The sequence below is a fragment of the Camponotus vicinus genome, unplaced genomic scaffold (genome assembly GCF_025532165.1).
Source record: "Camponotus vicinus isolate PSW18456_S1 unplaced genomic scaffold, iyCamVici1.0 SCAF_3, whole genome shotgun sequence".
NCBI classification, from domain to species: domain Eukaryota; kingdom Metazoa; phylum Arthropoda; class Insecta; order Hymenoptera; family Formicidae; genus Camponotus; species Camponotus vicinus.
Genome location: NW_028141967.1, coordinates 10,571,075 through 10,822,835, shown reverse-complemented (window position 1 = coordinate 10,822,835; position 251,761 = coordinate 10,571,075). Strand labels below are relative to the sequence as shown.

Sequence of the window (251,761 nt, the reverse complement as noted above, 5' to 3'; positions counted from 1 at the left end):
CATGTCGACTGTTATCGACTAATTGTTGATTGTTGACTGTTGACTGTGCTTGTCTTGCGAATACGTTCGTGACCCAGTCAAAAGATAGTTCAAAGCAATCGACAAAAGATTGGTGATATTGTGCCGACGAGAAAATAAATTAAGTTAAGAATAGATAATCAAAATGTGTGATCAATTAACCAAAAAACGTAAGCGAAATTTTTTAGAAGCTTGGTTTAGTGATGATCGATATAAATCTTGGATACGCAAAGTACCATCCGACGATAGTCTTTATTATTGTAGTATATGCAATAATAATTATTCGTGCAATTCAACACTATCAAGACATGCGGATTCTGCGTGTCACAAAAATAATATTAAGGTAAATACGCTAACTGATAATAATAATAATGTTGATTCGCCAATAAAAAAATTGCGTAAATCAAAATTTCAACAAAAATGGTTAGAAATTCAGCAATTTAAATGTTGGTTACGTGAAGTGCCACATGATGCAAGCTTATTTTTTTGTTCGATTTGTGATAAATCTATCGCTGGCGGTTTATGGCAAATCTATCGTCACGCAGAATCTAATGTTCATATAAATAAAGAAAAAAATTATATTGAAACAAGAGTTTCGAATGAGGATTCAAATATACAAATTAATGAATCACTTTTATCTTTTGATGAGCGTAAGAAATCAGCGGAAATCAGATATGCCGCATTAATTGCCGAGAAAAATATTCCTTATCAAACGGCAAAAGAAATTCTTAATTTTTTCCAACATATAGGAAAAGATCCTAATGTGTTGAATAGTATGAGTATGGGCCGAACAAAATGTACAAATATTATTACAAACGTTGTATGCCCGGTTGAGACTAATCGTGTTGTCAATATTATTCAAAACACAAAATTTTCGATATTTATCGATGAAACATCTGATCTCACTAATAATAAATGGATGACTTTTTTTGTCCGATACGTGATCCGGAGACATTAGATGTTCGCTCGCAATTAGTTAAATTAATAAATATTGATGCCAAAGATTCAAGCGCAGAAAAGTTGTTCAATGCATTTAAAAGTGAAATGTGGAAATTACAGATACCATTTTTAAATATTGTTGCCCTATCATGCGACAATGCTTCCGTCATGACAGGGAAACATTTATCGTTTAAAAAAAAATTGGAAGAAATATGCCCACATGTTTTAACATTTTCATGCGCGTGCCATTCCTCCGCATTAGCAGCGCATGCTGCTTGTTCCAAAATGCCTGCATATTGCGATGAATTTTAAAAAAAAATTGCAAAATATTTAAATAGCAATCCAAAACGAACAGCTATTTTTCGCGAATTTTGTGAATGTTTCCAAGAAACAAATCACAAAATATTAAAATTATGTGACACACGCTGGCTTTCTCATTATTTATGCATCGAACGACTTCTTGAATCTTGGGATACAATTAAATATTTTCTTACTGAAATGGTTGCGAGTGAAAAAACAAATTCTGGAAAATATTTATTATCTATGACGAACAACATAGAGATAAAAGCTTATTTTCTTTTTTTAAAATATGTTTTAAATTTTTTTAACGCATTTAATGCATTCTTTCAAGCGTCAGAAACGAGAATCCATTTATTGCAGCCAAAATCTAAAAACTTTCTTTTCCAAATCTGTCGAAATTTTATAAAAGAAGAATATTTAAAACCATTTTCTTCAAATATTATATTCTCATTAAAAGAAAATCAAAAACCTATTAATGAAATTATTTTGGGATCAGATTGTGAGGAATATCTGAACGAATTAACGTTGAAAGATCACATAAACATAGTTAAAATTGTTCGAGAGAACTGTTTAACATTTTATGTGAGTGCTGCAGAAAAAATTTGTAAAAGGTTACCTATAAATAATGAATTTTTATTAAAGTTACAAGTTTTTCAACCATCTGTAAGTTTATTCGATAATAATAGACAAACATCATTTGATGATGTTTCTCTCGTAGCTAAAACTCTCGGCGGTTTTGATGAAGATGCTTTAAAAAAAGAATGGATTGCATTAGCATCAGACCTTACAGTGGAAGAAAAACAATTTTTCTAAATTAAATTTTGACAATATGTGGAAAGCAATTTTACAACGTCGGCACACGAATAATGTTCCTAAATATTCCAATTTAACGAATATTATAAATACTATTCGAACGCTTCCGAATTCTAATGCCGATCCTGAGAGAATGTTTTCTCTTTTGAACAATTTAAAAACGAAAACACGTAATAGCTTTTCAACGGTTTCCGTTAATGCTATTTGTGTGTTTAAGTCTGCATTAAAAACTAGAGGAGAAACAGCTTTAAATATGCTCATTAATGAAGAGCATTTATCTCTTATGTCGGCGGATAAATTATATGCCGCTAATAAAAACAATTTAAATGTCCATGCGGATGCTGACGTAGCAGGCCCTTCCTGCGATAAATAATTTTAAAATAAATTTTTATATACACTTAAAAAATAAGTGTGTAAAGATTTTTAAGTGTGTAAAAATTTTTATATACACTTAAGAAATAAGTGTGTAAAGATACACACACACACACACACACACACACACACATATATATATGTATGTATGTATGTATGTATGTAAGGAAATGTGAAATAATCTTTTGACCTTTTATCAATTAGAAAATTGATTATATTTTATTATTTTATTATAATTTTATTTTTTATTTTTATTTATTATTTATCATTATTTTATTATTTTATTTTAATTTTATTTTTATTATTGTTCATTTGTTAAATTTTTTACATTTCCTTTTTAACGGAAGAGACCACCACCTTCTCGCGGTTTCCGTTGAGCAACAAGATGTACGTCATACATTAATACAAAATAATAATAACAAAATACAACTCTATTAAAATAAATTTAAATATTATTTTATTACAATTATTTTTTTAAAGAAATTTCTTTTTAATAAAAAATTGTATATATTGGCCAAGAGTGGAGAAATTTAGATAAAAATTGAGATAAAAATATGTTAGATAAAAATTTAGATAAAAATATGTAAAATTTGTTTTTGTATATGTTATATTCTCTTTTTTAAACAACATATAAACTTTTATAAAAAAAAATCAATAGGAAAATATTATGTGTGATAAGTATCGCTGCGATACTTGCAACGATGCAACTTGCATCGCCAGCTCGAGATTTCGAGGATCACATAGCTATTGTATTCAGAGAGATAGATAAGATACAATAGACCTCTCAGGAGAGAAGGGGACACAAGCTAATCTATCCGTCTTCCTCTGTAAACCGAAGATGACCGAACGTCGAGCGTACACGGATGAGAGCTTATGCCTTAGTGCGCGAAAGTGGTGGGGATACAAATCGTGCCGCCGCTGGACGCAGCGTGTGCAATCTGGTAGCCTTGCTCAACCGTGATGTTTGCAGCGTCCATCTTCTTGTAACGATGCACTCCCGGCATCGTTACGATTCCCGGCCGACCATCCGCCGGAAGCTACCGCCCGGCGACCACCCGTCGGGCAAGGGCAAGGGCGCGGTGCGCCCACATTTTTTAAGCTTCAGGAACAAAACCTGGGCCGTATAACGGCCCAGCTTTAAAAAACCGACCGCCGCCGAGGGCCGCCGACAAGGCCCGAACATCCGGCGCGCGCCAGCCCGCGCTCGGCATCCCCGAACCCCTCCGAGCGGGCCCGAACCGATCGACTCCGAAACCCCCGCTCGGTAGGGGTAAGTCCGTATTACGCCGACGCGAAATAATTAGCGCGATATAAAAAGACGAGATCATAGACGCTAAGATCAGATCTGTCCGATCACCGCTCCGAGCTCGTACAGCGAAGAGAATCCGATCCTATCAGCATCCTAGAAAGCACTCAAACGCAAACAGAAGGTGGAGTGAACTCCGTCTCGGCCGAGAGATCTCGGTTTTGCCAAGGGTGCAATACCCGAACCGCCAACCGTGCACGGGCCAAATCCCGGAGGTGGAGAGCGAGCCGCCCCGAGTCGAGAGATCTCGACCCCGTACATACATCCTACACCAAACCGATCCCCGCGCCGCGGATCCTGCGTACCGATCTTGGCCATACTACCAGCCGAGCGCCTCCGCAACAATTATTTGCGAAATCAAGGCTCATTGCAATTGTGCATCTCGCAATAAAAGAAAACGATCGCCGAGCCGAGCGACGCTAGTTAAAGCCGATAAACCGAAAGGGATTTAAATCCCGGCCGCCTGAGGCTACCGCGTACAAACTGTAAACACGCGCCGGCCGACGCGTGTGCAACGCATACGCGCGGTCATTGACCGCAGACATACGCGAATAATTTCAAGCAGACGATAACGGCGACTTAGGAAAGTCGCGCATACGAACGGATCGCGAAACACACACACACACACACACACACACACACACCCACACACACACACCCACACACACACACTGTATTATTCATATTAAATAAAGAAAAACACATTCAAGACATAAATACGTGCAGCTCTTCTTCTCCCGCACCGCGCTTCCCGAACCCTGCGTTTGACTGACTATCCAGCCCGAGTTCGCGGAAGTAGATCGTGACATTCTTCAAGTTTTCCACCATCCGTGCGATGCGACCTTGAAGTTCGACTTGGCCGCGAATCAGGCTCTCCATGTCCATGCTCATCATGCAAGTTAGATCGCGCTGGATTTGGAGCTACTTCTGTTTTTTCTCACTTCACTGTATTTCACAGCACTACATTAGCACAAGCGATCCGGCTCGAAGGACCAGAAAATGATGAGGATCGCATGTTTTGTTTGCGTGAGTGGTGACGGGAGCGGATCAGAGAGAAAAACAAGCGCAGCAGATTGAAAAGTTTAACGTTGACCCTTTATTAACGCACTGAGCACAGACGGTTACAGACAGATTTTTTAAACGCGTGTTGTTTCTTAGTATCGCAAGACTCTAAGTGAACTTGGGACGACGTGCCAGTCGCTCTCGCGTGATCTTGGCGGGCCACCGCGCATGTTGTGTAGACGCGACCGAAGAAAGAGACGTGATCAAGCATGTTTTTATTTGGTAGAATTCGAATTAACGGTCGCGCTTGGATTATTTGTCGTAGCTTTGAACAGTCATATACAGGGCGATCCTGAAAAACGTTATGTCTTTAAAATGACGTATTCCTGACACCATTCTAAGACAATTTTTCCTTTACCAAAATTTGATTTGAAGCGTAGTTTTTGAATTATGAGCAAAAATAGTTAGTAAATCACGCGTCGGGTACAGAAGGCAGGCAGGAGCGGCGCGGCGTGCCGCGAGCGCGGGCGCAGCTGACCGCCCGACGGGTGATTATCACCGCATGAGTCGCTAACTATTTTATCTTATAACATAAAATTATGCTTTAAATAAAATTTTGGTAAAGAAGAAAATGTCTTAGAATTACGTCAGAAATACGTGTTCCTTAAAATAACGTTATTTTAATAATGAAAAGTTGTTCCGGATCGCCGGCCGTCCGACGTTGCAATCAGCTGATTGCTACACGCGATGTGTGTATGGCGGAGTGTGTGCGTAAGAGAGAGAGAGAAAGAGAGAGAGAGAGAGAGGGTAGGAGGGACAGACATTCTTACACACGCACGCACTTTTTTCTCGCTCTCTTTCTCTCTTTTACGCAACACTCATACACTCTCTCATTCAGTCTCTCACTCACACTCTCTCGGTCACTCACTCACTCACTCACCTGCTTACTCACTTGCTCACTCACCTTGTAGCAGCGTAGCGAATCTTCATGCTATGTATTGTTGTTATCTGCTGCACGGTTATGATTGCTAGAGATGCGCGACACATCGAAATTTTTTCGATTATTAATCTCACACTCGATTGACACAATACAGATTACACGATAACGAGTTTACTGTTTATTCACTCACTATTGATTTATCGATACCAAAAATTACTTTCAAAGAAACGCGAATGCAAACAACACATGACTCGACGCGAAGCGACGGACCGCGGAGACTGCGCGACCACAAGAGTTATGTTGCCAGAAACGCGACACGCGACATCTAACAAACGACTTGCGCGTGGCGCGTGATTGACGCGAAATAAGACGAACGATCGGCTAAAACCTTCGCATTGCGAATGCGGTAGAAAACATGAAACGTATAATGACATACTTAAAAAATTAATTATTTATTATAAATAATAACTATTTCTAATTATAATAAATAATAATTATTTATAATAAATAATAATTATAATAAATAATAATTATTTATTATAATTAGAAATAGTTATTATTTATAATAAATAATTAATTTTTTAAGTATGTCATTATACGTTTCATGTTTTCTACCGCATTCGCAATGCGAAGGTTTTAGCCGATCGTTCGTCTTATCTCGCGTCAATCACGCGCCACGCGCAAGTCGTTTGTTAGATGTCGCGTGTCGCGTTTCTGGCAACATAACTCTTGTGGTCGCGCAGTCTCCGCGGTCCGTCGCTTCGCGTCGAGTCATGTTGTTTGCATTCGCGTTTCTTTGAAAGTAATTTTTGGTATCGATAAATCAATAGTGAGTGAATAAACAGTAAACTCGTTATCGTGTAATCTGTATTGTGTCAATCGAGTGTGAGATTAATAATCGAAAAAATTTCGATGTGTCGCGCATCTCTAGCAATCATAACCGTGCAGCAGATAATAACAATACATAGCATGAAGATTCGCTACGCTGCTACAAGGTGAGGGAGCAAGTGAGTAAGCAGGTGAGTGAGTGAGTGAGTGACCGAGAGAGTGTGAGTGAGAGACTGAATGAGAGAGTGTATGAGTGTTGCGTAAAAGAGAGAAAGAGAGCGAGAAAAAAGTGCGTGCGTGTGTATGAATGTCTGTCCCTCCTACCCTCTCTCTCTCTCTCTCTCTCTTTCTCTCTCTCTCTTACGCACACACTCCGCCATACACACATCGCGTGTAGCAATCAGCTGATTGCAACGTCGGACGGCCGGCGATCCGGAACAACTTTTCATTATTAAAATAACGTTATTTTAAGGAACACGTATTTCTGACGTAATTCTAAGACATTTTCTTCTTTACCAAAATTTTATTTAAAGCATAATTTTATGTTATAAGATAAAATAGTTAGCGACTCATGCGGTGATAATCACCCGTCGGGCGGTCAGCTGCGCCCGCGCTCGCGGCACGCCGCGCCGCTCCTGCCTGCCTTCTGTACCCGACGCGTGATTTACTAACTATTTTTGCTCATAATTCAAAAACTACGCTTCAAATCAAATTTTGGTAAAGGAAAAATTGTCTTAGAATGGTGTCAGGAATACGTCATTTTAAAGACATAACGTTTTTCAGGATCGCCCTGTATATCATATATATCATATTGATCATAATTTTCATAAATATCATATTGTTCATAATTTTCAATCCAATTCATTTTAATTAACCTGTACATTGTCAACAATTTTGTAATAAAAATATTTTCACTATTAAGTATAATACTTTTTTACTATGAAGTAAAATTATTATTTATATTACTTATATTAATTACATATTAATTAATTATATTATATTATTTATATTATATTACTTATTATTTATATTATATTATTTATTACTTTTTTTATTATTAAGTAGACGTATATATTATTAAATTGCAAAACATAAACATACTTCTATGTATCAATTGATGATTAATCTGTGTAAATTATCTTATTAATTCTGTCAACTTTTCCTCAAGTCACCTTCGAACCACACTTGAGCGATACGCAATTTTTCCCGACTATTAATATGTACACGTGAGATTTTTTCTCAAGTAGTGATTATTGAAATGCAATAAACACAGCTCAAGCTGCATCTCAAGACAAACTTCCTCTGAGGCCCGTATTTATAGTCGTTTCTCAAATCTTGTCTCAAGAACGTATCAGATGAGATACTCAGATTGGAGTTTTGTGTCTTGAGATACGAACGGTTCAATAGTTACATTTTGATTAAAGATCACTTGAGACTGTACTCAATTGAAAAATGGAATAATTACTCACATGAAATTCGTCTTGAGATTTAAAATATTGATTAAAGCAGCGATACGCGCTTGTTTGTGTAACCTTTTTTTAAATAAGTGTCATAAGTGAATACAAAAGTGACAGAATGTCATCGACACAAAAAAAGAAAAATTTTACATCTTTTGAAAAAAAGTTTTTACTTGAATGCATAGTCAAGTACAAACATGTTATTGAAAATAAAAAAACGGATGGCAGTTCCATTAAAGCCAAGCAAGAAGCATGGCTCAAGATTGCATCTGCTTTCAATGCTAGCACTTATATTAATGAAAAGGTAATTATTATATATAATAATTTATATAATTGTATATAATAATAATAATATAATAATATAATAATATTGTGTGAGATTGCGGCAGATTCTCTCCCGATTGGGAGACGGCGCGACAGGTGACTGATTAAATTAAGTACTGAGGTTTAGACAACACAAGCTTTATTCGCGACAGCGTCAATATAACAAATTGTACAGAGTAGTAACGGGCCACGTGTGAGCACGATAATGGCGAGAATGTTTCTTGCGAACGACTGCGAGTGAAAAAGCCGCACAATAATGACACGACACCTTGATGAAATCAAATGATCACAATAATAAGCGGAGCACCGCGTGTAACTCCGTATGAGCAGATCTCGCGAATGTTCAGCTTCGGTCGAGGGTCGAGTTGATCCTCGCGGCCGGAGCTACGCTGTTTCGCACTGGTCGTTAATCTGCACCGAATAGAAGTACTGACTCTCGCGCGTTTCTGAATTGCCTTGATGTAAATGAAGGCGACAACGATGCGATGATAATGTTCGTCACGTCTAGCGAAGCCCGGTAACTATTGACGGAGATTTTACCGAAGGGCGACCTTTCGAGATTTTCAGCGCTTACACGTGCCTCTTGCTGCGGTACAAGACTCTTGTGTGTATGCTCGGCACGGGGAGGAAGGCGAAAATCCGTGCTCGCGAATTCTTATCGGCTAATGATTGATTGCCAGCGCGATCAATCGACCGCGAGATTGGCTAATCGACAGGATCAAGCGAAATACTAAGCTGACGACATCCGGCGCGGGGCGGAGCGCTCGCGGTTCGGAGTATCGAGCAAGGGTGGCGCCAGCATTATCGAATTGATCCTGGATCCGCGACAGCTAAACAGCGGCGCTGAATCACGCACGAAACACGTGATTAACAGGCGCCCCGTCATGTAATTCGAACAAGACGGAACATACCGCCCGCCTCGGATAGTATATCCGAAAGATTTAAATCAGAATGGCGCCGCCCGCCCTGACGAGGTTGATTGATGCATGAGTGCGCGACTTAACATTACATTTATTTACATTTATAACAACCTATTTACAAAGAAACTCGACAACTGAAATTAATCGTTCTGTACATAAGCAGAGTTTCATCGTGGAATGTCATCCGAAGACTCATGGATAAGATTTACATCAATCGGCAGAAAGCACAATTTTGTAATGGCTCGTTTGTATTTTGAGCGAGCTGTCTTGACAGTAACTACCCGAACTAATCCATCGCTTCCAGGATGGCATTCCTCGATCCTCCCGAGCTCCCAGACACAGGGAGGCGCTATCGGATTGCGCAACAGTACTAGGCGCCCTACCTGGGCTAATTTTTGCACTTCACGCCACTTTGGACGGTGTTGCAACGTGTGCAGATAGTCCTGCGACCATTGCTTCCACAAACTATCGCGCATTTGACGGATGAGTTGCCATCGGGGCAGAGAAAGATAGGGATGTATGTGGGAGGAGGTCGGACGTGTCTTTACGCCCATTTGATCAACGAGCGACAGAATCCATCCGTGGCAACGGCATTGACGCATATCCTGTGGAGAGAGCATTCACACATTTTTCAGCCTAACGAATAATTGCTAGAAAACAATATTCGCAGACTAGAAAAATATGTGAGGCGCAAGTGGCTGGATCGGGAATCGAACCCGAGTCTTTCGCTTTCCAGGCAACTGCTCTAGACCACTGAGCTATCCAGACCTCACACCTAATGCTGCTTTTTAACACAGTGATATGCGACTCCAAAGCGATGTTGGTATCTTGCTCGATGGATGCAATGCTGATTGCCATGGAGGATCCTTGAAAAGGTCGCTCGCTGACCAAATAAGTGCCGGTGGAGGTATTCGCGTACATGCTGGCTTCCGACTGGCCTTCCGTATAAAACGGCACCGACGAGCACAACGCCGTAGAGTGACCACATCCCCCAAGATCCCTCTAGTATATATTAAAATCCCCACTGTACCAAATAGCAGTGGCGGATGGACCCTAAGATAGGGCCGGGGCAGGCCTCCAGTATATAAGACGCGTTTCCTTTTCGTCGAGTAAAGACTCTTCGGGCATACTCACAAGCGAGGAACCAATTAGAAAATGGCTCGGAGTGAGCGCGTGATAATCATCGTAATTCTCCGACATTTGCCCGAGCGGCCGTGAGTTTAAGCACGCCTCGACTTTACATAATAATGTGCTCATCTCTTCGATGGTGAGCGTATGAGCGCCGATTACGCGTTTTAGATGAAACTTAACGCTCCGAACGCAGGCCTCCCATAATCCACCGAAATGTGGAGAGGATGGAGGAATGAATCTCCATTTGATGCCTCTCTCAGCGAATTTGTTTAAGAGATTCGGATCGTGAGTGGCCGAACGCCACGCGATAGCGAGTTCGCGTTGAGCGCCGTGAAAATTCGTTGCGTTGTCCGAGTACATAGCGATAGGAACACCTTGACGAGCACAGAACCGATCAAAGGCAGCCAAGAAAGTCGACGTCGACAAGTCGCCTACTAACTCAAGATGAGTCGCTTTGACGGTCATACAGATAAATACCGCGATATACGCTTTTCGCGATTTGTGTCCTCGTCCAGGCGTCAATCGTATTTGAATAGGTCCGGCATAATCGACTCCACAGTGAGAAAAGACGCGAGCAACAGGGCGAACTCGATAATCCGGAAGATTGCCCATCAACTCGTGAACGACTGTTGCCTTCTCACGAGTGCAGGCGATGCAACGGTAAAGAACTGAACGTACGGTTTGGCGAGCGCGTAACAACCAGAATTCTTCTCGAAGCATTGACAGCGTTAATCGCGGCCCGGCGTGCAAAGCTTGTAGATGAATGTGACGTATAAGAGACGAGACCAATGGATGCGATGCGAGCACGATTGGATGCTTCGTTTTTTCTGCGAGTTCGGAATGGCAGAGCCGGCCGCCGACTCTAATTAAATCATCGTTGTCGATAAATGGATTTAAGGAAGCTAGTTTGCTACCTTTTTGCACGGGCTGACCGCCTTTTAGAAGTAATAGCTCTTTCGAAAACAGTTGCTGTTGAATATACTTCAACCAAAATTTTCGCGCGGAGTCGATATCATCTGGTTCTAGCGACAGCGATACTTCGGTGACTTTCACCTGAGCTTCGTGGTTTGCCAGTTGCTGTAACCGGCGAGACCGAATGCGTTGCGTGAATCGAATTACATATGCGGTGACTCGAAGTAATTTCGTCCACGAAGAAAACCGCGTCATCAATTCCCATTCGTTGGGTGTTTGAGCGATATGTACATGAACGCGCACGTCCGGCAGCGATTCCGCTGATGCGGAGGCAGTTTCCTCCGGCCATTGAGTCGACGACAACTTAAGCCACGCGGGGCCTTGCCACCATAATGACTGTTCTCCTATGTCGGCCGGACTGACTCCTCGTGACGCGAGATCTGCAGGATTTTGCTGTGAGGCAACGTGATGCCATATTGCGTCCGGAAGTTGACTTTGAACCTCGTGGACCCTATGAAAACCTTCCAACGAGAGGGAGATTGTTTGAGCCACGCTAGTGCGACTGTGGAGTCTGTCCAACAGTGACAAATCATTGAAGGAGTATCGAGCAGAGATCGCACGAATACAATTAAGCAAGCTAATAATACTGTCGCGCACAGTTCCAACCGCGGAACAGTCATAGGTTTGAGCGGAGCTACTCTGGATTTCGCACTTATCAACGTGATTTGGACTGAGCCATCGAGTTTGATCAGTTTCAAATAAACGACAGCCCCATACGCGGTAGTAGACGCGTCAGCAAACCCATGAATTTCCGCTGAAACGGTATCGGACCCGTATTCGGTCCATCTTGGAATTGACACCGCTCGTAGAGTTGATAGGTGCGCGTAGAAGTTACGTCATGCGGCAAACAGCTTCTCGGGAAGCACTGCGTCCCACTCACACCGCGACGCCCACAATTTCTGCAGAAAGATCTTCGCGGTTATGACGACGGGGGCTAGCCACCCGAGTGGATCAAAGATGGCAGCGATTGTAGATAAAACGGCGCGTTTTGTCGCAAGAACATCGCTCGACAGCGATATCTCAAATTGAAACGCGTCAGAGTGTGGATTCCATTTGAGACCCAGGACTTTGAGCGAATCGTCCGTTTGAAGGGTCTTGGATTGCGCGAGACCGTGATCATTAGGATCGATGTCCGCGAGTAACGAATGATTGTTGCTTGCCCACTTGCGAAGTTGAAAGCCTGCTCTATTGAGTAAGGATACAAGTTGATCCTTTGTTTGACGAGCGAGCGGTAAATCGTCCGCGCCAAAAACGCAATCATCAACATAAGTGTTATGTTGAAGAACTGGCACCGCGAGAGGAAAGGCATCGCCGTCATCGACAGCGAGTTGGTTTAAGACGCGGAGAGCCAAATAAGGCGCGCTTGCTGTACCGTAAGTCACGGTTAGCAACTGATAGTCTTCGATTGGAGCGTCGACATCGGATCGCCAAAGAATCCGTTGATAATCGGCGTCGCGTTGATCAACTAAAATTTGCCTATACATCTTGGCAATATCCGCGGTATAGACATAGCGGAATTGCCTCCAGCGCGTAAGAATCGAAGGCAAGTCGGTTTGTAACTTAGGACCGATCATAAGATGGTCGTTTAGCGACAACCCATTTGAAGTAGGCGATGATGCATTAAACACGACACGCAAATGTGTCGTGGCACTGTGTTCTCGTATGACTGCATGATGAGGAATGTAAACAATCTGATCAGAGGGGTGACGCGGAGATGGTACCTTCATCATGTGGCCCAATTGTTCATATTCTTGTAAGAATGCGCGATATTCGGCAGCCTGTTCAGGCCGTGCCTTTAAACGACACTCTGCACGAGTATACATAGCGAGAGCCGTCGGCCTTGATTCACCGAGGCTCAATGGACGATCCGTTTTGAACGGAAGTCGAACAATATATCTCCCAGTCGGAGATCGAGTATGAGTTGATGCGAAGTGTTTCTCACATCGCATATCCTCCGGAGAGATATGATTCTGACGAGGGAGCTCTTCAATCTCCCAAAAATGCCTCAATTGCATATCGAGGTCAGCATGCACTGTGCAGTGATGCATCGACAAAGAAATGGATGCGGACTCTGGCGGCGTGGGCATAGGTCCGGAGAGAATCCACCCGAAAATGGAATTTTGTGCGACAGGTTCCTGCGGAGATCGCGATCGAATGCCTGATCTAAGTATTGATCCGTAAAGGTCAGCACCGATAATGATATCGATAGGCTCCGAGCCCGTCGGATCGCTGTCGGCCAGTTTGAGCGGGCGCAGATATTCCAACTCTGCGAGAGATTCCACACGCTGCGGAACATAATTTGTAAGTGATCTTAATATTAACGCTGTTACTGACAACGCGGGACCTGACATATCGCGAGACGAGACGTCAATCCGCGCTGCTTGTTTGGCGACGGAAGCCGCACCACCGACGCCCGTGATAGATACCGAAATATGAGAGCGCTTAAGTCGCAAGCGTTGCGCTAGTCGCTCTGAAATAAGTGTTGTGACCGAGCCTTGGTCCAATAATGCACGCACGACATCCTTAGTGCCGGTCGCGCCACTAACAGCGATCCAAGCTGTCGCGAGTAAAATGCTCGTTTTAGAAAAGTTAACGCGTGAAACGACGTGCGTATTTATCGAAACGGGTTCATCCGCCTTCGAGGTGCTTGCGGTTGGAGAACTCCTTTCGTTAACGTTACTCGTTTCGAACTCGTGGAGAAGAGTGTGATGCTTCTGTTGACACTGTCGACACGCATGCTTGCTTTGACAATTCTTTCGATTATGTTTGGTACTCAGACAATTGTAACAGCAACGAATTTTCTGAGCCAACTCTCGACGTTCGGTAATCGATTTATTCTGAAATTCCGGACACGCGAATAATAAATGCGGCTTCTGACAAACGGGACATTTCATTGCACTTGCATTTGTTACATGACTTTGCACCGACAGCTGGTTCGAATTCTTACCTTTACTTAAAGGCAGAATGTTCTCAAATGCGCGGATACGCGATGCTAGAAACTGTTCGAGACTGTCGAACGTGGGATATTCGGTTGTATCTCCGAGCTGCAATTCCCACGCCTTTCGAGTTGCCTTATCGAATTTTTGAACCAGCAAGTATACGAGGATGTCATCCCATTTATCGACAGCACGCCCGAGATGTTTTAAAGCTTTAACTGCGACATTCGCTTTATCTCGCAAAACGGAAAGCGCGACAGCGGATTCGGAATTAATTTGCGGTAGCGATATCAACGCGTGAATATGCTCATGCACCAAGCGTCTTTTGTTATCGTAGCGCGCAATTAACAAGTCCCAGGCGACCTTGAAATTCGAATCGACTAACGCGAGATTTCGCACAACATCGAACGCGGCGCCTTTGTAAATATTGCAGGCGGTTTACATTTAGGAGATCGCCGTTATCGATTATCAATGCTTTGAACTGATCGCGAAACGATTCCCATTCGCTGAAATCACCTGAAAATTTCGGCAAGCTTATACGCGGAAGTTGAAACGTTGAACGCGATGTAAATACGTTTTGACGTTGGCTTACGATGGATGAAGCATCTGGAGTGGATGTTGCTTGCGGTTCCAGTTGCGCTTCCCATTCGGCCATGTAATCGGAGGCGGCATAATACGCTGCCTCACATGTGGCGAATTTGTCCTCGGTGAAGTATTTGTGGGTAGCGACGAAGTCCTCGGTTGCGAGAGCGAGCACCTTGGCATGCGTATGCTCGTATCGAGCATAATCATCCTTCAATTTTTGTAGGCGGTGGCGCACGATTCCGTACGTGAAATTGTCTTTCCCGATCTTTTTGAAGTTTTCCAATGCGCGAGTAATTGATTTGAGCGTCACCTTTTGTTCGGCTAATAGCCCTTCCATCATCGCTAAAAGGGTTAACTGCGACACTGAATGAATATAAGTACGATTGCTCATACTTGCGCACTGTGTTCCGATCGTGAGGGTTCCGCGGAATGAGTGTCACTGTCGTGCGCCGATCCGGCTCGAAGGGCCAAATTTTCTGTGTGAGATTGCGGCAAATTCTCTCCCGATTGGGAGACGGCGCGACAGGTGACTGATAAAATTAAGCACTGAGGTTTAGACAACACAGGCTTTATTCGCGACAGCGTCAATATAACAAATTGTACAGAGTAGTAACGGGCCACGTGTGAGCACGATAATGGCGAGAATGTTCCTTGCGAACGACTGCGAGTGAAAAAGCCGCACAATAATGACACGACACCTTGATGAAATCAAATGATCACAATAATAAGCGGAGCACCGCGTGTAACTCCGTATGAGCAGATCTCGCGAATGTTCAGCTTCGGTCGAGGGTCGAGTTGATCCTCGCGGCCGGAGCTACGCTGTTTCGCACTGGTCGTTAATCTGCACCGAATAGAAGTACTGACTCTCGCGCGTTTCTGAATTGCCTTGATGTAAAAGAAGGCGACAACGATGTGATGATAATGTTCGTCACGTCTAGCGAAGCCCGATAACTATTGACGGAGATTTTACCGAAGGGCAACCTTTCGAGATTTTCAGCGCTTACACGTGCCTCTTGCTGCGGTACAAGACTCTTGTGTGTACGCTCGGCACGGGGAGGAAGGCGGAAGTCCGTGCTCGCGAATTCTTATCGGCCAATGATTGATTGCCAGCGCGATCAGTCGACCGCGAGATTGGCTAATTGACAGGATCAAGCGAAATACTAAGCTGACGACATCCGGCGCGGGGCGAAACGCTCGCGGTTCGGAGTACCGAGCAAGGGTGGCGCCAGCATTATCGAATTGATCCTGGATCCGCGACAGCTAAACAGCGGCGCTGAATCACGCACGAAACACGTGATTAACAGGCGCCCCGTCATGTAATTCGAACAAGACGGAACAAATATAATAATATAAAAATATAATAATAATATAATTTATGTATAATTATATATAATAATTATTATAAATAATTTACATTATTATATATAATTTATGTATTACATTATTATTTGAGTAATTAATTTTTTACATATAGGCTACAGACAAACAGTTGCAAAGATTATGGGCAAATTTAAAACAACGCCAACGAAGCGAACTAGCTAAAGAAAGGCAACATAGAATTGCCACGGGTGGTGGAGAAGCTATTGGGGATGTAGAAATAGATCCCTTAATAGAAACCCGCATTTAATTATGGAAATTCCATCAATTAATGATTCCGACAATCTCCACCAAACTGATAAACGTAAGAGATTATTGTATATTAATATTATTTATCTTTATGATTATTATAATTATTATTAGTATTGTAACGAGCGGTTTTCCGTATACCGCGGAATCTTAATCGTATGGATAGCCGTCGGATCCAGGTGGCGGAGATATAATAATGCGATTACGTATCGGTGTGTGTGTAACAAAGGTGTTTATTGTGTATGTGTGATGTACAATTGTGAGTGTGCGTATTTGTGTGATACAGTGTATGTGTGTACGTGTGTATATATATATCTATTTGCGCGCGTCGGCTGATCGATACTGGCGATCTATGCAGGCCGAGAAATTACGGAAAGCCGGCGCGAAATAATCGCCGTTTATAACTCGCGTATTCGCTCTTTATTTTTGCGTCCGCGTTATCAAGTTCGGCCGTGGACGTGTCACGGATCTTGTACAAATAGCCGTTCGCACAATACTCGTTAACGGTAAGAATGCAATTTATATTATGTGCGAGATGCGCTCGCACGATTCTCGGCACGGTGCGCTCGCGTTTTTGCGACTTGGCGGCCGCGTTTTTGCTGCGTTTTTGCCGCGTTTCTTGCCGGTGGTGTTTACGGCTCAGCTGATCGGCGCTTTAAAGCCCGGCGGTGCGGTTATTTAATTTCTAATTATCTTTCCCCGATGAATGTAGGGTTTCGGAAGGCGTCGCGACGCTAGCAAGCGTCGGAGGCGGCTCAAGTTCCACCCCGAAATAGGCGCGGCGTCTGATATTTGGATCTCGGTTCGAAGGCGATCTCGAAGCACCGATATCAATCGGTTGAGGCAGCATTCTCACTACCTTCTGGCTTTGGATTCGCAAGGATTTCTCTATTCGCTTTGCTGGCCTTCTGACTAGCTCGGCTTGCTGAGAAGGATCGGAAGGATCTGAATTTCTATGCCGCCGAGACCCCGTTTTATACCCGGTTAATTACCCGCGCGCCGGCGTGTTCGGTAATTACTCCCACCGAGCGGCGGTAAAACATCGGAGCGGTTCGGGTCCGCCCGGGGGAGTTCGGGGTGCCGAGCGCGGGTTCTCAACTGTCGGCTCCCGACGGCAGTGTCGCGATAATTAATCATCGCTTTTCCTACCCGGATGTTTCCTATTTCTTAAAAATGGGCGCACAGCGCCTCTGTCTTTGCCCGACCGGTGATCGTCGGGCGGCAGCTTCCGGCCGGTGTTCGCCGGGAACGATGCATTTCGGGGTGCATCGTTACATCACCCCCCCGCTAAATAACGCCTGAATTTGAGGCGTTGGCCTGTTCTTCGGGCCTATCGTATGCGCCGGTGATAGCGCAATTTGCCATTGCGGCTGAACCGCAAGATCCACTGCCCGTCTGCGATGCGTGGGCGGTATCGTCGGGACACGTGTACCGCGAAATGCGGGACTTCGAACATCAGGCCCGATTCGACCTGGACTCGGATCGGCGGCGCAGGGATTGGACCCATCGGCATTAGCAGCTCTGGTTCTGCTGCGGTGGCTGCGGCAGTTGAAGGGCCGTCCCTTGCAGGTGGTGGCGGTTGGCGCTCGTAGGGCCTCGGCTGACGGCGTCTCGGCGGCGGCGGCGGTGGTGTTGCCAGGAAGGCGGCTTTCCGGGCGTTTTCGCGATCGAACCGCTGGATCACGATCCCGACTCGCGGTGCCCGGGGCTTCTCCGCTGGCTGCTTCGGTTGTACGGTCGGTGTGGCCTCGGTCTTGGCCTCCTCGGCCAAGTAGGTATCGATAGCGGCTACGATGTCGTCTTGTTCGCTCGACATTTTGCTGCTTTGTGAGCGTAAACTCGTTTGTTTGCGGCGTCGTCATCGCTGTCGGTGGGGATGAGGTCGTCTTCTCCAGGATTGTTTTTGTTTTGGGCCGTTGTCTTGAGATCTTGTATGTGTACGTGTCGAACTCACTTTCCCCGCTTGCTCCTCAGGTCGACAATTACGGGGGACACGTATTTCCTTACCTCGAACGGCCCACCATATTTCGGTGCTAGTTTTGCGTTAAATGCGTCGGCTTTTTTCGACAGCGGGTGCTCCCTTTTTAGCACCCACTCCCCTAGCTGCGGTTTCCAGGCCCGACGCCTCAGGTCGTAGTATTTCCGCTGGCGTTGAAACGCCTGGGCCAGGTTGACGCGCACGAGCTCATATGCCTCTTGCAACTTCTGGTGCATCGCGTCCGGTGTTTCTGGCGTCGTATTTTGTTCCTCAGTTTCGGCGAGGCGAGCTCTCTCCCGTGGTTTAAATAGGCGGGCGTATACCCGGTTGCGTCATGCACCGCCGTATTATATGCAAACTGTAATTCCGCCAGATGTTCGTCCCAGGTGCGGTGATCCCTGTCCACGTATTGGCTGATCATCGTCTTGATTGTTCGGTTTGTGCGCTCCACCGGGTTGCAATGCGATGCGTATGCCAGGGTTGTTACATGCCGGATTCCGCTTTCCGCCAATCGTTCCTCCAATTGCTTGGAGCGGAGTTGCGTGCCGTTGTCCGTGAGGATGGATCCTGGGCGGCCGTGTTTCAGGATCACGTGGTTCGTGATCGCCTGGGTCACTGCATCGGCCGTGGCACGACGGAGAGGTACGAATTCGGCCCACTTGGAGAATCGGTCCTGCATGGACAATAACCATGTATGGCCTCTCCGGGACCGTGGTAATGGCCCTACTAAATCCACGGTCACTTGCTCCCACGGTCGCGTGATGTTGGTCGCGTGCATCTTCCCGGCTGGTCGGTGTTGGGCCGCTTTATGTCTTTGGCAGTTTTGGCAGGCCTTGACGTAGCTCGCCGCTTCGCGGAATATTCCGGGCCAGTAGTAATGCTCGGCTATTCTGGCGATGGTCTTGGCGATTCCCAAGTGCCCGGCGATCGGGGCATCATGAGCCTTTTCGAGCACCTTCCTTCTGAGCGGTTGTGGAACACATATCTTCCACTGCTGTGCCTCCGGTGTCTCTGTAAAATCGAGGCTGTGCAGCACATGCTTGTAGAGCCTCCCCTGTTCGATTTTATATTCTTGTCTCGAGGCAGGATCGTCCTTCACCTCCCGGAGGATACGCTGATACCAGCGACAGCGTGCGGTGCGAGCGGCACAGATCTCGGGCTGGCGCAATAGTGCATCCGCGACGCGATTCAGAGTCCCGCGGCGGTATTGTACCTCCAGGTTGTACTGCTGCAGTTCCAGTGCCCATCGCCCGAGGCATCCAGTGGGCGAGTCGATTTTCCGTAGCCATTTCAGGGCCTGGTGATCCGTTACGACCGTGAAGTCGTATCCTTCCAGATAATTACGCATCCGTCGGATGCTCTATATGACGGCGAGACACTCAAGCTCCGTCGCGCTATAGTTTCTTTCGGCCGCGTTGAGCGTTCGACTCGCGTAGGCAATAACTCGGTCGCCTTCTTCATAACGCTGGGTCAATACGGCCCCGAGTCCGGTACTGCTGGCGTCCGTTTGTAAAAAGAAACGTCGCGTGAAATCTGGGCAAGCGAGTACGGGTGCGGAAATTAATCGCTCCTTGAGAGCGCGGAACGCGATTGTCTCCTCGTCCCCCTATTTCCATCGGGCGTTTTTACGCATTAGCTGTGTCAGCGGCTATGGTGGAGAAATTTTCGATAAACCGTCGATACCATGACGCCATTCCGAGGAATTGGCGGATCTGCTTTATGGTTGTTGGCTCTGGCCACTCGGCCACGGCGCTGACTTTTTCCGGGTCAGTTCTTATTCCGTCCCGTCTCACTACATGTCCCAGATATTTTAATTGCTCGACGCAGAATTTACACTTCTCCGGGTTCAGTCGGAAATGCGCTTCCCGGAGTCGACGGAAGGTTTCGGCGAGCAGCTCGATATGTTCCGAAAACGTTCGGCTAATGACGATTATGTCATCCAGATATACGAAGACGTGCGGTTCGAGTTCTGGGCCGAGAACGGTATCTAGTAGCCGTTGGAAAGTGGCGGGTGCCGAGTGTAGTCCGAACGGCATGACGCGAAAATGGAAAAGCTCCTTTCCGGGTACCGTGAAGGCGGTAATTGGCCGGCTCTCAAGTGTGAGGCGGCACCTGCCAGTACCCGTTTTTCAAGTCGAGAGTTGATAAGTAGCGGGCTCCCCTTAACTTATCCAAGGTGGCGGTTACCTGCGGTAGCGGATAAGCGTCGCAATGGGTAACGTCGTTCACGCGGCGGAAGTCTATGCAGAATCGGTGCTTGCCGTCTTTCTTCCTGCCACCACAATCGGAGAGCTCCACGGACTATCGGAGGGTTCGATGACGCCCTGCTCAAGCATTTCCTCGACTTCCTTGTTAATTACGGCCTGCATGGCCGGTTTCCGCGGTCGGTACCGCTGCTTGATAGGGGTCGGATCTTTTAAGCGGATGCGGTGCTGAGTTTTCCCGGTAGGTCCACTGATCCCTTCGAACTTCCCGAACTCGCGGTCTTGGAGCGCCTGGCGCTCCCTTAGTGTCTGGCTGGCCAGCCCCTTCGCGGCACAGCACTAACTTTCATCCCGGATCGCCGACAGGGGCGGCGTAGGGACCCTTAGCCTCAGTTTTGCCTGTACGTCTATCCCAAGGAGGATGTCGCTCTCCATCTCGGGCAAGATCGTGAAGGAGTGCGTGACCTTCTTTCCGCGTACGCGGAGGGGAACGGTCACGGTTCCTGGGGCGTTCACCGGCGTTCCGTCCACCAGCAGGATTTGCCCCTCCCCCGTTTGTTCTTTTATTCCTTCCCGTCGGAGCGCGTCGACGATGTGCTGGTTCACGAGGGAGACCTCCGACCCTGAATCGATCAGGGCGTCGAACTGCCGTCCCTTGATGGTTACATATATGTGCGGTCGAGGGAGGAATCTTATGCGGGGCCTTATGTGGGGTTCGCGACCGCGGCAACCCCCGCCCCTGACGCGTTTCCCGGACGCGGATGACACTCGGACGTTAACACGCCGTCCTTGCCGCACTGGGAGCAAAACTTCACGGCCGAGCGTCGGCATTGGGCCCGTGTGTGCCCCCGCTACTTGCAGCGCCAGCAGCACTCGTTTTTATTATAGGTGGCGACGACGGTCGGAGTCGGCTTTTCGCGCTTTTTAACCTCCCGTTTTTCCCATTCTATATCTTCGAATTCCTTCGCTCGGGACTGCAACTCGGTGATGCTTCGCACATCGTCCACACGTACGTACGTTTTGTACTCTGGATGCATGTTCTCGTAAATTAGATCGAGCTGCTCTTCACGCGATAACCCTCCGGCCCGGCGCATCAGAGTCATCATCACCGTGGAGTAGCGTGTAAACTCTTCGCCGCTCGCCTGATGACGACCCATGATTTCCCGGCGCAATGAGGCCGTATATCGCCTCGGGAAAAATTGTAGGTGAAACGCCCGTTCAAAATCGTTCCACGTCCACCAATCCTCGCGATAGTTACGGTACCACAAAAACGTATCGCCCTTCAACATCTCGGACAACCCCTTCAACATCTGGGGCCCCGAGACCCCATATCCGTCCCTGAGTTCCAGAAGTCGTTCCAAGAACGCGGCGGGATCCCGACCATCGAAATGGCAACCCCATTTCCGGATCTGGTTAATCATTTTCGCGTTCGCGGAGGGGGCTTCCGCCAGGTTGATCACGTTATGCTCGTGATGATTGGGCGTGGTCACCGTGATGCCCGGAACCGGCCCCGCGTTCGCTGCCCCTCCCGGCGCGTCGAAATCGTCCGGATTTTCGTCGACGTAGGTACTCATACGGCGACGGAGTTCGTCCAGCAGACCGAAGTCATCGAGGTCGTATGATTGTATACTGAAGGATGGCCGTTAACTGGGCCTTCGGTAGGGCATAAATCCACCCTTTCATCTTTTCCTTCTCCACGCGTCTCTTCGCACACACACCTGCGCGATTTCCCTATTAAAACGGTCCCTGTTCGGGCGCCAATGTAAGGAAGCAGTGAACGGCTCAGAAACGACTATCAAACATGTAAGGAACGACTATCGAACGTCAACGAACGGGCCAGGAACGTCTATCGAACGTCTATCGAACGACTATCGAACGGCGGCATAATCGCTCGTATCGAATCTAGCGATATCGCGCTTCATGTTTTCGTACACATTGACGCACTCGACGTGATATATTAGACTATTTGTGTCGGTATACATGATCTTACATTTGTCGCGATACAGGGGAGACATGTACTCGTGGTGAAATTCGTACAGACACACTTTCGATATGTCGAGTATGCACATATCGACGTAGATTGGTTTATAAAATTTTACTTCCAATTTGCGCAATTCTACGGCGATTAAATTTTCCGAAAAAACGCTTCGACTATGGAAATTTGGTTTGGCGATCATCGCTTCTGCGCCGTATCGTCCGTCCCACTTTATTAAAAATTTTACATCGACACGATTACGCACATTTTCCATCGTTTTGTCAAATACCGCATTGTTCATTAATTTGTATAAATTTTTTTCAAAATTCATTTTTCGCGAGTGTTCTAAACTGTGTATTTAATTCGACATAACTGCGAAGCCACGGAGATTGTGTAAATTGTAATACGCGATGAATTTTTAATGCGAAGGCCGTGTCGCGTACATTGCTGTAGGTTGCGGTAGTGTATCACATAACGCTTCTTATCGTATAACGTTGCGAGCAGCTTGTTTTGCCGCTTGCCGGGCGGCTTGTCGCGTGTCGGGCAAAACGGTAGGTCAGTGTGCGTATCGTGAAGATGTTGCGGGTACTCGAGATCGACTTCGAGGATATAACCCGTAGGCGAATCTAACGCGATCGATGCTACGTCAAAATTCGACACGTCGTCGACCCATCGAAAATCGGCATAGGGCAACGGTTGACACATTGCCCATCCGTACAAATTATTTACATGGAAATACATCAAGTATGACGATGATTTCGATGGATCGTACGACTCCATGTACTTGTTATTAGCACGCGCGTATCTGTTGGAATACTGACTCAGATCACCGCGTATACCGCGTTCGATAAACATGACCATGTCGATGTCGGTAAGCAGCTCGAACGTAATTTTCGTATGCTTCAACATGGCATCCCACGTGTATCCGGGGAGAATATAGTAATACGCGAGGTCGAGTCCGTAACTTTCGATACATTTATCTCGAAAGTTTTCGAAAATGTCAGCTAATAACAAGACATCAATTTTAAGATATAAATCGCTATATTCGCCTAGCGTCCGAATGGAGAATCGCGTCCAGATGTTCTCGGCGTGCGCGTAATTGGTCTCGGATACAGTGTCACCGGTCAAGGAACTGTAAAATGATTCGCGCGGTGTTAAACACGTATCTTGCAACCTATCTACAGAGTCGATGTATTCATACGGAAATACACCATTCCGCGTTAACAAATTGAAATTTTCTGTTGATAAATTTTGAAATTCTGATTTTAAAATTTTGAGTTTGTCTTTATCCAAAAATGATGCCAATTTATCGAGACTCGATGCGAGAAATTTGAATGAATCGATGAAACGTAATTTTACATGAGTTTTTGATTCTTCTTCCATACAAACATCTTTTGTGAACGAAATATATTTCTCTTTAGTTATCGGAAGTAACTCGATTTTCCCTTCGAACGAAGTGGCTATTTCCTCGATAATAAAGTGCGAATCGTAACCAGATAAATTGTGAAAAACTATGGGAATACAAAAAGATTCTTTATAATTTAAATTACAATTTGAGTGTGCTGGACCTCTGTACCGCCCGGTCAGATGGCAATGATCGCGAACGCGTGTATCGTCTTCCACGAATGGTTTTTCATATATATGACATTGAGTGGCGTTATGGAATTTCTCCCACTCTTCAGACGTCAAATTTACCATGGGGACATTTGTTTTTAAAATATTTTTTATACGTAACGCTAAATTTTTGAGGTCTTCGGCGAACCATGCTATACAATCGGCGCTACGACGCGAATGGTACGCCGATAAAGATTCGTCGAACGAACAATGTACATAATAAGCTATACTAAATACTTGGTGATGTTGACGCAAATTTCGCTGTTCTTCATCCATCTTGGCCAGAACGCATTCCAGGTCGGCGTACACGACGAATGGAAGCCGCTCCTTCCGATTAAAATTGTTGAACGATAACCACTTGTCCTTATCGCTCGGCAATCGGACAGCGCAATCGTTCATCTTTCCGCAGTCGACCGTATGCGACTGCAACTTGGCGTCCGAATTAAAATAATGCAGGCATCTGTAAAAGAAAAATTTTTTAAAGATTTATATAACAAAGTGTATAACCTATGATTATTCAAATACTATAAATTAAACTTACCGGTCGCAGATATATCTTTGACCGTTGTGTTTGCTCAGTTGCGAGCTCACTAGCCGGGATAAATTCTTAATCCATGCAAAATGTCCGACGCTGTTGTCGTCTTCAATGTACAGCAAGTTGATATGCTTATCCCGCTTCTGCTGCGAAAGACGCATCGGGACAATGCTGTTCTTCTCTTCGATGTTGTAGACGTTGATCGAAATGTCATTGGCAAGTTCAAAATTTTTTATTTGGTTCACAGTCACTGAAAACTCAATGTCCCGGAGATTCAGCACTGTCGTGTAATGCGGGTACGAGGATTCCCGATTCGTGTCTCTTTCGGCGGGGTATAGAGCGGCGACCACTGCCCACGCGAAACATGCATTGTCCTTTGATTGCACGTTAATCACCGCTCTTTTCAACATAATCTTCCGCGGCAATTTGATGTGACATCCCGCACGCATAGGATTATACTTATTTATATTTACAGTTTTTAGTATTCGCGACAAAGCCCACCCGCTATCGCGTTCCTGAAACTCTTCCAGCGATGCTAGAGTGGGTTCGATAACGCGCCGTTCGTACCACTCGCGTAAATCGGATGTGCGAAAGAGTTCATAGTTTCTCGTATTGATACTTTTGTTGGCGCGTTTATCCTCAGCCACGAATTCACCGTTAAATATAGTGTTCACTTTCACACAATTGTGTCTTTTTATAACGTTCTTCACATGTTCTATCATCACAATGTCTTTGGCGTCACCGAGAAATTGGCGAGGTTCGATGTGATTATAGTTTATCACCGCACCAGTCGATACGCGACTGTCGAACGCCGTATCAATCTCGCGCCACACAAGTCTATTTTTACGCGTGCTACATCCGGCACCCGCGTATACGAAACGTCCACGTACCGAATTTTTTAACCCTTCGAGGCGCGCGATCCGAGCAATCAGCGATTGTCGATTTCCGATCGATAATCGCGGTCACTTGATTCGACTTTGCTCTTCCAACGACTCGATGTATTGGTCGCATCGTTGCTCCCACACAATGTAATCTTCCAGCGAATCAATCAATGTGGATTGCTCTCGCAAATTTTGTTCCTCCATATTGTAACACACACTTGCGAAATGTGCTTCCCAATGATAGTTCTGGATGTACTTTAGCAAAAATACTGGCGGGGTGTGCCTCTTGATCATGATTTATATACTGTCTCATGCATATCATCGAACATTCTAGAATGATTTCATCTTAAAAAATTCCCCAGAATAGCGTCTGCAATTTAACCTTGATAATTTCGCGTTTTGTCACGTACATTTGAAAAATCTGATGTGGCTGCACCGGGAGCAGCCGTACATCGGCGCTCGATTTTAGTGAATTCAGCTAAATCTTTGTTCTGGGGATGATGATGTCATTGCAGCCGTACATCGGCGAGACAAAATTTTAGAGGAAATTAAAATGTCGTGTCAGCAATAATTCCTTCTACATTGCAATTTGCGATACTATTTGAATTGATATTAATTCTAATACGATCAGTATTACATCAATAACGCGTGTGAAAAGTTCGCTGAAGAAATCAACATGAACTTTTACGTTCCGATTCGAAACAGTGAAACTCCACCGTGTAAGAAGCAAAAATGCGACATGTAAGTTTCGATCATTTAAAAACTTATTTGTTAAATTTTTTTTAAATATTGATCTAATTATTTATATTTTATAGCATTCAGCCTCATCGTGCGACTCGTATACTTGGAAGAAGATACGCTCTAACCCCAACGTCGTACAAGTATTTGGATATTGGAATAAGCGTTGGAGCTGTGTCGTACGTGGAACTGATTCTCGGCGATAATCGAGGCAATCAAATAGTGTTACCTTTTTCAACGTGGAATTTGTTGATGCAGAAGCAAGCAGACATTGAACAATTTCTACAATCGACTGCTCTCCCATTAAGGATTGGAGATTTACCGATCGAAATGTATCAATCGAAAATTGTAAAACTTACATTATGTGAAAATTCTTTGTACATGAAACCACAAACATTATTACATTTATTTAATTTTGAAAATTGTATCGATCATATGCACAATTGGTTATGCGAGAATACCTATCTCGTAAATGAAAAATTTAAATAATTTGAAACTGTATTACAACGTAACAATATTACTACTGTATGCGATGCTGTAAAAACGATACGCGAGAGTGATGTCTTTAACAGCGAATCATTAATCGATTGCGAATTATTAACATGTGCTGTAAATGATATTCTTTACGATGTGTGCAATAAATAATTATTTTTATTCCATCTGTGATTTTAATTCTTTCCTCCCATACGAATAAGAATAGTTATACTTTTCTCAACACGCTCCGCTAAAGATGTAGAGAAATGCTGAGGTAGATGAGACGTGATGCTCTAGTTGGAATGAGACAAAAGATACTAAAAGATATATAATGAAGAGGAGTCTGCGACATTAGAATATTATTTCTTTCGTTGTTCTGTGCTTGTCACAAAGTTGTGGAGAGTGTGTGAGGAAGAAAAGTGAAGAAGAGACAAAATTATGTGTATTCCTAAACCATACAAACCGAGGTCCGATCCACGCTTTCACTCCGATCTCCCGAGAATACACATTGCAAAATGTTTCTGGACCGAATCCTACCGACGTCGAAACCGACACTACTGCAAGGATTGACGGTACGGATTTTATCGAAATTATGCATTAAAACATAATTATTTCCACGGGTTCTTCGAGGGACCGTTTACACCGTTTAGGTGCTGTCACTGTGGCACGGAGGTAACGGTGATAAGATCTGTCCTACACTGCAAGGATTGTTACCAGGAATACTGTCATACGTTCCGTACCCTCAAGAAGCAAGGATATGATGTGGATAATATGTCCATCATAGTATATAATACTGACCGAATGGAAATATGGAAGATACATTTTTTACCGTCTGAACCTCCTAGTATAGAAGAGCAACGAGAGGAGTTGCTGAAACCTTATTATATGCTGCCTACTCAGAGCGAGAATTCGGCGACGCGTAACAAACTCTTCTTTCAAGAAACATAAATTGTAAGTAACTTTCAATTTATATTACATCAAAAGTATCTTACAATAAATTATTAAAAACTAATGAAATGTCTCTTTTTCTGTTCCAGGAACGGCCTCCCTTTAGCCCGGCGCATCGTCCCCTCCCCCTTATATATATATTTTTTATTTTATATCATTATTATTATATTATTATTATTATTATATTTTTTAAATTTTATATGTTTTATATCTTTTATTATTATTATTATTATATATTAAGCACACACATACACACACACACACACACACACACACACTATAATAAATTTTATATTTTAATTTAAAAAAAAAGTATTTATTTACGCGCCTCTCCTTGCGCTCCCATCCCTTGCGTCTCTATCTTTCTTGCGCTAGTTGTAAGTCTCGCGATATCTTCGTTGCGTTCTCTCTCGCGCATTAGTTGTAAGTCTCGCGATATCTTCGTTCTCTCTCGCACACGTTCTCTTCGCGCTATCGTTCTCTCTCGCACGCGTTGTTCTCGCGCTATTATCGTTCTAAGTCTCGCGATATTATAGTTCTCTTTCGTATGCGTTCTCTTCGCGCTATCGTTCTCTCTCGCACGCGTTGCTCTTGCAATATCGTTCTCTTTCGTACGCGTTGTTCGCGATATTATCATTCTCTCTTTTTCATATGCTCGTTGCTCACTTTTACCTTTGCGTCGTCCTTCTCCCATCTATGCAGCATCTTACAATGCGTCGTCCTTGTCCCACGTTGACGCCATCCTTGTCACACGTTGATGTCATCCTTGTCACACGTTGATGCCATCCTTGTCGCTCTGTCCTCTTCACACACTTAGCGCTATCCTTTTCCCACATGTAGCGCTATCCTTCTCACACCACCGTCTTCTTTCCGCGGATCCCCCTTCTCCTCGCGGACCCCCTCGTCCATCGCTCGCGCCGCGGATCGCGCCGCGGATCCCCCTTCCCCGCGCGGACCCCCTCGTCCATCGCTCGCGCCGCGGATCCCCCCTTCCCCGCACGTGACGTCATCATCCCCCGCACGTGACGTCATCACCCCCCCCGCACGCGATGTCACCCCCGCACGTGACGTCATCATCCCCCGCGAGTGACTCCCCCCCGCGTGACGTCACCACCCCCCGCGTGACGTCACCCCCTCGGTTCCCCCCGCCCCTCACCCCCCCTCGGAGCCCCGGCGTTAGAACTCTCCTAGTCTTACTACTGACGGGGTTGGCCGAAGCTAAGGTAGAGCCGAATGTAAACATCGAGCCCAAGTCAAACGTAAACAGTGACGAGCAGGAAGAATCGTTCGAGTCCGCTCATCACATCTCACACGCATTGTCAAAATTTACGTGCTTCTTAGCACACCACTCCGTTTCTCGCGCACTGCGTAATCCGTAGTTCGGCGCATTAACGGACATTCAAAGCGCTTCTTAACGCATCTTCAAAGTTATTGTGCTCGTTAGCACAGAGCACCGCTGCGTGCGCCTCGTGTGATCCGCGGAGCCGCGCTCGTGCGTCTTAACGGACGAATTTCATCCAACGGCCTGCAGTCATGGTTGACGCTATGCAGGACCTCCTCATCGAGCAGTCGGCTATCATTGCGTCGATGACGCGAGTACTTCCCAATTTTAAAAAGATTGGTAAAGCGAATATTACGCCGTACAAGGCGAAGAACCGACTAGACTACCTGGAAGCGTTATGGGAGAAGTGCCAGCGGCTAAACGTCCGGCTACTGCAGGTGTCCACGGCTGAGGAACAACGTACCGTCGGATACTTTACCGCGGAGAAGTTCTTCGCTGCCGAGGATGAGTACCACGCAACCGCAGATTATCTCGCCGATGTCATCGGAAAGTTCTCTAAAAATGACGCAAGCGCCGCAGCTTCGGTAAGCGATGCTTCATTACGCGACCTGCCCGGTGCGGTTTCGTTGCAATTACCGCGCATCTCGTTGCCGAAGTTTTCCGGTGATTTCGCTGGCTGGGAAAACTTTCGTGGATTATTTGAATCGCTCGTTGCCTCGAAAGATTCACTTTTGAATACTCAAAAATTACATTATTTGAAAGCCAGTGTCACGGGCGAAGCCGCGCTATTAATAAACCACCTCCAAATTGCAGACGCGAATTATGACGCTGCGTGGAAGCTTCTGGTCGAAGAATATGACAATCAACGCGCGATTATTCACGCGCACATTCACGCTTTCGCCGAGCTGCCGGTCATGAAAACGGAGTCCGCTCCCGAGCTTAAAATTCTGCGCGATACAGTCGTCGCATCTTTGGCCGCGCTTAATAATTTAGAGAGGCCGGTCGACACATGGGACGACTTACTAGTCTATATAATTTCCCAGAAGTTTAGTCCACGCACGCGTAACGAGTGGAATCTGCAACGCGGAAAGATCAGCGCATATCCGACGTTTGGCGAAATCCGCGACTTCATGACATTGCGTATTCGAGGTCTGACGGACCACTCTAAGTTAAAATCAGATGTATCCGCTAATAAAAGTGAAGGTTCTCAACGCGCCTCGGTATGTACCGTAACCGCAAATAAATGCGTTAATTGCTCCGGCAATCACGGCTTAATGCAATGCGACGATTTTAAGCGTAAATCCATCGAACAGCGAACTCAGGTTCTAAAGTTGCATAAATGCTGTTTTATTTGCCTCAAGGTCGGTCACTTTCCGACCAATTGCTCGAGTAAAAGCCGATGCAAATTTTGTAAACGCGCACATCACTCGCTCTTACATCGAGACGTTAATACTCGCGTGCAGAGCGTTCACGAAACTTCCGCCTCGGAAAATAAAACGTCTTCTACGCAAACGAGCGGCTCCGCCGCCTCGGACGAAACTAACGGAGACGCTGCCGCTTCTGTTCAAATGATTCACGCTCCTATTGAAACTCCGCCGAACGTGCTGTTAGGTACCGCGTGGGTCATCCTCCGCACAAATGAAAATCGGAGTTTTAAAGTGCGTGCGTTATTAGACCAAGGTTCCTCCGTTAGTTTTATATCTGAGTCCTTGTGTCAGACAATGCGCACGAAGCGTTATCGCGCGAGCCTCCCGGTGCATTGTTTCGGCGAGCGATACAGTGGCGTAGCAAAGTCTCGAGTGTCTCTTACTCTCGCGCCTCGCAACGGGCAAGGCCCTTCTGTTCCTCTAACGGCGTTCGTATATCAAAAAATTACATCTTACGCCGGTTCAAAAAGGAAATCAGCAGATTCATGGCCGCATTTACAAAATTTAACTCTCGCGGATCCTGTTCCGTGCAGTAGTCACCCGATTCAACTGCTCATCGGAGCAGATTTATATGGATCATTATTAAAAGAAAAAGTAAAAAAGGGCCCGCTCGGAACGCCGACGGCCCAGCTCACAGTTTTAGGTTGGATTTTATCCGGTCCTACCGGAACTGCGGAGATAGTTGCCGTACACTCGTTAAATTGTGTATCGGATCCACTTATCGATGATCTTCTCCAAAAATTTTGGAAGATGGAGGAAATCTCTTCCGAACCTGCATTGTCAGAAGAAGATGAGCGCTGCGAGCAGCACTTTATTAAGACACATGAGCGTGACTCCGACGGCCGCTATATCGTTCGATTGCCCTTCAAGAACGGACCTCCGATCGAAGTTGGATCTTCGCGCGAAACGGCCGCGCTCCTCCTCTCAAAATTGGAACAACGCCTCCAAAAAAATCCGGATGTCGCCAACCAATATGCCGAATTTTTACGCGAGTACAACTCTATGGGTCATATGGAGAGCATTTCTGATAATATCGAGACAAATTTTCCGCCGGTCTATATACCGCATCACCCTGTTTTACGGGAATCTAGTAGCACGACTAAACTTCGCGTTGTTTTTAACGCGTCATGTAAAACCAGTAATGGATCTACGCTAAACGATCACCTAATGATCGGGCCTAAGCTGCAGCCCGATTTATCATCTATTATACTCCGCTGGCGTCAATTTCGGTACGTGTACACCGCGGATATTGCAAAAATGTTTCGACAGATCCGTGTTCATCGAGACGATGTCGATTTTCAACGGATTTTGTGGAGATCTCACTCAGATCAAGCCATTCGATCGTATCGCCTATTAACCGTGACGTACGGTACAGCTCCCGCACCTTACCTATCGATACGTGTAATTAAACAACTCGCGCTCGACGACGGTCGCGATTTTCTGCGAGCTCAAGCTATCGTGCGAGACTCTATATATGTTGACGACGTTTTGTTTGGTGCCGATGATATTCCGTCGCTCCGCGAGGATCGCGATCAACTCCGAAAATTGATGTCGCGCGGCGGCTTTCATTTGCGAAAATGGGCCGCGAATACACCCGAATTGTTAGACGACATCCCTTCCGGAGAACACGAATTAGCTGTAGAACGTTCCCTCGATAAAGACGATACGTTGAAAGTACTTGGACTTACGTGGGTACCGCGGGAGGATACTTTCTGTTTTCAACTCGCATCGATACCCGACGGCGTAAATACGAAACGCTCAATACTATCATTTATAGCGAAATTCTTTGATCCCTTAGGGTGGGCATCTCCCGTCATCATTACCTCGAAAATAATGATACAGGAATTGTGGATACGGAAATCCGATTGGGACACTCCGATCGCAGCCGAATTACTCGAACCGTGGAGAAGATATTGCTCGGCCTTTCCAAAATTAAAAGAAATTCGCATTCCGCGATGGACGGGAGCGCATCCAAAAAATTTAGCGGTCGAATTGCATGGCTTCGCGGACGCATTTAACCGCGCGTACGCCGCTGTCGTATATTTGCGCATACTTCACTCGCTCAGTGAATTTTTCGTCGTCTTATTAACGGCAAAGTCGAAAGTCGCTTCTATCAAGACGATTAGCATACCTCGTTTGGAATTAAATGCAATTGTTTTACTAACTCGACTACTTGAATTCGTACAAAAAACTCTGAATATGCAACCAGTCCCGACGTACGGATGGACCGACTCTTCTGTCGCGCTCGCCTAGTTACGAGGACATCCCTCTAGATGGAAAACATACGTCGCGAACCGCGTATCGGAAGTACAGACAAGAGTGCCGTCCATTAGATGGAATCACCTTCCATCTAACGAAAATCCCGCAGATTGCGCGTCTCGAGGCTTGTCGCCCGCAGAGTTCCGCGACTTTACGCTTTGGTGGTCCGGCCCTGCCTGGCTAAGTAGGCCCTCTCCCGCGTGGCCGATCCACAATAAACCTGTTCAGCAACGCAATTCAAACCGCGAGACTATCGAGTCTGAATCCCGGGCGATAGCTGTTTGTCATACTCAACGTAATCCAGAGTGGGAATTACCGAACGACATCTCAAGTTGGACGAAACTAATTAGAATCACCGCGCGCGTGAAACAATTTATTAATAACGTAAAATGCCGCGCTGCCGGATCCACGGCGCGTACGACACGCCTGTCGGCTGCCGAATTAAAGGAAGCTTCCTTGTCCTGGCTTAGCTACGTTCAGAAAATTTATTTTGCATCGGAACTGCAAGCATTAAAAAATCACACGGCTATTTCAAAATCTAGCTCCTTGCTACCGCTTCACCCCTTCCTCGGGGAAGATCAATTAATCCGCCTTGGCGGGCGAATCGATAATTCGCCTCTCAGTTTTGATGAACGGCATCCGATAATTCTACCGAAACACCGAATTTCGGATTTATTGATCGCGCAGGCTCATAAAGCCACTCTTCATGGTGGCACTCAATTGACGCTGCGTAATTTGCGCCAAAAATTTTGGATAATTTCTGCGTGCACTCGTGTCAAATATTATATACAAAATTGTGTGAAATGTGCCCGCGAGCACGCGCGGCCATCACAACAGCTGATGGGGAATCTCCCTCGTCCCCGCGTCACGCCTTCCGCTCCGTTTACGCACACCGGCGTCGACTACGCCGGGCCAATGAATATTACTCCGTTCGTTGGACGACGACAAAAATCGAGAAAATATTATGTTGTCATATTTATCTGTCTCGCGACGAGGGCCGTACATTTAGAATATGTAGACCATTATGCTACTTCCGGTTTTCTCGCCGCGTTTAGGAGATTCGCTAGTCGCCGCGGTCTTCCGTCCAATGTATACAGTGACAACGGCACAAATTTTCAAGGCGCGGATCGAGAATTAAATGCGGTCTTTAAACGACTCGTTGCCGATCCGCAGATGCAAAACGCGATCGCCAATGACAATGTGAAATGGCATTTTATACCTCCCGCCGCTCCGCACTTCGGCGGACTTTGGGAAGCCGGTGTAAAAGCTTTCAAGCATCACCTTAAAAGAGTCGTGGGCTCTCGCACGTTATCGCAGATCGAGTTTGCTACGCTGCTGTGTCAAATCGAGGCTTGTTTGAATTCGCGACCGATTTCAGCGCTTCACGACGATCCAAACGACTTTTCCGCTTTGACTCCGGGTCATTTTTTAATTGGTCGTCAGTTAATAAACCAACCAGAGGAATCGACTCTCGAAATCAATCCGAACCGCCTGTCTCGATGGCAGCAAGTGCGCGAAATGCTCGAACATATCTGGCGATCTTGGTCGTCTGACTACCTGCATACATTACAGCAACGAAGTAAATGGCAGAAAAATCAACCGGAGATAAAAATAAACGAGCTTGTTTTATTGAAAAATAACTTACTCCCGCCTTCAAAATGGGAGCTTGCTCGCATTTTAGAGATCCACCCGGGATCGGACAATCACATCCGTGTAGTGACAATACATACCGCCAAGACGACGTTAAAGCGACCAATTACGCAGATTTGTCGGCTGCCGATCCCCTGTGACACTGACTCTTAAAATTCGCTTATTTTAAGCTATTAATTGATTTGTATCGTTTCATGAATAAATGTACTGCTCGTTTTAAGCGTCCAGCTCGACTCGAGCTTGCGTATACCGCCTAATTGTATATATTTAGTTATGTATCATGGCGTACCTATGTAATCAACGTATTAATAAAAATAACGTTCGATCGATCGGTTGCGAGACATAGCCTTTGTCGAACTAATTAATCAAATTTCGTTGAATCTGGCTATCGCGACTGGTTGAGTAGCGTTGTCATTTATTGTTTGTACTTTACATAACTGCGTGCTTCCATACAGATAGTCCCTTGAACGTAAAAGGAAGCTCTTGTATGTGGTCAAATATCGAGATTAATGTAGCATTGTCCCCCTACGTACTAATTTTAATTAAACTATCAACTTGGTCGAGCCATCAGACTTCAGATCACCGAGGCTAATACCAATTAAGCGACCAGGAGTGAGCGACTTATTTCGTAAACTACCCGTTATACGAGGCGAGCGGGATGTTCGAGAAAGCAGCCTTATTGTTAAGTTGTTATGAGTACGCTTCTCGAATGTTCCAAGAGCGAGGCGTTCGTTCTGTGTTTGGTTTTTTTTGGTGGGCCCAACGGTCGTCTTCGTCTCGAACGATCCGTTGTCGTCCCGCTATTGGTTATAGAAATCGAACGATCGATTTCTGTTTTAATTGTGTTAGATCGCGAACCTACCGGGCTTGTAATTCCCGCTCACCGAACTCACTGTGCGATTAGCTTTAGACCACGACACATCTGAAAGTCTTTTGATCTTAATAAATCATCATATAGCTCAGACACTTGACTTCAAGTAAATTGTCTCCTCTCCATATCGGCGAACAAAAAAAAAATAATAAAAATTATCTTTAATGCGGTCGTGTTAAAATATCGAAGGCGCGGCTACAATCATAAATATATTAATTTTATCTAGGAATCAGGCTCTTTCTGCATCTGAGATGGTTTCATTAATATTAAGATTTTATGCAAGTGGATCCTTCTTGATAACTACAGGTGATTTTAGTGGTATTCATAAAAGTACAGCAAGTAAAGTAATTAATAAAGTTTCAAGGGCCATTGCTCAGCTTAGCCCTTTATATATAAAATTTCCAAATACAGAGGAAGAAATTGGAAGACTTCGCCAAAAATTTTATAATATTGCAAAATTTCCACGTTGCATTGGTGCCCTTGATTGCACTCACATAAAAATTCAGTCTCCAGGTGGCAACAACAGTGAAGCATACAGAAATAGAAAAAATTTCTTTTCAATAAACGTTCAAACTATTTGTAGTCCAGATTTAAAAATATTAGATATTGTTGCTCGTTGGCCAGGATCAGCACACGATTCTACAATATTTAATAATAGTAACATAAGAGGGCGTTTTGAACGAGGTGAATTAGATGATAACCTTTTAGTTGGTGATAGCGGATATCCTGTAAAAACTTATTTAATAACACCTTTATTGAAACCTGCTAAAAATGAAGAACAACTATTTAATGAATCACAAATTCGCACTAGAAATCCAGTAGAAAGATGCTATGGAGTGTGGAAAAGAAGGTTTCCTATTCTAGTGTTAGGTATCAGACTAAATTTAGATCGAGTCAAAGCTGTGATCGTAGGAACAGCTGTTCTTCATAACATAGCTTGTGAAAGAAATGAAGAAATTCCACTAACAGATACAGAAGTTGAAACAGCAATACATGTAGTAAATAATATGCCAAATAATATAAATGGAAACACAATTACAATCAATAATTCAACTAGACTTTCTTTAATTAATGAATATTTTTCAAGACTTTAAAATTTATAATTAACATAAATAAAACTTTTTATATACCCTTATGATTTTTTAAATTTTCCTTATAAAACATTTATACATGGTGTTTTCATTTATTTTTATCATTCTTTGGTAACAATAAAACAAATTTTCAAAACAAAAATTATACTTTTATAAATTAACACATTAAATATTTTAGTAGTAAATAGTTTCTTATAAAAAAATAAAAATTCAACAAAAAATATATAAACTCTATTATATTAATTTTCCTTCTCCAATATACTTTTTTTTCTCCCTACATTCGAAGTTTTAAAACAAAAATAATCTTTTTACTGATAAATACAATAATTTACTACTAAAATTTTTTGTGCAAAAAAATATAAATTGTATTAAAAAAATAATAATATTAATTTTTCTTCTCCAACACATTTTTCTTATATTCGAGTTCATACTGTAATATTTCCTTTTCCATTTTTAATTTTTCGATTTTGAGTTTATGCTCTTCTAGAAAACATTGTTTATGAATGTCAATTACATTTAATTTTGCTTTTCCTACTTCTGTCCATGTATCATCATCTGATGTCTTTTTAAAACGTTTATTAGATAAACTTTTTAAAGTTTCTGTAATAAATATAATAGAATAAGGATATAGAGATAAGTATATAAGTACATATTTTTCATGAGTTGAAAATTTTGTAACTTTATTATTACCTGGACTTTCAGCGTCGCCTGTTTTTTCAGATAATACATTTAATTTTTTAGATTTGGGAGTTCTCAACATACTTGGGCAATATTTTCCCCAATCTTAAATTTTTTTATACAATAGTTAATTTTTGTACAAAATAAATAAAATTTAAGTATATTTAATTAATACAATTATTAAAGATCATGAGGTTTAATTTTTAATATTACCTTTTTTTTCATTAATATTCTTCTTGTCTTCAGTATTTTCATTGTCAAATGAAGTGGTGTCTTCAATTATAATTTTTATATTATTTTCACTTATCCCTTCTTGTACTTCTAAATCTTTAATGTTTACTATTACGTAAAAAATAATTAATTAATTAAAAATATATTAAATAATAAAAATGACGAAACACATACATTTAAAAATTTCAGATGTACTTTCATCATTTTGTATCACCAATGTAGCATCACTATCAAATTGAGATGTCATTCCTGTTAATTGAGTTCCTAACATAGATTGTATGGTCTCATCTATACTATCAAAAACAATATTTGCAGGTTCTCCACCAGTGCCTTTTACGTGGCATTTTAAATCGGCGAATTTCTTCTTTGCTTTCTTTTTTAAATTTTCATATTTGCGGCGTAAAGTTGGAGGATCTCTAAACGTCCCAGTAGTTGAATTAAATTCTTTGGAAATAGTTTTCCATGTTTCTTCTTTCAATATATTCGAGTTTGTGTCCGTCCGCTTACATTCTAATAATTTATCATGTTTCTTAACTAATTGTACCTATGTTAAAAAATGTATAAGCACAAAAATGTATTTACACAATAGAAATAATTCTAATATAACAATAATTTAATATTATAGACAATTGATAATTATTTACCAAATCAGGTTACTTACCAAAATTTCTTCTTCGGTTTTTGTAAAATTGGGAGCACGTTTTGATGAAGCACTGCTATCGTTTGCCATATTTGTTAATTATAAATTACAGTCGTGACAAACAAATCGATAGTTTGCGAGAGAATTGAAAAAAATCAATTAATAGATGCAGAGATTGAAGCACTGACACGCATAGTATAGACTTATTTTGAGGTTATATTTGCTGCACATCGAGTTCGCGCATGTGATCAGTTGCTAACAGAAGTTTAATTAAGGTTTAATTAATCTATCCTCATTGTACAATGGAAAAACGAATAGTATATAAAACTAAGTTTAAGGATCAAGAAACGTTTCATTGAACTTTAATAAAACTATGTTTAAGGATCAAGGATCGTTTTATTAAACTTTAGTTTAAGCTGTTATTGAAAAACCGGCCCTTAGTCACAGCACGGCCACACAGACGGACCAACTAGACGCCAATAACAACTGTCTAGGGTCCCTGAAAGTCACTAAAGCGTGGCCGCATATAACGTATAGAGAGCGGCAATAACTCCGCATACAAAACGGCCCTTCTAAGGACCACCAAAATCAATCCAAAGTTAACTGCATATAGTGTATATAATAAACCAATTATTCTGTTTACATCGCCTCGATTAATTACGAGAATCTCAGCAATCTCTGCGAATCCTTCCACGAGCGAAATACGAACACGCCTGAACATAAGCGCTACATATATATATATATATATATATATATATATATATATATATATATATAATTAATATAATATAAGAAATAAAACAAAAATAAAAAGTGAATGTGTAATAAAAATATGAATAACGCTTACTCATTAAGGGAAGTATAGAATTCATCGCTTGCGCTTATGTTATAGTTAGAATTAAAATTTTCTAAATTCGCTGAAACACAGGTCTAAATTGAAATACAATAATGAAATTAAAATAAGAGATTCGCCAAGTCTAAGTTCGAAAATTATTCATCTATTTCAACGGTTTCTCCCAAAAGTAATGATAATTCAAAGGAAAATAATATAAAGAGGAAAAAAAAGATAATAATAAAAATAATAATATAAGGATGGGAAATTAAAAGAAAACGAAAGGGAGTAAAGAAAAAGTAGAAATGAAAAGATATATATATATATATATATATATATATACAGGGTGACCCATTTTAACTTAGGCAGCCAAATAACTCGAAAAATAAGCAAGATAGAGAAAAATGTTTTAGACAAAAGTTGTATGGTTTCGAGGGGGCCATAAGATGGTATCATTGGTTTGACCTTGAAGAGTCATTTGAAGGTCACGTGAAGGTCACTTCAATTTTTTTAAATGGAATACCCTATATATTTTTGTACATTCTTGTAGCTTATTTCGAGAGCTTTCCAAAACACTATAATTAAGTACCTTTCCGTTAAGTACTTTTTGAGTTATGATGCTTGAAATAATTTCTTAATTTTACATAAACCGTAAAATATCTTGTAAAATATTCATTTTTCGATTATCTTACCTTAATACTTTTATGTACAAAATAATGAGAGGAATCAATTGGTGTAAAGAAAACACATAGTTGTTTTTAAGAAAAAATATGGAATTGTTAATTGCAAATTACATATTTTTTCTTCGAAACAACTATGTGTTTTCTTTACACCAATTGATTCCTCTCATTATTTTATACATAAAACTATTAAGGTAAGGTAATCGAAAAATGAATATTTTACAAGATATTTTACGGTTTATGTAAAATTAAGAAATTATTTCAAGCCTCATAACTCAAAAAGTACTTAACGAAAATGTACTTAATTATAGTGTTTTGGAAAGCTCTCGAGATGAGCTACAAGAATGTACAAAAATATATAGGATGTTCCATTTAAAAAAATTGAAGTGACCTTCACGTGACCTTCAAATGACTCTTCAAGGTCAAACCAATGATACCATCTTATGGCCCCCTCGAAACCATACAACTTTTGTCTAAAACATTTTTCTCTATCTTGCTTATTTTTCGAGTTATTTGGCTGCCTAAGTTAAAATGGGTCACCCTGTATATATATATATATATATAAAGAAGGGCTGAAACGAGATATAAAGATAGAAAACAATATAAATTCTCGCTAAATAAATCAGAAAGAGCTAATAAAGAGAAATAAGGAATTGTTCGCGAACCACCTTGCGGAGATTTCAGGCGAACGGGGAATCGTTCGATCCTTTCATTTGAAATATATCCGATCATAATTTGAAGAAATAATTTTATATATATATATATATAGAAGAAAATTAAAGGAAACTAATGGGATAGATTGCTTTAAAAAATCTTTGGAGAGTGGGAAAGTATTCGCGAATTCCAATTCTGAAATCCAGAACGAATGGATAAGAGGAATATTCGTGAATTCCAATTCTGAAATCCAGAACGAATGGATAAGAATCTCGATTGATTTATTCGCGAATTCCAATGCTGAAATCCAGAACGAATAAATAAGAGTTATATGGAGAGGGGAATTGAACTGTTGACGATAAATTACTATTGATGGTTACTATGGAATTCTAACTGATCGAGAGTATTATTGATTAAACTCTTATTACTTTAAAGCAGTGCTCGGAGTTAGTTGCCCTTTTCGGGCCGAAATCGGAGGCGATGCCTACGATTGCCCCACTACCGCCCGAGGCTCGATACGGCCGAGCCGCCGATCGCGCGCGTAACGCTATGCCTCAGGAGCGTCGCGCCCGCCAAGCGTCCCGTTTCGCCAAATCATCATTAAAATTTTCGTTATTAAATAATTTTTCTTCTTATAATTAATTAAATACCCAAATTTTTATTATTATAATATATCATATACACTTAGTCCAAAAAAAAGCGGTACACTTAAAATTTGAGAAAAAATCAAATTTCAAATGACGATAACTTCGTAAATAATAAAGATAGAAAGGTCTGTAAAAAATGAAAATGAAGCTTGGAATCTCTACTTTAAGAATCGATTTATTTCAATGTTGCGAGATAAATTTATTTAAAATGGCGGATAACAAAGCAAGAGCATGCGAAATTGAAAAATAATGGTCCGAGTTTGCCACGGCACATGGCGTGAGCCAAATGTCGCAACTCAATGGGATGAAAAGCATATGATAGTACAGATTTTCTTCCTTAAAATGCTTTTTTATTCATCTCGATACGATGATTTTTCGCCGAGACATTCGCATTTTAATAAGAAGGCAGCTTTTTACTTTAAATGCGAATAACTCTCCAAAAAATCATTGTATCGAGACGAACGAAAAAGCATTTTAAAAAGGAGACGCTGTACTATCATATGCGTTTTATCTCATTGAGCTGCGACATCAAACTCTCGCCATGTACCGTGGCGAACTCGGGCCATTTTTTTTCAATTTTACATGCTCTCGTTTTGTCATCTGCCATTTTCAGAAAAATTGTCGTACAAATTTGCGATATAAAATTTCGAAAACTAGAAATACGAACCTTTAAAATGCTTTTTATAAAATCCTCTTATAAAATCCTTCTAGCTGTATTAGGTGCTGAGATATTCAATTTTGAATTTTTAGCAACGCCGAATTGCAAGAATAAAAATTCTATGGTTCGCTAGTACCGCGGTATCTTAAGACTCCAAACCGTATTCGTGGTTGTGTGCGTATGTGTGTTAGTGAGTGTGCCTGCGTGCGTGTATGTGTGTGTGTTAGTGGGTGTGCGTACGTGCGCGCGCGCGCGCGCGTGATGTGTAATTCGTGCAAGAAGTAGTCACACACACACTAATAATACAGACCTAACAACGGCGATAAACATTGTCGTTCTTTTGTTTCATCTCTTCGTTGTTAACAATTACGTTCTGTTGTTTCTCAACGATACTCTACCAGCGACCAGCGTGACGTGAGCATTTAAAATTTAAAGTCTCGTGTGAGATTTAAAGGTCTGTATTATTAAAGTACAATAAGTGGGTAATAGTGATAGTGCAACGTGTGATACGTGTCCTATTACCTGCAAAATGGACAGGGAGCAAAGATACGTGCAATTTTTCGATAAAGAATGGGAAGAAATTTTTTTTACAAACATTTTTGATAAAATGACCTGTCTTCTGTGTGGTTATCAACCCTCTGTTGTTAAAAAATATATTCTTCATAGGCATTATAAAACTAAGCATTCACATGAATATTCAAAATATGTGGACGAGGAGAAATTTAATTTAATCGAAGGTTTAAAATTAATTTATCAAGAAGGTTGTAGTCCGAATTCTCGTGATAATGCATCTTCGGATGCTTCATCCTCGGTAAAAGTTCTTACAGCATCGTATGCGATTTCGAACCTTATCGTGAAAAATTCAAAATCATTTTCTGAAGGAAAATTTGTAAAGGAATGTCTCATCGCAGCAGTAGAGTCGTTTGGAAATTCGTTAACTCTTGAAGAAGCTGCTAGCATTCCTTTAAGTGACAAAACAATATAATCGCGTGTAAATGATATTGCTTCTTCTTTAGAAAAAAAATTAAAATCTTTATTAGCATCTTGTTCTTTCTTTTCATTATGTCTCGATAAGAGCACCGATAATCGGCATGTGAGTCAATTGAGTATTTTTGCTCGAATCGTGCAAAACGATTTTTCATATGTCGAGGAGCTCTTAGATTTTGTCCCATTACACAATAGAACAACGGGTAGTGATATTTTCGAAGCTGTTAACCAAACTCTCCAAAAATTTCATATCAATTTCGCTAAATGTTCAGCTATCATAACTGATGGCGCAAGGGCAATGATAGGTTCAAAAAATGGATTCTTCGGTCAATTAAAGCAGCGAGGTTTGAAAATCCCTGTCATTCATTGTATTATTCACCAAGAAGCGTTATGTGGGAAAGTAGTGAAACTGTGCACCGCAATGCAAACCGTCACAAAAATTATTAATATAATTAAAGGCGGTCAAAAATTTCTTTCTCATCGAAAGTTTCAACTCTTTCTCGAGGAGCATAACGCAATTTATACAGATGTGCCTCTGTATTGTGAAGTTCGGTGGCTTAGTGCAGGAAAATGTTTAGAAAAGTTCTTTGCAATAAGAAAAGAGATCTTTCTTTTCTTGTAAGAAAATTTTCCTACAAAATGTGACGAATTTAAATTTTTTTTCGAAGATTTAGATTCGCTTTGCGAGCTTGCTCTAATAACCGACATGACAAATCATTTAAATATTTTAAATTTAAAGCTGCAAAAGATCAATCAATCTATTTCGCAATTAGTTAGTTATGTCGATTCTTTTTGCAGAAAGTTATTATTTAAAAATCACTTAGAAAATAATATTCTTAATTATTTTCCCTCTTGCCAGGTTCTCCTTAAAGAACATGACATAAATTTGTAATTTTGTAATTTTAAAAAACAAATTAATATAATAATTGATCCGTTGATAAGCCAATTCGATACGCGTTTCAAAGATTTTGAAATATTACGAAAAGATTTAATACTTTTCGAGCATCCTCTCACTGCGCAAATTGAGGAACAAAGCCTAGAATTTCAGGCAGAACTTTGCGATTTGCAATGTGATATTTCTTTAAAAGCACGGCTAGAAAAGGGAGTCGAATTTTTTAAAATTTTAGATGCATCATGTTATCCGCGTCTTAAAAATTTCGGCCTTCGAATTTTCTCCATGTTTGGATCCACATATTTATGTGAATGCTCTTTTTCGAAAATGAAAATTATTAAAACGGAAAAACGATCTTCTTTGACGCATCGTTATCCTCGCATCATTATCCTCGCTGATGCGAACTACTACTTCTAAACTTCCCGTAGATATGTCATCTTTAGTAGAATCGTGCAAACGAAAATCGCATTTATAATAGTACCTCATGGGTGATGTGGAAAACTATTATCTCTCAAAATTAATATACAATAATTATTATATAACGTTTAAAATATATTATCATAACATACATGTATGTATAATATGTATCTATAACAGATTATACATATATAATATATTATAATAATAAAAATTTGTGTATTTAATTAATTATAACAAGAAAAATTATTTAATAACGAAAATTTTAATGACGATTTGGCGAAACGGGACGCTTGGTGGACGCGACGCTCCTGAGGCATAGCGTTACGTGCGCGATCGGCGGCTTGGCCGTCGAGCCTCGAGCGGTAGTGGGGGAATCGTAGGCGTCGCCGATTTCGGTCCGAAAAGGGCAACTAACTCCGAGCACTGAAACTTTAAAGATCTGTAACTCAAACTCTTTAATTACCTAAAGATCGTTTCGCAATCGCCAATCGAATGGGAAGGAGAAATAAGGACTGAGAGAGGATTTAAACTTACTACTTATAATGAGCGTTGAAGTGCGTAAACAAATTCAACCCGGCCGGAGCTGGAGGCGCAGGTGTCAGATTGCTGGCTGGTGATGAAAAAGGGCTCGGTTGGTCCGCCGTGTACACTCCACTCACTTCACTTTACTTATTGTGAGACTTAGCAGGATGTGGAGAGTTTATTCACTAATAGATATTAGAGGTCGCACTTTTAGAAGATAATTTTTTTCTTTCCCCCTTTTTTTTATCGTATATGAACTGCCGGAAGAGTGTAACCGCCGTAAGAAATTTTACTAGTAAAACTGTGAGTTGTTGGATGTAAAACTCTGAACTGCACGGAAGAGTTGGCATAATATTTTTTAATAATGAACTGTGTGTCCGCGTCTTCGGCTCGCGAGTTTTAAGGTTTTTACTCCTCCTCCCTTCTGGATGGTGGGGAATCTTTTTAGGCGAATAAAATAATTTCTATTACTCCCTTCCTAAGGTCAATGAGCTTGATTTTTAGGAAGAGAGGGGTGTGTCTTAAGATTTTAATTGGTTAAGCCCTTTGGCTCGAGACTTAGTTCCATCCAGTAGAGAGTGGGAGTGAGCTGATTATCTTATCGCTTGATAATTTGGCGATTCTGAGAACGCTTGAGGGTGGCCTGTCGAACGAGCGCTCGTGCACTATCAATTTCGAAAGGTTTGTCTTATGTTTATTATTTGTCAATCTCCCGAGGACCAGCGGATCTTTGTTTTAATAATCCCTGAGATAGAACGGTTTCAAGAGTAAGCTATATCAATGAATACGGCTGTTGGAATTTCTTATAATAATTTCGTGTCTCTTAATTCAAGAATTTATTTAGTGTTCCGTTAGCGCTATCTCGACTGGCCATTCTCTGAATTATATTTGTTAATGGCGATACACGCGGGTTAGGTTGCGTTCTTCTACGCGTTATCTTTATTCCTCAGAAGAATCGCTTTACATTCCAAATGCAAGTCGATCCTTGATTTCTTTCTTCCACGAAATCGTTTCGAGGAAAGAAAAGAATCGTGGAGTCCACCGGACGTAATAGATCTAACGCATGCGTATATGCAATTTCGGGTCAATGAAAATTGTCGCAAACCGTTAACCATTATTACACATAAAGGCTTATTTCGATACAAAAATGTTCCCGAAGGAATCTCTCCAACTCCGGCTGATATTCAAAGGAAAATGGACGAGTGTCTAGCCGGTATTGATGGTACGATCGCGTATTTAGACAACATATACGTAACGGGCCCTACTCCCGAAGCACACATGAAAAACTTAGAAAAAGCTTGCGAGCGGTTACAAGAATGCAGACTTAGACTTAATATAGGAAAATGTAAATTCATGCAAGAGAAATGAAGTGCTCGGTTTTACAATTGATAAAGAAGGGTTGCACAAGTCAAAATCGAAAATTGACGGTAAACGCACCGCAACCAAAAAACAAAAGAACTAGAGTCATTCCTCGGCTTAGTAACCTTCTACGCGAGATTCCTAGAAAACCGTTCAGAAAGATTAAAATCGCTTTATGATTTAGCAAACGCGAAGGAATTCGCATGGAATAAAGAATGCGACGACGCTTTTAATTGGGTGAAACAAAAATTAATATCACCGTGAGTTTTGGCGCACTTTGACCCGAACGAACAAATCGTGATGGCTTGCGACGCGTCAAAACACGGATTGTCCGCGATTCTTTCACATAAGTACAAAGATGGTACAGAAAAACCGATAGCGTATGCATCGCGCATAATACCAAAGAAAGAATTGAGCCGGACGATTCTCGATAAAGAAGCAATGGCTATAGTTTTCGGATTTAAACGTTTTAGAGATTTCATATTTGGTAAAGAAATAATTTTACGAACAGATAATCAGTCCTTAAAATTAATTTTAGGGCCACGAAAGGAAATCCCGGAAACAGCTGATAACAGATTTCAAAGATGGGCATATTACCTCTCAGGTTTTAGATTTAAAATCGAACATATTAGCTCGAAAGCTAACGCGAACTGTGATGCGTTATCACGTTTACCAATCAAAGACGAAATAGACTTAACTGAATTAGAGCCTGAATTTTCTAACGTGTATTTTTTTGAAGAAGGAATTAAAACATTCGAGAGTAAAATGTTAGCAACAGAAAGTTTAAAAGACGAAACGATTATCAAAGTAATTAAATATACGACTAGCGAATGGCCGAACTTAAAAGAACTCTCAGATGAGTTAAAGCAATACCACAGAAAAAGACTCGAATTGTCGGTCGATAAAAATTGCTTATTTTGGGGGCTACGAGCCGTTATACCAAGTAACATGCGACCATTAATTTTAAGAGAACTATATGCGTCTTATCTAGGCATTGTAAAAATCAGAATGTTTGCACGCTCCTACGTGTGGTGGCCAGAGATAGATAAGGATATTGAATTCACTGTAAATAGCTGTAACGTTTGCTAGATCGAGAGAAGAAAACCACGACAAACTCCTTTGACTACATGGCCATGGCCGGATCGCGCATGGAGCCGCATACATTGCGACTTTTTAGGACCTCTGTCGGAAACATGTATTTAATAATTATCGATGCTCATTCGAAATGGGTGGAAGTGATTAATTTAAAAAAAAATACCAAAGTGTACAGAGTGATAGAAGAATTTAAGACCGTATTCGCGCGATACGGATTACCTTTACACGTTGTCACTGACGGCGGTCCGCAGTTTAGATGTAAAAAATTCTTAGATTTCTTAAAGAAAAATAGTATAAATCATAGTTTCGCACCGCCGTATCATCCCGCAACTAACGGGGCGGCTGAGAATTTCGGGACTTTCAAGGACAAAGTAATAAAAATCGTAAAAAGGGGAGAAACGCCGGATACGGCTATTGATAAATTCTTAATGGATTATCGCAGCATCGAGCACTGCACAACAGGGAAAAACCCTTATCAACTTATGTTCAAACGAGACATGCGAATGCGTTTTGATATGTTAAACCAAACATGTTCGCAAAAGTTCAAAAAAGCCAACGCGCGCAGATCATTGCAAGCGGCAGAGATCGTCAACTAGACTTAGGCGCGGGCGATGATGTTTACATAAACGATTATAGCGCGCGTTCGGAAAAAAGATGCAAAGGCGAGATTGTTAAACAAATCTCGCCCTCAACGTTCATTGTGCGAGATGCTAATAATGTAATGCACAAGCGCTATAAAAACCAAATCGTCAAAGGCGCAGATACCACTGTAAAATTACGTCGTTCTCCGAGGTTGATTAAAAATTAAAAAGGCGGGAGAATTGTGGTATCTGATGCAAGAGCGCTAGTATGAGTGTGTAAACATACGTGATAGTTACGTGTGTGCGTGTGTACGTATGAACGCCAACGAGTCAGTTACGTTCCGGGCGGCTCGGCGAACGGTACATCTCCACACGTGATTACCTATATGTGTAATTGTGATTAAATAAACAAACCACTCCTGGTAGAGTACCAGTGACGAAACTGCGTTGTTAATAAACCACCTCTCGTAACACCACAGATTTCAAATATCACTTTAATGTATATACATCTTCGATTAACAGAAATATTTAATACCATCGATTGTGATAATGGATGGTTCGGCAAAAAACATATACTTCTTTTTGGAGATTTATTACAACTTCCACCTGTGCATGAGGATCCACCTTTTATTGAATTATCTAAACTAAAAATTGAGAAGTATATTGATGCAATGGGGTCTGTAAATTTATGGTCTTTATTTAGTTATGATGAATTACAAATTAACGTGCGATAACAAGGTGATAATTCTTATCGAGGTATATTAACAAGAATTCGTGTTGGAATAGTAACATATTCAGCTGTAACTATTTTAGAAACAAGGAAAATAAATTTTAAAGAAATTAATTGTGATGGCCGATTACAGAAATTATGTGATTATTTGCAAAGCTTACCAATGGATACAGTTTGTTTAATTCCAACTTGTGCATTATGTGATGTTTTGAATACTGCAATGTTAAATCTTATTTCTTCGGACGAGATAGAACTCGTTGCTCAAGATCTAGCAGAATGTGCGCCATATTTAAAGAAAAAAGTTATGAAGATATTAAGTAAAAATGATAAAGATAGTTCTTGAACAGCTGGATTAGCGAGAATTATAACTATAAAATTAGGAGCACGTATAATGGTTAGAAGAAATATTGATGTTAGTTTAGGTCTTGTAAATGGTACGATTGGTACAATTACATCAATTATGCGTAGTGGAATAGATAATGAAGTAGAAAAAATAAAAATAACAATGTCATCAGGAATCGAGCATATTATAGAACGCATAAGCGTTAAGTTTGAAGTAATGGATAGAGCGTTTGTTATAAGAAAACAATTTCCTATATGTCTAAGTTATGGTATGACTATTCACAAAAGTCAAGGCCTGAGTTTAAAGCATGCTGTTGTGGAAGCTGGAAATTCTATATTCAGTTGTGGACAAATATATGTCGCTCTTTCACGAGTGATTACGCTGAATGGGTTGCATCTTATAAATTTTGACCCTTCCTCTGTCAAAGCAAACGAATTAGCTATAATAGAATATAATAGATTGCGAACACAATACCGGCCAGATCTTTTAAATATTAATATTTTGAAACAGCGTGTCCACAAGGTTCGTGATATAATTTGGACGTTATCAAAAAATGTTTTGGAATGTCAAATTGATGATAACAATATTAATGATTGTACTTTACAGTATATAAGAGGATTATCAAATATCGATAATATATCTTGCTATGCTAATGTTTCAATTCAATGTATACTTCATTCTCCTATTTTCAGAAAATTGTTGTTTCATCTTGAGCATTCAAATATTATAAGAAAATTTATTGATTCTTATGTATCGAACGATAAAACTATTAATATTATGGCTATACGTCAATTGGCAGGACATCGATATCTTGAAAAGACTCAGCAAGATGTTAGTGAGTTTATTATAAATCTTATTAATAGCATAGACAATATAAAGAATATAATTGAAAACTAATTAAACATAACTTTACGATGTAAAATATGTAATTATACAAATACAAAAAGTCATACTGTTGCGTGCAATATAAATAGTGGGCCCACTGTAAACGTTGATGCTCGATAGCATCTTTCAAACATCTTATCTACTCACGACGAGCGTTGAGCGATGGGCCTGCGAGCCCGTAAACTCAGCAGTTCACACGTATGTAGGGACCGAGGCGAGAAAATCTCGTACGCGCGTTCCCCTCCCTTCAGGGACCTTTTCGAGAGGACCGACTCAAGTGCGGGCGAGTCCGCTGTCGTCCGCCCTAGCATACGCACATAAAAATTTATATATTGCGATATAGGAGACTGAGCTCTCCGTATTTTCGTTGCTTTTCGAAAATCGATAACAGATCTACGTGGAGACCGAGTCTCTTCACGTGATAACGTATATTATCCATGTTAATGAGGCCGAGACCTCACGTACTAAGGATACATAATAAAGTGCATTATAAAGAAATTGTGTGTGAATTATAACCCTCACACAACACTGCAATCCACATACAAATTATATATTATTACTTCAATTACCTGAAAATTTAAAAAAAACCATATACTCTACAAGAATTAATACAATATAATTTTTCACGTTGGAATAATGTTGAAAAAACATGTATCAATTGTAGTGCTATTTCTTTTCTTGAAAAGACTGATATAATAGTAACAAAAAGTATTATTATCTTACAGTTATTATTATTTAAAATCAGTGATAAAAAAATTATTAAAATGACAGATTTAAAAATTAAAGCTATACCTACGGAAAAAATATGTATTGGTGCGAATACGTATAAAGTCATTAGTGGAATTTTTCATGAAAGTAAAAATACCATCGAGGGACATTATACAAACATTGTACGTGCTAAAGGTAGCGGATGGCACTTAATAAATGATTTAGTAGTACAAAAATGTAGTTGGCCTCGAAATGCTAAAAATGCATATACAGGGTGTCCTAGACCACCCGTACACCCCTTTTCTTTCAAAAACTAAGCATTTTAGAGAAAAATGTTTCAGACAAAAGTTGTTTGGTTTCGAGGGGGCCATAAGATGGTACCATTGGTTTGACCTTGAAGAGTCATTTGAAGGTCACGTGAAGGTCACTTCAATTTTTTTAAATGGAATACCCTATATATTTTTGCACATTCTTGTAGCTCATCTCGACGTAGTACATTTCTCTTCAAAAACTAAGCATTTTAGAGAAAAATGTTTCAGACAAAAGTTGTTTGGTTTCGAGGGGGCCATAAGATGATACCATTGGTTTGACCTTGAAGAGTCATTTGAAGGTCACGTGAAGGTCAAACTATTTTGTAAAATATTCATTTTTCGATTATCTTACCTTAATACTTTTATGTACAAAATAATAAGAGGAATCAATTGGTGTAAAAGAAACACAGTTATTTTTAAGAAAAAATATGTAATTGTTAATTACAAATTACATATTTTTTCTTCGAAACAACTATGTGTTTTCTTTACACCAATTGATTCCTCTCATTATTTTGTACATAAAAGTATTAAGGTAAGATAATCGAAAAATGAATATTTTACAAGATATTTTATGATTTACGTAAAATTAAGAAATTATTTCAAGCCTCATAACTCGGAAAGTACTTAATGAAAACTAACTTAATTATAGTGTTTTGGAAAGCTCTCGAGATAAGCTACAAGAATGTGCAAAAATATATAGGGTATTCTATTTAAAAAAATTGAAGTGACCTTCACGTGACCTTCAAATGACTCTTCAAGGTCAAACCAATGGTATCATCTTATGGCCCCCTCGAAACTAAACGACTTTTGTCTGAAACATTTTTCTCTAAAATGCTTAGTTTTTGAAAGAAAAGGGGTGTACGGGTGGTCTAGGACACCCTGTATATTTTTTGCAGAAAAGATATAAATTTTTACAAAAAGAAATCCCTCTAAAAAAAATCTTACAGATAAAAAAATTATGCCAAGTACATAAAAAATATAACACCTTGTATGCAACAAAATGTTTAATGAAAAAATACCCTTAACAATAATTTACAAAAATTCTCCCTCAAAAAATAATTTCCCTAAAAAAAAATAAAATACTAATACTAAAAAGAATTTTCCTTAAAAAATGGAAAATTAGAATTAAATCGAAGAAGAATTAAACGAAAACGTATAATTAGCGCGAGAGAGATAGCGCAAAGGATGGAAATATGTGCGAAAAAATTACGTCATGATTTAGTCAACTTAAAACTCTTTATTCTTGTTTTACATATTTTTTTATGTACTATGTGGACTAAAAACTAAAGCTGCCAGCTCGCAGTCGACGAGTTGATGCTTGTTTAAAGCGTCGCGCGTATTACATTTGATACTTCTTTCGGATTTATTACAGTGGACGCGATATTGGAGAATTGCGTAAACTTGACATCAACTGTTTCGATAATTTTATCCAATCGATCAAAAGGTACATCTATGCATTGATCGAGATCGAACATACGATGTAACGTCTATTCGATCATCATCATGCATACGTTTGAAGATTCGAGACTTATGAGTTTGACGTCGTTAATCGTACGAACTCTCTCACTGTTAGCGGTCCAACGCTTATGAAATTGTAGTCATCTTTAGAGTCGTTCCGAAGGAAATTTTGAATATTGCGACGTTGCTCGTAGAGTCCCTTCCACGTTTCGAGAGATAATATCAGTTCCTTTCCCCGATGATCTCCAATCTCTACGTAACTCACGGTGGACCCACGTTGATACCAATTTCGAGGAATTTGAATTCCGTAGCTGTCAATGCGTATCGTCTACCTAGTATACGAACCGCGCGACGCTCCAACGAAATGCTACAGAAAAAATTAAAATTAAATAATACTAATAATAATAATAATAATACAATTTGTAAAAATAGAAAAATAGAAAAATAGAAAAAAGTTAAATGTTTACTTGTCACATTTGTTTTCAAACGATGGAGTTTTATCACGATTCGGTACATAATTATTCACGCGTCTTCCGATGCCGCTGCTGCTGCTGCTTCTTTCGACGTAGTACATTTCTCTGGGATTATGAAAAGTGAACTACGAGCTGTTAACGCGACACTGATCGTACAGAAATTAACCGAGTATACGTGACGCTCATCTTCCAAAAGTATAATGTGGTGGGGGATCAATGCTTCTAACGCCCTGAAATTTAGAAGAAGGGGGAGGCAGCGCTCAAAAAATTCTTAGAAACGCAAGGAAAGGATTAGAGTGGGGAAATAAGAGATAAAACATATTAATGTTTACATATTTTGTGTAATGTTTACAATTTTTGAATTTAAATAATACAATTACAGCATGAAAGTGATAGACTCGGACATAGCTGTTATGGCCAGTTTCAAATCAGGAGCTTCTTGCTTCCCAACGAAGAAGTTGTGATTGAATAGGAGGCCAATTGTCACTCCGGGTCACTCATTTGTTGTGCTGCCGAAACATGTTCTATTACAAGGGTTTTTATTGGCTTCTTTTTATTTATTTATAGCGCTCTAACGATTGTTTTTTTTTTCTCATTTTACATTTGATTAAATTTATACTTATGATTTCTTTCTTTCTATGCGACATACGAAAAACATTTGTCAATGAATACGGATCATTTCACTTCGCTGATTTTGTTATATTTCTTACTGAAGAAGACTAAGTAAAGTCGAAACGTTTTTGTAATTATTCAATTAAACGAATTTATGATTATTTGTATTTATGTTATTTAGACTTTAGTAATTAGCTCGTATTATTGGCCCTAGAATTTTTAATTTTAATTTTTTTATTATTGCTTTGCAACACACGAGCAGATTTAGTATTATTATTGGTTTTATTTTTACATATTTTATTTTTCTTGCAATTCTTTTTGGCGTTGCGACCACCAATTAAATATTTTAAATACATCCCGAGTAGAAATTTAAATCCGGCGCAGAAAGAGTCTGGATCAGGCATACCCTACACACTGGCACGGCACTGTTCCGGCTGCCAAAGCAAGGCCTGACTAATTGTGTAACGTTTTTTTACTTACGGCCTTGATTTAGCATTCCGGATTGCGACCTGATCAGGCTATTGGGTCGTAGCTTGATCAGTCCACTAGTTCAGGGATTGATCCGGCCACCTAACCTGTTTCGGACATCGAAAATATTTAAAAAAAAGGATAAAATATTATTTAAAGAAATGTTTGATACCATCTATCAATCATAGTTGGACTCTATTTGTATTTCGGCTCCTACCATAACCGGTTAAAAACGCTTTTCTGCCTATTCTGAATTTTTACCTATTCTGGGGGGATTCGAACGTGCGCTATTTGATCGCCTATGCCGAAAGCTAAGTACGCTACCTATTTAGCTATCCCAACACTTCGAATATTTTAAGTTAAATTATGTAGGCGTTTATTTCACACAACACAAATATACTTTAATCAATAAATTTATCATATTATATCGAATATCACATTTATTTTTCACGTCATATTACATTATATATTTTTATATTCATATGATATTTATCATATCTCATAATTATTGTTCGCGAGCGGAATCCGACAGTGCGATGATAGGAACGGAAGGTCTTTCAGCGAAAAAAGTGCGCCTCGTTCACACAAAAAAGACTGACGTTTATTAGAGTCAAGAGTAAAACAAGTGTTGAGTGCAGTGATTGCGATTCGCGAAACAGCGGTGTAACAAAGTAAGAGCGGTTTTCGCGAGCGGTATCGCGAGCGGTGTAGCGAAACAAGAGCGTTTTCCGAATTCGTAGGCGGTCGTATAAAGCGGTTCGATTTGCGTATTATCAAAAGAGATAGCGGAAGTCTGAGTGAGTAAGCGGTCGTATAACAGAATAGCGGTTTTAACAAAGCGAAGCGGTTTTACAAAGCGAAGCGTTTTAACGAAAAGTGCGAGATTTCGAGGTGCTCGCGTGCGGTGCCCGTTATAAAGCGAGCGGAATCTTGGGCCCGTTGCGACGTGGCCCAATAAATTTTGTACTTTAGCGGTGACCTCAAGGCGTCACGTACAATTGGCCGCCGATGAGGTCTGACGTAGACAATTCTTTAATTGTCTTGCGCGCAACTTTTTTCGATCAGCTGATTGCCAATCAGCTGATCGTGACGTATGGGCGCGCATGCCCGTACGCTACGCTGATTTTGTCGACGGTTGACAATGTTATTGCGAATGTTTATGATCAGCGTTTCTCGATCGATGAAAAAATGCGAGATAACGGGAACGGTCGAGTTTTTCTGACTAATCGAAAGCTCGAGAAGATTCTTGACGCCCGTTAAACTCGAATTCTCGAATTATAGAATATTATTTGAAATATTAAGAGAAATTTAATCCGGGATGATTTTTATGATTTTCGAACAATTATCATTACATTTATCATATATTCCATAAAAAATTATATTATATTTATCATATCATATCACATAATTATTTATCATATTATATCAAATATCATCTCAAAACAAAACAAAAATTTTTTTTTCATTTATCATATATTCCATAAAAAATTATATTGTACTTATCATATTATATCACATAATTATTTATCATATTATATTAAATATCATCTCAAAACAAAAAAGAATTTTTTTTTTACTCAATTGTTAATTTTTATTAACTCTTGTTTGTCGAGCGCCTTCCCAATCTTTCGCTGCATTGAAAATCTTACCCAAAGATTTCTCAATATCCTTGCATGATATAGGCAGTCCGTGTGATTTATACTTCTCTATGACGATTGCTAGATGCAAATAGCAAAAAAATTGAAGGATTGATAAATTAATCACTGATGCAGGTACATACTAGCGATATCGTAAAAATATATAATACATTGCATTTCAGCAAAAAATTTCGTCTTCGCGAAGACTTTTTTTACATGCGTGTCTTTTACAGCAGTGTAATTGGCAATCACGTCACGGGACACGAAGATTTTTAATACTCGGCGTATTGAGTTAATGACCGGACTCGAAGAATCGATGTTCTGCCATAAAAGTCGTTTCTGTAAAAAAAAAAGTTTTAAATTCATATCAACATCTTCAGCAGTCACATTGAATTCACTTGCAGTCACTTGCAATTTTTTCTCGACGATCGTCATCCTTTGCCAAAACTTCTTCAAAATCATCGAATTCTTTTGATCCTTTTAAAGGTAGAATGAATCCATGGTCCACAAGTCTGAAATACCAATCGGCTGACTCTGTTTCAAACAATTTAAGTCTGTTCTCACATGGCTAATTTCTTTTGCCAGTTCTTTTATCTATCTTGAAATTGGTGTGAGAGCCTCGTCAATAGTTTTTTTAATTCCTTCAGTCATGTCTAAAATATTAAAATTAAAATTAGAATATTTAAAATTAAAATCGAAATATTAAGAATAATTAAAATAAATAAATAAATGCCTTTCATATCAATTTGTCATAGTTTAGTGACGGACAATCTGAAAGAATAACATTCATCATGGACTCGTCCATAGATGGTCCTTCCAATTCCTGAGGCATCTTTCGATTGATTGGAGGTGATTGTGCGCTCCCTGAAATTGTACAATAACAATTGAAAAATGGAACCAAGAGTATTCGACTTCCTTTGCTGGCAATATTCTATTGCATTTTTGCAGTTTATTAAGTATAATTGACTACGTACATTAATATACAGCGAGGATAAAAAATTTACCTGAAATGTAACAGCGCTGCGATTTAAAAATTTCTTCTTGTGACTGTTCGGCTTCTAGGAAATAAATGACAAGAATATAGATGCAGCGATTAGAATGATGATTTTTATTAAGAGCGCAACAACAAAAAAGCAATCAATGTAGTTGCTCTAGTTGAAAGCTAACCGATCAGAATTGGAGGAGCACGCCACTCTTCATTCAGCGTTTCAAGTTGTGTTTCTTTTCTTGTAGTTCTGAATTGCCACAAAAGTTCTATCGGAGCATGACATTTCTTCATCACTTGTAAAAACTGACTTTTTATGATTTAGTTCTCTTAGCTTATTTATTGCTTCTTTATAATTTCCTTTGCAATAACAAAATGACATTTGTACTGTAAAATTATAATGATATTCACGTTTCAGATTTTAGATACTTTCGTTAAATCTTACTTGCTTGTCCTCGCAGTTTGATGGGAAATTTTGGCCAGGTGTTTTAAGCTGGTGAGCAGTAGCGGACGAGCGAATGCAGTTTTCCAGTAGTTTCTTCGTTATAAGGCGGTGGCATGAATTTTGTAATTAAACAATTTGCTTCTTCATCGAAGCTTATCCAATCAAATAGTACTATGTCGACACTCTTCTGCCCAGGGGCAGTTTCTTCGCTGAATTCAATTATTCGGTATTTCATGTCACTCATCTATTTTAGAAACATAATATGTATATACACTCACCCGCAAAAAAAGCGGTACACCTAAAATTTGAGAAAATTTCATCAAATTTTAAATGATCATAACTTGGTAAATAATGATGATAAAAATATGTTTAAAAAAACAAAATGAAGGCTGTAATGTCCACTTTAAGAATATTTAAGTGGCAATTATGCTCAGCCATTGTTTTCAAAATGGCGGATAAGGAAGTGAAAGGATGTAAAATTGATTATTAAAGGATCGAGTTTGGGACGGTGCACGGCGTAAATCAGGTAACGCAGCCCAATGAGACCAAATGCTCGTGAAAGTGTGGAGTGTTATCTTTAAAATGTTTTTTTACCGAGCTCGATACGATGATTTTTCGCTGAGTTATTCCGAATTTAATTAAAAACGCTCTTTTTTCTTCTTCAATTTGCAGCTCAGCGAATAATTATCGTATCGAGCTTGGTAAAAAAGCATTGTAAAGGTGATACTCCACACTTTCACATGCATTTCGTCCCATTGGGCTGCGATACCTGATTCACGCCACGCACTGGAGCAAAGCGGGAACCTTTATTTATCGGTTTTGTATGCTTTCATTTATCCGCTATTTTGAAAAAAAATGGTTGCACATAATTTCAATTTAATTTAGGTGTGTGTGTGTGTGTGCTCGTTTGTATACCACAAGGATAAGGACCCCGTGGTTCGTCAGCTCCACAGTATTTAAAGACTCCAAACCCTCCTTGTGGCGTGTGTGTGTGTGTGTGTGTGTGTGTGTGTGTGTGTGTGTGTGTGTACGGGCGCACGCATGTGTGTATTAATAGTGGGTATGACCTCCTCGTGCGCGTATTACCTCATTCATACGATCAGGCATACTCTGTATTAGTCTTTTTATTTCATCCTGCGTAATTGCATCCCATGCATTTTGAAGAACTCTTTGAAATTCTTGCAGTGACTGAGGTGCAGGTACGTGATTTCGTACTTTCTTGCCGAGATTGTCCCACAAATGCTCAATGGGATTTAAATCCGGACTACTTGCTGGCCAAACAAGTCGATTTATGCCAACTTCATCGAGGAAATCAAACACTCTTCTCGCAGTGTGTGGTCGAGCATTGTCTTGCATAAACAAGAAGTTCTCTCCGATAAAGGGTGCATACGGAACAACATACGGAAGGAGTATGTCTTCCACGTATACATCTGCGTTCATGTTCCTGTCAAAAAAGTGCAAATCTGTATGAGCGTCCGCTGAAATACCTGCCCAAACCATCACAGAGCCTCCATTGTAGCTGTACCTTTCACTTACAGTACAATCTGCAAATCGTTCTCCACGACGACGATAAACTCGTTCTCGTCCATCTGGAGAATAGAGACAAAAACGAGATTCATCGCTAAAGAGTACTTTGCCCCAGTCTGCGTAATTCCAGTCTCTATGCGCAACTGCAAAATTGAGTCGAGCTACGCGATGACGACCTGTAAGAAAAGGTACAGCCGCTGGCCTGCGCGAAAACAGATTTTGTTCCGCTAATCTTCTCCGAACGGTGTCAACGGATACATTGCAATTGTGGACATCCCTTAAATTGTTTCGAATTTGAACAGCTGTTCGATGTCTGTCTCTTAATGAATTTAAAACAATAAATCGGTCATCGTTTTCATTGGTACGTCGAGGGCGCCCAGAACCAGGCCTCCTCTTGAAAGAATTGGTGTCTAAGTACCTGGCATAAGCACGTTGCACAGTTGACACTGACAGATCAAGTGCCTCAGCAACGTATCTTCGACTTCTGCCATCTTCAATTAAAGCAACAACTTGAGCAGCTTTTTCTGGAGTTATCGTTGCCATAATCGAGAAGTAATTTCAAGAAGAAGTAATTAATTATGGTTTCAATAGATGAAGTCGCAAGGAGCAACGCGTCTAGAGAGCTAGCAAATCAATCGCATAACTTGTACTTTAGTCTTTCAATGTACCTGGCATAAGCACGTCTCAAACGGAAAAAACATTGAAAGACTATAGTACAAGTTATGCGATTGATTTGCTAGCTCTCTAGACGCGTTGCTCCTTGCGACTTCATCTATTGAAACCATAATTAATTACTTCTTCTCGAAATTACTTCTCGATTATGGCAACGATAACTCCAGAAAAAGCTGCTCAAGTTGTTGCTTTAATTGAAGATGGCAGAAGTCGAAGATACGTTGCTGAGGCACTTGATCTGTCAGTGTCAACTGTGCAACGTGCTTATGCCAGGTACTTAGACACCAATTCTTTCAAGAGGAGGCCTGGTTCTGGGACGCTCATACAGATTTGCACTTTTTTGACAGGAACATGAACGCAGATGTATACGTGGAAGACATACTCCTTCCGTATGCACCCTTTATCGGAGAGAACTTCTTGTTTATGCAAGACAATGCTCGACCACACACTGCGAGAAGAGTGTTTGATTTCCTCGATGAAGTTGGCATAAATCGACTTGTTTGGCCAGCAAGTAGTCCGGATTTAAATCCCATTGAGCATTTGTGGGACAATCTCGGCAAGAAAGTACGAAATCACGTACCTGCACCTCAGTCACTGCAAGAATTTCAAAGAGTTCTTCAAAATGCATGGGATGCAATTACGCAGGATGAAATAAAAAGACTAATACAGAGTATGCCTGATCGTATGAATGAGGTAATACGCGCACGAGGAGGTCATACCCACTATTAATACACACATGCGTGCGCCCGTACACACACACACACACACACACACACACACACACACACACACGCCACAAGGAGGGTTTGGAGTCTTTAAATACTGTGGAGCTGACGAACCACGGGGTCCTTATCCTTGTGGTATACAAACGAGCACACACACACACACACCTAAATTAAATTGAAATTATGTGCAACCATTTTTTTTCAAAATAGCGGATAAATGAAAGCATACAAAACCGATAAATAAAGGTTCCCGCTTTGCTCCAGTGCGTGGCGTGAATCAGGTATCGCAGCCCAATGGGACGAAATGCATGTGAAAGTGTGGAGTATCACCTTTACAATGCTTTTTTACCAAGCTCGATACGATAATTATTCGCTGAGCTGCAAATTGAAGAAGAAAAAAGAGCGTTTTTAATTAAATTCGGAATAACTCAGCGAAAAATCATCGTATCGAGCTCGGTAAAAAAACATTTTAAAGATAACACTCCACACTTTCACGAGCATTTGGTCTCATTGGGCTGCGTTACCTGATTTACGCCGTGCACCGTCCCAAACTCGATCCTTTAATAATCAATTTTACATCCTTTCACTTCCTTATCCGCCATTTTGAAAATAATGGCTGAGCATAATTGCCACTTAAATATTCTTAAAGTGGACATTACAGCCTTCATTTTGTTTTTTTAAACATATTTTTATCATCATTATTTACCAAGTTATGATCATTTAAAATTTGATGAAATTTTCTCAAATTTTAGGTGTACCGCTTTTTTTGCGGGTGAGTGTAGTAAGTAATAATAGAACACATTTTTATCCTTAATTAAAATAAATAATGTACGTAATACTTACAGTGTTGCTGCAATGGTCAAAATCAAAATAAGTACAACGTATGGACCAAAAATAACCAAAAAAAAACGGAAAAAAATTAAGACGTCTGAATTTATTTTTAAATGGGTTACTGGCGAGTTAAAAACTGAAATATTGTATAATTTAATTATTGTAGTGACACAAGTTCAAAAAATACACCCAGCTTCAAAACTGTTCTCGGATATATCCGCGTAACACTTTGACACCGAAATAGGTTAAAATCATCAAAACATAAGCTAAAGTCACGGGAAGACAAAAACCGATCGTATATTGTTAAAACAGTTGGTTCGCCCACTCTGACGCTTCTGGTTTATTCTATTTTACTCTTGTACTTTTTCTTACAATTTTAAGGTAGGATATATATTAATAATGTACTTAGCATTTCAACTCGTAACTTCATATAGGGCACTGAAATAAGATAAAAGAAATAGAAAAAACTTTTTAACATAGAAAATCTGTGATATTCACAGTATACTTTTATTATGTTTCATAACATTCGAGATCAGGTATGAAGAATAGGTATATAACATACATTTTTACTATTTCGCATTCAACTTGTTTGATTTTCAAACAAATCATTTTTAATAATATCTTATCTATTTCAAATGTTTTTTCTTCTCCGGTTTCTTTAATTTTCCATATGTGTAAAACGCTAGAATCGCAGGGATATGTAAAAATAGATCCATCAGGACTCAGTATTTTTCCAGATATTTTGACATTTTCATCATTGTCTGATGGTAAAATATACATTCTATCAATCATTATAATCGTTTTATTTTTGAGCAAGACAATATTGTTTGGTTCTAAAGTTGACAATATCATTTATTTGTATTTTAGTTTTTTAATTATTCGAATTTTTCCAGATTTGGTTATTTTCTGATTTAAAATCATTATAGCCGGTGGGATTGTCACTTTGTCTAGAATGAGAAACTGTGTTTCGTTGTATCTTCTACAAATTTGTGCTAATGGGGTTTTTCCAGTTCGCAACATTTTTTTTATCCGGCCCAAAGCGCTTTCGAAAGGAAATGCTGTAAGGTGGCTCAGCGAACATGACAAAACCTTTACATCATCTGCTAAATGAATTAAGCTGTGCATATTTAAGATTTGGCTCTCAATGCCATACAACTGGTTTCCAAGTGAAACGAACAGTTCTTAAATAAGTTGCTGCATGTTCTATGTATTTTAAACAAAATTCATCCGAGCACAGAATGCGACAGCCAACATAAAACAGCATAAAGTGATTGTATAATTTCTCCGGAAGAATATCTTTTAGAAGAATTGGCGATGCATATAATAAGAAGAATCTGTATTCTGTGGCTTTCCATTTAGAAATATTGTTTAATGTTCTTGTAGTTCGCTGGAAATCTATTGGTATTTGAGATTGGAATTCTAGTAACATTGCGGATAATCTGTACTTTTGACTATGGCTTAATTTGACTTGTCGGTTCCCTTCTATCCAGTAATCATTTAAAAATTTCTTCATAACACCTAAGCAGCACAAATGTATGAAGTCCAATGAAAAATGATAAACCATGTCCAATCCAGGTATGCGTGTCAATGGAGAAAGGCCAGTGTGGTATTTCGATTGCTGCTGGGAGCGAAAACTTGAATCGTGTCTTTTAAAAAAATCTTGTCCGACGTAGACTGTCCGCTTATTATGACGCTGGCCCGGAATAGTGCATCGCTCACAAGCATAGTAACCTCCATGGCCTTTTATCGATTTGATCATAGACCGAGCCGGTCTATCGCAGATAAAACTCTTTATCGATACTTTGAGTACTATATTATTTACTTCGACTCCTATTTCAAGTAGTTCGATCACTTCATCTATAAACTTTTCAAAGTATTGACGCAAGTCCGAAGGCTATATAGCTACAGGGAATACCGGATACACACTAGGGTTGAAAAAAATTTGGCATAATATTGGCCAAAACTGTTTCCGACTTGATTTAAATAATGGCAAGCCATCGATGTTAAATTGAAGGGCAATATTTCTGTCTTCATGCAGCGATGGGTTGATTAGTCGCTGTAAGTTTTGTCGTATGCCAAAATAGACAAACTTTCCTTCGACTTCTCCAGAACTATTCCGTACTGCTGTAATAGGCTGAAAATTTGAAGTTTTCATGAAAATCTTTGAAGATTTAGGCAGTTGCGGTATCAATTTTCTTCTCAGTATTCCCAACAGTGTCTAAATGAGTATGCGGAATCTGACTTTCAATAGCCCACCAGCGTAGGGCTTGTATTTCACAGAAATTTTCGCAGGGTTCATCGCTTAAGCTTTCATATTCACTTATTGTGTCACTCGTATTGTCACTATCTGCCGCACTAGATGTAACTAAACAAGCACCGTGGTATTCTTCTGACTGACTGCTGTTCTCATTACTCGCTGCGATAAGCATGTTAACATTCTGTACGTCATCATGTGATTGTTGGCTGGGCCCTATCAAATGCATATTAGAAAAAAATTAGGATTTAGTCAAATTTTATATGATAAGCGTTTTTTTGGTTATTTTTAATTATTACATTAAATTATATTTATGTATGTACTAGCACTGTGAATTAATTTTGAGGGATTTTTTTGTAAATTCAAGGCTTTATTGTGAAAAATTGTGTACATTATTATTTTTCAAAGTATTGTCCATCGCTAGCCACTACTTTTTCCCATCTTTCTGGCAGCATACGGATTCCGCGTCGAAAGAACAACTCATCTTTTGATGCTATCCACCAATCGATCCAATTTTTCGTATCTTCGTAAGATTGGAAGCGCTGCTTAGCCAGGCCGTGTTCCATGGATCGGAACAAGTAGTAATCCGATGGAGCAATATCTGGTGAATTTGGCGGGTGGGGTAAAACATCCCATTTCAGCGTTTCTAAGTATTTTTTGACTTCACGAGCAATATGTGGTCGAGCGTTGTCATGTTGAAAAATTACTTTATCGTGCCTTTGCTCGAATTGCGGCCGTTTTTCCTTTAATGCACGGCTCAAACGCATCAATTGTGTTCGGTAGCGTTCACCAGTGATGGTTTCATTTGGTTGAAGCAGCTCATAGTACACAACACCAAGCTGGTCCCACCAAATACAAAGCATGAGCTTCGAACCATGAATATTCGGCCTTGCCGTCGATATTGATGCATGACCAGGCAAATCCCACGATTTTCTACGCTTAGGATTATCGTAGCGTATCCATTTTTCATCGCCAGTGATGATACGATGCAAAAAACCCTTTCTTTTTTGCCGTTGAAGCAATTGTTCACACGTGAAAAATCTCCGTTCAACATCTCTCGGCTTCAATTCGTATGGCACCCAATTTCCTTACTTTTGAATCATACCGAGTGCATTTAAACGTTTGGAAACTGTTGTGCGATCAACATTCAACGATTCAGCAAGTTCATCTTGCGTTTGACATGAATCTTGGTCGAGTAACGCTTCCAATTCCTCATCTTCGAACTTTTTCGGTTGACCAGGGCGTTCTTTGTCAACTGTATCGAAATCACCACTTCTAAAACGTCGAAACCAATACTCATACGTTTTTATCGATGGAGTATGTTCACCGTAAGTTTCCAACAGCACTCGATGACTTTCAGCAGCACTTTTCTTTGAATTAAACAGGAAAAGTAAAACTTCCCGCAAATGGTGTTTTGTTGGCTCGTAATTCGACATCTTCGGAGCTGAGGAAAAATATGTTGTTTACACTTCAGCAAAATGATACGTAATAAAAAGTAAAGCCTAATGACAGAGCTTTGACATGAATATAGAAGTGTCCGATGCGATATAGCATAAGTTACGCCATCTATTGTAAATCCCTCAAAATTAATTCACAGTCCTAGTATGTATGCATATATGTATATATGTATGTATGTATGTATGTATGCATGTATGTTGTATGTATGTATGTTGTTTGTATGTATATGTAAATATGTATGCTGTGTAAAATATGTTGTGTATAAACATACACAAAATTTAAAAAAATACATTGAACGATAAGAATATAAAGAGTATATGAATTGAAAATAGAAAGGAAAGGAAATGAGAAATACATATACCTGGTAAGGATGAAGTTAATAATTGATTTTCACATTTTTGTTTTTTTTCTTTGCGGATGGCACGCCATTTTCTTACACGTATACGTGCTAATAATTTTTTTCTATCATCTTCGCGGTCCATGAAAAATTAACGCACAAAATGATGTGTGAGGTAGAAACGCGCGATCGAAATTGAGGTTAGACAGGATGCCGGATAGTTGCCGTATCAAATTTGGCTGTGGTTAAGCTATGTGAGGGGATGCATGCTCAAGACTGGGTGATGTCAGCGGTGTTACGGCCTCATACAGGGTGCCTTATCTTGGGCCTGACCCGATGGCTACCGTATATCCGTACTGGCGATGTACGCATCAGGTTAGCATAAGTATCTGATCAGGGGAACTGTAATACGGTGTGCCGTACCGTAATCTGAAAGCTACCTGATCAATGTTAAGGCTGCCGGATCAAAATTTCTACTCGGGATTTTGTAATGCGCAATTCTTAACATGTTTTCTACATCGCATACTATTGGTATTATCTAATTTATTAAGAGCATCAATATCTTCATAATCTGCATCCAAGGTTTCATTCAATATATATAGCCGTTTCCCGCATCGTCTAGTATATCGGTCAGTCATTTTCGCTTTTCAAGTCCTTTAACGTACACGACAGATGATTCTTCTTCTTCTTCTTCTTCTATTTCGTGTATCGTACCAACGACAGCTGTTGTAATTACACGCTGAGCTAAGCCATATGGAACGTTTCCGTCTTCCCATTGTAATCCATGATGATTTCTAATCATCCACGAGACTTGACGTCGGTCAGATTTTGTAAGCACGCTCCACGGTACAGGACTTGCGAAAAAGTAATGTGAGAGAACATATCCCTTTCTCAGGACTGCCGCTTCCTTCACGAAGAATAGTTTGTCGGTAAATCCTTGCAGATCCACAAACGTTGGTACAGACATGACGAGATCTCTCTCTGTTTCTCTCTTCGATACGTCAGTTGAGAGGAATGACAAAACTCTAAAACCATCTCGTAACACTTTGATTTATATCCTGCTCCTCTTCCCCTCTTTTGTGACGATGTTGTCGCGAACACTTAGGTGATTTTGCGTACAACATTGATCAACGGATTGTACTGGATCACGCGATCGTGCATGATGAGACAGTACGCAGTGGTATTCATCGGCACGTTCTTCTTACACTCGAATTCCAATCTCACATGAACGGTTGCGCTCTTGACCGATTCGTTTTGTCGAGAACAATCGATAATCACGAACGGACCGTTATCTAGAAACGTCGTGACGGTGAGACTCGGCTCGAGATACTCGTATCCGTAATAGTTCTTGCAGAAGCGTGTACGTGTCGTACAGAACCTAACCATCTATTTTTATCAAAATCCAGATTCATATCGTCGTACGGATAACATTCCGAGTTCAGATAAAGTTTCACGTTGATCAATTTGCAGTCGTCAAATCGACTTATATCTTCAAACATGACATTCTTCCGGCCTGTCTGCAGAGCGAAGACAACGTATCGTGGTTTACTCCAGCTGAGTCGCGGTCTTAATGGCCTACGAATGCTTGGTTGTCAGCTGCAATAGCGGAAACTCGTACAGATCCCACGAGCGAAAACCCATGCTGAGATATCATCCGCTTTCCAGAGCACGCAGCATCGACAGCTTTTTGATTTCGCTCAACAGCACGTGTGGCATTCGCCATTGTATCTTGAATATGTTGATCACAGGCTCCAGCGTCGAATTTCCAAACAGACAATTGTTGTCGTTGCGCGATCGTATTAAGATCAATTCGTGACGAGCGTTAATCACCATGCGTCTGTAATGCGTCCTCGCAAAATCCCAATAACATGTAGAACGGTACCCAAAAATTGAAGTGTACATTCGCATTGGTCAGTGCATCCCAACCGGCGTTCCTCATAATCACGTTTCAATCGATGATACTGTTACATAGTGTTTGAGCGTAGTAGTTATTCCTACGTTTCTATTGCGATCAATCTCAACGCTATCGAGTTCGTATCGAATCTCATCAAACATGAATGCGACGCAATTATTTCCCAGTATCACATCACATCCTTCAGGGTGTGGTCTTTTTTTCGTTAATTCTCCCTCGATGTATAGGAAACTCTCATACTGCAGCGTATACAGATCCTGTTATTGTATGGGTATTCTTATCTCGTCACTGTGTCCGAACGTTGTATTGGCGAACGGGTTGTACATGTGAGTCTCGATCTTGACGATACGATCGTCAAAGATTGGTTCGTCATCGATGTTGAGGATGTCGGTCATCGTTCAGCCGTTTCGCACCGCGAATCCCAAAAATTGTAAAAACGCAACGTTCGATGCGCTGAGTTTCGTTTTCTTGGATGATTGGATATTAGCGAACGTCGACGTTGTTGTCGCTGGCCTCGTAAAGATGTGTTATCTCTCACGTCTTTCGATCCGTTCAACACGAGCATCGCATACATCGCATACGTATGTTATCGCCGTAGCCGTCGTACATGCAATCTTACGGTGATCTCTTCTCCTCGAAAATCGAGCAATCGTCCGTTCTGGTTGACAACGCGTAACGTTAAATCCGTAATGCTCCGCGCGATGATCGGCAGGTAAATGATCTGCGCCGGCGTTTCCGATCTTATATCCCGGTGGTACCCTCGGTGAAAATTCATGTATCGTATGAACGAGTTTGCCGTTGTTGTACGCGCCCGCGGTCACGTTACATTCTACGCGGATAATATTCACGTTGATAATGTTAATCGGCATGTTCGATTCGTACCATTTTCGCGGCTCGAGAATACGATTCGAGAATCCTAGCAGCGATCCAATGTTGTTGCTAGAGTTTATTCTGTATGCGCATTTGATCTCGCTCCTCATCGTATTGTAATTAGCGCGAAGCACTATCGGATATTCTCCATCTTCATAGTCACCGTCGTCAATGTGTTTCTTATCACGATGTTTCCGTGAAATTGCATGTTTCAAAAATTCATGTATATCTCGCAACTCATACGATCCCTCGGGAATCGTAATTTCCGCGTCGTCTTTGCCAAAGTAAAATTTATTATTCGAGGAATTCACATTCGGTATCGTGTGATAAGTCTCAAAATCCGTTAGACCGAGCTCATATTCATCGTCGCTCAAATCTACGGTGGGAAAGAAGTTTTCCGCGAGAACGCTACTCTTCCCAGTCAACGTGAATGTCATAGACATGTCGACAAAACTGTTTAACGAATACTGAGTTAAATAGCGCAATATCTGTCTTTAAATTCGCATGCATCGACCATTCGAAGAAACTGCAAGCACAATTGTCCGCAAATGCTCTGATCGTAAGTTTGAACAGGTGTGTAATTATATTGTATCTTCGTTACGTTTTGTCCGAAATATCGCACCAATTCATTCGGTGGTCGAAGATTGCCGAAACTGTCGAAATATATAACGCGATTCCCCCTCTTTGCGTACGCTACCCAATGAGTACCTGGTCCTTCGACGCTATCCAAATTTACGATGCCGCTCTCGTTTTGATATATACCACCAATAAAGAGCCTAATGGGCGTAATATAATACAGATATCAAATGGGCGTAAAGACACGTCCGACCTCCTCCCACATACATCCCTATCTTTCTCTGGAGGCCTGCCCTGGCCCTATCTTAGGGTCCATCCGCCACTGCTATTTGGTACAGTGGGGATTTTAGTATATACTAGAGGGATCTTGGGGGATGTGGTCACTCTACGGCGTTGTGCTCATCGGTGCCGTTTCATACGGAAGGCCAGTCGGAAGCCAGCATGCACGCGAATACCTCCACCGGCACTTATTTGGTCAGCGAGCGACCTGTCAGGGATCCTCCGTGGCAATCGGCATTGCATCCATCGAGTGAGATACCAACATCGCTCTGGAGTCGCATATCACTGTGTTAAAAAGCAGCATTAGGTGTGAGGTCTGGATAGTTCAGTGGTCTAGAGCAGTTGCCCGGAAGGCGAAAGACTCGGGTTCGATTCCCGATCCAGCCACTTGCCCCTCACATATTTTTCTAGTCTGCGAATATTGTTTTCTAGCAATTATTCGTTAGGCTGAAAAATGTGTGAATGCTCTCTTCACAGGATATGCGTCAATGTCGTTGCCACGGATGGATTTTGTCGCTCGTTGATCAAATGGGCGTAAAGACTCGTCCGACCTCCTCCCACATACATCCCTATCTTTCTCTGGGAGGCGGCCCATACTAGACACGGCGCCCCCATGCCCTCCCACATAAAAAAATATAACAAAACTTGAGAGTGTGGAAACTACAAAAGCTAACAGTACTGCGTAGAAGTCCCAATATATGACCTCGCTTTGCGTGAAAAGTTGCAAACCCATATGGAATCGTATATGTACTGCAAAATACATGCTTAGATGAGAGGACAGATATAAGATTTAGAGTCCATCGTTTTTGTCGAAAACTATCACTCGTACGGTAAAAATGAATAGAACATAAAATGCATATTTCGAAAAGATGTACAATTTTTGTTTAAAACATTTTTTGAATTTTCCAATATTTGATAAAATAAACCCAAAAAACTTCTTTTTGACGATTTTTTATGGTTTTCACCATAAAAATAAAAGTTGCGCCAATTTTCACTATCATATTAGTAATCAGCATGTCAAAATACGTAAGTCTTGTCAAAATACGTAAGTATACGTATTTTCAAAAAAATCGAAGGTATAGGCTTTTCGGAAGTACACCCATATTTTTTTCTGATCTTACCTGCATATAAAATTTATTTTTAATAATAAAATATTCATTCAATATTCATAAATCTATCTGTATAAATTACTATACCTGCCAAGTTTTGAATTGCAATCTGTATGAAATATGTAGTAAACATTCAAAAAAACGTATCATGGAGTGTAGGTAAGCCGAATTTATAATTTTCGGAATTCGGCGTCATACTCAAAACTTTTTCTATATTATTATTCATCTTAGGAATCGATCCGCAAATATAACATGCTTGTTTCGATGTTCCTGTCATGGAATTACATACCTGAAATATTTCAATTTCATTGTAGAAATCATATGTGCAGAATATGAAGATTGAAATAATTGAAGAAATTATTGTAATAATTTTTTCATTCATAATCTGGATCTTTAAATCGCTTTTTCTTCGGTGAAAATTTCTACTTTTTTCACTTCTGTATAGAATTACTAACGATTGTACTTACTTTTCCATCAACCATAGAAAAAATTAATTTATGGTTAATTCGTAATTCTTTTCCCTCATTTATTATCGTTATAGGTATTAATCGACTGATTTCAGATTCAATATCTTTTACTTCTTTCAAGGTACTATCAATCGTCTTTTTCTTAAAACAAAATTTTGTGGGCCTGCAGAATCTCGTCGAAGAAGGTCTCTGATTTTCCCAAACAACAATATTTTGTTCAACCGAACAACGAAGCTGTAGTGGCACTAATGAGAACAAAAATATATATCACTGTCCGTAATTGTTGTTGCATAGGAGTGATCAAATTTTTGTTTGCGCTTGGCCACTACTGCCATCGTATCCCCACTTGCATAGCATCTTAAAATGTGTAATAGTTAATTCAATTTTTCTAAAATTAAGTGATTGAATAATACATGATGCTGTATGGTTCAATAGATTTTGAATTGAAACTTTACAAGCGGATTCCGAAATGTATCAATCATCCGGATAATATAATTTTTTGCATTTATTATATCGTTATACGGAGGATAAATATTAGAATTTCTTTTTTTCGTACTTATTCGGATGTTTTGATATTGATGTTTTGTCAAATCATTTTCAAGAAAAAAACAGTGCTTCATCAACAGTATATGGAACAGGTCGACACCTTTTCATATTGCCCGTTTTTTTTAAGAGCTTTTCTAATTTGAGAAGCTCTTGTAGGGTTTTTCGAAATATCATTAATGAGCTGAGCAGCGCATCTATTGCCCGATTTTTGCATCACAATCTTTGCCGCATGCAACAATTCTGAAGCTGTGTAAGTTTTAATTAACTTTTCAACCTTTCTTCTTTTTGAAGCTTTTGAAGTTTCGTTAAAAGCTTTTTTTGGTCGCTCAACATTGGATAATTTTTTAGTTTCGAAAGGAACAATGAATTCTGTTTTTAACCACTCAGCATTTTTTTCCATAAATACTTTGTGCATTCTATTACATTTTACCCATCTTTTATTTAATGCTAATGAAAAGTTAAGTATTAAAAATTTTATTTTATTTTCATATTCTGGTTTCCAATTATATTGCTCAAACTTTTGACGTATTATTTTTAATAAATGATTTCTTGATATAATACATTGTGGTTTCAATGGTCCTTTATTGCGCAAAATTTGAAACAGATCGTTATATGTCAAATTGTTATTAGTTACACTATTCATGGTGTCAGTATTTATATCTCTATAATAGAATAAATACACACAGAATATAATAATGAAAGATGTATATATAGAGATATATTTTCGAACCTCATATATATACCCACCCACAAAGAATAATATAGATAATATAAAAAACTAAAAATGTGATACGTACAATAATGATGTATATGGAGATATTAAATAATAATAGTGTCCTTTATAAAAGTGAAGAAAATTATATATGATTTGTTAATTTCAAAAAATCAAACGTAGCTTGGGAAACAAACTGGTATGCTTTGTATGACTTCTTTATTTGAAAACTGCCTACATTACTTTACACTTATGTGTGTCTTCCGTTGTTGTTTAATAACAAAAGAAGGAGAGAGAGAAAGAGAGAGAGAACATCTAGCAATTGTTCCAAATGATCCGGCGCGGCGCTCGCGCTGGCTGTGCCGCGATCGAGACCTTGCCTCGCGTTCGCCTGTATAACATTGGATCGAGAGACACGGTAGTGTCTTGAAGTCGAATCATCATCACTCAGGCGCAAGACACCGTGTATCTTTACGCGAATGGCTAAGTTGCGAGTAATGCATATTATCGGTTCTCAATAATCGCTGAACCGATCAAATTCTTATTAGGTTTAATCAATTGCTTGGGTTCGATTTATATAAGGAAAGTGTCTTTATTTTTGCTCTACGTGCTCTATAAACAGAAATATAACGATGCAAAGTCTCAATGTGAAATTTTTTAATATGTTTTAAGATACATCACCGTCGTGGCTACATTTTTTACATATTTTTTTTGTACAGTTCGCACGTTTGACGAAAGAGGCGCTGTGTTCTCGTGACGATGGGAGATGTACAGTACGCGTCAAAATAATTTCTCTAGCGAGAGTTGGTAATATCTCTCCTTTGCTAATGTATAAGAATCCTATGCATTAGTAAAGGATAGATATTATCAATTCTCTTTAGGAAAACGGAACTAATCATTGAAGCATACTGTACTACTATATGTCCTTATTTAATTAACTTTTCATAAATACATATTACAGAAATTTATTAATAAACATTAATTTATTAAGTCCATAATGTAATTATATATATATATATATATATATATATATATACATATATATATATATATACAGGGTGACCCATTTTAACTTAGGCAGCCAAATAACTCGAAAAATAAGCAAGATAGAGAAAAATGTTTTAGACAAAAGTTGTATGGTTTCGAGGGGGCCATAAGATGGTATCATTGGTTTGACCTTGAAGAGTCATTTGAAGGTCACGTGAAGGTCACTTCAATTTTTTTAAATGGAATACCCTATATATTTTTGTACATTCTTGTAGCTTATTTCGAGAGCTTTCCAAAACACTATAATTAAGTACCTTTCCGTTAAGTACTTTTTGAGTTATGATGCTTGAAATTATTTCTTAATTTTACATAAACCGTAAAATATCTTGTAAAATATTCATTTTTCGATTATCTTACCTTAATACTTTTATGTACAAAATAATGAGAGGAATCAATTGGTGTAAAGAAAACACATAGTTGTTTTTAAGAAAAAATATGGAATTGTTAATTGCAAATTACGTATTTTTTCTTCGAAACAACTATGTGTTTTCTTTACACCAATTGATTCCTCTCATTATTTTGTACATAAAACTATTAAGGTAAGGTAATCGAAAAATGAATATTTTACAAGATATTTTACGGTTTATGTAAAATTAAGAAATTATTTCAAGCCTCATAACTCAAAAAGTACTTAACGAAAATGTACTTAATTATAGTGTTTTGGAAAGCTCTCGAGATGAGCTACAAGAATGTACAAAAATATATAGGATGTTCCATTTAAAAAAATTGAAGTGACCTTCACGTGACCTTCAAATGACTCTTCAAGGTCAAACCAATGATACCATCTTATGGCCCCCTCGAAACCATACAACTTTTGTCTAAAACATTTTTCTCTATCTTGCTTATTTTTCGAGTTATTTGGCTGCCTAAGTTAAAATGGGTCACCCTGTATATGAATCAGGATCTTCTACTGGTTTATCAATCCTGACATGAGAGCCATCGATAGCACCTGGAGACAAAATGTCATATATAAGTAACACATTGTAATAACAAAAATGTAATAACAAAAAAGGTATATAATAATAAATGTATTACCAATTGCACCAGGGAATCCTTTTATTTCATAAAAAATAGCAGTTTCTCTTTTTTCAGCTGCAGTGGGATATTTGATAATATTAGGTGCAAGAGACACAAGAAACTCTGTAACTCTACTAATAATTTCATATAAAGTGCTAATTGTTATCCCAAATCTGTCTGCTACATCTCTATATGATGCACTTTCGTGACCTACGAACCACAGGAAACATAAAATATGTTTCTCGGCCGTTATTTTTAAACGTCCTGTAAGACCTGAAATATAATACACACTGAGTTATAGATATTATAACATTAAACTTTTTTTTAAATTTTCATATAAAAATAAAATATTTTTCTTTCCACTTTTCTTCATGTTTTATAGGATAAAATCTCTACATCTTTGTACAAATAAAAATTAATAATATAAATTTTTTTCATAATACATACTTTCCATGGAAGTAAATACATCAGATATCCCGAATTAATCTATTAAGTCATATGCTATCTGCCTTTTTAAACGGAAATGCATTATAAAATCAATATTGTTATAATTATTAACAATATTTTCTATATAATTATTTATTTTAATATGTTGTATTCTTTGGATTACTCCTAGAACTGGATGTAATATTATTAGCGCATTTTGATCTACAAATAAACAATATACAGGTTAAAGTTAGGTTAGATTTATATAATATAAATTAATAACAATAAATTTGCTATATTTAGTTGTATATTACAATCATCATCTTCCTCTAAAATCGATTGTAACAGTGGCATTACAATTAAATCATCTTCATCCGATGAGGAATCTAATAATGCAATGTGATGCGCTATGTTACTGAACACTGACTTGCACTGATCAAAACTGACGTTTTGTTATCCTTAATTACACTTTTGCACTGATGTGAACTAGTACTGTACTGCCTGTTCTAGTTCAGTTGAGTTCAGTTCAATTCAGTTCTAGTGCAGTCCTAGTGCAGCGAAAACGAACAAACCTTGTGTTAGTACATTTAAGCAAGAGTGGCTCTCTGGTACCGACACCATTTCGGAATCCAAACTGCCCTCTATCAACTTGTTCTTCGCATTTCTTGTATATTCTCGTGTGGATGATTCGCAGAAATATCTTCAGTACATGAGACATAAGACTTATCATTCGATAGTCATCGCATTGGGAGGCATCGATCTTCTTGGGTAGAGCGATGAAAGTTGACCTCAGCCAATCAGTGGGTATTTTTCCTGTGCTGTATATTCTGTTGAATAGAGATACTAGATGTATCAGACCTCTGCCCTCTTGTTCGGCTATAAGTTTGAGGACTTCTGCATGTATTTTGTCTGGGCCGGTAGCTTTTGCATTCTTTTGAACGTTTATCGCATGTATCACTTCGCTCTTGGTGACTTCTGAGCCGTTTTCCTTTTTATCATCATGTGGATGTGATAGATTTGGCCTGTTATCGTTGAATAGTTGTTCTATGTACACTGTCCACCTCTGAAGTTTCGCTTCGACATCCCGAATTATTTCGTTGTTAGCGCCTCTTAGGATTCTTGATTGTTGTTTCCTGTTTTTTCCTGTCATCTCTTTAACTTTTTTATGCAAGTTGAAGATGTCATACTTCTCTTGAGTGCCTCAATTTCCTTGCATTTTTCTGAAAACCACAGCTCCTTCGCTTCCCTACATTTATTTCTGATGCTCCGATTCAGTTCACCGTATTTCGCCGCGTTGGTCTTTTCTCTCCTCCTGGCCATGAGTGCTAGGATCTCTGGTGTCATCCATTCTTGTTTGCTCTTTTCCTCTACGTATCCAATGTCGTTTTCTTGAATTTTCCTTATTGTTTTCATTATTTCAGTCCAGGTTGGTTCTTGAATTTTCCTTATTGTTTTCATTATTTCAGTCCAGGTTGGTTCGACTTCTGCTTGATCATTGAGCTTAATCTTCGCCATTTCATTTTCAAGTTTGTTGCTTATTTGTGTTTTCATATTAAGGTTTTTTAACTTTTTGATGTCAATTCTTTTATTTACTTTGGGTTTTTTAATTTTTGTGAACCTCCTGAATCTGAAATCCATAACAACTGGGTTGTGATCGCTGACATCGGCACCCGGATATGTTCTTACAGACTTAACGTACTTCCGTAGTGTTAACCCCAGCAAGATGAAATCGATTTGATTCCTTATGATTCTTCCTTCATTATCCATGGGCGATTTCCAGGTATATAGTCGCCTATTAGTCGCTGTTTGAAGAAAGTATTGGCTGCAAATAGACAGTTTTCTGTGCAAAATTGAAGAAGTCTGTCTCCACGGGAATTCTTTTCTCCAAATCCAAAAGCTCCGACGTATTCGCCTTCCGCGCCCCTTCCTAATTTTGAGTTGAAATCTCCCATGACAATTGTTATTTCGCCTTTCTTTGTTAATTTCATGGCTTCATCTAGAGTGGTGTAGAACTCTTCTATTTCGGCTTCTGTTTTATCGTTCGTCGGGGCGTAAACCTGGATTATGTTCATCTTGCGGTATGTTGTTTTCAATTGAAGCATCATTACCCTATCACTAAAAGGGGCAAATTCAACGACAGATTTTGTGATCTCATCAGAAACGAGTATAGCTGTCCCATACCTATAATGTACATCCGTCCCTCCTGAGTAATAAATGTATCCTTTACTTGTTTTTTGTTTACCTGATTCCGACCATCGGACCTCGTTTAACTCTAGGATGTCTATATTCAATCGGTTCATTCCTTCCTCTACATTCCTGAGTTTTCCGGCCATAAATGGACTGCGTATGTTCCAGGTGGCAATTCGTACTATCTTCTTGTATATTTTTATTTCTTCGTAGTTCCTAATAGTTGACGACGGAAGGATTCTTAGCACCCTCTCCTCATTTAAGAAGTGCCCCGGACTGAGGGCCGTGGTATTGTTGTTTTCGTCAGCCATAAGGATTACGTGGAAAGTATTAGATTGGTGAGACTTCCATTTCTCTTCCACACCGCAATACGGGAGTCATCAGTTCTGTGGCCCGCCGCTTTTCAGTACATAGTCGCTTTGAAGTCAATCTTCCCATGCCTTAGCCTGAACTTGGGTGAAACTGCTGCCTTACACCTGTGCTAGTTTTGGTCCATCCCGGGTTATTCCGGTACTCCACATATCTGAGGAGCGTGCCCCTATCCGCCACTCAGGGGAGGCGCCCGATGGAGGATCTAGCAACCTCACACGAAAACGCTCACTGAGCAAAAAAAAACCGATCACAACGCGTTCTGACTTCTCAGATTCAGCCACAACGCGAAATTTGTCGTGGCACTTTCAAAAACGCTCATAACGCGTTTTGGCATATTCAAAAAGGCGAAATTCGTGTTGAGGTTCTTTTGATAATCGACCAAAACGCGTTCTGGCAATGTGAAAATGCCACAACGCGTTGTGGACGCCTATTGATGCACCCATGACGCGATGTGAGACAAATGCAATCTATCAACGGCCGACGGATTCATGTACATTCTTGTTCGTCATTTCATTTAGCGTATTGCTAGAGTGTGGACGTTGTTGATTTGCGTGCTAATCATGTCTGATGAAAAGATTTTTTATGATAAATTGAGTGAGTTGAAGAAGACAAGCACTGATCGGAGTGTTTTTATCGATAACGAACGGTACGAAATATTACTTCAAGAAGTAAAAGAAGCTCAGTTACTTCGAAAAAATAAGCAATCGCTATCGTCAAAGCAGTATCGTCGTATAAAGCGATACGACATCTTAAAACTTGGTGATACTGAAAAATTGATCGAAAGTGATTCTGAAGGCACGGACGATTCAGAAATTCACTATTTCTGTAATAGCCCAGTAAAATTAGACTTTGATTTCATAAAAATTAGGACTAAGCTGAATTTTTGTGGAGACCTTTATTTTAATGTTCTAATGAAATCCTGAAAAGTACCCTTAATTTTATCCATGGGTTTTTTTTATAGGGGATAAAAGAGGGTAAATTTTAGTTTTTTGCCATTATCTCGAAAACTGTCAATTTTTCGAGAAAAACATTTATTATTAAAATTATAGATCATAAAATTCTCTACAAAAAAGGCCATTATACTTTTTTTCGTACAACTAATCATTTTTGAGTAAAACATGCGGTAAAGTTGCAATGTCTGTAGTTCGTAAAAAACACGTACTTTTTTCCACACCGCCGCGGGGGTAGAGTACTGGGCGCGTTTTGTTTTTTATGTGGTGTCCCTAATAGGCCTAATCCACATTGAAATGTGCTAGAAAAAAAATTGTTTTTTATTTGGTCTCTTCCTCTACATCTATTTCCTTTGGAGCTTCCTCATCTTCCTCAGTGATTTCCTCAATATGTTCATCTATTGTTTTTTCCACTTCTTGTATTAAGCAAGTCATTGGATTTATATCGTCGTAAACATCCATATCGCTTTCTGTTACTTTAGTCTCGACGTTTAAACAAGATTGTCCACGGCAGTGCCCGCATACCGCAGAACAGAAGACCTATTTTTCTACAGCTACAGCTCGCGCTACAGCCTTTAGTGCAGTTGCAGAATAATATTTAGTAATAGATCAGGAGCCGGTGGCAAAAGGGTTTGAATAGGTTCCAAACTATTGTTGACAATCATCCACCCCCATTCTTCTGAATTTAGATCATTATCAAGCCATTTTTGGACTTGCAAATACACTCTAAATAAATGTTCTTGTGATGCATAGAATGTGGGCGGTAGATTTGATAATTTTACGGGCTTATTTAGTCTGGTTGCCTTTACAAATGAATAAAAATCTGTGAGAATCAATAGATTTTTCCTTCTGTGGAGCGTTGTACATGGCCAGAAGTAAGCGAATCCCATTTTCAGTTATTGTTTCTCGTGAACTTTGTGGCACTTTAAAAACCTCAGCACAATCCTGTAAGTCCTTGCGATTTTGGAACAACTTAATAACCTTTTTTTTTCCAATCTGAAATAGCGCAGATATAGTATCACATCCGCTGATAGCATGGATCAATAAAATGTGATTTTTACTGTTTTTAAAATTGTCAAAACTTTTGGATGAGTATACTTTTGTTTCAACTTTCCCTTTCCCTGGTTTTAAATAATAAATTTCTTGATCAGGTGAAGTTCTTGCAATTAAAAGAATCAATAAATCAACATCCTCGCCAACGACTATTATTTTAATATTAGTATTATAGTGCTCCAATGCAGTTTTTATGATGAGAACATCAGCGTCATTTTGGGCTTGTTTGACAGAGATGTTAGCAGCCTCCAATTTTTGCGCTAACATAGAAATAAATCTACTTTTGTTTTTTTCGTTGCTGAGAAATTTATCTTGTTTTATAAGGACATTCATGGACGCATCAAACAGAACATCTGTAGATCCAGGAAATTGTGAATATCGACGACGTTGCTCCATTGATTTTATACTTTTTTCAGTGTTATCGTAACCGTCAAAAACTACAATAACATTGGATCCGAAATGCTTCATACATAATGAATATATTTGTCACAGATATTATCGAAAGTAGCATCTTTGTTCCACACAACACGATGTAATAGAAACCCGCTATCAATTATAAATATGTCAGTTGTAGTATTAGGTTCAATAACAATAGGATTGAAACAATCATAAAAGTTGATTTAGTTGTTTTCCTCATTCCTACGTCATCAAAAAGAGCCAATGGGTATGGGGCTAGTTCAAATTGGAGAAATTGTTCAAGTTGGTCTTCAAATTTTTTTGTCACACTGATGCGTTGAAAGAGTAATAGTGGATCAATTACCACTCTAGTATTGTGAACTTTAACAGAACTGGTCACAGTTAAAAGTGAAAGAACTTTGCACGTTTCAATTTGATTTTATCAAATTTTTCTCCAATTATTTTTTGCATGGAATTTAGACCAACTTCATAAGCATTGAAGCAATTATTTTTCTCATCGCCGACGATACCAGCAGCTATAGATATTATCTGTGGAATCTGTGGAAAGGGATCATGATTTGAAAACCATTCTATTATTTTTTGAACATCAGCATCATCTCGTTTGATACGAGAATCTCGCGCATCAACATGCTGATCTGCAATGTCCAATGAAATATTGCAAAGTTTTTCAATGCCTTCACATACAGCATTGGTCGCATGCATACCGTATACCCATTTGCTGAGTACACTTTCTTGAGTGCTTCTTCCTCTTGCTACATCTCCGTCTGTTTTAATGGATTTTATCAAAAACTGTTCAATAATCATATCAGTCCAAGTACCGCTACTGAATTTATTAGTACGGCGTATTCGCCGTAAAGTAAAGAAACTGTTTATAAAGGACCCCGCACAAAACATGGGGAAATTCGGTCAAATTTGATAAAACTGTGCCATTTTGTACTTTGAGTCACGCTGATCAAAAGTTGTCACGGGCGCAACCCGATCCTATGAGCCGTTTTAGAGCTACAGTGGCTCAAAGTGCGGAAATGCGGCCACGCCATAACGCTAGTTGTCTTAGATATAGACTTATTCTGGGTTCTTATTAATACGTATGTGCAGTGTGTCATGCACTCCGTTTTTAGATGCCATTAGTACACAGAATTAGAACCCAATCCATTTACGCACTCTCTCACACACATGGGTTATACGGTCACACACACGCACGCACGCACGCAAAAAAGGGATCAAACATCCGTCACGTCCACGCCGTTGATTTTGGGTAGAGCTGAGAACGGATAGTGCATGACACACTGCACATACGTATTAATAAGAACCCAGAACAAGTCTATATCTAAGACAACTAGCGTTATGGCGTGGCCGCAACTTTGAACCACTGTAGCTCTAAAACAGCTCATAGGATCGGGTTGCGCCCGTGACAACTTTTGATCAGCATGACTCAAAGTACAAAATGGCACAGTTTTATCAAATTTGGCCGGGACCGAATTTCCCCATGTTTTGTGCGGGGTCCTTTCTCGAAAGCACTTTCTTCCATATTTTTTTTAAATGCAACATATCCTGAACATATAGGTGCGCAGATTTAGCGTAAAGAAAGTGTCCAGACGCATGAAAATATGGTAGCATTTTTTTAATGGAACTTAAATGTGCTGCCCAATCGGCCATTCTTTCAGATCTAATAAATTCTTTGGCAATTGAAACCATCCTTAAATATTGCACCCACAATCTTGCAGTAGGATCTCTTTGTTCATACAACCGTAATTTTTCATGAAATTTGTTTGATAATTCCTTCACGTCATCATCTGAATTTTCTATGTCTTCGTACGTTATTATGTTGTTAGGTTAGGTTAGCGACTTCAGTTATGAGTTTCCTAAAATGATTTTGAGTGTCAGTATCTACGTTTATATCATTAAGTATAATTGCAGACAAAGCCTGATGAAGTAGAGTATGTCCACTAATTGCTCTAGCATAAGCGTGTCCATTTAACATTTTTTCAACTGATTTTGGTGCATAAATGATGCTCAAAACTTCTTTTAAACCGCTTCCTTCCATTATATACCCGATTGATCCAAGGAACGACATTATCAAATAAAAGCCACCGAGTCTCACTATTATTTTAGAAAAATCAGAGGTTTCGGGTGAAGATGCTACTATTTCTCGCGCTTTAATATATAAAGGTTGGTCAAATGTAATAACACATGTGTTGTGACCATGTTTTTTACAATTTTCAAGAACACAGTGTAAAGCAGTATAAATAGTATTATAATTACTTGCAGGTTAGTGAATAAATGGTAGAAACAAGATTCGTGATTGTGAAAAATCCTGATTATATTTTGTCAGAGACTGAATATATCCATTCCAACCAGGTACCTGAGATTGATTATCCCACTTTCCAAAGAGCCATAATACATCAATTTTTCGAAGCATGCAGGCTGTTTCCTCATGGCAGTCGAATCTTTCAACTGTAATTTTATTTAATCTTGCTGAATTATAATTTTCATAAACCTGAATAGGAACGTGAGCTTTTAATGCAAGGTCATGAGCACTTGACATTGTTGTCTGTTTCTTAATTGGTCGTTCTGGTGCGATCGCTTCAGATGGAGTAATCATTTTAATTACTCCCATGATATGTACCGTATTGTGACCATCAATGGTGTATACATTAATATCGACATTGTCAGCAGCAAATTGAACGAAAGAATCAGTTTCTGTTGGTAAAATAAAAGGCTGAGGATGATAAACTGTCGAAACTTCGTACTTCACTATATCGGAATATGAAGCTGCTACACCTAAACTTGACAACACATCTAAAATACGTTGAGATCCAAATCGTCGATGTAAAAACGTCGACAAACCCAATTGCAATCGAGACATAAATGTTCTCGGTCTAGCTGCAGCTACTATAGCATGAGAATGGAGGTGCATTTTAATTTAATTGGTTCTAATTTGCCTTTTCGATTTTTTAATATTACTTGCTCCAAAAACAATTGTAAACTGTGTGGTACGTCATTGTCTAAATTATTAAACATTTCATTCATTGGGGGATATTCACTATTATATTTTATTAAAGATCGAATGTCTTCACGAATTATTGCTGCAGCAGATTCTATTATTTTAAGCCGTTCTTTCTGTTCATTACAATTTTTATTTTCGTACCAAGCTCTTAAATTGACATCATATACCGTATCTATGAAACAGACAATAGTCAAAGAGCTGCTTTTAGTTGATATGAAAATTCTTTTCCCAAACTTTTCCTTAAGCTTCGTTTTAATTGTTAATTCATTTGGAGTATATACCGTGCATGCATCTGCCAATTCCTTTACAGTAAACTGGCAGTTATCGTTTTCTTCAATATACGAAAATATCTCTTCCATTGCTACTTCAATACGATGGTCGATAGGTCGACCAACATTACCTGGTTTTCGGGAACGGAGAAAATTCAGGTAACATTGATGATGATACCTGGCTTCTGCAACACACAAATCCTCAAAAATAATTCAATTTTTAACTGTCTTTGCCAAATCACCACCAAGTTTGTCTGCAGTAGCAATTATAGAATCTTTGAAAGCATATGCCGATACTAATGATATTCTGCGGCGTTTTTTTTCGTCTTTCTTTTTTTCTTTTTCTTCATTGGCCTCATCACCACAAAAAAAACACAACTTTTTAAAATCAAAAAAAGGCTGTTCACTTAAACGTAATCTAGTACGCGGTGGACTTAAACTTGAAGACGTACTAAGACCGTCATCTTTACGCTCCCTTTTCGAAACGAAGGCGGCAATGCTACTCTTCCGAACATAATTTCTACGGCAATCAATATGAACTTCAATAAAAGCAGCATCACGTAAATATTCTATTTTTCTATCGTTCCTTTCTTTACTCACGTCTCGCAAAGTTTTTATCCCACACTTAACCACAACAGTTTGACCATCCGATAAAGGATTAGAACAAATGAAACACATTCCTTCCATTTTTTAGCACTATTTCTTGAGATTTCACAGAAATATTTTAATATATATAAGTCGTAGTCGCAGAGTCATAATAATTCATTCTCAAATGCGGGCCAGTAGTCCCCTAAATGTGCTTCTTTTAAAAATTCTTTAACTTCGTTCATTATTTCTTAAGAACACACTGTAACACAACTTGTCACGACACGCACTGACTCGCACAAAACACTCTGCTCACTGCCTTGTGTGATGGCGCATACGTAGCGCAAATAAATGACAATCTTTTTCTAACAAATATACATGCCGCAAGTATCTTGTATATCCTCTTATTTCAAGAGACTATTCATGTTATTATAGTGAAATTTCCTATAGAGGAATTTATTCTTGATCATAACTCACGCGTCCATTTTTTTATAGATGGATACCTATATGTTAAAGAGGAATATGCTTTCTGTAAGATTTTCTGTTTAAAAAAAATGTTGAGAGGAATTCCCCGCTTACGAGTAGAATACTTTTTGTTGGGTGTACTAATAATACTTATAAAATCTTTCTCGACAGCAAAATATTTCTAATATAACTTTTCTGTACCTCATAGTCACATATAATACTATAGTGGTGTGCACATTTTCTCTTTCAGACTTAATTCACTCTATATCTTCGAAACGGTTGACTCCACGAAAAAAAGTATAATAACCTTTTTTGTAAAGAATTTTATGAGCTACAATTTTAATAATAGCTGTTTTTCTCGAAAAATTGACAGTTTTCGAGATAATGGCAAAAAACTAAAATTTACCCCCTTTTATCCCCTATAAAAAAAACCCATAGATCAAATTAAGGGTACTTTTCAGGATTTCATTAGAACATCGAAATAAAGGTCTCCACAAAAATCCAGTTTGGTCTTAATTTTTTTATAGTTTTGTCCTTTTCAAGTCTAATTTTACTTGGCTATAAAGCGGATGAGCTATTTGATGTATTGGAGGCAGCACATCTCAACGTGGTACATAAAAGAACAAGAGGTAGGTAAATTTTTGAAATTTGACTAGATTTGATACATACTTACATTATGTTACGAATTCCAAGATGTTTTTGGCACAATATTGATATCGCGAAGTATATTTAGACATGTTAGGTATGACAGTAGTTAATAAAGTTTTTAGTTTCATAGTCAATAGATAATTAATAATTTGTATTTGTCTAATATTTTTCTACATTATTTTTATTTATGTTTCAGTTATGGAAGCTGAACTAAAAAAGAAGTATTGTAATGTTACTCGTCAAATAATAAATCTTTTTCTGTCTTTGTGTGAACAGTGTCAATTGAAGAAAAAGATACCAAAACATGGATTAGTTGTACAACCTATTTTATCTGACTACATGAACTCTCGATGTCAAATGGACTTGATTGACATGCAATCAGAGCCAGATGAAGATTACCGATTCATTATGAATTATCAAGATCATTTAACCAAATTCACAATTCTTCGTCCTCTTAAGACGAAAACTGCCGAGGAAGTGGCCTACCAACTCATGGACATATTTTGTTTATTCGGTGCCCCATGTATACTTCAAAGCGACAATGGTCGTGAATTCGTAAATAAAATAATTAAAAGTTTGGCCGATATGTGGCCTGGAGTGAAGCTTGTTAATGGTAAACCGCGACATTCTCAGAGTCAGGGTTCGGTTGAAAGGTCGAACCAAGATATTCGTGACATGCTGGTAGCGTGGATGGCTGACAATAATACGAAAAAATGATCTGAAGGACTCCGATTTATTCAAAGTAAGAAGAATTGAGCTCTCCATTCGGTAATTAAGACAAGTCCTTATGAAGCTATGTTTGGATCAGCGCAAAAGATCGGACTTGCGAATTCCTCTCTTTCCAGTGACATGTATTCTTCTATAGAAACTGAAGAAGAATTGGAACAACTTCTTTCTTCGGTAAAGAACAATGATCAAGATAAGACTAATGAAGAAGAAGTCAACGAACAATCTAGTAAAGATAAAAATGGACCTCAAACTGGAGAGGTTACACAAGAATAAAAAAAAAGATGACAGCAAAATTTATTGTGTGATTTGTAAAAATGAAACTTCAGGAGTGAACTTACAAGTGTTCAGGATGTCATCAATATGTTCACGTTATTTGCGGAGAAAGTGATGAGAATAATGAGAGTTTCGGACAGAACATTACTTGCAAGCTCTGTATAAGGAAGAACAGTATCAGCGTTGAGAGAGAATGTGCTAAATCTGGTCAAAAACAACAAGCACAAAAAATGATTTCATTTTCTAATTCAAAATTTCCTAAAGTTGCTATTGGAACTAGTGTAGCGGTCAGAGTGCCTGACGTTGATAGAGGACGCGCAGCTCCCAGAAATGTCTTAGCTGTTGCCGGAATTAATTCATCAGGGCTTTATCAATTAGGTACCAAAGAAGGCCTCCTTGAGCGATTTTATGCTAATGAATTTATAGTTGCTGAGAGCAACTTTATTGAACTGCAAGACGTACCCTCGACTTCACTAATTCTTCGTTCAGCTTCTACGTTGTCATCTGGAAGCAAGCAAGGTTTTATAAGCTGCCACTGTAAAAGATACTGCATTGACAAAAAATGCAAATGTCTCTCTAAAAATATAAAGTGCAATTCCAAATGTCACAATAATAGTTCTTGGAAAAATAAATAATTTATTAATAATTCCCACAAAGGAACCAATATATATTATGAACAATGTTTATTATTAGAAAAATACTGATTAATATATAAGATTAATAGATAAGAAGATTTCTATCACAAAATCTTCTTTGATTAAAAGAGCCATAGTATTAATAAAGATAACTGTTCATTTTCTTTTACAATTCTCAGTCAAGAAGACAATTTGTTTCATTTTAATTGAATTAACGTCGATTGTCGTAACGAAATAACGTCAATTATTTTATTTTATGAATCCTTGATATTTACGTATGAAAAAAAGTATTGTAGATTTTAGTCAAATAAAAAAATTTATTTGTAAATGATTTTGTCAATTGATTGCAAATTTGTTTTTAATAAAAGAACTCCCACAAAGAGACCAACTCTAAACAGTATTTTATATTATTATTAATAAAAAAATACTGATGAATGGAAACTTCTATCACAGAAACTTAATTGTTTTAAATTTTATTGTAAGAGCTATAGGCTTAATAAGGCTAACTGTTAATTTTCTTTATAATATTATTTTTATTGCATTATTGCTGCATCAATAAACGTCAAATTTCAAAAATTTAACTACCTCTTGTCCTTTTATGTTCCACGTTGAGATGTGCTGCCTCCAATACATCAAATAGCTCATCCACCTTACAGAAATATAGCGGATTTTAGAATCGTCCGTGCCTTCAGAACCACTTTCAATCAGTTTTTCAGTATCACCAAGTTTTAAGATGTCATCGTTTTATACGACGATACTGCTTTGACGATAGCGATTGCTTATTTTTTCGAAGTAATTGAGCTTCCTTTACTTCTTCTTCTTCTTCCTATGCATCTCCACTAATGGATGTTCGCGACCACTCTCTCATATACCTGTGTTGCGCACCAGTTTATCACACGTATATGGGACCTACAGTTTAATGCCGATTCCGAACGGCTAGAATAGAGAGAGATTCTCTTGGCAAGATTTTCTCGGTGGTTTGCCATTGCCTTCCGAGAGAGGAGCGAGCGTATACAATTATATGGTTCCGCCGGAAATCGAACCCGGGGCCTTTAGCTTTGTAGACTAGCGCGCTATCTACTGTGCCACGCTTCGCCCTTTTACTTCTAGAAGTATTATTTCATACCGCTCGTTATCGATAAAAAACACACTGATCAGTGCTTGTTTTCTTCAACTCACTCCATTTATCATAAAAAGTCTTCTTTTTATCAGACATGATTAGCACGCAAACCAACAACGTCCACACTCTAGCAATACGCTAAATGAAATGACGAACAAGAATGTAAATGAATCCGTCGGCCGTTGATAGATTGCATTTGTCTTACATCGCGTCATGGCTGCATCAATAGGCGTCCACAATGCGTTGTGGCATTTTCACATTGCCAGAACGCGTTTTGGTCGATTATCAAAAGAACCTCAACATGAATTTCGTTTTGTGGCCTTTTTGAATATGTCAAAACGCGTTATGAGCGTTTTTGAAAGTGCCTCGACACAAATTTCGCGTTGTGGCTGAATCTGAGAAGTCAGAACGCGTTGTGATCGGTTTTTTCGCTCAGTGAGTGTTTTCGGTCTTTGAGCCTAACATAAATATAATGTTAATTGCACAACCGGAAAAGTATTTTCTTTCGTTATTACTTATGTTTCAACCATGAAAATTAGAGAATCTTAGAAACGGATGCGACACTTATGCCAAATCATTTCACAAAATAAAATTGCATCATGTTGAAGCATTACAATATCATGAAAGATTAGAAGAATTGCAAAAAGCATTTGAAACTGCAAAACAATTAGTTCAGGAATATTTGGATGACGACTTACAAAAACAACAATCTCAAGATGATCCTGAAAATCCAATAGGTATACAAAATATAGAAGCTGGTGAAGCAATGCAAGATTTTAAAGATTTTGGTGATAAAGGAATTCGAGAAATTGATGTATCTGAAATGATAGCAAAATTAAATGCAGATCAAAAACGAGTATTCGATAGAGTTATCAATACTGTAGAGCCAGATGAATCAGTATTACGATTATATGTTAGCGGAGAAGATGGTACTGGAAAAAGTTTTTTAATCAAAACTATTAAATGTTGGATAAAACAAAATCTCAACAAAGATATTGCTGTAACAGCACCTACTGGTATAGCAGCATTTAATATAGATGGTTTGACAGTTCATAGATTGCTTCAATTATCCGTTGAACATGGTCATACTCCTAAGTATAAACAACTATCTGATCATGTATTGAAACTTTTACGAGCAGATCTTAAAAATTCTTTATGTCTTATTCCTTTTGTAATTGATGAAGTATCAATGATATCTAATTTGATATTAATGTATATACATTTTCGGTTGTCTGAAATATTTGACACTAGTGATTGTGATGATGGATGGTTTGGTCGAAAGCACATTCTTTTATTCGGAGATTTGCTTCAACTACCTCCTGTACATGAAGATCTTATCTTTATACACTTATCAAATGAGAAAATTTCTAAATACCTTAATTGCTTAAATGCTGTTAATTTATGGACTACATTATTTGACTACGATGAATTAACAATCAATATGCGTCAGCAAGGAGACGATTCTTTTCGTCAGTTACTGTCGAGAATTCGTATCGGCTTATTAACAAAATCTGATCATAAGATTCTTGAAAATAGAAAAATTTCTTTCAAATGTGATTCCTTTGAATCCAGATTAAACGAATTATGTAATTTTATTAATAATTTGCCATTGGACACCGTTTGTTTGCTGCCTACTTGTCGTATGTGTGATGTCCTCAATGATGCAATGTTATGCTGCATTGTTTCTAAAGAAATATTATTAATTGCTGAAGATATAATTGACTGTATTCCATATGTAAAAAAGAAAGTATTAAAAGTTTTATCAAATAATGATGATGATAATTCGAGAACAGCTGGGCTTTCAAGACAAATCACAATTAAAATTGGAGCAAAAGTTATGATACGGCGTAATATTGATGCTAGTTTCTTGTAAATGGTACAATTGCTATAGTAATTTCAGTTGTACAAGATATATTTACTAATAACGTAGAAAAGATCAAACTTCTTTTACCATCAGGTTCAGAATATTTAATTGAAAAGTAAGTGTTAAATTTGAAGTGATGGATAGAGCGTATGTTACCAGAAAACAATTTCCATTATCTTTGAGTTATGGTATTACTATTCATAAAAGCTAAGGATTAAGAGGATGCTGGAGCGACGGCCGAACTTCGACGGGTAGGCGCCCTCATTTTAACATAACTAAAAGCGTCGGTATATTACCAACACTTATAGTTACGTTACCGACAGTATTATCTGGGGTAATAGGAAACATGCATGTATTAAAAAGAGCAATAAAATATAAATTTTTTTGCATTGTGTTTGATACATTGATGCAACAAATGTGTTGGATTTCTACTGCTATAACATCTTGCACAAACGATTGTAGAGCACAAATCTGTATTTGTCGCATATATATTTTGAACACACTGGTATAATTGCTCTCATTAGTCATATATATATATATATATATACATATATATATATATATATATACAGGTGATTCAAAATAATCCCTGTGTCCCTGAAATGACATATTCTTGAATCAATTCTAAGACGATTTTTCCTTCGGCAAAATTTCGTCCGAAGCTTAGTTTTTGAATTATTAAAGGAAGTAGTTAACGTATGACGGGTCGAATACAAGAGGCAGGCAAGGGTGACGCGATTCACCGTCAGACGCGGGTGCTTACGCGGGGCGCCTGCTGCGATCAGCTGGTCGCTATACACATACAGACACACATGCGAACACATACATTCTCTCTCTGTCTGTCTGTCTGTCTGTCTGTCTGTCTGTCAGTCTGTCTGTCTGTCTGTCTGTCTGTCTCTCTCTCTCTCTCATTCGCTCACTCACCTGTAATTTTTTTTTTTTTTTTTACGAGAGAGGGGAAAATGCATTTTATGCATACCCACCGGTCGATCCAGTGAGTTATGTGGGACTCGAGTACCAAGTCGAATTACCAACTCGGTACTCCCTACCCACTAAAAACCCCTCTCTTTTCACGAATTTCCTTTGACACACTGTCTCTCTGACTTCCCGAGATCTGTTTTCACATAACGTCAAAAAATAGGTATTATTACCTTGTTCGATGACTTTTGATGTATTGCTGTAATTGCTTGAAGGAGAAATGAATTTTCCGATAGATCGTACGTTCTCAAATTTAACGTAGATATCACGTTGCAAAAGACAAGAAATCCACACTAAATTATTAACTGAAAGTTTTTCTTCTTTCATGAACTGTATTCTTTTATAAACTTTAACGTAATCACATTTATTTACTCACTCGATGAGATGAGAAATTTACTAATGACTCTATCACTAATCACTATTAATCACTGTCGAATAATAACTGTTGGCGATTAAAAATCACTCGATGAAAGAAACACGCGCGGACACGTTACTACACGACGCGACGACGCGACAATGCGACGATAATTATTCGGCGACTGCAAGCAGTTTTTTGTCATGGTAGGTTGCGGTAGGTTAAGGTACTACTGGCGCTATCGAACGCGATCATGTGTTCGATTGAAGAATGCGGTAAACATAATAAACATTTAACGTATTAATATTATTATTATCATGAGTGTGTGTGATATCCATACATCGTATGATATCTATTTAAAAATTAATTAGATTAAATAAGTGTTTTTAAAATATTTATTACTTTTACTATTAGCTTAAATAAATATTTAATATTAATATTTTATATGATAATAGTAAAAGTAATAAATATTTTAAAAACACTTATTTAATCTAATTAATTTTTAAATAGATATCATACGATGTATGGATATCACACACATTCATGATAATAATAATATTAATATGTTAAATGTTTATTATGTTTACCGCATTCTTCAATCGAACACATGATCGCGTTCGATAGCACCAGTAGTACCTTAACCTACCGCAACCTACCATGACAAAAAACTGCTTGCAGTCGCCGAGTAATTATCGTCGCATTGTCGCGTCGTCGTGTCGTGTAGTAACGTGTCCGCGCGTGTTTCTTTCATCGAGTGATTTTTAATCGCCAACAGTTATTATTCAACAGTGATTAATAGTGATTAGTGATAGAGTCATTAGTAAATTTCTCGTCTCATCGAGTGAGTAAATAAATGTGATTACGTTAAAGTTTATAAAAGAATACAGTTCATGAAAGAAGAAAAACTTTCAGTTAATATAATTTAGTGTGGATTTCTTGTCTTTTGCAACGTGATATCTACGTTAAATTTGAGAACGTACGATCTATCGGAAAATTCATTTCTCCTTCAAGCAATTACAGCAATACATCAAAAGTCATCGAACAAGGTAATAATAACTATTTTTTGACGTTATGTGAAAACAGATCTCGGGAAGTCAGAGGGACAGTGTGTTAAAGGAAACTCGTGAAAAGAGATGGGTTTTTAGTGGGTAGGGAGTACCGAGTTGGTAATTCGACTTGGTACTCGAGTCCCACATAACTCACTGGATCGACCGGTGGGTATGCATAAAATGCATTTTCCCCTCTCTCGTAAAAAAAAAGAAAAAAAAATTTACAGGTGAGTGAGCGAATGAGAGAGAGAGAGAGAGAGAGAGAGAGAGAGAGAGACAGACAGACAGACAGATAGAGACAGAATATATGTGTTCGCATGTGTGTCTGTATGTGTATAGCGATCAGCTGATCGCAGCAGGCGCCCCGCGTAAGCTCCCGCGTCTGACGGTGAATCGCGCCACCCTTGCCTGCCTCTTGTATTCGACCCGTCATACGTTAACTACTTCCTTTAATAATTCAAAAACTAAGCTTCGGACGAAATTTTGCCGAAGGAAAAATCGTCTTAGAATTGATTCAAGAATATGTCATTTCAGGGACATAGGGGTTATTTTGAATCACCCTGTATATATATATATATATATATATATATATATATATATATATATATATATATATGTACGTATATAATTAATAATTGATATTTAATTATAATTTTCAATAATAAACAAAAATAAACAAAAAAAATGTTGAATAATAAACAAAAATAAACATAAAAATATCAAAATAATAAGAAAATATAACAATATTTAAACTGTCTTAAATTCTATGAACATTGTCTTTTATATATTCTATGAATACATATCACACATTATCTTTTATATATTCTATGAACTTCTATATGATATATTGATAATAAAATTTTAATATTATTCTTTGATAATCGTTGTTCTCTTCTAATGCTTTTTATTTTTCTTCTTGAATATGTCTAAAATATTAATAGAAAACTTAAAATTATACATTTGATTTCAAATCATATCCGTAATTATTATATTCTAATTTAAGATGTTTTACTTTTTTTTGTCAAAGTATGTAATAAGAAATTATAATTAAATTCCAAAATTTTATATTCAAATATACAAAATTTTTCAGCATATTAAACAGAAAAACTAACATTTGTTTGTTCAGACTTAGTTGTCGACAGACCAATTAAATATAATCTAATTTAATATCAAATCAAATAATCTGATTAATCTGTAAGCAATCATGATGTTCTTAACAAAGAAAATATACGCACTTGTCTCTTTGAATTCTTACAGTAGCTTGAGAAAGCCATTTTGATGTGTATTCTGCAAAGTCATTGTCTGTCAGTTCATTATGTTTTATACGAACAGCTTCTGTAATACACATACATAAGTGTTTTTTAATATAAATTATAAATATTTTCTGATAAATGTGTGTATATTTTAGACAAATCTTAAAGGGATTTCTAAATGGACCACACATGAACCAACCAAGTTAATCTAAAATTATATTAAAAAGAACTTACGTATGATCATTTTAGAAAGATTTAAATCTTTAAAACTATGCTTATTTTTTCTTCCTATCCAGCTTAACTTTTGAGCTAAAGTATCTGTCATTACTTTTTTCATAATAATTCGTATCATAGCATGTGCATTAACTCCACCAACAAGTTTAAAAACGTTAAGCTAAAAAAATAAACAATATTAACAATAATATTGAATTAATACAGATTTTGTATAATAATTAATGACTTAAATACGCGTAAATAAATTTACCCTTCTTTCCTTTAACAATATGTAACAGAAATATGTCATTCATGAATTAATGATAAGAAGTGTAAACAAAAATAACATTAAAGTGTTATATCATTCTATAGAAAAAACATTAACATCTAAATAAACATAAAAATATCAAAATAATAAGAAAATATAACAATATTTAAACTGTCTTAAATTCTATGAACATTGTCTTTTATATATTCTATGAATACATATCACACATTATCTTTTATATATTCTATGAACTTCTATATGATATATTGATAATAAAATTTTAATATTATTCTTTGATAATGTCGTTGTTCTCTTCTAATGCTTTTTATTTTTCTTCTTGAATATGTCTAAATAATATAATAAATACGAGTATATAATAATATCATAATAATATAATAAAAATAAGAAATCTTTATTACATACAACTTTATCCTTAAATTTGATTTCTTGTAATTGATCTTCAAAGGATATTAACTCAGTAAGTGTAGAAATCGGGAAATGGATATCGCATTCTTGGCTATCATAAGTATGGCAGGAAAATTGCATTTTCTCCTCTAGCATATTAATTCTGTTTTCTATATTGTCTAATTTATATAATATTTTGTTCAATTTTCCTATAATCTGTTTCTTGAACTCTGGAATAAATATATATTATTTAACAAATGTTGCTATTTACTGCTAACAATAAGTATCATACAATAATTATACTTTTTTAACTACAGGATCTTTTGGTAAAAAAAATAAAAAATATAACAATAATTAATTTTTATAATAAATACCATAAGCATACAAATCTTTCTCGGTATTTTCAGGAGAATCCTGCATATGACGATATTTTATTTTATTCGTAGCAATTTGCTTCTTGCTATTTTTATCTAAGAAGTAAGAAATAATTAATGATTTTTATTATAAGTGTCATATAGTATAGTATTTATGTAGTGTCATATAGTATAGTATTTATGTAGTGTCATATAGTATAGTATTTATGTAAGTGTCATGTAGTATAGTATTTATAAATTTTAATTATAATTCACCATTACTGTTCATAGGATTAATAACATTTTTTTCATGTAAAATGTTTGTAATGTCTTGTATAGGCTGGTCAATGGCTTTATTCGTTGATATAAAATTCTCTCTGTCAGGAAAAGGAGGCAGGATTATATTTTGTCTTATATTTAATTTATTTTCTTTATTCTTTAAACAGATATCTTCTGAAGAAGAAGATGATGATATTTTTATTTTAGCTTTCATACGTCTTTGCTGTTTTTTTTGTTCTCTTAAATCATCTGATGACATCCCAGTGTCATCTATATTTGACGTGTCTTGCGCTAGACTTAATTTTTGTAAATATTTCATTTTTGTTCATAAGAATCTAAATCAATTAAAAAGAAAAATGTACAACAATTACATATATTAAATGATAATTTATATAAATAAAATTCTCTTACTTGCTCCACCAAAAATTCTTTTTATTGATAACTCCTCCCAATCAGCCTTTCTCGAGGCATCTCTCTTGCCATTATAGCTTTGTTAATACGGTATTTAGTTTTCATATGACTAGGCCATATACATGATAATTTATCAGCATTGTACCATACTGAGGGTATAACTTGTAGCCCGTCATGAAATTCCACAATGAGAAATTGATACTTATCCATTTTTCTACGATGTGAAATATTCCGTGATACATCATGTGTAGTTTATATTATGAAAAAAATTATCTAACATACATAATTATATTGTATGATTAAGAGGAAATATTGCAAATGTATTTGGATGATTTCCAAAAGGAATTTTCCATGCTTTACCTAATAAATCTGTAATTGGCCATGAAAATATGCTATCATTATTTACTGTCATTACTTTTATATTGAAATCACTGGATTTGTATGGTGATTCATATACATCTTTTATATATTTAAGTTTTTTACCAATAAGAAAAAAATTTTCATTTTTTTGCACTATATTCAAAATTAAAACATTGACCGCTTTTCAAAAGACAACAGTTATTATTCTGACTTTTACAATTTATATTAAACTTTCCATTTGACATCATCAAATATTGCGATTGAATATCATAATTATCTGGTACTGGACCATTGTTATGTAAATATTTATATGAATTTAATGTTTCATTATTAATATTTAAGAGAAAAGAATTACAATTTTCAATTTCATTATATCTTTTATATAGTTGTTGCAGCGGTTTTTCATGTTTACGTAATCGTTTTTTGATCGATATCATGTAGTTTTCAAAGCGGAAAGCACTAAAATTATCTAACGGACCATATGTTTTTACGTCGGAACATAAATGTAATAAGTGTATGTATATTATGCGACATGTATTGTTTACCATATAAAATTTCAAATGACATGACAAAATGATTAAGTAAAGATTCAGCAAAATTTATTAGTTCCTCATTCAAATCTGGACGTATAAGAATTGTAACAGCTATATGCAGCGTGAGAAAATGAAAAAATATGTCTTGCTTTAATACGTATCTCAATACAACGGGTCCTGTGTATAATAAAAAATTTCTAAACTCTACTGCTTTCCATTGTTTAACATCTTTTAACGATCTGGGTTTTCTAAGAAAATCATTCGGTGTTGTATTTTTCAGCAAAATTAACAAGTGTGATATTTTATTAATGTATCTGATATTTAAGCGTACATAAAGTGGACCTTTTATCCAAAGAAGAATCATTTTTTTGACAACGCCTAAACATATAAGATGCATATAATCTAGTGGTGTGTTATTTATAGGCAAAAATCCAGGAATATTATTTAAGATAGAATACCCAATCTGAAAATCTCGATAACCATTAGCGGAAAATAGTTCATCTTTTCTAGAAGGATATGATGTTTTTCTATATGGAAAGCAAACTCTACCATTTATATATTTTCCTTTAATTACACATTTTGTACAACTGTAAAATCCAGTATGGCCTTTTAGACATAAAACAAAAGATTTAGCGGGTGCATCGCAAATTAAAGCAAACAATCTAATTTTGATTACGTTTTCATTATAAATATAACCATTATTAATAAAATTAATTAAATTATCAACTAAGGATTGCAGGAAAACATTAGAATCTGTGGGTTTTTTGTAACCAAAATATGCACCAACAAGATATACTGTCTTATTTACTGTATTTGAACATAAAATAGTCCATAATGACGCTTGAGAAGATTTTGCTAATGACAAACCATCAATATTAATAAGTAAATTAACATATGTATTATTATCTTTTAATAGCATTTTCTGAATAATCTCATTCAAACCGAAATAAAAATATTCTCCTTCACATATTTTTAAAATATGGGTTTATCTTGGAGTTTTTAATAGTGTTCGTGTGTCTGCAGGTAGATTATGCGAAGTATGTTGCTTCAAAACTTTTAACAATGCATTACAAGCTGTGCGAGAAATATTGTGTGATACAGCCCATGTAGCTAATGCTTTATTTAATTCATTATCATTATTAGCATTATGTTTATTTATAACAGTGTTTCATTTATAACAGAATTATCATTATCATTATCATTATCACTATTAAAATCTTCTGGAGGTGTAACTTTGACATATATATTAATCATATCATTAACACTGTTTGTATTACATGAAGAAACTTCTTCATCAGAGATTTTACGCAATTCTACATTTGAAGTCTGTTTAGAAGTATTGATGATATGCTATTCTAAAATTTCTCTAGAAGATCCTGCAATATCTATATCTGTTTGATTTGCAATAATTCGTCTACTATGGCGTTTTGAAATAAATTTTCTTTTATGTGTATTATTCATATTTCTTACAATAAATAAAAACTACACAAATTGTATTGGAAAAGATTTAAAGAAACATTTAGAAAATATTTACAAAAAAGTAAAATATAAATGTATTTATAGAAACATATCTGAAATAAAAATAAAGTAATGAAATTAAAGTATGTAATTGAATATATATATATATATATATATATACCTTTTTCTTTTTTTTTGGAAAATCTAACTAAAATGTGCATCCAAGAAAATAAGTTTTAAAAGGAAATTATAGAAGAAAACATTGATATGTTTATAAAAGTCTAATTAATAGTTGTAAAAATGTAATGGAAAAATATATACATAATTATATATAATTATAGAATAAATATAAGAAATAATATATATAGAAGAAAATAAAAATTCACCTCTGATATCTGGAACGGGTAGCAAGCAACCAAGCATTTATTTCAAGCAGCAAGATGCTGCAGCTCGCGAAAAGATTGGCGATGGTATTTTATTCCGATTACGGTTGTAAAAAAAGTTTCAGTCCGATAATCTTACTTCTCACTAAGAATTTCAATTCAAGGTTAGGTTAGATTTATACCATAACCAGATTTTGTTTATACCACAACCAGAAATCTAATAATGCTATATTTTACATACGTTCTTTTCCTTGCTTCTTATATATTTTCCTTGCTCCTTATACATCTTTTCTCAAAAATATACAGCTTATATACTGGACACGTGCGCGCGATATGCATGATAGAGCTTAGGCTGCGTTCCGAAATTCACTGTACTGAAAATCTATAGTAGAACGCAGTGAATTCATAAACTAATCTATATCGGAACGTAGCCGTAATAGAAATATTTGAAGTTTCAAAAGTTTCAAAAGAAACTTTTATATAGTCGAGTACAATGATAAAACAAAAGTCTTATATGAATATATAATTATAATATATTCGTAATTTAATAATTTTATATTATATATAATTAATAATTAATATTAATAAAATTCATTCGTGTTTTATAATAGTAATTGAAATTTTAAGCTTGATAAATCATAATAAAAAATATACAAACGCGTACACAAATTAATATTTTTACATAAAATTATAGCAGTTTATTTTTACAATTTTGCTGTAACATTATTACCGCAATGCATTATTGCAGCATTATTGTAGCATTATTGTAGCAATGTTGCATATTTATATTTCAACAATGTTGCTGCAATATTGTATTGCAATATGCAAGATTGCAATGTTGCTGCAAGGTCTTGTGCCGTATGGGATTAAATCACTATATCTAAACAACAGAGCTTATATTAGAATCGAAGAGGAAGTATCCAAGGCATTCCATGTTGGGAAAGGTGTTAGATAAGGATGCGTTTTATCGCCGCTCCTATGCAATATCTATGGGGAGTGAATCATAAGAAAAGCCACGGAAGAATGGAACGGAGGAGTGTCATTGAGCGGCAGGAAGATATCAAACCTTCGCTACGCCGATGATACGACACTTCTGGCAACCACGCAGGAAGAGATGGCGGAACTGCTACAGCGCGTTGAGAGATATAGCGAGGAGGCCGGCTTGAAACTAAATCGATCGAAATGCTGCCTGATGACGGTGGATAAACAGAACATCCTCCCCCGACCGTTTCGGATTATACAGGACTTGAAAAGGAAAGACGAGCTGATCTATCTTAGCGTTCGAATCTCCAATAAGGGTGACTGCGAGGGAGAAATAAAGAGGAGAATTGGCATGGCCAGAAATGCATTCTCCAGCCTGACTAGAATATGAAAAGATCACCATATCAGCAAGGAAACGGAAAAACGACTGATCCAGGCTTTGGTTTTCCCTATTGCAGTCTATGGGTCTGAGTCATGGTCAATCAACGCAGTAAGCCGTAGACGAATTGAGGCTTTTGAGATGACGTGTTATCGCAGAATGGTGCGAATTCCATGGACGGCAAGAAGAACGAATAATTCCATCTTAAAAGAATTAAAAATTAATACAAATGCACGCGTGCTCGCGGCTATACAGAGGCAGATTCTTTTTTTCGGTCATCTAATAAGACGGGATGGCATCGAGAAACTCGTCATACAGGGGAAGATCGACGGAAAAAGGCGTAGGGGACGCTCCCCGAACCAATATATCGATCAAATAAAAACCTTAACGAATATGCCACTGGGAGAGGTAATGCGAGCGGCGGAGGACCGCGAGGCGTGAAGAGAGTTCACACGCGGGACGGCATGAGGAGTTACGACGTTCGGAATCGAACTACGACTGAGAAGAATTCAATACTATCAAGACATGCGGATTCTGCGTGTTACAAAAATAATATTAAGGTAAATACGCTAACTGATAATAATAATGTCGATTCGCCAATAAAAAAATTGCGCAAATCAAAATTTCAACAAAAATGGTTAGAAATTCAGCAATTTAAATGTTGGTTACGTGAAGTGCTACATGATGCAAGCTTATTTTTTTGTTCGATTTGTAATAAATCTATCGCTGGCGATTTATCGCAATCTATTGTCACGCAAAATCTAATGTTCATATAAATAAAGAAAAAATTATATTGAAACAAGAGTTTCGAATGAAGATTCGAATATACAAATTAATGAATCATTTTTATCTTTTGATGAGCGTAAGAAATCAGCGGAAATCAGATATGCCGCATTAATTACTGAGAAAAATATTCCCTATCAAACGGCAAAAGAAATTCTTAATTTTTTCAAACATATAGGAAAAGATCCTAATGTGTTGAATAGTATGAGTATGGGCCGAACAAAATATACAAATATTATTACAAACGTTGTATGCCCGGTTGGAACTAATCGTGTTGTCAATATTATTCAAAACACAAAATTTTCAATATTTACCCACACAGCACGAATGGCTATTTGCCGACTGATAGTCGACACTTTTTAGTCAACTTGAAATCGTCTTTTTAAACAAATTAGAAAAATATAAAAGTGGTTTGCTAGATAAAAAATCAATAAAGACTTATTCAAAAAGGCTAATGTGAATCACCAGCGTTGACTTTCGACGCAAATTAAGGTACGGAGTAATGACTTTGTAACGGTGCACTAATGCACCGTTCCTAAACTGTAAATAAAATACTCTAAAACTAACCGCCTATTTGCTTTCATCCATGCACGCTTTTCATACGCTCGCTGACTGTCTCACTCGCACACTCGCTCTCTCTCGCTCGCACACTTACTCTCTCGCTTGCTTACATTACCTGGCGCATGCTGTCTTTTTCGCTCGATTATCGTTGTCCTCTTCGCACTCGTGTCTCTTACCCGAGCAGCACTTCTAGAGAGGGAAGCCCAGCCGGGTATATAAGCCGGCCCGGCCGGCACACCGGTACCGGTATCCTGTCCTGCGATCCTACCGAACGCTCCGACCAGATCTTCCGCAACCGAGGTGTCTCGAAATCGCTTCCAGTCCGGATCGAGGTGTTTCTCGATTCAATCGGGTGTCTCCGGCTCCCAGTCTGGATCGAGGTGTCTCTCGTCTCAACCGAGTGTCTCCGGTTGCCTGTTGCCAGTCCGGATCGAGGTGTTTCTCGACTCAACCGGGTGTCTCCGGTTGCCTGTTACTAGTCCGGGTCGGGGTGTTTCTCGATTCAGCCGGGTGTCTCCGGTTTCCAGTCCGGATCGAGGTGTTTCTCGATTCAACCGGATGTCTCCGGCTTCCAGTCCGGATCGAGGTGTCTCTCGATTCAACCGGGTGTCTCCGGCTTCCAATCCGGATCGAGGTGTCTCTCGATTCAACCGGGTGTCTTCGGCGGCTAGCCCGGATCGAGGTGTTTCTCGATATACCGGGTGTCTCCAGTTACCAATACCAGTCCGAGACGAGGTCCCTCTCGACTCAACGGAGTGTCTCCAGCTCCCGAGCTGATCCGACACACAGCCCCGTCGACTGTACGGTAACGCAGAGACAAACTACATGTTCTCGCGGTCATTACCAGTAACTACGCGACACGACTTACACGCGCAAATAACCGTTGTCGTGAGAATAAGCTCCGTATTATCGTGTACCAAATACTACTCGTGCGCACCGCCATTGCTCGGCGTCATAGTCATAGGACCCGCTGTATTCATCACTACGCGTAGAAGCAAATCATTAACCTTCGAACCAGCTTGTATATATCATTACGCATAGAAATAAGTCATTAATCGTAGGACCTGCTTGTATATATCATCACGCATAGAGATGTCATTAGTCGTAGGACCGGCTTGTACATATCATCACGCATAGAAATAAGTCTACCGCACACCACGCGATATCCGCCCGCGATTTTACGACATTCTCATACATGCTAGAGTGCTTTCATTTTGTATTCCATATAGTTATTAAAATAAAGATTTATTTTTCCATACACCCGCATTGTTCGCACAAGCTTGATTCTCCCCTTCTCTCGAATCCTGATGATCCGATGAGCCGATCCGGAGCGTCGAGAAAGGCGACCGCGTTACATGGCGCCCGAACAAGGACCAGTCCAATAGAGATTCCAGCTTGTGCGTTCATTCCCGATGAGTAGCTGGATAAACCGTTTGTCTAAAAACGATTTAGAGACTCAGAAGCCTACAGGATTGATAATTCCGGAAATACGGAAACGTTGCGAGGACGATTATGACAGTTCGTGGCCAGAAACCCGAGTTTCTTTGAAGAATACGCGAGAATGCCGAAAACAGATGACGGATCAACAGTTAGCCGCGTGGAACAGCCCGAGCCTAAGTTACCAGATCCGGCAACGGTCCTCAACCAGATCCGAAAGTGGGATCTTCATTTCGACGGGAAAAACCCCTTAGCATTTCTCGAGCGTCTCGACGAACTTAAACTAGCCTACGGTTTTCTAGACGATTCTCTACTTCTGGGGCTACCTGAACTATTACGAGGGGATTCACTGCTCTGGTATCGAAATAATCGCGAAGACTGGGGCACTTGGGGCGACTTTTGCCAGGCCTTCCGAACACAATATTTACCGCCGGGATATCAACGAGCGCTGAGGCGGGATGTCGAGGGCCGCCGACAGCTAACGAGTAAGACTTTTGATAAGTACGCTACGGCCATGTTAACAATGATGCGGCGAGCCGGTGGATATACGAAGCAAGACCAGCTAGAACAGATTTACGAAAATATGAATCTGGATTACCAGTTCTACATACGGCCCAACGAGGCTTCCAGTATCGCCGAGTTAAGCGCCCGGACCGCTCAGTTCGAGAAAGTGAAGAAACTTCGCAAGGACCAGCGGAATGCTCCTAAACAAAGTCCCGGTCCGGTTGTCGCCGCCGCGACCTACAGCCGCGAAGAGTGCTGCTGGCGGTGTAAACAGCGCGGACATACGCGTTGGGATTACAAGTGCCCTCCGAAGAAGTTCTGTTCAAGGTGCAGAAAAGATGGTGTTTTCACTCGGGATTGTCATCCACCGCCGGAAAACTAGCATCGGGCCGGAGAACCTCGGCCATCTCCGGCCCCGGAAAACTCGAATAAGATTCACGCCTCGCCCGTCCGTTCGAGTCCATATAATTGGACCTCTGTGAAGTTAGCACCCCATTCTTTAAATTAAAAAAAAATTATTAGAGTTCTGGGTGTCCCCTGAATAGTTCTAAAGTTCTCTATCGGTTTTAAAAATAGTTCCGTTGTTTAAAGTAAAGAAAATAGAAATTGAATATACGGGGAGCCAACTTCCCATTTTTGCAACTTTGAGACCGTATAACTTTTTTGTTATTAACTTTAGCACTTTGGTTCATTAAAGATAATTGATAGAACTCTTCGGATGGCTATCAGAACTCTCAATAAAATAGCCGATTTCCGAAAAAAAATCGCGGATTTAAAATTTTTGTTCCAGAGGGGTAAAATTTTTTTTTGATTTAGGCAGTTCTCTTGACAGTTCTGGTAGTCCCCCGTAGAATTCTAACAAAAATTATAAGCGCTCGAAACGAAATAAAAGGTTCTCGTCGGTTAAAGTCGCGGATCCCACCGAATGGGTCTCCACCTTGGCGTGGTGGAGGGGCTTACGGTCGCATCCGGGCCCACCCATTAAGAGGTCAAGCCGGGTGCAACCAACGAAGAGGGACCCTCCAAGCCAAGGTGTTAATGAAACCGGGTGACCTCCTTTTGGACACGTAACTATTCGACATCGCTCGATTGGACACGCATTATTGGACACGTTTTATTGGACACCGCTCGATTGGACACCGCACGATTCGACACCGCACGATTCGACACTGCACGATTGGACACGGCAGCATTGGACACTGCACGATTGGACACGTACATTGCACGATTGGACACGGCAGCATTGGACACCGCACGATTGGACACAGCACGATTCGACACCGCACGATTCGACATCGAACGGTTGGACACCGCATGATTGGACACCGAACAATTGGACACCGCACGGTTGGACACCGCACGATTCGACACGCAAGATTCAACACCGCACGATTCGAAACCGCACGATTGGACACCGCACGATTGGACACCGCACAATTGGACACCGCACGGTTGGACACCGCACGATTGGACACCGCACGATTGGACACCGCACGACTGGACACCGCACGATTCGACACGCACGATTCGACACCGCACGATTCGACACCGCACGATTCGATACCGCACAAAGAGCATGGAGCAGACACACACACACACACGGGGGGTGCAAGGGGGCCTTCGGCCCCCCTCCCGCACCCACCCCGTCCCCCTCGCCTCGCGTGAAAAGTTGCAAAGTGGAACCTCGTTTCGCGTGGAAAGTTGCACCCTATCGTAGGCACCCCTACCGGCGGGGTGCATACATGTCCAAATGTGCGGTGTCGAATCGTGCGGTGTTGAATCTTGCGTGTCGAATCGTGCGGTGTCCAATCGTGCGATGTCCAACCGTGCGGTGTCCAATTGTTCGGTGTCCAATCATGCGGTGTCCAACCGTGCGGTGTCGAATCGTGCGGTGTCGAATCGAGTTGTGTCCAATCGTGCGGTGTCCAATGCTGCCGTGTCCAATCGTGCAATGTACGTGTCCAATCGTGCAGTGTCCAATGCTGCCGTGTCCAATCGTGCAATGTGCGTGTCCAATCGTGCAGTGTCGAATCGTGCGGTGTCGAATCGTGCGGTGTCCAATCGAGCGGTGTCCAATAAAACGTCCAATAATGCGTGTCCAATCGAGCGGTGTCGAATCGTTACGTGTCCAATCGGGATACGCCCATGAAACCGTGCCGACGGTTGCATGGCGCAGGGGGTGCTGCGTCTCGATCGGTTTCCCCGGATACCGGGCGATCTTTTTCTTCTTTTTTATATCGGTGGACAAATCCTTTATGGATACCCGCCCTACCCCGGGGAGGGAGGGCGGGTTATGTGGGACTCCCAGTCCGAAGGACTTGTTTACCCTCTAAAACTCCACCGGATGCCTATTCGGGTGTTTGGGGGGAGGACCGGGCTCGCCTAAGGCATTCCATCCGGACGTCCTCCCCCACCCATCCGATCTAACCTTGTGGGCGGACCCCGTTCAGCATGATAGCATACTGGGCCGGGGTCCGCTCATACCACCGTTTGCGCAGCGGCCCCTACTCTAGTTATGGCGCGGAGAGGCATCACCTCCACGCCACGCCCTCCTCGGGGTTTCCGGGGGGCGGCGGCGGGGCTCGAGTCTCCCGCTCGAGCCCCGGCCCCCCGAGCCCCGGGGTGGGCCCCACTCCCTTCCCCGGGAAGGGTTGGGATTCGGGCTGCACCCCGGGGCTCTTTCTTTGGTGTCCCTCCAGGGGCGGGCTCCCTCTCTCTTCCGCAGGATCGAGATTCGGCCACGCCCCCGGAGGGCTCCGTCTTCAATCTCGGGTGCTGCTGCGGGGAGCCCCCCGACTCTCCTCGGCCGGGGGCGGGGAGGCCGGCTTACCGGGTCCCCGCCCCCTGTCGAGGTATAACGGGCGACCTGCGGGGTATTTAACCAAGCCCTAGCCATTCGCGGCTCTGGTTGGGTGATATCACGCTTCCGCGGTACTCGTGGGACGAAAATGGACACGACGAACAAACAAACAAAAACTTACAAAGACACCACCATGGACAAAGTCCTCCAGGGCGTGGCTTCCCTAGGAAGCGAACGACCGGAGGAATGCAACTCGGGGGCACCTAAAACCCGAGTCAGGCGAGTATAGCGGAGCAGCAAGGAGACGCTACAAGAAACAGCTTCAGAGGGAGGGAAAGGCTACTAAAGCCCAAATCCCTCCCGCTGAAGCTGATTGTAGTCCTGGGGCCAGTAGCGGTGTAGCCCCGACCGTGGCGCTTAAACGCGCCCGGCCGGGGAATAACACCCCTAGCCCCAACGATACTCGCCAGGGCAAACGACCCAAGATCAATGATCAAGGGTCATATGCCCAAGCGACCAAAGGGCTTATCAGACTAGCCTCATTTTGGAGGACTTCCCTGATAAGAAGCTAGGAGCCGCGGATTGTGGATTAATCAGGAAAATGATCAGAGGGCGTATCCTCGAGTTACCCGAGGGTACAAAAGCCCCCACATTCTCCGGCTCCTGGGAGAGAGACGGAGCATTTGTTTTTGGGTGCGACGACGAACAGTCGGGGGATTGGCTAAAAAGCCTATCCTCCGACCTGAAGGTGGGGGGAAACTCCCTATGTGTAGTGCCGGTCGATGAGCTGCCTAGGCGCCATCGAGTGGTGGTACACGTGGAGGAGCCAGACTTGTCTGCTGAGGGAGCCTTGAGGCTCCTCGGCAGACAAAACGCAGGACTGGCGACCGGAGATTAGATCGTCACCAGGGGGAGCGTGAGTAGGGATGCCACGAGCATCCACTTCGCCTGCCTGATTGGGGATCAATCTCTAGACGTAGTAGACGTAGTAAACGCAGCAGCTGGAGAGAGTTCTGCGCAAGCATCGAGAGCGCTCCAGAGGCCTCCAGGCTAAACAGAATATTCAGCTCTGACAATCGCACTCAGTTGGGATGTCTCAAACGTCCCGTCACAGGCTACACAGTCAACCTCACTGAATCTATCGAGCACCTTATGGAGACTCATTTCCCAGGTTTTCGAACGGTCGACAATTTTCCTACCGCCCGTGTGAGACCCAGGGAAGTTTTTAAACCAGGGATTGGTCACTAGCGGCGAAGATAGTCCATCCCAAAGGCGTTGAATGGGCCGTCAAAACCTTCAAGTCCTATAAATCACATGGATCAGACGGGATTTATCCCGCCTGCTTACAAGAAGGTTTGAGCCTTTTGATAGGCTCCCTAGTTAAAGTGCTTAGGGCTAGTATAGCCCTTAGACACGTGCCCCTTGTCTGGAGTGGCACCAGAGTTACTTTTATACCTAAACCAGGCAGAAACGGCCATATCTTGGCCAAAGACTTCAGACTCATTAGCCTTACCTCATTTGTTTTGAAGATACTGGAGAGACTGATAGACAGCCATATTAGGACATATCTCCTTACTACCCGACTGCTGGCATTTTCTCAATACGCCTATAGGGCGGGCAGATCCACGGATACTGCCCTTCATCACCTTGTGAGCAAGATTGAGACACAGCTGGCGACTGGAGGGTATTCCCTAGGATTATTTCTGGATATTGAGGGGGCATTTGATACCACCTCATATACAGCGATCAAGGAGGCCATGCGCAGGCATCACATTCCCGAAACTCTGATCGATTGGACGCAAAGCGTGCTATCGGACAGAGTTCTGACTGTTGACTATGGAGATAAAACTTTGAGTGGTCTCTCGGCCAGAGGTTGCCCATAGGGCGGCGTTCTCTCTCCGCTCTTGTGGTGCCTGGTGGTAGACGAACTCCTGGTCAAATTACAAGAAGCGGGCCTCCTCGTTTGTGGCTATGCGGATGACGTGGCTGCAATCGTGAGGGGCAGCTTTCTCTCAATTCTTAAGGAGCTCATGGATAAAGCACTTAAGATTATTCAAAGATGGTGTCAAGCCAAAGGTCTCACGGTTAATCCGTCTAAGACTGAGGCTATGATTTTTATCAGAAAATACAAGCCCGAACCCATAAGGCCTTTGAGGCTCTGAGGCAAAGAACTACCATACACTTTTTAGGTGAAGTACCTGGGGATCCATCTTGATCCCAAACTAAGCTGGAAATTTCACCTTAAAGTCAAACGTAAGAAATTTTACACCTCCATGTGGGCATGTAGAAGGGCTGTAGATAAAACGTGGGGCATTAAACCCAATATTGCCCTCTGGATCTACAAAGCCATTCTACTGCCCCGTCTCACATATGCTGCGGTGGTCTGGTGGCCCAGGGCGGCGATGGGTGCCATGAGAACCACCCTTACAGAGGCGCTTGAGATTGCACTCTGTCTTCCACCCCTGGACCGCTTTATTATCAGCACAGCCAAACTTTCTGCCTACAAATTAAAGTGTCAGGGTGAGTGGAGAGGACAGCATCTTGGTCATGCCAGGCTATTGCTCCTCCATGAACACCCATTCTCTCTGCTGCAGGATAGAATATCTAGGAAATCCCAGGTCTCTAAGTTCTTCAAAACCCAGATACCTTCTAGGGAAGATTGGAGTAAACCAGAACGAATCTGCCGGCCAAACTGGGACATCTGGTCACACGGATGGCTCGGGGGTGGAAGGACGATTTGGAGCTGAAGTCTACGGCTCAAGGACTAATCACAGGGAATCTTACTCCCTAGGGGAGCTGGCCACGGTTTTTCAAACTGAGGTTCTAGCAATCCTTGAGTGCGCAAATACCTTAACCTTAGTTAAAGCCACCAATAGAAATATACTCATCTGCTCCGATAGTAGGGCAGCCATTAACGCTCTAGCCAAGACCACCACTTAGTCCTCGGTGGTTTGGGACTGCATGCTAGCGCTCAACTGACTAGGCGAATCCAATAGGATCACCTTAGCCTGGGTTCCCGGTCATCAGGGAATTCATGGCAATGAAGTGGCGGACGGCCTGGCAAAGCTAGGCACCCTCGAAGTCCCGGCTAGACAGGTCGTCGGCGTCCCCTTTACCATAGGTAAAAGACTCATCAAAGAGTCTTTAAAACGGGAACATCTGGTTTCGTTGGGCCAGGTTCAGGGCTGTCGTCAAGCCAAGTTATTGCTGAATCGACCCCTTTCTAAAAGGACGGATGAACTCCTAACCATGAGCAGAAAGAAGCTCAATATCTCCATTGGCCTGCTCACGGGCCATGTGGCCCTCAGGGCCCACTTATTCAATCTCGGCTTGGCCGAGCGGAAAGACAGCCGGCTATGCGGCGAAGAAAAAGAGGACAGCATTCACATTCTGTGCTACTGTCCCGCACTTGCTCTTAGGAGATACACACTTTGGGGCCAAATTGGATCGCCACTTATAACCTCAGACAACCACGGGGTTACAGAAGATCTTTTAGATCTAGGTAACATCAGGGACTGATCTAGCCCCACCCGTTCTTATTACTACTACTACTACTAAGTTTAAACATATTTAATTTTAGTTTAGATTTAATTTAGTCTTACAAAATTTAATTTTAGTTTTTATTTCACATGTATAAAACATCTCATTATCACATGTATACTTTTTTTTATAAATTTGACTTCTTTTAAATATTAGAAATATATATTATAAATTTTATAACTTCAAAAGTCAAAAAATTTTTTCAATAATCTGGAATTATGTTATAATTATCCATTACATAACAGAACAGTCAAGAAAAATTTTCACGTAGCGAAAATTGGAAAAATTCCGAATCCGCGACTTTAACCGATGAGAACTTTTTTATTTCGCTTCGAAGCGCTTCGAGCGCTTATAGTTTTCGTTAGAACTTTTCGGGGGGCTGTCAGAACTGTCAAGAGAACTGCCGAAATCCAAACAAAAATTTTATCCCTTTGGGACTTGGAAAAATTTTAAATCCGCGATTTTTTTTCGGAAATCGGCTATTTTATTGAGAGTTCTGATAGCCTCCCGAAGAGTTCTATCAATTATCTTTAATGAATTAAAGTGCTAAAGTTAATAACAAAAAAGTTATACAGTCTCAAAGTTGCAAAAATGTGAAGTTGGCCCCACGCATTTTCAATTTCTATTTTCTTTACTTTAAACAACGGAACTATTTTTAAAACCGATAGAGAACTCTAGAATTATTCAGGGGGCACCCAGAACTCTAATAATTTTTTAAAAATTTAAAGAATGGGGAGCTAACTTCACAGAGGTGTCTAAGTCAATGTTCCAATAGATACGCTCATGCTAATAACAAGTACATGGAGTCGTACGATCCATCGAAACTATCGTCGTATTTGATGTATTTCGATGTAAATAACTTGTACGGATGTGTCAACCGTTGCCTTACGCCGATTTTCGATGGGTCGATAACATATTTAATTTTGACGCGTCATCTAGCGCGCTAGATTCGCCTACAGGCTATATCCTCGAGGTAGATTTAGAGTATCCGCAACATCTTCACGATACGCACAATGACCTTCCGTTTTGTCCGACACGCGACAAGCCGCCCGGCAAGCGGCAAGACAAACTTCTTGCAACGTTTTACGATAAGAAGCGTTACGTGATACACTACCGTAATCTACAGCAATGTACGCGACACGGCATTCGCGTTACAAAAATACATCGCGTATTACAATTCACGTAATCTCCATGGCTTCGCAATTATATTAAACTCAATACACAGTTTAGAGCATTAGCAAAAAATGATTTCGAGAAAAATTTGTATAAATTGATGAACAATGCGGTATTTGGCAAAATGATGGAAAATGTACGTAATCATGTAGATGTTAAACTCATAACATACTGGGGCAGGCAGTACGGTGCAGAAACAATGATCGCAAAACCAAATTTCCACAGTAGAAGCGTCTTTTCAGAAAATTTAATAGCTGTGGAATTGCGTAAACTTGAGGTTAAATTTTATAAGCCAATCTGTGTAGGAGGTATGTGCATACTCGACATTTCCAAAACATGTTTGTACGAGTTTCATCACGAGTATATGATGCCAATGTATCGCGACAAATGCCGGGTAATGTACACCGACACAGATAGTTTGATATATCACATTGAATGCGAAGACGTATACGAGAACATGAAGCGCGACATCAACCGATTTGATACAAGTGATTATGCGATAGACAATGCGTACGGTATACCGCTCGCGAACAAAAAAGTGCCGGGCTTAATGAAAGATGAAAATAATGGCGCGATAATGATCGAATTCGTCGGATTCAGAGTAAAAATGTACGCGTTACGAGTCGATGGTAAGAAAGACACGAAGAAGGTTAAAGGCGTCAAGAGCAACGTTGTCGCGAGAACGATAACGTTTGACGATTAAACGCAATGTTTGTATAATGAAATTGAAATGACGCGACAACAGTCTTGTATGCGATCTAAATTGCACGAAGTATATACAGTCCAAGAGACAAAAGTTGCTCTGAGTCCATACGACGACAAGTGGTATATCGTACCCGAAACCACCGATACACTGCCATGGGGACATTATAGAATACCTTTATAATATGTAAAATGTAAAATGTAAAATGTGTGTGTGTGTGTGTGTGTGGTGTGTGATATAATATACTATTAAAAGAAATATTAATAAAGATTTTTTGTACTTTTTATATTTCATATATTTTTATGTAATGCATATCTCATACATTTTATATTAAAAATACATGTACTATCGAAAGGAATATTGATAAGGATTTTTATGTATATTTTCATTTTTCAAATATTATATGTTATACACATATATTTTTTCCAGAAAATTAAAAATAAACACTGTATGAATTAAATCACATTGTCTTTATGTATCCAAGAATTGTGCGAATTGTCAAATTCCAACCATTTCAAGTAAACCTCGTCACCCCTCCTGCGCAGTACTTTCTCCACGAGATACACGTCCGGATAATTCGCGCGATGCAACTCGTGCTCGTAGAACGCTCCAGCGATAGATTTTTTGCAATAATCCTCCAGTAGATAGCTTACGGGATTAGTATGCTGCACTTTTACAATTTTAAACACTTTGGTTGTCCAATTCGGTGTGTAACCCTTCTCAAGAAATGTCTTGAACTTGCTAACGCGTACCGAGTCACCTACTTCGAATTTTGCCGGACCCGCGATATTTACACGGTTGTACACAGTAGCCAAGAGTCTTTCAGCGATCGCGGGGGTAACGTCGACGGGTCGTATACCGATCGTTCGATGCTTGCGCGCGTTGTAATCCGATACGAGTCGCGGCAACGCGTTGATCCACTTGTAAGATCCATTCAGCGTAAACATCTTCCACATGTCGTTTTTCAGCATGCGATTGAATCGCTCAACAATCGATGCCTTCAATACCGAATATGTAGAATAGTGATTGATGTCATGTTTCCGCATGAGCCGTTGCACGTCAGCGTTATAAAATTCCTTCCCCATATCGGTCTGTAAGTTTTTCGGACTCCTTTTGCTATCTCGAATTATCTCAGCAATAGCGTCAGCTGTCTAGCTTCCGCCTTTACTCTTGAGTGGTACGGCCCACGTGTGCTTGCTCAACACATCGATGACAGTGAGTGTGTAGTGGTAACCTCTGTTGAAACGAGAGTACGGACGCATCTCGACGATGTCAGCTTGCCACAGGTCATCGTATCCCCGCACTATGACATGTCTTCGGGGAAAATTTTTTCTCGCCGGCGCGTGCAGTTCGTTCACCAAATGCCGTTTCTCTAAACTATGTTGTTTCTTCGCTTCCTCGCTTATTCCCGATCGCCGATCCATCGTTGTTTCGATCGATTCGTCGATCAAACGATATGTGCCTCGAATATCACCGTGCGTTTTATCATTTGTTGTCACTCTTTAGCCGTTTCTGAGCCATTCGATAGCCGTTCGACAACCGTTCGTAGCCGTTCTTGACCCGTTCAATATCCGTTCGATAGCTGTTCGTTACCGTTCGATAGTTGTTCGATAACCGTTTGTAGCCGTTTCTGAGCCGTTCGATAGCCGTTCGACAGCTGTTCGATAACCGTTCGTAGCCGTTCCTGGCCCGTTCGTAACCGTTTCTGGCCCGTTCGATAGCCGTTAGATAACCGTCCGACAGCCGTTCCTGAACCGTTCGTTGCCGTTCGTTGTCACTTTTTAGTCGTTCGTAGCCGTTCTTTGTTTTCTCGGTTATTCCCGATTGTCGATCCATCGTTGTTTCGTCGATCAAACGATATGTACCCTGATTATCACCGTGCGTTCTATCACTCTTTAGCCATTCGTAGCCGTTCTTGGTCCGTTCGTTGCCGTTCGTAGCCGTTCTTGACCCGTTCGATAGCCGTTCGTAGTCGCTCCTTAGCCGTTCGTAGCCGTTCGTAGCTGTTTCTGAATTAGTGTTAATCGCACGCTGAAGCTCGTTTATCGCAGTCTGCAAAGCTCGTACGTCCTTCTCGAACGCAGTCAGCTTCTCGTCTGATTCTTTCTGCTGATTCTTCAACGTTTTAACGCATTGTTCCACGTACAGTTTGTTGACTGCATCGGTATCAGCCTCAGGTTGCGCTACACGGCGAATCTTGCGCGACCTCGCGTCATAGTCCGTAGCGACGCGACACAGAGCGTTTTGACGTAAGTAAATTGTCCCAATGATCTCTTGTGCTAATTGCTTCATTTCTCCGTTCGAATAATCCAAATTTGTTGATGGGCATTTTTTTTCTCGATGTGAGTGACGTCGATCGACTGATCAGTTTTGTCGAAACACCGTTTAATTTATAATAAGACCAACTTCGCGAAGTTCATCGATGATCGACAGGATCTCATTGTCGTGAGCGTTGTGGCCAGCTCGGCGCGAAGCATCGAGCAATCATAGACGGACACTAGCTCGTTGAGATCGTCCCAGTGCACGTAATCGATTTTATTGTCGGTTAGTGTCATCGCGCGAGGCATGAATAGTCCCATACCAGATTTTTTCTTTTTCGATTCGATCGACATCAACGGTGCAATTATTTGTTTATACTTGTATCTCTTGCTGCTCTTTAATTGACCTTGCGCATCATATTGGCGTTCATGCGCACTCGTCGCCATTAATATGCTCTTATATTTTTGCATATCGTCCTCAGTGTATATGACGTCATCGGGAATTCTCTTGAAGATCAACTCGTATAATCCTGGTGTACCAATGTATCTCACTTTATCTATGATTATAGAGTCATCTCTATCAATGTCGAATCGTTTGTTACCGAACTGCATTTCATTATTGTTGAAATAGACACCGTACACACGACCAATTTGATTGGCAATAATAATAAATGAGCAATTACATACTAGCATTATTTCAATAATTACTAGGCAGCGCCGAGTTTTTTTATTTAAAATTTTTTTAATTTATATTCTTTTTAATTTTTAATTTTTAAAAAAATTTGTTCTTTTATTTTATTTTTGTAGAAGATTTAAAAATTATTGACGTAATCTTTCATTTTTTTTAATTTTTACTTTTTAAATAAGTTTTTTTAATCTTATTTTAATTTTCTAGAAAATTTAAAAATCATTTAACGTAATCTTTTATTATTTTAAAAAATTGATTCAACTCTAACAAAAATGTTCTTCTTTATGACAAAAATGTAATAGATTTTAAACGGAACTTCTACCTATTTGTCAGCAGCGGATTATATAAAAGCACATATGTATAAAATTTTATAACACTAACAAAATTAAAGTGAAATTGCATCCCAACTTGACGCAATTTTTTATATCAGTACTTTTTGTAATAAATTTTTACATAAAGATAGCTATTTTTTGTGATAGCTATTTTTTGTGAAACAATTTTTAGATAACTATTTTTTGTGAAAATTTTTCAGAGTTAATTTTTTATTATTTTACATAAAGGTAGCTAGTTTTTGTGATAGCTATTTTTTGTGAGATGGTTTTTAGATGAACTCGACGCTTTTTCTTTACCTTTTTTTAAAAGGTATTTTTTTAGGGATATCACTTCTTTTTGTATAAAAAATTATGTATTTTAAATTTAATTTTTGATAATTATTATTTTTCATAATATTTATTAAACTTTTTTAAATAAACCCACCACCACCCCCGTCATACTATATCAAAATGTGACGGTCTCGCTTGCTTACTATAGATATTTAAATATTATATGATCGTTTTTTACAGATATTTAAGTTTAACTTTTCTTTAAATGTATTTTTTAAGAATATCACTTTTTATGTTTAAAAATGTATGCATTACATATTTATAAATTTTTTATGAATATTATTTTTTTATAGTACGTATTTATTATACATTTTTAAATAAACCCCCCGTCATACTTTTTCAAAACGTGACGGTCTTTCTTGCCTACTACAGATATTTAAATTATTAATTTTATCATATATTGGATATATTTATATATTACTTATTAGACATTCTTCGTAGGAAAAGTAAACAAACATTTTTACCACCTCTAGGCCATTGTTTTTCTTAACTTGAGCATCATTAGCTTCGATCCAAATATTAGATGTTCCTTCTCTGCACATACTTATATAATGGCCTTTATCAATATCAGGGTTTTGAAAAAATACGGCATTTGTCACTTTGTACGTGTGTCCATCTATTAATATCTTAGTGGTTGGAATAGCACATAAATTAAAATCATGTGTTGCTTTCATTGATTTATCATTTTGTGATGGAAAAGATATTAAATGAATCACGATTATCTCTTTTGTCAACATTATTTCTCTTTTTAATAACATATTATTTTTTTCAGCACAATATTCACACGATTCGTTATGCAATTGAAACCAATGTGAAAAAGTAACATTTAACAAATCATTAAGATCATATTTTTTTTTTCTTCAAATTATTAATAGGAATAGAAATAATAATATTATTATCAACAATAGTTTTTGTATTATCACAGGTTTTACACCGTCTTGTAGAAACTATTTGATTTCTCATGAGACTTTTTATGCAATCATATTTTTCGCAAAGAGCCATAAGAAAATCAGATGCATTTTGTTTTACGGGATTTGAAAAATATTCTCCTAAATATTGTCGTATTGAATTTGTACTTAGATTACGCACACCATTTTCATATCGACATACTAATGTACGTAAAACATCTGATTTTTCGCAATGAAACAATTGTTGTCTAATAACATTAAAATTTAATAAACACTGCAATACTGCATTTGCATAGCATGAAACTTTATCTGTATTTTCGAAACCACGTATAATCCAAGTAGTACTTCGCTCTATTTTTTCATCCGACTGTTGAATGGAAGTAATTATTTTTGGTAACGCCCATAGAACATCTTTTACTTTCGGATAACGCCCTTTTGGAGGTATTATTATTTCTGCTGTTGGTTTATGTATACGTCTTAGCCGGTTATATTCGACAATAGCTTCTTCGCTAGCCATTATTGACGAAGGATCAAAGTTAATTAAATGTAAACCATCTAAAGATGTTACTCGTGACAACGCAACGTAAACCACAATTAAATATAGAATTACCAATATCCATAATAGCACATTTCAAACTTAATCCTTGGCTTTTATGAATAGTTATACCATAACTCAGAGATAATGGAAACTGTTTTCTGGTAACATATGCTCTATCCATCACCTCAAATTTAACGTTTACTCTTTCAATTAAATATTCTGCACCTGATGGTAAAAGAAGTTTAATCTTTTCTACGTTATTAGTACATGGATTTTGTACAATTGAAATCACTTCAGTAATTGTACCGTTTACAAGACCCAAACTAGCATCAATATTACGCCGTATCATAACTTTAGCTCCAATTTTAATCGTAATTTGTTTGGAAAGTCCAGCTGTTCTAGAATTATCATCATCATTATTTGATAATACTTTTAATACTTTTTTTTTTACATATGGAATACATTCAATTGTATCTTCAGCGATTAATAATATTTCTTCAGAAGCAATACGACTTAACATTGCATTATTAAGAACATCACACATATGACAAGTGGGCAATAAACAAACAGTATCTGATGGCAGAGTGTTAATAAAATCACATAATTCGTTTAATTTAGATTCAAAAGAATTACCTTTAAAAGATACTTTTTTATTTTCAAGAATCTTACAATCAGATTTTGTGACTAAACCGAAACGAATTCTCGACAGTAATTCACGATAAGAGCCATCTCCCTGCTGACGCATATTAATTGTTAATTCATCGTAATCGAATAATGTAGTCCACAAATTAATAGCATTTAAAGAGCCAAGATATTTAGCAATTTTTTCATTTGATAAGTACATGAAAATAGGATCTTCGAGTACTGGAGGCAGTTGAAGTAAGTCTCCAAATAAAAGAATGTGCTTTCGGCCAAACCAACCATCATCGCAATCATTGTCAAATATTTCGGACAATCGAAGATGTATATACATTAACATTAAATTAGATATCATTGATACTTCATCAATTACAAGAAGAATAACATCTTTAAGATCCGCTCGTAAAACTTTCAATACATGATCAGATAGTTGTTTATATTTAGGAGTCTGACCATGTTGAACGGGTAATTGAAGCAACCTATGAATTGTCAAACCATCTATGTTAAATGCTGCTATTCCAGTAGGTACAGCAGTATCTTTATAAAGATTTTGTTTTATCCAACATTTAATAGTCTTAATTAAGAAACTTTTTCCAGTACCACCTTCTCCGCTAACGTATAATCGTAATATTGATTTATCTGATTGTACAGTATCAATAACTCTATTAAATACTCGTTTTTGATCCGTATTTAATTTTGCTATCATTTCAATCACATCAATCTCTGGAATTATTTTCTCACCAAGATCTTTAAAATCTTGCATTGCTCCATCAGCCTCTACATTTTGAACACCTATTGGATTTTCAGGATCATCTTGAGATTGTTGTTTTTGTAAATCATCATCTAGACATTGTCTAACTAATTCTTCTGCAGTTTCAAATGCTCTTTGCATTTCTTCTAATTTTTCATGATATTGCAGTGCTTCTGTAAGATGTAGTTTTACTTTATAAAACGATTCGGCATAAGTATCGCATCCATTTTTAAGATCCTCTAATTTTCTCCAGGGGTTGAACATAAATAATAACGAAAAGAAGTACTTTTCTGGTTGGTTATTAACATTAAATCTATAATGATTAATAAGATGTCCGTGCCGTCGTCGTTTAACATATTGATTATTACCTATTTTATAATATTCAATCTTTTTACTACTTGGTTTAATCTTCGTGATATCGTACCATTGTGCAAATTCATAAAGAGATTTTTCTTCTAATTCATTTGGTCTTTGTGGATAATAATTATCTATCAAAGATGGATAAAATATATCTGTAGATTCAGCATTAAGGGCTTCAATTTCTTTACGGTTTTTTAATCTTCTGTGTCGTATCTTATTAACATCTAACCATCTAATAGTCGTATTTCGATCAGTTCCATGTAAAGGAATATTTAGCAATGTATCAGCAGCTTCAAGAATTCCACATTCTCTGTTATTCGTAAATCGCAAAGCAATATTCCATAGACGACTTGCTAATGATTTGTTTTTACTATCTTTACTTTTAAGAATAGAATCAGACAATTCACTTTTTCCCGCTTTATTCATTTATTTAGTAACGTAATAAGTAAGCAATAATGATTTTTCACCAATATATTGTATATCCATATTGCCTTCCCATGCAGTAAGCACAACAAGATTATAATCATTTATAAGAACTTCATTGTCTGTTCGAGGAAGATCATAAAGTCTACTTTTATGTTTCAATTGTTTCCTTCCTGCTATTGAAGTTGCCACATCCCTCATTTTCAAAGTTTCAGTAACGGGACGAGGAAATCCAAAGCGACACACACGAAGAACCTTATTACTTTCTGTTTTTTTAGAACGAAGACAATAATCGTTATGTATGTGTCGTTGATGTGTATTAACACGTCTATATAATAACGGTGAAATATCTTTATTCGGCAATTTACAACTTACGTGTTCTAAAATAAATTTAGAAACTTCTTCAACAGTAGACTCACCAAAAATTGGTGCATCCTTAATCCAAATTAATAAGTGAAAGTGTTGTATACCTCTACCTTGATATTCTCGACGCCAGAAATAGTGAGTTACTTCTCCAATAGGATTATCTTTTGAATTAATAAAATCAAGCATTGCCTGGAATTTATTATCAAGGAATCTTGATGTTGACACGGGATCTTTAGCAATTAATACGCTAACAGATAATGAAGTATCATTCCAGCCATTTATTCTACGAATATATGCACCTAAATCTTCCCATAACCATTCACTCGGACTTAATGTCAAAAACCATATTGCAGGTCCATAATGTTGCGCCATACACTTTAAATCACTTCTCGGTCTACGCCAATATTGTTCTGTATTTCGGAGCGTAGAAAATATTGTACTCAAATTAGATTCCAACAGATCTTTTGACATTGCATCTAAATATTCTGCAGCTGTATAACGAGCTCGTTGATCAGTTATATTTAATTTATGAAAAATTCCTCGACTTAATTGACGCATATTTGCGTCGTTCAATAGATAAAATAAATATTGTGGATTTAATCTATACTGTGGATGTTTGGATATCAAACATTTTATAAATTCATAATCATGAAGTTTGACTTGTCTAGTCTCATGTTGACCATACATGCCAAAGGGGTATAAATCTGGAAAACACATTAAATCTAAATTTTTTTCACGGTTATCCAAGGGCATATCTTGAACTTTTAACATTTGATATAAATCTGTTGAAGTTTTATTTGCTTTTTTTTCATATAAAGGGTATATAGTATATTGCTCATAATAACCATCGTTTCCATCAGTAACCTGAGTTAACATTGCTTTTCGTTGACCATCTAATGTAATTTCCACATCGTTTTTCGTGTCTTTTATTGAATTATTCAATAACTCATTATCTGATGTCATTTCTACATCATGTTCTGTTTCTTTTATCAAATCATTCAATTCATCATTTAATGCTGCTTCTTCTGTTTCTTCCATTTGAAATTCTGAATCTTTTAATTTTGGCAAACATAATTCATTATAATTATTTGGCAATATAATATGAGAATATAAAGGATTATTACTTTTTAACCATGTTAAGGCATCAAATACCTTTTTAACATCAACTACCTCTTCCCAAATAATTTTTGATTTTGTTGGAACACCTCTAACAAGAATAAACAGTTCGTGATTCATATTTATAGGATCACTTTTATCACATAATTTGTCAAATGTTTCTTGCAATGGAAGTGGTAGATGAAACGTTCTACCTTTAACTTTTTGCATCATTTGTCTTTGAGGTAACTTTTTATTCATGACAGTTCCCATCTTAAGGATAGTTTGAAACGCTTTAGCTCTTTGTATAAGAATTTTTTCGAATGTATTAAGAGATGATATTATTTCGGGTACATGATTTGTGAAGAGGTTATTCCAAATACAATATGCAGGCATTAAACCTTTATGAAATTTGCCTCTACAATAATTACATATATATCGTGTATCTTTGTGTGTTGTATTTTGTTGTATTCGTAGCATTAAATCTCTCCACATTGGATTGTCTATTTTCACTCGACTAGTGAGTTTAGTAACATATCTTCTATAACACAACCTCTCACATGATACACAAACATATTCTGGTGTATCTACCGAACGTTTAGTTAGAGCCTTAAATGCTTCACTATATCTAGATATAATGTCATCATCGCTCAGAATAGTTTCTGTTTGTTGATGTTTGTACATATCTGCTTTTTCTTGTGCAGAAGTTGCTATTTCCTCCAATGTTTTCACATCAGCAGAAGCTAATGCTTTATCTAGTTTTTCCATCTCTCGATAGGAAGCTGTCAATTGATAAGTTAAACGCTTCATATTTCTTACTTTTGGAAAATGAGGTGATAATAATTGAACAGGAAGAAACATTCCCTTGCAAAGCGTTAAATCAATATGACAGCTACGCGTATGGCCTAATTTCTCATCTGAAGTTTTCATAGTACATTCATGAATTTTTGATTTTAATTTTGGCACATTTTTTAAAGTACATGTACTTATAGTTTCAAGAAACTTTTGATAACGATTAATTAAAAGTGGATTATTAATTTTACATGAAGTACTGCACGACCATGATTTTTTCGCTCCTGTTTCTTCTAGCGGTAATATATTAACAATTTTTCCTTCTGTATTTATTATCAAAGGCTCCGATGAAGTTTTTATCAATGGCATTTTATCTACATTTCCTTCATTCAAAGGTTTTTCTGCAGTTACATGATGATACGTAGAATCAATGAAATAATTTTCCGATGAGGCTGTGTGTGCAGATATACCACATAACGCTGCTAATTTATCCTCATTAGTAGAATTTTCCGCAAAAATCAGATTTAGTTCGGTCAGATTTACTTCTGCTTTTTGTCTAATCAAAGCTAAAATTTTATATACATTACGAATATAAGACTTTCTTACATACATACACCACCGTACGATTTTTTCAGCTTTTAATCGTTTTTCGATATGATCTGTAATATTAAGTTTCTTTGCAATATTTTGTATATATACTTCTGAAGAATGATGAAGTTTTATAGTGTTTTGGGACCGAAATTTTCTATACTTTTTCAAAATTTTTTTTCGAACATCATAATTTTTTACTGTAGGTACGGATTCTTTACTTTTCTGATAATAACGTTTGTTGTAAAGCCATTTACGAGTAGGATCTAATCTTTTTTGTCTATCTCGTTCACGTTGAGAGTTCTTAGAATAATTTACGCACTTTTTTGCGCGTCTATTTTTTGAATTACATTTATATCGATATCGATCTTTAACGCGTTCCTCTTTTAAATTCCGCTGATATCGATTACGTTTTTTAACGCGTTCCTCTTTTAAGTTCTGCTGATATCGATTACGCTTTTTAACGCGTTTATCTTCTAAGTTTTGTCTATATCGTTCGCGTTGTTTAACGCGCCTATCTTCTAAGTTTTGTCTATACCAATCACGTTGTTTAGCACGTCTATCTTCTAAGTTCCGTTTATATCGATTACACAGTTCAAAAAAATTGTTTTCTAAATCTTGATCATATTGATTGAATTGTGCAGCAAGATTATTTTCTGAATCTTGTTGTTCAACTTGATCATGATTATCTAAATCTTGTATGTAACGTACACGTTTGTTAACGCTTTCATTTTCCAAATACTGACATTTATTTTCATTAGTATTATTTAACAGAATATTATTTTCACATTGAAAATGTTTTTCAGCGCATTTTTGTTCAAAGTTCTCGTTTGTATTTTGTTCACAAGTGATAATATCATAAATAATCACATTTGATTCATTGCTATTAAATGAATCATTATTGATGTCAATTTTGCAGTTATTACTTCCAATATAAAGCTTATTTTGAAGATATTTATTACTTTCTTCATAAATCTCAATATCTGTTTTCATGAGATTTTCTAGATTGTTTTTCGTTATTAATTGTAATTCATTATTACTTAATTCTTTTTTTAATTCATAATTAAGACGCTTTCTTTTTAAACAATTTAATTTTTGTTGTTTTGTTTCACATTGTCGTATAGTACGTATACGAATTGCTTCAGCTTCTCTTGCTTTTATAACAGCTAATGGAAGTACTTTTTGTGGTACATATTGTGGATCTTGAGGAAAATGTTCAATAATATTAGATTCAAAAATCTTTATCAAATGCGAACGCATTAAATTATGATTATATTTTACTTTTTCTGGTTTAACATTAAATAACAAAGAAATTGCAAAAGCTATTGCAAAAACACCATAATCGTTACCATTCGGTTGATATTGCACAGTTGGAAACTTGACAGGATACTTTTCAAAATCATATGTCGGAAATAAACGTCTCAAAAATTTTTCATGATACTTATGTAATTTTTTAGTATTTAACGAATCATAAATAAATATATTCTTTCTGTCATAATAACTGCATACCCAATGTCCATCATGTAAACCTGACGAACTATGCAATATTTGTATATGTTTTTTGTCTTCTGGCACACGCTGAATCGTATCAAGACATTGTATCCGCCATGTTTCGACAGGTCTATATTCTGAACAGTTTTCTAAAAGACGATTAAAATATTCCATATGCATGTCAGTTAACCATTCACCTCGAAAAATTATATTTTTTTCTCTAGGTAATAGGTCTATATTCTTATTTTTCTTTACAGACATACTGTATATATATATGTATATATATATATATATATATATATATATATATATATACATATATATATATATATATATATATATATATATATAAATATTAACACAAGATACTATCGTATCTCTTACTGTAATACTATGATAGCTATAATAGCTATAATTTTTGTTTAATATACACAAAATTAATTTTTTTAATAAGGCGCCTAAGGCAAGCCAGAATTCAGCGCTATTGCAGCCGACAATTTAATTCAGCGCTTACGGCAGCTTTTATACAGCGCCAGAGCAGCCGATAAATTTTTATATTTTTTATAATTTTCTGCACCTGTAAAAATAAAAAGATTATATAAAATATAAATAACAGAAAATTTTTAACATAATTATTTATTTATTAAGTTAAAAACATACATATAAATAATATATACGTTTTACACGTTTTATATTGCAAATTCATAGTACATTATAACAAGCTCATAGTTAAATATTACAATTAACAATATCCATATTACTATGGCCTACCACTATGACCAATATTCATAATAATTCGATCTTATATTGAAGATCTTAAAATCTTCCCATTCAACCAATGAAATTATTGTATAGTACCACATAATTGTTGAATGAAATCTTAAGATAATCTCAAATTTAGACAAAAATTGTATGGTTTCGAAGAGAGTCATAAAATTATACCATTGATTTGACCTTGGAGAGCTATTTGAAAGTCATGTGAAGGTCATGTTTAATTTCTTAAATACAGCTTACTATTTTTTATTGCATATATTCTTATAGCTTATCTCGAAAGCTTTCCAAAACACTATAATAAAATATTTTTTTATTAAGAATTTTTTAAGTTACAATAAAGCTTTAAAATATTTTGACACAGTTCTAGTATTTTGCACAGAATGAGACAAATTGATAGATATAAAGAAGACACATATTTAACTTTTAAAAAAAAATGTAATTTGTAATATGCAATTGTATATTTTTTTTAAAGCAACTATGTTTTCTTTACACCAATCTGTCTCATTATTCTGTGCACAAAAGTATTAAGATAAAATTATCAATAAATGTATATTTTGTGAAATATTTTTACTCCCGACTGCTGCCAATATAACATAATACGAGAGTAAATAATCTTCTGCGTAGCCATATAATTATGATTATATGATATTTCTACAATCATTCTTAGCTATGCAACAAATATATAAACTTCTATGATTGCAGAAATACTATATAATCATAATTATATGACTCGCAGAAGATTATTCATTCTTACATTATGTTATGTTACTGCGCAGCCATAATATTCACTCTTACATTATGTTATGTTACTGCGCAGCTCTAATATTCACTCTTACATTATGTTATGTTGTTGCGCAATCCTAGTATTCACTCTTATTAATTATTTATTTATATGCAAAAATGTCATATAATCATAATTATATAGCTGCGCAGAAAGTTATTCTCTTGTTTGTTCTCTTGTGATTATTTTATTTATATAATGTCTTTAAGATTGCAGCAAAAATATTTTTATTAGAAAACAGGATACATTGTTTAAATTTAATATATTCTGTATTACATATTTCAGTGGATTGTTTAAAATGAGACATTCTATATAACTAATCCATTATTAATTATTAATCTATACGCGAACCAAACAGTTGATTAATTAAATTGTTTAATACAAATAACTAACCTCTTCCAAATTTTTTATTGCACGAAGCCTTCCTAAATTTCTCTTTGCAAAACAGATGATTCTGAAATAAATTTTACATTATTAATTTATACACGAACTGAACAGTTGATCAATGAAATTGATTAATAGAAATAACTAATCTTTTCTAATCTAAATTTTTTACTGCACGAGATCTCTTATAAATTTTTTGTTATTTCGAAATAAAATGATTCTGAAATAAATTTTACCAAATTATATACCATAATAAAATATACATTAATGGAATATTTTTAATAAATATATCTATTTTTTCATAATGTGAAATTCTCGGTGAAATTGATACAAAACATTCTGTTTATGATAAAAAAGTGCTAATTAAAAAATATTAATCAAAATTCATAAATAACAATATACCTGTTATTCAGAATCCTTGTTAATTATTAAAATATTCACATATGTAAACCATAATCAGATTCACGAATCAGATTCACGAATTTTACAACAGTTGCAAAGCAACATTTTCTACTGAACGCAGCCAATGAAAAACAACGCTATTTCACCCAAAGTTACGAATCTATGTAAATTATCGATCAATGGTTTAATCGATAATTCAACATGGCGGAAAATGAAGACGTAAGTATTATATTATTCTTAATGTTTCTTTATATAAATTAAAATAAAAACAATTTAATATTTTAGATGATAGATGTAGAAATGGAAGATTTTCTCCAGGAAAAATTTAGTCTGGAGAAAGAAAACATAGGCCATAAGGCCTCAAATCGACCTATTAAAAATGCTTCCAGTCCCGCTCTCGTTCCCTTCGAACGAGAGCGGGACAATTCCATCATGGAATCGAATCCTCGTCCTTGTCCTATCGTCGCCGGTGATTTCGTCGCTCGTCCTGCTCCCGCTAATCCTGTCGCCATCGCTCGCTCTGTTGATCTCGTCGACACTGATCTTGTCGCCGTCGCTCGTTCTGCTGCCACTCGTCCTGCTATCGCTCGTCCTGCTGCTGCTCGTCCTGCTGCTGCTCGTCCTGCTGCTGCTCGTCCTGCTGCCGCTTGTCCTGCTGCTTCTAGTTCCATCACCGTTGATCCCGTCGATGCTGGTTTTGTCGCCGCAGATCCCATTGCTGCTACTGAGCCTGCTAATTTTGATGAAAATAGACAAGGTAACATTTTAATCCATAATTAAATAGCATATAATTTATAATTATTTATAAAATATTTAAAATATTAAGATTTAAGCGATACTTAAATATGTATATGTCTTTACTTATTTAAACAGAAGAACATATATTTAAGTCTCGCTTAAAGCTAAAGTAATATTGATACAGTAATTATTTGGGCTTTAAGCGAGACATAAATATCTGTCTACTTTATCTTTTTTTTTAAATAAATAAAGTCAAACATATTTAAGTCTCGCTTAAAGCCAAAATAACATTAGTGCAACTAGTCTTAATACTTTAAATATTAATTATTAAAATATTAAAAGTATTAAAATATTACTTTGTCTATTTTCATTTAAATTATTGACAGAACCATATTATTTAGACTAAGTTGCACCAACATTATTTTAAATTTAAGCGATACTTAAATATGTGTCTGTCTTTACTTATTTAAAGAGAAAGAACACACATATTTAAGTATCGCTTAAATTTAAAATAATGTTGGTGCAACTTAGTCTAAATAATATGGTCCTGTCAATAATTTAAATGAAAAACAAGACAAAGTAATATTTTAATACTTTTAATATTTTAATAATTAATATTTAAAGTATTAAGACTAGTTGCATTAACGTTATTTTGGCTTTAAGCGAGACTTAAATATGTTTGACTTTATTTATTTAAAAAAAAAGGTAAAATAGACAGATATTTATGTCTCGCTTAAAGCCCAAATAATTACTGTATCAATATTACTTTAGCTTTAAGCGAGACTTAAATATATGTTCTTTTGTTTAAATAAGTAAAGACATATACATATTTAAGTATCATTTAAAAAAATAATTTTGGTGCAACCTAACATAAGTAATATAGTCCTGTTAATAATTTGAATGAAAATAGATGAAATAATATTTTAATACTTTTAATATTTTAATAAATATTTAAAATATTAAAGTACAATTGCACCAATATTATTTTGACTTTAAGTGAAACTTAAATATATGTATATCTTTATTTATTTAGAAAGAAAAAAAAAATTAGAAACATATTTATCTTTATTTATTTAGAAAGAAATTTAAATTTTGCTTAAATCCAATATGTAATATTTAAATTTAACTAAATTTTATTCATTATTTATATACTTTTTTATGCTTCTATAGTTCAAAGACGAAGAGGGAGGGCGGCTGGTATCAGGAAGCAGCAGGACAGATTCATGCGCTTTTTGTTTCGATTATCTTCCGCTCATTATAATTGGGGAAGACAAAGGTATTTAAAAAAAATAAAAATACGTTGGAAAATAGAAATTTTGAAAATATTTTAAGACAAATTTTAAAATTATATTTATATTTTAAAGATTTTTTTTAATTAATTATGTCCATTTCATTTTTTACAGGACGTGGCCCAAAAAACAATAAAAATTGAAGACTGATGACGACGTACAAAATTATTTTTATTCGAAAATTTATTAGATATAATATGTCTTATTTGTAAATGCTTTAAAGAAAAAACTAAAATTAAAGGTAAAACTAAAAATATCACACTAAAAAATATCACATTATTATAAATGCCAAATATGTCTTATTTTTAGAATAACATTTTATATGGCAAAACTAAAACTAAAATTAAAAAGTAAAAAAAATATATATTTTTCGAATTAAAAAGGATATACTTTTTATTAAGTGGTAAACTTAATTTCTGCCGCTAAATATTGTACAATACAATGTATTTAGTTTATTGTACAATAAACTAAATGTTATTCTACAATAAACTAAATGTTATGTACAATAAACTAAATGTTATTCTAAAAATAAGACATATTTGGCATTTATAATAATGTGATATTTTTTAGTGTGATATTTTTAGTTTTACCTTTAATTTTAGTTTTTTCTTTGAAGCATTTACAATGTAATTTTTTATTAGTGTGATATTTTTAGTTTTACCTTTAATTTTAGTTTTTTCTTTGAAGCATTTACAATGTAATTTTTTATTAGTGTGATATTTTTAGTTTTACCTTTAATTTTAGTTTTTTCTTTAAAGCATTTACAAATAAGACATATTTAGCATTTACAATAATGTGATATTTTTAGTTTTACTTTTAATTTTAGTTTTTTCTTTGAAGCATTTACAATGTAATTTTTTATTAGTGTGATATTTTTAGTTTTACCTTTAATTTTAGTTTTTTCTTTAAAGCATTTACAAATAAGACATATTTAGCATTTACAATAATGTGATATTTTTAGTTTTACTTTTAATTTTAGTTTTTTCTTTGAAGCATTTACAATGTAATTTTTTATTTTAATTTAATTTTTCTTTAAGTTTTGCTATTAGGTGGTAAACTTAATTCCTGCTGCTAAATATTGTACAATACATTGTATTGTACAATACATTTTATATTGTACAATACATTGTATTTATATTGTACAATATTTGGAGGCAGGAATTAAGTTTACCATCTAATATATTGTGATACTTGATAATATAATGTTCTTTTCATTTTTTCTTGTTTACATTTCGCCTTAGTATTTCCTTTCTCTTCGTTTAAAATGTGAACATATTTGCTATAAAATTAAAATATATACTGTAAGATATAAAATATTATAATAAATATATAATAAAATATGTGATATATATATATTTATATTTATTTACTTCTTTGTAATAAAATATTCAAAATAGTTTTAAGGATATATTTTATTATGGATATATATATATATATATATATATATATATATATATATATATACACATATATATGTATATATGTATGTATATATTATATGTATAACATTCTACTTATCTGCTGAATATGTGAATCAAAATCACTTCTCTTCTTTGCACTATCTCGTAATTCTGCTTTTATAATCATTATTAAAATCACTTTATCACTTTTTTTCTTTATTGCACTATTTCACACTCTTACGTATATATGTATAATTATATGGCTACACAGAAGATTATATTCTCTCATATTATGTTATATCACATTATTTATTATTATGACTATGCTGCAAATAAAAATAATTATTATTAATAAATAATACAACAATAATATAACATAATGTGAGAAAGAATCTTCTGCGAAGTTACACAATTATGATATATTTCTGCAATCATAGAAGTTTATATATTTGTTGCGTAGCTAAGAATGATTGTAGAAATATCATATAATCATAATTATATGGCTATACAGAAGATTATTTACTCTCGCATTATGTTATATTATTTATGTAAAAGTTTATATATTTGCAGCGTAGTCATAATAATAAATAATACAACAATAATATAACATAATGTGAGAGAGAGAATCTTCTGCGTAGCCACATAATTGATTATATAGTATTTCTGCAATCATAGATTTATATATTTGCTGCATAGTCAAGAATGATTGTAGAAATATCATATAATCATAATTATATGACTATGCAGAAGATTATTTTCTCTCATTATGTTATATTATATTATTTATTAATATGACTTTGCTGTAAATAAAAGTAATTATTATTAATTTATATATATTGATAACAATTTATTCATATCAATAATAATTTGACATGTATATGTTTGACATGTATATATTAATTTATTGATAACAATTTATTCATATCAATAATCGACGCAAGACACTACCGTGTCTCTTGATTTGACATGTATATGTTTGACATGTATATGTCAATTACGAAGCGCCAGGCGCCAGCGCCTCCGCCATCTGGTGTCGACAGCGGCAGTCGTACGCCAAATTGTGTTCTATATATATTGTTTGATGACGACGTGGACGTTTCTTAATCGTATTTTCACGATTTTAGAATTATATATCGCGATATTTCCACTTCTACAGCTCGTAGAGTAAAAATAAAGACACTTTTACTATATAATTCGAACATAAGCTATCGATTAAGCCTAATAAGAGCTCGATCCGTTCAGCGGTTATCGTAATATAATAATATGAAATAATCTGAACTGGTCTCAATTTCCCGTCTCGCGTAAAGAGACACGGCGCGCGTCTTGCTAGAGAGATGAACTCGACGCAAGACACTACCGTGTCTCTTGATAGCGTTACTCTCCGGCTCGTTTTTCACCGCGATTGAGCTAAAGTTGTCGACGATCTTTTGTAGTGGCTCGATAATAGGCCTAAAATGGATCTTGACCGCGATATCGCTCGTTTTCTCAATCTCCCTCGCAATCTTTTCACGCTCGCGAATATTATCGCTTTCCGCCATGTCGACAGAGTGTCGAGCGTTTCACCCCTCTCGACAGAATGTCGGCAGCGACTAATCATTTTGCGGTATCGCGAACACGTTAAATCCTTTTCTGTATCGCCCGTTCGTAAGCGAGCTGTCCTTATCTAACACTAGGAATCCATACTTTTGTTGCCAACAAGTACGACATAATTCACTGAAATCCTCGTACGACATGTCGGTATTCACGTGATCGTTGTACACGTGTTTCAAGTTGGTACCGTCTTATTTAAACAAGAATAGCAGGTTCGCGTTGTCGCGTATAAGATGTTTTGGTATTCTCGCGTACGTCTGACAGATAGAAGCAGTCGACGTTCGAATGACGACCCATTGAGAAGTACTCTCTTATCGTATTTTGCTTTTCGCACGCCACGTCATCGAAGACGAAAATCGAGTTTGGACGTGCCTCGCTCGGTGGAATGACGTCACTGTTATTGGAGAACGTAAAGTAGCTGATTTCATCGATCGATGTCAACAAATTCTCCAGATATCGATATTTCGACTGTTACAGCGACTTCGAGTACACGTACACGTTCTCGAAACGTACACCGTGCGGACTTTCCAGTAGACTTATCAGAACGTTGGTTTTACCACAATTCGAGGGGCCGCAAACAATCGCGCGTATAGTAGTCGGTAGCATCGCACCGTGCCTGCGCATCTCCGCGTTGTCCCCCATTGATCGTAATCTGTTATCGCAATTTGTCACACATATCGTCGAAGGTTGTCGTACGAATCTCATTTTTCGACACTGCCGATTGGCTCGAACGCCTGCCTATTTATAGGTGCGTGAAATCACGAGTCGCTCAGTAGAGAAAAAATGTTCGTCCTGCTATCAAGTCCTTCCGATATTCGCGCGATTTGAGCATCGAACAGCTACAATTTGTGTCGAAAGCAGTTCTGTTGCGAATGTGCGGTGATCACGTCCACTACGTGTGGGACAAGCTTCCGGAACACATAAAGACCGATCCGGAAGTTCAGACGTATCGTCGCTGTTACGAACACTACAATCAGCCATGGCAGGAAACGCACATCGACGGTCCGGCGCCGTTGATAAAGAATTGCAGCGAATGTCAATGAAAATAGGTAGAGGCCTATTAAATCACGCGATAAACACACTTCCGATCGAATTCCATATTCCCGACTATCAGTTGTGCGGGCCAGGCACAGGGTTGCAAAAGCGATTAGTCAGAGGCGATCGAGGTATCAACCCATTGGACGCGGCGTGTCGTGAACACGATATAGCATACTCTCGGAGCAACGTTCTCACCGAGAGACACGCGGCGGATAGGATACTCGCCGAGAAAGCGCGGAATCGCATCGTTGCGAGAGATTCGACTCTCGGTGAGAGAGCCGCCGCCACAGCTGTCTGGGCAGCGATGAAAGCCAAGACGAAGCTCGGTATGGGTTTGAAGACGACGAAGACGAAGAAAATTGCGCTCGTATCCTTGATCGGTGGAACGGCTGGTGTAGCGAAGGCGGTGAACGACGGAAAAGCCGCGCAACGTCAGTTGCAAGAGATGCTACGTTACAATCGCGCCATGGAAGGTCGCGGATTATATCTCGCTCCTTACAAATACGGACGAGGAGCCTCAACGAGAAAAAAAAACATCAAAGAGACGCTAAAAATGCCGCAGGGCGCAACTACCAACGTACAATTGCTGCAACTGGCAAAACGTATGCGTATTCCATATTTTAGAGGTGTTTTCATGCGCAACTCGTTACCGATCGGTGGTATATATCAAAACGAGAGCAACATTGTAAATTTGGATAGCGTCGAAGGACCAGGTACTCATTGGATAGCGTATGCAAAGAGGAGGAATCGTGCTATATATTTCGACAGTTTCGGCAATCTTCGACCACCGAATGAATTGGTGCGATATCTCGGACGAAACGTAACGAAGATACAGTACAATTACACACCTGTTCAAACTTATGATCAGAGCATCTGCGGACAATTGTGCTTGTAGTTTCTTCGAACGGTCGATGCATGCGAATTTAAAGACAGATATTGCGCTATTTAACTCAGTATTCGTTAAACAGTTTTGTCGACATGTCTATGACATTCACGTTGACTGGGAAGAGTAGCGTTCTCGCGGCAAATTTCTTTCCCACCGTTGATTTGAGCGACGATGAATACGAGCTCGGTCTAACGGATTTTGAGACTTATCACAAGATATCGAATGTGAATTCCTCGAATAATAAATTTTACTTTGGCAAAAACGACGCGGAAATTACGATTCCCGAGGGATCGTATGAGTTGCAAAATATACATGAATTTTTGAAACATGCAATTTTACGGAGACGTCGTGATAAGAAACACATTGACTATGAAGATGGAGAATATCCGATAGTGCTCCGCGCTAATTACAATACGATGAAGAGCGAGATCAAATGCGCCTACAGAATAAACTTTTGCAAGCCCAACAACATTGGATCGCTGCTAGAATTCTCGAATCGTATTCTCGAGCCGCGAAAATGGTACGAATCGAACATGTCGATTAACATTATCAACGTGAATATTATCCGTATAGAGTGTAACGTGACCGCGGGTGCGTACAACGGTAAACTCGTTCATACGATACATGAATTTTCACCGAGGGTACCACCGGGATATAAGATATCGGAAACGCCTGCGCAGATCATTTATCTACCGATCATCGCGCGGAGCATTACGGATTTAACGTTACGCGTTGTCGATCAGAACGGACAATTGCTTGATTTTCGAGGAGAAGAGATCACCATAAGATTGCACGTACGACGGCTACGACGATAACGTATGTATGCGACGTATGAGATGTTCATGTTGAACGGATCGAAAGACGTGAGAGATAACACAATCTTTACGAGGCCGACAACACAACAACAACAACAACAACAACGTCGACGTTCGCTAATATCCAATCATCCAAGAAAAAGAAACTCAGCGCATCGAACGTTGCGTTTTTACAATTTTTGAGATTCGCGATGCGAAACAGCTGAACGATGACCGACATTCTCAACATCGGTGTCGAACCGATCTTTGACGATCGTATCGTCAAGATCGAGACTCACGCGTACAACCCGTTCGCCAATATAACGTTCGGACACAGTGACGAGATAAGAATACCCATACAACAACAGGATCTGTGTACATTGCCGTATGAGAGTTTCCTATACATCGAGGGAGAACTAACGAAAACCAAACCAGCTGAAGGAAGTAATGTGATGTGATACTGGGAAATAATTGCGTCGCATTCATGTTCGATGAGATTCGATACGAATTCGATGGCGTTGAGATTGATCGCAATAGAAACGTAGGAATAACTACTACGCTCAAACACTATGTAACAGTATCATCCGATAGAAACGTGATTATGAGAAACGCCGGCTGGGATCCGCTGACCCATGCGAATGGACACTTCAATTTTTGCGTACCGCTCTACATGTTTTTGGGATTTTGCGAGGATTACAGACGCGTGGTGATTAACACTCGTCACGAATTGATCTTAATACGATCGCGCAACGACAACAATTGTCTGTCTGGAGATTCGACACTGGAGCCTGTGATCAACATATTCAAGATACAATGGCGAATACCACACGTGCTGTTGAGCGAGATCGAAAAGCTGTCGATGCTGCGTGCTCTGGAAAGCGGACGATATCTCAGCACGGTTTTTCGCTTGTGGGATCTATACGAGTTTCCGCTATTGCAGCGTACAACCAAGCATTCGTGGGCCATTAAGACCGCGACTCAGTTGGGGAAACCACGATGTCTTCGCTCTGCAGATAAGCCGGAAAAATATCATGTCCGAGGATACGAGTTGATTCGACGACTGCAAATTGATCAACGTGAAAATCTATCTGAACTCGGAATGTTATCCGTACGACGATATGAATCTGAATTTCGATAAAAACAGATGGTCCATTCTCTACGACACGTACACGCGCTTCTGCAAGAATTATTACAGATACGAGTATCTCGAACCAAATCTCACGTTTCTACTTAACGGTCCGTTCGTGATTATCGATTGTTCTCGACAAAACGAATCGGTCAAGACCGCAACCGTGGATGTGAGATTGGAATTCGAATGTATGGAGAACGTGCCGATGAATACCACTGTCTCATCATTCACGATCGCGTGATCCAGTACAATCCGTTGACCAACGTTGTACGCAAAATCACCTAAGCGATAACATCGACACAAGAGAGAGAGGGGAGGAGGGGCAGGATATAAATCAAAGTGTTGCGAGATGATTTTAGAGTTTGTCATTCCTCTCGACTGATGCATCGGAGAGAAAGAGAGAGATCTCGTCATGTCTGTACCAACGTTTGTGGATCTGCAAGGATTTATCATCGACAAACTATTCTTCGTGAAGGAAGCTGCATTCCTGAAAAAGGGATATGTTCTCTCACATTATTTTTTCGCAAGTCCTGTACCGTGGAGCGTGCTTACAAAATCTGACCAACGTCAAGTTTCATGGGTGATTAGAAATCATCATGGATTACAATGGGAAGAGGGAAACGTCCCATATGACTTGACTCAGCGTGTAATTACAATAGCCGTCGTTGGTACGATACACGAAGAAGAAGAAGAAGAAGAAGAAGAAGAATCTGTCGTGTACGTTAAAGGACTTGAAAAGCGAAAATGGCTGACCGATATACTAAGCGATGTGGGAAACGGCTATATTATTGAAACCTTGGATGCAGACTATGAAGATATTGATTCTCTAAATAAATTAGATATTATCAAATTATGCCTCGATCAAACGTGCGAAAGAAGAAAAACACCTTCGAAAAGCGACAACTAGTCGAGGAATTACATGCTCCGGCGAGAAGAAATTTTCCACGAAGACGCGTCATTGTACGCGGATACGACGATCTGTGGCAAGCGGACGTGGTCGAGATGCGTTCGTACTCTCGACTCAACAAGGGTCATAAATATATGCTCACAGTTATCGATGTGTTGAGCAAATATGCGTGGGCCGTACCGCTCAAGAGTAAGAGTGGAAACGAAATGTCCGAAACGCAAAGATTATTGGAGATGATAAAAGGTGTCCGAAAAATTTTCAAACCGACAGAGGAAAAGAATTTTACAACGCGAGTGTACAGAAACTCATGAAGAAACACAATATTAATCATTACTCGACGTATTCTATTGTGAAAGCCTCGGTCGTGGAACGATTCAACCGTACTTTGAAAAACAATATGTGGAAAATGTTTACGCTCAACGGAAATTACAAATGGATCGACGAGCTATCTCGACTCGCAGAGTACAATATGCGAAAACATCGCACCATCGGTATGAGACCTGCCGACGTCACTCCAGCGATCGCCGAAAAACTTTTAAATACGGTGTATAGCAACGTAAAAATTGCGGCTCCGACAAAATTTAAAGTAGGCGATTCTGTACGCGTGAGCAAATACAAGACCATCTTTGGAAAAGGTTTCACACCTAATTGGACGACCGAAGTTTTTAAGATTGTCGAGGTGCAGAAAACTAATCCCGCGACATTCATACTCGAAGATTCGCGTGGAGATCCCGTCGCTGGAGGATTCTACGAATACGAACTACAACGCGTCGCTAATCCCGACGTATATCTCGTGGAAAAAATTTTGCGGGAAAAGGATGATGACGTATACGTGAAATGGTTGGGAATGGATAAATCATACAACTCTTGGATACATAAAAATAATGTATTATAAATATTTATTAAAATATATAAAATATGTGTATAAAAAATATAAAATTCATTAAAATATAAAAATATAAAATGTATAAAATATAAAAATATATACATGGTTATGTACAAAATATACAATTAATAATAAATAAAATATACATTTATTTACAATGGTATTCTATAATGTCCCCACGGTAACGTATCGGTGGTGTCTGGTACGATATACCGCTTATCGTCGTACGGACTCAGAGCAATTTTCGTCTCACAGATCGTGTATACTTGATGTAATTTAGATCGTATACACGACTGCTGACGCGTCATTTCAATTTCTTCGTTTAAACACCGCATGTAATCGTCAAACGTTATCGTTCTCGCGACAACGTTACTCTTGACACCTTTAACTTTCTTTGTGTCCTTTTTTCCATTCACTCGTAACGCGTACATCTTTGCTCTGAGTCCGACGAATTCGGTCATTATGGCACCGTTGTTTTCGTCCTTCATCAGGCCCGGTACCTTTTTATTTACAAGCGGTATACCGTACGCATTATCCACCGCATAATCGCTCGTATCGAATCTGATGATATCACACTTCATATTCTCATACACATCCGCGCACTCAATGTGATATATGAGACTGTCGGTGTCGGTGTACATTACCCGGCATTTGTCGCGATACATTGGCGTCATATACTCGTGATGAAACTCGTACAAACATGTCTTGGATATGTCGAGTATGCACATACCCACGTAAATCGGTTTGTAGAATTTCACCTCGAGTTTACGCAATTCCACAGCGATTAAGTTTTCTGAGAAAACGCTTCTGCTGTGGAAATTTGGTTTTGCGATCATCGCCTCTGCGCCGTACCGACCATCCCACTTTGTTAATAATTTAACATCGACACGATTGCGCACATTTTCCATCGTTTTACCAAACACCGTATTGTTCATTAATTTATATAAATTTTTTTCGAAATCATTTTTAGCCAATGTTCTGAAATGTGTATTTAGTTCTATGTAATTTCGAAGCCATGGAGATTGAGAAAACTGTAAAATTCGATGTATTTTTGTTACGCGAAGACCGTGACGCGTACATTGCTGCAAGTTGCGGTAGTGTATCACGTAACGCTTCTTATCGTATAGCGTTGCAAGCAGTTTGAATTCCCGCTTGCCAGGTGGTTTGTCGCGTGTCGGGCAAAACGGTAGGTCAGTGTGCACATCGTGAAGATGTTGCGGATACTCGAGGTCCACTTCGAGGATATAGCCTGTAGGTGAATCTAGCGCGATGGATGATACGTCAAAATTGGTCACGTCGTCGACTCATTGAAAATCGGCATAGGGCAACGGTTGACACATTGCCCATCCGTACAAATTATTTACATCAAAGTACATCAAGTACGATGATGGTTTCGATGGATCGTACGACTCCATGTACTTGTTATTAGCGCGAGCGTATCTACCCGAACATTGACTCAGACCGCAGCGTATACCACGTTCGATGAACATAACCATGTCGATGTCAGTAAGCAACTCGAACGTGATCTTGGTATGCTTCAACATGGCATCCCACGTGTATCCGGGGAGAGTATAGTAATACGCGGGGTCGAGTCCGTAACTTTCGATACATTTATCTCGAAAGTTTTCGAAAATATCGGCTAATAACAAGACATCAATTTTAAGATATAAATCGCTATATTCGCCTAGTCCGAATGGAGAATCGCGTCCAGATGTTCTCGGCGTGCGCGTAATCGCTCTCGGATACAGTGTCACCGGTCAAGGAACTGTAAAATGATTCGCGCGGTGGTAAACACGTATCTTGCAACTTGTCAACAGAGTCGATGTATTCGTACGGAAATACACCTTTTCGCGTTAACAAATTGAAATGTTCGGCTGATAAATTTTGAAATTCTGATTTTAAAATTTTGAGTTTGTCTTTGTCCAAAAATGATGCCAATTTATCGAGACTCGATGCGAGAAATTTGAATGAATCGATGAAATGTAATTTTACATGAGTTTTTGATTCTTCTTCCATACAAACATCTTTTGTGAACGAAATATATTTCTCTTTTGTTATCGGAAGTAACTCGATTTTCCCTTCGAACGATGTGGCTATTTCCTCGATAATAAAGTGTGAATCGTAACCGGATAAATTGTGAAAAACTATGGGAATACAAAAAGATTCTTTATAATTTAAATTACAATTTGAGTGTGCTGTACCTCTGTACCGCCCGGTCAGATGACAATGATCACGAACGCGTGTATCGTCTTGCACGAACGGTTTTTCACATATATGACATTGAGTGGCGCTATGGAATTTTTCCCACTCTTCGGACATCAAATTTACCATGGGGACATTTGTTTTTAAAATATTTTTTACACGTAACGCTAAATTTTTGAGGTCTTCGGCGAATCATGCTATACAATCGGCGCTACGACGCGAATGGTACGCCGATAAAGATTCGTCGTACGAACAATGTACATAATAGGCTAAACTAAATACCCGATGGTGTTGATATGCGTTTTTCTCTTCTTCCGTCTTGGCCAGAACGCATTCCAAGTCGGCGTACACGACGAATGGAAGCCGCTCCTTCCGATTAAAGTTGTTGAACGATAACCACTTGTCCTTATCGCTCGGCAATCAGACAGCGCAATCGTTCATCTTTCCGCAGTCGACCGTATGCGACTGCAACTTGGCGTCCGAATTAAAATAGTGCAGGCATCTGTAAAAGAAAAAATATTTAATGATTTATATAACAAAGTGTTATATAACTTATAATTATTTGAATTATATAAATTAAACTTACCGGTCGCAGATATATTTCTTGTGATCCTTTTTGCTCAGTTGCGAGCTCTCTAGCCGGGATAAATTCTTAATCCACGCAAAATGTCCGACGCTGTTGTCGTCTTCAATGTACAGCAAGTTGACATGCTTAACGTCCCGCTTTTGCTCCGTAAGACACATCGGGACAATGCTGTTCTTGTCTTCAATGCTGTAGACGTTGATCGAAATGTCATTGGCAAGTTCAAAATTTTTTATTTGGTTCACAGTCACTGGAAACTCAATATCCCGGAGATTCAGCACTGTCGCGTAATGCGGGTACGATGATTCCCGTTCCGCGTTCCTTTCGGCGGAGTATAGTGCGGCGACCACTGCCCACGCGAAACATGCATTGTCTCTGGATTGTACATTAATCACCGCTCTTTTCATCATAATCTCCCGCGGTAATTTGATGTAACATCCCGCACGCATAGGATTATACTTATTTATATTTACAGTTAAATTTAGTATTCGCGACAAAGCCCACCCGCTATCGCGTTCCTGAAACTCTTCCAGCGATGCTAGGGTGGGTTCGATAACGCGCCGTTCGTACCACTCGCGTAAATCGGATGTGCGAAAGAGTTCATAGTTTCTCGTATTGATACTTTTATTGGCACGTTTATCCCCAGCCACGAATTCACCGTTAAATATAGTATTCACTTTCACATTATAATGTTTTTTCATAACGTTCTTCACATGTTTTATCACAATGTCTTTGGCGTCATCGAGAAATTGGCGAGGTTCGATGTGATTAGTTTATCACCGTACCAGTCGATACGCGACTCTCGAACGCCGTATCAATCTCACACCACACAAGTCCATTTTGACGCGCGCTACATCCGGCACCCGCGTGTATGAAACGTCCACGTACCGAATTTTTCAACCCTTCGAGGCGCGCGATCCGAGCAATCAGCGATTGTCGATTTCCGATCGATAATCGCGGTCGCTTGATGCGACTTTGCTCTTCCAACGACTCGATGTATTGGTCGCATCGTTGCTCCCACACAATGTAGTCTTCCAGCGAATCAATCAATGTGGATTGCTCTCGCAAATTTTGTTCCTCCATATTGTAACAGACTTGCGAAAAGCGCTTCCTAATGATAGTTCCGTTCCGGATGTACTTTAGCAAAATTACTGGCGGGGTGTGTCTCTTGATCATGATTTATATACTGTCTCGTGCATATCATCGAACATTCTAGAATGATTTCATCTTAAAAAATTCCCCGGAATAGCGTGTGCAATTTAACCTTGATAATTTCGCGTTTTGTCACGTACATTTGAAAAATCTGACGTGATTGCATCAGGAGCAGCCGTACATCGGCGCTCGATTTTAACGCATTCAGCTAAATCTTTGTCTAGGGGCGATGTGCGTTTTAACCTTGGCGGTTAATCTTTGTTCCGATGCACATCTTAACCTTGAAAATTTCGCGTTTTGTCACGTACATTTGAAAAATCTAACGTGATTGCATCAGGAGCAGTCGTATATCGGCGCTCGATTTTAACGCATCCAACTAAATCTTTGTCTAGGGGTGATACACATTTTAACCTTGGCGGTTATTTTTTTCACGTTTTGTCACGTACATTTGAAAAATCTGACGTGATTGCATCAGGAGCAGCCGTACATTGGCGCTCGATTTTAGCACATTCAGCTAAATCTTTGTTCCGATGTGCAATTTAACCTCGAAAATTTTACGTTTTGTCACGTACATTTGAAAAATCTAACGTGATTGCATCAGGAGCAGCCGTACATCGGCGCTCGACTTTAGCGAATTCAGCTAATTCTTTGTTCTGGGGATGATGTCATCGCAGCCGTACATCGGCGCGACAAAATTTTAGAGGAAATTAAAATGATGCGTCGGCAATAATCCCCTCTACATTGCAATTTGCGATACTATTTGAATTGATATTAATTCTAATACGATCAGTATTACATCAATCACGCGTGTGAAAGGTTCACTGAAGAAATCAACATGAATTTTTACGTTCCGATTCGAAACGGTGAAACTCCACCGTGTAAGAAGCAAAAATGCGACACGTAAGTTTCGATCGTTTAAAAATTTTATTTATTAATTTTTTTAAATATTGATCTAATTATTTATATTTTTATAGCATTCAGCCTCATCGTGCGACTCGCATACTTGGAAGAAGATACGCTCTAACCCCAACGTCGTACAAGTATTTGGACATTGGAATAAGCGTTGGAGCTGTATCGTACGTGGAACTGATTCTCGGCGATAATCGAGGCAATCAAATAGTGTTACCTTTTTCAACGTGGAATTTGTTCATGCAGAAGCAAGCAGACATTGAACAATTTCTACAATCGACTGCTCTCCCATTAAGGATTGGAGATTTATCGATCGAAATGTATCAATCGAAAATTGTAAAACTCACATTATGTGAAAATTCTTTGTACATGAAACCACAAACATTATTACATTTATTTAATTTTGAAAATTGTATCGATCATATGCACAATTGGTTATGCGAGAATACGTATCTCGTGAATGAAAAATGTAAACAATTTGAAACTGTATTACAACGTAACAATATTACTACTGTATGCGATGCTGTAAAAACGATACGCGAGAGTGATGTCTTTAACAGCGAATTAATCGATTGCGAATTACTAACATGTGCTGTAAATGATATTTTTTACGATGTGTGCAATAAAGAATTATTTTTATTCCATTTCTGATTTTAATTCTTTCCTTCCATACGAATAAGAATAGTTGACAATTTTTCTCAACACGCTCCGCTAAAGATGTAGAGAAATGCTGAGGTAGATGAGACGTGATGCTCTAGTTGGAATGAGACAAAAGATATTAAAAGATATATAATGAAGAGGAGTCTGTAGCATTAGAATATTATTTCTTTCGTTGTTCTTTGCGTTTCGTTAGTCTTGTGTTACGTTAGTGCAATGGCTGAAGAAGAGATTATTATCATCGATGACGAAGATGTTATTATCATCGACGAGGACATTGAAGAGGTTGTTATCGTCGAAGATGGCAACCAAATGGATGTTGATAATCTAGACGAATCAGACGAGGATGGCTCTGAGGAAGAATTCGAGTAGGAAATACCACCTTAGTGGATTCAGATTATGCTAGTGATAATGATGAAGAATTAAGACTGAAAAAGTATAAACATTTAAACGCGATGGAAATAAGTAATCTGGATATTACCATAAAAATGTGTCGCATCAAATACTATTATTATGATGCGGAAGAAGGAATTAAGTATTGTTCAGACTGTTTTCTGAGATTGGCATCGTTGTTTCGAAACGTATACTCCGTCCGGAAACACAAAACGGATTATTGTGCTCTATTAATAGGCAGTTATTGCAAAGAGTGCAGGAAAAATTTGCACCAAATAATACCCTGCAATATGTGTCCCATTTGCACAAATTAAAATATATGGATAACATTGTAAGTAACTTCCAATTTATATTACATCAAAAGTATCTTACAATAAATTATTAAAAACTAATGAAATGTCTCTTTTTCTGTTCCAGAAGCGGCCTCCCCCTTAGTCCGGCGCATCCCCCTCCCCATATACAGGGTGAGCCATTTTAATTAACGCACGCAATTATTTCGGAAACAAAGCATTTTAGAGAAAAATGTTTCAGACAAAAGTTTTATGGTTTCGAGGGGGCCATAAGATGGTATCATTGGTTTGACCTTGAAGAGTTATTTGAAGGTCACATGAAGGTCACCTTCAATTTCTTAAATGGAACCTACTATTTGTCATTGCATATTCTTGTAGCTTATCTCGAGAGCTTTCCAAAACACTATAATTAAGTACCTTTTCGTTAAGTACTTTTTGAGTTATGAGGCTTGAAATAATTTCTTAATTTTACATAAACCGTAAAATATCTTGTAAAATATTCATTTTTCGATTATCTTATCTTAATACTTTTATGTACAAAATAATGAGAGGAATCAATTGGTGTAAAGAAAACACATAGTTGTTTTTAAGAAAAAATATGGAATTGTTAATTGCAAATTATATTTTAATGCTGTGACACACACACACACACACACACACACACACACAGAAAGAGTTTCAAGTCATTAAATGTTTTCTGAGGATCCGCGTTAGAATTTGGAAGTGATTTAATAGCATTTAAAAGTGATTTTAAATTCGGATATTTACTATTACTAATGGATGGACGTTTTAAAATTTCCTTCCACATATTATTGAAATTATTTTTTGAAAGAGTTTGTTTTTCTTCGATAGTTAAATCTAAATATAATTGGAGCCATTCTTTCTTTAACCCATCTAGATCGAAGCCGTTGAAGGTTTTCGCGATAAAAAAAACATCGTTAAAAGATGTTTCCCTGTTATTGTCAAATAAAGCTACGTGTGATTGAAATACTTGTAATTTATGTAAAAATATATTATTGATTTCCTCAGCAGCAGTGATGTAAAACTGCAAACAATTTTGTCGAATAATTGTAGTAACATTTGCATGTCCTTCTTTTATTAATTTACAAAGATATTCTTCGCATTCTGATCCCAAAGTTACATTATCGAGAGATTTGTGATTCTCTTTTTCGTGAAATGAAATATTTGTAAGTAAATGTTTCAACAATTCTGGTTTTAAAAAATGTTTGGAGATTTGCACAAGAAAATTAATGGATTTGGACTGTAACAAATGAATCCTAGTTTCATGAGCTTGAAAAAAAGCATTGAAAGAATTGAAAAAATTTAAAACATATTTTAAGAATAAATAATATGCTTTTGGATCAACATTTTCCATTAAAGATAATAAATATTCTGCAGATTTCGTTTTCTCGCTCACGACTATTTCGTTAAGAAAATATTTTATTGAATCCCATGACTCAAGAAGTCTATCAATACATGAATAATGCGAAAGCCATCGAGTATCACATAACTTCAAAATTTTGAGATTCGTATCTTGGAAACATTCACAAAATTCATTAAAAATAGCTAAGCGTTTTGGATTGCTATTAATATAACTTGCAATTTTCCTCAGAAATTCTTCACAACATTCAGACATCTTAGCGCATGCAGCGTGTGCAACTAACGCGGCAGAATGACAAGGACATGAAAATGTTAATAAGTTTTTGCATTTTGATTCAAGATTTTTTTTAAAAGAAATGTTTTCCTGTCATGACAGATACATTATCGCATGACAGAGCAATAATATTTAAAAATGGAATCTGAAGTTTAGCCATTTCTAATTCAAAAGCTTTAAATAATTTTTCTGCACTACAATCTTTGGCATCGATATCAATTAATTTTACTAATTGCGTTCGAATATCTAAAGTTTTGGGATCAACATATCTAACGAGAAACGTCATCTATTTTTCATTAGTAATATCTGATGTTTCATCGATAAAAATTGAAAATCTCGTATTTTGGATCTTATTAACAACACATTCTGTCGCAACTGAACACAAAACATTGGTAATTATATTTTTGCATTTTGTTCGACCCATTGTCATGCTTTTCAAGACATTAGGGTCTTTCCCTATGTCTTGGAAAAGACTGAGAATCTCTTTTGCTGTTTGATGAGGAATATTTTTTTCAGTAATAAGTGCTGCAAAATCTTATTTCCGCTATTTTTTTCCGCTCATCAAACGTCAAAAGAGATTCATCAGTTTGCGTATTTAAATCTTCATTCGACTTGTTCGTTTCACTTTTTTTCGAATTTGTTTTATGTATGTTGTATTCTGCGTGTTGATATATATGTGATAGAGTGCTGTCAATCGATCTATCGCAAATTATACAGTAACATGAGCTAGTGTTATTCGGTTCTTCGCGTAACCATAATTTAAAATCTTCTATATCTAGCCATTGTTGTCTAAATTTTCTTTTGCAATGTGCTTTTTTTTCTTGTACATTGCCATCAGTGTTTGCAAGATTTTCTTTATTATTTTTTTTGTGACACGCAGAATCCGCATGCCTGGAAACACGCGATGTGCACGAAAAAGCTTTATTGCATATAGTACAAAAGTAACGAGTGTCATCTGATGATACTTGGCAAATCCAAGATTTATAACGATCATCGCTAAGCCAAGCTAACGAGAATTTTTGCTTCGAACTTTTTTTCAAATCATCGCGTGTTTCCATATTGAGTAGAAAACTAGAAAACAGAAAAGAGTAATAGCTAAGAAAGAAAGAAATAATAAAAAGATAGCAAAATAACGAAGACGAAAAAAAAGAGAGACGTAGATCAGATAGAAAAAGAAGAAGGGAAACAAAGCAAAAAAGTATAGCAAAGAACTAAAAGAATAAAAGCAGAAATTGAAAAAGTGAGAAAAGTACCGTGGAAAGTTTCGCTAGGCTGAAGAAGAGAGCTCTCGATATCACGCGCGTGCAAGCGATACAGCGGCAATGGTGCGGCGGCACAGCGTTTAACAAAGAAGCAGCGTATTTTATCAAACAAATGCGCAACATCTATTCAGGAATGTACCGATAGAACGATAAGGCAACTTATTTCGAGAATGATAAGGGTGCTTAAAAGTAATATCAGTGTCATATATAAAATAATCATTATAATGTTAAATTTTTGAAAAATACATTTTTGTATTTAATATATTTTTATTGAAAAAAAATACTAAACGTTACAAAATTTTGTTTATGTTTTTGCTATTTTAATTTTTTTATAGTTTGCATTGAAAAGATAATTTAGAAGAAATAAAACAAAAAGAAAAAGAAAATCTGTAATCTTCATTGTAGTCGTCACCACTTATCATGTACACGCTTTTATGTATTTTAAAAAATCGTATTCGGAACAGATATCGGTCTATACTCTCGTTTTGAAACAGCATGAAAATTAATGCTTATCATTGCATTTTGCACAAGAATGCATTAAATCAATTCAAATGGACCGAATAAAAATTGTATCCAAATATTCATACGGTGGCATGTATATGTATATATGTATATGTGTATGTATATATATGTGTGTGTGTGTGTGTGTGTGTGTATATATATACACACACATGCACATGATTTGCAAAATCCGATCGATTTCCTCCTGTACATATTAAATAATATTAGATTGGCTCATTTATGTTTTATATCTATCTTTTTGTATTTATTTTATGTGTCCTTTCTAACTATCTTCTGTTCTCTTTGTATTTTTTCGAAATATAACAAAATTCTTTTCTTTAATATTACATTAAAATATTTATCTATTTATCTATGTATATATATATATATATATTTTTTTATATCATTATAAGTATTTTTTACTTCATATATAATATTTAATTTTTATATTTTATTTAATTTAATAATAATATTCAATATGTCTATTTACAAATTGATAAAATATCATACATGGCATTAAAATATTATTTATTAGAAAATATTATTAACATGTATGATTTCTTAAAAGAAAAAACGTACATGTTGGCCAAGAGTGGATTTTTATCATTTATTCTCTTTCTAGCCTTTATTTTTCAAATTAGTTATATCTTTTATATGCAAAATAAATTGTAATTAGGAGATTTATTTAATTAATTAATTTAATTTTTTAAAGGATTAAAGATTTATTTAATTTTACGCATAAATTTTACATGTTTTTACGCGAGACCTAATAAATAGATCGAACCGCTAACATACGATTCTCGAGGCATTAGCTATAGCTACAGCGCTCGAGAAAGAAGGAGACAGTAGATTATACGTCGGCGCTCTTCCACTGCCCGAAGATAGTCGAGCGCCGAGCGCCTCACGTACACGGCTCTTTCTTTGTGTGCGAGACCGTGCGCAGCTCATTTCTGGCATCACTGTTCCCCAGTACAATAAAATGTGGAAAAAAGTGTCGCGAAGAAGAGATCTTTTCATGATCAAGTATGAATCTTTTTTGCAGAGCGATTTCGAAGTTCAATTCGATTCCAATAATGATGATTCCGGAAATGATGATCCACTTGCTCAATCACACAATGATTATAAAAAGTTAAGCAAAGGTCGTCCACGACTATCATATGATGAGGGGTCAACTAAGACAAAAAAAAGGCGCAGCGAGGAACTCGCTTGTAATTGTAGCGAAGAAGAATTATCACGAGCACTCGCTCTTAAAAAAAAGCAATTTGCTAAAAATTCTGCGACTGAAACAACAAATCACGAAGAAAATGATAATATCAACAATGTCTTGGCGATGTACGTAGATAAGTGAAGTGATGTGATTAACGACGTTATTAAGCAGGGAGCTGGAACAACAAACACGGGGAATGTTGCTCGCTCTTTCTTTGCACAAGCCGAATCTGTTGCTGCTGCTACTGGACTAAGTGAAGATCTTATCAAAAGGCTACACAATATTCTACAAATCCTTACATGTGGTAACATGGTAGATTGTAGAAAATTTGAAAATTATTGTTTAAGGACTGCCGAGTTGTGCGTTGAACTTTATTTATGGTATAAGTTACCCCCATCCGTTCACAAAGTTCTAATTCACGGAAGCAAGATTATCGAGTCACTTGAGTTGCCGATTGGTTGGCTTTCAGAGGAACCACAAGAAGCAAGTAATAAAATTTTTAGGAAAGCTCGAGCATATAACAGTCGAACGTGTGAACGGAAACTTACCAATGAAGATATTATGCATCAATTATTAATTTCATCCGATCCAAAGCGCTGTCAACAGAAGCTGAGGAGCTTCTGCTATTAAAGAGCGATTAAATCCGATTGCGCATACGCACAACACATACTCACGCTAAAAAACCAACTTTTTACAAAATAAAAAATACAAAATGTCTAAAAAGAGAAATAAAAAATATTTCAAATCCGTAAAAAACAAAAAATAAACAAAGATAAAATCGGCTCTTTTCAGGGCCAAATGATGTGCAAAGACTGATTGAGCAACCTCCACGTGGTGTACATTGGGTAATGTTAATGCCGACAGCAAAATATAACCTTAATTACCTATCCAACAATTTAAGATTTTGGGTTCTTTAGTTTAGAGATTCATTAATATCGATGAGGATTTGAATCTTCAACAGATTTGTGTCCAAAAAAAAATCATTCTGGGTATAAGCATTTCTTTTGGTTTGGGTTCTTTTTGTTTTTTTTTTATAATTGGGATTTTCGAATTCGGGTTTTTACTCATTAGTTTGCGATTGATTTTCAGTTTAAGTTTAACAGTTTGGGATTAGAGTTTAAATATTTCGACGTTGACTCAAATTTTATACGGGATTTGATGGATAATTGTGAGGTTAGAACGCATCATTTTTCATTTGTAGCAGTGATACGTCATAGTGTATGATTCTCCGAGTATTTAAAAAAAAAGTCATTAAAATCGGTTAAGATTTGAGTTGTCAGCAGATTTTTGTCCAAAAATAGTCATTTTCTTCCCACTGTGCGACGTCCAGTATCTCGGTGTACTACGGGCGCTCTCGTGTACACCACCCTGAGGACGGGTGCTCCCGTCCTCGGCCGACCACGGTTGGCAGACCCTGTTAGACCTGTGTCCGTGCCTAGTTGCACGCGACCACCCTGTTGATATCTCGCGCCCGCGTCCACCCTATAAATATCATCCACTCGCATCCGTGCCTAGCCATATGTGATAGCTCTGTAAATATCCTGCGTCATTAGAATTAAGCCTGTGTTCGTAAGTACGTTGCGTCCGATCCGCGTTGTGTTGTACGCGATCACTCTGTACATATCCCGCGTCGTTAGAATTAGGCCTGTGTTCGTAAATACGTTGCGTCCGATCGACGTCGTGTTGTACGAGACCACCCTGTACACATCTTACGTGCCGCATAAGATCCGCATCCGTCACGAACTGTACGCGACCAGCGTGTAACTATCTTGCGTCCGCATTTCTAGTTGTATGCGTCCTCTTAGAAATATACATGTTATGTGAACCTAGCTTAAGGATTACGAAATAAAAGAGTTTGTTCTTGATTAAAACGTGTAGTTTTGCGAGCCTGAGCCTCCCCTTCTCCTGAACCCTGACACCGGCGAGCCGATTTGCGGCGTCGGGAAAGATGCTCCGTTACAAGGTTACCATGATTAGGACCGCGTCGATAGTGCTAGAGCGCTGTTTCCGCGATTAAGCCCGCGTCGTTTACTTTCGAGCGTAATACAGGAACCGCCGAAACAGGTAATTTGCAAACGCGTGATACAATTAACACCGCGATCAGATCCGCACTTAGATCCGCGAATGTAATAAATAAAACGCGAAAGACGGTTAGATTCGCGGACCCCACCCCACTCCACACAGCGAGTGGCCCGGTGCCACAAGAATTAGACTAGATTCTGCGGTTAGGAAATGCGTCCATGGGTGTTAGGATACTGCAGCTGAACATGCGATATTCGTATTAGTGTCGGGCGAGGTGCGTCAACTCATAGTCGGAAAGTGACTTGACGTCCTGTTATTGCAGAAACCACACGTCAGGAAGCAGGGCTTGAGTTATACCTTCGTAGGGCTAGGTATAGGGATAAAAATTGCTGTGCGCTCGCAACGTCCGTGGGCAGCAGTGGCGATCTGTAATCCCGATTTCCAAATGGGCTTCGTCTCGCAGCTTAGCACTACACATTGTGTCTGTGTAGAAATGCCCCCAGCTTCTCCTTCTACGTCGTTTCGTGCTATTTTCAATACAGCGACGAGATTGAGGAGCACCTCAGACATCTTGAGATGGTGTTTCGTTTACTGAGGGGGGAGAGACTTATCATAGATGTAGACGCCAATGCTCGGTCGTCACTCTGGGATCCCCAAGAGACAGACGACAGAGGTGTCAAATTTGAGGGCCTCATCGGGGCATTTAACATGTTCGTGGTCAACGATGCTGGACAGCCACCCACCTTTTGAACGACAAGAGGCTCGTCATTCATCGACGTGACCTTGGCGTCGCCCTCCATGAACAAATTCATCTGGGATTGGAAGGTGAAGTGTGACTGGACTACCAGCGACCACAGGGCGGTGGACATAAGATTGAGAGTGCTAAAAGAGTCAGGTGGCGACCGGGCAGCTGCAAACACGAGGTTCGACAAAAGTCGGGCCGAATGGGAGCGGTTCTCTGAGACCCTGACAGATCTTTCATGATTGCAACTGGAGGCCATCGATTTGTGTTCCACACAATAGACGTAGAAAAGATGGCAGACACGCTCACAGTTGTACTCACGGAGACCTGTGTCGCGTCAATGCCTTGGAAACGTAAGTTTAGGAAGTCCAACCCTGTAGTGGACAAGGAAATTAATCATAGGAAATTAATCCTGGAACTTTTCCTATTAACTTTTCCTATTAACCATAGGAAATTAACCAAGGAAATTAACCCTGTAGTGGACAAGGAAATTAACCATAATTAAGAAAAAAGTATATAGGTTACATCGTGTCCTCCAGAGAGTGCGAGGGGAACCTATTTACTCGAAGTACTGCTGGAGTACCGCACTTCACGAAAGCAGTACAGTAGAGAGATGAGGCAGGCGAGAATCGTGAGCTGGCGGAAGTTCGTCACATCGCACGGTAATCAGGATCCATGGAACTTCGTTTACAAGCAACAGGCGAGCAAACTCCAGGTTGAGGGGATGCTGAGCACACTCCGGTGTGGCCAATATCCCACAAAGACGTTAGGGGAGACTGCCAGCATCCTGGATGTACACATCCCAGATGACCAGGAGATAGAGGACACGCCTGAACAGCGTGAAATTAGGAACACGTGTAGGGTCGCCCCTAATACCGCCGACGCTTCTCTCTTCACAGTGGCGGAAATGGCTGGGGCGATAAAAACCTTTAAAAATAATAAAGCTCCGGGTCTAGATTTGGTAGAGGTTGCCGTTCTCAAGGCAGCCTGTAAAATAATCCCCGGTCAGATAGTTAGGCTTTTTAACCAATGCCTCCAGTGGGGCGTCTTTCCTTCTGTCTGGAAGGAGGAGTCACTCCGAGTCCTTCTGAAGGGCGAAGACAAGGACGAGAGGGACCCGAAATCCTACAGACCCATCTGCCTCCTCTCCGTGATAGGTAAACTTTTTGAGAAACTTCTCAAAACCAGGTTACTGGATACGTCAATGGCGCCGGATAGAGTCTCCCGTCGACAGTTTGGGTTTACGCCTGGAAGGTCGACGAAGGATGCTGTTGTGGAGTTGCGGCGAATGACCTTTGCCTCTGAAGGGAGTTATGCCGTCGCACTTCTCTTCGACATTTCCGGGGCTTTTGACAACGTCTGGTGGCCACTTGTCTTAGATAGCCTAAAAAAACTCGATTGTCCGCGTAATGTATTCGAGGTGCTCCGAAGCTACTTCGACGACCGCAAAGTTAAAATCGTGCTTAATTTCGAGGAGGTCTCTAAGCGGGCCACGAGGAGGTGCCCACAGGGCTCCGTTCTCGGTCCCGCCTGCTGGAACCTCATGTTTGATGGCCTTCTGCAGCTTCTTGAAAACGTAGTTAGAGATAGATTTGCCGCGTACGCGGACGACCTCGTGGTTGTCATAAACGGAAACTCACGTAGGGAAATAGAGACAGAAGGCCAACGCGTTGTTAACGAAATAACGAATTGGAGCAGATCCGCGAAGCTTCAGATCTCCGAGCGTAAGACTGAAGCTATAATTTTAAAATAAGACGCAATCGCGCGGAATCAAATAGGTAGACGGGGAGAAACGAGACCGGATAGGAAGCGTAAAACAACTAAGAAAACCGTCGACTTCGAAAATAAATCGCCAACTATCAAAATCGGTGACGCGAAGATAATATTTAAGGAAACAGATATCTTGACGTCCACTTAGATAGAAACTTAAAAGTTAGATCGCATTGCGAGTACCTTAACAGCAAAGTCAGGTTGCTGTTCGGAAAAGTAGGTAAATTAGCTAGAGCCCACTGAGGCCTGCATTTTAGGGCACTCTCCACAATTTACCGAGGCGTGTTCGCACCGACGATGGCTTACGCTGCTGCGGGGTGGGCCAACCTGTGTACGGAGGGTGACATTAGGATCTTAAAGGCTTTGCAGCGCCGTATCCTCATTTTGGCCTTCATGACCGGTGCATATCGTACAGCCTCGTGGGAGTTGCTCTGCATCGTCGGGGGAACGATTCCAGTCGATATAGTTCATCGCGAAAATATCGCGCGGTATCAAGTTAGGTTGGCAGAGGACGCCAAGATCGATAACGTAGAGATTCCTGCCGAAACCGATAAGAAAACCGCGGTAGGAAGAATTAGGAATGAGGCGACAAATATGTGGCAGACCCGATGGGATTCATCTAAGAGGGGTCGTGCCACATTCGCCTTTTTTAGAGACGTGCGTAATAGGTTAGCTTTGCGTTTCCTCGAACCAAACCACTTCAGCGCGCAGGTCCTCACCGGACACGGCGATTTTAGAGCTCGCTTAACGTCATTTAATCTCGTGAACGGTGACGCGTATGTATGCCAGAGTGGGGCAGACACGGTGCAGCACTTCTTGCTGGACTGTCTACTCTTCGACGCGCAACGAATAGTTTTGCGTAGCGTCATTCCGGAAAGTGAATGGAGATGACCGGACGTGGCACGTTTCTTGGTGTCAAGTCGAGAGGCTTTTGCCATATTCACCGACTTCTGTCGAGAATCCCTTTGGCTAAAGGGATACGAAACGTAGAGTTAATGCTAGGTAGGACGTTGTTCAACCGGAGAGGTCGGAGCCTTCGATGATGGGAGCGTGGGTGGGAGCCCGTAACCTTCTCGGGACAACCGCGCTCTTGAACAGCAATCGCATCGCGTAGAATTAAGTTAGCTTCCTTGCTAGGTAGGATTCTTCCCAACCTGCACATCCAACTGTCCAACGGCTATAAGGCCACGAGGCCATAAAGCCGTATCCTACCCGCCCATCCTAACCTCATCCTATTCCATCCAAAACTTTGCCCGACAGGGTCAGAGCGTGCATCCGGACGGGGTGCAAATGGACAGGTCTTCCCGTGGTTCCCTGTTTACACGGCCAGTGGGGGGTGGAGCACTATGTCGGATGCGAGTGTGCGAACCGGCGGCTTTAGGTGCTCCTGAGTGGCGTGGTAACGAGGCGCTTCATTGGTCTGTGACCGAACTGTCCATTCCCGCGATAAGGATCCCGTGAGTACATCTGGATTTTTCTATCGCCCGGCTCGGGGCAGTTTCGATAGACAGTGGATATAAAAAATGTGGCGTATGCTCGGAAGGGCAGTGTAACACCTTTGCCATTCGTAATAAAGTTTCACACATTAACTGTCCCTATCTACTGTCGAGACGTAGAGTGGGATGCTGTCTTTACTTCTGTGCTTACTTCCCGCCGATGGAATCAATGCAGCAAGCAGAACTGACAATGCAGCAAGCAGAACTGACAAATTTTAAACAAACGAAAGATGGTGAATCTAAGCGAGGTTGGTTGCGGTGAGTCGCGCCACCCGAAGTAGTAAATACGCGAGATTGACCTAGTGTCTAGAGGCTGGAGAGAGTTCTCTCCCATGGAGGTTATCCTCCATTTTATTTTTAAATTTTATTTTTGCCGCAATGTGCACAGACTCAACTCGTTTTGATGCCACAAAGCAACACGCTGCTGTCCAACTTAGGCGTTTTCAAGGTCAGCTTCTGAAAGCAACACGCCGCTAGCACAAATAGAATACGATCCAAATGGATCATTAAGTCTTGGCGTGATTTCAAAGCAACACGCCGCTAGAAAACTTCGGTGTGATGTTAAAAGTTAAAACGTTGCTAGCTGTCTCAGGACTGACCTCACCTGGGTTCTTCTCCACTTGGTGCTTTTTATTTAGGAGAGAGGAAAAAATGCTTCTTACGCACACTCCGGCCCCCGTAGGCCGGAATAGTGTGGTACTCGGCCTATTTATCGCCCCCTACCCACTAAAAACTCCTCTCTGTGCATCCATCCGGTTACGGCCGTCTCCCGAGCGGTATCCGCGTGAGCATTACCCGCTCATTCGGCATGTGCCTATTGGGCTTTCGCCCTCTTCCTGTCCGGGATTTTCCCTGGTCCGAGTGTAGTGCGTGTGCGAGCGTCAGTGTGTCTGTGTGCATGTGTGGATGAAAGAATGAATGAATGAACATGAATGAACCCTTCCCCCCTGTATCCCCCTTCCCCTTCCCCTCTTCTTCTCCAACCCTCCACCCTCCAATGTCCCCGTGTGTATGTGTCCCTATATGTATGCGTAGATAATGCACAAATGTATAAATGTATGATGTATGAATAATTCAATGTAGCAAGTGTAGTTGTGGACCTTCTATGTCTAGTTTCAGGTAAGTCTACTCTAGTCAAGTTAGATTTAGGTATAACTTGGATTATTTATTTATTGTTAAGAATCCTCGTTATCCGCCACTAGGCGTTCACGAGCTCTTTCATCCTCTTCTTTCTTGGTCATCACCTCTTCGGCGAACGAATGAAAGGCTTGCCAATCTTCCTCAGATTCACAAATCTTCTCAACCACTGTTTCCAGGGATAAGTCTTCACCAATGACGCTAACGAGTACTTCACATTCCTCGTTCCATTCTTCACATCTCTGCAGAGTGTGTTCAGGAGAATCTTCCTCCCTCTCACAGAATGGACAGATGGCCGTGTCCACTTTCCCTATTCTGTAGAGATACGAATAGAAGTATCCGTGTCCAGTAAGTAATTGGGTGGTATGAAAGGATACCTCCCCGTGTCTTCTTCCGAGCCATGACTCCATTAAAGGTTAGATTGTGACCGGACAGAGTATGTTATCGCCTATAAAGGGTGTCAAACTCACCGGAACGCAGGTTGCGACGAGTTCCGCTTACGGTCGCCAGTTGCTTTCACCTCTGCTAGCAACAAGGTACAGGAATACAATTCCCCGGGGGCAGTCGTCCTTCCAGTCGGAGGTAGTTTCCGCTCTCGCCGGCCCACGCTAAAGTCCCTCAGGAACCTCCTCGCCGTAGGTTGTAGACCTCTCTCGTCCTCTGGCAATCACTGGTCGACACTCTGGATGAACCAGGGTCAACACTCGAGACGCTGGGATAATTATGGAGAGGAATCTCAGAATGTTCGTACACGCACTCACAGACACTGAATCGGTTGATATACGGTCTTTTATTGCGATGCAGTACACAATATTTTAATGAGCTACAATCTCCCATCAAAAGCACTAGGCTCTCGCACGCACTCGTATCTACGCGTTAATTCGTATCGCGGATAATGCTAACGGGATATCTCACGACTCTTACTAGCAGTCTTAACTCGTTCAGAAGTTGTTGCGGAATGAGCTCTCGAGACGTCGCGACGCCGCCTTTTATACCCTCGGTCTCCAGTGGGCGCCCCACCATCGGCCGTCCGGCAAATCGCCGCGACGCTCCCGCCGCGACGCTCTCGGCCAATGGCGTCATTCTCCGGGCTGGCGTCCTCGCGATCACCTCGCTCCTCGCGTTATTATCTAATACATTATTATTTGTTCTTAAACCCATGCTATCGAGATATTTCGCTTCTTGTACATGTAATCCATGTATAACTATAATCGCATCAGACGGTCTTCGCGTTTCCGACTTAAAATACGAATTTCGTGTTGTCGACAGGTCCATTGTTATGGGAACGATCATTTTTACATAGCTCATCCGAATAGGTGGTGTTACCGCGTATCGCATCGACTTAGAATCTAATAACATTTTCTTAAGCATAAACATACATGTGAAAAAATAAAATTCATCCGTTTTTATTATGATTTCGTTCGTCATGCTAATCCTATATTTTTCGCTACGCGCGATATAATATAATGCAATGGTTATCTGGTGCAGTAATCGATGAATATAATAAAATCGTATAATTATGGTATAATAGAAATATAATATTTATTATTTTTAATTATGGTATAATAGAAATATAATATAATAGAAATTATGGTATAATAGAACTAAAATTATGCCGTTTCATCTAGGATATGCTATTCGGTTATTTACATGCTGCTCGTTAAAATAAACTATCTCTTTACGAGATAACGATTATGACTTTCCGCGATAGCGAATCTATTATCTTACTTGATAACAATCTATTCGAATTTGTCTTTAACGAAAAGAGAAATGATGCAAAAATTGATATCGCTTAACTGAGTGTGCAAACTCCACGCAACTTACAAATTATAATAATATAATATCTTTAGGCACACGTTCTGTAAATAAAGATAAACTAAAATTGTCAAATTTTATGATTAAACGTACGGCTATACTCATGTAGAAAATAATTTATATGTACACGGCCTTAACTACTAACCGGGTAAACTCGTGTCGCTCTCGGGTGCGTATTCCAATACTTACAAGGGGACATCGCGCATGGACCTAAGAAGATATGGATGGAGTCTAAAGCGCTCATATGGGCGAGGGGGCTGTGAAATTTGCGGTAAGGGAGGTGTATAGCTCTGTCTCTTTCCAAAAGCGACCTTCGGCTTTGTAACGAATGCAACCGAAGATATCCGAAGTGCGCATTGCGTACTTGTACAGTATATGTGTCATAACTCCTTGTAGACGTTAAATATAAAGCAAACATCGACGTTTTATCAGTGTTGTTTAAATTTTCTTCGAAAGGAACAATGCCATATTGTGTGGTTTCCAATTGTACGAATTGTACAAAACCCGAAAAAAAGTCCGAAGTACAAATAGAAGAGGAAAAATGCAGAAAAATTTCTTATCACAAGTACGTAATATTGTTTGATTTTTAATTTAATTTCTTTCTTTTGAACTTAATGAAACATTTATTAGTACATATAATTGTATATATTTTAATATAAATATTTATATAAATTTTTGTACAAATATATATGTATATATGTATATATATGTATATATATGTATATATTTATATATATATGTATGTATTTCTACGTTTTTAAGTTGTTGCATATTGACAGATATTGGTTGTTTTGACATATTTCAGATTTCCTCGAGATCCGTATAAACGAAAAATTTGGTTAACAGCTTTGGGAATAAACTGGGAACCTCCGAAAACAGCCACAGTATGTTCTCATCATTTTACTGAAAGTGACTTTGAAAATTGGACAACACAAAGAATTTTAAAAGAAACAGCAGTACCTGCAAGTGCAGGGATTTTTGATCAATTTGTGAGCGATCCTAATCCTATATCGGAAGAACCAACACCAACATCAACATATTCTGAAGTACCGAAAGTATGTAGTAAATTTTTGTCTAAATCAATCTTACACAAAGACATATTACATCTTGTTCTTTGCATAATGTATCAATTTCATATATTTTATAGAATATTTTTATTTTTTAGGTTGTGAGAGTCAGTAGTCCACTTCACACAACAAAGGTTGATTCTTCAACATCTATTACGCCCAGTAGACTACACAAACTCCCCAATTAAAAAAAGGATGCGAGAAGCACATAAAAGAGAGATTACAATGCTTCGCCGACAGTTGTACAGTTCCCGACAACAGCAAGTACGATATAAAAAAAAAATTGAAACTTTCGACACAATTTTACGATCTCTGAAGAAGAAAAACCTGCTCTCATTGGAGGACTTGGACATCATTGAAAATTTCAGTGAGTGGAACAAGAATTTATTAAACCGACAAATATGCACGATAAAAAAATTAAAAGTTCCTCGCTTGTATGATCCTGAATTGCGACGCTTTGCTCTTACACTCCATTACTATTCTCCTTGTGCTTACAATTACGTTCGAAAAAAATTGAATAATTGTCTGCCGCATGCAAAAACGATATCTAAATGGTATGCTTCCGTTAATTGCGAACCTGGTATAATCTCTGAATCACTTACATTAATAAAACAGCGTGTTAAAAATTCAGCTTATCAATTGATTGGGACATTAATGTTTGATGAAATGGCTATTCGTCAGCAACTTGAGTATGTCTCAGGTACTATTTGTGGGCATGTCGATTTTAGTAATAGTATTGAAACCGATGAGACATTGTTAGCGAAAGAGGTATTGGTTTTTTGTGTGGTGTGTTTAAATGAAAAATGGAAAGTACCGATTGCATATTATTTAATCCATGGTCTAAGTGCTGAAAAAAAAGCAAATTTAATAAATCAATGTTTGATCTCACTGCATGAAATTAATTTCAAAATAATTTCACTTACGTTTGATGGCACGGCAACTAATTTTACAGCTTTAAAAACTTTAGGTTGTAACTTTGAAATAAATAATTTTAAAACATATTTTCAGCATCCAGCATCTAAGAAAAAAGTATTTGTTTTCCTTGATGCGAGCCATATGCTAAAATTGATAAGAAATACGTTGGGGGCATCTAAAATTTTAATAGATGATCAAGGACAAGAAATCCAATGGGCATATTTAAAAGAACTACACAAACTTCAAGTAGCTGAAGGATTTCATTTAGGAAACAAACTAAGTATAATATTAACTATGAAAAACAAAAAATGAAAGTAAAATTAGCAGCACAACTTATGAGCCAGTCTGTTGCAGATGCACTAATATTTTGCAAAGATATACTAAAATTGCAAACATTTCAGGGGGCTGCTGCCACAATTAAATTTTTGAAAACTTTTAATGATCTGTTTGACATTTTCAATTCAAAATCTTTGCAGCAACATGGTTATTTAAAGCCAATTAATTCTGAAAATTGTCAACAAATTCAGAAAATACTCAATGACACAGCTAATTATATTTCTGCTTTGAAATTACGGGTCTCTACAGACAGAATCATTAATATTATAGATTCAAAGAAAAAGACTGGTTTCTTGGGATTTTTAATTAACATTAAAAACATACTGATGTTGTACGAGGAAGTATGCGAAAAAGACAATCTCTTATCATATATACCAACTTAAAAATTGAGCCAATCAGTTCAATTGAGCCAATCAGTTCAAAACTGCTTTAAAAAAAATTATAAGTCACGCTGAATTATCTATACCCACTACAGGGAATTGTATACCTATTGAAGAAATTGCAATTTTGCATACTTCCTCGTATACTTCCGCAAAAAAACCGATTGACGTTATAAATAATTATACATCATGTTGGACAGATATTTTGCATATTAACGAAGATCATGATTACCTAGAAAATATTTACTATGCTACTGAATTTAGTATTAATGTTATTGTATATGTAGCCGGATTTATTGTGCGCAAAATTCAAAAGAAAATAAGATGCATTGAATGTTTAAAGGTTTTATTAACGACACCAAGCGAAACAACATATCATGCGTTAATAAAAATAAAGTCACGAGGTTATTTAATACATCCATCAGCCGACGTTGTATTTATTTGTAGAAGTGCGGAAAAAGCAATTAAATCAAAATTTGATAATGGCAACATAACAAAACATCTGCAAAGAGAAATAGAAAATGAAATTATTCATGAATTTATAGGCAGAAACATTTTTAGCGAATTAAATAATCACACAGAAAACCAAGAACCATTGCAAAATCACCGATTTTATTTAATCAAATTAATTGTAGAAACATATGTAAAAACGCGTATATGTCATCTGTTAAAATTATCTACAATAAAACCGAGCGAAAGACAATTTTATAATAAACTTACTTTATTTAAAGGACAATAAATAAACTGAAAAAAATTTTCATGGTATGTAATTTCGCTATAAATTAATAAAATAATAAATTTCTAATTTCGCTATAAATTACAATCGTATTTACTTTTATTTCATTCTTTATAATTATGATCCTATATGTGTGATACTATTATATATGATAATTACTATTATAAAAATTATACTATATATTACTTTACTATATTTCAGTAGACGAAGAGGCGAAGAGACGCTGTGGCGAAAAAAATTTTACATATTTACATTTTTACAATTTTGAATTATTGGAATTAAAAAAAAATTAACTAAGATTTTCTGAAATTACTGAAGAAGTGGTATTTGTTTTTCTATGAATTTTCATAGTTTTATTAAAAAACGTCTCCAATTGTTAAATAAATTCTTTATATTTACATATTTTTTATTTTTAGGTTAAATATATATTTATTTGCATATTATTTACATACATATTTTACATATTACATTTTATTTTACATTTATTTACATATTCGCAATATTTACAATTCTGTATTTTTATTCGAAAGTTAGCTAATATGGGATATATAACCTTTCGGGAATTATCGGATATGCGACGGAAGCACCCGAAGGTTGCTTTTGGAAAGAGACAGAGCTATACACCCCCCTTACCGCAAATTTCACACCGCCCCGGCTTTAGACTCCATCCATATCTTCTTAGGTCCATGACATCGCGACGTGATACCAATCGATTTTAACCAAACTCGTTGTAGCGATAGATCTTTATGTCAAATAATATTGGGTAAAGGGATAAGTTGCGCTTCTTAAGTATTTGCGAGAAAATCAAAATTAAAGATGTTCGAGCACCTTATGTGCAAATCGAATAAAGCGTTTTATTGAAGAGCGCGTGGCGCAGCGGCAGCGTATCAGACTCGTAGCATCAAACGTTGCTGGTTCGATTCTTGATGAGTAAGATTTCTTTCAAAATACAATTTTTTTTGCATCAGAATGCAATTATTACACAAAATAAATGTACATTACATGAATTAATACATAAATGAAATTTTAGTTTCGTCTATTTTGTTTATTTTATTCTACAAAAATGCATTTTCCCGGTTGCGTCTTCTGCTTAAGAAATCCGTTTGTATACAAATAAATAAATATAAGTAGAAATAAATAAGTATAAATACTGACTGTGTTTATAACTGCGGATAGGAGATTACCATACAACAAAAATAAATGTGAAACATTTTTATATGATACAATTTTATTCATTGGAAGTAGATGAAATAGTGCACATTGCAGGATGATATTTATCGTAGAAACAAACGAAACAATAATTCGAACGACAACTTGCGCATTGTATAAAAGCTGCGTTACAATTACATGGTTTTTTTAAAATATCAAGTTGAAAACATACCTCATTAACATTCATGAATACATCTCTTTCATCTGTCAGTTTTGACGCAAACCATGCATACTTTAACATATTTTCAAAAATCGGAGCAGACAATTGATGATGTACGATTGCATGTATTTTTACGCAATCTTCACGAGATGCTATTTCGCGTTTTTGCTCTATTAAAAATGAACAATTTTGTAGGCGCTTGATCAAATTTTTAACTTGTCTATAAAAATATACATCACACGGTTGATATAACGGTGTGCACTTTGGAGGAATGACTTTAAGAGTACATGTTCCTACACTATCATCGTCCAGAAAAATTTCATCATACAATGCAGAATTTATTTGACCACCCCACGAATCTATTAATAGAAGAAATTTCTCTTGTTTTACATAAGGTATTAATGCTTCTTTTAAAAATTGTGTATATAAAGATGTTGTTAGTTTTCCAGATTTCGAGGATGTCACTACGACATTTGTATATATTTTGACGAATTCGTCGACAGCTTTTTTTACTTTAGGGCCGAACACACCTGTCGCTTCTTGTAAACAAATAAATACACGCGGTATTAATTTTCCGGACATGGTAATCGCATATTGTGCATATTGTATTAATTGTCTCCTTTTTTATTTATTCGTGCGAATTGTTACTTCACTTGTTTCTGTGATAAATATCCTGCGAAAAACATTTGATAGTGAAGGAACGTATGCAGTGTAATATTGTGAATATTAAAATGGAAAATGTATCTGATTCTTCGCAGACGTCGGAACGTGAATGTGACATTAATTCACTTTATAGTGATAAGTCGAAATTACGGCTGAAAGATGCAATTATATATTTCAAACAATTACTTCTCGAAAATGATCTTGTGGCACGAGAATCGTCTGGAACAATTTCTCACGAAGCAATACAAATTGGCGAATATTTGTATGCGTGTTACCAATTCAATAAATCCACCGTTGAAATACTGAACAATAAAATATTTGTAGAAGCAGAAGAATTATGCAAGAATCTGACGAAGAGTATGATTTTCATGAGGTTCAAGATGATGATTACGACCAATATGTATTATCAGAAAAAAAAATGAAATTGACGGAATATATTCCCTTGGAATACAAAATCAAGGTCGTCAACATGGCCAAAAATCATCCAAACTGGAATTTCAAAAATCTGCAAAAGAAAGGATGTTCCCGTTTAAAATCTATGAAGCATTTGTATCGGTGGGAAAATGATATTAAACATGGAGGAACGACTATAGACAAATACAACATGATTGACTCTTGGACATATGATCGTTTCGTGGAAGCTAGAGCCAATTACCAACAAGTTACTACCAGGAATTTGCAGCAATGGGCGCTAATCGCTGCAAGTCAATTCCAAGACTTTTCTTTTAAGGCATCTGATACGTGGGTCGTGAAATTTAAGAAGCAACATAGAATCAGACAAAGAAAAATTACAAAATACGTAACCGCAAAAGAAACTGCCACGATAGACGAAATATTGGCTGCAGCGGACATTTTCCGAGAACAGACACTGAAATTAATTCCCAATTTTCACAAGGATTTTATCATCAACACAGATCAAACAGGTAAATAAATAATAATAATTTCTGTATAAAAATAATATAAGATACGTTATAACTTTCTAATATATTTACAGTTATGTATAATCAATATGATTATATATTGCATGATGTCAATATCAGTCTACATACGATAGAACTTTGTCCATGCGAAGGGCGAAAGCAGTTTTCGTACAACGACAAAACGCTAATAAAATCAGCCATTCGTACACAGCACAATATGCGATTACCATGTCCGGAAAATTAATACCGCGTGTATTTATTTGTTTACAAGAAGCGACAGGTGTGTTCGGCCCTAAAGTAAAAAAAGCTGTCGACGAATTCGTCAAAATATATACAAATGTCGTAGTGACATCCTCGAAATCTGGAAAACTAACAACATCTTTATATACACAATTTTTAAAAGAAGCATTAATACCTTATGTAAAACAAGAGAAATTTCTTCTATTAATAGATTCGTGGGGTGGTCAAATAAATTCTGCATTGTATGATGAAATTTTTCTGGACGATGATAGTGTAGGAACATGTACTCTTAAAGTCATTCCTCCAAAGTGCACACCGTTATGTCAACCGTGTGATGTATATTTTTATAGACAAGTTAAAAATTTGATCAAGCGCCTACAAAATTGTTCATTTTTAATAGAGCAAAAACGCGAAATAGCATCTCGTGAAGATTGCGTAAAAATACATGCAATCGTACATCATCAATTGTCTGCTCCGATTTTTGAAAATATGTTAAAGTATGCATGGTTTGCGTCAAAACTGACAGATGAAAGAGATGTATTCTTGAATGTTAATGAGGTATGTTTTCAACTTGATATTTTAAAAAAACCATGTAATTGTAAAAACGCAGCTTTTATACAATACGCAAGTTGTCGTTCGAATTATTGTTTCGTTTGTTTCTACGATAAATATCATGCAATGTGCACTATTTCATCTACTTCCAATGAATAAAATTGTATCATATAAAAATGTTTCACATTTATTTTTGTTGTATGGTAATCTCCTATCCGCAGTTATAAACACAGTCAGTATTTATACTTATTTATTTCTACTTATATTTATTTATTTGTACACAAACGGATTTCTTAAGCAGAAGACGCAAACGGGAAAATGCATTTTTGTAGAATAAAATAAACAAAATAGACGAAACTAAAATTTCATTTATGTATTAATTCATGTAATGTACATTTATTTTGTGTAATAATTGCATTCTGATGCAAAAAAAATTATATTTTGAAAGAAATCTTACTCATCAAGAATCGAACCAGCAACGTTTGATGCTACGAGTCTGACACGCTGCCGCTGCGCCACGCGCTCTTCAATAAAACGCTTTATTCGATTTGCACATAAGGTGCTCGAACATCTTTAATTTTGATTTTCTCGCAAATACTTAAGAAGCGCAACTTATCCCTTTACCCAATATTATTTGACATAAAGATCTATCGCTACAACGAGTTTGGTTAAAATCGATTGGTATCACGTCGCGATGTCCCCTTGTTAGATCACCCGCGTCTGTGATTCTAGGCTTTCGTCCGTGAAGCTCGCGGTTCCATCATCTGCTATGTCCGTCCGGCTGCTGTTATCGGTTGGAATCATCTCCCTTACGTGTGACTAACGTAATTCAGTTGATCCGCGTCTCGTACCGCGCATCTGACGATTCTTTGCTCGGACGGCTATCACTCGACCACCTGGTTTATCGATCGAATTATATTCTCTACCTTGGTATGCATGCGTCGCGACCTTCTGTTCGCAAGTCACCAGTTACCCGGGTCCTAAACCTACTTATCCTAAATTAACCTTTTATTTATTCTAACTATATACATTCAACGTTCTCAGGGTGATTTCGTCGTGCTGGTCGATGGTCTCGGCTCCGCCGCTACGCTCGCCGGGCCCCCGGCCGCACTCGTGGCTGTCGGTCGCAAGGTTAGGCGGTAAAAGGTGTAATTAGCAATAGATATTTATATTCGGGCGAAAGAGGTGTCAGGTCGTGGGGTCTGAATACCTCAATGGTAAGAGCAGTCGCCCGGCAAGCGAAAGACTCGGGTTCGATTCTCGATTCAGCGACTATCAGACTGTTATTTTTCTCGCCTATAACTTCTTTGGGGTGTAAGAGGGGTATTTTAAGAATCTCGAATTGAGATTATAAATTTTACTTGGTTTAACCAAGATAAATCCGTGCCCTGTGCACAAATATCTGTTTCACAGAAAAATTAATTTTCTGTGAAACTGTCGCACGATCACCCGCGTTTGGCTCTTATACGCCTTTGATATCTTAATATTTCCATTAAAGGTAGTATAGCGTTGCAAGTTCTTTTACCTGCAACGTCTCTTCTTTGTAAATATATCTTCCATTGTCTTATACGTAGAACTTCTTCGTCTTTTTTAATTTCTTTCTCAGCTGAGTTACTTCATTCGTCACGTCGTTTAAGATCGTGAACTCGAAGGAACACTCTTTTGAAATATAGGCTGCCTGGATCGGAGTAGGTACAATCCTGGCGAGCAGTAAGGCTGCGTCTGCGGAGACGGTTCGATAGCCCGCGATGACTGATAGCCAACGTCCGTTGTATACGGCGTAATCTGTCTCTGATCTTCCTATTCGATGTTGCATCGCTCCATATGGGCGTCCCGTAATTAATAACTGAGCTAACAGCGTTAGCGTACAGTTTTCTTTTCTTTTCGCGAGGCCCTCGTAAATTGGGCATTAGGCTATTCAGAGCTCGAATAACTTTCGACGCTTTCTTCTCTACATAATCAATGTGGTCGAGAAATTTCCATCCCCTATCCAGGAATAGACCCAAATTATGTGTTTCAACGCAATTATGTGTTTCAACTTCTTCACGATTAACTCGTATTCTGTATATATTGTTATTAATTAGTCTCCTATTAAAGATAATTGCTCTCGTTTTATTTTCAGCTATCTTTAATCCCAGATGTTCTATGCGCCTGAGGATTTTACTAAGTTTGTCACGGACGTACTCCGCGCTCGCCGGCGGATAATCGCAGCCGGGATCAGGATTCGGTTTTCGGTTAGGCAAGCTCAAAGATCACGCTCGGGGTTTTCGTCAGAAAATAAAAGCGAAGTTTTATTCGTGTTAAATATGTACAGAAGAGAAATGTATAACTGGTCGAACGTATGCGTGTACGGTGTGACGGTACGATACAGCGTGTATACGGTCGCGATGCACAAGTAACCCGTACTTTAATCTCTTTCGCGGTTTCGCACGTTGGAATGCGCGTATACCGCGTGTGTTTACAAACGGCGCGGTCAATGACCGTTTGACGTAGCGTGGCTCGCATTTTTGTCGCTCGTCTGGGCTTTCGGTCTAGCCCCGTTTTTACGCAGATGATAAGCGTGCGGTTCTTGGAAATTTGCGAGTATTTCCTAACGGAGATAAGAAATTCCGGGAACGCCGTGCCGACGAGAATGCCTCGTCCGAGGTAGCTCTCCTCTCTACCCCGAGGTGTATGCACCGGGCGTTTAGGCGGTCGGATGTTAGACCGATATCGAGATCTCTCGATCGAACCGAAGTGCACTCTGATTCGGTTTATTTCGGTCGGATAATGCTCAGATGGAAGGAGCCTATGTCAAGAATCGAGAGTGCTCGATGGAGGAAGAGTTCTCTCTATCTCCGGATCTTGAAAGTTGGCTAATTCTTTTGGAGCGGTCTAGGTTTCGGATCGTTTCACTTGCGTGAGCGGATAGGAAAAATATGTGCTTAATTTGCCGAATGCGGACTTTTTATACCGGCTAATTACCCGCGTCGGCGCCCGGCGGAATTACCCCTTCCGAACGGGTTTCGGGAAAACGGTACGGTCGGGCCCGTTCGTAAGGGTTCGGGAAGTTCGCCGAACGCGGGTTTTCGCCGGTCGGCGGTTCGGGCCGCATCGGCGACGCTCGGTTTCTAATTTAGCCTAACGGCTTAAAGCCGTATACGGTACGTGTTACACGTTTAAAAAATGTGGGCGCACCGCGCCCCTGCCTCTGCCCGGCGGGTGTTCTGCCGGGCGGCAGCTTCCGGCGGATCGCATGTCGGGAACAAAGTAACGTGCAGGAGGTGCATCGTTACAAGTTGCAAGTTATTTTTTGCCAGAGCACCAGCGACATAATCCGCTTTAGACAGGACAAAGGTGTCATCGGCGTATCCAATAATCACGCAACCGCGCTCTATGAGTGTACGTAACACCCAATCGTATGTAATATTCCACAGGGTCGGTCCGAGGACCGATTCCTGCGGAACACCAGCCGTTATTTTCCTGGTACGCGTAATTCCCTCCATGGTGGGATACTCTATTTCTCTATCCGACAGATAGTTGTTGATAAGTTTCCTGATATAAACAGGGAAGCCTTTATCTTTAAGAGCTTGCCTTATGCGACTCCATTTTAACGAGTTGAACGCGTTTGTTATATCCAGACTAGCGCCCACGACTATTTCATGATTACTCTTAGCTTCTGATATAAACTCTTGTACAACGAGTAGAGCGTCACACGTCGATGTCTTCCTTCGGAATCCAAATTGATTGGGAGCTAACCTGGATGCAGGATGATGATCCAGTCCTGTATTCTTCCCTCGATTATTCTTTCCATGGTTTTCCCTAGTTCACTTAAGAGGCATATAGGGCGAACCTTTGGAGTTAGAGGGTCTAGTTCCCCCTTAGGAATTAATACCAAGATGGCCTTTCTCCAAGCCATGGGAAATAAGCCTTTCATGTAAATATTGTACATATTAGTTATCTTAGTTAGGAATATTTCCGGGATTCTTTTCAGGAAAATCGACTTGATTCCATCGATACCCGGTGCTTTATTAGTGTTAGATCCTTTCTTTAGAATATTACAGAATTCTTGTATCGATACATTATACTCATCTCTCCATTCGATGTCTTCGTCATCATCCGTAGTTCCCGCATTCCAATATGGATTTTCAGGGAATAACTTGTCTATAATTTTGGTAAGTATATCCAATTTAAGAGTCTCCGTAAGACTTGGTGAAGCTCTTCTTAATTTCTTTAGTACAATGCGATATGGAAGGCCCCAAGGATCTTGCTCTATCGTATGTATCAACTCATCCCAAGCCCGTATCTTAGCTTTTTTAATCTCATTTCTAAGATCTTTTTTATTCTCTTTGTATATATATTCTAGTTTTTAGAATAATTGATTTATCCTTCTTTGCTTTAGCTTTCTGCCATTTCCTTCTGGCCTTGTGACACTCTTTCCTCAAGCTAACGATCGTCGGATTCTACCAATACACGCTGTCTTTTTTTGGCGGCTTGGCTCTGGGCATGGAGTAATCACAGGCATTCGTAAGTACCTCCTGTACCCACTTTGCGGCCTTTTCTATATCTAATTCCGGGGTCTGTCCTACACAGCTCCATTTAATGGACTCTTTATACATGTCGTCATCGAATTTCTTATACGACCATCTAATATATTTTTTCTTTCTATGTACACTATCGGTATTCACATTAATGATGTCGAAACTTATATATCTATGATCTGAAAGCGTTTCATCTTCCAGAACATTCCAATTTACAATTCGAGGTTTCAGCGCAGGATTACTCCATGTGATATCTACCACCGAAGTGCCTTGAAATCTCATACACGTGGGTTGATTACCAGTGTTAACCAGTATAATATCCTTGCTGGCACTCCAACGAGCCAATCGATCCTCGCAAGCGTTATTATATTTACATCCTCAGAGGACCGATTTAGAATTGAAATCTCCGATGATTAGATCTCTCTCCACATCTTGGATACTATCGTCCAATTCATCAAGGAATTCCTCATAGGCTTCATCGTCAACATTAGGGGATATGTAGCAGGATATTATCGTTAATTCCATCCACTGCATCGTGACAGAGAAACGACCCTGCTTTTTGACAATACCGGTACATGGCAAATTATTATTAGTATTCCAGTGTATGGCTGCAGAACCATTTGTACTGCTCACCCATGTAATGTCGTCAGGTACCCTATACGGTTCCGTTATTAGAGATATATCGATGCACTTCCCCTTCTCTACTTGCATCAATAAGTCTTGAGCGGCTCTGCAATTATTTAAGTTGACTTGTATAAATCTAATCATTGTGTGTCCATCCTTTCTACATCATCGGTCCTCCTTTCCAATGATTTTTCTTCCTGTCTATTTCCTTCTTCAGATATCGGACTACTCTTTTGTGATCTGCTCTCAGACGGACTACTCTTCGGCAGTTCACTCGTGGTCGAGCTATGTGCTCGTGTTTGTGTCTGTGGACTACTATTCGTGCCACTTCCCGAAGTAGAAGGAGAGGAAGGTATTTTAGCTCCACTACATCTCGCTGATCCCATTCTGTGGTCACCACTCATTCCCATATTTATACATAACATACATCTCGCTTTATCTTTGCACTTGGGCGCCGTATGTCCTACATTACCGCATTTAAGGGGGGAACCTGGTTTATAGGGCCAAAAATTTCGAATTTTTTTTTACTTTAATCGATAGTAGTACTCTCAAAGAAGATACTCGTAAAGTTATAGAACGAAATTCGAAATATTTTTATAGTTACAGCTTGAAGAGCAATATAGGAACGCGCAAGTATAGGAGCGCGCGGTAAGAATTAAGGTTGTGCTCCATCTTTTAGTTTCTGATACGGTATTATTTTGCTTGGCAAATGTTTGTCGAAGCATATTTGAGTCAGTGTTCATGTACAGGAAGTCTGTGTACATGTTTATATGTGTAAGTGTAGCTGAAATGGCTGATTGATTTACGATTATGATTAAGAAATTTTCAAAAAGAAGGGCTCGTGATGAATATGAAAAAAGCTGTAATGGCAACATTATATCACTATTCTACAAATGAACAGCCAAGGCATAAAAATTGTCTGATGGAAGCCGAGAGTTGGTGCGAGTGGTGCAAAGCTGATGCCAGAAGTGAAGAAAAAAATTACGACCATCGCTCTCGAATTATTACATCAGATATTGAGAAACATCTTATTTCTATTTATGAAGAACTGTCAAAAGAAGAATTTTTAACAAGATGCTTAGGCGGACATACGCAAAACTCTAACGAGAGTTTTAATTCAACGATCTGGCGTCTCGTTCCGAAACATTTGAATTCTGGCTCGAAAATTATTGAAATCGCCGCTTTTATTGCTGCAGGAATCTTTAATGAAGGATATTCCACTATATTGCAAACAATGATGTTGCTGGAAATAAACATGGGTCAACAATGTAAAATATTCGCCGACAAATACGACGAAGAACGAGTTACGAGACTGGAGCGGCGCTGACTAAGCAGCACAAAAGAGGCTCGTATAGCTCGTAGGCTTCACGAAATCCAACAACGAGTTTTATGAGGAAGCGGAAGGCTTGTTATATGGACCTGGTATAGCAGATTAACTGTAAGTTACCAATAATTATTCTTTTTTAGTACCGTAAACTTTAAACGCGATTTTCTCGAAACCACTTTTTCTAAATTGGCGGGAAAGATAGAGAAAAAACTATCCGACCAATCGACTTCTCCCAACATTTTTTAGTTACATAATTGTAAACCATTCTATATGAACTAAAAACATTTAAGAAAAAACTAGTTTAAATAATTTATTTTTGCATAAATAGGTCAAAATTTTGGGGTCGAAATCGCTATTTTTCACTAAAGTCCCATAATTTTTATAATTTTATATATTTTTCTTAATTTTTTTTAGTTCATCGACGATAGAATTTTATGACAAGTAAAACCAGATCGATTTTTTTTGTTTCAGACAAGAAATGGAGGCTGTATTTTTCCCGTCAATTCGGAACTTCGGTCACGAGGCACAACCATAATCATTAAAAAACTCAATATAAATATCATTATTTTTTTAATAAAAAATATTTTTTGTATTGTTCAAACATGTAATAAATTGTCCTTAAAGTTTTGAAAAGATCGATTTTATTGTTAGTTCTGAAAAAATTCGCAAAGTTCACCTTATTTTCAGCGTTCTAAACCAAGTCCCCCCCTTAAAGCAGCAACCCGTCTTAGCAGCAATAGTCTTTATCGGATTTACACTTTTCTCTCACGTGCCCAATTTTCCAGCACTTATGACATTGTATGGGACGTGCTCTTAGTAATTCAATTCTAACGGTCGTCGATCCTATTTGGATCCTTTGTTTGTCGGCAATCATAACTGCCGACTTCTTCGAGCATTGGACCCATACAATTCCAGAGCCAGTGCGTGTGCGTCCGATCTTTCCTACTTTAACTTCTTCGGACTTACATTCTCCTTCCTTGGCTACGGCTTCCCGTACTTCATCTGCACTAATGGATTCATCCATGCCGAAAATCCTCAGCTCTCCTCTAATGTTCGGTTTCGTTACGAGAGCTTCACCTTTTAATAATTTTTGCATCTCTGTCGCGAGCCTATCTGCCTTCTCTGTGCTGTCAGGACCTGATATTTCAATGATGGTGGACCCGCTCATACCCTTGCGAATTTTAGGAGATTGAATCTCCAAATCTTTCAAAGATATTTCAGATCTTGCCCGTTTCAGAGCCTCTGCATACGAGAAGTCACTGCTACTTCCTTTAATGCTTACTGCTGAAGTCTTCGGCAGCCTCCTTTTTTCTTTTCTCATTGCAGTCTTAATCTGTTTCTTTCTTTGCTCTTCTTGTCTCTTTATCTTTCCTCTCTTTCCTACCTGTACCCATTCGTATTGTTGTGGTTGTGGTTGTCTCTGTATTTGTGATTGCTATTGTATCTCTTCTCTAGGAGGCACGATCTGTATATTTTCCTTGACGCGTATTCCTTTGTTAGAAGGCATCGCATCAGACTCCCCGACTCGTAGATGGAATCGCGGGGATTCCTCTATTCATGGATGGTATCGCAGGGATTCCTCTACTCGTGGAAGGTATCGCCAAATCTTCTCGTACCGGTATAGGTATTGATTTTCCCAGTAACGGGGGTCTCAACACCCATTCCGTATCCATTCTAATCCTTTTTCTTTCTGTTTCAGGTTCCTCCCGGGACACCAGTGGCGGCCACGACCTCTCATCGAGTAATTTCTCCGGTGGACTTCTTCGGGATTCCAGGACGTCATGGGACATCGTCATTGTCGTGGGTGAGTATCTCCTGCTTCTACTAACGCTTTCTCTCTCTATACTTACTTTGATCTTTCGCATTTCTTCCCTAATTCCCCTATTTTCCTTCTTCAGCTCTTTAATCACCTCATGTAATTCGCTGAGCTCTCTTTTCCTCTTCTCCTCCTTTCTCTTATTCTGCTTAAGCTCTTCTATTTGCGCGCGTAGAAATTCAGGATCTCTGCTAGTCTCCACCTTCCTCTGTAGTGCTCTAATCAGATCTTCCAGGCAGTGGGTTCTTTTCCTGAGCTCTCCACTCAGGCCGCCTTGGATTCGACCACATTTGTTTCTGATGACTTCTATATCCACTACATATTCAAGCGCTTGCGCGCTAATGTCCGAGACCGTCATGCCTCTCAGCGCTTCCTCCTCGAATTGTTCGGGAGCACGTCCCGTCTTTCCTATGATCTCTTTTTCTGCAATAATAGGGTCAATAGCCCTTGTCTTTCTCTTAGGCCTTCCAACTTTACCTCTACTATCTTCACCTTCAGTGCCCGATTGTCACATCCAGGTTGGAACAAATATTAGCGCCATCGCTACCTTTCGCGCTACCAGGAATATCCTGGTCCTGAGCTATTGGAATAGCCCTCTTCCTTGTTCTAACTCTCAATTTAGCTCTTCGGGTAGACTCCGAAGCACTTTCGTTAACCGAATCAGAATCTATAACTCGACTCTTCTTCCTTTTGGTGGCTGTTCGACTGGTAGCCTGACTAATAGCCTGACTGTCATCCTCACATTCCATCTCTTCGGGAAGAGTTGAGGCTGCTTGCGAGCCTCTCTCCTCGGCCTCAACGATGCTGATCCAGCTCTCTCCTGCGTTCTCAGGCACAGCCGCATCTATTACCATGGAGCTTGGAGCATCAACATCACTGAGGATTTCCGTATCTGCACTGCAGAGCCTGGAATGCGCCACTAGTGCGCTGAAAGGCGCCTGCGTTAGCTGCCCTAGGAGGTAACGCCTCCATAGCGGGCGAAACTGATCTACTCTCTGCTTCTTTTATCTCAGGGATGATGGTAGCCCGTTCCGACGCAATGCCCTCCGTTAACACCACGTCTAGCCCTTCGCCGGATGACGACGCCGCCGGAGCAGAGACGAGATCCCGACAAGACGCCGACCCCTGGAGCATCCGACTCTCCTGGGGTGGTAACTTTTTTTCTTCAGTGTGTTCCATTTCATAGAGGTAGATTTGTGTTTTTGAACCAGAGTACACCTCTCTGGCGCAGCTATTAAAAGTAACCGCACGCTCTCCCATTCACACGCTCATTCACACATATCAGGAATTGGAAAGTGGGACAAGAGGAAGGAATCATAATGTGGAAAGGGAGAGGAAGCATGAATTTAGAAAGGCTATCGAGGGGAAGAGGAAGAGCATCTAGGAGAATAAAATAGGGTCCGGGTGTTCTCCCACCCTTCACGGTATCCTAAGACCGGGTTTGGAATCAGAGTTTTCCTTCTCCTATCCGCTTTAGGCCATAGTGCTCGAAGAGAGCGGAATCCCCTCTTCCTCCTCCTTCCGGAGGAGGGAAGTGCAATGTGTGCTCTTGGTCCGGGCCCCCACCACCCTGAACCGCAAAGGCCGGCAAAGCCGCACCAGTGCACCCCGGGGAGCCGAAGACCCGTAAGCCCTCTCACCACGACAAGGTGGCATCGAGAGGGACCTCTTGGTGCTTAACAGAACGCTGACCTCGTCGGGTAATATCTTGTTGTATCTTGCTGTTCTGTGTGGCGTGGCTTTGCTGCGCCGACCGAGCTGGTTTGCTTTGAATCGTCGCAAAGCAACACACCGTGCGGAACTTATAAATTTTATCATGGCAAAAGCAACACGCCGCTGGAAACTCAAGCTTTTAATGTCAGTTTGCAAAAGCAACACACCGCGCGCAGCTTATAAAATTTATGTCAGTTACAAAGCAGGACAAATCAACACGCTGCGCAGGACTTTGCTATTTACTGAAGCGACATAATACACGCTGATAAGAGGCTTGCTGCATTGATCCATCTGATGGTGATTCGAGAAGAAAACAACACCATCTTCCTGCCGGGCAGTAACCCACGATACGGGGCGACTGCGTTCTCCCAGAATAGCCATGCTTCTCTCTAAGACGTCCGGGTGTCACTATCTTGCTAAGCTTGAGTCTAAAAGCGCAAATGATGTAGGGCAGGTAAGCCCGGGGTCTTGAGAAGCGATGGTTGGGCCGTTGAAGCGATCTAGACCTCTAGTTAGGTCCTCTAGCCTCTCATGAGCCCCGAGGACCTGGTAGAGAACGTATGTCGTCGGATACAGGATGCGCATTTATCAGCCTCTCCTGTATCAAGTCAGGTGTTTTCACACCTCCTCGCGGTAACGTTGTGCCATCCAGCGCAACGGCTAAGTGATCACTAGCGCCGTATGCTCCTCGACAGCCGACCACCAGGCCTATTCGCACATAGAAGGAACATCGGTTTATTCTAAAATAAAGGTGCAAACAGCTCTACCTGAAAGAAGAAGATACGTTGTATCAAGAATTTATACTTACCAACAGCAGAAAAAACTTGGTTTGAAGCGAACAGTGAGAGTCCAAGGTTTGAAAGCACCATGTCGATGGATGCATGGCCGTTGGGACTTTAAGCTGTAACGGTTGTGAATGGTTCCTCCAGGGTACCTGCCGTCCTCCTGGAGCTTGATAGGCTTGCCCATGTATCGGGGACTCTATGTGAGTCGACTTCTGTTTCCCTCATATTCGTGGGACCAGAATGGCGAACAAAAATAAATTAAACCTTAAACTAAAACCCGGATTGATTAAAACGACGACGACTAAGCGTAAAACCCCGGACGCGAATATGGAAGCGGAAATTTTTAGAAGGAGTATTTCTACTTCTCGATCTCCGCCAGCAAAAAAATCGGAGTCTAGGATAGACTCAAATTATGTGGAACAGAGAACTTTGGCTACGGAAATGATCGAGCTTGACAGGGATTATTCCTTGGAAGAAAACCCTGTTCTGGCTGATATTGTAAAAGAAAGATCGTCTCTAGAGTTCCTATTTAATGAGAATAATAAGATCTCTAAAAGCGCAATAAAGTTCATTCTTGGTAAATGGAGTTTCCTTGAAAGCAAGCTATACGAGGATAGAATTGAAATAGAAAAACTTAAAGCTACTCATCAAAACAGAGGTTCCTCGAAAACATATGCCCAAGTGATGTCCTGTGCGGTCGGCCACGCTGCTTCCATGAAAGTACCTGAAACAGAAAAGAAAATTATTAGAAATGAACGTGAAGTTGTCTTAATAAGACCAATAGAGGATAAAGACAGAAGGAACAACGAACAGATAAGGATTTGGTAAAGGAGTTGGACGGATTGAGAAACAAATTAAAAATACGAGGAATCAGGCAGATGAGAAATAAGGGAGTAATAGTGGAAGTAAAGGATAGGAAAGATGTGGAATTGATAAAACAGACAGATTTGAAAAGAATTGGGTTGAGGACTGGCGAGCCAAGCAAACTCAATCCCTCTCTAATAATTTATGATGTTGAGCCGGAACATAAAGTGGACGAATTGAAAGAGGATTTTGTTTACAAAAATTTTAAAAATCTGGATGAGAGACAAATTGAAACGTTAAGAAAGGGAATAAACTTTAAATTTAAAATCAATAGTTCGGAGAATAGGGTTCACTGGATTGTTCAGCTGCCGGGACCACTAGAGAAATAATAGAAAAATCTAGAATCTTCATGATGTGGAAGACATACAAAATAAAGGAATATTTGAGTATAGTGAGATGTTTCAAATGCCATGCTCCATGGTCACATCGCCAGAAATTGCAAATCTCCGGAACAGCTGTGTGAAACATGCGGTAGTAAGGATCATCTAAAGACTACCTATAAACAAGGAGATACACCGTCCTGCGTGAACTGTGTGAGAAATAAGAGGAAGGATACGAAGCATAGTGTTCAGAGTGATATATGCCCAGAATTTAGAAGACAAGTGGAAATATACAGACACAAAATAAAATGGGATTAAAACTGGCCCAGATCAATGCTCAGCGGTCCTCTGCTGCATCTGCGGAATTAGAGTTGATTATGCGTGAACGAAATATAGATATTTTATGCTTGCAGGAGCCTTACATATATAATGGTAAGGTTAGAGGATTTACTTCATCGAATTTTAAGATAACGTAGCTTAACTGTGCTACACCCTAGGTGGTAATAATTTCTAAAGAAGAGAAGTCCAGATATTTAGAGTGACGGTAGAGGAAACAGAGCATATTATGTGTGTACACGTTGTCATTGAATTAGAAGAATTATATATTATCAATATATATTGTCAATTTTCTCTGCCGTTCCTCGAAAAGATAGAAAGGATCTTAGACAAACTTAAAGGAAACAATTTTTAATTGCAATGGACTCGAACGTTAAATCATTTACCTGGAACTTTAAAGAAACGGATGAACGAGAAAAGATTGTGAAGGAGTTTCTGATCCGAAATAATCTACATGTTGCAAATTCACCCTGTGATATACCTACCTTTATGTCGAGTCAGGGTGAATCGAATATTGATGTAACTGTTGTAAGTGGAGGCATTTTGACGGCGATACATAACTGGAGGGTCTCTAACATTTGTACCACAAGTGATCACAACTTAATCCATTATGACTATAACCGATGGTTGAATAAAAGACGAATTCTGCAAAAGCAACATAATTTTAATATCAAAAAAGGTGATTGGGACAAGTTTGAGCAACTAGTGGAATCCAAATTTGACGACGATGTACTGCTAAAACTGGCCTCACTAAACTATGAAAAAGCTGTGCATCTTTTCAGTACTACTCTGGAAGATGTATGCAGCTGCTCGATTCCTAGAAAAAAGGCTGGATTTAGGACAGTCCCTTGATGGAATAATGAGATTAAGACGTGAAACGAACAGAGCTAAGAAACAGATAATGCGCGCGCGAAAAATGAATATCAGAAACTCCATCCAAGATTATAAGAATGCTTACAGGTTTACTAGAAATAAGTATGTAAACATGATCAAGAAAAATAAAAAAGATACATGGAGACAGTTTGTTACAGAAGAAGGAAATAAGGACCCGTGGAGTATTGTGTATAAAATTGTAGGGAAAAAATACGAGCAGCTGAAACTCCATGCTCTTGATTTTACCTTCTGGACACATAACAATGGGCTGGCGGGAATCCTTTGGTGCACTGATGGAGAAGGCGGTACCCTCTGACGATCTAGAAAGTGAAGACGATAGGTACAAGAATATTAGAGATAAAAATGACGAGTATATTAACTATAATGCTGAAAGACCAATAACGGAGATAGAAATTGACAATGTCATGAGGAAGCTCAAAAACAACAAAGCACAAGGAATTGATCCACAATGAAGTTCTTAAACATCTTTGGTTTAAAAGAGGTGCGGCTATATATAATTTATTAAACAACTGCTTAAGAGAGACCTGTTTCCCAACAAGATGGAAGACGGTGGAACTTATTTTTATATTAAAAGACAAAAATAAAGACAAGACCAAATTAGGTTCTTATAGACCGATTGCCTTACTGTCAACGATAGGGAAAGTATATGAACGAATAATAGTAGATACTCGGATACAAGCTTGCTACAAAGGGTGTTTACGACAACTAATCGGATCTCTGATCGGACTGAGCAGTGGTACTCAGCGATAGACTTCCTAAATTTCCCTAGACTAATCCGGATCAATAATGTATCTCTGGAGTAATCGAATTAGATTAACAGTCATCGAAAGAAATTGCGGTCGAGTTGATCGAAAAAATTGTGAAAAACATCATAAGAAAATATAGAAGGTACTTTATTATTCTTTTAATTAATATATCTTTATTTATCAAATATGTATTAATAAACAAATGTATTTTACTGGAATAAGATGTTTTCTATAAAATAAGAATAACTCTTAACCTCACTTTATTTTAATTATTAATATAATAAACAATATTAATTTGCAAAATAATACTGCAAATAACAAAATGTATGTACGTAGCAGTAACAATTAAATTTTACCATGAATTTCTTATTCATCTTGTAATTATTAATTTTTGAAAGTTTATCAATTAAATATGTAATATGTGAAGTTTTTATTTGTTACAATATTACTTAGACTTTTCTTTCTTTTTGGCATGAAAATAGTAATATAAAAATAAATACTTTCTCCTGATGATAGTTTCTAATTATATGTATAAAATACATTTGATATGAGTTCTATATAAATTAAAGATGTGTAAATATAAATGTGTAATCTGTAATTATTTATATTACTATGATGAAAATAATCTGTATCCTTGCAGAGAATACAAAATGGATATATTTTTATTATGGGATGTTTTTTTTAATAATGATCAAGATGATTATGAAGATGATTGGGAAATAGTGCACCTAAGAGAACCACATCTCAAAATTAATAATTTCTTTGAAAATATTGTTCTTCATTATTCTTTAACAGGTAAAAATAAAGCTAAATTTTATCTATGTATTATTTATTTTCTGCATACATTTATAATAATATATAATTGTATATAATTTTGCAACATTTATAATAATATTATTACTTTATTCTAGATTTCAAATCACATTTTCGTATTCAAAGAAATACTTTTGAACTGTTGATACAATCTTTTTTGGATTTGAATTATTGGAAAAGAATGATTCTCCTAAATTACCACCAGCTAAGCAATTGCCTTATGGAAAATCCAGCTATTGCCTTATGGATTTTTGGCAATCAAGAAGTGTATAGGTTAGTATAGTTAAAAAATTTTGCAACTTTTCAAATTTTGCAATTTTTTGTTATTTATTTTCATATTATTTTTAAGTTTTTTTGTTTAAAAAATTATTTTCTTCTTTAGATCCGTTGCAGATCGATTTGGAGTTTCCAAAGACACTATATGGAGATGTGTTTTTAATGTGGCTTACACATTACAGCGACGTGCAAAATTATATTAAATGGCCAGAAGTTCGCGAAATATTAATTATACAAGAAGAATTTGCTGCCATTAGATTTTCCAGGTGTGGTAGGCGTCATTGATGGCTGCCACATTCCTATTAGTGCTCCTACTGAATATCCCATTACTTATATAAATAGAAAAGGATTTTATTCCATATTACTTCAAGGTATTTGTAATAATAAAATGCAATTTATTGATGTTTTTGTGGGAATTTGTGGCAGTGTTCATGATGCTCGAGTTTGGCGATTAAGTGACATTAAAAATATGATAGATCATGACGTAGAAAGATATTTTCCACAACATGGTCATTTATTAGCTGACTCAGCATACCCATTATTACATTATATGCTCACTCCCTACCGTGATAATAGCCATTTAAATAATGTGCAACTTAATTATAATACAAAATTATCAAAAACTCGCATTATAATTGAAAGAGCGTTTGGAATATTAAAAGGACGATTCCGAAAACTAAAATATGTACATATGTATAACACAGAAATGATACCATTAGTTGTACTTGCATGTTGTATCTTACATAATATTTGTATTGATATTAACGACGAACCGTTTGAAATTCCACAAATGGAAAATAGAAATAACAATAATCATAATTATGCAGTTATGGAACTTGATGAGAAAAGAGAAATTATTGCACAATTATTATTTTAATGATATAGTTACGTGTTCATAATTTTATAATTATTATTTCATCGATATATTGTTATGTGTTCATATAATATTTATTATATTAAAAGATACTTATATGTATAATGTATAAAATAAATAAGACATTTGAATTTGTATATTATAATTTAATATCAGTCTTTATTTAATGCATAATTACATGAAACGAATTGCACATCAGTCTGTAAGAAATATTTATCTGATATAAATATTTAACTTTGGAAAACTAAATATTAAGTCTTAAATATACTTTGGAAAACTAAATATTTAGTATTAAAATATAAATATTAACTAACATAAATATTCTAGTAGATCATTACATGCTTTATGTTAGTAAGCGTATTAGGCGATTTTAAAGATAATATTTAAAAGATTTGTTGAATAATTAATAATCTGCTTTTCTATCACAGTGATATCATTATAAAAATCACAGTTATATCATTATAAAAATTAAAAATACTTCTTTTTACTAATACAGACGTAAATAATAGATGCTTTTACTTTCTTACTGTGCATTATCCTTTTGCACATATTTTTCAAATAATGTCAAAAACTATTTTTTTATTTTCATATTTTCTTCATGATGAGCTTCTTTTTGTTTGCAAAGTGCTTTGACCCACTTAGGTTCATCATTTATTTGGTCAGCGAGCGACCTTTTCAAGGATCCTCCATGGCAATCGGCATTGCATCCATCGAGCAAGATACCAACATCGCTCTGGAGTCGCATATCACTGTGTTAAAAAGCAGCATTAGGTGTGAGGTCTGGATAGCTCAGTGGTCTAGAGCAGTTGCCCGGAAAGCGAAAGACTCGGGTTCGATTCCCGATCCAGCCACTTGCGCCTCACATATTTTTCTAGTCTGCGAATATTGTTTTCTAGCAATTATTCGTTAGGCTGAAAAATGTGTGAATGCTCTCTCCACAGGATATGCGTCGATGCCGTTGCCACGGATGGATTCTGTCGCTCGTTGATCAAATGGGCGTAAAGACACGTCCGACCTCCTCCCACATACATCCCTATCTTTCTCTGGAATTGCAAATTACATATTTTTTCTCCAAAACAACTATGTGTTTTCTTTACACCAATTGATTCCTCTCATTATTTTGTATGTAAAAGTATTAAGGTAAGATAATCGAAAAACGAATATTTTACAAGATATTTTACGGTTTATGTAAAATTAAGAAATTATTTTAAGCCTCATAACTCAAAAAGTACTTAACGAAAAAGTACTTAATTATAGTGTTTTGGAAAGCTCTCGAGATAAGCTACAAGAATATGCAATGACAAATAGTAGGTTCCATTTAAGAAATTGAAGGTGACCTTCATGTGACCTTCAAATAACTCTTCAAGGTCAAACCAATGGTACCATCTTATGGCCCCCTCGAAACCATACAACTTTTGTCTGAAACATTTTTGTTTGCTGGGTTTAGTTTTTGAGATATTTTACTGTCCAAGTTAAAATGAGACACCCTGTATATGTATACAGGGTGATTCAAAACAACCTGATGCCTTTGAAATATGATATTCTTGAACGAATTCTAAGACTATTTTTCCCCTTGAAAAATTTTGTCCAAAGCTTAATTTTTGAGTTATAATAGAAAATAGTTGGCTACTCACGAGTCTGATACAACGGGCAGGCAGGGACGGCGCAACGCGTCACGAAACAAATGCTCTCCCGTTTCCCCAGACAGTCAATTTTATTGCACAATATTTGATCCTTTGAAGTGTATTAAATTATTATTGCAGTTTCTACACAATATTTAACAATATTATTACCGTCTAGGAGGGTTATAACGTAACGCTTAAGAATAAAATATTCAAACGCGAAATTACATAAAGTAACAAATAAACTGGAAATGGACGAATGAAAAACGAAATAGTAATCGTAATTTGATTAAATATTCTTAAGAATATTCTTTAAGAAAACTGACGAATTTTATTTCTTTCTGGGGATCGTTTATCTTATAAATAACAGCTTCTAAATTTCAGTTGACTTTACACAATAAAAATATTACTATTTTAATAATCTTTATTATTACTTGCAAATATTTACTTCCGCACAAATTAAGACATAAAATTACACGATAAATCGCGATTAGAAGTCCCCATTTCTCTCTTTCTCTCTCTCTCTCTCTCTCTCAATTATTTTATTCTTTATTTATTATTTTGCGTTTAAGAATGTTATGTTATGTTATGTTATGTTATACAATATTATGTTTATGTTATGTTATGTTTGTTATTATTATTAGCATTTGTCTCGTGACGCGTTGCGCCGTCCCTGCCTGCCCGTTGTATCGGACTCGTGAATAGCGGACTATTTTCTATTATAACTCAAAAATTAAGCTTTGGACAAAATTTTTTCAAGAGGAAAAATAGTCTTAGAATTCGTTCGAGAATATCATATTTCAAAGACATCAGGTTGTTTTGAATTACCCTGTATATAACATTATTAGACTATTTTAATAATTTTATTAATGTTGCAATATAATGTTGCAAAGAATATAAATAATATATATAAGTAATTTATAAAAAATATACATAGTCCCAACCTTATCAAATCATCAATTATTATATACATTAATAATTTAAAAATAATTGTATAATATATGTATACCAAATTGAGTTTGTTCAATATCATTTTCTTCATTTTGTGGGTCCATTATATTTTTACTTTCCTAGAATTCAGATTATTTATTAAACAGTAGAAAATGAAGAGCAAAAAGAGTTGTGACAAGATGTCCGTTTGAATAATTTATTATAATTAAAAATTTATATACAGGGTGGGCCATTTTAATCTATGCACTCAAATTTCTTTGTACCTAAGACAGATACGGAAAAATGATTCAGACAAAAGTTTTATGGTTTCGAGGGGGCCATAAGATGGTATCATTGGTTTGACCTTGAAGAGTTATTTGAAGGTCACATGAAGGTCACCTTTAATTTCTTAAATGGAACCTACTATTTGTCATTGCATATTCTTGTAGCTTATCTCGAGAGCTTTCCAAAACACTATAATTAAGTACTTTTTTGTTAAGTACTTTTTGAGTTATGAGGCTTGAAATAATTTCTTAATTTTACATAAACCGTAAAATATCTTGTAAAATATTCATTTTTCGATTATCTTACCTTAATACTTTTATGTACAAAATAATGAGAGGAATCAATTGGTGTAAAGAAAACACATAGTTGTTTTTAAGAAAAAATATGGAATTGTTAATTGCAAATTACATCAAAATGGTGCAATTACAACAAAAGAGTAACTTAATTATAGTGTTTTGGAAAGCTCTCGAGATAAGCTACAAGAATGTGTAATGACAAATAGTAGGTTCCATTTAAGAAATTAAAGGTGACCTTCATGTGACCTTCAAATAACTCTTCAAGGTCAAACCAATGATACCATCTTATGGCCCCCTCGAAACCATAAAACTTTTGTCTGAATCATTTTTCCGTATCTGTCTTAGGTACAAAGAAATTTGGGTGCATAGATTAAAATGGCCCACCCTGTATATAAATTTAGAAAACATACATTTCAGTTTATATCTAAACCATCTTCCAGTGTGATGAAGTTAGTTTGCACGATAACAATTATACGATAAAACAGTGTAATAGTTTAATACATTTAACATAGAAAGATTTTTCTACATAGAAAGATACACATTATAAAGTCCAATAATCAAGTAGACAACGTGAGTTATTAACATAAATGGTGTAGAAAATGGAAGTAGAAACCGCAATAAAAATTCTGTATATTAAAGTTAAAACTGACACTGATAATATAATAAATTTCAATCAAAACTTAAATACAGAAAGTAAACCACCTTAGACGAACATTTTGTCTTTGCTCTTTATTTTCTGTTGATTTATTAATCTTTCGCTTTTTTCCGTTATTTATAAATTCCTTACTTATTTATAAAATATATGTTGCGCCCGCGGAACGATATCTATTGATCGCGCGCGACACAAGGATCGGCACCCGCGTACTCGCTCGCGCACACGCTCGCGCACTCGTAAATAAGAACACGTATTTAAAAGGGAACACAGGAACTTTAATAACAGAATGTAACAGTTATAACGATAATATAAGCTTGGGAAAAATCAAGACGCGTCCGTATAGCTTGACAGCTATTTTCCGACTCAGCTGACTCTCATTGTTTATAAACAATTGACCACGGGATCCGGACAACGGCAGGGCCGTAACGACTCGGGCGCGCGCGTAACAATATTCTTTTAATTATCTTATATTAATAATTAAAATAAATTGAGGTTAAGAGTTATTCTTATTTTATAGAAAACATCTTATTCCAGTAAAATACATTTGTTTATTAATACATATTTGATAAATAAAGATATATTAATTAAAAGAATAATAAAGTACCTTCTATATTTTCTTATGACGTTTTTCACAATTTTTTCGATCAACTCGACCGCAATTTCTTTCGATGACTGTTAATCTAATTCGATTACTCCAGAGACACATCATTGATCCGGATTAGTCTAGGGAAATTTAGGAAGTCTATCGCTGAGTACCACTGCTCAATCCGATCAGTGATCCGATTAGTTGTCGTAAACACCCATAAGTACAGGATTGGAATCGGAAAGGTAATATGGATTTAAACGAAAGAAATCGACGGAAGACGCGTTTATAAAATTAAGACAAAGTCACAAATTAAATGTAAAGGGCAATAGAACCATAAACGCTGAACGTAGTGCGTAAAAAATTTTTTTAATTATATTTCGTCTTATATCGAAATTACAAAATGAAACGCAATTAATGTGTACGAAAATTCTGTCGACAGACGTTTCAACCTTACTCCAGGTCCTTTTCAATGTCAAAAAACCCATAGGCAATTAACTAAATTATAGCCCAAAAAACTAAAAAAATTATAGTCATCACTCAAAAGTCAATACAATAAAACTATTAAACATGAAAGGATCTGGTAGAGTCCTTAATCATACTGCGCTCTAATATTATAACGTAGCTTTGAAAAGTTGTTCTGATATGTATTGAGAAAGAACGTGTATAGTACACAATTCCTAAAAAAATTTTTATTAACAGACTCTAATGCAAAAAAACAAAATATGAGCAATAGCTCGACGCGAAAATAGGAGGCTCACTTTGCTTATGTCCTTTCTTACTGGTCCTGCAAAAAGGTTATGTACCGCAAGATCGCATGCTCTTGATATATTATTTCGTGCAGCAAATTGTAAGAATGGTGAATTTCTTAGCCAAAATGTTCCTTGTGTATCGTGCAAAAATTCATTAAGACAGATGAGAATGGGCACTAGCAGGAAATCAAATATTTGAAAATTTTAAAGCACAAGCAGAGCGACCACATTTCACGCCAAAAGCACATGCTCAAAAAAAGGAAAAGAAAAGAATAACATAATTACAGTAAAGAGCAACCAAAACCAAGACAGTAATATAATATTCATAATCGCACACATCCAATATAGCGGTTCTTAAAATGACGACGCAATTATAAAAGAACACATGAAAAGCACGCAACGGACAGCACCGGTCATGTGCGTCACACAGTCTCGCCAACCGAAGTCAGAGGGAAGGGAAGGGAGAGAAGGGAAGGAAGTGGGGGAAATGGTGTTCGGGAATGAGTTGAGCGCGGGAAACACTGGAAGAGTAACTAAAAGAAAGATGGCGTATAAGCAGAAAACGCGGGAAACATTAAATTATGTATGAGTAGTCATTGACATTTATTAAGTATCGAAAGATATATTTTGTTTAATTTGTCTGTGTCACTTTGAATGTTGAGACCGTGGTTTTGCTGTGTAATATGCAACATTTCTGAAATGATTCTCTTCTTGTAAGACGGTTCTTTATCTAGAATGATAGCTTCATTCCAATTAAATTCATGACCCTGTGTAGAGAGATGACATTGAGATCTTCATCTCTTTGATTGATATTTTTTTCATGTTCTTTAATACGAGTCATTAGTTGTCTTTTCGTTTGGCCTACATATGAGGATTCGCAGTTGTTACAACATAATTTGTAAACAATATTGGATTGATGCATTTTCGTAAGAGAGTCTTTGTGTAATTTAACGACTGTATTTAATTTATTTTTTACTGTGAATGCCAATGTTTTATCTAGATTCTTTGTTAGTGTGAAAAATTTTTCTGAAAAGTTTTTTATGTACGGTATGATGAAAAACTAAAGACACGGGGAGGTGGTAATTTGAGAAGGGGTCTCTGGAGAATTACTATTAGAAATTAGATGTTTTATTCTATTGTGAATCGTTTTGAAGATGAAATCTATTGGATAACTATTTTGCAATAGGATATTAATAGCATCTGAGAGATTTTTTTTATGATATCGTGGGTGTGATAGTTTAAAGATTTTATCCACAAGTCCTATAATCACTCCCTTTTTATGAGTTAATGGATGACATGAGTGAAAATTCAAGTCTACCAGAAAATGTTGGTTTTCTAAACCAATTAAACTCCAAGTGTTCTTTGTTAACAATAATAGTAATGTCTAAAAAATTCAACGAGTTTGTTTCCGGAATTTCTATTGTAAACTGTAATCTTGTGTGGAAGGAGTTGAACATATGTAGAATGTCAGGAATAAGAGAGGAAGGAGCCGCCATATCGTTTACGTATCTGACGTATAATGGAATGTGGAAAGGTAAACGAGAAAGTGAAATTTCTTCTAGTTTTTCCATGACAATATCCGCAAGAATTGGGGACAGGGAGGAACCCATCGGGATGCCAAAGATCTGCTTATAAACCTTGCCATTGAACTTCAAATAAGTAGAGTTCATTATTAGACGTAATCCTGTTATAAATTTAAAGTATGGAATTTTAGTCTTATTGTTTATTAAATGCCATTTTTTTGCAACACAACCAATTACTAAATCCAATGGAACATTAGTGAACAATGATACAATGGAACATTAGTGAACAATGATACAACGTCTAGAGAGAATAATTTTATATGATCATCTACTTGCACATTACTTAATTTTTTAACTAATTCATAACTATTAGCTATATGACTGACAGGTCTTGAAGATTATTATATAGTATATTATGTAAGTACGTTGCAAAAGCATGTAAAGGACTATCAATGTATGAGATACTAATTCTTAAAGGGCAATTAGGTTTATAAATCTTTGGAAGCCCGTATGCTCTGGGTAACGTGCCATCACTTAAAGCCAAAGATCTTGAAGTAATTTCCGATATATAATTTTTCTAATAACAGAAAAATGGTAGTTAGGATCAGGTATGATAAGCTGAAACGTCAGATGGAGAGAGGTTGTCCCCAAGGCTCGATATTAGGACCGACAGCCTGGAATTGGGCGATGGACGAGTTGTTGCAACGAATTGAAACAAACCTTGACGAAACCGATGTAAACGCGATTGCATACTCAGGCGATCTAGATATTCTGATAAAAGCTAACTCCAGACGAGATATCGAGGAAACTGGAAAAAGTCTTAGAATACCTGACAAACTGGTGCACCCTTTTCAAACTACGGATATCAGTAGCCAAAACTACTGCTCTACTGGTAAAAGGCAAGATCGATAAAAACAGACTACCGATTTTAAAGATTGACTACAAAAATGTTACGTTTTCAAAAGAGACAAGATATCTGGGCCTGATTATAGACGACAAGATGAGCTTCATTCCACATGCCAAATATCTTAGGAACAAAGTAACCAACTTTATAATGTCAATTAATAGAATTGTACAAGAAAAATGGGGGATAAAAAGGCACATAATCGAGGTATTATATGACGCGGTAGCCCTATTATAACGTATGATTCTGTTGGATGGTTCGAGAGGAAAACGCATAGAGACTGCGAAAGCACGGCCTATCGATCCTTTTGGCTTGAAAAGTTTTTAGCAAGAGGTGTCAGAAAAGTTACCACAGGGATAACTGGCTTGTGGCGGCCAAGCGCTCATAGCGACGTCGCTTTTTGATCCTTCGATGTCGGCTATTCCTTTTTTTTTTACATGGGGAAATGCCTTTACGCATACCCTCGCCCCGGAAAGGCGAGGGTTCTGCGGGACTCTGGGAAAATACATTCCCGACTACCCGCTAAAACCCCATGGTGGCCTCATCGCGCACAATTGGGGAGGGCCACGGGATCGCTTGCGCATTCGTCCGCGACCCTTCCCCATGCGCGCAAGACACCTTCCTAAAGGGAGGAGTCCCTTCCATTGGGGGGTACTTAAGTACTCTCATCTTTCGATGTTATTGGTGACAAGACGCGGCCACGCCGTCCTGTCACCTCTCCGGGGGGAGACCGTATATCGGGAGCGCTTGCGTCCCTCACGTAATAACGCTCCCACGGTCCCCAGCCAGGGTGGCATGTTATATTAATACACCCCAGCCCGCCTCTGGTGGAGGTGTGAGGGACAATTGCCCCCCACTCGAGGCGCTAGGGAACTCGGGTATAAGCTCTCCTCCTAGCACCTCCCCTCCTCCTACGGATGGGAGCGGAGGATGGATCCTCCTCACGCTTCCGTTCCGCGGCCTCCCCTTCTGCGAGATAACTCTCACAGAAGGAGACCATGGCGCCCCAGGCATCCTCGCCCGGTGGCCCTTTATGGTGCCCGGAGTGTGCGGAGGATGTTGCCGTCACCCATCGGCTGCGAGACCTTCTGCGAAGGATGCAGCGACGGGTGGCAATACGAGCGGCAAGGGGCTACTGAACAGTTAGCCACGCGGCGGCGACGGTCCTGTCGGGGATGTCCCCGTTTGACCTCGCGGCCCGTATGTACACCGATATGTACAGGAGGGTTCGCGGGGTCCGTGAGGCGGGGACCGTAGTTACCGACAGGATCCGTCGTATGATACGGGACCAGGCTCGACGGTCCACGATTCTCGAGTGGCAGCGGTCACTCGAGGATCCACACATTGCGGGAAGGAGGACCGTCGAGGCCATTCGTCCCCATCTGCCAGAATGGGTAAATGGGGTGCGACGAGAAGGAGTCACCTATAGGGTGACACAGGTGCTCACCGGACACGGATGTTTCGGTGAGTACCTATGCAGGATAAGGAAAGAGCGCACCACGGAGTGTCACCACTGCGGTCACCCGCACGACTCGGCGCAGCACACGTTGGAATCTTGTCCGGCGTTGGCGGCCGAGCGTGCGGGCCTTGTGGCCGCGGTGGGGGCGAACCTCTCCCTCCCGGCCGTAATAGCAGCGATGGTTGGGAGTGGGGAGGTCTGGAGAGCAGTGTCCTCCTGCGGCAAAGTCATGCTGCAGAAGGAAGACGCGGAGAGGGAGAGACGCGGCGAAGGTCATCGCCGGGGCGTCTCTCTTGATCCGCTGAGAGACGGGGGCATGCCTCCGCCGGGTGGAGGTCCGCCTCCGTGGAGGCGGAAGCGTAATAGCCCCCACCACCCTCCTCGTAACGCCAATAGGGGAGGATGACCTTGACCGGGGGTGGGGGCTGCTAAGGCGGCCTCTCCGCCCCCTGCCGAGGAGAGAAGGGGGTGCCGTTCCGGGGAGTCGCTAAGCTCCCCGATGCGGCACCCATTAAGGAGACGGCGCCCTCCGGAGGCACTGCCGAATCCCGCTCCCTAGGGGGAGGGGAGGGAACACGCCCCTGGAGGGACAGAATGAAGAGCCCGGAGTGCGGGCCCGATTCCCCATCCCCATTTGGGGAGGCCCGCTCTGGGCTAGGGGGGCCGGGGCTCGAGCGGGAGACTCGAGCCCCGACCCCGCCCTCCGGAAACCCTGAGGGGGCGTGGCGTGGAGGTGATGCCCCTCTGTGCCACAGTTAGAGGAGGAGCCGCCGCGCAATTGCGGCGGTGTGGGCGGATGGTGGGGGGAGGACGTCCGGAAGCAATGCCCCTGGTGTCCCCGGTCCTCCCCCTAACACCCGAGTAGGCATCCGGTGAAGTTTAAGTGGGTATACCCGTTAAATAGGGGAGTCCCACATAACCCGCCCTCTTTCCCCGGGGTGCGGGTATCCATAAAGGATTTCTCCATCGTTACCAAACAAATAAAGGCATCCTCGCCCCCGACCATGGCCGCAACCACGGCCGGGAGCGAGAGATCCGCCCCTATCGATTGAACCAGGACACGGCGCGGCTCGGCCCATGCCGGGCACACCTCTAAGGTGTGCTGCGCCGTGTCCCGGTCTCCACCACAATGGTGGCACTTAGTGGTTGGCTCTCGCCTTGCCATCGTGTGCAGATACTCACCGAAGCAGCCATACCCGGTGAGCACCTGCACCAACCTGAAAGAGAGTCCGCCATGCCGCCGATTTACCCAGTTTTCGAGGACCGGGCGGATGGCCCCAAGCGACAGCACGGATGCCGGTCCTTGTATTGGCCAGCCTCTCCTTTCACTTAGCTATAGCTTGCTGTCGGGACTGATGCTTGGCAACCTCCGCCGCACGCAGTGTCAGGGTAATACCCCGCCCACTCGTGGTAGCTGTGGGGGACAGCTGGGGGGACGCAGCGACCAGGGCGGAAGTCGCGGTAGCACGCATGGTGAGGGGAATCAACGATATGAGTCTTCAAGTGGCGGTACAGAAGACGGAGGCGATGTTCTTTTACGGAAAAGCCTCCGGAGTACCGCCACCAACCCATATCGGTGTTGCACTAGCCTCCAGGGTGGAGAGAGTCGCGGCGGCACTTGCCCGGCTCCTCCCGAACCTTGGGGGTCCGGATGGTCGGGTGCGCCGACTATACGTAGCCACCGTCAATGCTGTGGCACTTTACGGCGCACCCGTGTGGGCGGCGGATCTGGCAGCCAGGCGACAGGTTAAGGGCAAGCTTCGTCGCATCCAAAGATGCATGGCCGCCAGGGTGGTTAGGGTCTATAGGACGGTGTCCCATGCAGCGGCCACCGTCCTAGTAGGATGATCCTCCCTGGAATTTCTCGCAGTTATGTACGCTGAAGTATACTAGCGTGAGCGGGAAATTCTGGGGGCCACGGGTAGGAAGCTGTCCACCAGAGCGAAGATCATCCGGATCCATGCCCGGCGGTCAATGTTGGAGAGATGGGACGTCCACCTCTCAGACCCGCGCACTGCGGGTCAGAGGACCGTCGGGGCCGTCCGGCTCTGTCTATCGGAATGGATAGACTGGGCCTCAGGGGGAGGTTACGTTCCGGCTGACGCAGGTACTGACAGGACATGGTTGTTTTGGAAAGTACCTGCGTCAAATAGGCCGTGAACCTACCACAGCGTGCCACCACTGCGACATCCTCTGTGACACGGCGCAGCACAACCTCGCTGACTGCGAGGCGTGGTGCGAACAGCGCCGTGCACTGAGGCGTGTCGTAGGGGAGGACATCTCACTGCCGGTCTTGGTGACCAAAATGACGGGCAGTGAAGAGGCATGGAGGACCGTCGTCATCTTCTGCGAGGAGGTGATGCTGCAAAAAGAGACGGCGGAAAGGATCCGCCGTCAAGAAGCAGCACCACCAGCACCAGCAGGGCGGCGGCGGCGACCGCAGAGAGCGGCGACGAAGAGGAGGTGGAGGAAGAGGAAGAGTCCGAGGACAATGGGGGCGCAATCACGCCCCCCCCTCCAACCCATCCGGTCCCACCTGTTAGGAGAAGCCAGGGAATGAGGGAACTCGCGAGAGGGGTTTTATTCCCCTCCACACAGGGGAGCTGAGACCGAGGGGGAAGTGCGTCAATACCTCCCCCATAATCTCCCCCAATCGCGAGCACCATAGAATAACAGACGGGACGGCGAGGAGGTGAGAGGGAGGAACAATTCCCCCTCCCTCTCCTCACGGTGTCAGGAGCTCGGCACCGGGAGAGGTGAGGGAGCTGTGAAGCTCACCTCAGGCCCAAAAAAGGGTGGAGCTGAAATAAAGGGGGAATCCTAATCCCCCCTCAGAAATGCACGGGGGGCCGTCCGAGGACGGCCCACAGTGCGATTCCCTCTGGACCCGATCGCCGCGGGCGGGGGCCCAAGGCGACCAAGCGGGTCCACGAGGAAGGTGGGCGGACGGTGTGGCCCCGTCCATCCACAGGAAGGAAGGAAGGGGAGGACATTCAAATAGCCCCCCCCCCCCGGGAAGGAGACCCGGTGGTAAGAACCCAAGGCCGCCGGGTCCTAAGCACGGAGGGGAGACCAGTCAGGGATGCCGATGAATTGCATCAGCCAGTCCCGGGTCCCCGCCTGCCCCTCCAGACGCGCGGAAGGCCATCCCTGGGGTTTTAGCGGGTAAACCGGCGTTTATGGCCGGGACTCCCGCATAACCCCCGCCCCTCCCCCGAGGGTGCGGGGGTATGCATAAGGCATTTCCCCAAGGTTACCAAAAAAAAAGAACCTACCATCGACAGTTGATAAGGCAGATATTTGAAAGATGCGTCGCCGGTGCTAGGACCGTGCAATCAGCACAAAGTTATTCAGAGTCACCAAAATAAACGGTGGACGAACGGCGAGCCGCCCACCACCGATTGGTTTTGATCTAATAAAAGCGTCCCTTCCGTCACTGGGATAAAAGCGTCCCTTCCGTTCCGGGACTCTGTTTTGCATGTATTAGCTCTAGAATTACCACAGTTATCCAAGTGAATGTGGGTACAATCTAATGAACCATAACTGATTTAATGAGCCATTCGCGGTTTTACCTTAATTCGGCATGCACTGTGACATGCATGGCTTAATCTTTGAGACAAGCATATGACTACTGGCAGGATCAACCAGGGAGCTTCGTGTTCGGTTATGCGCTCTCGGGAGAGCGGTAACTCGCAAGCGAGCCCACGCCTCGAGAGGCGAGGACCCGTCGCGCGCTGTTAAGCTCTCTAGCCGCCGCCGGGCTTTGTTGGCCGGTCGGCGAAACTCTGTATTCTGTATTTTATGAAAATCGTCTTGGCGAAATAGCCAAGCGTTTTCAAAATATCATTCGTCTCCACAAAACTTAATATCATAATACACAAACTGCAACGTGCATTTTATATAAAATGCTCTTTAAAAGATCATTGATTCTTTATATATACCGTATATATATGGGAGAATAATATATATGAAAGATGCCGTTTATATATGTATATGGGAGAATAAGTGTGTTTCAGACGATTCGCGAAGGAACGAGGCGCCAGAGACGCGCGGACCGCGATCCGGCCCGTTTCGTCCGCGACCGACTCGTTTCGACGCACCGAGCGCCATGTATCTTTTGTAGTACGCAATCGACGTGCTTGGCGGTCGGGATTGGCGATCGCGGCCGTGCGCGGTGCCCTTCGTTTCCTTCCCTTTCTTCCCCCCTTCTTCGCAGGGGGGGCAAGGGGCTGAGCCTGTGCTTGGAGAGGCTTCCCAGCCTCTTTAGGCTTGGTCTGAGCGGGGATGTCACCGGCGCGTACCGCCTCGGCCCGAGCCTTCCTCTTACCGGCTCCCTTTCTTATCACCGTCGTCCACTCTTTGTCCCCCTTAAGGGGAGGCGGTGGGTCCAGTTTGACGACGGTAACCGTCTTGCCACTCTTCTGAGAGGGGGCTTCTCCTGCTTTCTTCTCGGGTCCCTGGTCGCCTTTGGAGGGTTGAGGGGGCTTTGGTTCCCTCCCCTCCTCTGGCCGGCCAGCCGGACCGGGTTGAGGGGCAGCTGGCTTACCTTTCTTCTTCCTTTTTTTTTTCTTCTTACCGCTACCCACCGGTACCTCCGCCAACGTGACGGTAGGCACCGGGGGCTCCGCCTACCTCTGCATCTGTGCATTCCCCCTTTGAGACCTGGAGGCTTTGGCCTCCTGGTCGATGACCGAGGGGGACACATATTGCTCTAGTGTCAGGGAGACGGGTTTGGCTGGAACGGACTCGGTTGGTGGCCCGGCCGGGAGTGAACCCCGGCCGAAGCCATACGATGCCGTGTCTGTGGGCATCGGGGGGGGGGAGTATAATACTCCCCCCTCAGTGCGCACAGCTGACTCTTCAGAGAGTTCAACTGCACCCACAACACCCTCTACTCCAACCCGTCCTTGTTGCCTTGGAGACTCATCTTCTCCAAGACAGGGGTCAGAGCCGACATCAGCGCGTCGTGTTCGGCCCTCTTCCCTTCTTCGTGGCCAGGTGGATATGGGTCCACCTGCCTCTCTACCCCTCTCAGGGTCAGACCCGTTCTGATGAGCGGCCTTTTCTTTTGGGGGGCTCCCATTCCTGTATCCTCCCTCCTCCTCTCCCCTTTCTGCGGCAGAGGAGGGAAGGCCACCATATTCTCCAGGGGAGGGGGGTCTTACCCTTTCCCTCCCCCTCCGAGTCCGTCAACTCGGCAACCCTTCTCCTCTTTGCAGCGGAGGAGCGCTTCTGCCGAGCCATTGTCGGAGCGGGGGGGGACAATCAAAGGGGGGAGACGAGTCTTTATATACTCCATCTCCCCTCTGAGCCGGGTGTTTTCGGCCCTGAGCTCCCCAATTATCTTGGGAAGCTCATCAGTGTCCCCCTCCCTACGGACTTCTCTGGCCCTAACGGCCAAAACACTGGTGGCTGCCCGAACCAGTGCTACAGCCCCCCGTAGCTCCCTAACCAGGCTGCCTTTCATACTATTGGAGCAGTCGGCAATCTTAAAGATTATGACCGACTGCTCCACCATCCTGGAGGCGATATCCTGGGTAGGAGTTTCGGCTAGCTCGTACTCGAGCTCCTCCTCCCTCTTCTGCACCATGGCCCATTTCTTTTACCCCTTCGGAGGGGAGGACCTAAGGGCCTCTGCCGCCCTCCTCGTCTTCTCCATCTCCTTGAACCTAAGGGCCCTTTGCGCGTCCCTTAGCTTCTTCCTCTGAAACTCGCCCATGGTTTCGGGACGTCCCGGGCCTCTCTTTTCTTTTTGCCCGGTGATCTCGTCCAGGACCTCTTCGATTCCGACATCGACCTCGCTACCACTAGGGGAGTCACCGCTTATTCCAGCGGGCTCCCCCTGGGAGCTCAAAGAGTCCATGATGACAATCGGTGCGGGGGGCATGTCCCTGTCCGCACCGACATCCTGGACTACTTCATCCTGGGCCACCTCATCCTTGGCGGGGGTATCAGGGGTCCCCAACCCGCTAGTTCCGGGTTGTGGGTCTGGCGTCTCCTTATTAGGAGACTCCCCCTCCGTCTTCGCCGTCAACACAAACGTGGAGTCGGTCTTCTCCACGCCAAAGTGGACCACCTCCATCCTATCCAGATGGACGCATGGTCTTCGGTCCACGACAGCGGCAACGGGCTTCGGCTTCTCGTAAGGAGCCTCCCTGCTCCTGTCACGGCTTCTGGCCGCAGTTGCCTTCCCGGTCGATCTTGTTGACCGTAGGCTTGAGATGAGGCTGACTTGGAGTCCAAGCCCATCTCCCTCAAAAGTCTCCTCCCCGCACACTTGATTTTTATTTTTAAGGTTTTGATTTTTAGGTGTAGTCATCGTGAATTAATCCCACGATCCCCCATCGGCTCCCTCGTTCGGGTAGATAATTCGGGAGATAAATCTCGACGGGGGGCCCTGAGTTCCCCCAGGAGGACGAGATACACCACGGGCCGGCGGCCAAAGGCAGCACCGGCGCAGGGTCCCAGCCCCTTATTGACCCATGGGGGTTTGACTCCCCATGGGCTTTCGGGGGTTCCGTGCCTCCGATTTCATGGATACCGATGGGGGTGGCGCCACCCGGGGGTCCACGGACGGTTGGGACGGGGCAGCCGCTCCCCTACCCCGCCTTACCCGCCGTGGCGACCAGCTCATTGCCCGCCCCAGATCCTCGAGATCTGGGGCCTAGCGCCGGCCCGGTGGTTGCCGCTTCGGAAGGGGAAACGGTCGCGGCAACCACCGGGTACACCTACTCGCCGCCAGACCCCGACCTCGGAATATGTCCGAGCGGCTCTGGCGGCTGGCAGCGGCAGGGGACCCGTTGGGGGGAAGACTTCCCCCCAGGGACACCCAGCCGCTGCTTCCTCCGTCGCACCGACCCGAGCTCGGAAACGTCCGAGTGGCCCGGTGCGACCTAGGCCGGCAGCTCGGGCAAGCCCGGTTGTCCGAATATCTCCGGACGTAATACTACCGGCCCGTCGCCTTTCCTACCTGGCGCGTATCCCGGAGTCACACTCCGGTCCGTTTGCCAGGCGATGGAGGCCCTCCCCCTTGTGGGACGCCGCTTCCCCCCCATGCCGGGGGACGCCCAACTATGGACGCCACCCGTACATAGGGAGGACCGGCACCCACATCCCCCTTGGACAGAGGGCCCATCCGACTGGGCAAGCCCAGCCGGCCCCCCTCCGTCCACTGTGGGACGCTGAAGAGACGCACCGCGCCGGGTCGACATCCAAGGATGCCCCCCCGGACGCGGGAGCGCCCCCCAGCCACCACATCCCCCAACTGGGGATCCAGGAAACCCCATGCCGGAGTGCACGCCCTGAAAAGGACGTCACCCCCAGACACAAGGTCCCCCTTCACCCCATCCCCCCTCGCGGCCCGAAGCCGTCCACACCCCTCAAGCGGGAGCACCCGCCAAACCACCGGGATGGTAGGCCCCACCGCAAGCAGCAGGGTCATCCCTAACGGTCGCGGTGGACCGGGCGATTGTAGTCAGGGCCGCCTACCCCTATGCGCATCAGGCCATAGTGCCCGGAAGGAGCGCAACCCCTCTTCTCTCCTCTTTCGAGGAGAGGAAGTGCAATGGACGCTCTTAGTAGGGCCCCGCCCGCCCAGGCCGAAACGGCAGTCAGTGACTAACCAAACCGCCCAATACGACCGGGACCCCTTAAGCCCTTCCATCACGACAAGGTGGCGTCCATCGGAAGAGTCGATGGTAGGCTCTGCGCCTACCATGGTTGTAACAGGTAACGGGGAATCAGAATTCGATTCCGGAGAGGGAGCCTGAGAAACGGCTATCACATCCAAGGAAGGCAGCAGGCGCGCAAATTATCCACTCCTGGCACGGGGAGGTAATGACGAAAAATAACGATACGGGACTCATCCGAGGCCCCGTAATCGGAATGAGTACACTTTAAATCCTTTAACGAGGATCCATTGGAGGGCAAGTCTGGTGCCAGCAGCCGCGGTAATTCCAGCTCCAATAGCGTATATTAAAGTTGTTGCGGTTAAAAAGCTCGTAGTTGAATCTGTGTCGCACACCGTCGGTTCACCGCTCGCGGTGTTTAACTGGCGTGATGTGGGACGTCCTACCGGTGGGCTTAGCCTCGCGAGAGGCGACCCAACCAATATCCCGTCGCGGTGCTCTTTACTGAGTGTCGAGTCGGGCCGGTACGTTTACTTTGAACAAATTAGAGTGCTTAAAGCAGGCTACCTTCGCCTGAATACTGCGTGCATGGAATAATGGAATAGGACCTCGGTTCTATTTTGTTGGTTTTCGGAACCCCGAGGTAATGATTAATAGGGACAGATGGAGGCATTCGTATTGCGACGTTAGAGGTGAAATTCTTGGATCGTCGCAAGACGGACAGAAGCGAAAGCATTTGCCAAAAATGTTTTCATTAATCAAGAACGAAAGATAGAGGTTCGAAGGCGATCAGATACCGCCCTAGTTTTAACCATAAACGATGCCAGCTAACGATCCACCGAAGTTCCTCCGATGACTCGGCGGGCAGCTTCCGGGAAACCAAAGCTTTTGGGTTCCGGGCGAAGTATGGTTGCAAAGCTGAAACTTAAAGGAATTGACCGAAGGGCACCACCAGGAGTGGAAACTGCGGCTTAATTTGACTCAACACGGGAAATCTCACCAGGCCCAGACACCGGAAGGATTGACAGATTGATAGCTCTTTCTTGATTCGGTGGGCGGTGGTGCATGGCCGTTCTTAGTTGGTAGAGCGATTTGTCTGGTTAATTCCGATAACGAACGAGACTCTAGCCTGCTAAATAGGCGTACCTTATGATATCGCGAAGGCCCCCGGCTTCGGCTGGCGGGTTTTTACTACCAACGTACAAACAAATCTTCTTAGAGGGACAGGCGGCTTCTAGCCGCACGAGATTGAGCAATAACAGGTCTATGATGCCCTTAGATGTTCTGGGCCGCACGCGTACTACACTGAAGGAATCGGCGTGTGTTCCTTGGCCCGGGTAACCCGTTGAACCTCCTTCGTGCTAGGGATTGGGGCTTGCAATTGTTCCCCATGAATGAGGAATTCCCAGTAAGCGCGAGTCATAAGCTCGCTTTGATTACGTCCCTGCCCTTTGTACACACCGCCCGTCACTATTACCGAATGAATGATTTAGTGAGGTCTTCGGACTGGTGCGCAGCAATGTCTCGGCATTGCCGATGTTGCCGGGAAGATGACCAAACTTGATCATTGAAGCCTAATCTACAATGTGCTCTTTGCTTCCTGTTGCTTGCCTTTTGTCTTTTGCTTTCTAGTTACTTTATGCTCTATTTTCTACCGACAGTCATGTTTTTTGTTACGTGTTTCTTGTCCGTTCGAGAGTTCGTCAACTTTTATCTCAGGCGACAGAAAACGGAAGAACAACGCGCACGGGACAAGTAGTATATAGTGGGTGCTTGTGTAAACATAACCAAGAAAATAATAAAACCCGACGTCTTATAACCTCAATACGAAGCGTAATATCACCAACCGGTGATTAAAAAACCTCAAAAATCACCATAATATAACCCCTTGAAAAAAAGAAACAAATGTCGGACAAGGAAAATGAAGAAACTGATGAAATTCAAGTAGATGAAGCTTTTGGCGAATTACTCGTCAATTTCGTACGAAAGAATCCTTGTCTTTATGATAAAACATGTCAACAATATAAAGACAAAAAGTTCGTTGCAGATACATGAAGTTCCATTGCAAATGTCTGCGGTATGTCAGGTAAATAAACAAAAAAAATTTATTAATTTTGAGATAAAAGCATAGACTGATTTGAATAATTTATACATATTTTATGGATATTAGATGATTGCGTAATTCAAGTTTAAAGTTAGATTAGGTCGGGGTAATTATAGTTCATTCTATTTTGCAGTGGATCTAGTGCAGAAACAATGGAAAACTCTGCGAGGACAATTTACTAGAGAACACCGTCTTATGAATATGTATGAGCCATCAGGTACAGGCAATAATACTTCCAAAAGACCACGGAAAACATGGTATTTGTATGAATGCCTTCTCTTTTTGGCACCACATGTGGCCCATCGTAGAACATCCAGCAACTTTGTGAGAAGAAATACAATCACTCAGTCTCCGTCAACATCACAACAGTTAGCATCGCCATCAACATCTGCATCATCGTATCTGTTGAATCAAAATCTTTATAATGATGATTCAAATGCATCATCTCCAGATAAATCAACATCTTCAGATTTTTCAGAAACTGTAGAATCTTCAGTAACAATAGGTAGTCAACCAAGGTTAGCCTCTAAAAGGAAAGATTTACTTGTTCCACCATATGATCAATTTGCAAATCGAAATCTAAAAAAATCTTATAAAGAACAAGAACAACTCTCTCAGATGATAGGAAATACAACTGAAGTTATAAATAAATTAATGCATAATTTATCAGAAAAACACTCACAGTCTATCACTGAGAATAAGGAGGATGGAGAGGAAACAGCAATGTCTAAAGCGTTTCTCTATGCGTTGAAAAGAATACATTCCAAATATAAAATTCAATGTTACATGGAATGCTTATCTGTTTTGGACAGATATCAGAACATGCAGTAGAAATGGCTGCAGCAGAAAAATCTGTGATTTTCTTTAGCTTTATTAAATTTTCCTTATATAATTGTTTTGTTATGTATAATTATGTTTTATTTTGATTACGTTTAATTTAATATATGTATACTTTAGTAACCAAAACAAAACAGAACATATATTAAAGTATATATATATATATATATATATATATATATATATATATGCACATGCACACACAAAATATAATAGAAAAACGTTTTTTTTTAGTCGCTGTAAAATATTTTCTTGCAAAACAATGTATGATTTTAGTTATGAATAAGATATATTTTAATTTTGATACATTTATGTGCGTCTAACATAAGACTGCAATCATTAATATTTGTTTTTCTATTAATTTTTAAATATTTATCTTTCTGTTAATTTTTTAAATAGATAATTTTTTGTTCTTGAATAAGGAAGTTTTATTTTTTTAATTTAAAAGTACAATATAAGTAGCCAAAGTGCAAATTTAGTACTTTATATTAGTATTTTTGTTTTTTAAATTAATTTTTTAATATTTTGTTATTACTACATGTATTACTACATTGCTACAATTGCTACATTCCTACAATAAATAGAAGTGATTATTAAATAAACATAAATTATTATTATTGCTTCTTAAAATTATTAAACAATATTCCTATCTTGTTAATTTAACGTCAACTATTTTTACTGTCTAAAAAAATATCTAAATTAGATTTTAAATAATGGATTGATTATACATATATAACTTAAAATATCTTAAAGATTTTTTGTGAATGGACACATATAGTTTTAAAAATGTTATATGTATTAACATGTAATTTGTATACAAATCGTTTCTTAATCTCATATATATTTATTTACCATATATATATCATTTTTTTATACATATGTTATCACCTTTATAATCTTGTAATCATTTCCAATCATTAAAAATTAATTGTAGAAACATCACATATATTATCCAAAAGAAGTGCAAATACAACTTTCAACATAATATTTTTTATACAAGAGAATAGAAAAAAATCATTAGTCTTAAAAAAACGTAAACTTATAATTTTAATTAAATCTTAGAAGAGTAGACACAAGTATAAGATATTTCTTTGATTTATTAATAAAATAATAAAAACTACAATAAATATCTACAATAATAAAAACTATAAAAAAGAAATGTCTACAAATAAAAAAATATATATTTTCAAGCAATCAAAAGTCACTATAGAACACGTTATAAATAAAAAATAAAAAGTAGAAATTATTTCAAAACGTAATATAAAAGTATGTAAAATATATCAAAATCATTATCTTTTTTTAATAACATGTCGTATATTATGTCATTAAGGCAGATTAATATTATGTACTCTCAGTGCAGCTTCCCACTGCCAATGAAGCTGGCCAATCTCCGAACAAAAATAATCTTTTAAAATGTTCCGCTGAGCATCAGCCCTCACTGTGGGATTATTGGATCCAAGTCGACCAACATCAATGATCGGTCTCCTGTACACTTCTCGTCTCCAGTCACCTTCGATGACATTTCCATTTTCTTCTCTATCCAACATAAATGTAGGGCAATAGGTCCTTTCCGATGGTGCTACATCGTCTTCTGATACCATTAGAAAGTTATGAAGGCACACAATTGCTTTCACAATATCTTCCGCTGTTTCTGGTGTACAGCATAGATCCCTTCTCAAAATACGCCACCTTGATGACATAATCCCAAATGCATTTTCGATGACGCGTCTAGCATGACTAAGTCGATAATTAAAAATTCTTTCTGCATTGCCAAAAGTTCTATAAGATCTGGCATATGGACGCATCATATGTATACCAAGTGGGAATGCTTCATCACCGACAAAAGTATAGGGGAGGATGACATCAGTGCCAGGAATCTCCTTTAGTAAAGGAAAGTTAATTTCATCTGCCTCAATAGCTTGGCCGAAAGCACAATTTGCCCACACACCTCCGTCACTTTGAGATCCTGCAGTAGAAGTAAAAAAAAAGATTATATTAATCAATATAATACAAACTATAGTATCTTGAAAAACTGTTGCACAAATATTCACCATAATCTCCAACATCTATCCATGTAAAACGATAATTAGCATCGCATGCAGCAATAAGAATTATAGAAAATGTCTTTTTGTATGAGCTATAAAACAGAGAGCCAGTTTTTGGAGGACACTGTATTGATATATGCTTTCCATCAATAGCTCCGACGCAGTTGGGAAACTGCCATCGATTGAAGAAATCCTCTGATATTTGCATCATACTCTCACTTGTATATGTCTTCAAATATATTGGTTGAAGAGCTGTCCACAAAGCATTGCAGGTTTCTCTAAATATATTGTGTGCAGTGGAACGTCCAATTCTGTAGCTCCATGAAGACGTCCTAATTGAAGTCCCACGTGCTAGCATTCTTTAAGAAAATAAGAATTTAGTAATATAAAAAACTTTACATCAGTAATATAGAAATAGAAAATATACTTACTCAAGTGTAATAGCTACACGTAACTGTAGAGGCAATGGAGTTCTAATGCTTCGCTTAACTAAATATGGTTTCACTAAATCACAAATATAGTTAAACTGTTGTACATTCATACGTGTGTATTCAAAGAATACTTCGTGGTCTGTTCTCAATTCTCTAAATAAATTATTATAGATTCCCTGGGTTTCTCGAGAGTAATTAATCGGACGCACCCACCAACGCCTGATTCTTCTTTTATTTAATTGCATTTTTGCAAGCAAAAGCATTAGAAAGCGATTCCAACATTGGTGACTAATCAAAATATTTATTAACAATTCTTTATCCATTTTTTAGGTAACATTCAATTAACATAACCTTATTATTATACGTCGATATAAACAATGCCGAATGATATTTTATGATCGATATAAATAAGTTCGTAAAATATCGTCTTACAAATACTGCCTTTATCATTTGACCAATAAGAATGCTGTATTTGCATCTGAACGGACTATGAATAACGGTTTGTGATTGGTTCATGTAAAATAACCATTTTCTTTCGAAAATACAGAAGGGACATATTGTAGATGACGATGTTTCTTCACTCCATGCGACAAAAATACAAGAAGCAAAAAGCAGAGGGCAAAGAACACAAAACAAAACGCAAAGAGCACATTGTAGATTAGGCTTTAGAGGAAGTAAAAGTCGTAACAATGTTTCCGTAGGTGAACCTGCGGAAGGATCATTAACGTTCCGGAGGTCCTGCTCTGCGTCGAGTCTTTTGAGACGCACGCTCGTAGCAGTCGGCGACTGAATGGACGAGAGAAAAACACGTCTAACACACAGAGACCAGAAGGAAAGAGAAAAAGAATTGACGGATCGTGTATAAAATCGCGTCGATGAGCGGGACACGACGTCCGGACGCCACGCGCGCGGCCGTGCCTCTGCGACAAGCAGCAGCGCGCCGTCTTTCGCGCCTCGAGGTGGTGTCTGACGCGGTTGTCGTCGATATCGCTCGCGTGGGAGATGAGCGTTTAACAATATCTGAGACGATCCGTCTATCGCTTCATGCAGTGTCGCCGTCGCGTTCCGCTCGCGCGCCAGTCGCGTGAGTCGCGATACGCGCGCGCGCCCGTTGAACTTTGAAATTCTCATATTCGAACGAAGAAATATTTGCGATACGGGGTGCCGAGACGCTTGACGCGATCACGCATCTCGCCACGAGCGGGAGCGTCGATTCGGCGTCAGCGCGAGTGAACCGGTGATAACCTACGCCTACGCGCTCTCTCAACGTACGTGCGTGTCAGCATTCGTCGTCGTCGCTACGCGCCCTCCCCGCTAATAGCGCGCCATCCCGGCGCGCCGGGGCAGAGGCCAGCGTGCGACGCGCGCGAGACAGCGGCCAAACGTGTGTGAGTTGTGTGGCTGGCGGACAAGAGGAGCATGGTGTCCGATGGTTTATTCAAAGAACTTTCCGTCCCGGCTCTTCCCCCGTCGAACGGGGGAAGTGACGCTCCGATCGCGAACCAACTTTGTGTCGTAGTCTCGATCCCATTACCGGGATTGCGGCGGCGGTCCGCGCGTGCTCGGATGCGCGGCCAGGCTGGTCGAAGGGCCACGATTTTCTCTCTTTTCAGGAAGGAGATCACGATGGATGAACTGTGATGCGTTCGACGAACGCAACGAATGAAAAATGATTACCCTGAACAGTGGATCACTTGGCTCGTGGGTCGATGAAGAACGCAGCTAATTGCGCGTCAACTTGTGAACTACAGGACACATGAACATCGACATTTCGAATTTTGCGGTCCACGAATACAATTCCCAGACCATGCCTGGCTGAGGGTCGTTTTAACAAACCTAAACTGCTTGCGCCCTTACGCAAGCGGACGAGCCACAGCATAGCCGTGAACGATGAAATGTCGTCAGCTGTCGTCGCTGTGCCCCCGTCGCATTGCATAAACGGTGTACGAGCGATCGTTGGACGTTCGCCCGAGAGAGACAAGTCTTTGTCACCCTCCCAGTACACAGTGGGCCGAGAAACTCAAAAGACTGACCAAAATTAAGAAATATAACCAATCTCCTTCATACATATACCTTATGGTTTTTGCGGTCGCTGATTTTGAATTTGATGTCAAAAACTGTAAATTTAAAATGCCGGATATAATATAGTGACAGAAATTATCATTTTTTATCGATCATTTTCATCAAATTATTTCTTTAGATCAAATATCCATGAAAATTGATACTAAGGAGTTTTGGGATGCACTGATTCCGAATTTGATGTCAAGAACTTTGTAACGACACCGCAGTGCCGTACTAACGTAGCGGCCGGGCCGACCAACCGTCCGAACGCGTTCGGTGCCGCCTTTGGGCGCTCCCCAAGCGTTTCCGCCAGTGGGCGATCCCACTCCGACAAACCGCCCCACTTTGTTGCCACGGAGCGCGAGTGGGGATCCCGGCTAGCGGTATATAAGTCGGCCAGAACGACATTTCGCTACCTTCTCCCAGCCGGCCTCTGACCGGCTCCTAGCCTCCGAGTACAATCGAGGACCTCCTGAACCGCTTCCCAGTGAGCAATCCCGACCGTTCCTATCGACGGAGACGGGCGCAACCTCTCCGCAGCCAGGTTATTACCGGCGTTCGATACTCCCGACCGTTCCTGTCGACGGAGACGGACGCAACCTCTCCGCAGCCAGGTTATCACCGGCGTTTGACGCTTTTGACCGTTCCGACCGACGGAGACGGGCACAATCTCTCTGCTGTCAGGGCATCATCGGAATCCGACGCGTACGGTAACCCGTGCTCCGCCCTAGTCAGTAAGACCGCGATCGAGACCGCGCAACCGAACCCGTTATAGCGTTAAGCCTTAGCAAGTAAGTCTGCGTGCATCAATCCGTTAGTTTGTAAGATATTCTGAGTAGTAATACTATGAGGTTTCTAACGCAGGGGCTCCGAGGGGGGGTGAGGGGCGAGGGGGAACCGCGGGGGGTGACGTCACGCGGAGGGGTGATGACGTCACGCAGGGATGATGACGTCACGCGGGAGGGGGGTGACGTCACGCGGGGGGGTGATGACGTCACGCGAGGGATGATGACGTCACGCAGGGATGATGACGTCACGCGGGGGGGGTGACGTCACGCGGGGATGATGACGTCACGCGAGGATGATGACGTCACGCGGGGGATGATGACGTCACGCGGGGGATGATGACGTTACGCGGGGGATGATGGCGTCACGCGGGGGATGATGACGTCACATGCGGGGATGGGGGATCCGCGGCGCGAGCGATGGACGAGGGGGTCCGCGGGGGTAGGGGGATCCACGGCGTGAGCGATTGACGAGGGGTCCGCGCGGGTAGAGGGGATCCGCGGAAAGAAGTCGGTAGTGTGAGAAGAATAGCTTTAGTTGTGGGAAATGGATAGTGCTACATGTGGGAAAAGGATGGCATCAACGTGTGACAAGGATGACATCAACGTATGACAAGGATGACGTCAACGTGGGACAAGGACGACGCACTATAAGATGAGAGAAGGATGATGTAAAGGTAAGTGAGCAACGAGTATATGAATGAGAGAACGATAATATTGCGAACAACGCGTGCGAGAGAGAACGATAACGCGAAGACAACGCGTGCGAGAGAGAACGATAACGCGAAGACAACGCGTGCGAGAGAGAACGATAGCGCGTACGAAAGAGAGAGCGATAATAGCGCGAGAACAACGCGTGCGAGAGAGAACGATAATAGCGCAAGACAACGCGTGCGAGAGAGAGCGAGAGAGCGCGAGAACAACGCGTGCGAGAGAGAACGATGATATCGCGAGACTTACAACTAACACGCGAGAGAGAATGCAACGAAGATATCGCTCTACTTACAACTAGCGCAAGAGAGACGCAAGGGATGGGAGAGCGCAAGGAGAGGCGCGTAAATAAATACATTCTTTTTTAAATTAAAATATATAAAATTTATTTTAAAATGTGTGTATTATACAATTTTGTGTGTGTGTATATGTGTGTATGTGCTTAATATGTAATAATAATAAAATAAAAATTTAAAAAATATAATAAAAATATATAATAAAAAATAAAAATATATAATAAAAAATACATGGGGAGGGGGTGATGCGCTAGGCTAAGGGGAGGCCGCTCCTGCAACAGAAAAAGAGACATTTCATTAGCTTTATTTTAATAATTAATAATAAAAATTGTAAAAAAATAGATATACCTTAGCCCCCTGGGGCTACTAAGTCCTCCCACTCCTCCTCTTCTTCCCAATCTTCCTCTTCTTGGACCCATATCTCTTCTTCTATTTCTTCGTAGGGCTCTTCCCCGAAGAGCCGCCGCAGATCAAATATATCTCCATCTAAGCCCTCCGGGGTGTCGCCCCACACGTCTCCAAAATTCTCCCTCTCGGCCCGGCGCACCGCCCGCACCCACTGGCGGTACTCTATGTTCATGAAGCCCGGTATGCGGACTTCATCCTGGACCTACATAAAAAGTATAATTAATATAAATACAAAATTTTTTACACTTTTTCACAAAATAATCACAAAACACTACTTACGTTCCACGTGAAAGTCATGTTGAGTGCTACGATACATAATATGTCCATCAATTTCGTCTTCCAGTCCTTGTACAATGATGCAAGATGATCCATTGTTTTTTAAACTTTTACACACTTCTTACTCGCGCACTTCTAAACTCTTTCTGATGAGAGAACGAGGTCTCGGCACGAGATTTTATAGTAGAGAAGCGGCATTATCACCATATCAAAAACGCGTCGTAAGACAAAAGTATACGCGGTCCCATGCAACTCAGCGTGGTATATAATATAATATTAATATTATCATATCGCTACTTTGTGAGGAGACAACGAGGTCTCGACACGAAACTTTAGAATAGGGACATATCATTATCGCTTTACCAAAAACGCGTCGTAAGACAAAAGTATGCATGATATAATATAACACTATAATGTGTCAACCCTGCTCGAACGGTCATCGAACGGAAACGAACGGTCATCGAACGCAAACGAACGCTCGTCGAACGGTCATCGAACGGAAATGAACAGTCATCGAACGCAAACGAACGCTCGTCGAACGGTCATCGAACGGAAATGAACGACTGTCGAACGCAAACGAACGCAAACGAACGCTCGTTGAACGGTCATCGAACGGAAACGAACGCTCGTCGAACGGAAATGAACGATCATCGAACGGAAACGAACGCCCGTCGAACGGAAACAAACGCTCGTCGAACGGAAATCAACGACTATTGAACGCAAAACTATATTCAATTATCAAATATTTAAATGTATTACAATGTACCACAATGTAGTATCAAAATACAATATCTGCGGCAGCTGTGTCACGTACGGAAACACGATACTGCACACATACATAGATAAGGGAAAGGAAAGAATGGCGAGAATAAGAAAGACGATAAAAATATATCGCATCAATTTATTATAAATATGGATTCGATGAATCATTATCATGATGTTTCAACCACCAATTATAAATCTTAAATACATTTTGTAAAGCGCAATTTTTTACATGATTTTCACAACGTACAGTATTCTTAATATCTAACTCATTTAAAGAAGCTACATCCTCATAGTCTGCATCCAAAGTTTCGATAATCACATCGTTTCTCGCATCATTGTCTAGTATATCGGCTAACCATTGCCGTTTTTCGTGTCCTTTAACGTACACGAGAGGTGATGCATCATCATCCTCCCCCGTTGCACCCATCACCGCCGTCGTAATTAAACGTTTCGATTTCCAATATGAAACGTGTCCATCATTCCACGATAATCCATGGTGATTTTTCATCAGCCATAAAACCTGACATCTCTCAGATTTTGTGAGCATGTGCCATGGTTCGGGACATGTAAAAATGTAATGAGAAAGTACGGATCCCTTTCTCAGAACCGCAGCTTCCTTCACGACAAAATTTTTGCCAACGATAAATCCTTGTAGATCCACAAACGTTGGCGGAGCCATGATGACAAGATCCGATCACAGACTGATGTCGATCGTCAAACATCTCAATCTTTTATATTTTTCTTCATATGCAATGGAGGGGATATTTGCTGACTTATGTAATTTTGCGGACTACATTGGTCAATGGATTATATTCGACAACCCGATCGTGCAAGATGAGACAATAGGCGGCAGTATTCGCCGGTATATTTTCCCTGCATTCAAACTCTATTCTCACGTCCACAGTAGCAGTTTTGACAGACTCGTTTTGTCGCGAGCAATCAATGACCGCGAGAGGACCGCAATGTAGAAACTTTGAAATGGTTAATAGCGTGGTGCTGTTATCACATCCGTAATAAGATTTGCGAAAACGAGAGTACATGTCGAATAGGACGGCAAATCTATTTTTTTCAAAATCTAAATTTAAATCATCGTAGGGATAAAATTCCGAGTTTAAATAGAGTTTAACGTTGGTCAATTTGCAGTCGTCGAATAATGTAACATCTTGTGACACTGAATTCTTTTTACCAGTTTGCAGTGCAAAGATCACATATCGTGGTTTCTCTAGCTGGGAGGCGGCTTTCACAGTCCACGAATGCTTAGTCGTGCTATGTAGCAGAGGAAATTCGTATAGATCCCAAGATCGAAAACTCATGTTCAAGTATCGTCCGCTTTCCAACATTCGCAACATCGACAATTTATTAATCTCGTTCAATATTACATGAGGCATACGCCACTGTATCTTGAGTAATTCAATCTCTGCTTCCGACGATGGATGTCCGAATAGACAATTATTATCGTTGCGCGAACGTATCAGAATCAATTCGTGACGAGCGTTAATCACAACGCGTTTATAATCTTCGCAAAATCCCAGCAACATGTTGAGCGGTACGCAATAGTTGAAATAATTTTTGTCACCGTTTTACGTCAAATCCCAGGCAGCGTTCTTCAAGTTTATACTTTTCTGGTGCGTTAGAGAGACATAATTTTTGAGCGTCGAAGTTATTCCAACATTTCTGTTGCGATCAATCTCTACTCCGTCGAGTTCGTATCGAAGCTCATCAAACATGAATGCGACACAATTGTTTCCCAATACAACCTTCATTTCGTCATTCGCTTTACGCACATTAAACCTTCCCTCGATGTAAAGAAAGCTTTCGCACGGTAACGTGTACAAATCCTGATGTTGTATAGGTATTCGTATCTCGTCGCTGTATCCAAGCGTCGTATTGGCATACGAATTGTACGTATGAGTCTCAATCTTGATGATGCGATCGTCAAAGACTGGCTCACCTCCGATATTCAAAATATCAATCATTCTTTTCGTACGATGAATCCCAATGATTTTAAAAATTCACGATTCAACGCGCTCAGCTTCTTTTTAACGGCTATCTTATTATTGTCACCCGATACCGCAATAGTATTGTCCCTCGTAAAAGTATTGTCTCTCGCGTGCTCCGTTTCGTTCAGCACGAACATACTATGTTTGTCGCCGCCGTATATGCAATCTTACGGTAATTTCCTCTCCTCGAAAATTGAGCAATCGACCTCTTTGATCCACAATACGTATCGTTAAATCCGTAATGCTCCGTACGATGATCGGCAGATAAATGATCTGTGCCGGCGTTTCCGATATCTTATATCCTGGTGGTACGCTCGGTGAAAATTCATGTATCGTGTGTACGCGCATGCCATTGCTGTACGCACCAGTAGTCACCTTACATTCTATACGAATAATATTTACGTTTATAATATTAATCGGTTCGTCCGATTCATACCACTTGCGAGGTTGCAATATACGATTCGACGAGAATCCAAGCAAGGATCCTACATTGTTGGGTTTGGTAAAGTTTATTCTGTAGGCACATTTGATTTCACTCTTTAGCGTGCTATGATTGGCGCGGAGCGCTATTGGATATTCCTCATCATAATCGTTTTCAATATCTCTGGAAAGGTGTTCATCTTGCAAAATTGCACGTTTGAGATAGTCATTTATAGCGTGCAATTCGTACGATCCTTCGGGAATCGTAATTTCTTTGTCGTCGTTGCCAAAGTAAAATTTATTATTCGAAAAATTTACGTTCGGAATCGTATGATAAGTTTCGAAATCCGTTAATCCGAGCTCGTAATCGGCATCGGTCAAATCTATAGCGGGAAAATAGCTTACAGCGAGAACGCTGCTCTTGCCAGTCAACGTAAGTGTCAGTGACATGTCGAACGAATACTGAGTCGTGACGATGGATTGTTAGGCTTTAAATTGATCGTCAACTGTTTGAAGAAATTTTAAACACAACTGTCCACAGATGCTCTGATTGTAACTTTGCGTAAGATGCGTAATTGTATTCAATTTTCACTCGTCCGAAATATCGCACAAGTTCCTTAGGTGGTCGAAGATTTCCAAAACTGTCGAAATATACGACACGATCTCCCCTCTGCGTACGCTACCCAATGAGTACCGGGGCCATCGACGTCATCCAAATTGACGATACCGCTCTCGTTTCGTCGTACACCGCTTATTGGTAAATTATTGCGCATGAAAACACCTCTAAAGAACGGTATGTGCATACGTTTCGCCAATTGTTCCAATTGCACGTTAGTTGTCGCACCCGTAGGCATTTTTAATGTTTTTTCGACGTTTTTTTTTCTCTTAGACTTTGTTGAGAATCCCTGTCCACGCTTGTACGGAGTGAGATAAAGTCCGCGACCTTCCATAGCGCGATTGTGACGCTGCAACTCTTCCAGCTGACGTTGCGCCGCCTTGCTATCGTTTACCGCCTTTGCAATTCCCGCTGCACCGCCGGCCAAAGAACCGACAACTCCCAACAACGGTAAAAGTGGTAAAATACCACAGCGTTTCGCTACTGGAAGTATTCGTTTTTTCCTCCTCTTTGTTGTCGATGGCTTTTTCATCCCCATGCCGAGTTTTGTCTTTGTCTTCATTGCCGCCCAAACAGTCGTAGCGGCTGCTCTTTCGCCAAGAGTCGAATCCCTCGCGGTAATGCGTTCTCGCGCTCTTGCAGCTAGTATGCGATCCGCGACGTGTCGTTGACCGAGGTCGTTGCTTCGCGAGTAAGCAATGTCGTGCTCGCGACAAGCGGCGTCCAATGGATTGATGCCTCGATCGCCTCTAGCCAATCGTTTCTCTAATCGAGTTCCCGGGCCACAAAACTGATAACCGGGAATATGTAATTCGATGGGAAGCGCGTTTATCGCACGATTTAAGAGACCGCTACCTCTTACGATTCTCGCTGACATTCGTAGCAATCTTTTATTAACGGTGGCGGACCGTCGATATGTGTTCGCTGCCACGGCTGATTGTAATGTCGCATGCACGAACGATATTGTCGAACTTCCGAATCAGCTTTATATATTCTGGAAGCTTGTCCCACAATCGTTCCACGTAATCACCAAAATTTTGTAGTAAAACAATCTTTGGGATATACTGCAGTTGTTCAGCGGTAAGCCAGAGAATGTCTCTGTTATCCGACAGAAGGAGAAACATTTTTGATACTGAGCGGTTTCGAGTTGAGACACCTCTATAAATAGGTCTCCCCCTCGTGATCATTCGCAAAATTGATTCGAAAGAGAAAACATGCGGTTCGTGCGACAAGCGCGGATAATCAAAGTATCAAATTTCGACGATAGACTAATATCGGAGAAAAAAGTACGCAAGCATGGAAACATGCTACCGACTACTATACGCGGTATCGTTTGCGGCCCTTCAAACTGCGGTAAGACAAACGTGTTGATTAGTTTGATAGAAAGTCCGTACGGTGTACGTTTCGAGAACGCGTACGTATACTCGAAATCGCTTCAACAACCGAAATATAAATACTTGGAAAATTTATTAGCACCTATAGACGAAATTGGTTATTTCACATTCTCTAATAACAGCGATGTCATTCCACCGAGCGAGGCGCTTCCGAATTCCATTTTTATCTTTGATGACGTGGCATGTGACAAGCAAGATACGATAAGAGAGTACTTTGCAATGGGTCGACACTCGAGCGTCGACTGTTTCTATCTTTGTCAAACGTACGCCAAGATACCTAAGCATCTTATACGCGACAATGCGAATCTTTTGATTTTATTTAAACAAGACGGCACAAATTTGAAACATGTGTACAACGATCATGTAAATACCGACATGTCTTACGACGATTTCCGCGCATTGTGTCAGAAATGTTGGCAACGCAAATATGGCTTCGTAGTCATTGATAAAGACAGCACGTTGATCAATGGACGATATAGAAGAGGATTTAACTATTTCGCGATACCGTAAAGCGATCAGTCGTCATCGACATATCGATCGAGCATCATGAACGATGATCGTGAAAAGATTGCGAGAGAGATTGCAAAAATGAGCGAATCAATTCGCAAAAAATATCGCGCTTTGAAAACTGGTAAAATGGAGGAAGACGTTGCATTGGAAAGACAATTTAAGCCAATTACCGAACCTTTAAAACAGCTTGTCGAAAATATTGTGGAATCTGATGCGTCGAAAATTGAACCATTGAGTTTGACGTTTGGAGAGAAGAACGAGGAAAAAATAAAAGTCAAAGCAAGGAATAAAGCGAGCACGGATAAATATGCCGATAAACGATTCGCCGATATATTCGACACCGAATCGATCAAAACGAAGGAAACAATTTTTTAATATGGCTACTGTTTCTACTCCGATAATAGTACAACCGCGTCAAACAATGCCATCCCCGTCCGTCGAAGAAATTTACGAGACCACGCCCGATTCGTTTGTAACATCGGTCCGACATGAATTAGAAACGTCCGAAGGTCAGAAAACGTTCCGAGATCATTTTGGTCCACTAGCGCAAAAATATATAGGAGCTATCATGAGTGTTGATAAAAATAAGAGTATGGATTACGTCTACGGTGTTAAATTTACCAGCGAAGGAATGATGCTCGGTGATAAACGTTTCGATGTGGACATGGAAGATAATATAATTATCGATGGAATAAAATATACGGGAACCGAAGGTATCTACGATTTGATTTTTAGAAAATTTCCCAATCATAAAAAATACACTCAAGACGATTTGTATAAATATCAAAGTATATTAAAAGCAACAAATGCGCATAAACGTGACAACAAAGTTAATAATCCTATTAAAAGTAATAAAGGATACAAGTACAAATATATAATTGCACCATTATTCCCCGATAGAAAGGTGGGAAGAGGTATAGACGCGCCGCGCACCATGACGCTAAGCGACAACATGATCGATTACGTGCATTGGAACGATCCCAACGAATTGGTAGATCGTTTGCGATTGCTGGACGCCTCGCGTCGAGCCGGCAACAATGCTCACGACAATGAAATCTTGTCAATTATCGAAGAACTTCGCGAGGCTGGCATTATTATAAATTAAACTATGCGTCAACGATACGTGTCATTCGGTCAAAGTTCTCGGTACCGAAATGTCGATTAATAAATTTGGATTATCGCTCGGAACGTCGAATAATTTGTACTATCAATGGAATGGATTATTGAGAAACTACGTTCGCGATAACGCTCTCTGCCAGACTACTACCGGCTTTGACGCAAGGTCGCGCAAGATTCAACGCGTAGCGCAACCGGAAACTGATACTGACGCCGTCAACAAACGATACGTTGAAGAGAACTTACGAACGAACTTTTGAGAGATCGACAGGGAGAAATTGAGCAAAAAATTATCGCGCTCGAAACAAACGTGCAGGCGCTACGAATAATGATGGACGAGATAAAGAATGTGCTGAGATATGCAACATCTGACTCGGCACAGTAAACGAGACATACTAATATCACAATATTAATTATGCCTCGATCAAACGTGCGAGAGAAGAAAAATACCTCCGAAAAGCGACAACTAGTCGAGGAATTACATGCTCCAGCGAGAAGAAATTTTCCACGAAGACGCGTCATTGTACGCGGATACGACGATTTGTGGCAGGCGGACGTGGTCGACATGCGTTCGTACTCTCGACTCAACAAGGGTCATAAATACATACTCACAGTTATCGATGTGTTGAGCAAGTATGCGTGGGCCGTACCGCTCAAGAGTAAGAGCGGAAACGAAATGTCCGAAACGATCGCAAAGATTATTGGAGACAATAAAAGGTGTCCGAAAAATTTTCAAACCGACAGAGGAAAAGATTTTTACAACGCGAGTGTGCAGAAACTCATGAAGAAACACAATATTAATCATTACTCGACATATTCCGTTATGAAAGCCTCGGTCGTGGAACGTTTCAATCGTACTTTAAAAAACAATATGTGGAAAATGTTTACGTTCAATGGAAATTACAAATACCTCGACTCGTTGCAGAGTACAATACGCGAAAACATCGCAACATCGATATGAGACCTGTCGACGTCACTCCGGCGATCGCCGAAAAACTTTTAAAATACGGTGTATAGCAACGTAAAAATTGCGGCTCCGACAAAATTTAAAGTAGGCGATTCTGTACGCGTGAGTAAATACAAGACCATCTTTGAAAAAGGTTTCACACCTAATTGGACGACCGAAGTTTTTAAGATTGTCGAGGTGCAGAAAACTAATCCGGCGACATTCATACTCGAAGATTCGCGTGGAGATCCCGTCGCTGGAGGATTCTACGAATACGAATTACAACGCGTCGCTAATCCCGACGTATATCTCGTGGAAAAAATTTTGCGGGAAAAGGGTGATGACGTATACGTGAAATGGTTGGGAATGGATAAATCACACAAATCTTGGATACATAAAAACAATGTATTATAAATATTTATTAAAATATATAAAATATGTATATAAAAAAAAATATAAAATTTATTAAAATATAAAAATATATAAAATGTATAAAATATATAAAATATATGCATAGTTATGTGCAAAATATACAATTAATAATAAACAAAATATACATTTATTTACAATGGTATCCTATAATGTCCCCACGGTAACGTATCGGTGGTTTCGGGTACGATATACCGCTTATCGTCGTACGGACTCAGAGCAATTTTCGTCTCGCTGATCGTGTATACTTGATGTAATTTAGATCGTATACACGACTGCTGACGCGTCATTTCAATTTCTTCGTTTAAACACCGCGTGTAATCGTCAAATGTTATCGTTCTCGCGACAACGTTACTCTTGACACCTTTAACTTTCTTTGTGTCCTTTTTTCCATTCACTCGTAACGCGTACATCTTTGCTCTGAGCCCGACGAATTCGGTCATTATGGTACCGTTGTTTTCGTCCTTCATCAGGCTCGATACCTTTTTATTTACAAGCGGTATACCGTACACGTTATCCACCGCATAATCACTCGTGTCGAATCTAATGATATCACACTTCATATTCTCATACACATCCGCGTACTCAATGTGATATATGAGACTGTCCGTATCGGTGTACATTACCCGGCATTTGTCGCGATACATTGGCGTCATATACTCGTGATGAAACTCGTACAAACATGTCTTGGATATGTCGAGTATACACATACCCACGTAAATCGGTTTGTAGAATTTCACCTCGAGTTTGCGCAATTCCACAGCGATTAAGTTTTCTGAAAAAACGCTTCTGCTGTGGAAATTTGGTTTCGCGATCATTGCCTCTGCGCCGTACCGACCATCCACTTTGTTAATAATTTAACATCGAAACGATTCCGCACATTTTCCATCGTTTTACCAAACACCGCATTGTTCATTAATTTATATAAATTTTTTTCGAAATCATTTTTAGCCAATGTTCTGAAATGTGTATTTAATTCTATGTAATTTCGAAGCCAGGGAGATTGTGAAAACTGTAAAATTCGATGTATTTTTGTAACGTGAAGACTGTGACGTGTACACTGCTGCAGGTTGCGGTAGTGTATCACGTAACGCTTCTTATCGTATAGCGTTGCAAGCAGTTTGAATTCCCGTTTGTCAGGTGGTTTGTCGCGTGTCGGGTAAAACGGTAGGTCAGTGTGCACATCGTGAAGATGTTGCGGATACTCGAGGTCCACTTCGAGGACATAGCCTGTAGGCGAATCTAGCGTGATGGATGATACGTCAAAATTGGTTACGTCGTCGACCCATTGAAAATCGGCATAGGACAACGGTTGACACATTGCCCATCCGTACAAATTATTTACATCAAAGTACATCAAGTACGATGATGGTTTCGATGGATCGTACGACTCCATGTACTTGTTATTAGCGCGAGCGTATCTACCCGAACATTGACTCAGACCGCCGCGTATACCACGTTCGATGAACATAACCATGTCGATGTCGGTAAGCAGCTCGAACGTAATTTTCGTATGCTTCAACATGGCGTCCCACGTGTATCCGGGGAGCGTATAGTAATACGCGGGGTCGAGTCCGTAACTTTCGATACATTTATCTCGAAAGTTTTCGAAAATATCGGCTAATAACATCGATTTTAAGATATAAATCGCTATATTCGCCTAGCGTCCGAATGGAGAATCGCATCCAGACGTTCTCGGCGTGCGCGTAATCGCTCTCGGATACAGTTTCACCGGTCAAGGAACTGTAAAACGATTCGCGCGGTGGTAAACACGTATCTTGCAACTTGTCAACGGAATTGATGTATTCGTACGGAAATACACCTTTTCGCGTTAACAAATTGAAATGTTCGGTAGATAAATTTTGAAATTCTGATTTTAAAATTTTAAGTTTATCTTTGTCCAAAAACGATGCCAATTTGTCGAGACTCGATGCTAGAAATTTGTATGAATCGATGAAACGTAATTTTACTTAATTTTTTGATTCTTCTTTAAAATCAACATTTTTGATAAACGAAATATATTTCTCTTTTGTTATCGGAAGTAACTCGATTTTTCCTTCGAATGCTCTAGCTATTTCCTCGATAATAAAGTGCGAATCGTAACCGGATAAATTGTGAAAAACTATCGGAATACAAAAAGATTCTTTATAATTTAAATTGCAATTTGAGTGTGCTGGACCCCTGTACCGCCCGGTCAGATGGCAATGATCGCGAACGCGTGTATCGTCTTGCACGAACGGTTTTTCGCATATATGACATTGAGTGGCGCTATGGAATTTCTCCCACTCTTCGGGTGTTAAATTTTACCATGGGGACATTGTTTTTAAAATATTTTTTACACGTAACGCTAAATTTTTGAGGTCTTCGGCGAACCATGCTATACAATCGGCGCTACGACGCGAATGGTATGCCGATAAAGATTCGTCGAACGAACAATGTACATAGTAAGCTATACTAAATACCCGATGGTGTTGATATGCGTTTTTCTCTTCTTCCGTCTTGGCCAGAACGCATTCCAAGTCGCCGTATACGACGAATGGAAGCCGCTCCTTCCGATTAGGGTTGTTGAACTCGAGCCACTTGTCCTTATCGCTCGGCAATCGGACAGCGCAATCGTTCATCTTTCCGCAGTCGACCGAATGCGACTGCAACTTGGCGTCTGAATTAAAATAATGCAGGCATCTGTAAAAGATAAATTTTTTAGTTTTATATAACAAAGTGTATAACCTATAATTATTCAAATAATATAAATTAAACTTACCGGTCGCAGATATATTTTGGATTCTTGTGTTTGCTTAGTTGCGAGCTCACTAGCCGGGATAAATTCTTAATCCATGCAAAATGCCCGACGCTGTTATCGTCTTCAATGTACAGCAAGTTGATATGCTTATCCCGCTTCTGCTGCGAAAGACGCATCGGGACAATGCTGTTCTTATCTTCGATGCTGTAGACGTTGATCGAAATGTCATTAACATGTTCAAAATTTTTTATTTGGTTCACAGTCACTGGAAACTCAATGTTCTGGAGATTCAGCACTGTCGTGTAATGCGGGTACGATGATTTCCGATTCGTGTCTCTTTCGGCGGGGTATAGGGCGGCGACCACTGCCCACGCGAAACACGCATTGTCTTTAGATTGTACATTAATCACCGCTCTTTTCATCATAATGTTCCGCGGTAATTTGATGTGACATCCCGCACGCAAAGGATTATACTTATTTATATTTACAGTTAAATTTAGTATTCGCGACAAAGCCCACCCGCTATCGCGTTCCTGAAACTCTTCCAGCGATGCTAGGGTGGGTTCGATAACGCGCCGTTCGTACCACTCGCGTAAATCGGATGTGCGAAAGAGTTCATAGTTTTTCGTGTTTATACTTTTATTGGCGCGTTTATCCCCAGCCACGAATTCACCGTTAAATATAGTGTTCACTTTCACATTACAGTGTTTTTTCATAACGTCCTGCACATGTTCCAACACAATGTCTTTGGCGTCATCGAGAAATTGGCGCGGTTCGATGTGATTATGGTTTATCACCGCACCAGTCGATATGCGACTCTCGAACGCCACATCAATCTCGCGCCACGCAAGTCTATTTTGACGTGCACTACATCCGGCACCCGCGTGTATGAAACGTCCACGTACCGAATTTTTCAACCCTTCGAGGCGCGCGATCCGAGCAATCAGCGATTGTCGATTTCCGATTGATAATCGCGGTCGCTTGATTCGACTTTACTCTTCCAACGACTCGATGTATTGGTCGCATCGTTGCTCCCACACAATATAGTCTTCCAATGAATTCACCAAAGTGGATTGCTCTCGCAAACTTTGTTCCTCCATATTGTATCAGACTTGCGAAATGCGCTTCCCAATGATAGTTCTGGATGTACTTTAGCTACTGGCGGGGTGTGCCTCTTTATCATGATTTATATACTGTCTTGTGCATATCATCGAACATTCTAGAATGATTTCATCTTAAAAAATTCCCCGGAGTAGCATCTGCAATTTAACCTTGATAATTTCGCGTTTTGTCACGTACATTTGAAAAATCTGATGTGGTTGGAGCAGCCGTACATCGGCGCTCGATTTTAACGCATTCAGCTAAATCTTTGTCTAGGGGTGATGTGCGTTTTAACCTTGACGGTTAATCTTTGTTCCGATACACATCTTAACCTTGAAAATTTCGCGTTTTGTCACGTACATTTGAAAAAATCTGACGTGATTGCATCGGGAGCAGCCGTACATCGGCGCTTGATTTTAACGCATTCAGCTAAATCTTTGTCTAGGGGTGATACACATCTTAACCTTGGCGGTTATTTTTTTTCATGTTTTGTCACGTACATTTGAAAATCTGACGTGATTGCATCAGGAGCAGCCGTACATCGGCGCTCGATTTTAGCACATTCAGCTAAATCTTTGTTCCGATGCGCAATTTAACCTTGATAATTTCACGTTTTGTCACGTACATTTGAAAAATCTAACGTGATTGCATCAGGAGCAGCCGTACATCGGCGCTCGATTTTAGCGAATTCAGCTAATTCTTTATTCTGGGGATGATGTCATCGCAGCCGTACATCGGCGCGACAAAATTTTAGAGGAAATTAAAATGTCGTGTCAGCAAATATCCCCTCTACATCGCCATTTGAGATACTATTTGAATTGATATTAATTCTAATACGATCAGTATTGCATCAATCGCGCGTGTGAAAGGTTCGCTGAAGAAATCAACATGAATTTTTACGTTCCGATTCGAAACGGTGAAACTCCGCCGTGTAAGAAGCAAAAATGCGACACGTAAGTTTCGATCGTTTAAAAATTTTATTTATTAATTTTTTTTTTTAATATTGATCTAATTTATATATTTTTATAGCATTCAGCCTCGTCGTGCGACTCGCATACTTGGAAGAAGATACGCTCTAACCCCAACGTCGTACAAGTATTTGGACATTGGAATAAGCGTTGGAGCTGTGTCGTACGTGGAACTGATTCTTGGCGATAATCGAGGCAATCAAATAGTATTGCCTTTTTCAACGTGGAATTTGTTGATGCAGAAGCAAGCAGACACTGAACAATTTCTACAATCGACTGCTCTCCCATTAAGGATTGGAGATTTATCGATTGAAATGTATGAATCGAAAATTGTAAAACTCGCATTATGCGAAAATTCTTTATACATGAAACTACAAACATTATTACATTTATTTAATTTTGAAAATTGCATCGATCATATGCATAATTGGTTATGCGAGAATACGTATCTCGTGAATGAAAAATTTAAACAATTTGAAACTGTTTTACGACGTAACAATATTACTACTGTATGCGATGCTGTAAAAACGATACGTGATAGTGATGTCTTTAACAGTGAATCAATAATCGATTGCGAATTACTAACATGCGCTGTAAATGATATTCTTTATGATGCTTGCAATAAATAATTATTTTTATTCCATCTGATTTTAATTCTTTCCTCCCATACGAATAAGAATAGTTATACTTTTCTCAACACGCTCCGCTAAAGATGTAGAGAAATGCTGAGGTAGATGAGACGTGATGCTCTAGTTGGAATGAGACAAAAGATATTAAAAGATATATAATGAAGAGGAGTCTGCGACATTAGAATATTATTTCTTTCGTTGTTCTTTGCGTTTCGTTAGTCTTGTGTTACGTTAGTGCAATGGCTGAAGAAGAGATTATTATCATCGATGACGAAGATGTTATTATCATCGACGAGGACATTGAAGAGGTTGTTATCGTCGAAGATGGCAACCAAATGGATGTTGATAATGTAGACGAATCAGACGAGGATGGCTCTGAGGAAGAATCCGAGGAAGAAATACCACCTTTAGTGGATTCAGATTATGCTAGTGATAATGATGAAGAATTAAGACTGAAAAAGTATAAACATTTAAACGCGATGGAAATAAATAATCTGGATATTACCATAAAAATGTGTCGCATCAAATATTATTATTATGATGTGAAAGAAGGAACTAAGTATTGTTCAGACTGTTTTCTGAGATTGGCATCGTCGTTTCGAAACGTATACTCCGTCAGGAAACACAAAATGGATTATTGTGCTCTATTATTAGGCAGTTATTGCAAAGAGTGCAGGAAAAATTTGCACCAAATAATACCATGCAATATGTGTCCCATTTGCACAAATTAAAATAAATGGATATTGTAAGTAACTTTCAATTTATATTACATCAAAAGTATCTTACAATAAATTATTAAAAACTAATGAAATGTCTCTTTTTCTGTTGCAGGAGCGGCCTCCCCCTTAGTCCGACGCATCACCCCCTCCCCATGTATTTTTTATTATATATTTTTATTATATTTTTTAAATTTTTATTTTATTATTATTACATATTATTAATTATTAAGCACATACACACACATACACACACACACAAAATTGTATAATACACACATTTTAAAATAAATTTTATATATTTTAATTTAAAAAAGAATGTATTTATTTACGCGCCTCTCCTTGCGCTCTCCCATCCCTTGCGTCTCTCTTGCGCTAGTTGTAAGTATAGCGATATCTTCGTTGCATTCTCTCTCGCGTGTTAGTTGTAAGTCTCGCGATATCATCGTTCTCTCTCGCACGCGTTGTTCTCGCGCTCTCTCGCTCTCTCTCGCACGCGTTGTCTTGCGCTATTATCGTTCTCTCTCGCACGCGTTGTTCTCGCGCTATTATCGCTCTCTCTTTCGTACGCGCTATCGTTCTCTCTCGCACGCGTTGTCTTCGCGTTATCGTTCTCTCTCGCACGCGTTGTCTTCGCGTTATCGTTCTCTCTCGCACGCGTTGTTCGCAATATTATCGTTCTCTCATTCATATACTCGTTGCTCACTTACCTTTACATCATCCTTCTCTCATCTTACAGTGCGTCGTCCTTGTCCCACGTTGACGTCATCTTTGTCATACGTTGATGTCATCCTTGTCACACGTTGATGCCATCCTTTTCCCACATGTAGCACTATCCATTTCCCACAACTAAAGCTATTCTTCTCACACTACCGACTTCTTTCCGCGGATCCCCTCTACCCGCGCGGACCCCTCGTCAATCGCTCACGCCGTGGATCCCCCTACCCCCGCGGACCCCCTCGTCCATCGCTCGCGCCGCGGATCCCCCATCCCCGCATGTGACGTCATCATCCCCCGCGTGACGCCATCATCCCCCGCGTAACGTCATCATCCCCCGCGTGACGTCATCATCCCCCGCGTGACGTCATCATTCTCGCGTGACGTCATCATCCCCGCGTGACGTCACCCCCCCCGCGTGACGTCATCATCCCTGCGTGACGTCATCACCCCCCGCGTGACGTCATCACCCCCCCGCGGTGACGTCACCCCCCCTCGGTTCCTCCTCGCCCCTCACTCCCCCTCGGAGCCCCTGCGTTAGAAACCTCATAGTATTACTACTACTCTGATAGTCTGTCTTAGTTATAAGTTATACTCTTTGTTAACAAACTCTGAATAAAACACTGATTAAACCGCAATACGGGTCTCGCAAGTTTGGCTCTCCCTCCTACTCCCGGATCCTGGGAACCGACGAGCCAGTCCGTGGCGCTCGGGATAGGCGAATCGTTACATAGCGCCCGAATTAAAGGATAATCGTTACAGGGACCCGATTAAAGGAGAGCCCGGCTTGCGTAAACCCTCATGACTGCCTGGATAAATAACCTGTCTAAAGAGCAGCTATTGGAATACCTACAACGATACAACGTCGACGCTACCGGCCAGGTGGACCTGCTACGACGCCGGCTACGGCTACATTTTGCCACCAACCCGAGCGATAACCCAAGGGGCAGCACCGTTGACGTCTCAGAAAGGACCGAAATCATGCCCACACTAAGCCCGATAGAACGGATCAAGATTATTAACCAGATCCGGAAATGGGGTCACCACTTCGACGGGAAGGACCCACTCTCCTTCTTGGAGTGAACGGAAGAGCTTCGGGTGCAGTTATGGTCTTGAAGAAGACCACCTCTTCCTGGGGGGGGAGGGGTTGCTGGAGCTTCTACGGGGCGACGCCCTACTATGGTACAGAAACAACCATGAGGCTTGGGGAAGCTGGGCCAGCTTTTGTGAACAGTTCCGCGGGTACTACCTACCACCCGGATACATGAAGCGCCTCAAGCGCGAGATCAGCGGACGCTCCCAACGGACGGGAGAGTGGTTCAGAGCCTACTCCGGCGCAGTGCTTACCATGATGCGTCGGGCCGGATGATATTCCGAACGGGAGCAATTGGAACAGGTCTACGAAAACATGGATCCGGACTACCAACTATACATCCAGTTCACCGACCAGATGTCCATGAGCGAACTACACGCCAGGGTTGCAAAGATCGAGGAAGTTAACCGTCGCCGGCAGAAGAACCGGCCTGAACCCGCGCCGGCTGCCAAGTCTACTGTCGCCACGGTAACCTACAACCATGAGGAATGCTGCTGGCGATGTAAGCAGAGGGGCCACACCAGGTTAGACTGTAAATGCCCACCCAAGAAGTTCTGCTCGCGGTGTGGCAAGGATGGTGTCCTGACAAGAGAGTGCCATCCACCGACGGGAAACGCTGGACGGGCCGGGGACGTAGCGGCCGTCGCCCAGCCCAGCCACGAATAGATTACCGCCCTCGGCCGCACATCGAAATACGAATCCGGCAGCACCGATTTCCTGCGCTCCTGGATTCGGGGTCCGAAGTCTCGTGTGTTAGGGAGGAGACGGCACGACTTTTCCACGAGTATCCGAGAACGGCCCAACTTCAAGGAGATTATATCCTCCTGGCCGATAATACTCGAGTGGAAGTCACTGAAACGATCCGATTGCCGCTCCAATGGCAGGGGAGAACCTATTGGCACGATTTCTTTATACTGCCCGGACTCGCAAGCAACGTACTGATCGGTACCGATCTATGGGCCAAACTGGGGTTCGTCTTACCCCCGCCGCCGCTGAACTAGACGAGTATTTCTCCGAAGACCGGCATGATCACGGCCGGACTTGGACACAGAACCGCTGATGAAGAATCACGGCTCCAAGTATTCCTGACGGCGGAGCTGCCGCGATTCGAATCTATTAAGGGGCCGACCGACCGAGCCGAACACCGACTAAAGCCTGGACCATCCATCAAGCAACGGTACCGCCCGAGAAACCCGGCCATGCAGGCCGTCATCGACCAGGAGGTCGATAAAATGCTCGAAGAGGGCGTCATCGAGCCCTCCACCAGCGCCTGGAGTTCGCCAGTGGTCATTGTACGAAAGAAGGACGGGAGGCATAGGTTTTGCATAGACCCGCAAACTTAACGCCGCCTCTGAGAAGGATGCCTATCCTTTGCCACACATCGCGGTCACTCTAGACAAATTGCGAGGGGCACGATATCTAATCACGTTGGATTTGAAAAGCGGCTACTGGCAGATACCACTGGCATCCGAGAGCCGACCGGCAACCGCCTTCACCGTGCTAGGGAAGGGTCTCTTCCAATTTACTGTAATGCCTTTTGGTTTACACTCGGCTCCGGCGACCTTCCAAAGATTGCTGGACTCGATGATCGGTCCTAATCTAGAGCCGAACGCCCTTGTGTACCTGGACGATATCGTCATCACCAGCCAGACATTCGAGGAACACCTCCGACACCTTGGGGAAGTTTTCTGGCAGTTACGCAAGGCGAAATTACGCCTAAACCGGACAAGTGTCACTTCTGCCGCGATAGCCTTCGCTATCTGGACCACGTTGTAGACCGACGGGGCATACACACCGACCCGGAGAAGGTGAGCGCAATCACGGGGTGGCCGGTGCCTACAACTGTACGCAGGGTTAGACAGTTCCTGGGCATGGCTTCCTAGTATCGGAGATTTATACCAAGCTTCTCGACATTGACCGCACCGCTCACCGCACTTACGAAAAAGAACGCCCGATGGTCATGGGGAGACCCCGAAGATACTGCCTTCCGTCACCTGAAGGAAGCTCTGACCTCAACGCCGATACTGGCCTGGTCCAGATTTTGCCGTGCCGTTTGTGTTACAGACCGACGCCAGCTCCCACGGGTTGGGGGCCGTGCTGACACAACACCAAGCGGAAGGGGAGCGTGTTATCGCATATGCTAGCCGCACCCTTAACGGCGCGGAACGAAACTACAGCGCCACAGAATTGGAGTGTCTCGCCGTAGTTTGGGGCATTCGACGGATGCGGGACTACTTGGAGGGGTACCGGTTTACCGTTGTAACCGATAACCAGTCCCTCAAATGGTTGCAACAACTGGAAAACCCGACCGGACGCCTAGGGCGCTGGCTCTTCGAGCTGCAGCAGTTCGATTTTGACATCCGGTACAGGAGAGGGGGCCAGAATCAAGTGGCTGATGCCCTTTCTCGGGAGCCGCAGCTCAGCGCAATCAGACGCAGCTCGACATGCCCCTGGTACCGCCGTCTTCTCGATGAGGTGAAAAATCGACCAGCCAATCACCCGGACTATGAGGTACGGAAAGGCCAGCTTTTTCGGCACATCCTTCACGACCTGGACTTCAGCGAGATACCGGCAGCTGAACAATGGAAGCAATGCGTTCCCCGAGATCAGCGACTGGACATACTGCAGAGATTGCACGACGATCCGACCGCCAGTCACCTTGGCGTGGCGAAGTCCATCGCCCGCATTGTCCGACTCTACTACTGGCCGGAAATGTATCGAGAGATCGCCCAGTACGTACGGCGTTGCCCGAATTGCCTGGCGCACAAGGTGCCGCAGCACAAGCCCGCGGAAAACCTGCACGCAACACCAGTCACCGCCCCCTGGCAGCAGGTGTCCGTAGACCTGGTTGGACCACTGCCGCGGTCCGCTCATGGCCACACCTGGCTCCTGACCGCGCAGGACCGTTTCAGCAAGTGGATGGAAATGGTGTCCCTGCGACGGGCTACCGCCGCAAATCTAGCGAAGGAGGTGATACGCCGTGTCATATACCGGCATGGGTGCCCTGACCAACTCATCTCGGACAACGGTACCCAATTCACGCCAGTTCCGCGTCCTGCTATCCTCGATTGGGATTAAGCATCGGACCTCGCCCGTTTACGCGCCGCACTGTAACCCCGTGGAAAGGGCGAACCGAACGATCAAAACAATGATCGCCCAATACGTTGGGAAGCATCACCGGGATTGGGATGAGCGCATCGACGCTCTCCAGTTCGCCATGAACACGGCCCGACACGAGGCAACAGGATATACACCGGCGTTCCTTGTCCATGGGCGCGAACTGGCCTCCCCACACCCAACCGATCGGCGCCCAGCCCAAGGCTCGACTACACCGGAGGTCCACCGGCAACGCCTCGAGGAGGCGTACGAGGTCGCCAGAATCCATCTCGTGCGAGCATTCCAAAGGCAAGAACGCCATTATAATCTGCGACGACGCAACTGGTGCCCACGCCTAGGGGATAAAGTGTGGAAACGAGAGCGGCTCCTCTCAAATCGAGACGAGGCGTTCAATGCCAAACTCGCTCCGCGATTCGCGGGCTCAATGGAGGTCCGCCGTATAATATCCCCAGTCATAGTAGACCTGCGCGACGAGCGAGGAAAATGGTACCGACATATCAATGTGCAAGACCTGAAACCCGCACCGAACACACCAGAAGATTCCAGTGGTGACGAGAACCACGACGGGGACGCCATCTAGTCCGACACCGTGTAACTCATAGGCCGACGGAAACAGCGCCATCTCTGCCCGCCACCGCGAACCTTGTTCACGGGGAGTCCTCTGTCCAGGACTTCACCGAACGGCTCTGACTTCCCCCACCACCGGCGCCTTTTCGGGTATATAAGGCGACGCGAGCATCGCTCCAGTCACCATTCGCCAGCATGAGCACGAAGCACCTGCTTGCCGAACTTTTTGGGGAGCTGAGCTCCGAAAAAGAGGAGGGGGCGCCACCGACCACCGGGCAGTCAACCGCCAGACCGCCAACCACCACGACGCTGTCCGCACCGAACCTCGACACCGCCCGAGTACCGCGATCGCCCAAGCTGGGCACGTCGGTCCAGCGGTCCGACGCGGCGAACCGGCGGAAGGCGATCCTTCTCACCACGCCACCACCGCCCAGATCACGGTGGAGGGGACGAATTATGTCCCTGGCAAGGGGCACGGCCCCATACCCGCCAACCCGGCTACCGACCGACCGACCGTCAACCCCTCGGCCGTCGATCAGTCACCCGCCTACCACCGGGCCACCGACCACCGGGCCGCAGACCCCGAGTCCGCCAACCACGGGACCATCAACCACGAGACTGTCGACCACGAGGCCGTTAACCACGAGGCCGTCGACCACGAGGCAGTCGACTCCAAAGCCATCGTTTGTGGGACCGTTACTGTCGTCCGCAGGGCCGCCGAACATCCGGTCAACCGCCCGGACCACCCTCACCGACGCACCGCCTGTACAAGTACGGCTAGAAGACGGCACCATGGTTGAGGTGCCGTTCGTAACCGCCATTATCGGGCGAAAATACCGCGTGCGAACCGTGTCGGGCCGGTGGATTATCCGGTTCGACGCCCGGGGACAACCACGAGCGATTCGGCGCCTCGCCGATCCCCCTTGAAGGGGAGGGTGGTGTAACGACACCGCAGTGTCGTATTAACGTAACGGCCGGGCCGACCAACCGTCCGAACGCGTTCGGCGCCTTTGGGCGCTCCCCAAGCGTTTCCGCCAGTGGGCGATCCCACTCCGACAGACCGTCCCACTTCGCTGCCACGGAGCGCGAGTGGGAATCCCGGCGAGAGGTATATAAGTCGGCCGGAACGACACTTCGCTACCATTTCCCAGCCGGCCTCTGACCGGCTGCTAGCCTCCGGGTACAACCGAGGACCTCCTGAACCGCTTTCCAGTGAGCAATCCCGACCGTTCCTGCCGACGGAGACGGGCGCAACCTCTCCGCAGCCAGGTTATCACCGGCGTTCGACGCTCCTGACCGTTCCTGTCGACGGAGACGGGCGCAACTTCTCCGCAGTCAGGTTATCACCGGCGTCCGATAATCCCGACCGTTCCTGTCGACGGAGACGGGCGCAACCTCTCCGTAGCCAGGTTATCACCGGCGTTCGACACTCTTGACCGTTCCGATCGACGGAGACGGGCGCAACCTCTCCGCTGCCAGGGCATCACCGACCTCCGACGCGTACGGTAACCCGCGCTCCGCCTTAGTCAGTAAGACCGCGATCGAGACCGCGCAATCGAAGCCGTTATAGCGTTAAGCCTTAGCAAGTAAGTCTGCGTGCATCAATCCGTTAGTTTGTAAGATATTCTCCTTAGGCCTTTTCTATCACGAACTACCTTCTCCTGATAACTCTATCTCATCTAAATGTGGTATAAATTCTAAAAAACCAGATAAATTTTCCTGAACTTCATCTTCAGACGTAATGCTGTCTGTTGCGTCTGTATCAGGAATCGAAAAGAGCTCTATAACATCTGAAGGGAAATTCACAAGAGCGATTTTCTACATTAATTGTATTTAAATCAGAAATCTTGAACTCAGAATTTAACCAATCCTCATTCAGCAGATTAAACCTTTTTATCATTCTCTTTGCAGCTACGAATTTTTCATTACGCTTTGACTGAAGAGCGCTAACACTTTTTTAACTTTTGCAGATCGTCTGGCATTACATCTCCTATATTAAATTTTAATTTTGACAATATGTATAATACTCCAGATTCTCTTTGATTATTATTATTTTGAATTATATCTAAAATCTTTCGTTTCGTAAATTTCGACATTTTTACAAACGGCTATCTATGATAGTTTCGAAATTATAGACTGTTATTGAAAGAGAACAGAAAAGAAGATAAGAATAAGACCATAAAAAGAATCGCAAAAAAAACACGATGAACTTGTGCGAGAAAAATTGATTTTACTCAATACTTACAGCTGCATTAACACCTTCACGTGGTAACTATTAGGGTATACTATTATCTCATACATAAACATTGGCTGCGCTTCGTTCGCTAGCGTGTGATGATTGATGCCGTGCGATCCGTTCAGTGACGAATTTCTTCGAAGAATATGAATTCGGGCAAAACTGGGCCGACTTTTCTTCAAGCGGACAATCTAAAGAATCTAATAATTCCTAGATTTTCCTGATAAGATGAATTGCCGCAAGTTGTCGCGGTTCGGAAAAAGCGCAAAATGTTCGTAAAGCCTATAATATATAACTTCTTGTGTTTTGGAATTCCATTTCCTCTTTTCTCTAAAGTACAGGCATTTTTTCATGAATAATACAAGTTTAAGTAGTATAATAGAACAAAGAAATTTTTAAAATTTGGTTAAATATATATCGTAAAAAATTAATTGATTAAATAAATAGTTGTTTTCATCCAAATTATTAAATTCAAAACGTTTGCACATAAACGACATCTATTCAATTGTTATAAAACTTTCAAAATAAGTACTTTAAGGTGTCTATATTAAGAAAAAAAAGTGTTTGGTCTGATTTTTGAGGTCAGCTTTTGGCCATTTCTTCGAGTCTCCCGGCTCACTGTGCAGTATATTGGCGACGGGACGACGAGGCCTCTTGGCGTCGTCTGAAATGACACCGAAGGTGTGTGTAGCGAGAGGAGTTATAAATGAGGAGAGAAGCGCGTGTACGCAAAGCGTTTAAAGGATAGCGAAGCGCGCAGGCGGCGCCCGGAGGCTGTCGAAAAATATAGTGTTGTCGGCGGAGATACAACGGCGACACGAGAGAATATGCGAAAAGTTTACGAGAGGAACGTCGTGTATTCGTCGAATTGATTCCATACCGCGCCAGTTATATATACACGCGCGTTATAATTACGCCGCGCGTGTTATTATAATCGTGGAAATAAGAGGGCGGAGGAAGAAGCAAAACGATATAATATCTCTCTCGCGTCCCCGCGAACCAAAACTAGATTGTGCCGTGCAATATCGGTGCGTTACTGCTAATAATAGTAATAATAATAATACTACTAGTAATAACTCCCTCTATCTCTCTATATCTCTTCGTAGAGTTTCTCTACAAAACTCTGACGATCTCAGAGCAGGCGAGATTACCCGCTGAATTTAAACATATTATTAAGCGGAGGAAAAGAAACTAACTAGGATTTCCTCAGTAGCGGCGAGCGAACAGAAAATAGCCCAGCACAGAATCCCGCGGTTCCGCCGCAGGGAAATGTGGTGTTTGGGAGGATCCGCTTATCCCGAGGCGTCGCGTCGCGTCCAAGTCCATCTTGAATGGGGCCACTTACCCGTAGAGGGTGCCAGGCCCGTAGCGACCGGTGCGCGTCTCGGGAGGATCTCTCCTTAGAGTCGGATTGCTTGAGAGTGCAGCTCTAAGTGGGTGGTAAACTCCATCTAAGGCTAAATACGATCATGAGACCGATAGCGAACAAGTACCGTGAGGGAAAGTTGAAAAGAACTTTGAAGAGAGAGTTCAAGAGTACGTGAAAACGTTCAGGGGTAAACCTAAGTAACCCAAAAGATCGAACGGGGAGATTCGTCGTCATCGACGCTGGCTTCGCGTCGGTGGGCGATGTCCCGCGGAGTCCTCACGGTTCGCGCGCGGGCACGTTACCGTGCGCCGATGTCCGGCTGTCGTCGTCGTGCACTTCTCCCCAAGGAGAACGTCGCGACCTGCTGGGTGTCGGTCTACGGCCCGGGTGCGACGGGTCTAGGTCGCCGGTAAAACGGCACGCGACAAACCTTCGGTCGCCCGGCCGGCTGCTCGGCGGTACGCGCAAGGTATCAGGCCGCACTTCTACACACGGTGCGTCGAGGCCGTCGCAAGCGCGCGCCACGGTACTCGGAGGTTACGAAGGTTACGGACTTTGCCCCAGTCCTGGCCCGCTGTTGGTTAAAGTACGGATCACCTTCGACAGGCCTGCGAACGTCTCTCTCACGGGGAACGGATACCGGTCGGCGACGCTACTGCTTTGGGTACTCTTAGGACCCGTCTTGAAACACGGACCAAGGAGTCTAACATGTACGCGAGTCATTGGGACTTTTCGCTAGACCTAAAGTTAATGAAAGTGAAGGTCAGCCCTGGCCGTCGACCGAGGGGGAGGCGGTGCACTTGAACACAGTACAATTGGACACAAAACTTTGGACACGGTTCAATTGGGCACCGTTCAGTTGTGCACCATTTAATTTCACACCGTTCATTTGGACACAGAAATATACGCACTGTTTATTTGCACACTGTTCAGTTGCACACCGTTTATTTGTACACAGAAAGATGCGCACCGTTTATTTGCACACCGTTCAGTTGCACACCGTTCGTTTGCACACCGTTCGTTTGCACACCGTTCATTTGCACACCGTTTACTTGGATATGTTATAGAGGCGAACGGTTTACTTGAAAAAATATAATCAGCTATCTTATTGTGTTTTATAATTGTAAATATTTAAATGTTTGTGGGTGCAGGCGGGAAGGGGCGTGCTCCGTCCCTCCTCCCGTCTTTCATAAAGTCTACTATAAAAGCAAATATATATACTAAAAATACCGACAAGATTAGAAACGAAACTTTTACGCAAGATAGGACGCTTTCATTTGCGATTCATAATACACTCTCCCTTGCGTAGAAGCCTCGCTAATCTTTTCAGTATCTATCATTTTTAGTATAATGTAGACTCATCAAGTATTTAGTAAGGCGAAGATTTATTCAATGAAATTCTAAAAAATAAATTATGCAACAAAATCCCCTCATATCTCCCTCCCCATTTGCGCCCATGCTACAAACATTTAAACATTTACAATTATAAAGCACAATAAGATAGTTTATTATATTTTTTCAAGTAAACTATTCGCCTTTGTAACATATCCAAGCAAACGGTGTGCAACTGAGCGGTGTACAACTGAACGGTGTGCAAACGAACGGTGCGCAACTGAACGGTGTGCAAACGAACGGTCCGCAACTAAACGGTGTGCAAATAAATGGTGTGCAAACGAACGGTGCGCAACTGAACGGTGTGCAAACGAACGGTGTGCAACTGAATGGTGTGCATATAAACAGTGCGTATATTTCTGTGTTTAAATGAACGATGTGCAACTGAACGGTGTACAAATAAACAATGCGTATATTTCTGTGTCCAAATGAACGGTGTGAAATTAAACGGTGCGCAACTGAACGGTGCCCAATTGAACTGTGTGCAAAGTTTTGTGTCCAATTGCAACGTGTCCAATTGTACTGTGTCCAAGTGAAGGCCACTCGACCGAGGGAGGATGGGCCGCATCGCGATGCGGCCTCTCCCGGGGTGTCTCATTCTCAACGCGAGAAGAGGTGCACCCAAAGCGTACACGTTGGGACCCGAAAGATGGTGAACTATGCCTGGTCAGGACGAAGTCAGGGGAAACCCTGATGGAAGTCCGTAACGATTCTGACGTGTAAATCGATCGTCGGACTGGGTATAGGAGCGAAAGACTAATCGAACCATCTAGTAGCTGGTTCTCTCCGAAGTTTCCCTCAGAATAGCTGGCACTCGGCCGTTCCGCACGAAATGCGCGCGTCTCATCTGGTGAAGCGAATGATTAGAGGCCTTGGGGCCGAAACAACCTCAACCTATTCTCAAACTGTAAATGGGTGAGATCTCTAGCTTTCTTGAATTATGGAGCCACGAGCATCTCGGATCAGAGTGCCAAGTGGGCCATTTTTGGTAAGCAGAACTGGCGCTGTGGGATAAACCGAACGCAGAGTTAAGGCGCCCAACTCGACACTCATGGGACACCATGAAAGGCGTTGGTTGCTTAAGACAGCAGGACGGTGGTCATGGAAGTCGGAATCCGCTAAGGAGTATGTAACAACTCAACTGCCGAAGCAACTAGCTCTGAAAATGGATGGCGCTGAAGCCTATACTCTGCCGTTAGAGGCAAGTGGGGTGGCGACGGGAGCGTTGCGCGCGTCGGACCGCGTTTGCTGCTCTCTCGCGAGGCAATCGTCTCTCTCGAGTCGTCATGAAGCCCTGACGAGTAGAAGGATCGCGACGGTGAGCGCAGAAGGATCTGGGCGTGAGCCTGCCTGGAGCCGCCGTCGGTGCAGATCTTGGTGGTAGTAGCAAATTTTTAGTAATTATAACGTATAATACATAATTGTTTAATATATATTTTTTATATAATATATAATATAAAATATTATATTTTAATATATTATTTTACTGTTTTTATAATTATTAAATCTTACGTTAATAACTCTTATTAAGTATAATAAATTATAAAATAATTCTTTTTAGTAACGATTGTGGCAATTATAAGTAAGATTAATAATTAGCATTTTTATTTCATTTTTATGATAAATATATCTTAATATTACTCTCCATATAAACTTAGAATTGCACGAAGAAATATAAAAAATAATGAGTCAATAAAATATTGACAAATTCCAAAATTGTGAGGTTTTTTCCGCATTTCGATCTACAGTGCACCACTGTGCGCCGTCGGGAGATCCAGGAAGAGTTTTCTTTTCTGTCTAAGCGTTCGAATTCCCTGGAAACATCTAGCAGGGAGATAGGGTTTGGAACGCGAAGAGCACCGCAGTTGCGGCAGTGATCTTTCCCTCGGACCTTGAAAATCCAGGAGAGGGCCACGTGGAGGTGTCCCGCCGGTTCGTACCCATATCCGCAGCAGGTCTCCAAGGTAAAGAGCCTCTAGTCGATAGAATAACGTAGGTAAGGGAAGTCCGCAAATTGGATCCGTAACTTCGGAATAAGGATTGGCTCTGAGGAGCGGGGCATGTCGGGCTTGGTCGGGAAGCGGGTCTGGCTGACGTGCCGGGCCTGGGTGAGGTGAACGCTCGGCGTTCTCGCGCCGGTCCCGGGATCCGAGCTCGGTCCCGTGCTTCGGCCTCCCGCGGATCTTCCTTGCTGCGAGGCTTCCGTGGCGGCGCAAGCCGTCGTGGTCGTCCTCTTCGGCCGCCATTCAACGCTCAGCTCAGAACTTGCACGGACTAGGGGAATTCGACTGTCTAATTAAAACAAAGTATTGCGATGGCCCTCGCGGGTGTTGACGCAATGTGATTTCTGCCCAGTGCTCTGAATGTCAACGTGAAGAAATTCGAGCAAGCGCGGGTAAACGGCGGGAGTAACTATGACTCTTTTAAGGCGAGTCAATGGAGTCAGAAGCAGAGCATCGAATTCACGTGCTGGGGATCCCGGGATCGAGTCCGTCCAGGAGTAGGATTTCTGTGCGTGCTTTTTCTGGGTGAACTGCGGGTGTTTTCGATGCGACGTGACTGGCTCTACTGGGAGGCGTAATCTGGAATTTTTCCGATTGCGCCTTCAGATCGATTTCCTCCTCCTAATGGGGACTCGCCCTCTGCCTCCTTCAGACGGAGACCAGAGAAGAGAGGATTCCGGCATTACCGGGCCCCTGGGGTTGCCAGCCCCTTCGGCTCGTATTAGTTGGCTCAAATACTAGAAACCATTCCTCGGATGATTGCGGGGGGCCCGTAGGCCCCTCCGCCCCAGCTAACCCCCTGAACCAAAGGGATGACGCCGGTTTCGCGTGCGGATTCCTAGGATGTACGAGGACCTTCCAGACCAACAGGGGAAGAGGAGTGCACGAACAAAGGACTCACAAGGATTGGTACGATTCCCGACTCCAGACATCCAAGAATAAAGTTAGATGGTCAGCCGAAGAGTGTGCAATGTTGGCGAGAAGAGAAGCCGAATTAATACGCGACTCGAATCCAAAATTCATCAGATCACTGGAAGCCATCAAGGGAAGACGGAAAGGACAAGCTCACAAGGACATGGTTGAAACGTTCCTCGAAGAACTAAGAAATCCCCCGGAAGCCATACCAGCGGGAGAAACAGAGGATCTAGGTGATATGTTTCTAGATTATCTCGAGTCACTTCCAAGAATGTGAGGCCAAGCATATCAAGCTGAAGAATTGCAGAATGTAATACTCGAAGTAAGAACTCAAGGAAAAGATCATACACTCCAAAGAATGGCTCTCTATATCCGCAAGGTCTTTCCGCCGCCACCTCCTGGAAGATTAAGCGAAACCAAAGAACCCAGCCGCTCAAGAACAAGAGAGAAGCGAGAGGAATACGGCGAAGTTCAAAGCTTGTGGTCTAGACACCGACGACAATGAATCACCAAAGTTCTGGATGGAATTAGTGTCGTCGCGCAACCCACTAGAGCGGTAATGGAGTCCTACTGGACAGCAATTATGACCACCCAGGCGGATGTGACACCGCGAGCTGAAAGTGCACCAATAATACAAAAACTATGGGCCCCAATAACAGAAGGAGATCTAAGATGGTCCAAGATAAGCAAGACATCAGCAGCAGGACCAGATGGAGTCTCGGCGCGCCTCTTCAGATCAATCCCATCACAGGTTCTGTTGAAAATATATAACGTCCTGATGTGGTGCAGAAGACTGCCCGAGGACTTGTTAAGATCAAGGACGATCTTTCTACCAAAGGAGAGAAACGCAAGAGAATCTGGGGACTTTAGGCCGATAACCATTCCATCAGTGCTAATAAGAGGCCTACATAAAGTGTTAGCCAAAAGGATGGAGACTTTCTTGGACATAGACTCGAGACAGAAAGCGTTCGGGTTGACTGATGGATGCGCGAATAATACCTTCCTATTGGATACTCTCCTCCGCCTCCATAGGAGGGAATTTCGGTCAATGTAACTGGCGTCGCTGGATGTGAGCAAGGCGTTCGACTCTATCACTCACGCCGCTATAGAAAGCACACTTGTCGAGCTAGGGGTTCCACCTGCAATGTTAGAATATCTGTAAGCTGTATATGCGGGATCGACAACAAGGCTGGAAGGAGATGATTGAACGTCACCATACATATACCCTACAAGAGGAGTTCGGCAAGGAGATCCGTTGTCACCAATCATCTTCAACGCGGTTACCCATCTAATGCTTAAGAGGCTGCCGTCAGAAATAGGTGCACAATTGGAAAGTACATCTATCAACGCGGCCGCCTTCGCGGACGATCTGTTGCTCTTCGCTGCCACCCCAGTAGGATTACATAGCTTCATAGACACCGTGGCAGGATACTTGGCTGAATGTGAGATGAAAATCAATCCTGCCAAGAGCATGATGATTGCCATCAAACCTGCACCCCACATCAAGAAGACGGCGGTGGATGGCGGCAGCACATTCAGGTGTGCCGATCAACCACTTCCCACTAGATCGAGCACGTGAAGATACTTAGGAGTCAGCTTTACACCCGAAGGAAGAACTCGATGTTAACCGGTCTGGAGCCGATGTTGAACTCTCTCACGAAAGCTCCACTTAAGTCACAGCAGAGTGTTTGCGCTTAGGACTATAGTGGTGCCAAGACTCTATCACCAGCTAGCGCTGGGGGGCAGTTACAATGGGAGCCTTAAGGAAGTCGATCGCTTGACAAGAAACGCGCTCAGGAAATGGCTGGCTCTGCCACACGACACTCCAAACGCGTACTTCCAGCAGCAGTAAAAGACGGAGGAATCGGAGTTCCATCAATGAGATGGACAGCCCCAGCACAGAGACGTGCTCCTAGCTGTACAGGATGCCCTGGGCCATCAGGGACTTAGAAAATTCGCTGAGGAAGAGCTGGACAAGTGCAGAAGACGACTCACAGATCATGGGACTATACAGCAATCCTGACATGATCGCGAAACGATGAGCCGAAAAGCTGTACGAATCAGTGGATGGTGGTGCGCTTAAAGATTCGGCAAAAACACCACATCAACATCAGTGGGTGACAGATGGCAGCAAGATGTTGTCAGGCAAAGATTACATCGGCTGTCATAGAACTAAGATCGGAGCATTACCGACAAAGTCCCGTACAACTGGAGGCAGGGCGCAAGAACGCAAATATCGTGGCGGGTGCCTGGCTCAGCAAACGGCTAACCACGTCTTGCAACACTGCCACAGGACCCACGGAGTTCGCATAAGAAGGCACAACGCCGTGGTATCATACATCGCTCGTAACATCCCAAGAAGCAGAAACCAGGTATTCCTCGAGCTAGAATACAAAACTACGGTGGGTCTTAGGAAACCAGATATAGTGGCAGTACTTGGCAAAACAGCGGTCGTGGTGGATGCGCAGGTGGTGAGCGAGTAAACAAATCTAACGGACGCACACAATAGGAAAGCCCGGTAATATAGAGAGACGGCGGTGATCGAGGCTATACAGAGGAAACACAATGTCCAAGAGGTGGTAACAACATCGGCCACTCTGTCGTGGAGAGGTGTCTGGAGCAAGGCTTCAGCCGGAGAACTTCGAAGCCTGGGATTCATCATCAAGACTCAGGATTTAAAAATCGTGCCAACCAGGGTCCTAATAGGAAACATCGCGGCATTTTGAATGTTCAACCACACGACATCAGTAGAACATCGTCGCAGGATAGGCCAAGTCCTCGGAAACCCCCCCCCCCCTAGGTACTGTCTGCCTCACAGGCATAATGTACCCTCCCGTCTTAGGTTATAGGAGCATGAATTGTATATATGTAGATTACTACATGTATATATGTAGATTATTATGATATATATGTAGATATTGTATATATGTAGATGTATATATGTAGATTATTATGATACACAGGGTGAGCCATTTTAATTAACGCACGCAATTATTTCGGAAACAAAGCATTTTAGAGAAAAATGTTTCAGACAAAAGTTTTATGGTTTCGAGGGGGCCATAAGATGGTACCATTGGTTTGACTTTGAAGAGTCATTTGAAGGTCACGTGAAGGTCACTTCAATTTTTTTAAATGGAACACCCTACATATTTTTGCACATTCTTGTAGCTTATCTCGAGAGCTTTCCAAAACACTATAATTAAGTACCTTTTCGTTAAGTACTTTTTGAGTTATGAGGCTTGAAATAATTTCTTAATTTTACATAAACCGTAAAATATCTTGTAAAATATTCATTTTTCGATTATCTTACCTTAATACTTTTACGTACAAAATAATGAGAGGAATCAATTGGTGTAAAGAAAACACATAGTTGTTTTGAAGAAAAAATATGTAATTTGCAATTAACAATTCCATATTTTTTCTTCAAAACAACTATGTGTTTTCTTTACACCAATTGATTCTTCTCATTATTTTGTACGTAAAATTATTAAGGTAAGATAATCGAAAAATGAATATTTTACAAGATATTTTACGATTTATGTAAAATTAAGAAATTATTTCAAGCCTCATAACTCAAAAAGTACTTAACGAAAAGGTACTTAATTATAGTGTTTTGGAAAGCTCTCGAGATAAGCTACAAGAATGTGTAAAAATATATAGGGTGTTCTATTTAAAAAAATTGAAGTGACCTTCACGTGACCTTCAAATGACTCTTCAGTGTTAAACCAATGATACCAACTTATGGCCCCCTCGAAACCATAAAACTTTTGTCTGAAACATTTTTCTCTAAAATGCTTTGTTTCCGAAATAATTGCGTGCGTTAATTAAAATGGCTCACCCTGTATATGTAGATATTGTATATATGTAGATTACTATATTGTACATTAGTACAATAAATATAATAAAAGAATGGTAGAAGGTAAATTTTTTTTAGCCAAATGTCGCGTCATCTAATTAGTGACGCGCATGAATGGATTAACGAGATTCCCACTGTCCTTATCTACCCCTCCTCATGGGCACACTTTGTCGTGGTGAGGGCGCTCAGTAACCGAAAGGCGAAGCGAACGTGTCCAGTCCTGTCTGGCCGCTCTAGTCGTGCCAAAACGGGACGAAAAATAATCCTCGCAGCATAGTCACGAGTCGGTAATGGCTCCTATGTGGCAAGCGCGTCGGTGCGTCGGTGGAGCGTGTCGACGGTCGTGCTTTAGGCGGAACCTCCGCCTCATTCGAAGTGGTGAGCCGGCACGTATTTGTTGGTGCGCTCCCGTGCCCGTCGGACTGGGAAGTCGCAAGTGGGGCTTGCCTCACTGCCGACGAAAAACAGTCCACTCCCAACCTCTTCCTTCTCCCTACCCCCTTCACCACTCCGACCGGTGGCCTATCTCTTCTCCGTTCGCCTCTCTCACACTTCGGTGTGGAAGAGGAGAACAGGGGTCACCGAAGACCCACCGGGCCCTGCGCTTCTGAGGTCATAGACTCAGTGGCGACGGAACCGGTGGTTTACTAATCTTTCATTTTCCTTTCAGGTTTTACATTTTCAGAGTTTTGGGTCTCGGCATGTCGCCGTCTTCGGCTGCGGTTGTCGTCGCGGTCGGTCCCGAAATTAGGGTATACGTTTCCCGCGAATGGCGCTCGTCTGAAGGCTAAGGTGTTAGGTACCGTGCTTAGGGTCTGCATAGTCGCGTAGACGGTAAATGTCGCGGCTCCTAACGGTCCACTCCGGGATACTGACCATTCTCCCGGAAAAATTAGGCTTGGCGGCGTGTAGGTGGCTCCGCGTTGCTCGACCAGCCCTTCCACCACATTTTCGATAACATATGGGTATTATTTCTAAAACTTGACGTGGTGAGGAGAAGTGCTCGCCTGGCCGATCACTTCCGGCCTGTCGCGGCCGCTAATAAGGAAGCGGGGGATGTGTTCGTTGTTGGGTCGCGGGTCTGCTCGTTCGCGCGCTCGGTGGCGGTCTCCGCCCCTTCGAGAGCGCCTCACCGAGCTGTGCGAGCGCGGGCCCAAGACGCAGTACGCGGCGGTGCACAGTCCCCGAGTTACGGTCTTCCTGCCGTTAGAATTGTTTTAGAGCATTGTAGGATTACCATGATTAGGAACGCGTCGGTAGTGCTAGAGCGCTGTTTAGTTTCCGCGATTAGGCCCGCGTCGTTTACTCTCGAGCGTAATATATGAACCGCCGAAGCAGGTAATTTGCAAACGCGTGCGATCAGATCCGCGCATAGAACCGCGAGCGTAACAAATAAAACGCGAAAGACGATTAGATTCGCGGACCCCACCCCACCCCATACAGCGAGTGGCGCGGTGCCACAAGAATTAGACAGACTAGGTTCTCCGGTTAGCTTAGGAAATGCGTCCACGGGTGTTAGGATACTGCAGCTAAACGTGTGACGTTCGGCTGTAGTAACGGGCGAGGTGCGTCAACTCGTAGTCGGAAAGCGACTTTACAACCTGTTATTGCAGGAATCACACGTCAGGAAGCAGGGCTTGAGTCACACCTTCGTAGGGCTAAGTATAGGGATGAAGATTGCCGCTGTGCGCTCGCAACGTCCGTGGGCAGCAGTGGCGATCTGTAATCCCAATTTTCAAATGGTCTTCGTCTCGCAGCTTAGCACTACACATTGTGTCTGTATGGAAGTGCAGGCCCCCAGCTTCTCCTTCTACGTCGTTTCGTGCTATTTTCAGTACAGAAACACTCACAGTTGTACTCACGGAGACCTGTATTGCATCAATGCCTAGAAGCGCAGATTTAGAAAGTCCAATCCTTGGTAGTCAAGAACACTAACTATAGTTAAAAAGCAGGTGTATAAACTTCGCCGTGTACTCCAGAGAGGGCGAGGGAAACCCGCTTGCCTCCGGGTACTGCTAAAGTATCGTTCTTCACAAAGGCAGTACTGTATGGAGGTGAAAAAGGCAAGACTCGCGAGCTGGCGGAAGTTTGTCACATCGCACGGCAACCAGGAACCCTGGGGCTTCGTTTATAAGCAACAGGCGAGCAAACTCCAGGTTGAGGGGGTGCTTAGCACACTCCGGTGTGGCCAATATCCCACGAGAACATTAGGGGAGACCGCTAGCTACCTCCTGGATGTACACATTCCAGATGACCGGGAGATAGAGGACACGCCTGAGCAGCGTGAAATTAGTCACGTGTAGGGACGCCCCAGATACAGACGATGCTTCCCACTTCACAGTAGAAGAAATGTCTGGGACAGTCAAAACTTTCAAAAATAATAAAGCGCCGGGTCTAGATTTAATAGAGGTTGCCGTTCTCAAGGCAGCCTGTAGGATAATCCCCGGTCAATTAGTTAGCTTTTCAATGGGTGCCTCCAGTGGTGCGTCTTTCCTTCTATCTGGAAGGAGGGCTCGCTTAAAGTCCTTCTGAAGGGCGAAGACAAGAACGAGAGGGACCCAAAATCATATAGACCCATTTGTCTCCTCTCCGTAGTAGGAAAACTTTTGAGAAGCTTCTCGAAACCCGGCTGCTGGTCACGTCACTAGCACCGGATAAGGTCTCCCGTCGACAGTTCGGGTTCATACCCGGAAGGTCGACGGAGGATGCCGTTGTGGATTTGCGGCGAATGGTCTCTGCCTCCGAAGGGAGGTACGCCATCGCGCTTCTTTTCGACATTTCCGGGGCTTTTGACAGTGTCTGGTGGCCTCTCGTATTAGATAGCTTAAAGAAACGGGATTATCCGCGAAATATTTTCGAGATACTCCGGAATTACTTCAATTATCGTAAAGTAAAAGTTTTGCTTAGTTCCGCGGAGGTGTCCAAGTGGGCCACGAGAGGGTGTCCGCAAGGCTCCGTTTTCGGTCCGGCCTGCTGGAACCTCATGTTCGATGGCCTTCTGCAGAAACTAGAAAACTTGATTCAGGATAGATTCGCCGCGTACGCGGACGACCTCGTGGTCGTCGTAACCGGGAATTCGCGTAGGGAATTAGAGACAGACGGCCAGCGTGTAGTTAACATAATAACAGAATGGTGTAGGTCCGCGAAGCTTCAGATTTCCAAGCGTAAAACAGAAGCCATCATTCTGAAATCTAACGCGATCGCGCGAAATCCAATAGGTAAACAGGGAGGAGCACGACCGGATAGGAAACGAAAGATAAATAGAACCGTCGATTTCGGAAGTAGGCCGTCGATAATCAGAATCGGGAATTCGAAGATAGGCTTTAAAGAAACCGTTAGATATTTTGGCGTTCATATAGACCAGAGCTGTCCACGTTTTGCACTTTTCGGCCGATTTCCGTGAGTCAACGCCTATCGCCCAGGGATGCAAGATTGTCTCCGCAAGCAACATGCAACGCATAGTGGAGAGGGTAACGGAGATGTGAGCGTAAGCGTACGTGAAGCGCCGAGCTCACACGTACGCTTACGCTCACATCTCCGTTACCCTTTCCACTACGCATTGCATGTTGCTTGCGGAGACAATCTTGCATCCCTGCTATCGCCCTCCCCCTTACGTCTCGAGACCTTAACAACGAGCCATCTAACAACCGTAACCAAGACGCGCGACACTTTACTACAGGAGCGGCGCATTTATAACGCGATGCCGTTCCCTATGCCCCGTCGGCCAAAGGTCAATATTTTAAATGTATAATTTATGATATAATAAATGTGTGTGTATGTGTGTGTGTGTTTAATTATATAATAATGTTGTTGTATGTAATAATATGTAATAATAATCGAGAATTAAAACTTTATTATATATTTTGAATTAATTATCTAAAAAGATTTTAAGGAACTCGCGTATTTAAAATATTGGTCTTTGGCAGACGGGGCGTAGGGAACGGCATCGCGTTATAGATGCGCCGCTCCTGTAGTAAAGTGTCGCGCGTCTTGGTTACGGTTGTTAGATGGCTCGTTATTAAGGTCTCGAAACGTAAGGGAGGGGGGCGATAGGCGTTGACTCACGGAAATCGACCGAAAAGTGCAAAACGTGGATAGCTCTGATATAGGTAAAGGTTTAAAAGTCAGGTCGCACTGCGCGTATTTGAACAGCAAAGTCGGGATGCTGTTCGATAAATTAGGTAGGCTGGCTAGACCCTCCCGATGCGTGCCACCTTGTCGTGGTGAGAAGGCTTACGGGTCTCCGGCTCCCCGGGGCGCACTGGTGCGGCTTTGCCGGCCTTTGCGGCTCGGGGTGGCGGGGGCCCGGACCAAGAGCACGCATTGCACTTCCCTCCTCCGGAAGGAGGAGAAAGAGGGGATTCCGCTCCCTTCGGGCACTATGGCCTAAAGCGGATAGGAGAAGGAAAACTCTGATTCCAAACCCGGTCTTAGGATACCGTGAAGGGTGGGAGAACACCCGGACCCTATTTTATTCCCCTAGATGCTCTTCCTCTTCCCCTCGATATCCTTTCTAAATTCATACCTCCTCTCCCTTTCCACATCCTGATTCCTCCCTCTTGTCCCACTTTCCAATTCCTGGTATGTGTGAATGAGTGCGTGTGAATGGAAGAGTGTGCAGTTATTTTTAATAGCTGCGCCAGAGAGATGTACTCTGGTTCAAAAACACAAATCTACCTCTATGAAATGGAACACACTGAAGAAAAAAAGTTACCACCCCAGGAGAGTCGGATACTCCAGGGGTCGGCGTCTTGTCGGGATCTCGTCCCTGCTCCGGCGGCGTCGTCATCCGGCGAAGGGCTAGACGTGGTGTTAACGGAAAGCATTGCGTCGGAACGGGCTACCATCGTCCCTGAGATAAAAGAAGCAGAGAGTAGATCAGTTTCGCCCGCTATGGAGGCGTTACCTCCTAGGGCAGCTAATGCACCTGCGGCGTCTTTCAGCGCACTAGTGGCGCATTCCAGGCTCTGCAGTGCAGATATGGAAATCCTCAGTGATGTTGATGCTCCAAGCTCCATGGTAATAGATGCGGCTGTGCCTGAGAACGTAGGAGAGAGCTGGGTCAGCATCGTTGAGGCCGAGGAGAGAGGCTCGCAAGCAGCCTCAACCCTTCCCGAAGACATGGAATGTGAGGATGACAGTCAGGCTACCAATCGAACAGCCATCAAAAGGAAGAAGAGTCGAGTTATAGATTCTGATTCGATTAACGAAAGTGCTTCGGAGTCTACCCGAAGAGCCAAATTGAGCCAAATTGAGCCAAATTGAGAGTTAGAACAAGGAAGAGGGCTATTCCAATAGCTCAGGACCAGGATATTCCTGGTAGCGCGAAAGGTAGCGATGGCGCTAATATTTGTTCCAACCCGGATGTGACAATCGGGCACTGAAGGTGAAGATAGTAGAGGTAAAGTTGGAAGGCCTAAGAGAAAGACAATGGCTATTGACCCTATTATTGCAGAAAAGGAGATCATAGGAAAGACGGGACGTGCTCCCGAACAATTCGAGGAGGAAGCGCTGAGAGGCATGACGGTCTCGGACATTAGCGCGCAAACGCTTGAATATGTAGCGGATATAGAAGTCATCAGGATCAAATGTGGCCGAATCCAAGTGGCCTGATTGGAGAGTTCAGGAAAAGAACCCACTGCCTGGAAGATCTGATTAGAGCACTACAGAAGAAGGCGGAGACTAGCAGAGACCCTGAATTTCTACGCGCGCAAATAGAAGAGCTTAAGCAGAATAAGAGAAAGGAGGAGAAGAGGAAAAGAGAGCTCAGCGAATTACATGAGGTGATTAAAGAGCTGAAGAAGGAAAATAGTGGAATTAGGGAAGAAATGCGAAAGATCAAAGTAAGTATAGAGAGAGAAAGCGTTAGTAGAAGCAGGAGATACTCACCCACGACAATGACGATGTCCCATGACGTCCTGGAATCCCGAAGAAGTCCACCGGAGAAATTACTCGATGAGAGGTCGTGGCCGCCACTGGTGTCCCGGGAGGAACTTGAAACAGAAAGAAAAAGGATTAGAATGGATACGGAATGGGTGTTGAGACCCCCGTTACTGGGAAAATCAATACCAATACCGGTAAGAGAAGATTTGGCGATACCTTCCACGAGTAGAGGAATCCCTGCGATACCATCCATGAGTAGAGGAATCCCCGCGATTCCATCTACGAGTCGGGGAGTCTCTGATGCGATGCCTGCTAACAAAGGAATACGCGTCAAGGAAAATATACAGATCGTGCCTCCTAGAGAAGAGATACAACAGCAATTACAAATACAGAGACAACCACAACCACAACAATACGAATGGGTACAGGTAGGAAAGATAAAGAGATAAGAAGAGCAAAGTAAGAAACAGAGTAAGACTGCAATGAGAAAAGAAAAAAGGAGGCTGCCGAAGACTTCAGCAGTAAGCATTAAAGGAAGTAGCAGTGACTTCTCGTATGCAGAGGCTCTGAAACGGGCAAGATCTGAAATATCTTTGAAAGATTTGGAGATTCAATCTCCTAAAATTCGCAAGGGTATGAGCGGGTCCACCATCATTGAAATATCAGGTCCTGACAGCGCAGAGAAGGCAGATAGGCTCGCGACAGAGATGCAAAAATTACTAAAAGGTGAAGCTCTCGTAACGAGACCGAACATTAGAGGAGAGCTGAGGATTTTCGGCATGGATGAATCCATTAGTGCAGATGAAGTACGGGCAGCCGTAGCCAAGGAAGGAGAATGTAAGTCCGAAAAAGTTAAAGTAGGAAAGATCGGACGCACACGCACTGGCTCTGGAGTTGTATGGGTCCAATGCTCGAAGAAGTCGGCAGTTATGATTGCCGATAAACAAAGGATTCAAATAGGATCGACGACCGTTAGAATTGAATTACTAAGAGCACGTCCCATACAATGTGTCATAAGTGCTGGAAAATTGGGCACGTGAGAGAAAAGTGTAAGTCCTATAAAGACTATTGCTGCTAAGACGGGTTGCTGCTTTAAATGCGGTAATGTAGGACATACGGCGCCCAAGTGCAAAGATAAAGCGAGATGTATGTTATGTATACATATGGGAATGAGTGGTGATCACAGAATGGGATCAGCGAGATGTGGTGAAGCTAAAATACCTTCCTCTCCTTCTACTTCGGGAAGTGGCACGAATAGTAGTCCACAGACACAAACACGAGCACATAGCTCGACCACGAGTGAACTGCCGAAGAGTAGTCCGTCTGAGAGCAGATCACAAAAGAGTAGTCCGATATCTGAAGAAGGAAATAGACAGGAAGAAAAATCATTGGAAAGGAGGACCGATGATGTAGAAAGGATGGACACACAATAATTAGATTTATACAAGTCAACTTAAATAATTGCAGAGCCGCTCAAGACTTATTGATGCAAGTAGAGAAGGGGAAGTGCATCGATATATCTCTAATAACGGAACCGTATAGGATACGGTTCTGACGGCATTACATGGGTGAGCAGTACAAATGGTTCTGCAGCCATACACTGGAATACTAATAATAATTTGCCATGTACCGGTATTGTCAAAAAGCAGGGTCGTTTCTCTGTCACGATGCAGTGGATGAAATTAACGATAATATCCTGCTACATATCCCCTAATGTTGATGATGAAGCCTATGAGGAATTCCTTGATGAATTGGACGATAGTATCCAGGATGTGGAGAGAGATCTAATCATCGGAGGAGATTTCAATTCTAAATCGGTCCTCTCGGGATGTAAATATAATAATGCTCGCGGGGATCGATTGGCTCGTTGGAGTGCAAGCAAGGATATTATACTGGTTAACAACACTGGTAATCAACCCACGTGTGTGAGATTTGAAGGCACTTCGGTGGTAGATATCACATGGAGTAATCCTGCGCTGAAACCTCGTATTGTAAATTGGAATTTTCTGGAAGATGAAACGCTTTCAGATCATAGATATATAAGTTTCGACATCATTAATGTGAATACCGATAGTGTACATAGAAAGAAAAAATATATTACATGGTCGTATAAGAAATTCGATGACGACATGTATAAAGAGTCCATTGAATGGAGCTGTATAGGATAGACCCCGGAATTAGATATAGAAAAGGCCGCAAAGTGGTTACAGGAGGTACTTACGAATGCCTGTGATTACTCCATGCCCAGAGCCAAGCCGCCAAAAAAGGACAGCGTGTATTGATGGAATCCGACGATCGCTAGCTTGAGGAAAGAGTGTCACAAGGCCAGTAGGAAATGGCAGAAAGCTAAAGCGAAGAATTTCTAAGATCTTTTTTATTCTCTTTGTATATATCTTCTAGTTCTAAGATTATATTAAATTAATTAATCTAATCTTAGAACTAGAAGATATATACAAAGAGAATAAAAAAGATGTTAGAAATGAGATTAAAAAAGCTAAGATACGGGCTTGCGATGAGTTGATACATACGATAGAGCAAGATCCTTGGGATTTTCCATATCGCATTGTACTAAAGAAATTAAGAAGAGCTTCACCAAGCCTTACGGAGACTCTTAAATTGGACATACTTACCAAAATTATAGACAAGTTATTCCCTGAAGATCCATATTGGAATCCGGGAACTACAAATGATGACGAAGACATCGAATGGAGAGATGAGTATAATGTATCGATACAAGAACTTTGTAATATTCTAAAGAAAGGATCTAACGCTAATAAAGCACCGGGTATCGATAGAATCAAGTCGATTTTCCTGAAGAGAATCCCGGAAATATTCCTAAGATAACTAATATGTACAATATTTACATGAAAGGTGGCTTATTCCCCAAGGCTTGGAAAAAGGCGATATTGGTATTAATTCCTAAGGGGGAACTAGACCCTCTAACTCCAAAGGTTCGCCCTATATTCCTCTTAAGTGAACTAGGGAAACCATAGAGAGAATAATCGAAGGAAGAATACAGGAATGGATGGATCATCATCCTGCATCCAGGTTAGCTCTCAATCAATTTGGATTCCGAAGGAAGACATCCACGTGTGACGCTCTACTCGTTGTACAAGGGTTTATATCAAAAGCTAAGAGTAATCATGAAATAGTCGTGGGCGCTAGTCTGGATATAACAAATGCGTTCAACTCGTTAAAATGGAGTCGCATAAGGCAAGCTCTTAAAGATAAAGGCTTCCCTGTTTATATCAGGAAACTTATCGACAACTATCTGTCGGATAGAGAAATAGAGTATCCCACCATGGAGGGAATTACGCGTACCAGGAAAATAACGGCTGGTGTTCCGCAGGGATCGGTCCTCGGATCGACCCTGTGGAATATTACATACGATTGGGTGTTACGTACACTCATAGAGCGCGGTTGCGTGAATATTGGATGCGCCGATGACACCTTTGTCCTGTCTAAAGCGGATTATGTCGCTGGTGCACTGGCAAAAAATAACATGCAACTTAGTAAAATTTTCAGGCGCATAGAACATCTGGGATTAAAGATAGCTGAAAATAAAACGGGAGCAATTATCTTTAATAGGAGACTAATTAATAACAATATATACAGAATACGAGTTAATCGTCAAGAAGTTGAAACACATAATTGCGTTAAGTTTTTGGGTCTAATCCTGGATAGCGGATGGAAATTTCTCGACCACATTGATTATGTAAAGAAGAAAGCGTCGAAAGTTATTCGAGCTCTGAATAGCCTAATGCCCAATTTATGAGGGCCTCGCGAAAAGAAAAGAAAACTGTACGCTAACGCTGTTAGCTCAGTTATTAATTACGGGGCGCCCATATGGAGCGATGCAACATCGAATAGGAAGATCAGAGACAGATTACGCTGTATATAACGGGTGTTGGCTATCAGAGTCATCGCGGGCTATCGAACCGTCTCCGCAGACGCAGCCTTACTGCTCGCCAGGATTGTACCTACTCCGATCCAGGTAGCCTATATTTCAAAAGAGTGTTCCTTCGAGTTCACGATCTTAAACGACGTGACGAATGGAGTAACTCAGCTGAGAAAGAAATTAAAAAAGATGAAGAAGTTCTACGTATAAGACAATGGAAGATACATTTACAAAGAAGAGACGTTGCAGGTAAAAGAACTTGCAACGCTATACTACCTTTAATGGAGTCATGGCTCGGAAGAAGACACGGGGAGGTATCCTTTCATACCACCCAATTACTTACTGGACACGGATGCTTCTATTCGTATCTCTACAGAATAGGGAAAGTGGACACGGCCATCTGTCCATTCTGTGAGAGGGAAGAAGATTCTCCTGAACACACTCTGCAGAGATGTGAAGAATGGAACGAGGAACATGAAGTACTCGTTAGCGTCATTGGTGAAGACTTATCCCTGGAAACAATGGTTGAGAAGATTTATGAATCTGAGGAAGATTGGCAAGCCTTTCATTCGTTCGCCGAAGAGGTGATGACCAAGAAAGAAGAGGATGAAAGAGCTCGTGAACGCCTAGTGGCGTATAACGAGGATTCTTAACAATAAATAAATAATCCAAGTTATACCTAAATCTAACTTGACTAGAGTAGACTTACCTGAAACTAGACATAGAAGGTCCACTACCACAACTACACTTGCTACATTGAATTATTCATACATCATATATTCATACATTTGTGCATTATCTACGCATACATATAGGGACACATACACACGGGGACATTGGAGGGTGGAGGGTTGGAGAAGGAATGGGTAGGGGGAAGGGGGATACAGGGGGAAGGGTTCATTCATGCTCATTCATTCATTCTTTCATCCACACATGCACACAGACACACACATACACACTGACGCTCGCACATGCACTACACTCGGACCAGGGAAAATCCCGGACAGGAAGAGGGCGAAAGCCCAATAGGCACATGCCAAACGAGCGGGTAATGCTCACGCGGGTACCGCTCGGGAGACGGCCGTAACTGGATGGACGCACAGAGAGGAGTTTTTAGTAGGTAGGGGCCGATAAATAGGCCGAGTCCCACACTATTCCGGCCTACGGGGGCCGGAGTGTACGTAAGAAGCATTTTCTCCTCTCTCGTAAAAAAAAAGGTAGGCTGGCTAGAGCCCATTGGGGCCTGCGATTTAGGGCACTCTCCAATATATACCGGGGCGTATTCGCATCGACAGTGGCCTATGCTGTTGCGAGGTGGGCCGACCTGTATACGGAGAGGGATGTTAGGATCTTGACCAGTTCACTGGTAATGACCCATATATGGCCAAAAAGAAAGTGCCACAACTGGTAATGGCCCATATATGGTCACTATAAATAACTGCCAATTTTCAATGGATTTGCATGAAACTTGATACACCCACATTTTTCGGGTCGCTGATGATATATTTGGGATCGAAATTTTAAAATTCAAAATGGCGGATTTAGTATGGTGAATTAATTTTGTTATTCTTGAGTATATACTCAAAATGCGTGTGTGCGTACGTGAAATAACAAAGTTTGAATGTCTTGAACTAATCCGTTATCTGCGATCAAAAAATGTGTGATATATTTCCATAATGGAATATCAAAGTTAATCACTAGATACCGCCATATTGGATCTGCCAGTTTAAATTTTGCAATTTTGTCTATAGATTCATCATAAGAGACTCGAGAAACGCGAACATATCGAATTTGATCTTCTCCATAATGAAATAACAAAATTAATCCGTTATATTGGATTCGCCATTTTGAATTTTGAAATTTCGACCCTTGATTTCACCAACGATGCAAAAAACCTCTTATAGATAAACTTTCATGTAAAATACGAATTTATTTGCTCTCACCAATTTTGGCACAAAACGTTGATTTGTACGTTGGGTGTACCAGTGAACTGGTTAATGGCCTTGCAGCATAGAGTCTTAAGCAACCGCATACCGCACGGCTTCGTGGGAATCGCTCTGTGTCGTCGCGGGAGTGATTCCAGTCGATATCGTTTTGCAAGAATATGCCGCGCGTTACTATAATAGAAAAGAAGGAACGTCAAGATCGGTAATTTAGAGATTCCCGCCGAAACTGATAAAAAGGACGCGATAGGTAAAATTAGAAATGAAGCGATAGACATGTGGCAGACTCGGTGGATTTCTTCCCACAAAGGTTGTACCACATTCGTTTTTTTCGAAAACGTGCGCGATAGATTAGCTGCACGTTTTGAAACGAATCATTATAGCACGCAGGTCCTCACTGGACACGATGACTTTAGAGCTCGTTTAGCATTATTCAATCTCGTATGCAGTGATGCGTGCATATGTGAGAGTGGAGTAGACACGATGTTTCTTGCTGGACTGTCTACTCTTCGACGCGCAAAGGGAGGTTTTGCATAGCGTCGTTCCAGAGGGCAATTGGGAATGGCCGGGAGTGGCACGCTTCCTCGTGTCAAATCTAGAGGTTTTTGCTGTGTTTGCCGATTTCTGTCGAGAATTTTGGTTAAAGGGATGCAAAAGCATAGAGTAAAAATTAGGTAGGTCCACAGTGCACCCAGGGAACTCGGAGCCCCTGGGCATAGGAGTGTGGCCCGTAACCTTCTCAGGATAACCACCATTTCTGAGCTGTGGTCGTGTCGCGTCGCATAAATTAAGTTAGTTTCGCTGTTAGGTAGGACTCTTTCTAACCTGTTAGTCCCATTGTCCAAAGGCGATGAGGCCATGAGGCCGTAACGCCATATCCTACCTATCCATCCTAACCAAATCCCAATCCATTCAAAATTCCGCTCGACAGAGTCTGAGCATGCATCCGGGCAGGATGCAAATGGACAGGCTTTCCCGTGGTTCCCCGTGTACACGGCCAGTGGGGAGTGGAGCATTGAGTCGGACGCGAGTGTGCGGATCGGCGGAGTATAGGTGCTCCTGGGTGGCGTGGTAACGAGGAGCCCCATTGGTCTGTGACCGAACTGTTCATTCCCGCGATGAGGATCCCGCGGGAGCATCTGGATTTTTCTACCGCCCGGCTCGGGGCGGTTTCGATAGATGATGGATGCAAAATGTGGCGTATGCTCGCAGGGGCAAGGAAGGACGAACCGTTGCTATCCGTGATAACGGTTCACACATTAAATTGTCCCTATCTACTACTCTCTCGTGGGGCACGATCTTGTCGTGGTGAGGGAGTTCAGTAGCCAAGAGGTGAAACTAACAGTGCCCCGTACGACCGTCCGCTGAAAACCGTGCACGGCGACAAACTGCCGGTCGTTTTCACACGTAAACTGGCTGTACCAAAAAGAAAATTCTACGTGGATAATGGTACTCTAACTACCCCCAGAAAGCCTATTTAAACAGTGACTATTTTGGTAAATGGCAATGGGGTAGCAGGTAGTGACATATTGTTGCTCTACGGGGCTGGCTCATCAATAGCCGGCCCCATAGGTCGTAAGACTATGTAAAAACAAAAGGTTTTAGAACTCGCAATGTTGCACATCCGCTGGCATTCGCCTCGTATGGTAGGCCATGCCCTAGTATGGCAATTTCAGACCTTGTCCTTGTGAGGTAGAAGTAATAGTGCTAGCAAAGGCAGCACCGAAATTTGAACAGACAGGTAGTCCGTGGCGGAGCGCCGGCTACGCCTGGAGACGAACTTCAACTACTGGGGTGGCTATTCCACCTTGCGGCGCACCATAGCCCTGCCTCGCCGTGGACAGTCGTGGCGGTATGGGACGTTTGTCGTCCTGTCTTTCCCACTGTCGCTCGCGCAGAGGCGGGGCTTTTTACTGCAGTCATGCAGAGGTTTCTCGAAAGTTCCCATAACCACGGCAAACGGTATCATTCCGGGCCACAAAGTCGCGTTGCAGATCTCCCACACAGGCAGTGTGGGAGATGCCCGTGTAAGTAAAACCTACGACGATGAGGTGGGGAACACCCTCAAAGTCTCCAAGAGACGCCTCGTACAGAGGAGCACGGCCTAGGCTACGGCCTGGGCTAAGGCTATGCACACGAAGAAGGACCGGTAGCCCTCGGGCCCACTAAATGATGCAAAGATGATTACATTCAGTTCCTGGGGTATGGTATTGGGGTCGGGGAGTTTCTCCCGCGACCGGTCGCCAAATTGAAACTGTGTTAATGATATTAAGGAAAACAGGCGACACCGAGGCTGGTAGTTGGTTGTCTTGACGCTAATTGAAATGGGCAGTCGATGGGACGGCTGTGCGGTAATAGGATTAATGTGTAGCGTTTGCCCTAGCGGACCAGGTAGCACGTGGAGGGTCTCTTCGGAGATCTGACACTCACATTAAACTGTACCTACCTACTGTTGGACAGTATTGTGGGTCGTTGTCCATGCATCTCTAGCTGGTGAGATCAACGCAGTAAGTAGAACTGTAAGTAGAATAACAGAAAGACGATTAAATGAAACGAAAGATGGTGAAATAACGAAAGATCTTGGTGATGAGAGCGAAGCCGGCTGCGGCTGGTGGTGCCACTTGGAATGGCAAATATACAAGATTAACCTCTGGCGCTTAAGCGGCCCGGAGAGAAGTAGCAGAAGCCCAACAGCCAGGGCTAACCATATTTAAAGTCCAAGGAAGAAATGTAGGGAGAGGACGTATCTTCACGATGCCTAGCTTGCCTGCTGGGCTCCGATGGCGTATCTGCTCCCGAATGGACTGATCTTAGGCGCGGGATTGCATTTGGATGAGGAGGCTTCGGCCGGCAACTAGTCATCATGTGTCGCAGCGTGTCGCGACTTTTGTCGGGACGAGACGCACACTGCTAACGCGTATACCATCCTCATCTTGGTGCAATCCCGAAGATCAGTCCAAGAGCGCTTAGCGCTCGTGCTTGTGGCAGCGTCTCCCATGACACGAGTTGCAACGCGCTAAGGATGGCTTGGCCGTTCTCTACCCGGGAACTGTATTTCCCTTTATTTTATTTTTATTTTTTTTCTGCTGCTTCTCTCCTCTTTTATATTTCTTTTTTTAAGAAATTTTTCTTTTTTATTTATTTTGGGCCGCAGAGCGCCTCAGGCTCAACTTATGCTGAGGCCTCAAAGCAACACGCCGCAAACCATCTTAGGCGTTTTGAGGTCAGCTTCTGAAAGCAACACGCCATCAGAGAACTTAGGCGTAACCCAGGTGTGACCTGATAATTTCACTTCTTGGTGCTTAGCAGAACGCTGACCTTGTGGGATCATATCTTGTTATATCTTGTCGGTCCATATAGGTGCTGCTAGCAGCACCGGCCGAGCTGGATCGGGTTGCGAAGCAACACGCAGCGCGGAATTTTTGACGGAGCGGCAAAGCAACACGCCGCTAGAAATGTCTGCTATACATCAGCAGAATTTTGGCATCGTCAGCATATGCCGGGAATGGTGGCCGTGGTAGTGCATGGCTTGTTGCGCTGGTTGATCCGGCGATAATAGAAGAAAACACCATCTCTCCTACTGGGCAATGACCTGCAATACAGAGCGTCTGCGTCCTCCCAGAATAACCATGCCTCTCGTTGGGATGTTCGGGTGTCACTGTCCTATTGAGCTTACGTTTAAAAGCGCAAGTGATGTTGGGTAGGTAAGCCCGAAGTCCTGAGAGGCGATGGTTGGTCCGTGGATGCGATTCAGATCTCTGGTTAGGTCCTTCAGCCTCTCACGTGCCCCTTGGATCTGGTAGAGGGCGTATGTCGCTGGGTGCAGGATACGCATTCATTCGCCTCTTCGGTGTCAATTCAGCGTTTCACACCTCCACGTGGTGTCTGACGGTAACGTTGCGTTTTCCAGCGCAACGGCTAAGTGATCGCTGGCGCCGCATGTTCCCCGGCCGCCGAACATCAGCCATGGCCAGGTCTGCTTAGGTGGAACATCGGTTGTCGAATGTCTTGCGGACCAAACCCCAAGGGCCGCGGCTGCATATCGGTGATCGTGGTAAGGGTATTGGCGCACCCAAGGTGTTTTAGCCGTCCATACCGTAATCCCGGACGCTTTCGCTTAAGGGGATGAGGGCCTTGGCTTAACCGCCCGGGCTGTGAGGTGGGTAGCCTTTATAAAAAATGCCTCCTAATCCTAAGCCTCTGCTTAGGATTAGGAGACATTTTTTATAGAGGCACCTCTGTGCGCGTTGATGGGATGCATGGCCGGAGGATGGACCGGTCGCGAGCGGCCACCTCAGAATACTTGGCGACCTTCTGAGTCAGAAGCCTTTTTTCCGGAGTGAGCGTTACCTGGATAGTGACAGTTAGTTCGTCTCGACTTGTGGGATTTATATGGATAGTCTAAATAACTTCAATAAAACTGGTGATAAACTCCCCTAGGTCTGTAGTAGGAGGAGAGAAGGAGTCGGTGACTCCGGTTGATATGATGTGGACGATGTGTGTGTTGGTGTGCGTGAGAGAAGTGAAAGTGTCTCGAGCAAGAGGAGCGATGTGAGTGCTAGTGCGAAGAAAAGGCTTGAGAGCGAGTATGAGAATGCGGCAGCGAGTGAGTTGATGTGTATGAGAGCGATTGGTTTGAGGTTGCGCAAGTTTTTGTTCAATGAGACGAGTAAAGTGTCGAAGAGTGCGAGTGAATTCATTTTGAACTGTGTGGGAGTATGAGAAGCAATTGATGAGAATGCTGGCCAAGAATGAAAGGTTGCAAGGCAGGCTTGATGAATGTGTGAGCCGTGTTGGTAGGAATGTGGCCCCCCAGAGTGTGTGTGGGACTGCTGGCGTGAGCTTCGCAAGCATAGCAGCTAGGAATGTTCCCAAAGGAGTGAATGGTACGAATGTGGAGAGCAAAGGTGTGAGTGTGAATAGAAAAGAAAAAGAAAGGAATTTTGCGATTGTAGTCAAGTCGAAGGATGAGAGTGCGATATTATTGAGTGAGCACGTCAAGGAAAGAGTGATGCGTGATGTGAGTAAGACTGGATGTGAGGGTGAAAGCGGTGCGTAAGATTAGAAGCGGAGGAATTCTGGTAGAAACGATGAGTGAGTGTGAGTTAAAGAGAATACAGGAGTGTATGAAATTTGGAGAGATAAGATTAAGTGTGACAATGCTCTGTAAGATCGGACCGAAAGTGATCGTGTATGATATTCCAAATGAAATGACGAGTGAAGAGTTGTTGAAAGCATTTTATAAAAAGAATGCGAAGGGATGCGTGCCTGAGAATGTGTTTAAGGAGCGAGTAAGGATCGTGAGTAGAGGCGGCAGCAAGGATGCGGCTTGGGGAAATGTCATCCTCGAGGTACCGAACTGTGTTAAGTACGTGGTATGTAATGAGAGACGCATGTTTGTATGTATGTTGGAAGGCGTTCCGTGTGAAGGAGTTAATGAATGTGATGAGATGCCATAGGTGTTATGCCTATGGCCACATAATGAGAGTGTACAGAGAAAGAACAGCTGTGTCAAAAATGTGGTATGAGAGGACACATGCTGAAGGATTGTAAGAGAGTGTGTATGTGCAG

At 40.7% G+C, this 251,761-nt stretch overlaps 15 protein-coding genes, 1 long non-coding RNA gene, 2 other non-coding genes and 10 pseudogenes across 18 annotated transcripts; 13 read left to right on the top strand and 15 right to left on the bottom strand.

Moving 5' to 3' along the window:
- Positions 1-9,914: 9,914 nt before the first annotated feature.
- Positions 9,915-9,988, bottom strand: Trnas-gga (transfer RNA serine (anticodon GGA)). Its single transcript has one exon. It is a non-coding gene; the product is annotated as a tRNA-Ser (tRNA).
- Positions 9,989-10,272: 284 nt separating this feature from the next.
- On the bottom strand, positions 10,273-15,180 carry LOC145969022 (uncharacterized). The gene is made up of 4 exons (XM_083094886.1): positions 14,775-15,180; positions 12,203-14,674; positions 11,929-12,076; positions 10,273-11,833 (listed from the first exon to the last, which is right to left on the bottom strand). The coding sequence occupies exons 1-4, from the start codon at positions 15,178-15,180 to the stop codon at positions 10,273-10,275; spliced, it is 4,587 nt and encodes a 1,528-aa protein (XP_082951012.1).
- Positions 15,181-29,349: 14,169 nt separating this feature from the next.
- Positions 29,350-32,778, top strand: LOC145969021 (uncharacterized). The gene has a single exon (XM_083094884.1). The coding sequence runs from the start codon at positions 29,350-29,352 to the stop codon at positions 32,776-32,778; it is 3,429 nt and encodes a 1,142-aa protein (XP_082951010.1).
- Positions 32,779-33,699: 921 nt separating this feature from the next.
- Positions 33,700-34,587, top strand: LOC145969020 (uncharacterized). Its single transcript, XM_083094883.1, has one exon. It carries the CDS (start codon positions 33,700-33,702, stop codon positions 34,585-34,587), a length of 888 nt encoding a protein of 295 aa, XP_082951009.1.
- Positions 34,588-35,116: 529 nt separating this feature from the next.
- LOC145969019 (uncharacterized) lies at positions 35,117-38,035 on the bottom strand. Its single transcript, XM_083094882.1, has 6 exons — positions 37,967-38,035; positions 37,480-37,849; positions 37,288-37,413; positions 37,087-37,179; positions 36,828-36,996; positions 35,117-35,234 (listed from the first exon to the last, which is right to left on the bottom strand). The coding sequence occupies exons 1-6, from the start codon at positions 38,033-38,035 to the stop codon at positions 35,117-35,119; spliced, it is 945 nt and encodes a 314-aa protein (XP_082951008.1).
- A 22,460-nt stretch (positions 38,036-60,495) lies between these two features.
- LOC145969017 (uncharacterized) lies at positions 60,496-63,772 on the bottom strand (annotated as a pseudogene).
- Positions 63,773-74,834: 11,062 nt separating this feature from the next.
- Positions 74,835-75,590, bottom strand: LOC145969016 (protein CFDP2-like). Its single transcript, XM_083094881.1, has one exon. The coding sequence runs from the start codon at positions 75,588-75,590 to the stop codon at positions 74,835-74,837; it is 756 nt and encodes a 251-aa protein (XP_082951007.1).
- Positions 75,591-76,922: 1,332 nt separating this feature from the next.
- On the bottom strand, positions 76,923-79,742 carry LOC145969015 (uncharacterized; annotated as a pseudogene).
- Positions 79,743-83,132: 3,390 nt separating this feature from the next.
- On the top strand, positions 83,133-84,047 carry LOC145969014 (KRAB domain-containing protein 2 pseudogene; annotated as a pseudogene).
- Positions 84,048-86,568: 2,521 nt separating this feature from the next.
- On the top strand, positions 86,569-87,785 carry LOC145968088 (uncharacterized; annotated as a pseudogene).
- Positions 87,786-91,261: 3,476 nt separating this feature from the next.
- LOC145969013 (uncharacterized) lies at positions 91,262-93,138 on the bottom strand. The gene is made up of 4 exons (XM_083094880.1): positions 92,907-93,138; positions 92,206-92,417; positions 91,536-91,695; positions 91,262-91,383 (listed from the first exon to the last, which is right to left on the bottom strand). The coding sequence occupies exons 1-4, from the start codon at positions 93,136-93,138 to the stop codon at positions 91,262-91,264; spliced, it is 726 nt and encodes a 241-aa protein (XP_082951006.1).
- A 184-nt stretch (positions 93,139-93,322) lies between these two features.
- Positions 93,323-96,447, bottom strand: LOC145968566 (uncharacterized). The gene is made up of 3 exons (XR_014437782.1): positions 96,206-96,447; positions 95,968-96,109; positions 93,323-93,444 (listed from the first exon to the last, which is right to left on the bottom strand). It is a non-coding gene; the product is annotated as an uncharacterized LOC145968566 (long non-coding RNA).
- LOC145968274 (uncharacterized) lies at positions 93,517-95,802 on the bottom strand (annotated as a pseudogene).
- Positions 96,448-105,439: 8,992 nt separating the features above from the next.
- LOC145969012 (uncharacterized) lies at positions 105,440-106,928 on the top strand. Its single transcript, XM_083094879.1, has 4 exons — positions 105,440-105,493; positions 105,599-105,929; positions 106,063-106,308; positions 106,393-106,928. The coding sequence occupies exons 1-4, from the start codon at positions 105,440-105,442 to the stop codon at positions 106,926-106,928; spliced, it is 1,167 nt and encodes a 388-aa protein (XP_082951005.1).
- A 5,922-nt stretch (positions 106,929-112,850) lies between these two features.
- On the bottom strand, positions 112,851-120,564 carry LOC145969011 (uncharacterized; annotated as a pseudogene).
- Positions 120,565-122,832: 2,268 nt separating this feature from the next.
- On the top strand, positions 122,833-125,165 carry LOC145968724 (uncharacterized). Its single transcript, XM_083094432.1, has 4 exons — positions 122,833-122,944; positions 123,011-123,482; positions 124,634-124,739; positions 124,867-125,165. Exons 1-4 carry the CDS (start codon positions 122,927-122,929, stop codon positions 124,886-124,888), a joined length of 618 nt encoding a protein of 205 aa, XP_082950558.1. The 5' UTR covers positions 122,833-122,926; the 3' UTR covers positions 124,889-125,165.
- Positions 125,166-151,397: 26,232 nt separating this feature from the next.
- Positions 151,398-151,769, bottom strand: LOC145969009 (uncharacterized). Its single transcript, XM_083094877.1, has one exon. It carries the CDS (start codon positions 151,767-151,769, stop codon positions 151,398-151,400), a length of 372 nt encoding a protein of 123 aa, XP_082951003.1.
- A 1,809-nt stretch (positions 151,770-153,578) lies between these two features.
- Positions 153,579-155,389, top strand: LOC145968809 (uncharacterized). Its single transcript, XM_083094615.1, has 4 exons — positions 153,579-153,739; positions 153,980-154,229; positions 154,340-154,608; positions 155,250-155,389. The coding sequence occupies exons 1-3, from the start codon at positions 153,636-153,638 to the stop codon at positions 154,427-154,429; spliced, it is 444 nt and encodes a 147-aa protein (XP_082950741.1). The 5' UTR covers positions 153,579-153,635; the 3' UTR covers positions 154,430-154,608; positions 155,250-155,389.
- Positions 155,390-157,836: 2,447 nt separating this feature from the next.
- On the bottom strand, positions 157,837-158,663 carry LOC145969008 (uncharacterized). The gene is made up of 2 exons (XM_083094876.1): positions 158,626-158,663; positions 157,837-158,593 (listed from the first exon to the last, which is right to left on the bottom strand). The coding sequence occupies exons 1-2, from the start codon at positions 158,661-158,663 to the stop codon at positions 157,837-157,839; spliced, it is 795 nt and encodes a 264-aa protein (XP_082951002.1).
- Positions 158,664-158,708: 45 nt separating this feature from the next.
- LOC145969007 (uncharacterized) lies at positions 158,709-160,511 on the top strand (annotated as a pseudogene).
- Positions 160,512-165,250: 4,739 nt separating this feature from the next.
- Positions 165,251-165,640, bottom strand: LOC145969006 (uncharacterized). Its single transcript, XM_083094875.1, has one exon. It carries the CDS (start codon positions 165,638-165,640, stop codon positions 165,251-165,253), a length of 390 nt encoding a protein of 129 aa, XP_082951001.1.
- A 19,384-nt stretch (positions 165,641-185,024) lies between these two features.
- On the top strand, positions 185,025-185,675 carry LOC145969005 (uncharacterized). The gene has a single exon (XM_083094874.1). It carries the CDS (start codon positions 185,025-185,027, stop codon positions 185,673-185,675), a length of 651 nt encoding a protein of 216 aa, XP_082951000.1.
- A 1,064-nt stretch (positions 185,676-186,739) lies between these two features.
- Positions 186,740-187,117, top strand: LOC145969003 (uncharacterized). The gene has a single exon (XM_083094873.1). It carries the CDS (start codon positions 186,740-186,742, stop codon positions 187,115-187,117), a length of 378 nt encoding a protein of 125 aa, XP_082950999.1.
- Positions 187,118-192,807: 5,690 nt separating this feature from the next.
- LOC145969474 (small subunit ribosomal RNA) lies at positions 192,808-194,454 on the top strand. Its single transcript, XR_014438113.1, has one exon. It is a non-coding gene; the product is annotated as a small subunit ribosomal RNA (ribosomal RNA).
- Positions 194,455-199,988: 5,534 nt separating this feature from the next.
- On the top strand, positions 199,989-200,139 carry LOC145969518 (5.8S ribosomal RNA; annotated as a pseudogene).
- A 13,665-nt stretch (positions 200,140-213,804) lies between these two features.
- Positions 213,805-214,503, bottom strand: LOC145969362 (uncharacterized). Its single transcript, XM_083095417.1, has one exon. It carries the CDS (start codon positions 214,501-214,503, stop codon positions 213,805-213,807), a length of 699 nt encoding a protein of 232 aa, XP_082951543.1.
- A 9,836-nt stretch (positions 214,504-224,339) lies between these two features.
- On the bottom strand, positions 224,340-230,090 carry LOC145969002 (uncharacterized; annotated as a pseudogene).
- Positions 226,082-229,673, top strand: LOC145969500 (large subunit ribosomal RNA; annotated as a pseudogene).
- Positions 230,091-251,761: the final 21,671 nt, after the last annotated feature.

What these genes read in the sequence shown, in the direction of transcription:
- LOC145969012 (XM_083094879.1), top strand. Translation starts at nt 105,440, where the DNA reads ATGGATAAAGCACTTAAGATTATTCAAAGATGGTGTCAAGCCAAAGGT. An exon ending in GTCAAGCCAAAGGTCTCACG is followed by an intron (nt 105,494 to 105,598) that starts GTTAATCCGTCT and finishes TACACTTTTTAG; the next exon opens with GTGAAGTACCTGGGGATCCA. An exon ending in TATACTCATCTGCTCCGATA is followed by an intron (nt 106,309 to 106,392) that starts GTAGGGCAGCCA and finishes TCAACTGACTAG; the next exon opens with GCGAATCCAATAGGATCACC.
- LOC145969020 (XM_083094883.1), top strand. Translation starts at nt 33,700, where the DNA reads ATGAATATTACTCCGTTCGTTGGACGACGACAAAAATCGAGAAAATAT.
- LOC145968809 (XM_083094615.1), top strand. Translation starts at nt 153,636, where the DNA reads ATGCCATATTGTGTGGTTTCCAATTGTACGAATTGTACAAAACCCGAA. An exon ending in AGAAAAATTTCTTATCACAA is followed by an intron (nt 153,740 to 153,979) that starts GTACGTAATATT and finishes GACATATTTCAG; the next exon opens with ATTTCCTCGAGATCCGTATA. An exon ending in CATATTCTGAAGTACCGAAA is followed by an intron (nt 154,230 to 154,339) that starts GTATGTAGTAAA and finishes TTTATTTTTTAG; the next exon opens with GTTGTGAGAGTCAGTAGTCC.
- LOC145969008 (XM_083094876.1), bottom strand. Translation starts at nt 158,663, where the DNA reads ATGTTTTTCGCAGGATATTTATCACAGAAACAAGTGAA. An exon ending in TTATCACAGAAACAAGTGAA is followed by an intron (nt 158,594 to 158,625) that starts GTAACAATTCGC and finishes ATAAAAAAGGAG; the next exon opens with ACAATTAATACAATATGCAC.
- LOC145969362 (XM_083095417.1), bottom strand. Translation starts at nt 214,503, where the DNA reads ATGAAAAAACACTGTAATGTGAAAGTGAACACTATATTTAACGGTGAA.
- LOC145969016 (XM_083094881.1), bottom strand. Translation starts at nt 75,590, where the DNA reads ATGGCTGACGAAAACAACAATACCACGGCCCTCAGTCCGGGGCACTTC.
- LOC145969005 (XM_083094874.1), top strand. Translation starts at nt 185,025, where the DNA reads ATGTACAGGAGGGTTCGCGGGGTCCGTGAGGCGGGGACCGTAGTTACC.
- LOC145969019 (XM_083094882.1), bottom strand. Translation starts at nt 38,035, where the DNA reads ATGGCAAACGATAGCAGTGCTTCATCAAAACGTGCTCCCAATTTTACA. An exon ending in TACATCTGAAATTTTTAAAT is followed by an intron (nt 37,414 to 37,479) that starts GTATGTGTTTCG and finishes TTTACGTAATAG; the next exon opens with TAAACATTAAAGATTTAGAA. An exon ending in AGGCGACGCTGAAAGTCCAG is followed by an intron (nt 36,997 to 37,086) that starts GTAATAATAAAG and finishes TATTTATTACAG; the next exon opens with AAACTTTAAAAAGTTTATCT.
- LOC145969006 (XM_083094875.1), bottom strand. Translation starts at nt 165,640, where the DNA reads ATGATTAGATTTATACAAGTCAACTTAAATAATTGCAGAGCCGCTCAA.
- LOC145969022 (XM_083094886.1), bottom strand. Translation starts at nt 15,180, where the DNA reads ATGGAAGGGCTATTAGCCGAACAAAAGGTGACGCTCAAATCAATTACT. An exon ending in GAAATTGTGGGCGTCGCGGT is followed by an intron (nt 12,077 to 12,202) that starts GTGAGTGGGACG and finishes ATACCGTTTCAG; the next exon opens with CGGAAATTCATGGGTTTGCT. An exon ending in AAACCTATGACTGTTCCGCG is followed by an intron (nt 11,834 to 11,928) that starts GTTGGAACTGTG and finishes ACTGTTGGACAG; the next exon opens with ACTCCACAGTCGCACTAGCG.
- LOC145969003 (XM_083094873.1), top strand. Translation starts at nt 186,740, where the DNA reads ATGGTGAGGGGAATCAACGATATGAGTCTTCAAGTGGCGGTACAGAAG.
- LOC145969013 (XM_083094880.1), bottom strand. Translation starts at nt 93,138, where the DNA reads ATGAAATATTTACAAAAATTAAGTCTAGCGCAAGACACGTCAAATATA. An exon ending in TCAAATTTAAGGATAAAGTT is followed by an intron (nt 91,696 to 92,205) that starts GTATGTAATAAA and finishes TTATTTTTTTAG; the next exon opens with CTTAACGTTTTTAAACTTGT. An exon ending in TCTTTCTAAAATGATCATAC is followed by an intron (nt 91,384 to 91,535) that starts GTAAGTTCTTTT and finishes TGTGTATTACAG; the next exon opens with AAGCTGTTCGTATAAAACAT.
- LOC145969009 (XM_083094877.1), bottom strand. Translation starts at nt 151,769, where the DNA reads ATGGAGTCATGGCTCGGAAGAAGACACGGGGAGGTATCCTTTCATACC.
- LOC145968724 (XM_083094432.1), top strand. An exon ending in TTTTGATGAAAATAGACAAG is followed by an intron (nt 123,483 to 124,633) that starts GTAACATTTTAA and finishes ATGCTTCTATAG; the next exon opens with TTCAAAGACGAAGAGGGAGG. An exon ending in TATAATTGGGGAAGACAAAG is followed by an intron (nt 124,740 to 124,866) that starts GTATTTAAAAAA and finishes CATTTTTTACAG; the next exon opens with GACGTGGCCCAAAAAACAAT.
- LOC145969021 (XM_083094884.1), top strand. Translation starts at nt 29,350, where the DNA reads ATGGTTGACGCTATGCAGGACCTCCTCATCGAGCAGTCGGCTATCATT.